Genomic DNA, 240,553 nt, shown 5'->3' on the forward strand with positions numbered 1-240,553 from the left:
AAGGGAGATTGAGAGAGATGGAAAAGTGGAGGTAATGCAGAATGTACTCTTTTAAAAATCATGTGCATATATAAATATACCAGAGGGAATTTCACCTTTATGTATAAGTAAAAAGAACCAATCAAAAATAAATAAATAGAAATGAAAGGAAGTCTAGCAGGGTAGAGGAAGGAGAATGAGGGAGGGGAGGCAGAAGGGTAGAGGGAATCATGATCTGAAATCAAATTCCATGCATGTATGAGTTTGTCGGGATAAACATAACTACTGTGTATAACTACAAAGTGCTAATAAAATAAGAGTGTGAGTGCTTTGGAAACTTTCTACAAATACTCTCATTCTGGAAAACAATCCAGCTTTGATATAGATTATATAAGAATGTACTTACTGGTGAAGTATATCTTTGGATGGTTATATTTCTACTTAACCAATAATGTTCTTTCCCTCCCTCCCTTCCTCCCCCCTTACCCCTTCTTCCTCCCTTCCTTCCTCCCTCCCTTCCTTCCTTCCTTTCATTTTTTTTGGTGTCAGGGATTGAAGGCAGGGACACTTAACCACTGCACCACACCCCCAGCTCCTTTTTAAATATTTTATTTAGAGACAGGGTCTTGCTGAGTTGTTGAGGCTGGCTTTGACCTTGTATTAATTGGAGATGAGAACATTATTTTTGCTTTAACTAGAGTTGCCCTTCCTTTGAGACCATTAGTTTCTTTTCCTTGCAAGTTTTCCTTCTCTGCCTTCCTGCAAAGACAAGACAGAATAGTGCTTTTGCCCTTCTCTGTGCAGTGTTGCTCTCTGAAGTTTTATGTCAATATTTGCATTATGGAGATTAAGATGAGAGCTTGACTTTTAATTAGACTATTGTTTCAGTTTTGTAGTCTCCTTAATCCACCCCCTTTTAAGTCTCAGTTATTGCTTCTTCAGTACTATGTATCTGAAGAGTGGAAGCAAAATTGAGATTCCTGAGGCAGAATATGTGAAAAGTCCAGTCTTAAAAGAAAATTATTTCATGTAACACAGCATAATGTAACAAAGTACTTTGTAATTCTCAATTCTCAGCAATGTACCTGATGTTACTTAGTTTATCCATAAAATAAATCGTGTACTAAATAATAGTTGAGCAAGAGAAGTATACATGCTAAGTGCTGTAGATAATACTTTGTGTTATTCCACTTCCTCAGTATAGCATATGAAGTTGGTAGTATGAAATCTATCTTGCAGATGAGAAATTGAGGCTGAGAAAGTAAGTCATTTTTTTTTGTTTGTTTGTTTTGTTTTTAACACTTAAAGGGCTGTTCACATTTCTTGTAACCTTATCAGTGGTATAAGTGGAATTTGGACCTAGGTCATTTGGGGCTTTTTGGTATGCAGATGAATTGTAAACTACACTATAATCACTGGATTCTTTTTACCATTGCAATAAAACTGCTTTTAAAGATGTTATCCTTTGCACTCTGACTTTACTATAACTGCTGAGGCCAAGAAGTTGCAGGAAATGGGAGGTAGGAAGTGTGATTAGAGCCTTGTAAGTGACCTTTCCTAAGACTCTGTTTCTTGCATCTGCCCAGGCTTGGCTGACTGCACCATGCACATGGTCTAGAAGGTTTTCTGAATTACCCAAAGGGTGGGGCAGGTTAATCGAGTCTTGTGTTTTAAACTATCCCTTTGAGTTATGTTTGAAGTATTTCAAAACGAGGGACAATTCTGGCCTTGTTGGAGATTTCAAGTTTTAATTCCAGAATAATGGGAACTATAGTTAAGAGATTTATTTTCCTTTTTATTGCTTTTATAATAGAACCCTTTTGAATACTAACTATGTGTCAGGTTTAGTATTAGGCACTGAAGATAAAAAATATTTTGTGCTCAGATATTTTATGTACATATTGTGCATGTTAATTAGGTGTTATATCATTTAGAATGTCGTAGGAAAATTTTCCCTCAAAAAAGATAGTTTCTGCACTTAAATCAGAATTATGTCTGTGGTCTACATTCCCACCCCATCTTCATTCAGTGATGCAGCTGTCAATTGCTTATGCCAACCCTGTAGCCTCTCTCCTGTAACTCACCTGTTGAATCCTTAGAGCCAGGCTCATTGAGCACATAGCAATGACAGCTGCTTTACCAGTTATCCATAAAATGGAGTTTTAAGAAGGATGAAAAAGGCTAGAATTTGCTGCCAGCTTGCTGGAGGCAAGTTGTGTATGTTGCCCTGTATCAATGACCTCTGACCCACTTTATATAAATTGAGTTTGTTGCTTTAGCCACATTGTAATAACCGTGTGTCACAACAAATATCACATGAGCACTTAATTGTTTTATATCAGAGGAATCTTTTTACATACAGATATTGCTAGAAAATGTTTCCCAGTCTGCATGAGAGTAGAACTTGACTTTCCAGTGATGACTTTGCCATTTACTGTGTAGCATCACTTGTGGATTTGTGTGCTGATATTGCCGGCTTTTCCTGTATAGTTACTGCTGATTCATTTTCCTGAACCTTGCTTAGTGTAGGGAGCAGAGAGTAAGTCAAGAGGGCTTTGTACTTTCTGGGATCTCCTGATTTATTTTTCATGCCCCATATTTATCTGGTCCTATTTTTTCCTTTATCCTTTTGTCCTTGTTCTTTTTAATCTGGACTTATAGTCTCAGAGATCCTGGTCACAGTGGGGTTGTACTGGAAGGGGGCTTCAGCTGGCGAGATCTGAGAGTTCATAGGGCACATCTGTTCAAGTCCTTTTGGAGTTTAAGGTAAACTTTTTGTGTAACAACAGTTTGGCTGCTGTTGTTGACTAGTCCTCTACATTTTCAGAGCGTACAAAGGTATGATTTGGGGATATTCCTATTTATAGGTTCATCAGCTACCTAAAGCTTCCGTCTGTTTCTTTCCACCAAGAAAATGCTTATATAGTTTTGGTCTTGTAGCTATCAGTGGTCTGTTCCCACCCCTTTACTTGTGGGAATTCTTGGGGCTACTTCACCTAGTTTTGTTGTAGATATTGTCTATGAGATTTTGATTTTGCCTTTTAATTGACTTTATAGGTGCAATGGGTTGGGGAAATTTTAAAAGTGATGCTATCACTGTCGTTTTGAAATTTTCCTAAGTCTTTTAGAGGATTGTGTATTTGGCATCTTTTAACATACTTATTAACTATTCATCTTTGGTAAAGTGTCAGTTCAATTATGTTGCCCCTCTTAAAAATGGATGGAGCCAGATGAGGTGGCACACACCTGAAATCCCCACTACTCCAGAGATTGAGACAGGAGGATCAAAAGTTTGAGGACAGCCTAGCCAACTTAGTGAAGCCCTGTCTCAAAATTTTTAAAGAGTTCAGGTTGTAGCTCAGTGGTAGAGCACTTGCCTAGCATGTGCAAGGTTCTGGGTTCAATTCCCAGTACAGGAGAAAAAAAAATGTGGTAGTTCATCTTCTTATTTTTGAAAATTAGTGTTCTTCATACATTCAGGCTACAAATTCCTTATTAGATGTATGTTTCACAAACATTTTTTCCCCAGTCTGGTTTCTTTTGATCAGCATTATATTTATACTATTTATTCATGTCGTTCCATGAATTGTAGTTCATTCATTCTCATATTCCATTATATAAATATAATTTATTTTCTTAATGAACATTAGGGTAATTTAAGATTTTTGACTATTTTTTTAAATTTATTTTTTATTTTTTTTATTGGTTGTTCACAACATTACAAAGCTCTTAAGTTTTTGACTATTAAAATAGTACTGAAATTAACATTCTTGTGTTCTTTTGTGAATATGTATGATTGTAGATGTATGCAATTATAATTAAAGATCATAGGGTCTGTGTATGTTCAGCTTTGGTATATAGGTTGAGCATCTCTATTCTAAAATCCAAAATGCTCCAAAAATCCAAAATTTTTGAGTGCTGATATAACATCACAAGTGGAAAATTCCACACCTACCTCATGTAACCAGCCCATAGTAAAAATGCAGGCACACTAAACATATGTAAAATTACCTTCAGGCTATATCTATGAGATATATATGAAACAAATTAATTTTATGTTTAGGCTTTAATATTTCAAAGATATCTCATGTATATGCAAATAGTCAAAAATCTGGGGAAAAAAATCCAAAATCTGAAATTCTCTGGTCTAAGCATTTTGGATAAGAAAAATAGCAAAGTCATCTAAACAGTTTTCCAAAGATATGCAGTGTATACTGTCACAAACAACATGTGAAAGTACCATTTGACTGACAGTCTCCCAACATTTGGGATTATCTTTCTTTTTCATTTGACTCATTCTTTTGGTTTGGTAAGATGGGTTTAATCTGCATTTCTTTGCATGACCAAATGACCATTACATAACTTCTCTTATGGTATACTTTAAGTCTTTTGCCCATTTTTCTATTAGTTTGTCTACCTTTTCTTGTATTGATTTATAGGCTCCCTTAACTTTTTGATTTTACTTTTTGATATTCTGAAGTGTAAGTGCAGAACTGCCTTTATTTAGTCTGAGAGGATAGACCTGAAAGTTCATCTCTTTCTAGATCTGGAAATTTCTCAATATTTCTTTCATTAAATATTACTTCTCAGTCATTTCCTACATTCTCCTTACCTAGAATTCTTATTAGATGTATGTTGGATCCTTGCAGTCTGTCCACCTTTAAATCAACCCTACAAGCTTCTTGATTGCCTTTCTGTATTTTTTAACCCTTTGCCTCTCTATGCTACTTCTTGAGTAATTTCCTGACCACTGTTATCTAGAGTTTTTCTGATCTATTGAGGTTTTATTTCTTTTTTAGGGCTGGGAATATGGCTCAAACGGTAGCACGCTCGCCTAGCATGTGTGCAGCCTGGGTTCGATCCTCAGCACCACATACAAACAAAGATGTTGTGTCCATCAAAAACTAAAAAATAAATATTAAAAATTCTCTCTCTCTCTCTCCCTCTCTCTCTCTCTCTCTCTTTCTTTTTAAAAAATTCATTATTTCATTATTGCTTTTTAAGTATATAGTGACTACTTAAAAATAATTTCCAGTTCCCATCCCTTCTGTTCTTCTTAAATGCAGGGGATTGAATCCAGTACTTCTAATTGGTTTTTTTTTTTCATATTCACTTGTTTTTATTTCTGTTGTTTTATCTTTCATTTTCTTAAAATTCAAATTAATCTTCAATTTCTCTTTGACCATTCTAAAAGTTTATTTAAAAATCTTTATTAGCCTGTTCCATAAAATTAATTTTAATTTCATTCTGAATGAACTCCTGTCCTTATAGTTGATTTTATCATTGGTTTTTATTTTTGTCCTGTAGCAGATTTTATTTGGAATGTCTTTGCCACACTGTTTAGCATAAAAATTGTATTTGTCTACTTTTTCCTCTTTCTCCCTTTTTCAGTCTTTCTGTCCTCACCTCTGTTTAGTGTTTTTTTCAGATGCCAAAACTATGTCTTGGGAGGGCATCTGGGGGACTCTTGTATCACCAAGCCATTCCTAGTCACACATACAGGCTTTGTCCTTCCGATTCCCAAGGCCTATTCTGAGGCCTACTGCTTCCTTAAAAGGTTCTTGACAGTGAGATCTCCAGAACCTGGTTTCAAGCATAAAGACATTAATTTTCCATTCATTTGGGATTTTCCAAATTCATTTGTGATTCCTTTATTTCCCATTAGATGTCAGAAATTACCAGCTCAACCTCCTCTACCTGCTTCCTGGCCAGGAGCATCATCCCTCTCCCTGTTCCATGCTTCTCTTTCTGTTTCTGGTTCATGGAACATGAGCCAATTTTTGAGGCCCTTCACATCTTATTTTTCATATTTTATTTATTTATTACTATTTGAGCACAGGGAGTGTATTGATGTGTGGACTTAATAGTCATCTTTGTCAGAAATCCAGTTGTGTATGTTAAATTATTTTAACTACTTACATATATGGGGAAAGTTAATGAATTCCTCTGAATCCCAGCTTGTTCATCTGTAAAGCAAGGCTACTGATCCAAGGTCCTTAAAGGCTACTTTAATTCTAAATTCTATAGATATATAACCTACAACCTGTGACTGCACCCATGCTCTCTCACCTAATGTGAGGTAGGGGACTTGGAACCCATGTTTTCTGCTTTCTGATGCAGGGGCCTGTTCTGACATACCTCACTGCTATCCTTGTAAACATGGCAAAGAATCAAATCTAATTCGTGGCATGCTGTTTCTACCCATTCCATTCCTCCAACTAGAACACTGCTGATTTCTCTACTTTTTATTCTAAGCAGAGCTGGCTTTTAGAACACTTTCTGGAATTGCAAACATAAGATCAGATAAGATTTTGAAAGTAGACCTCTCTGACATAAAACTTGATTCTTGCACTAGAGCAAAGGGCAGAAGTTGAGAAAGAAGCATTTTAGCATGGTTGTCATAATCTCAGAAAACTGGGAGCAACAATCTGTGTAAATAGAATGCCTGCTGTGAAACTAGAAGACATGACCATCAGAGGGTTTCCTTAGATCATAAACACAATCACTACATCAAGGAAGAAGAGCCTCATTAAAAAAGAAAAAAAATGTTGCCTTTTATTTAATAACTAAACCAACTAAAGGTATGATTTTTAAATTTTCAGGAAATGCATGACTTTTTCTTCAATTAAATCTAGACTCATGTTCTGACTTCCTAAGAGCTAACATACACTATTGCTTAAAATACCAGTCCATAAACAATAGGAAGGCTATGTGTGTTTAAGAATGAAATAGAACAAAAGCCCTGCTGCTAATGAGCTGTATGACTTGAGGAAGAGGTGACTTACCTTCTTTGCATCTCACCTTTTTATTCTCATCTGGAAAATGAAGAAAGTTTCATCCATAGAGTCTACAATAGTGATAGAACAAGCTAGAAAATACTTGTATCATGAGGTTTCTTTCCTCTTCAAATTCTAGCTTTTGTGTTTAAATGCAAAAGGTCTTGGTTGAATTAGTTCAATTTTACCCCCCTCCCCAATTAAATAAAAGCATGTTAATATAAGCTGATTTAAGTTTTCAAAGATTATTGAGAATGGATGAATGGGAATTTAAAAGAACAACTCCAAAGATCAGACCCTATTATGAATTAGAAGACCCTATAACAAGCTCTCTCCAGTGTACCCTGGCTCCCACTTGGGACCTGTGTTGGTGCAACTGGTCAGAAGTGCACTGTAGAACAGTTGCACAAGATGCGTGAGATCCAGGTAGACAGTCTGTGCTCTTCTGCTTTGTTTTCCATCACAAGTAGGAACATTTTGTCATGGGAAAAACCAAAAGCAGTTAACAATCCACTCAGGGCATCAAGCCATATGGAGGCCAGTGTTAGAGTGGATTGTTACTGCATTTGGCTTTTCCTATGACAAAATGTTCCTACTTAGGATGGAAAACAAAGCAGAGGAGCACAGACTGTCTACCTGGATCGCTAGCATCTTGTACAAAACACTTTCCCCCAGTTGAGATCACCTGCTAATTTTCTATTTTGGGCCAATGACAGCTTAGTGACAAAAGCATGGGGTTCATTATGACTTAATTGAGACTTCTGTGTGTCAAAATCCAATGGGGCCTTGTAAAAGCAGTGCCTCCTGGATCAGTTGGATCACTGCTTTTTGATCCCTGCTGTGACAAAGTGGAGCCATCCCCTCCGGATGCCCTTAGTTCACTAGTTGTGAATCCTTAAGCCTTCTTTCTCTCAATTCCCCTTCTTCACTCTGCTTATGCCTTGGTACAGATCAGGATCAAGGGCAAAACTGGTGACCTGAAAAGGGAAGGAATTAAGTTCTGAGTAGGGGGCAGGTTTGAGGAGTTCGGGATCAAAGTTTGAATCCTTTTTGTGGTTGTAACAAATTGACTTCCAAACTGGAGGAGGCTTTCTGCATCTTAAAGGGCCTAACACATAATAGGGGTTCCATGAAATTTGTTGAATGACTTGAATGAGGTAAAGTTCTGAGTCCGATAGGGTTGTTGCCCTTGACTCTATCTTCTGGCTTTTTCTCTCAGTAGGTGGTCCAGCCAGACCATGGATATGCCTAGATCAGCTGAGTTCAAGGTGTGGAATCTGTGCTGTCTAGAATCTTTGCTTCTTTCCTAATTTTCTGGTTCTTCCCAACTCCCTTTTTGTCCTGTTACAGTAATCGGATCCAAAGAAACCAGCGTGTGAGCTTTGAGAGGAAGGGGCTGGGGGAGTTGCTTTGCTCTCCGGCCCCAGGAGTGCACATAGCCTTGTGGAAAGGATCCAGGCCAGCCGAGGTCAACAGGTCTACACAGGGGTTGGGGCCAAAGTCTGACAACATGCACCTGCCTGGCCTTGTCCTTTGCACTTTTGTTTTTGTTTCCTCAATAATCTAATGTAGGAAGAGGGCCAAAGGAAGAGAAGGGGAAGAGAGGCATTTGAATCTTGAGTCCCTGCCAACCTTCTCAGTATATAAATCTCTGTTCCTTTTTAATATCACTTATTTTATTCATGGAAATCTGTTTGGGGAAAGCTGTGGTCAGAAATTGAAACATTGTCCATCTGTATGCCAACTTACTGTTCCAAGTCACCTCAGCTGTACTGACAAGAAAGAATAGCAAGAAGCACTAACAGATTGCACCCATGCTGTGTGCTGGGCCCTGGACCAAGCCCTTTACCTACAGTCCAACCTGTCCTCACAGTAACAGAGTCCAAAGTCAGGACACGGTATGTCTAGGAGATGAATGCCAGCAATCTGACCCTGGAGCCAGTGTTCTCATCCATTGTTTGTCTCCCTTCTCCTCAGAAACACTGAGCAACAGCCATCAGTATGCTACCTCAGCCTGGTTGGTTTACAAAAAATGTTTCCTTCTGAGAATGGAAGGAAGTACCTCTGCCTGAAGGAACACCACTTTTGCTGCAGGGGCCATGTTTGGAATTCCACCTTAGACTTCCTTTCGACGTCAGGCTTTTTCTGGTACACCAAATGATGCACCAACACTCTCTGTCATTTCCTTGATGTGAAGGAGTACATCAGATGGGGTCCTGAGTGGATGGCTTATGCTTTTGTAATCTCACCTAGGAAGAGTTGTCATTTAGGTTTAATCATTATATGTCTTAATAGAAGTTCTCCAAATCTGAGTTTCACATTTTGTCAATCATTCCTAAAATACTTATTATGTTTAAATAACAATCCTTTGTGGCATTTACATATCATTTTTGAAAGAACATTGACCTAAAAATTATTTTTAGGGTTTCAGAAAAAGAGATGAAGAAACTAAATGTGGTGTGATGACTAAAAACCAGAGGGAATGGGCCAATGAGGTGGTACACACCTGTAATCCCACTGACTCAGGAGGCTAAGTCAGGAGGAGTGCAAGTTCGAGGCCAGCCTCAGCAGCTTAGCAAGACCCTGTCACAAAAAAACAGACTGGAGATTGTAACTCAGTGATAAATCTCCTCTTGGTTCAATCCCCAATACCCACCTGCCCCCAACACACACAAAACCAAAAAGACAAGAAAAGCCCAGAGGGAATGGTATGTTTCTTTAGTGAAATAATGTTTTGCTAATCTAAAGTGAGTTTCAGTCCAAGACCATGAGAAGGTCAGCCAAGGGACAAAAATACCATATTTCTTTTCAATAACCTAATCAGGTGCCCTTAGAAATCATTTCTGTCTGTCCATGAAAGAGAAAAGACAGCCTTGTATTCTCCAGAAGCATAATGAAATTTTAGATGATTCTAAAAAATGTCTGGAATATATTCAAGCAAACATTTTAAGGAATAACATTCTTATATATCAAGCACATATATCTTTGTATATAAAATGACTTCATTTCTCACACAAAATTGACTTTTTACCATGACTGGTTTGAAGTTTTCTGAGCTAGAAAGAGGAAGCTTGAATTTTCTTCACTTCTTCCTCTTGGCCTCCCAGCTTTTTGCGAATGTGAACTACTGCTGATTCATTCACAGACGCTCCATTTAAAATAATGACACAACAATACAAGTTACAGATATGTGAAAGGTCACAGAAAAAGCATCATAAAAAATGTAATTCGAGCTGGGAGTGGTAGCACAGGCCTGTAATCATAGCAACTCAGGAGACTGAGGCAGGAGAATCACAAGTTCCAAGATTTAGCAAGGCCCTGCCTCAAAGCAAATAACAAGACTGGGGATATAGCTCAGTGGTAGAGTTCCTCTGGATTCAATCCCTAGTACCATAAAAGTGGGGAGGGGAATAACAGGTAGAGTTGTCCCCAAGTTAAATGGTCAAAGAATTATGGCTTCTGGAAAAGAGGTTAGTTTCTAATATGCATTTTCTGATGACATTTTCCACAGAGAGCTAGTTGATCTATTGTAATCCCATATATGTTTTAGCATCTGATGCCCAGAATTTGGCTTTATTCCTCGGGCATTTACTGAGCATACGTGTACTAGGCACTGATAAAATAAAGAGATGGTTTCTATGTCAGGGGAGACAGACCCTTCAGAAGATGATTGCAATGTACTGTGTAATACCCTAGTGGAGGCATTTAGCAAGCAGCTCATGGGATGGTCAGAGAATGCTTTCTCCATAAGCTAACTCCTCAGCAGAGCCGTGAAGGCCAATCACTGTACACAAGGTGAGAAGAGAACATGGTACCAAGTCTCAGCATGATGAGAAGCTGTATTTAGGGATCAGCAAAAGCATTTCCATTAATCACATGACTATAGAACTATAATATTCTTATCTGGCTCAGAACAATAAGAGTTATAGCAGTTATTGGTTTTCTTGAAAAGTATAAAAACGGGGATTTTGTATTTGGACAAATCTGGTTTCAAATTCTGATTCTTCATGTACCAGCCATATATTCTTGATGCTGTACTGTGTCTCTGAGCCTCAGTTTTTTATTTGTAAAATTAGCACAATATTTGTTTTGTATGGCTTCCTATAGGTAACAGGAGATAGCATATGTTAAGACCTACAACAAGTAAGATTAATAGATTTGTCAAATAAAAATACAAGACATCCAGTTAAATTTGGATTTTGGGAAACAACAAATGAGTTTTTAAGTGCAAAAACGTCCCTGATATTGCATCAGACATATACTAAGTCATTATTTGTTTATCCGAAATTTAGAACTGGATATCCCAGTAATTTTACCTAATGGTAAATGCTGATAGTAAGCAAAGTGTAACTTAATAAGTTGTTGGTATGATTAGCATTTTTTATGCCAGGGAAGCACTTGGAGGAAATAAGAGTTTTGAATGAAAGAATATACTCTGTATTGTATTGTATGCACACAGGTGTGGGGAAGATGGTGGGAAAGGTGAAAGAGTTATTAGGTAATGCTAGGAATACAGAAGCTTCTCCAAGTTGAAGAACATATTTTCTTAAAATTTTTTCTTTCAAGTTAGTTTAACACCAACAACAGCCAAAACAAATTCAACGTATTTGAAATAGCCACATTTAAACTTCAGGCCAACAGGATATGAGTGTTGACATTACAACTTAGAATTTTTCAGCAGATAGCTTTCAGTTCCTTAGTATGTCACACTCTACGTCTCTTCTCTCTCCTAGTACTGCCAGGGTGCTGCACATTGGACCAGCTGAAAGGGCACCGAGTCTAGCACTGTTAGTCAGTGTCTGAAACTGTGGAGAGGGATTCAAAGAAAGATAAGCACCCTCTTCCCAAAAAGTTTATAGTCCTGTTTTTAAAGTCTAGAAAAGAAGAGATGATAGATCATTGTCACATTGAGTCACCTCCTGGAACTCATATTCTGTGAAGGCCAGGTCAGGTTCATTGCTACTTCCCCACCCTGAGTACCTAGCAAGCAGTAAGGGCCCCACAGACATTTGGTGAATGAATGAATCAGTGTGGGCTGGACTCACCAAGGAAGGGTTGATGGAGTAGTTTAGTCTGAAATGGACCTTACAGGAAGAAATTCTGACTGAACAGAGAATTGTCACTCTTGTCATCATCATTGCATTTACTGTCAACCAGCCACTGAGCACAGTATTTCTATTAATTCTGCTCAGATGTTTCCAATATTCTGAAAAGTTTAGGTCTTTCTGGCTCCAAAGTCCATTTTCTGCAAATCAGATTGCATATTATTTTAGGGAGAGCTTCCCTGACCAGCCTATCAAGAAGCATTCCTCCTGTTGCTCTCTATCTCAGCCCATGTTCCTTTGTAACATTTATGAAAATTCAGGATGAATTTATTAAATATTTCTGGTCTGCCTCTCTCCAATCCATGAGGGCAGGGATTGTGTCTGTCTGATCACTTCTGTGGCTCTAATACCCATTAGCCTGTTCATTCCCTGAAACTTACTAAGCACTGTAAGATAATAAATGTGAATTATTTTCAGGCACCCAGCTTGTGCTAATTGTTTGATTAATAATAAGAAACTAGCGGGGCACATGCCTGAAATCAAGGTGGTTCAGGAGGTGAAGGCAAGAGGATTGAGAATTCAAAGCCAGCCTCAACAAAAGCGAGGCAATAAGCAACCCAGTGAGACCCTGTCTCTAAATAAAATACAAACAGGGCTGGGGATGTGGCTCAGTGGTTTAATGCCCCTGAGTTCAATCCCTAGAACCAAGGAAAAAAAAAAAAGAAAGAAACTAATGCCACAAATTGGTGGCAGTGGGATCACTCTATAGATGCTCTAACCAATTGGTTTTCTCAAAGGTGAGAAAACAGTGGAGTTTAGAGTGGTCAATTCAAGGATGGAATTGTTGTCACTGAACCCAAAATATGAAGCGTTAATGTGCACTGCCTGACAACAGTATAAATGGAAAGTCATTCTTCGCAGGACACAGAGGTAGGGGTAAGCAAGTTAAAGAAGATGAAGGAGTTATTAGGGACATCAGGTGCAACTTAAGTCCTAGAACCAGGACCTGCTTTGACCAGGAATTACTGTAATAGCCAAAATGTTAACATCTGTGTTGTTCCTGCTGCAACCCTTCCCATCCATGATCCCAGGATTTCTGATTTCATCTCAGCCAGCTTCTTGTTTGTGCTTGTTACCTTATTCATTTTTAAAATAGATAAAATATCCACATTTTCCTAAATCTTAAGTGCTACTTGCATCCTAAAATTAATTATGTTTCCTGTAGAAATCTAACCCAAACATTTGAGTGAAATCTTGAATGCCAGGCTCTGTTTATATTGTATAATGTCTCATTGGCCCTTCCCCACTACTTTTTTTTTATTGGTTGTTCAAAACATTACAAAGCTCTTGATATATCATATTTCATACATTAGATTCAAGTGGGTTATGAACTCCCATTTTTACCCCGTATACAGATTGCAGAATCACATCGGTTACACATCCACATTTTTACATAATGCCATATTAGTAACTGTTGTATTCTGCTACCTTTCCTATCCTCTACTATCCCCACTACTTTTTTTAAAAATTGGAAACAGATTGACTGGATTTTTTAATGTTATTGTATTTTTTATGCCTTCATTTTATTTTATTTATATGGTGCTGAGGATTGAACCCAGTGCCTCACACATTCTAGGCAAGTGCGCTACCACTGAGCTATAACTGCAGCCCCCTCATGCCACTCTTAAAATATTAATTATCCTTGGAAAAAGAAAAGTTGCATTCAGCTCTGACAGATGCCTGTGATTGTGGGGAAATGTCCTTCCTCTGCATCTTGGATTGTAGGACTAGGTATGCAAACCACGTCATCTATTTTCTGGTAGTTTGTTTCTTTTTATTTATTCTGCATCTATAAGGAAGAGATCCTCTGGAATTTAGGAAATAGGACTTTAGATCTTCAAAACTGACTTCCCACCCTGGGAAGAATAATCTCTAGCAGTGTGTGATTAGCCCACACTCATCCTGTCCCCTCTTAAAGCTCCTCTGCTGTATCTCTGGGCTTCTCAAACCAGGCTTTGGTATGTAGACATTCTTTTTGACATCTGGTAGATGACTGAGCAGGATTTCTAAGATTTTATGCCAGCATGACTTTTTTTTTTTTTAATCTCCTTTTCATGGGTTCATGAGTGTTTTAATAGGAAAAGGAAGAGGGCAATCCATGTTGCTTGGTTTATGTCCTCTGGAATCCTTGGCTGAGAATCAATGAAAACTTTTTCATTTTTCTCCTGGGCTTTCAAAACAATTTTCTACTTACTAATTTGTTTCTCCTCCAAAATATGAACCCTCTCTCTGCTATCTGGGTTTCATCCAGAAGTGTTTTAGTCGGCTTTTAATTGCTGTGTCCAAAATACTTGAAAAGAACAACTTACAGGAAAAGTTTATTTAGGGTTCACAATTTCAGAAGTCTCCATCCATAGATGGAAGCAGGATTAGGCAGAAATTGAACAGAGGTGCAGTCCCAATGAAGGTCTCAGGCAGCCCCACAAGTTCTGGGGCTGGGATGGTCCTTTAGATGCCTTGATTTGTACAGGAGAGCAGGACTTCAAATGGTCATTCTTTAGATGGGGCTGCTCTTAGAGGAGGCATGACCTTGGGTGAAGCAGTGTAAACAGAGTTGACAGTTGGAGAAGGCCCCAGGTGTCACAGCAGTGTCTACCTCAGGCAGTCACTGGGCTGTAACAGCTCTATACTTTGGCCTCATGGGTCACAAGAGGCTGAAATGAAGTGATACTGAATGCAACTCTTCATTGAGTCGACCAAGGTACAAGGGCAAGATCATAAACTTCTTGCAATCGATTATAGTAAAATAATAACCAGATAGTCTTCACTTAAAGCCAAAAATTGTACAGAGTATTTCAGGCTAAAGACGTTTTTTATAACAATTGGTGAAGAAATTATGGGCTATATAACAAGATAAGTTAATTCTGCAGTGGGAAGTGGTTAGAGCTAATTAAAATTCACCTGCTTTAAAAGAAGACAAAGAGAACTAATACAGAGACTCCTGGATTCGTGAAGAGAATCTGTGTGGCATCTATCATATCCTGATATTTTATATAAGAGTCTGAAAGAAAAATAATTGCAACTTTATGTGCCTGTGGAATAGGCTCTTATTCATTCAACTCTAAGGGGATCCCCTATTTATGTTTTATTATCACTTTGTGGGTCAGCAAGCCTCAACAAATGGAAACTATGACTTAGTTACTTGGCTTATACTGTCTCAGAAAAAAAATAATGATTAGTGACTGAAATAATTTAAATCAGGGGTTACAAACTCATCTACCTACAGAGGCCCAGATGGTCAGAATCTGTGGGGAACTGGCACTGGTCATACTGATGGAGGTGTGGCCCAGCATCAGTCAGTTCTTCACTGTTGTTGATGTGGAGATTAGGGCCTGATGCTGCCAAATAATTTGATTTTTAAAGAAAAGCTGGAAATCTAGATTCCTATGTGAAATTTCCAGATGTTTTAGTATAAGAAACAAATTCAGATTAAACACACACACACATACCCACTGTGTGAGCCAAATAATAAATGTCATAGGTGAAAAAAAATCTGTAAATTGCTAGATTGTAACCTCTGAGATAAAAATATTTAATCAGAAAACTTTTTGGTGAGGTTAGAATTAATGTATGGATAGAATGATTCTAGAGATTATTAGAATATTGTTATTTAAATAGATTGGTCACCAATACCAGGAATATCATTGACATGCTTAGAAAGACCATAACTACTTATTACTTTATATTTGGCAATTATAAGGTCAGTAAGAAACTTGAAGTTTTTTGATCAAAGACCATTATAAAACATTTTGAGACCAATAAATCTAATGCTATTTGATCTTCAAAGTCAACAGTGAATAGTATGTACACCTACTATTTTATATTACAGTAGCCTTTTTTGCCCTGGAATAATATGTCCCTGTTTTTAGGAATTACTCTCCTTACTCCTATTCCAGTTGTGGGTCCATTGGAAGCTGCCATGTTTTTCCTTTACCTTGATTTCCTATTCACTCTTGATTGGCATGGTCCTCAAAGCCTGGCCAATGGCATACAAATCAGAATTCCCTGAGAAAGAGATTCAATCCCTCCACAGTGGCAGGGGCAGACAGTAGCCATATGGAAGAAGTTGATCTATAGAGAAAAAGGGAGCTCAGATCACTTCAGAGAGAAGCAGAACAAGTAATGAAAAGAAAGACTATCTTGGCTGCATTTATAATCCTAGCTGTGGTTATTTCTGAGCCTTTGCTTAAGGAAATATAAATCAAAACTATAATGAGCTGCTAATTTAGATTATGGCACAAAAATGGCCGTAATCAAAAAGACAATAACAAGTGTGCATAAGGATGTGGAGAAATCAGAATCCTCATTGTTGGTGGGTTGTAATGTGACATAGCCACTTTGAAAATACTTTAGATGTTCCTTAAAATGTTAAGCATAGAGTCACCATTAGGACCCAGGAATTCTACTCCTAGGTACATACCCCCCAAATTTGGAAACATAAGTACACATGTGAGTTCATAACAGTTAAAAACTCATAGTAGCTAAAAAATTGGAAACATCCCAATGTCTATCAATTGAAGAATGGACAAATAAAATATGGTAATTCACTCAATGGAATATTATTCAACCATAAAAGGAATGAAGTACTTATATATGCTACAATGTGAATTAACCTTGAAAACCTTATGTTAAGTAAAAGGATCTTTTGTAATCACAAAAGGTCATATAATGTGTGTTTGCATTTATATGAAATGTCATGAATAGACAAATTCCTTAGGAAAGATCCAGAAAGATTGGTGGTTGCCAGAGGCTTGGAGATGGGGAGTAAGAAATGCATAGGGTTTCTTTTTGGGTGGAAAACATTCTAAAATTGTTAGGAAATAGTGGTACTATAACTCTAGGGATATACTGAAACAAGTGAATTATATACTTTAAAAGGTTGAATTATAGCTCAATAAAATTATGAAAAATAATTAGGCATGCTAATTTCACAACAGTTTTATCTGTTTTTCAGTTAATGCATTTTTTACGACCATCCTACTTAATCAGAAACCGAATAACTAGCAAGAACCAATGTATTAATAATCATCAACAACTACAATGTCTGTCATGTACAAAGGAGAATGTGGGATACCAGAGGTTGGAAATACAAAAAGAGGTTTAAACAAAACCAAACCAAAAACCAAACTCAAAAGGTGTCAAGGTGGAGGAGTGGTCAAACAAAGTCCGGGGTGTGGTGGTCTTAAGAAAGAGGCTGTATCAGGGCTACCTCATCTGGCTGTGCTGCTGTTCACCATCCAAGAGCATGAAGATAACAGGTGAATAAAAGCTAAGTCTGTTCTCTGCCCCCAAAGCCATGTGGCCAAATGTACGGTGCCTGTCCCAGAGAGGGCATGTTTTTCTAATCTGCACAAAGTTGCTGTGTCACCTAGTAACAGCTATTGATATAGAAAGAAAATAATAATAAAAGGCAACAAAGGAAGTGATAGTCACCAAGGGGTGGGGCAGTTAGAGAGGTCTGCCCAAGAAAAGTGGCATTGGAATTTGGGCCTTGAAGATGGGCCAATTTTAGATGTATAAGTAGACATAAGGGGAATGAGGAGGACATTTGAGGTGTTGGAAAAGGTGACATAAGCTGAAGTGGGGATGTCGGAATGCACAGGCAGATTTAGGAATAAACATATGGCCCCAATTCATTCCCTTAGCAAATGTTTACTAAGCAGCAGTGGGGTGCCAGGCCCCAAGGTCATCACTGCAGTAAGACAAAGCCTCTCTGGGTGGCAGAGTGGCACAGGTCAGTGTCAACCCTAGTGACTCAAGAGGCTGAGACAGGCCACCTCGGCAATTTTGTGAGAGATTTTTCTCAAAAACCAAAACCAAAACAAAACAAAAAATAACAGGGCTGGGATGTAGATTGGTAAGAGCACCCCTGGGTCCAATCCCAATACTAAAAAAAAAAAAAAGTCTCTTCCCCCAAAAGCCCAAATACCTGACAGGACCAATAGTGGGATATTGCAAATGCTCTGGGTACTCTAAAAACAGTGACTCATGTGGGGAGTGTTTTTCACTCTCCAGATGATTGGGAGATAATCCTGGTTGGTGAGTGCTGCAGGAAAAAAAAGTGACTGCAAGTGCTTTCCTCTGTAGATAAAGCAGATGAGGAAATTCTCGGCTTGGAAATCTTAGGGATGTTAAGCCTGCAAAACAGGCTTTGCAAGGCTGATTGATTTTATGGTGATTAAATTGTCCTCAAGATACTGTCTCTGATCAAATTAGATATGGAAACACTGGATAAATGGAAGCGCTCATGTTTCATTTTTGCTCTAATGTAGTATGCTCAAAATATATATAACACCAGATAATTTCTTCTCCTTATTCTAATGGGACAAGAAAGGACAGCTGATTTCACACACCTCAATACCAACAAACTAAATAGGATTCAAATTAATTCAGGGCGACTCATTAGTTATTTATGGTGAGGAAACAGTAATGAAACGTCCATCTAGTGGAACTGTAAGGATTTATGAAGACCTGGCTGCCCAGAAGCGCATGTAGTTCTCCCTTTATGAAAACGAAACACCAGGCACATTATCAACCTGGATCTAGACTAATTCTTTTTTTTCTGAAAAAGATGCATTATGGGATAATATTAATTTAATGATTTCAGGATTCACATCGACTGAATATTTAGGGGACCCAGTTGAAATTCATGAATCCCTCCAAGGCTAGAAGTGATCAGTTGACCAACAAGAGACTTGGCCAAATAAAGTATATTAGTTTCTTGATGGATGCCATGGCACACTCCTGTCATCCCAGCAACTTGGGAGGCTGAGACAGGAGGATTGCAAGTTCGCCACCAGTCTCAGCATTTAGTTAGCAAGACCTTATCTAAAAATAAATAAATAAAAGGGTTGGGGATGTAGCTCAGTAGTTAAATGCCCCTGGTTTTAATCCCCAGTGCAAAAACAATAATAATAATAATAATTAGTTTCCTAAACAGATTTTATTCAACTCTAGGTTGTATCTTACGTCTCAATGTCTTTTCTAGACAACCAGAAGTTTTCAATCCAGCTTGAAGCACCAGTTTTATGTTATTGTAGGTGACACCATGTATTGTTTTCTGTGGTAATATCTTGCAGGATAGAGAAGGCAACTGATCAGAATGAATCTGTGGCCTATTGAGTTGTTTGTGGAATGCTGGAGGCTCTAGTCCCACAGGAAATGGGAGAGGCTGAAAACAAAGGACTTGAGATTGCCAGGACCATGAGGTGATCAAAAGGGAAGCAGTCTGTCCTCTTGGTTCCCTCAGAGTTCTTCAACCATGAAACTAGACAGTCTTCTCTAGTAAACTCATTAAAGGTAGACTATTCACCCAGTCTTTCTTTTATAAGAAAAGAATATCTCTGGGTTATGTATATGCTATTTTCTTATTGTGGCAAAATCTAACAAAAAAATGTCATTGTAACCATTTTTAAGTATACAATTGAATGGTGTTAATTGAATTCATGCTATTGGAAAGCCATTGTCACTATCTATTTCCAAAATCTTTTATCAGCCCAAACAGAAACTCTGTACTCATTGAGTAATCACACTCCATTCCCTCCTCCTCCCAGCACCTAGAAAATTCTAATCTGCTTTTAGTACCTATTAGTTTGCCTAATCTAGATACTTCATGTTTCATATAAGTGGAATCAAACAAAAGTTTCCTTTAGTATGTAGCTTATTTCAATTAGTCTAATGTCTTCATGTTTCAACCACACAACATGAATGAGAACTTTCTTCCTTTTTATGACTGAGTTATATTCCACTGTGTATACGTATACTACACTTTGTTTATCCGATTATCTGTTGATGGATACTTGGATTGTTTCCACCTTTGGCTATTATGAATAATGCTGCCATAAGCACTGGTGTACAAGTATCTGATTCTCTTCATTTCTCTTGGGTATACACGTAGGAAAGGAAATGCTGAATCAGATAATACTTCTGTTTAACCTTTGATGAAATACCAAACTCTTTTCCACAATATCTGCATCATTTTACATTCCCATTAGCAAAGTACAAGATTTCCAATTTGTCTATCTTCTCACCAACACTTGTTACTGATTATCTTTGTTGTTATATCCATCTCAGGGAGCATGGTACCTCATTGTGATTTTGATTTATACTTTCCTAATTGCTAATGATGTTGAGCATCTTTTCACATAGTTACTGGGCATCTGTATATCTTCTTAGGATAAGTGTTTGTTCAAGTCTTGTGCCCATTTTTAAATTGGGTTGTTTGTATTTTTGTTGTTGAGTTGTGGGAGCTCTTTATATGTTTGAGATATTAAACCTTTTTTTTTTAAAGAGAGAGAGAGAATTTTTTTAATATTTATTTTTTAGTTCTCGGCGGACACAAAATCTTTGTTTGTATGTGGTGCTGGGATCGAACCCTGGCCACACACATGCCAGGCGAGCGTGCTACCGCTTGAACCACATCCCCAGCCCGAGATATTAAACCTTTAGCAATGTGTGATTTGCAAATATTTTCTCCCATTTTGTAGGTATCTTTTCACTTTTATTAATGTAGTCTCTGTTTTTTAAGGATATCTCCGATTCTTAAGTAGAAGGAGGAAGTTTTCCAAGGGAACAAAAAAAAAATGCAAGGAAGAGATCATGGGAATAAGGTGGGAAAAATAGTAGGAGGTAAAATAAATGCACTCCTACGTAGGACAAGGATGCCAGTATAACCTTTCCAGGATTCTTAGTCCTCTAAGAGGGTTTGACTGTGATTTCCAGAATGAGGTGCTTTTACTTCCTTTCAACTGACTTGCTGAAAATGAATGATAATAGCAGTTTAGAACAAGATTTTGAAAGTCCTTCAGACCTAGGCTAGAATCTCAGCTACCACTTACTAACTATAGGTCTGGGGTGTGGCATTTCCTCTATTAATTTCTTCACCTTGTGGCAATAAAATGAAATAATTAAAGAATTTATTTGCCCTTGAACATTCCGTTTCTGTTTGTGGTTTATCTTACTTCTTTTTCCTGTTGGAACCTCACAACTTTAAAGTTCTTCCCTTGAAAACACTCCCATTTTCATATCCTGTCATCCTGTTGTGTTATGGTCATTATTTGTGGGGAAAAGGGAAAGTTGTACGAGGAAGGTTGGGGAGGGTAAGCACAAGGGCCTTGGGAAGAGTCTGTTTGCTGGCTTCTTCTATTACATCCTCATAAAGAATTGCAAAAAAAGGGGACAACCTGCATGCTTTGTTCTGTTACCCTTAAGATTCTGCCCTGAATTAAACTGAAGAAGGTATTGTATCTGGGCATGGTAGTGCAAGTCTGTGATTCCAGTGAAGGGGGGAGGCAGGAGGATTACAAGTTTAAGGCCAGCCTGGGCTAGTTAGTGAGATCCTGCCTCAAAATAAAAAAAATAAATAAAAAGGGCTGGGGATGTGGGCAGTGGTAGAGGGTCCCTGAGCTCAACCTTTAGTATAAGAGAGAAAGAAAGAAAGAAGTGGGGTGGGAAGAGAAGGGAAGAAGGGAGGGAGGAGCCACAATCCCAGTTCCCAGCAAATGTATTTTTTATTATTTATATTGTGAAAGCTTTGAAAAATACTTTTTTTTTTTTTTTTTTTTTTTGGTGTACCAGGAATTGAATTCAGGGGCACTCTACCACTAAGCCACATTGCCAGCCCTATTTTGTATTTTATTTAGAGACAGGGTCTCACTGAGTTGCTTTTGTGCCTTGCTGTTGCTGAGGCTGGCTTTGAACTCATGATCCTCCTGCCTCAGCCTCCAGAATTGCTGGGATTACAGGTGTGCACCACCTGCCCAGCTGAAGAATGCATTTTAACACATTGTGGAAATGTGTGAGCTTGAAAGAGGAGGGAAGTGAAGCAAAAATATGGGTGCTGAGTGTGAAGGCCAAGTTGGCCCAGGTGTTTGGAATACAGCAAAAACTCATCCTGACTATAGTTAAATGTGATTTATTTCCTCCAGCACTGAAAAGTGCAGGAGCACCTCTATTTTCAAGCAACACCAAATGCAGACGCTCAAACAGTGTCACCACAGCTACATCTTTTTCATTTCTCTGCTCCTTTCTTTCTCTTTTGTCCTAAGTGTATTGATTATGTTTTCTTCTTTTCAGGTTTCCCTCTTCTACTGTTTTCTGTGTGTGTATAAGTGGTTACCTTTAAATATTTAAAACATATCTATTCTTCCAACAATAAAGGTGATGGCCTTCTGTGACTTCTCTCCATGCTCTTCACCTCAACTTTCCTTTTACTACTCTCTAAATTGTAGTTCCAGCTTGTTTTTAAACATGTACTTTTAAAAGCATATTATTCATTTTGATTTACTACTGTATTTTTAGTTATTTATTTTTGTTGTGGTGGTGGTGATGGGCCTTGCACACACTGAGAAGCACTCTACCACTCAACTACATCCCTGGCCCTATTGCTATGACTTTTTGTACCATTCCTTAAAATTCTTCTCTTGCTGGAGTATACGCTGGTGTAACTCTTTCAGAGAGAATGTTTGATTGGGAAACTTTTGAAATATTTGAAAACATCTTCATTTTGTCTTTTGCTTTTGAATGATAATTTGGGTATAAAATTCTGGATCTAAAATTATTTTCTTTTAACAAAATTGACTTCTGGCCTCCACTGTTGCTTGGCTAATCTCATTCTCAGCCTTATAAGTATGATATCATTTCTTTCCCATAGCTTTTAGGATGTTCACTTTATCTCTAATGCTCTGGAATTTTATATGATGTAATGATACAATGATACAGAGGCATGTCTGAAGTATTTTATGCACTTAGAAAATAAGAGAAAGAAATTGCATGGGCATATTCTTAATTTATTATACTACACAGTTTATGGGAATTTTCAACATCAGGACTCACTGTTTCCTCTTCAGTTTTAATGCATCCCTGCTAGTATCTCTTCAACATTACCTCTTCACTGTTCTTTATATTATTTGCTTTTTAACACTCTATCAAATATATATATGAAATATCTAGATGTGTCTTCTTTGAACTTTTCTTTAGTGTTTTCATTCTCTGTCTCTTTGAGATGCATTCTGGTAATTAAGCTTTTATCTTCCAGTTTACCTACTTACTCTTCACAATAAAGGAGTTGCTCGTCTATAAATTTATATATTTTTAATAACTATGCTTTTCATTTTAATATTCTAGTTGGTTCTGATGTTACAGTGCATGCTATAATTTCCAACTTTCTCTAGTTCAATGGCTTTTACTAAATTTATTTCTTTGGGGATTTTTACAATACACTCATTTGGAAATCTGCCTTCCAGCCCATATTTGTAGGTATTAAACATCAACAGCAAAAGATTTATTTATGAATAGATTAAATTGATATAAGTGCCTAAAGGAAGGAGAAGCAAAAAGTCTCCTCTCTCCATTTTTTATCTTCTCAAAGGACACAGAGGCATTTCTGAAATGTATTTTACTTACTTAGAAAATAAATGTAAGAAGTTGCGTTCCTCCAGAGAACAGCTAGAAAGTAGTTTTACTTTTGCTCCCCTTCAAACATTAATTTTAAAAAAGCCCAAAGGACACATAAACCAAGAACTGTTTGTCATATTCAAAAGTTTGTAGATGAAACATTCTGACAAGGCAGAACAAGACAAAACATACAAAATACAATCATCATGAATGTTGGCATCCACAAGTTTATAATCTGAAACTTAAATAGTGACACAACATTATAAGAATTAAGAATAGACTTAGTGTTTAACAAGTGAAATCTGAGGTTAATAAACAGATTTTTACTTTGATTTTAGTAGAAATTTAATTAGCTTTTCCCTCTTAGTAATTCTAGTTTACCACCTGTGCCTCACTGGGAGGGTTAAGAGACTGGATCTAGTTTTTCAAAGTTGCATTGAGAAGCCTCAAGTTTTGTTTGATAGTTGCTCAATGGGGAAACAAGCAAACATGAAGCAACTGGTTCTGATGAGGTGGAACAAGTGTTTATTTAGGCCTGCTAATTCGAAGGATCTTATTACAGGTGATTTCACGAAAATAAAGTGTACTGTTGCTTTGATCATTTCATCATTGCTAACCATATTTCCCATTTCTCTTTATGCTCCCCCTGCAAGTGGTATTTTACTCTGTAAAGTTCTGTTTTCTTATGATTTGATTTGTTCCTTTTTTCAGAGATAGAACAATTTGAAATACTCATGAATTAGAATTTTGTCTGGCAATTTTGGAATACCACGGAGAAAGATGGAAAGCCACCGAAATGTTTATTTAGCTAGAAGTTTCTTAGCTTATAGCAGTTTGAGTAACTTACCTCCCACATCACTTTACAAGTAATGTGTTTTGCTAACAATGAGTTTGCAATGTTAAATAATAATCTTAAGAAACTGCTGTTTTTTTTCCCCTTTGGTTTGTGGGGGGTTTCTTCTGTGTGTCTTTGAAGAATTATTCTGCCAAGGCATCATCCAAGAGCAAACAAACTTATCAAGAAGCCAGACGCTTGCTTTGTGTTATAAGCAGAGGCACTATCAGAATATGTTTGAGGACTAGAAAACCTGTTTTACAAGTGGATTTTCATGTGTTTGGGGAACTTTTTTTTTTTATGTCAGATGAATGAGCAAAAAAAAAAAAACAAAAAAACTAAATCCTACTGTAACCACAAATGAGAGTTTCTAATGATATTTTAAAAATTACATTTTGACAGAAAATTTCTTTTGCAGTAGAAATGACAGTTATGTTAAATGTATTTATGCTTTTTTTTTTGTCTATTTAAGTGAACCACTGTGCTATACACATCACTGGCCCTATGCCTGCTTAAAATAAGCTTTTCAAAAGCTTATTTTAAAGCCTGGGGAAAATCAAACATACCTATTTGATAACTCAACTTTCTCCTCATCTGTACCATGAATTGCCTCATTGAAATTGAGTTGTTTCTAACAGAAACTCCTATTATACATGGTTAGTCACTTTTAGAACTTTCCAAGTGATCATAGAACTGACTCAAGCTTTCTGAGCTCTTTAGACTGGGCTGTGTTTTGGTTTGGCTCACAAACCTCAGATTACTCTGGTCTTGAACAGAACCACCAGGCTTGCCCTCGCAGATTTGAATGATCAATTCAGTGTATTAAACACTGTGCTAAGAGCATAGGCAGACGGTTGTAACAGTTCCCACCCACAGTTCACAGTTGATGTCTTATAATACCTTACTGAAAAGAGGGTTTTCTTCTGGGTTGGGGATGGGCTAATGCCAGGTAGAACAAAATTGTTGTATCAGATAAATTTCCCAGTTACCCTTCAGACATAATATAAAGCTTGGCCTCTAAAAAAATATGCAAGTAGAGAGGAGTCACATTATTTAAAAAACAAACAGATACATAAATGACCTGTAGAATTATCCTGAGATTCTCAATAAGTAATAACATTTGGGCATAGTTCAAGGTATATAATAAACACAACAGTAATTGGTTGAACATTAGTACCTTTTATGCTTTATTGGCTATATGTATCCCCTATTGCTATATAACAAACCATCCCAAACTTCAGAGGGTTAAAAAAATGACCATTTGTTGTTGCTCAAGAGTCTGTCAGTCAACTAAGTGGTTCAACTAGCTGTGGCTGGACTCATTCATACATGTGCAGTCAGCCATGGTACATTTCTAGGCAGTTCTTCTGACTTGAGGCTGGCTATCTCATAGGTTTAGGGGTCAATAGGATGTCTGGTCTAGTACTGGGATGAATCAGATCTGCCTCGTGTGCTCCCTCATCCTTCAGCAGGCCAGCTTGGGCTCGTTTACATAGCGTTGTCAGGGATCCAATAGACAGACTTGAAGCAAGCAAAGCCTCTTGAGGCCCAGAGTTGGGACAGATGTATCATTTTCCCTACCAAATCTTGTCATCCAGAGCAAATCACAAGGCCAGCCCATATTCACAGGGGTGGGAAAATAGACTCCACCTCTTAGTAGGAGGAACTACAAAGTCACATTGCAAGAGATGTTTGAATAATTGAGTCAAGTTTTACAATCAATCTACTGCTGTGTCCTCAATTAATTTGAAAGATGATGTGAAAGTAAAAGATTTGATTTATAAGCAGCAGAACAGTGTTTTTATTTGAGGTTATAAGTTCCTTTAAATTTCATTCATATATACAGATATATGAATGAAAGAAGATCTGGGATAGCTCACAGAATCTAAGGATGAGCTTCAGCCAGGACAAGGACAGAACCCCTGGACCAACCAGAATCTAGAGCAGCAAGAACGAATAGTCCATTCGAAGCACTGCCACTGGATTTCTTAATTCCTGGAGAGCAAGTCCAGTCGGCCTCTAGGTTAATGCCCAGACCTTGGCCAAGGAAGGAGTCTCCTTGGCTCTAAAGTTTCTCAAGACTATGTACAAAGAGGCTGAACAATTCTTCAAAGTAAGATGGAAGACTGGGAATGTAGCCCAATGGTAGAGAGCTTGCCTAGCATGCATAAGGCCCTGGGTTCAATCCCCTGTCCCAACAAAGTTTTTTTTAAAAAAGGTAAAATGGAGTCCACTGTCAGATGGACAAGCAAATACAACAATATCCTCTACAAAGTTTAAACCACTTAATCTACAAAAATAAGATCAAATAGTGGTTTAAATCCCCGAATTTTGGGGCATGGAGAGGTAAAATGTCATTTACCTCCTCACCACGAGTTCCCGTGAGCGAAAACTGGAAAGCAGCTAGAGGCAAATGAGGCAGGTTGTGCAGAGAGGAAAGGTAACTAAGAAGTGGCTTTCCTCTACCCAGTGGATGACCATGAACTTCTTTAATTAACTCCTGTCTGCTGTGCCTAATCAAAGCATGTCTACAGACAAAAGTCTTTGCTATGCTTCAAATAATATGGTTAATACTATTCCAAATAGAGAAGAATGTTCCTTAGGTGTTGTGTAAGTTAGGAATGTTTCTGGCTGCTGCTGACTTTATCTATAGGACAGTTATTGTCACTAAGTCAGAAGCTCCAGAGCCGTGGTCCCAGGGTAGACCTAGCAACTTACTTAAGGTCTTCAGCACCCTGGCTTCTCCTTCGTTTCCGCTCTTTGATCCTCAGTGTGGCATGATGTCTCCCCTCATAACAGTATGATGGCAGCTGCAGCTCCCACCATTATGTCTTCATAAGGCTGTCCATCTCTAGCAGAAAACAGAGAGAAGGGAGCAAAAACGAACAAACCACCACCACCGCTACCAACAGAAAGCCCCACAGCCTTTTGTTTGCTCGCCTCTCTCTGCCTAACACTCGTTAGTGGGCTTCCTGTTAAATCTTATTGACCAGAACATAGCCATCTCAAAACAATCACTGCAGAAGGGGAACAGGGTTGCCAAAATGGGCTCTCATGCTGGACCCATTGTTGTCTGTCTGACATTTATGGTACCTCCACTCACATTTTCTTAGTATTGTCTCTAATTTAGCCCCAGATGGATCCCGGCTGGCTTCTTGGAACATGGACCTCATTTAGAAGGGCTCTGTGCTTAGTTAGAAGGCCACCGCAGACAGGAGTTCAGTAAAGAAGAACATAGTCATTGACTGGGTAGAGGAAAGCCACTTCTCTGTGTGGAAACTCATTTAGAAGTGCTCTACTGGTGCTGCCTTGAAATTCTTAACAATTTTTGAATAAAGAGCCCTGCCTTTCCCCTTTGCCCTGGAACCTGTAAATTGTCTAGCTGTTCCTGGCTGACTCATGTCTCCCCGTTAGCCTCTTGCCTCAAGCATGCCTGTTGCTTTCTCTCCTTGGCTTCCCTGAAGGTGAAGCCATCCCTGGGTGCTCAATCAGCTGGTGGACATGGATGGTTTGGTAGGGAAACTTTGACTAGTGCAGGATGGGAACCAATGGAGAAACGCTCCTGGGTCCCATCTGTCAAGAGTACTCTGCACAGTTCTTAGAAGGTTCTGGGGGAGTCCAGCTCTATTACCTACAGCAGTGACTTTGATAACATGTCCTTCCACTAGGCTTTTCTTTCTTCCCTGTTCCACACTCTCTGGATCATCTTCCAAATAAAGAGCTGTATTCTGGTCTTATCTCAGGCTCTGCCTTCAGGGGAATCCAAGCTCAAACACTATCCAATAAAATCCAGGGTTTCTTTCAAGAAGAAAGGTGTGTTTCCATTTGCCCATTCATTAAGCAACATCCACAGCATCAGACATAGTGATTGCAGGTCGATAAAGAGGATCCATCCCAGATCCTGTATCCCAGACTTCCAAAACAGAACTCTAACATCTAAGGAGTACCTACTGTGTGCCAGACACTGTGTTACTTTCAAATATGTTCACTTACTTTCTTTGCACAACGGCCATTTCCTCCTTACAGATGAGAATACCAAGGATCAGAGAAGTTGAGCTATGTCTCCAAGGCCAGTAAGTGGAAGACTTAGAATTTTAATACAAGCTGTCTGAGTGTTCTTCCAACAGTATCCCTCTGCTAAAAGGAAGGACACCTGATCAATAGACCCACTGACTGCTGCTGTGTGGAGGTGGGTACAGCTCAGTTTTGAGCCTTGTGGCCACTCATTAAGAACAAAGCTCTTCCTGAAGAACAGGTAGTGGACAGATATGCCAGCAAAGAGGCAGTCTTTCCTCTCAGCTTTTGGTCCTTGAATAAGAATATTCACAGCAGGGTTTTGGGAACACAGTTATAGCCAACACAAACTTTCTTTAAACCAATAGAAACCTGGCAGCAGTATTTTCCAAGCCTGGCTAGACACAGCATTCTATTTGGTTTTGTCATGTTCAGAGACTCATCCTATCCCCTCACAGACCCTGCAGGGCTGGTAGCAGACTACATTTACAAGGTGTTCTGGATAATGAGGTCAGGCAAATATTTGAAGTGGCAGATCACAGACTACAGGGACACTACTGTCTTTTTCCAAGGCAAGCTAGGAAAAGAAACTGGATGCTACTCCAGATGATGTCTGCAGTACTAACTGAATTGGTAAAGGGTGCCAGTGTCTGGCTGGCAGTCCCCAACAGGATGAAAGAAAGAACTGTAACATTGTTGTTCTGGAAGGATGTATTTTTAGTACACGGTACTAAGGTGTGACTCTCTTGCATGGAACACCAGAGTGGAAATTTACTTAGGCTAAGTTGTTACCACATAATGAAGAATTGAGTGGAGTTGAAATTAATAAAAATTAATAAAAATTGTATTCATAACCTCAGACAATTTTCTGAGAGGGACCCTCAGATTTATTTTTATTTTAATCTCTTACACAAATTACTCAGTATTTATAAGATAAAATTTGGTATGTCTCTACCCCTTGCTGATTTAAATTTCTCCATTTTTTTTTCTTTCATCTAACAAGACATCGCAGCACTGATCTCAAATCTTTGTTAGTTGTGCCCTCAGACAGAAACCTTGTGCATAAATCTTCAATATATGTATATTTATGAATTTAGAAATTATATCCCAGTAATGCAGAATTAATACTTTATATACAATGTAAAACAGACCAGAATTAAATTTTAAAGAATAAATTGGAGATTAAAAAAATGTTCCTTTTGAATTAGGAACAGTACAAAAACCACTGGTTTTTTGTACTGTTTGCTAATGAAAGAATGATGAAATACACTTCTTTCTTTTAAGAAATGAAACATGATCATCATTCCATGATACTTTGATTCAAAATTTGGGGCTAGTTTGGCTTATTATAATACTTTAAAATTTTTTATGAAGGCTTTATTTCAATGGTTTTTATTATATTCACAAAGATTGTGCAAAAACCACCACTGCCTAATTTTGGAATATTTTTATCAACCCCCAAAGGAAATTCATGCTCATTAGCAGCCATTCCCATTCCTTTCTACCCCCTAGTCCCTGTAACCACTAATCTATATTCTGTCTCTTTGGGTTTGCTTATACTGGATATTTCCCATAAATGGAACCATACAATATATGGCTTTTTTTTTTGTCTGACTTCATTCACTTAACATAAATCTTTTCAAGTTTCATCCATGTTATGTATCTGTACTTCATTCTTTCTTTTAGCCAAATGATGTTCTATTTTGTGGGTATACCACACATTTTAAAATTTCTCCATTAATCAATGGACATTTGGGTTGTTTCCACTTTTGACTATTATGAATACTGCTGCTTTGAACATTTCTGTAAAATTTTTGTGGATATTTGTTTTCATTTCTCTTGGATATAAACTTAAGAGTGGGACTGCTGGGTCATTTGCTAACACTGTTTAATCCTTTAAGGAACTGCCAGACTTTTCCAAAGTGGCCATACCATTTTATGATCCTGTCAGCCAATGTATGAGGGTTCCAATTTCTTCATCGATTGATGAACATATGGATTGTTTCCACTTTTTTCATTTTGTGGGCTATCTTTTCAATTTCAAAAATTGTAAATCATATATTCGATAAAGTCTAGTATGAATAAAGAACTCATTACTCAATAAAAACACAATAGCTAAAAAAATGGGTAAATAATTTGAAAAAATATTTCTCTTAAGAAGATATGCAAATTCCATGCACATGAAAAGATGTTCAACATCATTAGTGATTAGGAAAATGTAAATTCAAAACCCAGATACCACTCATAGCCACTAAGATAGTTATAAAACATCAACTGACCGAAAACACATAGGTTTATTTTTGGACTTGCGATTCCATTCCATTGATTTATATGTGCTAATACTTGGTTTTTAATTATATTAAAGCTGAAAAGATAGCTTATAAATATTCCTCGATCAAACACAAAAACCTTACATCACAGTGTATCTTTGCTAATCATTTTCTATAGCGATCCCCAATTATGCACATTTGGTTGGAGAGCTGACTAGTGAGTTCCCATCTTTTCTGATGTCTGTGCTCTGTGAGTTATTCTTGCAAACCAAGAGTAAGGTATTCACTTCTTTTCCCTTTGTAACGCAGAGATACAAAATTCACCAAAACTCCTCCTGTAGAAGACTTTAAAAACAGTATAACAAATTATTTTTCTGACATTTCAAAAATGTTCTGAGAGTCTTTAAAAGGTATTATTCTTTTATTTTAGCAACAAAAACTGCAGGGCAATGGGAACAATTCCAAGATTAATTAATTTAGGTTGATCCATAACCTATTTAATAGTGTGGCTTAGCCAGGCATGGTGATGCATGCTTGTAATCCCAATGGCTTAGAAGGCTGAGGCAGGAGGATTGAAGGCTCAAAGCCAATCTCAGCAGTTTAGTGAGGCTGTAAGCAACCTGGTAAAAACCTATCTCAAAATAAAAAATAAAAAGAGGTGGGGATGTGGCTCAGTGGTTAAGCACCCCTGGGTTCAATCTCTTTTTGGTCCCTTTGGTACCAAAAGAAAAGTATGACTTAAAATTCCCTGTGTGTGAGATCTTTATTTTTGTTGTTGTTGTTATTGATTTCTAAATCAGATATATTATTGTTAGAAAAAATGCTACTGATCCTTGAACTGTATTGAGGCACATTTTGTAGCTTATGTGGTGAGTTTTTGTTAATGTATGCCCAGAGTTGGCCAAATTACTAAATTGTGGGCACAGTTTCTACACAACTGTCCTCACTTCTGATATCAACTACCAGGAGTTTCAGCCAGCTATAAAATTCAAGGGAAAAGTCTTCAAGATTAGCTTTACTTTTTTTTAAATGGTACTGAGGATTGAACCCAGCGGAGCTTAACCACTGAGTCATATCCCCAACCCTTTTTTTTATTTTGCATTTTGAGACAGGGTATCCCTAAATTGCTGAGGCTAGCTTTGAACTTGAGATCCTCCTGCCTCAGCCTCTGAGCTTGCCACCAGGCCCCTCTTGCCTTTGTTTCTGACATCAATCGTAACTTTGTGGCAGGTCAGAGTGTGTATGGGGGCGGGGTGTCACAAAACTAGACTCAGGTTCAAAAATTCACTAGAAGGACCCAGAGAACCCACTGACAGTCATTATACAATAGTCAAGTGTATTATGAGGGAAAGATACTGTTTTAGTTTCACCTTTTGAAAATACCATATCAGGATTTTGTTTTTTAATACATTTTAAGTGTCCATGGCTTTTGATTGAGAAGTGTATACCACTGACTTTTTTGGCAATTACTGATTTGAGTTTATTTTTTTCTATTTTATATTCATATATTTTTTGTGCTCAATTGACCTTGCTTTTTTTGTTCTTTCTGGACTTATTTTGGATTAATTTTTTTTTCATTCCATTTTTCTGATCTTTATGGGTTTGGAGCATATAGATTTCATTTGTATCATTTGGGTGGTTATCCTTGGAATTTAATATGCACACTTGAAGTATAAATGGAATAACATATTTTTCTTTAAAGGGAACTTTAGCAAACCTTACTCAAAACAGCTTCCTCTGAGTTGTGTATTATTATTGTTCAACCTTTTATTTTTACTTTTTTTTACCCCTAAAATGATACATCAGCATCTGGGATGTAGCTCAGTGGTAGAGTACTTACCTTATATACAAAAGACCCTGAATTCAATACCCAACATTCCCTGCTCAAAAAAAAAAAAGACACATTAATTTATCTTTTCTGTAGGCAATGTTTATTTATATTTATCCATATTTATTTCTGTTGATCGGAATTTATTTATTTACTGACTTATTTTGTGGTAGTGGGGATTGAACCCAGGGGCATTCTACCACTGAGCCACATTTCTAGCTCTTTTTATATTTTATTTTGAGACAGGGTCTCATTGTAGCACAGAGTGTGGGGTTGGGTGATTTTTTGCAGATTCAAAGAATGAGATTCTTCGCCAGCAGTGGGCAAAGGCAAAGTACAGGAATGTATTGAAACAAAGTGAAGCAAAGCTCCCACGTTGGGAGGGGACCTGAGAAGATGGCCAGTGAGTGGCTGTTGTCTAGGGGTTTCTATGGATCTACGGACTTAAGAAAGTCAGCTCCCTTCCCAACACTGGGCCAGCACTCAGTGTTCACAAGGTGTTCATACAGCCTTTAGATAATCAAAGTATTGATCAGGCATCTTCCTTCTTTGGAGAGGCGTGGACTCCAGGTCACATATGTCCTGAATTCCTATGGACTCCAGGACACGTAGATCCCAATTTAAAAATAACCTTTTGTAAGTTTCTCAGCAAAAACTTACAGCTGTTATTTGTGCTCTACTGTCCAGGAAGTTGCCCAGGGGCACATTTCCCTAGCCACCTGACCTCATCAATGAGTTGCCCAGGCTGGACTTGAATTTGCAATCCTCCTGCCTCAGCCTCCCTAGTAGCAGGGATCAGTCACATGTACTACTGTCGCCAGCCTTGTTGAGGTTTTAAATCTGAATCATTCATTCCTGAAAAAACTTCAGTCTTTATTTCTCTGAATAGTTTATATTCCCCATTCTCTTCTCTAGTTCATTCTAGAAATATGATAAGACATACATTGGCCCTTCCACAACTCAACCCTTCACACCCACCTGTATGTGTATATATTATATATATATAATCTCTTTATCTCTCTGGGCTGCATTCTGAGTCATTTTTTTTTTCAGATAAGTTTTCCATTTAACCAACTCTGCCTAGATAGAGACTGAATACACAAAAGACAAGGCCAGAGCCCTTGTGGTAATGGGATTCTGACCCACGTGTGAAGCCCAGGAAGGCAAATTGCAACCTCCACGGCAATCTGTCCAAACTGTCAAGACTTGCTCACTGACCACCGATGTTCCCATTTTTTACTCTGGCTTCTCACTGAGAGCTAAGCAGACCAAGCAGAGAAGGCCAGACGTGCACCTCAAACCAATTACATATAAGGCTCACTTCTAGCTAGTCCACCTCTAGCCAATGACTCTTGGTGTCAGAGGACAGCTGGAAACTTCACTTTTGGTTGCCATAAAGCTTTTCCATGCCCATGCTTGCTTTAATGTCTCTACCAAACTCAAGCCATGGCAGCCAACTCCTTGCTATATAGCAAACTCTGGATGAACAGTCTTTCATTTGGGTCTTCCTGGTTTTAGCACCAATCAGAACTATACTGCATTTGATGCTTCCGTTTGGATTCTTTTTAATCTCAACTTTAATATCTTTCCGTTTTAGAAGTACCATTTGATTCTTTTTCAAAACTGGATATTTTTTAAATTCTAATTTGTTACACATGACAGCAGAATGCATTACAATTCATATTACACATATAGAGCATAATTTTTCATATCTCTGATTGTATACAAAGTATATTCACACCATTTGTATCTTCATACATGTACTTTGGATAATGATGTCCATCTCATTCTACCAACATTTCTAACCCCATGCTCAAAACTGGACATTTTTATACCCTCTTGTTTTTATATATATATATATATATATATATATATATATATATATATACACACACACACACACACATATATTTGTCAACGGACTTTGTTTATATGTGGTGCTGAGAATTGAACCCAGTACTGCACATATGCTAGGCAAGTGCTCTACCACTGAGCCACAACCCCAGCCCCTTCCTGTTCTTTTGCCATCACTTTTATCTCTGTCAGCATATTAAATGTTTTATCCAGTGATTCTAACATCTGAAGTCTTTATGGGGGTGCTTTTATCATTTGGTGTTTCTGCTGTCACTTATTCATGGTAGTATTCTTCAAGTGTTCCTTGATTATCTTTTTTTCTTTAAATTCTGAGCCCACAGTTGTGCTGTGAGAGTTGTGTGAATGTCCCCTGAGGGCATATTTGCCAGTCCGGCTGCAGCAAAATAACCCGGGGGTGACGAATAACTTGTGTACATTGATACAGCAGGAGTAGGAGCCATTTATTGTAGGACAACAGAGCTATTTATACATTTTGCACAGCTTATCTTAATTAGCATAAACTAGATACATCAGTCAACCAATAAGGGATCTCCACACTTAATGGCTCGCTTTTGTTACTTCTCAAACCACTCCCTCTGGCATTTTGCCAGGCACCATTCAGACTTGTTTACGAACTCTAATATTCCCCTGGCAAAATACCAGGTGTTATTTTGACTTGTTTACAGACTCTAACACATATTCTCTCGGAAACATTTGCATTTGCTTCTGGGCACCTGGGAGCATCCAAAATTGCATGAAATTAAGTTCTCCTTGTGGTTTTTCAACCCACACTGTCCCTTTGAAGGACACTGCCCATAAGTGAACTCTTATCTCAGTCCTTGTGCAAATTAAAGAATCAAATCAATTTGTAATATAGATTAAAATTGAGTATGTAGATAGACAAATGCTGTTTGATCATAATCTCCTAAATTCTTAAAGAAATACTCCTAAAAATTCTTAATATATAAGAAGTGATTCTAATATGAGGAAAGTATATAACAAACATAATAGAACTTATCATCCTCTTTTGTAGAATGGAAAGTAAGTCTATTTTTGTAACCATAAAATTATTTTTAAAAATATGTATATGTTCTATATGTATACATATTTGTGTGTGTGTGTGTGTGTGCGCGCGCGCGCGCGTGCGCGCGTGCATGCATATAGGCTTGAGGCCGTAACTCCATAGTAGAATGCATCCTTAGCATGTACAAGGCCCTGGTTCAATTCTTAGCACCCACTGCCCCCTACACCCCAAAATTAAGAGTTGAGTCCCAAGGATATAGACCATCTGTTGGCTGCCCCATGCAAAACATTTTTTTGAGAATCTATCACATATTCAAAGATCATTTCCCTGTATTGTATCAGAATCCATCACTCTTATAGAAACATTGGTGTCAGGGTCTAAATGACATCTCTACTGATTGTGTCTTTTTTCCAATTCCGGTCTGACTTCTGTCTTTCCAAGTTCATTCACTCCTGAGTTCTTCCTCTGGATTACACTGTGCTGGGGAAACAAAAACAGTTAAATCAGGAGCTCACAATTCAGTGATAAAAACCAACTTTGAAAAGTGTTTTTTCAACAAAGTTTTCTGAAGCATGGAGAGAGAAAGGAATCATTTAAACTGAGGGACAAGAAAAAGGTCACAGAGAAATAGCCATTTAGCTCTGCTGGAAAGGTATGAAGAATTTGCTGGAAGCTATCTTTCCTGACAAAGATCTGGTTTCCTTATTGTTCTGGCCTGCAAAAGAGAGTTCTACTTATGAACTGAGAGGTAGTTAGGAATTAAAGAGATTTTTCATCCACTGGGAAGAGTGGGAATTGAGGCTGGAAAAGTTGGGCTAGCTTCAGTTGGCCCAAAAGAGGTTTCCAGAACTGAGAAAATTCCAAGATTTATCTCCTAAGCCCTAGCCCTATAGTTGCATAGAAGCTGAAATTATTTTCCTACTTGTCTTTTGGATGCCAATAACCATTTCTTTCTGTAGTGTGTGGTGGCCCTGAGGACAATGGAGCTGAGAGTGGGTGGCAAGTGGGGCCTCCTGTTGAGGAGAGGTAGAAATGGACAAGAGGATAAAGGGTAGTATTGTCTCCACCCCTTCCCTCTTCTCTCCCTTCAAGTCTTTGGCTGGTACCAAGTGGGGAGAAGCGGCAAGCAGATACTCAAGCATGGTGTTTGTCATGGTATTACTATGTTTCCAAAAAGAGAGAAAGGTAGCAAATTAGAATTTTAACACAAGAGATGAGAGTCTAAAAAGAAGGGCTTTTTTTGGAAGGAGGAAGGCTAGACCTGAGAGAAATACACTCACAGGTACTACCTAAAATGAGGAAGCCCAAGTCAGCAGGCAAACTCAGAATCCAGGAGGAGGTAAATGGGCAAAACTTGAATTCCTGAAAAATTGAGAATGGAAAAAAATGAGCAATCTTAGTTCTAGAAGAGCTGATATACCTGATGCAGGAATAGAGGTACAGGTGGGTCAAGGACAGTAGCAACTAAATATGATGCCTTGCCTGGAAGGGGGGACTAGGCAATGATGTGATCATTGACAGGAGCCCAGTTGCCAAAACAGGCACAAAAGACTGGAAACAGTGGGACTCAGGGTTGTTGAATATCCTGTAAGTCTTGATCTTGCCTAAAGTTGGACCTATTGATGGCAGACTCACCTCGAGAGACAAAAGGAGCCCAAAGTCAAGCAGATCCAAGGATAGCCTTCTGAACAAGAGAAGGACTTTGGCATCCTACCTGGCTTTGAATCCTGTTCCACCTGCCAAACTGACTTAGGCATATTGCTTTCTCTCTTTGCTTTTCTTCTCTCTTTACAGTTTTATTATCTGTAAAATGAGGATGATTATAAGTACCTCATAAAGTTCTTGTAAGTATTAAATAAAATGTTTTTTAAAGCATTTAGGGACTTGGGTGATTACCAGTGCACAGGTGGTAGGAAGAATTCCCCACGACAAAGGGAAGCAGTTAAGAGAGTTCATTGGAGGAAGCTACGCTGCATCCCGGCAGCAGGGACATAACAAAGACATCTGCCCTCAAACTCAGAAGGGGTCTGGGTTTAGATATGCTTCTGAGTTCTTTGTTTGCCTTTGGCAGGCTTTTTGCTAGGCAGGTTATGCTAAATGAGGGATGGTCAACAGATTCCTGGGCCTTGCCCGTAATGCCTGTGGTGCATGTACCAAATGCTCTTTCCTGGGTTTTACATTAGATGCATGAGATGCAACTAATACTTATGAGGTCTTAAGTAGGAGATTCTCCCTTCTAGGTTACTCCAGGTCAAACTTGAGAGTCTTTACACACGTTCCTAGGGATGGTCCACAATCTTTTTGAAAAACAGGATCTTATTGTTTACACTTAGGGGAAGTTAGTTCTTTCAGTAACTGCAACAGTGCAGGATGAAAGGGAAATTCTTAGCCTCACATCACTTCTGCTGATAGAGGTGACATGAGAGGTGACAAGGGTCCCTAATCCTGCCTCAGTACCTATACAGAGTAGTCACTCAGCTATCACCACCATCATCACGATCATCATCATCAAATATTACAAGGAAAGGCTGATTAAAGAATCAAAGTGTGCCAAAGGTATATTCTAGACTCTAAAAGACACCCCTTTGAGCTGTCTGATTCTGAATCTAGGGAAGCAGTTTTAACAACTTTGTAGTTTGTAGGCAACGGACTAAAATACAACATAATTCCTGTCTATAAGTACACAAATTCTATCCTATTTAGTAGAAGTTTAGTTGATTCTCCCCTTCCCATCCCTTGGGGGAAATACTCCTTTTCTATAAGCAAAGATACTCCGGAAAAATTCAGGGCCAGGGAAAAATCTTTTGATGTAAACCACCTGATATACACTTTAAATGGATGAATTACAGCCAATTTTAGCTCAATTTTATCTTAATAAGACTGTTAAAAAAAATAGTTGTGGGTTTTTGTTGTGTTTTAGTCCCCAGCACTATTTTGGCGTCCAAACTGCTTGTCAAGAAATAACATTCACCCTGGGCTGGTAAGTGAGAAGAGGGGGAGTTACTCCTGTGGCAATGCAGAGATAAAACACATCTGGGAAATGGAAATACAGGTAAGGAAGGAGACCAGCTCAGGAAATTTGATTTGCTCAGTGATAGAATATCCTAGGAGGAGAATTTACCGACGTAAAAGGCCCTAGAGCATAGCACTGAGAGTGTGAATGCTGTCTAGAGGTTAACAACTCAAAAGATCAGAGAAGACAAGGATTCCTCTTCTCTAGCACACCTCCCAGGCTCCGTGCACCAGCCTCCCCAGCAATCATTTCCCTTTTGGGACAAGATGGTCTCTTCCAGCACAAAATGGACTCTGGGCTCTTTTGCCCTAATTCAAACTGCTTTCCCTCACTGCTCTCTAGATGTCCAGTAAGCAATTTAAGTAGGTGATGTCTGACCTGCCCCCTTCACACCACTGGGTTAATACTGCCCTATCTCCGAGCCCCTTACCTGCACGTGGAGTGACCTGTCCATCAATCCCTTTTCCCTTGTACCACTTCAAAGGTTGGAAGAGCACCAGCCCAGTTAAAATACTACCTTTCCCGAAAATCACATTTTGAAATTCCCTGTAGGAGCTGCTCGGGCCACATATTGACTTTCATGGGTGCACTTTTCCTTCACAGGCTCTCTCACCATAATGGCTTTACATTTTTTTCTGGTGTGAGAAAAAGCAAAAAACATTCTCTTAACTCTAAGCTCATTTTTCTTTCTCCTGATTTAAAAGAAATCAGACATTTTCATGGGCCCTATAAAATATTGGTTATTATGGTTAGTTGCCAAGTTTCTGTTCGAGACTAAAAGGCTCAGAGGTCACTCCAGTTGAACTGGGCTGACTGGGCTACGCAAAATAACCACACAAGAGGCACAAATACCTTTTACTTTGGGGTCACTGTGATGGCTCCTCTGACCTTAAGGGTCCACAGAAGAGAGAGAGAGAGAGAGAGAGAGAGAGAGAGAGAGAGAGAGAGAGGAGCAACAATCCTAGAGCAAGGCTGTCAGGTTCAAATCCTGCCTCTGTCCCTCTCTGAGATCTCTTAATGTCACTGTGACTCAGTTTGCTTCTCTATAAATGTGTGTTAGCTACTATCTCTACAAATTATTGTGGATACTAGGTGCTCAATAAACATATATTGAATAAAATGAATGAAATAATGAAAATTCTTATTATACCAAAATATTATTTTCAGCAATATCAAACTACCTTCAATAAGGATTTGAAGGGTGCCCATAATTTTTTCTGTTTTTGAGAAAGAGGAAAGGAAAACCCCTCTGGGAGATGACCTACTTGGTAACACATAAGTAGGTCATTTCCTACACATTATTGGGTTAAACAATGCTTTTCATCTGGGCATGTGTAAGAGCACAGCTGGCCCAGCCTCCAAAGTGAAAAGACTCCTTTCTATAGCACAGCTCCTGACACACCTGCAGAGACACAGAACCGAATCCTTCCTCAAATGTCTCCTTCCACTTCAGTCAGATGGAGCCTTAGAACATTCTTCTATGTATGCTGACTTAAACATTGTCTCCTTGCAATTTCCAGCCACCTATCCTGCTTCTGCTTCTTTGAGCCCACTTAGAAAGAGGTCATTGTCTGTAGACACTTAGTTCCCAAATTTTCAGGTTTTTTTTTTTTTTGGAGGGGGGTACTGGGAATTAAACCCAGGGGTGTTTAACCACTGAGCCACATCCCCAGCCCTTTTTTTATTTTGTATTTTGAGACAGGGCCTCACTAAGTTGCTTAGGGCCTGGCTAAGTTGCTGAGGCTGGCTTTGAACTTTCAATTCTCAGCCTCCTGAGCCACTGGGATTACAGGCATGACCCACCTTGCCTGGGTCTAGTACTATTTTGTCTTCTCTCTTCCAAAGTAGTATCAATTTCTTCCATCCTGTTTCTGGGGGCAGTGAATTACAATTTCCCCACCAGTCTGATCTTTCTCCACAAGGCACAATCCAATGCCACTCCTAATACATAGCATCTCAAAGTAAACATGATGTTCCTGCCCTGCTCTCACCAGGTAGAAAAGTTGAGATTGCCACCTCCTTGTTCTGAAGACACAGAATGGTAAATGCATTCTACTGTTGGTTTATAATGAGTTAGTGATCAGCTAAACTCTCTAGATTCTTTTTATATCAATAATTTCAAGTCAGGTTTTCACTATCATTTGCTTCTACATTCATTTTCTATGTAAACCTGATGTAAGACTATAGCTTACTATGATTACTCCTAAAGCTACTGCTTTCGGAGTATGCTGTAGCCTACTGAGCCTCTTTTAAACTTTGGATGGTTTTCTTGGGATTGGCTAATAACTTCACTTAGTATTATCTTCTCTAACTCCACCCATTTACCTGTAAATGCCATGATTTTATTCTCTTTTATTGCTGAGTAAAATTCCATTGTGTATATATGCCACCTATCCAAAGTACATGTATGAAGACATGAATTGGTGTGAATATACTATACATACAACCGGAGATATGAAAAATTGTGCTCCATATATGTAATAAGAATTGTAACGCATTCTGATGTCATACTTAAATTTTAAAATTTACATTAAAAAAAACCCTTTGGCTTTCTTTTAGCAATCACATTAATTTTCTTGCCCAGCCATTTACCATCTACAACTTTGATGAGCGTACAATTTTTTATGTCACTGCACATGTAATCTTGCCCAGGACAGGGTCAGACCACCCACTTAAGGGACTGCCTCTCAGTTGACTTTTTTTAATAGAGTTACTCAATTAATTCTAAATGTTCTAATTGCCATCACTTAATAAAAATGCTCTAATAGGAAAAGACATTATAACAGGCCAATTCCAATCAACATATAGTTTGCCTAGGTCAGTAGTCTGAAAACTTGAATGCCCTTCAGAATCCCTTCCCTTAAAATACAGATTCTCATTCTCCTCTGAGAATCTGTCAATAGGTTTAAAAGAGTTCTGGAAAGGGGCTGGGGATGTGGCTCAAGCGGTAGCACGCTTGCCTGGCATGCGTGCGGCCAGGGTTCGATCCTCAGCACCACATAAAAGAAAGATGTTGTGTCTGCCGAAAACTAGAAAATAAATATTTAAAAAATTCTCTCTCTCTCTCTAACTCTCTCTTTTAAAAAAAAAAAGAGTTCTGGAAAATTAGTAGTTAAAAAAATACCCCTAAATGACCAGCGGCTTGGGTGGATGAGGCAGGAGGATCACACATTCAAAGCCAGCCTCAGCAAAAGTGAGGTGCTAAGCAACTCAGTGAGACCCTGTCTCTAAATAAAATATCAAAAAGGGTTGGGAATGTGGCTCAGTGGTTGAATGCCCCTGAGTTTGATCCCTGGTATCCCCCTCCAAAAAAAATACCCCTAAATGATTCTGATATGACTAGTGCTTAGAGACCAAGTGGTCTTGCCAATCAAAGTATATCTATAGACCAGAAGCAGCAGTGGGCCCCCATAGCTGATTAGAAAGATGGAATCTCAGACCAACTGAGAGTTTGTATTGGTATAAGATCCCAGTATTCATAGGCACATTAAAGTTCGAGGAGCACTATCTATGTAATTCCTAAAATTTAGCTCTAAAATTATTCATGAAGGAAATAAGAAGGATAGGAAGGAGCGTTCTGCCTCATCTACTTACCAAATTTGTACAATTTAAACTTGGGCCAACACTTCTCTTTGCCTAAATTCCAACCCTGGGTAGGGTAATTGTGCTTATCTCACAAGGGCATTATGTAAAAGAATTAATGGATGGGAAACACTGAGAATAGTGCCTGCCCACACTCAGCTCTCAATGTAATGGATTAAATTATGACCTCTAAGAGGTTATGCTGAAGTCCTCTTTGTACCTGTGAATATGACCTTATTGGTAGATGTCATCAAATTAAAAGAAGGTTATCAGGGAAGGTTGCAGGCCAACATGACAGGTGCACCTGTTAAGAGGAAAATGCCACGTGAAGACACAGACTCACAGGGAGGAGGCCACGCAAGACACAGGAAGAGATTGCAATCACACACTGCAGGCCAAGGAATACCGAGTATTAACAACACCACCAGAAAGCTAGGAAGGATTCCCTGAGGGGTTTCAGAGGGGAGGTGGCCCGGCCAACACCTGGATTTTGTTTAACTTCAGAACTTTGTGACAAGTTTCTGTTGTTCTAAGCTACCCAGATTAGTACCTTAGCTATAAATATGATAGTTGTTACTATTATTAGCAGTGAGGGCTGGCACTGGGCCGAGCACTAGGGATAATGAGGAGGATAATGAGGTGAACAAGCTGGGTCTCGCCCTCAGGAAGAATGTTGCTAGGAATTGTGCTGGACGGACCGTAGTGATGACCAGATTTTACCCATCTGGTGAACCCTTCAGAGGGGACTGCTACAGAGGGCAGATGGGAAAGTGCTAATCAGTCCTGGGGGTTCAGAGAATGGTAGGCCGGGTATGTAAGAAGCCAAATATATTGTCCCAGGCAGAGAGATAGTATTCGACAACTCCTGAAATGACAGAGATGACCAGGAACATCTCTGAAATCATGGATGCCATTTCTTGAGTTTATAAGTTGTCTGGAGACTTGAGTTTCTATTTATCTATTTGTTTATTTATTTTGGTACCAGAGATTGAATCCAGGGACACTTAACCACTGAGCCACATTCCCAGCCCTTTTCAAAATATTTTATTTAGAGACAAGGTCTCACTGAGTTGCTTAGATCCTTGCTACATTGCTGAGGCTGGCCTCAAACTTGTGATCCTCCTGCCTTGGCCACCTGAGCTGCTGGGGTTAGAGGCATATGCAACCATGCTGGCTCTTTTTTATTATTATTATTATTATCAACTCTAAGGTGGCACAGATTCATTGATGGGATGCTTATAGGAAAGAAATAAAATACTAGAGTGGGATAATTGAAGAGCGTCCAATGAAGGAACTGTTTACAAAGCTGTAGTCAGGGTTGACAGAAGCACAAGGATTAGGGAAGCAGCCAGGAGCTAGCAACAATAGACCACTGCTTCCAGGTAGTGTCCAGAGGACAGCTGGTCAGGGCCCCCCAAGGAGGCATTCAGGACCAATCTGCACGTGATAGGGAAGAAGCAGGGGCAATAAATATTTGTGATGGTTAACTTATGAGCCAACTTGGCTGGGCCTCAAAACCAGATTTTGATCAAACACCAGTCTTGATGTTGCTGTGAAGATAGTTTTAAGATGTGATTAATATTTACATCAGCAGACCTTAAGTAAAGCAGATTAACCTCCATAACATGGGCGGGTCTCTTCCAGTCAATCTGAAGCCTCAATAGGAAAAAAAAACAGAGATTCCTCCGAGGAGGAAAGAGTTTGGCCTCAGACTGTCTTCTGACTGAAGGTTACACCAACTATCACCCGTATGCAACCTGCCCTGCAGATCTCAGGCTTGCAGTCCCCACAGTGAACAAAGGCAATTCCTTAAAACCTCTGACTCTCTCATGCGGATATCTTACCTGACCTCCCTTTGGTTTCCTGCCAGTGAAACTAACCAAGTTGGGGGCGAGGTAGCCCAGGGGTGTTGACTTCAGAGATCAGCCTCCTGGGGTACAGGAACAGAGTAGGGAGGACAGGATGGACAGCTGATTTGGAGGATCAGTTCAAGATTGTCAAGCACCGATGTGTGCTTTTGCATAGACAGGCACACACCTGGCCGTGTCCGACTGTCCCTCATTTTTCACTTCGTGTTTCCATGCTAATTCCCTGTGGCACTCGATTCCCCTGCACTGAGCAGTTTTTGTTCATGCTGCTGTGCCTCTGTACACACGGCTCCATCTGCCTGTGCTGCCCTTTGCCCTGTCCGTTTGTTAAGTCTTGTTTATCCTTCCAAATCTGGCTCGCGTGCCGCACTCTGTGTGAAGTGGACAAAGGTCTGCTGTGTTTGCCGACCCCAGCTTCCCCCAGCTTTCTTCCCTGTGAGTGCCATGGGGTTCTGTTATTGCATGGATCATACAGAATTCAGTGGTTTACACAAAGGTCTGCACAGTTAGCACCCTGTGGACAGAGCAGGGGTGTGACCCATCTCCCTCTCACAACCTCCCGTTGAAAGCCTAAGCAAGTGGCAAGCAAGCGCATGTGAGCCATGAAAGAGGTTCTCCGTCTTCTCCTCAAAATGCAGATGTGGCAAGTCTGAAACCACAACTCTAGCTTTTCAAAACCCATACATTCTGAACAGACCTGAGTTTCTGCACAGCATACATTTTGAGACAGCCTAGGAAATGTACTGGAGATTTATTTGTTGGCAAGTGTCTAATGTCAACCTCACTCAAACCGACTCCCCACAGCGTGTCCAATAACACCCTGAGCCACATTCTTCAGCTGCCCCAGACAGAGTGCAGTGCATAAAAAGACATTTCAACAGTTGGACAAGGCTCTCTTGGTTCCTCTCCTCCTGAGGTCTCAGCACTGAGTCAAGCTGTTCTAAAGCCCTTTTCAAAATTGTTTCATCTGATGAACGCTGGAGATTCATTTTGTGGAGTTCTGTTAAGGAAGGATTGCTTTGGGCACATATTTGTATGTGTTTGGGGGGAGTGTGAAGGGAAAACACAAGCCCATTTATTTAGTCCAGTTTTCTGGTATGCTCTTATTTCTGTTTCCTTACAATAAACTATAATGTCCAATTTCAAGCTATTTTCAGCATCTCCCTAAGCCTAATGCAAAATTTCACACTGCCACTAAATGCTGAAAGCATATTTCAAGCTGAATTTTATTGCAAGTAACACCCCCCCACACACACCAAAAATAAGCCTCTTTTGAACTGTCTAAGAAGGCTAGGATGTAGACAAGAATGGTCAATATGATAATCGAATGAAGGAGAATAACTCCATTAATTGCAATCCTGCTAGATCTTGTGCCATTTCACATAAGTTTAATGTTTGGGGAAAAAAACTATTCTATCAACATTCATTTGGGGGATGTGCTGGTACAGGGCACTGGGCTGGTTGGCAAGAAAAGCTCAAGGAGACATCAAGCTTTCAAGGAGCCCATGGTCAACCATAAGATAAACCAGGGGAACAAGAGATTTGGTGTAATAAGCTTTGAAGCTTTACAGAAGGGGTGGCAAGATCTCAACAGGTAGAGAAGCGGGGACTGTCTTTCTAGAAAATAGGAATGATGTGGACCAAAGTGTACAGCAGGTCATGTCCAGGATCCCTCCAGTGAACAAAGGCCATGCTGCCTCTGGGACAGGTGACTTAGAAGGGACTAAGGCTCAAAGTATGGTTTGTGAGTCTTATACTGAGATGTTAAGGCCTACCTAAAGAATTTTAGTCAGGAAGTAGTACAGGGCCATGTAAGAGTTTAGATGAGGAGGTTTAGACCTGATCTGTGTTAGAGTCAGTGATTCTGGGGGTGGACAGCATAATGGATGGGTTTAAAGTCTGTTTGAAGGCGGAGAGCTCTCTTCATGTTTATAACTTTTCTTCTTCAAGCCATACTGCTTAGATTTTATGATATGTTACACATTAACAAGTACAAGTTGAATCTCCACACCCTTCTCTCAGAAGATAGGCTTCCTGACTCCCTGAAATTATTCCCTTTCCCGTTTGCATCAGGAAGATTAACTCCTACAATCAGGAAACACGTTGCTTCTTGTATGCAGCTGACTGGGGATTTTTGCTCCTTCCAGGAAAGGTTGAGTATTTGATGGAAAATATTTATCTATGTTGGGGGCAACTCCTTGGATGAGAATTTGTCTCAAGGAAATAGGATGACCACAAAGGTTTATCTGAGGGACATCCTTCTCTATATTGCATATAATAAAAAATTGGTGGCAGCCCAACTGTTCAAGAGGAGATTAGGTAAATGTTACACAGCCAATTAAATATTTTGGAGGAGAATATCAAATAATATGGGTGAATGTTATAATTTAGTGCTAAATTTAAGAAGCAGGTTATAAAATGATATGATCCCAGTTTAAAAAATAATCAATAATTCATAAAGAAAGTTTTTTTAGGGGCAGTATAATGGGGATTGAACCTGGGGGTGCTTTATCATGGAGCCACATCCCCAGCCCTTTTTAAATATTTTATTTAGAGACAGGTTCTTGCTAAGTAGCTTAGGGCCTCTCTAAGTTGCTGAGGCTGGCTTTGAACTTGAAATCCTCCTGCCTCAGCCTCTAAACTTAAAATTGTTGGTCAAATTTATACCAAAGTGAATATCTTTGGTTAGTAGATATTTTAGGTGATTTTTATTTTTTTTTTTGGTCTTATGTTTAATACATTTTCTTCATTGAAGATGTAGAAATAAATATTGAATAAATGAATATTAAAAAATGAAGTTCTTGTGGTTAGAAAAACTGCTATTTATAAATGACTTACACAAGAGGGATAGAGTAGAGTTGGGACCTGTACTTAGTTACTGTGTATCTCTTGTGTGAGCCTGGGCTTCAGAGTCTAGACATGAATTCTGGGACAATCGCAGATAAACATTAAGACACTTTACCCTTTAAATTATATACATTTTCCATGTCTCATAACATCAGGTATGAACCTTGTCATAGTGCCCTTTGCAGTAAGTAATTCTCGGTTATGTGTCTGCTTTTCCTGGTGAACTGGAGCACTTTGGGTGCATGAATAGTCTTTCATCTCTTCTATTTGTTAAGATCAGTCTGTTTTCAAGTGACAAATATATTACTAAACCGATTTAAACAAAAAAGGAAATTAGTATTAGTTTTTGTAACTAAAAAGACTAGAGGCAGTTCTATTTCAGGTGTGGCTAGACCTAGTATCCACTGATGCTACCCAGACTGTCTCTCTCATCTCTCATTTTGGTTCTGTTGGCCTCTTTGTCTAATTATTGGAAGCCTCAAGCTCAGATCCTCACAGCTTCAGCCTCCATTGGGAGGAGGAGATCCTCCTCTTCCCAATAGTTTCACAAAAGTGAAAGGATTGCTTTCTTCAAGTTCCATGCACAGCACTGTGATCAAGGGCTTAGAATACACCAGGTACCCCTCCTATACCTGTGGTGGTCAATGGGGAAGGGTGTCAAGGTGCAAGGTTCGTCTCGTCTTAAAAAAATGTGTGTGTGTGTGTGTGTGTGTGTGTTGTGTGTGTGTGTGTGTGTGTGTGTGTGTATCAAGAGAAGCGAATTGGTAATTTCCCAAAGGAAAATCAGATGTTGTCACAGGAAAGGGAGAAATGGATTGGGGGCATGGAGAAGGCACTGTCAGCTATACTTCCTTTTGTTAACCTAGCACTTTGCTCTACTTTCCATCTACCGGGCAAGTACTCAGTGAAGCTTATAGAATAAATGAAGGGCCAAGACAAGCACTCACTTTTTTCCCCTGTAAAGAAACTTTTCTCCCAGTTCTGATCACCCAGGTGCACTCCTGATTCATGCTTTCTATGATTACAAATTCTTGCTCTCACAATTTTTCAAATAATGGGCTCAATATCAGTTATTCATAGAAATAATGAATTTTGTGATTCTTGAAATCCTTTTCTTGTTCCATCTTTACTAAGCATTCATTTCTTAGTCAAGGGAGAATTTCTATGGGATTGATGAGCACAGCCATTATAACTCTGTTCCAATCCAGAAACTACCATTACCTGATTTATTATTTGTCATTGACAGATTGTCAGAACGTTTCTATTGTAGGTGGGAAGTAGTCCAACTCAAATATGGATCACTTTACTTAATGATTGCAGAACTTTTTTTGCAGCAAAGCAAAGAGCAGTAGAAATTCTGCTACTCACCATTGTGCAGGTGAGTTGCAAGTATTTTTTGTTTCCTGTGGTTGGACTTCTATATTATGATCTTTGAAAATTTAACACAAGCACACATAAAAAATTTTAAACAGTTCAATAAATATGTCTTTCCTCATGGAAGCAACAGCTGCTTTTCATTTCTTTCTAGAGATATGCAAAGCAAATATAAGCATAATCATATCAACTTATCTCCATAGCTTCCTTTTCCCTTTTACACAAACAGCAACATCAGTGTACCTATTATGCACCTTGCTTTTTTCACATAACAGTACACATGTCTCAGAGATTGTTCCTTATTAGAACAGATAGCTCTACCTTGTTCTTTTTAATGACTGCATCACATTCTACTATAAGGATATACCATGATTATTTTAACTAACCCTCTATTGATTTATGTTTTATTGGTATTCTTTTGCTTTTTCACCAATAAGGACTTTCTGATTCAGCTGATCAAGTGTTTGTTTGCCTTTTAAGAGACATCACTAGGAGCTTCCCAAAAAATAAACAACAACAACAAAAATCTAAAGCCGTGGCAATGGGAAGGAACAACTTGTGATTCCAAGTAAGCTTCTAAATGCCTTTTCCTGGCACAGGGTACCTGTGCCCTCGCACCCATTATTACTCTGGTACATGGTAAAGGAAGGGGTATTATATTCTTGCCTTTCATCATTTATAAATTCAAGTTCTGAAACCCTCCTATGGCCCCAGAGTGACCCTAAAGCTCTGAATCCTAAAGCTCTGTTCCTGCGTTTAACTGAACTGCCCTCCCAGGCACCCAGCTGACCTCTGGCACGACAATTGTGATTTGTGTACCAAGTGAGAGGCTAGGTAGGGCTGAGCTGGGCAGACGTCCAGAACAGTGGCTGTGGGACAGTCATCAAAACAGGTTGGGAATCAGAGTTGGGAAGCAGCCTCTGCCCTCAGGGAACACTGCTCTTCTCTCAAGAGGGGAAGCTAAAAGCTGCCTAGATTTGGGGGCTTTGACATTTTCTTGGGCATATCCTGAGGGTTTACACAGCCCCTTGCTAAGTGACAGATAAGTTTATATACTTCTTAATGGAGTACACACACTTAAGTTGTAAGATTCCTACCATGAGTACTTAGCCAAAAGAGAAAAAAAAATTCAAGTAATGCAGAGAATGCCCTAAACGTCTGCCTGATGAGCATGCTCAGGGCAATGAGGTGTTGTTCCCGAGAGCAGCAATACTTGTTGACTGGAATCTGTTGATTGAAAGACCAGGCAAGTGACTGCAAGAGATTGACCCATACCTGGTGGCAGGTATGAGAGTGGTCATAAGGGAAAGTGAGAAATTCATTGAGAATAATTAATGAAGAATTAGAGAATCTGAGAAAATGATTATTAGCATTGATCATATCAAACTATGCATTTGGAGCTACACTTGGTTTTGTATCTGAGGGATTTGCAGGTTCCTGTTGACTGTATATGAATATCACCCTTAGAAACAGACTTCTAGACTTAATGCATGTTAGCTATGAGCCCCACTGCGTTTCATCTGAACTTGCCTGAAACTTATAGTGAAGTTCATTACCAAAATTCACTAAATGGTAGGACAGAATTCAATCCCATGCTGTCAGCAAGGCCTAAACACATAGCCAGTACCTTTTACTGCATCCTTGTTTATGACCCTATCATCTATATAACTGGGAGAATCAGATGGCTTTGAGGTGACTAATGGACTGGCTTGCCCAAGACTAAGATATTCCCCAGGACTTTGAGTTTAAAAACCAAGATAGACCCAGGCAAACTGATGGTATGTTAACTGTTTTGGGTTTTGAAAGGCACCAAGACATACTATGTAACCATTAATTTTTCTATTCGGAATCCTTCATCTGATATTCTGTGACTGGATCTTGTCCTGAGTTATAGGCACATATACAAAGTGGTGAAGGTTAATTGGTGCCTTCAGATAAGTAAAGCCTATTAGATATAATGCAAGTCCATTTGTAATGGGCTTTAAGCTCTTGGAGTCTTTATTCAAGTCTTGGACTCTATTAATAACATGACTTCAACAATATAAGTAATCACTGGCTGATTTATGTACCTTATAAATATATTTTCACTATTTGCTGGATATTATGAATTGTAACAAGGTGAGTGAAGCCAGTGATAGAGAGTTGTGTTGCAAAAGTTTTCCCCATTAGAGGAGAAATTGAAGCAAAATGAGTGATGGTAGACTTGGGAGGCTGAGGCAGGAGGATCACAAGTTCAAGGCCAGCCTGGGCAACTTAGTGACACCCTGTCTCAAAATAGAAAATGAAAAGGGCTGGAGTTACAGCTCAGTGGTATAGTGCCCCTCCATTTAATCCCTAGTACAGGGTGGATAGAGAGGAAGAAATAAAGAGGGGGAGAGAAAGCAATGAGTGATGATGGGAGGTTCTCCAAAGAAGTTATATAAGTGGCCAATAAGCAATGAAAGATGTTCAATACCAATAGCCAGGGAAATGCAAACAAAAACCATGAGATACCACTTCCCATTCTCTAGGATGACAATAATAATAATTAGTAATAACAAGAACAATAGGCAGTTGATAACAAGTGAGGACGTGGAGAAACTGGAACCCTTACACATTGCTGATGTGATAATAAAATGATGCAACTGCTTTGGGAACAGACCAGCACTTCCTTAAATGGTTAAACATAGTTTATGCTCCTTCCTAGCAGGCACTCTATCTTGAGGCGTAATTCAGGAGATAAGAGTTAGTTGGTATTGCTGAAGGTATGTGAAAAAATTATAGAAGTTTTTTTTCTAAATCACTAAAATTAAAAAACAAAAGGAGTTCTCTAAAACCGTCTCAGCTCCTCTTTTCACTTATTGAGGATGACTTTTCCACAAATAATACCAAGTTCATGACAATTTTATTCTGTTTTAAAAGTGTGTAAAAATTATTGTATCCATAGGCACCAAACGGACAGCAGGTATAATAGCTATAAGCATGCACTGGTGGGGCCAGACCCTCTGGGTTTAAATCTTGACTCTGTTGTTTACTTAGTCCCTTTGTGCATCATTTCCTCTTCTATAAAATGGAATAGCAACAGGACATCTTTAACAGCTGCTAAATTTGATGGTTGAATTAGTTAATATATGAAAGCATTTACAATAGTGTCAAACGTTGTGTGCGTGAGCTTCATTGTTTCGACTTAGTCAACTAAGCGAGGGGCTTAAAATAACAAGTCAATCTTAACAACTCAACATCACTTGGTTGTACCACCTTGGGAATCTGTAATTATAAAAGAACCCAAGCATCAGACCACAGAGGAGTTAAGTTGGTACTTTCTCAGCAGAATTCTTAAAAATGGTATCCATGCCAAGTAGAGTAAGAAATGGAATGTAGAATTAAGACTATGTTTGAGAACAGATTTTTAGACAGAGAGAAGTTTACAGAATCCATGGATTTTTTTCCCCCTAATTTATTTGAAAAGAGCACCATGTGCCAGTTTGAGAGATTCTCATCCATCTGTCATTTTGGGGGATGTTTGTCTCTTGTGTGAATCCAGTACCCAAGTAGTGGGCTTATCCTGGGACAAATGAGTTAAAATAATTGCCTTTCAGTAAAATAGACTTTTATGGTTTACATGTAATGATATCACAATTCCTGTTACAAACAAGTATTTTTTGGAGGGATACAAGTACACACATATTCAACTTACTGGCATTTTATTTTAGATTCTGCTCAAAAACATCTCAACTTGACTGACTCATCTTCATGTGGACAAAAATTTCACATACCAGTATGAACAGAAAAGTGAGTGGAGAGTTTGGAAAGCGTTTGGTAATTGATTTAGATGGGAGTACCAGAATCTTGTTTTGCTAGGGTCCTCCTTGCACTTCAAGATAGAATGACAACTCCTACAAGAGCTTGCACCTCTCTTCAACTTGGTCTATAAAGTCTACTCACACTATGGGGTTCAGCGGTTGTTTGTGCTGCAAGTTTGAAATAATACCATTCTTTTCAAATACTTAAAAATACGGAAATAATTTTGGTTCACAGCTCAAAATATGTGAGTGTGGCCAATTTCTTCCAGAAAGAAAAAAATATATATTCTATGTTCTTATTCCAAACTTTGAAATTCTGGCTGTCCTTCTGAAAGGACCTTACAAATAAAATTGCAAGGAATGCAGGTGTAGCAAGAACGGAGATAACAGCCCGCCCAAGAGTTCCCATTGTGCCATTCCATAGATTTGAGGCAGTACTTGATGATGAAGTGTGTGAGCCACTGCATTGCTAACCAATACCTGAATTCCCGGAAGGGAGCACGGTGGGCCGCATCCGGGCCCTGGCTGGAACTGAAATATGTTACTGTTTCAGGCCACTCGGAGGTGGCAGGTGCAGAGAAGCAGAGAACAGAGACCTGACCGAACCCAGTTGAGCCCCTTTATACATGAGGCAAGGCAAAGCTGGGTAAGATAAACACTCAGAGCTGTTTGCTTCCTCTGTAAGATGGAGAGAGTAATATTCCATTGTATTTGCAATGGTGTAGATCAGTTATCTATAGCTGCATTAAATGCCGTGGTCTTCAACAACGAACATTTATGATCTTGCTGTTTCTATAGGTCAGTATTTCAGGCATGGTTTAGCTGGGTGCGATCAAAGCTGCAATCAAGGTGTCAGGCGGGTTCAAGATGTCTCACCTCAGTGACTCTGTCCTGCGTGTGATTGCTCATCTTCAGGTTTGACGAAGGGAGGTTTTGCTTCCAAGCTTGCTTTGTGGCCATGGTTGGCTACTGGTTGGAGATACCAATTCCTTCCCAGGTGGACCTCTTCCTAGGGCAGCTCAGAGTGTGGCAGAGGGAGTCAGAGATAGCAGGGGAGAGTGAGGTTGATGGCAGTCAGCCTCTCTGTAACCTAATCTTGGAAGGGACATTCCATCAGTTTTGTTGTATTGTTAGTCCTCAGAAGCCTGTCATTAGTCCAGCCCCTTCCCAAGGGAATGGGACAACGTGCAACGCCTGGGGGGCGCGGGGGGGGGGGGGCAAGGGGTTAACACATAAGGAAGTACAGGCCTTTCCTAACCTCTGGCATCAATCCCAGAAAGGAATTCTTGGGATTAGTTTCTGGCAGCAGTCACCTTTACCAAAAGATTAAGCAGCAGCTGAATTTGACACCTATATAGTTCCACCCTTGAATTCATCCTGTATTGGGTAAACTCAGTTAATTGACTGCTTGCTAAGATTTTTGCCATGTCAGACTAGGCTTTGTAGAATAATAAAGATTAGTTTACAGATGGATCATGTAGACACTACATTGTAAATAGCAATATTCTTCGACTCTTCAGAAGTTATTATTCTACAGAGAAGTTGCTCATGTCACTGGTGAACACATGAAGTCCTAACAAAGTAGCACTGAAGCTAAAATGTTCACTGAAGAATTCACAGCCAACCTGTGGTTATAAATACATTCTTTAACCTGGCAAACATCAAGGAAAACATTTTGTGAGATTCAGTTGGCTATTTCATGGAATTTACAATGGAGAATATGAATATTAGATACTTGAAAATCGTGACCTCCTGATGGAAAATATAGACTTTGGTTTGCCATGTTTGCACCAGATGTGTCAGAAAGTCAAAGGTAACAATAATTGGAGACAAGTCCTGAGTATGGTGAAGAAAGAACTGAAGTTTTGGTGGTGCTAAGAAATATGGCCAGGGAGCTTCCAGGTGTAGGGGAGAGGATAAAAATCAAAAAAACAAAATTTTTTCCTCTACCTCTTGGCTGGGGACTAACAAAAGACAAATTCATAAACTAAATAAATAAGTTAAAAGGCTATTTTACATGCAAATGGGTAGGGAGGCTTTACAAAAAAAAGAAATCCCCAAAGCAGTTAGGCTTGAGAGTGTCAAAGTCATTTTTACCAAGGGCTGATAAATTGTGGAGGTGTGAAAACACAAAGGAAAAGAGGTTTGGGCTTTTAGGGCTGGTAATTTGTAGGAGGGTATATATGTGGGGGAAACTCCGGAAGACAAAGGTTACTTCAATAAGGCTTGTTAGACTCTTTTGGGTGCTGATTTTTTTGTCTCCTGTGACATGGGTTGCTCTCCTCTCTCCCCGAGACAAAGGGCAGGAGGAACCTCTACAGACAAAGTTGTGTTACCTTTACAGAAGGAGAAATGTGACCCACTTTAAGGCAGAAAGAGGGAGGGCAGAGGGTCCCTTTGAAGCCAACTGGAAGCTACTTCCATGGTAAACTAAAAGTGTCACCAAATTTATATGTTTTTGACTGTCTTCCAATTTGGGGGAGGATTCAAGACATTTCTATTTTATCTCTTTAAAAATGTGAAATAAGTGAGAGTCTATAATAAAGTTTCCCATTAACTTTGAAACCCCGAATTGTCGGCCATGAAAAGGCAACTCTATATTAACACACGGTTCAGTTCCCTTCTGTAGATTTATTGAGTGCTGCTCAGCACCATGCTGGAAACTTCACACATATCTCTTTATGCAGTTCACGGTGGTCCAGGAATGTAGTGATTATGTGTTAGTCCTAACAGGGTCCACCCAACTCCAATTATCCTAGTCAACATAAAGGGTTACATTTACCAGGTGGCTATTGGAATAACTCACAGAACCACAGGAGCCCTAGGAAGTAGAGTATTTCTGGGAAACTTGCAGGAACCAGAAATTAACTCATTTATGAGTTGGGGATCTCACTATGTTGGCCCTGTGTGGTCTGGAACTCCTGGGCTCTAGCGATCCTCCAGCCTCAGCCTCCTGATTAGCCGGGACTACAGGCCTACACCACCACACCTGACAGGGACCAGGATTTGGACACTACTGGATCTCTCCCCACTTGTCACTCTTTATGACTTGTACACATAGGAGTGGCCACCAGCATCTCTGGTCTTATACACAGTATTGACACTTCCTAACTGAGAAGGGAAAGGGCTCCTTTCACAGCTCCAACATAAAAATCGAGGAAAAGCACTCAAAGTGGACATACAGCTGCCCGGGGCTATGCTCAGCCTGCAGCACCCACCCCTATGGAACAGAAGAAGGGACCAAAATATATGCCTCCAAGCCTAGGATCCTTTTGGTGCATCCTTATACATTTGTTAATAGACTGGCCCACCCTCCTATCCTCACTCAGAGTGCTGATGAAAGACAGTTTGAGGCTGACCACTCGTAGAAGTAACTCAGCCCCACTATTCTACCTGCCTCTGATTCCACTCTCGGGGTGACTTTTTCTCATTGTGTGGTGCAAATTATGTTTGTAAGGAAAAAAAGGACCTAGCAGCTCAGGAGGCGGAGGTAGGAGGACTGCGAGTTCAAAAGTCAGCCTCAGGGCTGGACTGGGGCTCTGTGGTACAGTGATTGCCTAGCAGGCGTGAGGCATTGGGTTTGAACCTCAGCACCAAATAAAATTAAAATAAAGGTATTAGGTCCACCTACAACTAAAAATAAATGTTTACAAAAAAGCCAACCTCAGCAACTTAATGAGGCACTAAGCCACTCAGTGAGACCTTGTCTCTAAATAAAACACACACCAAAAAAGGGCTGGGGATGTGGCTCAGTGGTTGAGTGCCCTTGGGTTCAATTCCCAGTACCGAAAAAAGGAAATATAGTTTTATTATTTTATTAATCAATAAAGTTTAACAAAGTAACTGGGTATCAGACAATATCCCCAAACCCATAGCATTGCTCCAAAATAAGAATAATAGTAGTAGGGTAGGAAATCCATTTATAAGTCCTAGGAATTACTTGAATGTGAGTATGAGACCTAAGAAAACTGAAGAAAGAGAGAGACCCTGTGACAGAGAGGAAACTTAATCTCTGTATCAGTTCTTCCCAAATTCCATGTTTATTTTACTTATTTACTTATGAACACTTTCAGAAACCCTACACAATTTTAGGGAGCAGGGAAGGGAGCTTAATAAAATAATTTGATAATTCTCCTGGAAGGGAAAACAGGCAAAAAACAGTTTTAGATTTTAAAACTGAGCTGCTTCTCACATGGGTTCCATGTTAAGTAGTGATAAGGACTTGGTAGTGTGACTCAAGGATTGTTAGTGGTGGCCTCTGCCAGCTACATTACATAATAGAGGAAGCACCACAAACCAATAGAATGACTAATTATTAGAAGAAGGAGAGTGGCGTGGCAGTATTTTTTTAAACATTGGCTGATTTCTACACCTAATGTTTTCATATCCTGTACTCTTCGCCATTCAACCAAGACCATTCTGACTCAGGATTGAAAGTAGAAACTATAATCAAAGTCTTCTGATTTTGGTATCCAAAAGATAGAAGCCCTTAAAGAAAGAACTCAGAGCCAGGCATGGGGGCACACACCTGTAATCCCAGCGGCTCAGGAGGCTGGGGCTGGAGGATCGAAAGCTCAAAGCCAGCATCAGCAACTTAGGGAGGCCCTAAGAAAGACCCTGTCTCTAAATAAAATACAAAAAAAGGGCAAAGGACTGGGGATGTGGCTCAATGCTTAAGCGCCCATGGACTCAATCTCTGGTGTACACACACACACACACACACACACACACACACACACACAAAAGAGAGAGAGAAGAAAAGAAAGAGCTCAGACTAAACAAAACATTGGGAGAAAAAGCAAGCCAGCCTAATGAAAAGCCCTCCACTAAAATTAGAGATAAGTGACCTTGTGGAGGAATTCCAGGGTGAGACTCAGGAATGTGTGTTTTACAAGCATTCCAGGGGATTTCTGTGCGTGCTGAAGTTGGCCAACCAGTGGGCTGGCTTGGTGTCTCCCCACCTGGCTGCACAACAGAATCACCTGAGGCAGTAACATATTCTGCTGCAGGCCCCTCCACCCCCAGCAGACATCTCTAGAATGGTAAGGTGGAAGGAAGTCCAGACAGCAGATTCCTATTTTACAGCTTCCCAGATGACTGTAGTGACAAGTCAAAGCTAAGTATTGTTGGTCTGTTTCCTTTCCCATTTATTCTATTAGATTTTGAATTTTTAGAATACATCCAAGATTATCTCGTCAATATACACATTTCTTCTCTTTGTACTTATTTTCTATATTTACTATAGAACATGAGAAGGCATGGATGAGTTGGAGGACCTATATCTAAGGCAGAGTGTTATCTCTGGACAACATGGGTATCACCAGGGAGCTTGTTAGAAATGCAGATTGTGTAGCCCACTTTCCACCTGCTGGATGAGAAACTTGGATGGTCAGGGACAGACAGCAATCTTTAGTTTCAACAAGCCCTCCAGGCCATTTGATCCTGCCAAACATTTGAGAATTAAAGATAAGTTTACAGGAAACAATAAATGTTGGTGAGGATGTGGTGAAAAAGGTACACTCATACACTGCTGGTGGGGCTGCAAATTGGTGCAACCACTTTGGAAAGCAGTATGGAGATTCTTCAGAAAATTGGGAATGGAACTACCATTTGACCCAGCTATCCCACTCTTTGGTTTTTACCCAAAAGACTTAAAATCAGCATACATAGTGACGCAGTCACATTAATGTTTATAGCAGCTCAATTCACAATAGCTAGACTATGGAACCAACCTAGGAGTTCCTCAATAGATAAATGGATAAATAAAATACGGTATATATACTCAATGGAATATTACTCAGCTTTAAAGAAGAATAAAATTATGGCATTTGCCAGTAAATGGTTGGAGTTGGAGAATATCATGCTAAGCAAAATAAGCCAATTCCACAAAACCAAAGGCCAAATATTTTCTCTAATATGCAGATGCTAATTCACAATAAAGTGGGGAGCACTAAGGAAGAATAGCATTACCTTAAATTAGGTAGAGGGAAGTGAAGGGAGGGGAAGGGATGTGGAGATAGGAAAGATAGTAGAATGAAACAGACATTATTATTATATGTATACCTGTGACTACATGACCAATATGATTCTGCAACATGTACACTCAGAAAAATGAGAAATTACATCCCATCTATGTATGATATATCAAAGTGCATAAATGCATTCTACTGTCATATATAACTAAATATAACGAATTAAAATTTTTTTAAAAAATTAAAAAGCCTGTTGCCTAGGACCTTACCACCACCACCAGATTTTGATTTAGTTAGGCAGGTATGTGGTTCCTTAGATGATTGTGGTATACAACATGATGATTGTGGATGATTTTTAGTATTTGATGACTGAAAATATTATTATAAAGATCTATTGACTTCAATAATATTTTAAGTGAATATGAATTGAACTATTACTTATTCAGAAAATATACAGGATTCCTATAAACTCTCTTACAATACTTTTAGGAGGCCAAAGGCCTACTAGTTATGGACCATTTACATTTTTATCTAAGAGAGGAACAGAGATTATATTGGTTTTCTACTGCTCATCTTTTTTTTTTCTTCAAAGAGAGAGTGAGAGAGAGAGAGTGAGAGAGAGATTTTTTTTTCCAATATTCATTTTTTAGTTTTTGGCGGACACAACATCCTTGTTTGTATGTGGTGCTGAGGATCGAACCTGGGCCGAACGCATGCCAGGCGAGCCACATCCCCAGCTCCACTGCTCATCTTTTTAAGATGTGATTGTCGAAATTTATAAAATCCCTCCAGAAGATTTGGAACCCACTAATAAACTAAATTATGCTCTTTATAGAGCATTCTAATTCTTTGCAAATTAACTGTCTGCTTACAGTACCTATGACATTCCCTAATAATGATAATATAGATTTATTTTTTCACATTTCTCAGGTTCTCGTGCAACAATGTTTGAGAACCTCTGGGGCTTCAAAGAACTCCCTCCTTTCCAGAGCAGAATTGTTTTTCTAAATGAAAAATCAATAAAAGGAAAATAAAGCACTTACTATATAGACCCATATCGTTTCATAATTAAAGACACATCTGTTTAATTATAACTTTGATTTGTTTTTCCATATTTTTTATTTTATTATAATCATTATTTATTTATTTATTTTGATACTGGGGATTGAACCCAGGGACACTTAACCATCAGCCACATCCCCACCCCTTTTAATATTTCATTTAGAGACAGGGTCTCACTAGTTGCTGAGGCTGACTTTGAACTTCCAATTCTCCTTCCTCAGCCTCACGAGCCTCTGGGATTTCAGGCATGTGCCACCACATGCAGCTCCTTCCTTCATTTCTTTAAAATATGATTCTTAAAGTTCAGCTAAGTTTAAACTTAAAACTTAAATTGGATATTTCCATAACTTAAACAAAGTAACAGTTAAATAATTTAAGTTAATGATTTAAATTTGGTTATTTCTCTGATTTAAACTTTTAAACAATGTGGATTAAGTTTTCTGCCACTTTGCTAAACATATTTTAAAAGAATCTGTTGAAGTATGAAAAATTCAGTCAATTAATTAGCTGACCTAATTGGTTTGCTTGTAATTGTTGTTTTCATTGAGATCCATTGAAATTTGGAGAGCATTTCCATAAATGCCCTAATAGTTTCTATTTTGTGGAATGTAAGAGTACACTAATAAGTAGATTTCTTTTTAAACAAATATAAGGAATAGTTGAAAACTTTGCACAGCATTCCACCTAAAAAATAGCAGAAAGGTTTTCCTTTTGCTGGGAGTGAAGACCTTTCCCTCTGGGCAAACTTTGGTTACAGGGTCATTGATGCAAATGTCATCTCCAGTTGTCACTAGTTTTTCTCTTTCGACATTACCTGTCTTTACTGATAGGCTAGGGTACTTCAAAAAGAGACCCAGGGAACATCATGGTGGGAAGTAAATACTTTGTGCAGCCAGAAGACAGCTCAGGCAGTGTTAGCCATCAGTAAATAGGGGGGCTCCTATCTAGTTTCCTTTTATCCTTGAAAACTCAGGTTAAATATCACCACCCATAGCATCTCCTGTCAGTCAGCAGTCATTGTTCCCACTTTTTTGTTTTGCACTTTCCCTATGACTCTGAATATCCATTCATTCCAGCATTTAAGACATTTCTTTGAGCTGAGTGCATTGGCGCATGCCTGTAATCCCAGCAGCTATGAGGCAGGAGCATTGTGAGTTCAAAGCCAGCCCTAGCAATTTAGTGAGGACCTGAGCAACTTAGTAAGATACTATCTCAAAATGAAAAATAAAAATCAAAAAAGGACTGGGGATGTGGTTTAATGGTTGAGTGCCCCTGGGTTCAATCCCTAGTACCCAAACAAAAACAAATAAACAAACAAAAAAGACATTTCTTTGGAATTATTCGTTTATATGTCCATCTCCTTCACCAAACCGTTAACACCTCAGAACAATGATTTCTAGTCTTGGACCTGAGAAGTGTCCCAAGTTATAATGAGGACCAGTCTTATGGCTAACACACTCTGATGGGCATGAAGAGAACGTGCAAAATCACACTGTTGCATGATTGTCTGTGGCATCTCTTCTATTACAACCTTTCCTGCTCTTCTGTTGTCTCCTAAAATCAGCAATATAGATACTTATAATTTTCTGAGCATGCCATATTATTTCTTTCATCTCTCTGCCTTTCAATTTTTAAATTTCCACACCATGCACTTTGGAGAGGGAAGGGCTAGCAAACCTGTTTTTAGTCTCAGTTCATGTATCCTCTTCTTCAAGAAAATCATGACATCAGTCTCCATTCTCCCTTCTCCTGAAATGGAACTGGATGTCCCTCCATACTGCTCCCACAGTGTCCTTTCTTGTAGCTGACTGGCCAGTTTAATCTATACTCTCCATTTCTTCTAGAAAAAGAAAGAAGGAAAGAAAGGAAGGAAGGAAGGAAGGAAGGAAGGGAAAGGAAAGAAAGAAAGAAAGAAAGAAAGAAAGAAAGAAAGAAAGAAAGAAAGAAAGAAAGAAAGAAAAGATAAAAAGAAAAAAGAAATCATGAAGGTCCACAACAAATTGAATGTCCTTCAACAGCAGGATGCACTGTAAAGTCTACACCCTTCAGCACCTAAGCGGGATGCTTGCTGACATCCATTGTTTGTTCTTTAATGTATGTATGCCCCACTACTTGTTAGTGTAGTAAGGAACTGAATTAGATGTAACTTAAATGAATAACATGTGAGTGGTAAAAGAGTTGTATTTTCTATAAAAACAGATAGATGTTTTAGAAAGATAAACTTCTCAAAATTGTACTGTTGGATTAGTCACAGGCATGACAACAAAGATGAAATAAGGAAAGTAGTGATCTTGAAGGAATCAAGATAGTTGTTTCTCTGATTGTTTCTTAAGTGCCCTTAATGTCTAACTTTTTAAAATTCCCAGCTGGAAAATGGATAAAGCTAGCTAATGAAAGTGGGTTGTGGAACTCCCATCAGTAGACCCATACCATGATAGAAGCCATATCAAAATATTAGTAAAGTGTATATATGTGATATGTCAAAATAAAATGTCTAAGGCATGCATTTATCATTTTTACCTTTGCCAATTATCCATTATATTAAAATTACGAGGTTAGGGGGAGTCTGTTTCCTTCAAATAGATTGTGAGTTTCTTGAAGACAGGGACCATGGCTTGCTCTTATTTGTTACATAATGCTTGTGCTGAGAGGACTTTCACTAAGTGCATTCTTACCCAGTGGAATGCTGCACGTTTTGTAACAGGGAGTTTCAACATTTAGGTCTCCTTTAGCATTTGAGCATTACAGCCACTAGGGGGGAATATAGCTGCATTCCTTTGTGATGATCATCCAGGGGAGGTTCTTCCTTGCTGGATCCACTAAAATGGGATGAGACCTTCTAAAAGGCTTAGGAACCTGTGTCACAGATATCTCACCAACAGTAACATTCTTTATATATGTTTCCTCTGTTGGCCAATTCCAACTCCTCTAAACAATAAAAGGATCAACTGGTAAGCACCACCTTATTAACATACTCAAGCCCAACCAGTTTCAGGAAAGAAGAAATAAGGAGAAAGCCCAGCCCTCATGTGAGTGTTGTGAGTAATATCAAGGATTATATATATTGGTATAATGCAGTCTACCGTGTTTTACAGGGGAGTCTTGGAGGAAACATTAATGAGGAAGCTATGGAGAACGTGTCCATTTGAATGAACAAACCTTGACCCTTCCTCCCATTTCCTGAATAAATCTTCTCCACTTCTTGTGTGCCAGAGTCATAAACTCCCTAAATTAGGCTTCTCTAGTTGCTCATATCTGTTCAGCAGGAAGGCTTTCTCATAGGATCAAGAGGACAGATGAAAAAGAATTCAAGACATTGCCTTTAGGAAGAAAGACCCTAGGAAAGTAAGGGTTTTATTTCTTTATTTTTTCAACTTTTTAGGAAGTTGCCATGCTGAATTATGACTAAACTGTGACACTGAAGGGTCATAAAGAACACAGCCCAAATACAAGACGGCTAAGTCCTCCAATTTCACATGCCTTTGGAATAGTTTTTTAAAAAGAAAGAAAAAGTTTTCCAAAGTATTATTTGAAAACTAACTAAATTGAAAACAAGATAAACATTCTGGCTTACAGTTATCATGGGGTCCTGAAATAGTTGACCTAGAAGATGAGTAATTCAGTGGTCATATCATTTGAGGAGCCTGCTGACCTGGGTTTGAGTCTCGGCCCTGCCTCGCCTAACTAGTGATCTGGTCAAATTATCTTCCTTCCCGGAAAACAAGTTTTACATGGGATCTAAAAATCTTTCCCAGGTCATAATAATTATGTATTTCTTTTCCAGGAAGTAGCCCTTAGGGATTTACCCTTAACTTCTTTCTGTTTCAAGAACACAGCTCTTTTTTTTTTTTTAGATGCAATATGAACTAAAACACAGTAATCATTCAAATTGCATGGTTTCTCAATCTACACTTAACTTACCTTCTCTTTAGGACAGAACTTGACAAGGTCCAGGATATGACTGGAACTAATACAAATGGATTTTCCAGGGAAATAAAAACAGGATATTGCTGTTTAAACCTCAGATAAATTCAAAATGATCTAGTTTGTGTGCAGCACAGAAACTCAAAAATCGGCATTTGCCTCCTAGATGCTTGCATTTGAAGGGAGTAGTGGCAGTTTACTCAAAATGAATAAAATAAGTAAGCTGACATCTCAAGACTACAGACAGGCAGGGTGCCTTTTAAGATTTTTGACTCAAATTTATTTTTTTCCACCTTCCCATGGAGAAAGGAAGTCAGTGAATACTCAGATCTTCAGATGCTGTCTGGAAACTTGGCAGTATTCAGAAATACAATTAGGTATAAAGGGAAACTTCCATCTTCCATGTCCTTAGAGTATAACTTCTCCAGTTCTTTCACAGAAAGCAGATCAGAGTTAGAATGATTGTGACTCTTGTGTGTCTTCTTGGTTCTTTTGAGGGCACTGTCATGTTAATCTATTCGTGGCACCATGCAAGGAGTTTAATATGAAACTAAGCTGCTTGGGGCAGTTTCTCTTCCTCCCCTCTGCTCCTACCTGACATTTGGGTCTCTTCAGAGTTGCTTCTCACTGATCTCTGAAAAAACCTTGGGGCCAGGAGCCTTCTCACTTTGTGCCTTTTTCTCCTTTACAGAGCGCATCCTAGTTGGGGGATGTACTGAAACAAGTCTCTGAACTACCATTGGCTATTGCCTGGAGCTGGACTAGTTTACCTAAATTTGTGAGGCGGGGTCGTGCCTCTGCTGGCCAGTCCGCACTGTGAGGATAGTATTGTGAGCTTAAATGGAATAAATATATGTAAAACCCTTAGCATGGTGCCTGGTGTAGAGTGCACAAGTGGTCCTGGAACCTCGCGGATTTTCTAATCATCTTGCTTGGTGCAGCTGGTGTACAAAGTCTGCACGGTGGGGGCTTGACAGCCTGGTTTGAATCCTCTCGCTTGGAATATCATCTTGGCAAAATCTGAACGTTTCGATTGACTCATTTGTACAATAGAGAGAAAGTAGGACTTGCTGCCTCGGGCAGGGCCAGGATGGGGAAGGGTTCGGGGTTGGGGGGACTTGAGGACTACAGCAAAGCTCAGGGGAGTGCCGAGTAAGGACCTCTCCATCTACAACGACTTTTAAGTGATGTATGTGAAGACAAATTGCACCTCAGGGCCCTGTGAGGACCGTGCCGGCGTGCCTCCCTGAGACTTCAAGCATCCCTGTCCTTATCCGAATAAATTCTTGGGTCCAGAAGGCCTGGATGGAGCCAGAGGTGGAGGACGCCCTGGAACCCTCTAGGTGTGCTGGGGGCGAGGACGAACTGGACCCGGGGTTGCGCGCGGGGAGTGCCCGTCGACAGCTCGGATTGCAACATCTGGCCTCGGACCTGGGCTGGCAGAGCGCGCGCCCGCGAGTCGGGGGCCGGGCCCGGGACCCCGCCCAGGCAGCTCGCCGGGTCCCCGGGGCTGGGCGCTGCTGGCGGAGCCTACGGGGCGGAGAGGAGGGCGGCGGGAGGAGGAGAAGGGGGCTGGTCAAGGGAAGTGCGACGTGTCTGCGGAGCCTTTTTATACCTCCTTCCCGGGAGTCGAGCAGCCGCCGCCACCATCACCGCCGCCATCCGTGCGACCTTCGGTCTCTGGTCCCAGAACCCGGGCTCCGCCACCGCCAGCCAGAATGTCTGGGGTCAAGAAACAGAGGACGGTAGGCTTCCAGTCTCTTGCCTCCCCGCCCCCTCCTACCGTGCGGCGCCCACCCCCGGGCACTGGGGTCCCTCCCTACCCGGAGGAGGCAGCCACCGCAGCGCGGAGGCTCGGGCGCCGGGAAGAGGAGGAGGAAGAGAAAGGCGCGGAGGAGGAAAAGCAGGAGGGCGAGGCGGGGTCCGGGACTCCCGGAGCAGTCCTCATCCGACAGCTCCTTTCCTCGCTGCGCCTCTCAGAACCGCGCTCGTGGGTGATTGCGCCTGAGAGAGACCCCCCGAGTTTGCAGAGTGGGTCTGGATCTAGATAGCACCAAAGATAGGAAATTCCCTTTCTAACCCTTACAGCGCTCTGGGACCCGCCTTTTCTTCCATGGGACCTCTGCGCCAGCAGAGTGGGTGGTGGGCTGAGCTGACTCCGGTTCTGCCAGGTCTGATCGCTGAGCACACGTCAGCGACAGTCACTGAGGTTTTAACCATGGAACTCTCTTGGAGTGGACTTTAATGACAGACTTTCATAGAAGAAACTGCAATTATCTAGGCTAACTGCAGGAAATTGCACTTATATACAGTCAGGACTTAACCCTCTAGCATGCTTCGGTTCCCTGTTGACAAGTTTAGTATTGAGAATTAGCACCTCGGTTTGGTGGAGCAAGATAAGAGGACTTTTCTGAGAGGGGGGGGTGCAGTTTTCTCCCGAATCAGTCTGGGCTCTTCCTTTTCATTGCGAAATATGAAGGCTTATTAAAGAGAAAAAACGTTCCTTTCCTATGTAGTAACACAGACTCTTACAAATTTTGCATCCTTAAAAATAGCAGCACTTCTGTCAGTTATACCCCAATAAAGGTGGGGAAAATGACAGCAATAATCATAGACTCTTAAGAGTTGGAAGGACAGCATTTGGGTGACCCCAGATGTGGTCTACAAGCCTTGATTAAAATCCTGCCCAGCAGTCTGGCTGTGGACATTCATCTTTAACCACACCACTGCAAGCCTCAGATGATTGTGGTGACCACTAAATAGGTAGTCCTCTCTCAAAGAGTTAAACGTATGCTTGGCACCTTGCAGGTGTTTAATAAATGTTTACCATTTTTCTTATACAATGCTGAAATATCTTTGAGGTGTACAGTACTTATGGTGGGCTGGACAGGATGTGAAAAAAATTGCAGGGGGAAGGAGAGTGGAGGGACCATGCAGGTACTAGAAGTGTGACTTGAGCAGCAAGGGAAAAGGGTGGGGACTCTACGGCCTCAGGGAACCACACTGGCCCCAGAGGAAGGTGGCATTCGTTTTGGGTGGGGCAATAGTTGGGGTTCAGCTGCCTCTTAAAGGAGTGATTTTTAAAGGCGAGAGAGACTCTTGGTATCATAATTTTCTTGTAAAATATTAAGTGATGATTACCTGTTTTCCTATTTTATATGGTTAATTTCTATAAGATTCTAAGGGGTGACATCTAAATGACAAGCTGCTGTAGCAATTACTTATTCTATAATGGGGTTTTTATTCTTGCCTCCCTGCTTACATCAAGAATGCCTTCTAGTCCCAATGTGGGGCTTCATCAAGCATGAGTCAGAAAGGGATGAGGGTTCTCTCTTCTTCATGCCTCCAGTTAGCAAAAGCTTGTAGAAGTGGACAGTTGAGGACAGGGGTTTTACAAATCCATCCTGGGGACTCTGCACAGTTACAAGTGAGAAAATTGAGGAATGGGGTTTGGTTTTTCTATTTACACATTTTGAACCTTCTGTTTTTTGTGGGGGCTGTAGGATTACATTAACACCTGAAATACCTAACTGAAACAGGACTTCTGAATTTTTATTTAACCTAAAAACAGTTATAATCCAGTTACCAATCCAAGTTCCCAAAAAGGGCCAGATGGGTACTATTGGTACTATTTACAGCAAGCCCATGTGCAAATACACATGGAATCTCTCAAACTTTAAATGTTAACTCAGAATGTGTTTTAGCTCAGAGCCACATGCAAGGCCTCTGAACTAATGAATTATTCGAGAAGTAACTCTTGCTTAGCTCAGAAGCCAGCCTAGGAGTGGGGCTGGGCTGATCTTTTCAGTGATTTGTAGTTGCTCTTAAATTGTTTCCTGCATTATGAGTAGAGGAGGGTCAATTCACACAGCAGTCGCTGTGGTAACTTCTAAAGTTTGGAGACCCTCCCGTGTGCCAGGTGATGACCCTCTGAGTCCTTATGGTGAAAACTTAAGTATGACATAGGTTGATAATTAGTACACATGCACCAGACCAACCCCAAACTGAATTAGCAGATTTTTGTCAAAACAAAACATCTTTACCATATTTTTCTTTTTTGTCTACTCTCTGAATGAATGTAGCCTTTCAGTTCAGAGCACTGTAGGAAGAGCAAATAGTTTCAGGTTAAATGAAAGCATGTAGGATGATTTTCGCATACTCTTAAAAAAAAGAAAAAGTGTTGTTTTTATAGAGGAAGGTAATACATTCCTTCTGTGTGAGCCATCTTACCATGAAAAGCAAAGAAACAGTGGCCAATCACATCCCTCCTTTCTAACCTTGATTCCCTCCAACCCTGGCCACCCTCCGAACCCATCCTTTGCACACACACACACACACACACACACACACACACACACACACACATATACTCAGGAGAACAAAAGGCAGGCTGCCTCCAGGGGTCTGGAATGAAGGGAAGGCAGAGACCTGGGCCTTTGTCCTCTTCCACCTTCTCTTTTCATTTGAAAAGGAGAAAACTTTTTTATTGTGACAAAATGTACTTGATGTAAAATTTACCATTTTAAAGTGTATAGCTGGTCCTTTCTCCGTGTATCATTTCCAATAAGCATTTTTTAAGCCCACAGACAGTGTAATAATGTTCTGGGAAAACCCAACCAAAAAAACATCAATTGAAATATTATGTTATTTTCTAAAGGATCAAACAAGTCAGTTTTAGGAATGAATGAAGAATATTAAAAACCATAGGGCTACCAGCCTCGGTGGTGCATGCCTGTAATTCCAGCTTCTTGGGAGGCTAAAACAGGAGGATCACAGATTTGAGGCCAGCCTGAGCAACATAGTATACACTGTCTCAAGTTTTGTATATATAATCTTCATATAATACTTAATTCTTATTTATACACACACGCACACACACACACACACACACACACTTGCATATATATTTTTAAAGGGCTGGGAATGTAGTACAATGGTTGAACATCTCTGGGTTCAATCTCCAGCACTGAAAACATAATAATAATAAGGCTCTTTATAAAGGTTTATCTACATTTTCATTACTTTTAAAATTCTGTATGATGCTGCATTATTTTCCAAAAAATAGCGACTTTTAAAACCATTTGAAAACACTACTTAGGACAAGACATGAGTTTCTAGATGAGGAACCAAGACTTTCTAGAGCCGTTGACTCATACACACTGAAGTTCACCTCAGAAAACTGAGTATTATCTCCAGGGGAGGAGCAACACCAGGGATATAGACACGATTTAAATTCAGGCCTGTCCAATATCGACACTCCTGTTGCTGCCCCTTCTATACCTCTGTTTCTGGTTGTAACCTGTCTGGCCTATTGTTTCCTCATCTGTGAAATGGGACAAGAATGATTTTGATCATTATTACACTGTACTGTTGTGGTTTAGCATACCCAGGAAGAAAGCACACATCATTAAAGAAAGAGAGAGAAAGCAAGCAAGCACAGGTTATACTGTTCTGAAGGCTCAGTAAATGACAACCATCTAAATATTTAATACGGGAAAACAAATGCAGAAGTATAGACGTGACAGTTTGAATCCTTGTTGTGAAAGCTTGAATAGAAGATTGATTATTAGTGTATACACAACTAAGTAACCCAAATACTGTATTAGCACGTTTTTGGCAGCAACTTTGGTCAAGAAAGGCAATCTGCATATAAGTAAATATTGATCTAACTTCCCTCCACCCTTCCTGTCCCTTCAGCTGTTTCCACATCTACCTTAAAATCAATGTTATCCAGTTAATGCTGTTATTCCCAATAATAGACCATCTGTTTGGACTTTACTGTAAAGATAAATATAGTTAACGTTGAGCTTTATATCTCTTTGAGATAGTTTTCTTTGTCTTTGTCACTTTTCTGTTAATACATGTCACTCCATGGTTTGCATAGGGTATAATTAGGCTTAACTCCACCATGGAGCCTTTAAGGAATGAGAATCTGAGAAAAGAGTCAATGATGTCAGTCTCAGTCCTAAGAGATTACTGTTTATCTCAAGATCTATCACTAAATAGTAATGGGCATACATTAGTCTTTGTGTTAGGAGAACTCAGAAAGTAAAGATAAATAAGCATCAATGTAATGGTGACTTAATTGACCTTTTAGACCCTGGAAGATCTGTTCATATGTTCTGTTCATCTGTTCATATGACTGTTAGCACAGCATATATGTTCAGCATCTGCCAAAGAGCCTGGCATAGAGTAGGTGTGCAATAAATATTTGTTGAATAAATGGCTACAGAATTCTTAAAGCAATAAATTTGTTCTCAGGATCTATATTTTTATTACATTTCTCACTCTCCCCTTTTATTGATCAGTTCTTCTGTGCTTGATTATTTTTGGGTATTTGTCATTACTGATGAAAAATTACTTGCAAATCTTCTTTTGAGGCTTAGGATGAATTGCCTTTTTTCAGGGAGAATGAGTTACTTGGAGTAGTTCTGCCTTGTGCCTGGCAGCTCTCCTACTCTGGGACCAGTTAAATTTAACATTTTTTTTTTTTTTTATCACCCAGTTGATGTGAATCTGGGTTGCGGTTTTGCACGTAGGACTAAGCTTGTGGATAGGACTTCTCAGGCAGCCCCCTCCCACACCTCACCTAGGATTGACATGCCAAGGCAGCTATCCCTGGGGAGACGGGTTCCAGAGTGGAATGAGGCTTCATTCTGCTTCCTCTTATTTTTCAGGTTTTGGCTCTTAGGAGCCTAGAATAATGTGAAGACCTTTATATTCTCCCTACTTATGTGGATCCAGGGCTTTAATTTCTGTTCCACCCTTACCAGTGAGGCTGTTGAAATCAATTTTAAAAGTCTCTCATGGGCTGGGTTTGTGTGGCTCAGTGGCAGAGCACTTGCCTCACACAAGTGAGCACTGGGTTCAATCCTCAGCACCACATAAAAACAAACAAAATAAAGATATTGTGTCTATGTATGACTGAAGAAAAAAAATTTCTTATCGGCAAATATGCCCTGATAAGGATGAAAGTATCTCCCTGCAAAAATAAATAAATAAATAAATAAAATAAACACCAGAAAAATAAAGGAAGTATTTCCCAGCTCTAAGTTTCTGCTTTCCCCCAGATTTCAACCTGGCAGTTCCTATTCATCAACTGCTTTCTGTCTTTTAGTTCTATTATTTTATATTATAACCAGCAAATTTTTAGTTTTTGTGTCCCCCGCCACCCCCACCTTGTGGAAGGAGGAGTCTTGAATGACCTAACCCATCACAGCTAGAAACCAACCTCTTCCTCATCTGAATTCCTATATATCATTAACGTTTCATATCTTACCTGTACTTTACCATATCTGCGTCATTCTTACAAAGGAAGTGCTTTAGTGAACAAATGAACTTGAGTCAGCTAATCAGAAATGTGTAATTCAATCCCTTTCCCTTACAAAGTGCTCCAGAAGTGGGGGTGGTGTGTGTGCTCCCCTTATCTTGGTGGCCTCTGCCTGATCCACATCCTTGGAGAAGGTCCACATCCTTTGCCCTGTTTGACCTTCAGTATTGATCTAGCCCAGGTGCTTTCTTGTCTGAAAGGCCCCTACCATTTTAGCCACTCTCTCTTTCATTCTCTCCTGGGTTCCCTGGGGTTATCGTGTTGCTCCAACAAACTTCTGAGGCTCTGGGAAAATCTTGATGAGTCTGGTTAAGGGCCTTGATATTTCCTCACTACTCTCAGCAGTGTGGGCACGACTGGCCTCCTGCTTTGACATGCTGGAACACCGAAAATCCCTGGGGGATGCTGAAGTCCACCTGGGCCTCTTCTCCTCTGAGGTCAGAAACACACCCAATGCCCTCAAAGCTTTTGGAGCCTCCAAAGCTATTTGGCTTCCATCTTCCCCAAGCCCAATACTCCTTCTTTCAGATTTACCCTGGCCTCTAAACTCCTTTTGCTGCTCTTCTAACAAAAAATTAAATAAAGTTTTCCCGGAAGGTTAATGGGTTTATTGCAAGCCTTGAATTTGTTATACATTTGGTCTTATTTTTCTTTCCTGATTTTTTAAAAAAAATATTTATTTTCTTAGCTTTAGGTGAACACCATATCTTTATTTTATTTTTATGTGGTGCTGAGGATCGAACCCAGTGCCTCATGCATGCCCGGCGAGCGAGCTACCATTTGAACCATATCCCCATTTCCTGCTTTTGATATTCATATATTGTTTTCAGTTTAGAATAAATTGTTGCACAAGATTCAAAAATATTTTAAGTCTCTGCAAAAGTACAACTGAATTAGAATTTGAAATATAACTTGTCTCTGATGGCATGTGGTGTGTAAAATGGCTTTCATCATCTGGCTGGTGTGACGTTCATTAAAATCTTATCAGCAACTGTTTCTGTATTTCAAATGTACTCCTGAAGTTGATTTTACTATAATTGGTATTGTGGAAGCATGACTATAATATAAAGACAGCAAACAATCTGTCTAACATCAAATAATAACTTTTGGCAGTAAAACTATATATCCTATGATCTGTTACAAAGCTTTTCCAAAATATTTATATAAATATATCAAATGCTGCATCATTAATAAAGCTCATTTCTAAGCTAGATTAACATTTGCTTTAAACATCTAGTTAACATCTGCTTTACATATTTTGTTATTTAAAAAATCATTATTTTTGTCCACCAAACATCTACATCCAGTCTAATGATATACAATTACCTTTTCTTTAACTTATGCTGACTGGGTGCTTTGAAAATCATTTGCAGACTTTATTTGTTGATTTAAATGACTTCCAATAAATAAAATTTGAGATTTTATTCTTACACACCTCATTCATCTACATCCTTCCCTGATTATTATTTTATGGATGATTCACACCTTCCAATTTCCAACAAAATTGGCAATATAAGACAGTAATTATAATTTTTGTCCAGCATTAAAAAACAATTAAATTTTTATCCTCCGCTGGTGGTCCCATTCTGTTTTTGTTTTTAATCCCTTGAAGGGTTTGATAATTTTTTTTCTTACAAACTCCTGTCAAAATCCTCACTTAGTATTTGTTTATTCACTAAGTAAATATTTCTTGAATGACCAAACCAGTAGCTCTGTTTGTTTCACAGACTGTATCTACTGAAGCCTTACATTCTTTGCCTAAAGATTTCAATTCATTCAAACTAACTACGCAAAACACAGCATTAACTTTTTCTAAGTGAATCACCCCACCCACAACCTTTATATTCTATAAACTTTCTGCCCAGTAAGTCTTGCAATGGATTTGAGCCAAAAGCATCAACAACCCCAACTGACTTTTCCTACATATTTAAATCCTCTTTCTACTAAGTTAGCTTTATTAAATTATTTACTTTTTATTTAGGCTGTCCCTGCTCAAAAGTATGTGTGTATTTTTAAAGAATCCTAGCAGTTCACTTCTGGAAAGAAAATTAAAAGCCCGCTTCTTTAAGCTCTTTATATTATAGCTGACATAGTATTTAACAGCTCCAGGAGCTGGGGGTGTAGGTCAGTGGTACAGTGGAGGGCAGGGGTAGGAGGGGGGGTCTGTGGCCATCTTCTTAGCTGACTGGTTGGTGATGTGAACCTGAACTGAAACTCTTATCACCAAACTATACATCTAGCACTTCTCTATCACATGCCCTTTGAAAATGGCTCTACCATTTCCTACAGCTTTGTTTCTTACTTACCAAGAAACATTTTCTATACAAATATTAAAGACAGGGGCTGGGGCTGTAGCTCAGTAGCAGAGTGCTTGCCTTGGAGGTGGGAGGCGCTGGGTTCAATCCTTAGCACCACATAAAAAAGTATACAAATAAAATAAAGGCATGCTGTTCACCTACAACTACAAAAAAAATTTTTTTTTTTTTAATGATAAAGACAAACTCTCCCTCTCAGGTGGTTTATCAGTGAGTGAGTCACATTACACCCTCAGACTTTGTTCTGACATTCTGGAGATAGAATGACAGACCAAAGAGCAGCATTTGAAAGATGTAAATTTACAACTTTAAAATATCTTCGGTTGGCTGGCCTTTTTCTCTATAGACAGTTCAACCTATTTTCCCCTCACACACTCCTCTTAAGTCTTCTCAAACTGTTTAATCATCTTATCAGAAAAAGAGATGCCAATAATTATATAATGGGCAATGCAGAGAAAACCATTTTAGGCAAATGCTAGACCAAGTTCAGGTACACACTAAAGCCTCAATTCAGCTTTATATTATTCCACTGTTTCCTGTTCATGAAGCACCAAGAATCCATTACAGTAATCATGAGGTCCTGTCAGGTAATTCTCTAACTTGCTGACTCTCAGTAGGGGATCTTTTCCTTAATTATATGAATAATTGAGTCACTATTATGACAGTGTTTTGAGTAGTTACTAAAAAATAAGAGAAAAAATTTGCATCCATACCTCAGGTTTTTGTTCGTTTTTTCGGTGTTGGCGATTGATCCCGGAGACACTTTACTACTGAGCTACATCCCCAGTCCCCTTTTTTATTTTTTATTTTGAGACAGGTCTGAGTTGCTGATGGTCTTGCTAAATTGCTGAGGCTGGCCTCGAACTTGCAATCCTCCTGCCGCAGCTTCCCAAATTACTGGGATTACCAGTCATCCCTGGGGTTTAAATTAACCATACAGATTTTTAAAAAGGTTAAATAAAACTCAACATTAAAATTCCAACTGGGGAATTTATATAAATATACAAAAACTGGGAGTTTTACTTTTTAGAGCATATTTTGTTAGAAGTGTCCCACTCTGTTGTGATCTCTCTATTGCCTACATTTATTGAGCACTTACGCATCTGGCACCAGGCAAGGGGCTTCCTGTGCATTAACTCATTTGGTTTTCACCACCTCATGAAACAAGCCTACGAGCAAATAGTCTGAAGGGAGCTCATTTAATTGAGATGAGCCTTTTGAGAGTTACCCAAAGGAGAAGCTAAAATCTTCCGAGCTTCTCTGTGGTTAGTTAGTGCACATGCCCCTGTTTACCTTAGGAAGTGCAAATGTGAGTATCCCTTTTCAATGACTCCCCCAATCCAGTTCATGTAATAGATGTAATAGATTCTATGACTCTGAGAATGAAGAATAGTTCGATCATGTAAACATGTATTTTAATTTTGCCCTTGAGGATGCAGATTCAAGCAGTGAAGAAATTAAAAAGATGCTGCGATTGCTTTGAAAGTGATTTTCCTCAGGGCCTCTTTGAAACGTTATGTAACTTTTTAGAAGATGTGGATTTTAGCAAATGCTGCTAAAAGGCAATAAATGTTAGCTTGGATGAGGCTCTGTGGCCAGTTTTAGGAGTAGGAGTCCCTTGGAATCAAACCCAATGTTTCACCTTAGTAATACAAGGCTTCAGTGTTCTAATGGCTGAGTGCATGTGCTCAAGAATAAGTGTTCTTAGAAATAATTGCAGAGACTTACATGTAACTCTAGACATTGCCTTGTTCATTATGTGAGCTCTGCACAGTCAGGCATTCATGAGTTACAAGTTCCCAAAACACCACAAGCTATGGGCCTGTTCTCTGGACCTAGGAGAGGTTTCACTGGCATTTCCACAGCTCAGCACAGAATTTCACTCTTTCACGGCTCAAGAAGCCTGTGTCATAAACACAGCCTCATTGCCAGTATTAAGAAGATACACAGAGGTGACACAGAACAGCCCCCAGTGGAACTCGGGCAGGGGGAGGGTGAGAGGGGCCACTATGACCTGTGTTGAACACAATAATTTTGTGTGGTATTACCAAGAGGGTAATTGCTACTTCCCTGTTTTACAGCAGAATTTCTCTGGTTGTGCATAATCCTTTATTTCATTATATTCATCAAGGCTTGTTCATACAATTTATTCATTACCATAGAAGCTCTCTCTAATGAGTAATTATGAGTATTACAAAATCCTAGATGGGAACATTAAAGAGATGAAATAAATCCCCTACAGTCTTCTTGTAAGCCAATATAATAGTAGAGACAACCCAAGTTTGCCAAGTTCAATGGCCTACTCCAGTGTTTTGTCTCAAAACAGAAAGAAGCTCAGAGATCCCCGAATGGCATGGGAATGAAGGGTTTCTTATCAAGATTGCACCAAGTTGATTGTGTGCTGTGAAATGTGATATGGCCTCATTTTCATGGAGAGAGAGCTAGTACTATAAATGCTGCAATGCATGAATTAAATGATTCAGCTCATTATACATATTTTATATGTTTCTAACAAATGATCCTTGAAATAGAGAAAGTTGTATATTGCCGTTTTTCTACCCTTTTTGGGTGTATGTTTATTTTAATGAGGATGCTGGGAACACAACCATTTCTTCGCTGCTGATTCATTTGGGCTTGCCTCCTTATTTCCATGAAATAGAAAAAATCTAAAGCCATTTCTGCCTACAGATCACCATGTGTGGCTTTGTGGGTAGTTGTGAATAAACCTAAAACACGGACATAGTCAGAGGCCTGAGGAAAGAGAAGGATGCCAGAGTCAAGGAGATGTCTTGTGGGGGAACTTGATCCTATAGATCAGGAGCTAACAAATTAAGTCCTATGGGTCAGATTCAGTTCTCTGCTTGTTTTGGTAAGCCTGTAAGCTAAGAATTTTTTTTTCAAAAAAAATTTGAAAAAAAATTTTTAGATGGGGCTGGGGAAGGGGTCAAAGAAAGAATTACACTTCATAACTTGTTAAAAGTATAAGAAATTCAAATTTCATTGTCTACAAGTAAAACTTACTGGAGCCTATGATGCTTGTTTTATACAATGTTTATGCATGCTCTCACAGCAAGGAAAGATATGTATTTGTGACCGAGTGTGTGAGGCCTGCACAATCGAAAATATATGTCGTCTGACCCTTTAAGAATAGTTTGTCACCTCCTGATGTAGAGAATGTTAGTTCTGATGCTGAGGCTGATGTCCTGTCAGTAAGTCACTGGATGTGCCTGAATTCAGAGACCTGCATACCCGGCTATACCTCAAAAGCCCTGTTGAATTGTTTGCTGTATTTCTGTTGTTTTGTTTAAAACACACACACACACACACACACACACACACACACACACACATACACACACACATTATTTTTAAAATATTCTTATGGATCCCATTATGTGTCTACTATAATGATATTATTGAGGTTATGAGGTTATCATTCATTAATTACAACATTTTCTTTTATAAAGATTCTGGGATTCTCTTTATGCAGTATTCTCTTTATAAAGATCCATGGGAGATATTTCTTTTCAGTCTTAGTACCAGAAGGTTTTTTGTTTGTTTGTTTGGCTGGGTTTTTTGAGCCTTCCTCCCCATAGAATCCTTTGGAAACTGTGAATTCGGCGAATGTCCAGGTTTTCCCCTTTAACATGCCTGTCAGACTGCTCTGGAGTGAATTTGTGGCTTACTTCCTTTTTTTTTTTTCTTTTCTTTCTTTTTCTGTATCATCTATATGCTTAGGTTAGTATCATTTCATTTTATACCCCTAGGCTGATTTTTCTTTTACTCACCCATTTCTGATTCCAACTGTTTGCTATGCTTTATGTAAGTCACTCTGTTTTTAAGGAACCATGAAGAACATTAAAAATATATAAAATTAATAATAAAGGACACTTGAATGTTCTAGAACTTCAGAGAGCTCTCCATCACTGTACTACCTCAAAAAGCACCTCGCCTTCTGCCTCGTGCTTGGGACTGCTTAGGGCTCTGTGAGTATAGGGTCCAGCGCCAGTCCATGAAGTAAGTAATGAGGGCTTTCTAACATTTCTAGAATGTTCTACCTTCCTGGAAGCGTGTTAGTAAATCCTTTCAAGATAGATAAAGACATAGATTGTAGATCAGAAGTTCTTTATGTAAGGTACTCAGAATTCAGGAGGATGGTGAACTTGGATGGGAATATTTTTTATACCTATAACAGAAATCTACCACTTCCTTCAAATATGATCACAGGCAACACCCTATAGTAATATTAACAGTACCCATGACTAAGCCACCAAAAGAAACCACAGAAATTTTCATTTCATTTTACTGTAACTAAACGCTGCAATATTGCAAATATCTGTGTTCTTATTACCATAGAGTTGAGATAGTCATAAAGTAGGAGCTGTGGCACACTCTTGTAATCCCAGCTACCCAGGAAATGGAAGCAGGAGGATTACAAGTTCAAGGCCAGCTATGGCAACTTAGCAAGACCCTGTCTCAAAACAAAAAATAAAAAAGACTGGGGACATAACTCAGTGTCCTTGGGTTCCATCCCTAAAGCTGAAAATCATCATCATCATCATCATCATCATCATCATCATCATCATCATCATCACAGCTATCTAACTAGATAGCTAGATATTATTTGGTATTGATAAAGGAGCATATTTATTACTGTGCTACAATTTTTTAAAAATCATTTTCATACCTGTTATTTTTTTACTTTTTGCAATCCTTTATGTCTTAGGCCTTAAAGACATTTTTTTCTGAGGAGGGGACCATAGGCTACCAAAGAGGTTCTTGACTCAAAAAAGGATAAGAAAACCTCCGCAAGGATGTACCCACATGAACAAACACACACACTCTTTGTTCATAGGCTTCAGGGTGTTTGAAGACTCCCCCTTACAAGTCCATGTCTAGCCATATTGCTAAAATTCAAGACAGTGAGCTATATGAGAAAGGGCTTTATTTTGTTTTGATTTACTTAAGGCCCCATTCAATGAATCACTTATAGGAATTGACTTACACTCTCTTCTTCATCAGACCATTGCCATGGTCTGTCTTTTAGCATTACCTTTACTCTACAAGAAGAGGAGATTATGTGTCCCCCAAAGATAATTCTCTTGGCTTGTATCATGTTAGGCTCTTGATAATTTTCAGTGATAAATTAAAAGTCTACCACTTCACACTCTGATTTGTAGTTTAATTTTCTATTTTAAAAACATTTTGTTTGAATTTTTACAACACATTATGTGCTGATTTCATAAGTTTGGAACTGGATCAAAAGTGTAAATGGCATAGTACCTTTCATATTAGGTTAATGACAAGTACCTTTCATATTATTCTGTACCATGAATAGTTATGTCATTGTTTTTACAACACAGAGTTATTATCCACAGTTATTTTTCGTATACAGGGAAGCCACAGTTCAACTGAGAACATAATTTCTGCTAGTATGTATGTGTTGTCCGTCGCAGGTTAGGATTTGCTTATACCTGTTGTGGCTTTAGGCTTCCTTGAGTTCTGTTCATTATGCTGGTATCTAATGTTTCCCTTAATTTTCTGAGATCTGGGTGGGACCTTAGAAATTTTATAGTGTCATGTTTCTCAATCCTTCTGAGCTTCACAAAATACGGATGCCTGGACTCCATTCCCAGAGCATCTGAGTGAACTGGTGTGTGGTGGGACGTTATAATACTTTTAAATGTTTAAAAATGACTTCTAAAAACAGAAGGGAAGCTTTTTCGGTTCAGCCAGGCTTGAGAATCATGACCCAGCATAATCCCTTCATACAAACAAGAAGCACTGCCACATGCCTGAGGGCTGCTGGCTAGTTAGTAACAGGTGGATTTTCTCTATTTCAGAATGCTATTTGTCCTTCTCAGATTTTTTTTTTTTCCAAAAAAACAGAAGGTCATTTACCGGCTAATGTAGACTTTTGTGGTCACCACACTCCTCAAGAAATATTTAAAATTAAATATTCCAACCTATACACTAAAAGCTTCTCCTGTTTTACCATTACCTGATAAGCAAAGAACTTTCTGGAAAAACCTGGAGGCTATTTTTTCTTAACTGTTCTTGCCTGCCCACTTATCTCTGTAAATTTGCCCTATTCTCCTATCACAATTAAGAGAGTGGCTTAAGTAAGTAGCTTGTAATTCTTTTTTTAATATTTATTTTTTTGTTGTAATTGAACACAATATCATATTTTATTTATCTATGTGGTGCTGGGATCGAACCCAGGGCCTCCCAAGGGTGAGGCGAGGGCTACACTGAGATTTTTTGCTTTAATTTATCCGATCTTGGGTTTGTGATCCACTTTGTTTGTCCCACTAGGTTTAGAAATTAATAAAATGTTGCCCTATACAGCACTTATCTTCCTAGAGGTTATTCATTCTTAGTGCAGTAAATAAGCCCAAAGACAGATATTTAATGCAGCTATTTAGGCTTATACAGATTAGATGAATCAAGTTTATGGCGATTCTTAAATTGATAAACAGGTTTTCTGACTTATGGGTTTTTAAAAAAATAACAACTTTTCTTTTACTTTCATTTTTCTTCTGTTATTTTGAAGTGAACTTAATTACAACTATTTTTAAAAAAAATTATAGATGACATTAAAATTTTTCTTTAATTCCCATATTAAAATAATTAATTGGAGAAAATATATCGCATGATATTTTGAGATCAAAAATGAGAGATCAAATGGGGTAAATATGAAGGAAGAGAGAATTCTATGCTAAATCCTTTCATCAGCCCTGTACAGAACCAGCATGGAGAACTCAATGGAATAGCTCCCTGTGGAAGTCTGGTTGTCTCATCAGGTTTTCTGACTTATGGGTTTTTAAAAAAAATCACAACTTTCTTTTACTTTTATTTTTCTTCTGTTATTTTGAAGTGAACTTAATTACAACTATTTTGAAAAAAATCAGATGACATTAAAATTTTGGATCATCTTGTTTTTCTTAGGCAATACAGTATCAAAATGTGTACAACAAAATCCCTCCATTGAATTACTACTGGAGACCTCTGCATTATTTCTTTGTGGGATGACAACATTCACCATATAAGACTAATATTGTATGTGTCCATATGTCCATACATATATTTATAAATGCAGTACACTGTGAACCACAATGTATCTAGGCCTGCCAAAGGATGAGTATTAAAAAAAAATGTGATCCCCCAAAATAATCTTGTTTTAAAGATATGCTTAGCCTGTGAATAAAGATAAACATTGTAATGTGTACTTTAAGAATTGATTTTAAAACGAGAAGGTTTGATGGAGCAAAGATTTAAGCACTTAAAAAAACAAAACCGGCCAACGCCACAGGACTATAATTCCAGCAACTCGGGAGGCCTCAGCCTCAAGAGAATTACAAGTCTGAGACCGGCCTCAGCAATTTAGCAAGGCCCTAAGCAACACAGTGAGACCCTGTCTCAAAAGAAAAAAGGTTGGGGATGCGACTCAGGGGTTAAGTGCTTCTGGGTTCAATCCAAAAACAGTATCTATAGTCAGGTAATATTTGGGAGAAAAAGAAAATCATACATATATTTATAAATGCATATAATATATCTAGAAGAATACATAATAAACCAAGAATATTACTGCCTCCAGCAAAGAGAACTGAGGACAGGGAGACTTGCTTTTCTTTTTTTGGTACCAAGGATCGAACCCAGGGGCGCTCAAACACTGAGTGCCACATCCCCAACCCTTTTTAATATTTTATTTAGAGACAGGGTCTCTTTGAGTTGCTTAGGGCCTCAATACATTGCTGAGGCTGGCTTTGAACTCTCCATCCTCCTGTCTCAGCCTCCAGAGCTGCTGGGATTACAGATGTGCTCCACCATGCCCGCCCTCCCTCCCTCCCTTCCTTCCTTCCTTCCTTCCTTCCTTCCTTCCTTCCTTCCTTCCTTCCTTCCTTCCTTCCTTCCTTCCTTCCTTCCTTCCTTCCTCTTCCTCCCTTCCCCTTCGTCTTCCAACCCCCACCCCTCTCCTTTCGTTCTTTTTCTTTTCTCTCTTTTTTTTTTAAAGGAGGAAAATTTTATTTTGGCATACACTGTCAGAGGCTTTAGTCTGTGGTCAGCTGGTTCCACTGTTTGGGGCCTGAGGCAGACAGAACGTGATGACCGACGGGTGTGGCCGAGGAGAGCTGCTCTGCTCACTGAAGCAGGAAGCTGACAGAGAGAGCACCGAGATTTACTTTTTGAAAACAGAAAATTAAAAATATGCGTGGAGATAATATATCCAGACAAGAACTGTGAAGGGTCTGAGATTTCTACCCCACTTATGATCTAAGAAGTTAGTTTGCCATAATTTCATGGATACTGGCAGAAAACAGGAGACTTCTGGGTCAAAGACGAAGGACTTTATTACTCAAGGCATAACACGCAGAATGAGCACCAGCAGGCATGTCAGTGTCCCTAGCCCCCAATTCCCATAGGATTGTCGGATACATCTAGAAAGATGCCTGCACAAACTGTGTGGCATTACAGGAGAATCGCCTAAGCATAGGGAATAACCTATTTAACCCTAAGCATGGAAAATCTGAATCTGAACCTAAAAGGGCAGTAAGCAGGCTGGACCTGTGCTCTGGCTTCCAAGTTGTTCACTATACAAACATCCTTGAAAAGATAACCTGGAATAAATGGCAGTTAGCCCCACTCACAATACTCACAAGACTGCTCAGAGACACAGGTACTTATGAAGAATTGCTTATTTCTCATTATGTATATGATCCATCCATTCATACACACATATGTATACGTGTCTATATAAAGTTTAAAGGTAAAAGTAACTTCTGATGCTTTAAGGTTTTGTTTGTTTGTTTGTTTTTGTTTTTGGTACTGGAAATTGAACTCAAGGGTGCTTTTTAACCCCTGAGCCACAGCCAGCTGATTTGTGTATTTTATTTAGAGACAGGGTCTCACTGACTTGCTTAGGGCCTTTGAACTTGCCATCCTTCTGCCTCAGCCTCCTGAGCGGCTGGGATCAGGGATGTGCCACCGCGCCCCACTTGCTTTAAGGCTTTTTAACTAGGTTGTTTGAAAATGTGTATACATTGATTATTGGTTAGATTATTAGACCTGGGTCTGCTATCACCTAACTTAACTTGGATCGAAGGTCATTATGGTCACAAACTCCAATTTTATATCGGTCCACTATCTGCAAAGTCAATTTATTGGTCAAGAGGAGGGATCTCAACGGACAAAACAAGTGATTCAGCACAACTCATTTTCCCTGACTACAACAACTATCGTCACCAGCAATGTCACCTTGGGCACTTTCATTACTGAACAGGGATTTTTTACATAGTCTTCAATTTGAGAACTGGCGCCAACATTTTCTTTAGTGAAACTTTCTTTGGTCTCATTCTAGTTCTGTTTCAAACTGAAATGAATTTTGAGTAAGTATGAATTGAAAATTGTAGGGAGGGGTGGGATTCTTTTTGGCTTTGGCACCTGGGTACTAAGGGGCTACAGGAACAAGCTTTCATTCATCGACAGAACACATTGGGTTTCTGTTTTATAGTTCAGGGTGGGCCAGAGGCGCCATGGTGGGCCTGTGATGGATGAATTGACATCTTGTTAGAAAGGTGTTGAGCCCCTCCTAAGTCACCTTGAATGCCCAGTTTTTGCAGCAGAAATGACCCATATTTTAAAAGTACAAGTATAATATACATTAAGAAAAACATATAAATCTTAAATGTGCTGCTCAGTGAATTGTCATGAAGCCAACACAGTTGTGTGACCAGCACTCGGATCAGGAAGTAGACATTTCCTGAATCCCAGAAACCTCTTCCAGCCACTACCTCCGTCTCCTAATGAACAATTTCAGTGCATTTTGCCTGTTTTTGAACTCTTATGAATGGAATTCTACATTATACACCCTTCTGTGCGTGGCTTCTTTTGCCCTAATTTATATTTGTGTTATCCATATTGTTTGTGGGTCCCTGGGATTTGTTCATTCTCATCGTCATAAGTGGTTCTCAGTGGAGGTGACGTTGGCATTGTTCACTGACATTTTTCTAGTTGTCACAACTCAGGATTGTCAGAGAGAGGTTGCTGATCACCACCGTACCATGCGCAGGACAGTGCCTCATGACCAAGAATGATCAGGCCACCAATGAGAAACCTTGCTGTGTAGGAGCATTCATAAGCCTTACACTGTAATGTAGCTTCTGTTCTTCCAGCCATTTTGCAGATGGGGAGACTGAGGCTATGAGTGCTTCCTGAGAAACCATAGTCTTATTGGAATAGAGACAAACAGGAAGAATCTTTATTTGTTAAATAAAGTGTTAGAGTGAATATGACTAACCGTGTACAGTCTCGGTCATGGACAAAATTGTGTGTTTTGGAACTGCTTTACGAATTTGAAGAGATTCTAGATAAGAGAATGAAATGGACTAGCTCAAGGTTTTCATCAAAGAATGAAAGGGCTTTTTTTTTTTTAAATAACTTTATGGAGGAACAATTCAATGCTATGAAATCCACCCATTTTAACTATACAATTCAAAGATTCCTAGTAAATTCACACAGTTGTGCAGTGATCACCACAGTCTAATTTTAGCATGTTTCCATCACATCAAAAAGATTCCTGTTGTCCATTGGCAATCATTCCCATTCCTACCCTAAGTCCCCATCGGTCTGTTTTCTGTCTCCAGATATTTCCTTTTCTGTATGTTACCTATAAATGGAATAAAACAATATGTGGTCTTTTGTGACTAACATTTTTACTTAGTTCAAGGTTCAAGGTTCAGTCATGTTGTAGCAGTACTTCAGTCTATTTTATGACTGAATAGGATTCCATTGTGTGGGCCAACCAGACAAATTCTTTTGTCCACACACAGGTTAATTCGGGGTGTTTCCATTTTGGGACTTTCATGAGGAAGTACATGAAGTACTTTTGAGCAGAGGTAGGTAAATGGCTAATACAAGCAGGCTTTTGAAGAAGAGCATGGGGCCAGAGCATAGGACCAGCCTGCTTATTGCCCTTTCAGATTCAGATTCAGATTCTCCATGCTTAGGGTTATTCCCTATGCTTAGGTGATTCTGGGATAATGCTCTATATCATTTTCAATGTTTCCCAAAATTATCTGGCCAGTGCCCTCTTCCCTGCCACCCCTACAATGTAAAATGTATTAATATCTCCACGGACAATCTGAAGAAAGCAGTTCATGAAGTATTGATACCACCCAATTTTACCACTTATGGTGAATTCCTTATTTATACCATAGATTGAATTTTCATGAATCAAATTGGTTATTTTAGATTTTTTAAAAAAGTGACTCTTCATTCCCATTCAAAAAACTCTCATACTCTTTTAGTGCTTCTGCTATGGTTGGTTGGCTCTCTAGTTAGTGACCATGAATAATATGGCATCTTACCCATGCGGCAGCCAACTGGATCAAGGCAACCTGAATGACTTATTTGTCATGAAATTTTATCCTTAGCATCCTGGTTACCCAACTGGGTTGAATAAATATGGGTTATCTCCATTGCATGTGTGTTCACTTTGGCATTCTGGATGCAGAAGAACTTGAAATCTACGTAAATAATGAAAATATCAAAGTTTCATGTCAATGTCACCCGGGCCTTTTAAGTGGTATTTTTATTTTGTCCATGCAATAAAATTCAGCTTTACATTTCTATCCAATCTCAACAAATGTCCCATCTGTTAAAAAAAAAAAAAAAAAGAAGGAGAAGGTAAAGAAAGAGAAGAGAGGGGATAGGATGGAAGAAGAAAGAAAACACAAAAACCAAAATTCTGTTTACCCAATCCTACTTTCCATTTTGATAGTTATGTCCAAAAAAAGATCTCTGCTTAGGGTGTGCTTGGTTAGCTTGGTTCTTTGATCCACAGAAGAGCAGAATAACAGCCCCACAGGGTACTGGGTTCAATCCCCAGTACACTCCTGAGGATGATTTTTCCAGCTGAACCAAGAAGACCCTGTTTTTTTGTCAGATTTAGTAACTAACATTCAAACCAGACAATTTTAATAATGTGCACTCTGAAATATATTGCGATTTTTCACTTGTCAATTAAACCTCAGTAAAGCTGAAGAATAAGTGAATGAGTGAATGATTTATTTATATGATAGATAAAAATTGGGGCTGGGGTTATAGTTCAATGGGGGAGCACTTGCCTGCATGCATGAGGCACTGGGTTCAATCCTCAGGACCACATAAAAATAAATAAATAAAGATATTGTGTTCATCTACAAGTAAAAAAAAATATTTTAAAATAAGTAAATAAAAATTTTAAATAATTTCAAATTAAAATAATATATACTTGGAGGATTTCCCAGGGCTATAAAACCATGTTAACTCTGTGGGAACATTTTTTCATTTTTGATTTGGAGCTTTAAGTCTTCAACAATAAAATTTTTTTAAGAAATTAAAAATAAAAAAGATTAAGTCTTCAAGATGGAAAGTGTATGTATGGTAATTACTCAGATTATTTGTGTTAGAGAAAAATTATAAAGTGTGGCCTGTAGAAAGATGTTTGAGCTGGGCATGGTGGTACACACCTGTGATCCCAGCTGTTTGAAAGGTTGAGTCAGGAGGTTCACAAATTCAAGGCCAATCTGAGCAACTTAGTAAAACCCTGTCTGAAAATAAAAGGGCTGGGGACATAGCTCGGTATAGAGTGCATGCCTAGTATGCTCAAGACCCTGGGTTCAATCCCCAGTAAAACACACACACACACACACACACACACACACACACACACACACACACACACACACGGGATCTTTGGAAAAGAAACTATTCACAAGCATGACTGGTAAATAAAATTCTCACCCTCAGTGTCAAGCCATCTGCATCCGGTGAAGGGGTTAACAATGTAGATTTTAGAACCCATAACGTGGGGATGGCTGCAATGTTTCCCTTTTATCCTCCTTTAGGTGGATAAGTGGAAGGGACTGAGCATTAAGAAGTAGCATATAGGAAATCAGAGACAGTTTGAGACATTTTGAGGTAGAGCCAAACTGTGAAAGGAGAAGCATCTGGAATCCTCTCTTCTCCATCTGGCATAGAGGACAAGGAGGGTTTCTAGCTTTTCTTAAATTTTTATTTAATTCACGTGACCATTTAATTTTGCTGTTCTTTACATCTGCATTCGATCCACAGATGCTGAGGGAAGTGCAGACTATTCCAACTTGTGTTGTCTGTTCACATGAAAACTAGACTCAGACCCACATGAGTCCACAAGTAATTTTTGAACATCAGTTCAACAATGTGGCCCCTGTGTATTCCTGACAGGCTCTGCCTTATGTTCACTGGGCTTCCATCACCTGATAAGAACCAGAGACTGAGAGGGTAGATTTGCATTAGTGTGCAAGGTTGCTGTATGACCATCCTGCATTATTGTGGTTGGAAATGTTTTGTCTCCCATATGGATTCGTGGAAACTTTTAAACAGAGTGTCAGGTTCACTAATAGCTATTTGAAGCTTCTTCCATTTATTCAGGTGAAATGTTTGCATCTACTATATAGGAGAAAGAATTGACATGTAGTCTGCACGGCCTTTTTTGAATCTGTACAGTCATACTATATCAATTTGTGTCATCAGCAAAATGCAGCAAGATAAAGAGCTGTAGGCTGGGGATATAGCTCAGTCTGTAGAGTGCTTGCCTTGCATGCACAAGGCCCTGGGTTCAATCCCCAGCACCACAAAAAAAAAAAAAAAAAAAGAGTTGCATATGTGTGATCAATGAAGGTTGAAGCCAGCCCTTCAGGTTAATCCTGTTTTTGATTTTTTTTTTTTTAAATCCCTGTCTTCTCCTTCAGGAGCTAGATTTTTGGCTGGACTGGCTGGATATTGGTTCAGGAGTCTTTTTTCATCTGTGTGCATGAAAGCAGTAATGGGGTACATGATTAAACCATGTGAGGCAGTATATTAGATCACACTGTCATCCAGTTGTACTTGCCAAGGTAAGCCATGTTTCTCAGGCTCTCATCCCAGCCCCCTAATACTGCTTCTAAGTCCCCAGGAAACAGCTCACATATGCCTGTGACAGGTCCCATTCACAGTGTGACTCGCCAAGCACACAGTCAGGATTCAGGATAGCTGCTGTGTCTTTGAATTCTAGATTATTTGCTTAGCCTGTTTTTGAGCTTTAGATAAATGGAGTCATACCGTATGTGCTCTTCTGTGACCATCTTCTTTCAACATGTGTCTGTAAGACCCATCCCTGAAGCTCTGTCTAACTCTCCTTTGTTCTTTCTTATTGTTGTGTTGGATTTCATTGTGTAAACACCTTGATTTATGTACCCAGTCTACTGTTGATTGACAGGGGTCTGAATATTTGTAACAACACTGTAATGTAGCTTCTGTTCTTCCAGCCATTTTGCAGATGGGGAGACTGAGGCTATGAGTGCTTCCTGAGAGACATATAGGTAGAAGCTATAGATTTTCAAAAAAGCAATAGATTTTTTTTTAAAAGTCAGCTTCTTAGGCTTGTGTCAAGAAGTTAGTACCAGAAAGTTTATGGGGGGCCAGTTCTTGGCCTCTCCTTGGATGGAGATGGAGGGGTATGAATAAGGTAATCTATTCTCAAAATCCATTAATAGGATTATATTGTTATGTTGTGTATTGTGTGCATGCATGAATATCTTAAAACAAATCCCATCTGTATGTACAACTATAATGCACCAATTTTAAAAAGTGGGAAAAAATCCATTAGTAGTAGGATACAAGATGTTCTGATTTCATATCTCTCCCTGACCATCTTAGACACTGCCAAAGTTTGTTGGATCTGCTAATGTATTACTGGTTTTTGGAATAATAACGAAAGTACACTGTACACTTCCTTCTGTCAGAAACCAGATGTTTCTGGATCAAGAATGCAAATCATACACCTTGTTTTCTTCTCTGAAAAATAGGAAGTACCCCGGGCAGCTTTTCAGTCTGGATGGAAGAATTTTGTTTTTATACTGACAAAAGTGGTTGTGTATGTATGCAGAAATATTTTGTTTTTCTAAGGTCATTTTACAAAAGCTAAGTGTGCAAGCTGTCTTCTGTAGAACTTTGTCCTTTTCTTCCACATACTCCTTTCCCCTGTGAAATCTGTGAGCTGTGCCAGCCAGGAGGAGAATGGCTTATTTCCAAAATTTAAAAAAAAAAGAAAAAAGAAAAAGAAAGCACTTTTACTCATTGGTTGATAAAGGGGGAGTGTGCAGCTGTTTAAATTGTCTAAATTCAGTCATTGTGGAGTCTGAAGTTGCCTTCTCTCTCTCACCTCCACCAAAGTCCTCCTCACCTCTCACTCACACATCTTCTCCTGGATTCTGTATCGCCTTCTACTAACTCCCAACCAATGAACCAGCTCTCAGCTAATTTCAAGGTAATGTGTGAAAGCTGAATGATCTTAATATAGGATATTAGGTCTTGGTAGAAAAATTATCTAAATTCTATAAAATCATGATGTCTGCAGTTTCACAACTGAGTTAGAACTGTGAATTCTAGAGATTGTTCTCTCACAATGCAATTGTTTATAGCAGTGATAGAGTAGTGAAAAACAAACCATCCCCTCTGATCAACACCAGAGAAGATGTACATTCCTTTGAAAAGATTTCCTAAAGAATAAGGCAAAGAGATCTGCACTGTTCAGATGATGTATAAATATAATAAATGCAAGGTTAGGGTTTAGAGAGGTAAACCCTTATTAGAATTCCAGATAAAAATACAGGATGTTCAGTTAAATTTGAATTTCAGACAAATAAAGAATATTTTTTGTATATATATGTCCCAAATATTGCATGAGACACCCTGTATTTTTATTTGTTAAATCTAGCAACTCTAGCTATTTTTTTTTCAATACAATTTCAACAATTAATATTTGCTGAGTACTTCTGGTTTGATGGAATGACCTCAGGAGCCCCAGACCTTATGTTTGTCTCTTAAACCACTGTATCCACAGGTTGCAGCATAGTGTTTGGCATAGAGTTGATGATTAATAAATATTTTTTGAAAATTTTAATCAAAGGAATAAACAAATTACAAAATATAATGATTCTTCTAACCTAGGTAGGAATGCAAGCTCTCATATGTATAAAGATAACGTGACTAATGTGATCTAGTTTTGGATTTCAGCTGATTTATTTACTTAATAGACTAGCCCACTTAGGTAAATAATTCAGATACTAAATTGGTTACTCCCACTTCAAAAAGAAATGGTAATTAAACTGGGGATTGAACAATGGTCTAATCTAAATTCAATGCAATATTTTAAATTTTCTGATTTTAATTGCCCTCCTAAACATAACATTGCCAATCTCCTTTTTCATATACACTCTTATTCTACAGTTCCTATCAAATAAGTTGTATGTCTTTAATTCTCTTATTTCTGACAGGGTTGAATTTGATGGAGTGGAAATGGATGGGCACTAACTAATCAGCTATAACCTGGAGCTTTACTATTAAGTAAAAATTATTGGTGTGAACTAGATTTTCCTTCTAAGGCATTTCTAACTCATTATAACACTTTTATCTATAATAGCCTTAAATGAAGGCTAGTTAATATATAATATTTTTCTAGTATAAAATTTAGGCATATAGAATTTCTCGTTGTTAGAATTTCTTATTTTTCGAAATATAAAGGTAAAACACAAATAAATTTAACATAATCATAAACTCCTCAAATCTCAGGATTGTAAGCCCTTAAGTATACCATTTATAATGGACATCATATAATCTCTTTCTCCTTCGGAGGAAAACCCTGAAGAACTATACAAGTTTTTGAGACTAAAACCCTAAACACTTTTTTATCTATACTTTTTTAGCCTTTCTTATATAGACTATTTCTTTCTTGCTTGAAGTGATACTCACATTCAGTCATTAAAATTGGAATCCCAATGGAAAGAAGAGATTGAAATTTTGGGGTCTATTTAAAAAAAATACAAAAACAATGTTTCAAGAAACACCGTAAACAAAGTCATAAACAACACATTCATAAAGTTAAGGGATATAGAACTGGTGGGAAGATTAACCGATACATTTATATATCGAAAGAAAATAAAAGAGAAAATACAAACCATCTTGAACATAATAAAAAGTGTGCAATGACACTCAAAATAGAAATCTGAACTAAAAATGTCATTTAAATACTATTTTCTTCCATCAGATTGGCAGAAATCCAAGTCTTGATAATATATTCTGTGTATGTGTCCCCAATGGCAGTGGGGACCTGGAATGCCCACATTTTCCTGGTAGGAGAGAGTTTTGTATAATCTTCCAATTTGGCAATCTGGTTCTATCTATCAGTATTACAAAGCCTCTACCGACTGATTAATAATCCCACTTCTAGGAATTAATCCTACATATACATTTTCACGTGTGAGAAATTATGTTTAAAGTTATTAACTGCTGCACCGTTTGTAATAATGAAGGATTGGAAACAATCCACTATCCATCAAAAAGGAAGCACTTGAATATCTTATTGTATATCCATACAATGGAACATTGTGCAAAGGCAAAAGGAATGAGAAAACTCTCTGTATTCTACAAGGAAAGGAGAGATCTAAAAAGGCAAAGTGTGCAGGGTGCGGAAAGGATAAATAAACAGTTCCTACACAAAGAAACTGTCAGGACGTATGAGAAACTCACAGAAAGGGTTACCTATTTCCATCAGAGGTGGAAAAGATGGATGGGAGATGATGGGATTTGGAGTGATAGAAGCTCTCTTCCACATTCCTGGCTGTGTGCCCAGGCCTGGCAGCCAGAGAGAGCTTGGCCTTTGGGGTGAACTTCAGCGGTCTGACTGACAGGACCATAGAATGTGAAGATGGGGAGTGGTGAGAGGGGAATGAAGAGACCAGGAGCTGCCCTGGAGGAAGGCTGACCCATGAGGGTGCCAGACCCGCAGGTGAGAAAGTCAAACCAGGTGCAGGGAGGTGATTTCCAGGAAGGCTTAGGGTGAATGGCTAGAGCCAGAGAATCCCTGCCGAGGGAGAGGACAGCAGTCCATGTGCAGCCCAGGAAGGGATCTGGGGCAGAAATGCCCAGGACATATCCAGGAGCCGTGTCTAAGTAGATGGAGTCGGGGGTCATGGGAAAAGCAAGCCCAGACTCTATCCTTTGGGAAAATAAAACAAAACGTAACATGCTTCCTTTCAGGAATCACTGATACACTCTTGTGCTTTGTCAGCCAGCCCTATGATAGCTTCTAAGAAGCCGTGGTGACTTCTAACCATTTGTTCCTGATGGTCTTATTTATAAGCTGAGCTTTTCAGATCCCCAAAGACTGAACAATTTCTAATAAGAAGATGGGGACCTGAGACCCTGAGTGACCAGCTATGTGACCTCAGACAAAACACATCTTTGAACCTTAGTTCTTCTTCTGTGAAATGGTCCAGATGAGGTATGTCACACGCCACTGTGTTTAGTGAGGCTCAGGTGTAGCTTTGGAAACTGTCAATCTCCCTGGTAAGGTGCTGACCACGGTCACGATTCCTGAGCATACTTCAGTCAATAGGAAACAGCTGCCCATTCTGCCCGCGGGTGAGAGGGCTATGTATGTTTTGCTCTGTTAGAAATAGATGAGCATTGGGAGGTGTCATAGTTGGAAAATAAAAGACAATATCCCAATTTTTGAGGGAAATCATTAAATTTCTTTCTACACTACATCTTTCGTGACAGGGAAAGCCTAAGCAGAGGGGAGCACTAGAGCTGCCTGAATTTTAACTGATTTCCTTAATTTTTAAAATTTCCATAATTTTTATTCTTATTCTAATTATCTTATGGGCAATAAGAACTTTTAATCATCACTAGAAGCAACTACTTTTCTTCTTCAAGTTAACACTAACTGAGGGCTTGACTGGTGCTGTTTTATGTACATCTTCCCATTGAATCCTCCTAAAAGCCTAGTAAGCAGCAATGACTGGTAATTCCATTGTATAAATGAATTGAGAGGTTAAATAATTTGCTCCAAGGCACAAAGGGGGCTGCTGGTGGAACGAGGCTGCCCAATCAGTCACTGTGATCTTGGTGTACATTCTGCTTCTTTAAGAAAACATACTTTCAAGAGAGGGAGGTGGGTGGGGTGGGGGGGTAGGAACAAGAGTCTTTCTACACAGTGATGTTATAAATGTTGTTGAACTCGTGATTACTAAGCAAGGACCCCAAATCTGTAACCCAGCTGAGACTTGTGAACATTTCTCCCATTTTTGAGACTCAGTTCTACCACCATGGCACCCATTTCCTTCAGCACTATCTCAGCACCTGGTCTTCCATCTTTGAACCATGACACTCAATTAACTAAATGTATGAAATGTCATGAGCATGACAAATTAACGAAGTGGAAACACTTAACATTTACTCAGTAAAATTTTAGCTTCTACAATATTGCAGGCACATGGATTCAAAGGTAAATGTGACTGGAGCATCCCCTATAAAAACCTTGTGTAAGAAGTAAATGTATGTCAGCAATTAAGTAGTTAGCCTAATCTCTTTTAGATTGGTTAGTGTTCCCTAAATTTGCTTAAGCATTAACATTATCTGAAGCACTGTAAAAGTTTGATGTTGCAACAGCAACATCAAAACCCCCGACAGCCAGGCATGATGCACACCTATAATCCCAGTGGCTCTGGAGGCTGAGGCGGGAGGATTAAAAGTTCAAAGTCAGCCCTAGCAAATTAGGGAGGCCCTAAGCCACTTGGAGAGACCCTGTCTCCAAATTAAAACAATCAAAACACAAAAAGGACTGGGAATTTTGCTCAGTGGCTAAGCGCCCCTGGGTTCTAACCCTGGTATACAAACAAACAAACAAACACACAAAAAAACAACAATAGCAATGAAAACCTTTTAGTGTCAGTACCTCAGAGCAACTGAATTAGAATTTCGTAGGGAGGGCCCTGTATTTTCAACAAGTGTCCAAGGAGAGTGTTACAATTAGGTAAGTTGGGGAACTCAGCTCTGAATCCAAACAGGATCCTGTAGGGCTGGAGGAGGAAGTTGCTAAGTGTGCCTGTGTGTGATGGGAAATTAGCCAAAGCCTCACAGCAGTGTGTAGACCACACCTTAATGAGTGAGTAAGCAAACAAGTAGAGAGGAAGGACATTCCAAGCCAGAAGCATGAAAAGGAATGGCTTGATCCCGGTGGGAACATGGGATCTGTGTGATGGTCAAGAAGGTGGTAGGTAAAGCAGGAAAATTGGCCATAGTCCCTACATGAAGTCTGTGGACATTAACCTAAAAGCCACAGGGACCAACCACCATAGGATATGACACCAGGGAAGAGACAGGGAATCCTGTTTGAAGGGTGTCAGGGGGCCTCCTGGAAACAATTAGCTAACTAAGAGTAGTGGAATGGGTTGAGAGGTATTAGCTAAATTTGGCAGAATTTAGTGATAGATTGATTTTTTTTTTTTTTTTTTTTTTTAGTGAGGGAAAGGACAGTAGACCAACTCCTTGATCAGATAATGGAGAGAAGTGTGAGTTATGGCCCGGTGGTGAGGAATCTGGGAAGAGGAGCAAGGGGTGATGACAGGAAGATGAATTCTGCTTGATCATGCTGTGTTTCAACGGCTCTGGGGATTGTAACTACTAGGCATTTGGATATCTGCTGATAAAGAATTGGGATTCATAGTGTAACAATGGTAGACCAAGCCTTGGGAGCAGGTGGGAATCACTAAGGGGGTTCAGGGGAAGTTCTGCTGAGGGAGAACTAATGAGAACCCCATTATAAAAATGAGCCGTGCTCTCTCTTACCCTCTTATCTTGCTTCCTCCTCTTGTCTTCCATAATGCAGCAAGAGGTTCCTCACCAAATGCTGGCTCCCTGATACTGGGTTTTCCAGCCACCAGAACTGTGAGAAAGAAATTTCCTCTTTTTCTAAATTGCCCAGTTGATAGTGTTTTGTTATAGCAGCATGAAACAGACTGAGACGGTGCCTGAGCAGAGTGAGCAGCATTCACACTGAATCTGCTTTTTTAATATAAACTTTCCAGAAGGACTTCAGGTCATTTCAAGCTGAAGAACTCTTTTAGTTTATAATGTAGACTTTTATTTGACTATCTCTGGGATGTTAATTTATATATTGGGAGGAAAAGCAGTGGAATAATCTGCTTGAGGAGGTGCTCAGAAAGCGTGTGGCTCATTTGACATATTTGAGCAGGGTTAAACAATTGTCCAATTGTTTTTTGGATTTAGGTGTTAGTTTTGATTTCAGTGCTAACCAATGCTGAATTAATTCTCATAGAGTATGGATAACTCAACAGAATCATAATCTGTTCACAAATCACAAATCATACACAGTTCTTTGAAACAGATTTCAAGGAATATTTTACAAATGCATTTGTGAGTGGGAGTTCTGTTCTTTTTAACATTTGAAGTGTGCTGGCTGTGAGAAGACAGACCACAGCAGGTCTTACTTGAAGACTTTAAAGTAAGACTTTTAGTGCACTGCATAACAGGAGCTATAACTGAAGTTTGGAAAGTGTCTTTCTACTTTGTATTGCTACTAAGGCCTATATCCACATCAGTCAATCAACAGAATATTTATTAAGCTTCTATTACCCATCCAACAAACATGTGCTAATACCCAATGAAGTCCTTTATTTTCCACCTCTTTTTAATCCTTGCAACAGTCAGCAAGAATCTAATAAGAATAGCACAGCCTCATAAGACGTAATGGTTAGGTTTAACTTGTTGTAGGTTCTAATGGAGCCAGAATTGAAACTGACTCTTAAGTTATTTGCTTTAAAAATCTCCTACCAGTTCCTCTGAGCCTGGCCCTATTAGGAAGTCAAAATGGTGGCTTTTACCATGCAGGTTGACACTGAAGTTCAAAACACAAGATTTAAATCTATAAATCCATAAAATGTAAGGCACACATCTAAAACATTAGGAAAATGCCACAGAATGTAATGTCTATAGGAGTTAAGGAGAGGCATCAGAGAAAGCCTGTGGGTTGTACTGCATGAAGAACAGGCAATATATGGAGAGTTGAGGACATGGAGACCCTTCCAGGTGGGAAGAGCTGAATGACCAAAAAAAAAAAAAAAAAAGGTGCAAAATTGTGTTCAGGAAATCATGATTAGATCTCCCACCTACAATAGAAGTTTTGCATCTGAGAGTAGAAAATGTGTCCTATAAGGGTAAATGGAGCCTGCAGTGGAGGCCCTTCAATGCCAAGCTAAGAAGTAGGACTTTATTCTGTAGCTAATAGAAAGCCATTTAAAAACTTTTGAGGGCTGGGTTTGTGGCTTAGTGGTAGAGCACTCACCTAGCACATGTGAGGCACTGAGTTTGATCCTCAGCAGCACATAAAAATAAAATATAATAAAGGTATTGTGTCCATCTACAACTAAAAAAAAAAAAAAAGAAAAAAGAAAAATTTTGAATACAAAATCAACATGATTTAAAAAGTGACCTAGAAAATTAGGGCTGGGGTTGTGGCTCGGTGGTAGAGCACTTGCCTAGCAGGTTTGAAGCCCTGGGTTCAGTTCTCAGCACTGCCTATAAATAAATGAACAAAATAAACGCCCATCAACAACTAAAAAAAAAATAAAATAAAAATGAATAAAGAAAGAAAATTAACCTGATTATCAGTTCTGGGGGTCAGTCAAGGGGCTCTGGGACAGGGGGAATGGGGGCTTCCCAAGCTTGAACAGACCCAGAAGGAGCAGGGCTCCCAGGGGACTGTGTCCAGGAATAAGGTCCAGAGAGTCAGGCCAGACCGAAGGAGATGTGTAGTTACAGCAGTGGGGACAGTGCACCCAGAAGGAGCCTGCAGAGTGTGGTCAAGAAGGTAAGGGAGGCCGGGTCTAGAGCAGCTATTCGCCACCCCAGGTGGATCTGAGAAGTGAAATGTGGCCATTTGTAGTCCAGTTGAGAGACTATCATAAAATACCATCAATTGGATGGCTCATCAACAACAGGAATCCTTCCTCACGCCTCCGGAGGATAGGAAGTCCAGGACCAAGGCTCCAGCAGATCTGGTGTCCCGTAAAGGCTGCCTTCTAACTAGGGCAGAAAAAGGCCCAGGCCACTCTGTGGACCCCTTCATGAGGGCGCTAATCCCATTCACAAGCGCTCTACCCTCAGGATCTGATGACTTCTCAAAGGCCCCACCCAATAATCACCACGATAGAGACTAGGTTTTGGGGAAAAGACACAAAAATTCAGACCGTTGGAGCCTATAAATGAAGAATGAGCTTCAGAATCTTTGGGAAACTCAGAACAGGTTATACTGCAGAGCATAGCAGAGATGGAGGTCAGTGGGTATGGACGGAGGCAGAGCATCATCAGGAAGCCTGCTCACTGTGTGTTGTGGAGTCAGGCCTGAACACTAGAGTGGACGTCCTGGGGACCAAGACATGAAGGGGTGTGGGGATATAGCTCAGTTGGCAGAGTGCTTGCCTCGCATGCACAAGGCCCTGGGTTCAATCCCCAGCACCACACATACACACACACACACAAAAAAAAAAAAAAAAAAAAAGACATGAAGGATCTAAGAGTGTTAATGGTGGAAATTGGAAGATCTTACATGAGTGACATCATGAAGAAAGCCTCGACATGACTTGAAGATAATGAGAGGAAGGACAGCAGTGGGTCTCAAGCCTCTTCCTGAGGTTGTACATGATGTGGAGTTTACACTGGTCGTGTATTCATGAAGCCATGTCCAACTCATTCTACTGCCTCTCCTAGTCCCAGGAGCAAGTTCCCAAGGTTATTTGGAGAACAGTTATTTGGGCCTTAGAAAAATTTTGTCATTAAGAACTTGTTTCCATGGGAAATGTGTTTAAAATAGTCTAAGGTATCAGGAATATTGCAACCTTCTATAACCCTGAAATCGAACTTCCTCTGGCTTTACTATCTTTCCTCCTGCTTCTCAGCACAAGTGTGAGCCATCTCCTAAAAGCACTGAAGAGGGCTTTTAGGATCAGGTATAAAGATTGTGAGTGTCTGTCAGGGTGTAAGCCTTTCTCCTTAAAAAAAAAAAAAAATATTGGAGCATTGTAATTATGTGCAACAGTGAGATTCATTGTGACATCCACACATGCACATTGCAAAATTTGGTCAATTTCAAGATCCTCGAAAGTAAACTCCACACACTTATCCACCCCAAACTTCTGGCTCTGTACTTCTTCATCTTGGGTCTCCATTCAAGAACAGGATGTAATTTCAGAATGATTTGTTCCAAAATAAATATTTACGCTTTTACCTGCAAAGACGCAGACTGCTTCTCGTCGGCTGTCCTATTTCCAAAAGAAAAGTGTAGCCCTTCTGAGTTTCTCCCCTCTGAGCAGTTTCAGATCTCCTTTCTTCTTCTCCTTTCTCTCTTGACTTTGACCCCTCTGTATGGAAAAACGAGGGGCAATGTATGTCATAATGGGAGGTCTGGGGACGGAGACAGGGCCAAATGATCTCTGTTTTGGAGGGACAAAAGAGAATCCAGAGAAGATGCTGCTAGGTCTCCTCTGTTTTCACCGGAACCCCAAATGTCACTGGTAATATTTTTAAATGTTGTCCATACACATTGTGAATATGTCCATGCTTGTGATATGTGTCCCCAACTGTTGCATCTGCCCATTTGTCATGCTGTCCCCTTCTGCTTTCTTTACTCTGTGATGTGCTTATGAAAGGATTTCTCATATAACCCCAAGCAGACTGAATCCTTAAATTAGAAGTAAAAATAATGAACTCAGCTACTTTAAGAAACATGGTCAGGAGGGATAAAGAATCAAGTAGTGCAGACGCTCAAGTGATTATGAAATGCTTAGGTTTTCATGGTTTTGTTTATTGCAAAATCTTAGGGAAATGTACTTTAAAAAACTTAAGGCCTTTGGTTTTAAATGGTTGTAGACTTAGAGAAAAAATCAAGGAGAAGATACAAAGGGTTCCCATATACCCTTACACCTCTTGTACCCTGTTAGGAACTTTTACATCAGTGTGGCACGTTTTTACACTCAATGAGCCAAAGATACATCAGGAAGGAGCACAGAGATACTGAGGAACAAAAGTGACCAAATTATATTGTTATGTTATGTGCATGTTCAAATACCTAACAAGGAATCCCACTATAATGTGTGATTATAATGTGCCAATAAAACTTAAAAAAAACAACAAAGATATGTCATTATTAGCTGAAGTCTACATTTTCTTCAAGTTTTCTTAATTTTTACCTCATATTATTTTTCTGTCCAAGGAATCCACTCCATGTCACATTTCATTGTCACGTCTCCTTAGTCTCTTCTTGTTTGTGACAGTTTTTCAGACTTTCCTTTTTCTTTCTTTTTGAATTTGTGTATTTATTCATTTATTTTTAAATTCTTAAAAATTTGTTCTTTTTAGTGTATTCTGACATATTACAAATACATGAAGTATAACTTTCCATTCTTGAGGTTGTACATGGTGTAGAGTTACACTGGTCATGTATTCATGTATGAACATGGGAAAGTCAACAAATTCATTCTACTGTCTTTCCTCGTCCCATCTCCACTTCTTTTCCTTCATTCGCCTTCGTCTAATTCAATAAATTTCTATTCTTCCTGCCCTGCCTTATTGTTTGGTAGCATCTGAATGTCAGAGAGGACATTCGGCCTTTGGTTTGGGGGTATTGGCTTATTTCACTTAGAATGATAATCTCCAGTTCTATCCAGTTACTGACAAATGCCATAATTTCATTCTTCTTTGTGGCTGAGTAATATTCCAATTTGTATGTATATCACATTTTCCTTATCCATTCATCTCTTGGAGGATACCTAGGTTGGTTCCATAGCTAGCTATTATGAATTGAGCTGCTATAAATGTTGATGTGACTGCATCACTATAGTATGCTGATTTTAGGTCCTTTGGGTATATACCAAGGAGTGTGGTAGTTCTAATCCAAGTTTTCTGAGGAATCTCCATACTGCTCTCCAGAGTGGTTGTACCAATTTGAGCCCCACCAGCAATGTATGAGTGTACCTTTCCCCCACGTCCTCGTTGTTTTAATTTGAATTTCTCTAATTGCTAGAGATATTGAACACTTTTTCATATATTTGTTGACCATTCGCGTTTCTTCTTCTGTGAAGTATCTGTTCAGTTCCTTTGCTCACTTATTGATTAGGTTATTTGTTTTGGGGGTTCTTTTGGTGTTAAGTTTTTTGAGTTCTTTATTTATCCTGGAGATTAATGCTCTATCTGAGGTACAGATGGCAAAGATTTTCTCCCATTCTGTCTGCTCTCTCTTCATGTTCTTGATCATTTCCTTTGCTGTGAAGAAGCTTTTTAGTTTGCTATCATCCATTTATTGATTCTTAATTTTACTTCTTGCACTTTGGGAGTCTTGTTGAGGAACTTGGTTCCTGAGCCGACATAATGGAAAGTTGGACCTACATTTTCTTCTATTAGGCACAAGGTTTCTGATCTAATTCTTAGGTCCTTAATCCACTTTGAGTTTTTTTGCATGGTGAGAGATAGGGATTAAATTTCATTCTACTACATAAAGATGTTCAGTTTTCCCAGCACGATTTGTTGAAGAGGATGTCTTTTCTCTAATGTGTAGAGTTTCTGGTGCCTTTGTCTAGCATGAGATAACTGTATTTATGTGGGTTTGTGTCTTCTGTGCTGTTCCATTCGTCTCAGACTTTGCTTGCTTTTGATTATTTTGGCAGTTTTGTGGCGTGCTGACCAGATATTTCACAGGATGCCTCTCAGGGTTTGCATGATATTTCTTCATCATGGTCAAATTGGGAAGTGATCATGTCCAGTGGGAAGCTGAGGCCAACTCGAGGCTTTGGCTCAGCCCACCCAGCATGCATCCTGGCAGATTGCAACTCCTAGCAATTGTCCTGATGTGTGTGGGCCTTGCTCCATCCCTCGATGATGAAGAGGGTGGTGACAGGGCACCTGGGTTCACTTTAGCCAGCATAGCACCCGTTATGGGGAGATGAAGTTCTGGCCAAGTCAGACATGGACCCCTGACCCTCAGGGCACCTAGAAGCAGCAGCACACCTGTGCTTTAGGAGTGGGCAGTGGACAGGGTATATCACAATCTGTCCCTGGTTTGTACAGCTGGAGGCTGGAACCAGAGGAAGAGGTACGTCAAGTGAGTTTACTAAGCAGCTGCAGGCCAAAGAAAATTGGGCAGATTCCAGGGCCTCTGAGCAGAACCAACTGAGGACCTAGGGCTATGACTCAAAAAAGAGGATGCAGCCAAAGTTCCCCAGGGCCATAAACCTGTCCTTCCTGCTTGGCTCTGTATGTGGAAAGGCTGGAGCTGGGTTGTTCTCCAGCTAATGGAGATTCCACAATCCCTTCCCTTCCAGATGATGCCTTGTTTGCAACTGTTGTACTGACCTCTGAGTTGATGTCTGTGTGCATAAAAGATCTGGAACACAATGCACAATCCCATGAGGAGAGGGTCTCCTTTACTTTTCTTGGCAAATGTGTGAATGATGCTTACAAACTATATTGCCATCCAGGATTTTTCAACAGTATATATATATATATTTTTCAACTATATATATGTTCTTCAGATGCTTTTTTCAAATACTATAAAAATCCACATGGGATTTTTAAAAAGATATTAATTTTTCAAGATGCCCCTTCATCATTCATATGTGTATATATATATATTTGGCTGCCATTTTTTCACAGTATTCAAATTTTTATCCATTTAATATCAGCCTGTGATTTATTTCCTAGTAGTAGCTTTGAAAAATTGAATCAACTTAGTTGTGGTGTATTTTTAAAAATGGTTCTCTCATTCTCAGCATTAATCTACTTGGCAGAACTTTCCTTGGTAGGAACTGTTGACAGTGATAAGTTTTTGTCCTGAAGAAAATTTATATCCATCCTAAAACTTCCTCAATGTGATCACAATTTTAATTGATAAATTCCAGATTTGAACGATTTTTGTACGGTCCAATAACTATTTTGGAAGATGATTCGATTTGTTCTTCTAAGAAAGTTGTCAATTCTTTTGTCTCAATTGTCACAGCTGGCCTTTTGCCCTGGCTACCTCATGTGGTTATTTCCTTTATAACTCAAGAATAGGTTAACACAAATGTAACCCTGGAGGGTTGGTGGGTTTAGGGAGGTGATGTTTATCAGGATAAGTCATGATATTGTTTGGATCTGAAATGCCTGCCAAAGGCCCATGTGCTAAACACTTGGTTCCTAGCCTGTGACACTGTTGGGAGGTGGTGGAACCTTTAACAGGTGGAGCCCATTTGAGGGGAGTGAGGTCACTGGGGGTGTGCCCTTGGGAGCCTGGCCCTGCCCACCTCCTTCCTGGCCTCCTGTGAAGCAAATAGTCCTCCTCCAACATGTGCTTCTGCCATGGTATAGTGTGGCGTTACAGACCCAAAGGCCACAGGACCAAGCAATCATGGACTAAAACCTCTGAAACTATGAACCAAAATAAGACTTTCCTCCCATAAATTGATTATTTCGGATATTTTGTCATACTTATGGAAAGCTAACACAGCTAATAAATACACTGTATTGTAAAAACTGCGTTCACAGAGTTGGATTTAACATGCTTTACTCATAATCTCTCTTTACACAAAAGATTTTAAAACCATATTTTCTTTAAGATGAACTTCTCTTCAAAGTATGTTTTCAAATTTAGTGACACTTCTTTTAAAACTTCCCTCTTGCTGGGCATAGTGGTGTTTGGCTATAATCCCAGTGACTTGGGAGGCTGAGGCAGGAGGATTGCAAGTTCGAAGCCAGCCTCAGCAACACAGGAAGGCCCTAAGCAACCTAACGAGACCTTGTCTCATAAAAATTTTTAAAAAGGGCTGGGGATGTGGCTCTGTAGTTAAGTGCCCCTGGTTCAAACTCTAGTACCCAAATAAAAAAGCAACAAAACAAATAAAAACCTACTTCCCTCTCTACTAAAAACTTTAAAAGTAGAATTGAACCTTAAACCTTACATGTTTATTGGTGGTAATTGCCTCGAAGTTGAGCAAAATGACCTTTGTGATGTCTTGCTGCCACTTCATTGACACTGTCAGGATGCCTTCCTTGGGAGGTTCCTAGGAGGTGACAGCAACAAACTCAGACTCTGCAGGTGAAGAGTGAGGGCCTTGTTATGGAGAATATACGGAAGATGGAACCCCATTCCTCATTAGTTTCTAAAAGCTGCTGCATCTTCCCCATTTTTCCTCTGGATGAAGTAACTAAATAATGGAGATGGTCACCATCATGATCAAGTGCAATGGAAAATGCTTGAAAGGTGATCCGTGGAGAGCTCAGTGCACATCATTAGACATTTCAGAGGGGCTGGCTGTCTCAAAGTTGTCTCAAGGTGTCAGGATATTAGGTGGCTGGTTTGTTGTCTGTCTGTTTTTGGTTTGGAGATTTTCGTGTTGGCTGTAACTGACCACAGGATGGCTTGTGTCCACGTATCTGTGATCCCTTGGGCATCAAGAATCTTATCATTGGGGCTGGGGATGTGGCTCAAGCGGTAGCGCGCTCGCCTGGCATGCGTGCGGCCTGGGTTCGGTCCTCAGCACCACATACCAACAAAGATGTTGTGTCTGCCGAAAACTAAAAATAAATAATAAAAAATTTTTAAAAAAAGAATCTTATCATTTTGGTCTCATCCATCTCTGGTTGAGAAAGCCTTTGTATTTTAAAAACGTATTTATTTTCAAATTTAACATTGAAAAAATCAGAATATGGAGACAGGATGGAAAATAATTTCCCAAAATTACCCAACCCCTAAGATCCTTATTACTATCACAATTTTGTCCTTGGTTTCCTGACTTTTTTCAACCTAGCCTTATGCATATAAGTATGTATGTTTACTTGACTTGTAAACTGTTTTCTCACTTGGGTACATATCAAGATGTATTTTTAGGCCAATAAATATAGATGCTCATGGTCATCATATGGATGTGCTATAATCTAGTTAATTGATGGACATGTTTATTGTTTCTGATTTCACAGTTTTAGATAATACTGCTATGAACATCTTGGACAATAACTGCTTTTTCTATATTATGATGTTGGGCTTCTTTGAGAATTAAAGAGTCTAGCAAAGAAACTCACAATGAAGCATTGCTTGTTCTCAACAAAAGTTGTGTAATTTTATTTCAATGAGGGAACGTCATTTTAGAATAAACTAAAAAGGAAAAGTTTTTTTAAGATGAATGAGCTTTTCAATCTTCAAGATATAAAAGCATATTATAAAATGACGACCATCAGAACCATAGGTATTTACATTAAAGCAGAAAATTTCTTTATTATAAATATATAAAGAATTGGGGGTATAGCTCAGGAGTAGAACATTTGCCTAGCATAGGTGAGGTCCTGGTTTTACTCCCTAGAACTACAAAAAAATATATATACATGCACACATAAGAATTCTGAAAAAAAAATCAAAATTTTAAAAGACATTCAAAGTAAAAAAAAAATGAGTTGTAATATATTTGAGATCACTGGAGATAATTATAGAAAAGACATAAAATTGAACCATTTAAGCACATTTTACATGTATTTAAAAAATTAAGCAAGGCATGATGGTGCACATCTGCAATACCAGTATTTCAGGAGGCTAAGACAGGAGGATTACAATTTTAAGGCCAGCCTCAGCAGCATAGTGACTCTCAGCAACTTTTTAAGGCCCTGTCTCAGAATAAAACGTTTAAAAACTGAGTGGGGGATGAAGCCCAGTGGTAAAGTGCCACTGGGTTCAATACCAAAAATAAACAAACAAAACAAAACAAAAAAAAAACCATAAAAGTTACAAATAACTTATTACAGGGAAAAACTAAACTGCATATTTATAGAAGTAACTAAATGAATACAAATCAACCTGGGGGAAAAATGGTAAAAATGCAAACACAGCAAAGTAATTGGACTATTTAGAAATAGGTATAAAAAGGTAGATTGGTAACTTGGTTTGTCTCCCTGGAAAATGAACCGGCTCTATATAATGAGAACTATACAGTGGTTCATCATTCTTGATATGTAGTCATATACTTTGCATTATACATCCTCAGGAAAAAAATCTGAAAGGGGAAAAATTCTTGAAATATTCATAGCTACACATATTAAGTCATAAAAATCAAGTAAGAATGATTTTTTAATTCTTAACATTTTAATGTAGTATCAAACGTCTTAAATATGCAGTATCTCATTTAATCCTTAACAAGGAACGATAATTCAGATCAGAGAGCTGAGCCTGGAAAACTAGGAGTTCTGTCGAGGCAGGAAGAAGACCTGGACATAAACCCACCTGGATCTTCTAGCGTCCAGGTGTGAGCTCATCCACACCCCTGATTCTAAGCAGTCGTTTTCAGATCTGTAAATGGATCACAAACCCCAGCCTCCCTAACTTCCAGGTTTTGTGCAAGGGACAGAGAGAGAGAGAGAGAGAGAGAGAGAGAGAGAATACATGTGAAAGTGTAGCTTCTACTATAGACTTGATAGGGCAATAGTTGAGGTTGCTTCTTTCTGAAAATGGACCTTGAAATGATGAGGATGGGGATGGGGAAGATGGAATACTTTTTTAAAAAAAAAACAGGTTTCATTCACATTATTATTATTATTATGTATAAAAACCCTATGTTGTAGCCACAGCTGGAGCCTGGGTCCTCTATACAGAGACTTTGGTGTGGGTTTTCACAAGATGGTCAGGGAATTCCTGGTAGGGAGACTTGGTGAGCACAGTCTCTTTCCAGAGATCAGGGTCAAACAGCTGTATGTCTTGGAGATGGCATTGGAGGTGGCCTTGACAGCGGTGCCAAGGTGGCAGTGCAGCCCCTGGCAGAAGTGTAGCAGTCATCAGTACCAGCCATCAGCAGCAGCTTCTGGGCACCGGAGCTGAGACCATGCCAGTGCCTCTGGGGCCAGGGTTGAGCTGTACCATCACAGAACCCCAACATCTTGTCACCTTGTAAGGGACAGTGTGGGGCTTGCCAATCTTGATCCCCCAGTAGCCTCTCCGCACAGGAACAATGGAGAGCTTGGCCAGGATGATGGCCCCTCGGATAGCCGTGGCCACCTCCTTGGAGCACTTGACTCCCAGTCCAGCGTGACCCCTGTAGTCCCCATTAGGTACAAATGCCTTGACCCGGGTCCGCAGGCCAGCAGCAGAGCCTGTTTCTGTACAGGCAGGATCTTCAAACCCTCATCCTGCAGTGATGCCCCCAGGAAAAAGTCAATGCTCTTCAGACTCCTTGAGGGAACACGTTTTCATCAGCAAGGGGAACAGTGAAACAGTGCAGCAGCTGCGAGGCCCAAGTTCAAAGAGGGCAAAGTGGCTCTAATTAGAAGAGTAAAGTGGGTGTGTTTGCGTCGTGAGGGAAGTGGCAGGGTACAGAGGGAATTCAAATATCCTTGCTCATTTTTACTAAAGATACGCACGACCCAGAAACAAAAGCGAAAACCCCTCTGCACCCTGACGTGTGCTTTCTAGCCTCCTCATTCCCTCGAGGCTCTCTCTTTCAGGACGGGCTTAACTGTGATGTGACTTGGAGTTGTCTGTGAGCATGTCCCGTCCCAACCCCAAAGCCATCTGAAGTCTTTCACCCAGATTGTTCTTTTCAAGTAAAGGCTGAGGCTCTCTGCCATGACCCAGGAGGCCTCACCCTGAGTTCCAGAAGCTGCTTTGGCACTTGGGAGCCGAGGGCAGATCCAGCCGAGAAACTCACTGAAACCCTGGGCTTGGTGACATGGCCCAGAGACTACTGACCTGGGGCAAAGGCCATTCTCCTTCCTGGTTAAAAAGTGTTCACGATTCCAAGACAGCAGGAACAAGGGCAGTAAGTTTGGGGTTAGAAAGAGGAGGCTTCAAACTGGTGCACGTCAGCGTGGGTACTTCCTGGCTGGACTTAAGTCATCAATCAGGGCAGCAATGATGACAGTGACATCATAAGTGTGTATCTGTGGGGTGTGTGCACGTGTGAGAGAAAGATTCACCCCCCACCACCACCATACAAAGTCCTGTCCACTGGCTGATTTGATCATGAGCCCACCTCCCCAGACTTCCCTTAGAGAGAACCCAAGTCCCCAGAACCCTTCTAAATCTGGATGATTTAGACCTAGATTACTATTATTTCTCCAGATTAAATACCATCTGGTACTTTTAGATTCTACATCCCACTGTGTGTCTGGTATTTTCTTTGCCATCTTATTCAAATAATTATCTTGTTTAATCCTTTCAGCAACCCCAAGAGGAAAGTATTGTTATTCTTATTTTTCGGAGAAATAAATGGGGATCAGGGATGTTAATCTGGTCAATCAAGTGCCTCAGAAGGCTGTGAGGTGGGCACCAATCTAAGTTTGCTTGACTCTAAAACCCATGCTCTTGCCACTCCTGTGCATGTGGTGGGGGAGAGACCTGGAAGAAAGTAGGGATTTTTGCAAGGTTTTTCTTGGGGACCCAGCATAGAAGTACGACAATAGCGTTGTGGTTTCTGGGCTACTTTCTGCTGAGTAGTGTGTTAGTCAAGGTCCTAAGGATGTCTGGGTGCTCCTAGGACCATGCAGAGAGGCAGGCATTTTTTCCTTCAACATGTGTTTTATTTTCTGTAGACGGTCCTGTTTCTGACAGCCACTTTCTTTCCAAAGTTGAGAACACCATATGCTTTTTAGAGGAGTGTAACGCTTTCAGCAAGGAAAAGTTTTTGGCTGCCCTGCCCCCTTTGCAGTTCAAATATCATTTAAAACATCTGCTTTTATTTTATTAGTTTGCCTTTTGCAAAAACATCAAGGGTGACTTTGAAATAAATAAGAAGCAAAATATCTTGCTGAACCAAAAGACCCCAGTACCTGGTGACCTAAAAATATTTTATTTGTTTAAATATTGCTTCGGCGATAGAAATTTGTATAAAAACCTGTGATGAGGAGTAGTTAGTTCATTTTGGTAAATTGTGAACTATTTTTAAAAAACAAAAAGCTTGTGGCTCAGTGGTAAGCACTTGCCTAGCTCGTGGGAGTCCCTGGGTTTGGTCCTCAGAACCACATAAAAAAAAATAAATAAAATAAAGGTATTGTGTCCAACTACAATTAAAAAATAAGTATGTAAAAAAAAAGCTTGTTAGGATGGCTTTTAATAAAATCATAACAGAGTTCACAGATTAGCAGAGCCTGGGTTTATTCTAGATCACTGCTTATTTACTGAAAAGAAAAACTGTCAAAAGAGAGAAAAAGGAACCCAATCTCTGTAAACAAATTAAACATTGATGGGGTTCACATCACAGGTGGGCAGTAGCAGTAGTCTTTTAGTCTAATATGCCGAGTTTGGGATCCGAGTCCCTTTCTATAGGTGCAGCCATGTTGAACCAGTTAACTCTACTATTTTAAATACTATTATGGCTTTTTGGTTTGCTTGTTTGCTTACTTCTTTGGGGGTGAATGGTACTTGGGATTGAATTCAGGGACACTCAGCCACTGAACCATATCTCCAGCCCTATCTTTTATTTTATTTAAAGACAAGGTCTCACCGAGTTGCTTAGTGCCTTGATTATACTAAGGCTGTTGATCCTCCTTCCTCAGTCTTCCAAGGTGCTGGGATTACAGGCCTGTGCCACCGCACCCAGCAGCTTACTTTTATAATGGCTCTTTTTGTGCATGTGGTAAATTTTATACACTATAAAATACACACCTTAAGCATACCTGTAATGGATTCTAACAAATGCTAATGCCCCTGTGCCTCAAATCCTTATCAAGACATAAAACTTGATATAACTGCTGTTGCATCATCCCAGATGTAACTGCTGTTCTGTCTTAGATTAGTTTTCCCTGTTTTGGAACTTGAGGTGAATGGAATCATGCAAATGTAGTCTTTCTGTAAAGTTTTATTGGCTCAGCATAATGTTTTCCATTCATTATCATCCCTGTTGTCTGTATCAGCAGTCCATTCCTTTTGATTGAAAAATACTATTCCACTCTGCATCTTTTTCAATTTGAGGTTGAATTTTTGCTTTTTATATTTTGGGGGAGTTTGGGAGTATCTATTTTTTTTTTATTGCTGGACAATTGACCATTTCCAGTCTTTAGTCTGGAATATTCTTGCATAAGAATATTCTAAGAATATTCTTGCACAAGTCTTTTTATGGAAACGTGTTTTCCTTTCTCTTGAATAGATAGGGGAGGTAAATGTTTTGTTCTGAAAGAAACTATCAGGTGTAGTTACAGGATGTTGTACCCCTCTATACCTCCACCATCAAATATATGAGGACATGGCCTTGCTGCCATTAAATGTTATCAGTGGCATCTCATTTTAGTTTTCATTTGCCTTTCTCTGATGACCAATGACATGAAGCATTTCATGCATGCTTCCTAGCCAAGTGTTTACTAGTCAAGATATTAACATTTAGCTTTCCTCTTTTTTCTATTTCCTTGTGCCATTTTTCCTAAAACGATTAAATTCAAGAACATTTAATCTGAATATCAGGTCCAAAAGTCAGTTCATTCATTCATTCATTGATTCAGTAAATGTTTATTGAGTTCCTACTATATGCCAGGGGCAACTATAGGAGCTGGGAATGTAGTACTGAGTCCCCAGCATCATTTGGATAGAAGAGAAGATGATCAAATACTCAGCCCTACCCCTTAGGGGAGGCGGAAGCTTACACACACACACACACACACACACACACACACACACACACACACACACACGAATACTATAGAAAGGTCTATAAAGAACATCTGCAACTGAATAATAAAGACGATCCAATTTTTTAATTTATTTTTTTACTGGGGATTGAACTCAGGTGCGCTTAACCCCTGAGCCACATCCCCAGTCCTTTTTTTATATATTATTTAGAGACAGGGCCTTGCTAAATTCCTGAGGCTGGCTTTGGACTTTTGATCCTCTTGTCTCACCCGACCAAGCTTCTGGGATGATGGGCGTGCTCCATCACACCCAACTGACAACCCCGTTTCTAAACACAGGGAAAGAATGGAACAATCATTTCACGTGGAAAGACCTCTGACCTCAAATCAGAGTTTAGAATCAGGATCAGATAGTTTGTTCCCTCCGTGGGCTGATTTTTAGCCCAACCAAAACATTTGGTGTTTGAATTTCCCCCAAGTCTCATCACTGATACATTTGAATTTCTGCTGGGGTTTTGAAAGACTTGTACATTGACCCAGGGGAGAGTGGAAGCAAAGTTTAGTTCTTGTGAGAAAGTAGCCCTGTGTGCTCAGGGACTAACCTCTGACCTGCTCACTGCTGTCTGGGGCTGACGTTAACCCTGAGCCTCTCCCTAGCTCCACCACAGGGCTCCACCAGCCACCCCAGCATGCCCCCAGATGGAGTGTTTAGGATGTTCTCCATTCAAACTGATTGGATTCGGGGAGGTCAGGCATCTATAGAAACAAAGACATATCCCTAGTCACCACCCCAGGTGCATAGCTAAATGTCATGGAATCACAGTCCCTGTGATGTCTCCTCACCTCCCCAGGGAGAACTGGTATTTAACATCAGAACAGTCTAATTTAAATTATATTCTGAAGGGATTGTGATGGATAACGTGAGAAATACCAGGTGCCCAAGAAATCAAACGTGCTGGAGAGTTGGGTGGGCAACCGGGCTGCTAGGTGGCCCTGCTGGCTTTTATCCCTAAGGCAGGCTGCCCTTTGCCTGGGTCTGAGGAGTTCGGGGTTACCATCTATGCGATTGGCTAAGTTTAAAATTGGGGCAGACAAAGGGAAGGGCTATCCGTAAAATGACTATAATTGGATCCAACTAAGGCTGAAGACTGTATTCTGAAAATGGACCACTGGGCTTTCTATTTCTCACTATTCTAAAGGTAGTATTATTGGTTTGTAAATTGATAGAATTAATAATGGTAACTCTGTTTCCAGATATAAAAGAAAGATAAGGTTGGCGAAGTATATGGATGTAATCTGTTATTACACTATAATTTTATTAGTTATTTATCAGGTTGTGTTGCATGAACCAATGAAACATTATCTACTAATTTAAGATTGATATTTAAAAATAAATTTTAAAAACTCATTATTTTCAGGAAACCAAATTCTTATGAATTACATTAACAGAAAAGAATAGATAAAGAAATTATGTGTATATAGTCACAGCTCTGAAAAATATACATATGTGGCTAATGTCTCAGGGTAATCTGCAGAAATGGAAAAAAATATGAGGAAGGACAAGGGTGAGTCTTTTTCAAAAAATGTTTTATAGACATTACATATATCGGTTTTGAATTAAAATTTTAAATGGATATTTATTGTTCTGGTGAAGAATATGTATTTTATTAATCCAATTTTGTGCTTGACCTTGTCTTGTTTTGTAGGACAACCAACAGAAATCTACCAATGTAGTGTATCAGGCCCACCACGTCAGCAGGAATAAGAGAGGACAGGTGGTTGGAACAAGGGGTGGATTCCGAGGATGTACCGTGTGGCTAACAGGTATGGACATACATATCGTGTGTGTGTGTGTGTGTGTGTGTGTGTGTGTGTGTGTGTGTGTGTACTGGGGATTGAACTCAGGGGCACTTAACCACTGAGCCACACCCCCAGCCCTTTTTGTATTTTATTTAGAGTCAGGGTCTCACTAAATTGCTGAGGTTGGCTTTGAACTTGCAATCCTCTGGCCTCATCCTCCCAAGCTGCTGGGATTACAGGTGTGTGCCACTGCCTAGCGATATAGATATATTTTTGAAATTGAAATGTGGCACACACTTTTAAGGAAATTAGTGTAACATCTTGCACTCCGTAGGTGCTTATTTTTAACCTTAGAAAGAGGCTGAGAGCTGTAGTAGAAAGCCTGGGTGTTACTCCTAATTCTCTCATCAGTGAAAAGAGAGTCAAGGCCTGACTCTAGAAATAACATCTGATCCAGAAGTGGGAAGTCTTAGGTTGTCAGTTTTCTGATGTCCCCAGACAAGTGGATTATGACACCCTTGCTCAACTCCAGGAAATTCAATACTCCTCACGTTCATCCCAGCATTGGCTGGCAGTTATGAATGGGGCTTTTCTAACTTGACACCAAGGATTTTCTGGCCCTGATATCAGACGTGGGATGATTAGAGATAGAGAGCAAATGTAAGGACACTAGATTTCCACCAGCTGAGGAGTGCCCTTTGTCTGTGGAAACAATAGAAATCACTAGCTCCCACCCAGGTGACCCAGTGAATCTTGCTTTTCTCATGTTTTTATCGTCACAGAATGCCAACGCTAAGGATTAGTGACAGAACTGGACTCAGGACCTAAGACTCCCAAGACCCTCATACTCTGAGTACAACAGAGAGAATTGTTGCCTAGAACTGAGGCTCTTTTTTTTTTCTTTTTTCTTTTTTCTTGATCCTGGGGACTGAACTCAGCCATGTTCTATCACCAAGCCATATTCCCAGCCCTTTTTATTTTGAAACAAGATCACTCTAAATTGCTAAAGCTGGCCTCAAACTTGCAATCCTCTTGCCTCGGCCTCTGGAGTCCCTGGGATCATATCATGCACCACCATACACAGTGGGAGATGAGTTTTAAGTAGCCTGGACTCAAAAGGAAAAGAAAAAAATCATTTCATACACATAGCTTTTCAGTAAATGTTTTACTGAATGGGATTATGGGTGTGCTCATAATCATCCCAGATGTAACTGCTGTTCTGTTTTAGATTAGTTTTATAATCCATAAATTCTCCCAGCCTCCATAAGACAGGTAACTAATCTTTTTCCTCCTCCTCCTCCTCCTCCTCTTCCTCCTTCTTCTTTTTCAGGTAACTAATCTTTATTCTCACTTTACAAACAAGGAAATTGAGGCTTAGAGAAATTCACTGGCTAATGCAGGTTGAGTGAGAGTAGCCAATGTATTCTAAAGAATCTGGAGGGCAGGACCTGCCTTACCTCTGTTTTGTTGTTGTTGTTGTTGTTGTTGTTTGGTTGGTTGGTTTCTGCTATTCTAGTCATTTCCCTTTCCTCTCCAAACCAGCCTTGTTCTTATCTTTTTCACTTTTTTATATCCTGGTACCTTTGGTGTCCTGCTTCTTGATTCCGGTGCTCTGCATGGAAGCAGCTTCTCCAGCCTCTAGCACAAGGAAGGGCAGTGGGCAGCGGGGCTTGCTCCAGGCAGGTGCTCAGAGCTCCCCTTCATGGACCCTGTGCAGCCCCCTCAACTCCCTTAGGAGACACCACTTGTAGCAGTAGATACAGTTGAGGAAACAACCTTTGTGTTTTTGTGTTGGAACATCCACACAAAGCCCACTCCTCTAATGTGACATTCCCTTGAAAAGAAAAAAATTTTTAAAAGTTAGGAGAGGGGAAAAGCATTAAAAGGATATATTTTCTCTTTCTTATTTTATTCTTTAGGAAAATGATGCAGGCATGTACAACTATAATGCACCAATAAAAAAAAGGTGGGAAATAAAATAAAATGGACCAAAAACATAAAAATAAGAATAAATTAAAAATCACACTGGGCACAGTGGCAGATGCCTGTAAACCCAGCCATTCTGGAAACTGAAGCAGGAGGATCACAAGTTTGAGACCCTCCTCAGCCATTTAGTGAGACCCTCAGTAATTTAGCAAGACCCTGTCTCAAAAACTAAAAAGGGTTGGGGTATAGCTCAGTGGTAAAGCAATTCTGGGTTCAGTACAAAAAGAAAATCACCTTTTCCTAGCTTGTTTTTTTTATTCTTATGTTTCAGAAGTAGGATATTGACCAGGCAGACCAGAAGAAACCATATACTTCAAATCCAAAAATTCAGATTTGAACTCTCACTCAACCTACATTAGCCAGTTAATTTCTCTAAGCCTCAATTTCCTTGTTTGTAAAGTGAGAATAAAGATTAGTTACCTGGAAAAAAAAAAAAAGATTAGTTACCTATCTATGGAGGTTTGGGAGAACTATGAAATGAGGTATCACTGTACTTAGTGTAGTGCCTGACCCATGGTAAAACTCTTAGTATATAGTGTTTCCCAGTATATTAAAAATAAATAGAGCAACAGTCTAGTTAAATAACAGTCTAGTTAAATACAGTTATTGCGAATTAGCTCTTTGTTTTCTGAGAGCTGAAGAAAAATGGAAGGAAATCTATTTCTCTCCTTTTTCTGATATGAAAGAACATACGAGATATTCAAGATTCCCTTTTCTCCTACCCCATAACCCTGCCTTGACTCTAAGCATTTATCATCTAAGTGTTTATTTGAAACCCAATAACATACTTGTAGAGAACACATTAAACAATGATTTAGCAAAGACTGACAACACATTCTTCGTGTAGCTATTTCTTCTAATGATCCTCTGTCAAAGCCAACAGCATGACTTCGAAACATAAGAAAATATCTGAAAACAGTTTATCTATTATCTTTTTTTTTCCATTGAAGTTTCCCTTCCTCTTAGACCTTCGTCCCTGCCTTGCTCTCGTTTTTTCTACCTTTTGCTCTTTCCTTCTGCTGTCTTCTCTGTGTTAACCTCTTGCCCTTTTCTTCTTCCCTCTCAACTTTTCCTTTTCCATGCTGGGCGTCGTCTGACAGTGGCTTAGCACCATGGAATATTCTTCAGGTTCTAAGATCTTCAGGACAAGTGAATTTTTGGAGTGCAGGGTGGTTCAGATTGCGTTTTCCTCTTTATCCCTGTGTTCTCCCTTATCTGGAAATTATAAAATCATCGTGCTTTGACAGCACGATGGAAGGCCCCTGGTAACTCTGTTGTCACATAAAGACCCTACAAAGCTTTAAATCTCTGATTATAAATATTCCTAAGAGCTCTAAATCCTTCGGCAGCCTAGCTCAAGGTGACTCTCCATTTTTGTGTTTTGAGAATCATTTTGGAAAAATCTGGAAGCACATGGGCTCTTGTGTCAGATGGATATTCAGTGACATTTGCAAGGGAGGTGGGCCTGCCATTCTCTAGCGGCTGTCTGTCCCCCTCCTCTCTGACTAATTGCTCCCATATGAGGGAACATAAGACCACTGTGTAGTATCTTCCGCTTTTCAAAAGAATCCAGAATCTGGGTTTATATGCACAATTTTCTAATCTTGAAAACAGGATTAGAAAATCCTGTTTTTCCTGTAGGCAAAAGAACACACCAAGGAGCGTATGTAGCCCTCAGGTCTCTATTTTATAAACCCCACTTTTCTATGAAATCCTAATCCTAATAGTGGACCAAGAGTTATGTCAAATTTTGAGATAGATGCAAGTACTTGGCTTTTAATAAACGATACTCTTTTTAGACTTTAATGATTTTAATTTAAGATCAATCAAATATTGTAACAAAGGTTTTAGGTACGTATAAAAGTGCCAGATTAGGGGGCTGGGATATAGCTCAGTTGGTAGAATACTTTCCTCACATAGATAAGGCCCTGGGTTCAATCCCCAGCACCACAAAAAAACAAAAATGTCAGATTGGTCTGAAGTTACCATCTTTAACAATCCAGGACAACACTAGTCTGTCTTGCTTATTCTGGTGACAGGTCTCTCTGGTGCTGGAAAAACAACAATAAGTTTTGCTCTGGAAGAGTACCTCGTCTCCCATGCCATCCCATGCTATTCCCTGGACGGGGACAATGTCCGTCATGGCCTTAACAAGAACCTGGGCTTCTCGCCTGGGGACCGAGAAGAAAACATCCGCCGGATTGCTGAGGTGGCTAAGCTGTTTGCTGATGCTGGTCTGGTTTGCATTACCAGCTTCATCTCTCCATTTGCAAAGGTAAAAAGATTCAGGTCTGGGCACAACTCTCACACCCAGTCTGAGTGCTCTCCAACTGCTGAGGACAGGAGTTTGGTGGAGCGGAAGGGAGAGCCGAATGTTTTATTTTCAACTTACCCACCATTTCTTCCTCTCCCCCCATGCTCCCTCATTTCCTCTATTTACAGTTGCTTAGATAAAGAGAGTTCCTTCATTTCCAGATGCCAAGGCCCCAGTTGACCTAAACTCTCTCATGTTCACAATTATAAAGGACATTGGTCAGAGTTGACAGGAAGAGAAAGTTAAACAAGCAGAACTCTTTAAGACTCTGTAATTTCAGTTGTTGGAAAAGAACGTTTAGCTTGCTAAAGAAAAGAACAGCTCACTACAAAGCTTCAGATTGTGTGTGTTTGATGTGCACATGGCTGAGGTGGAGTGTCACTCTTCATGTTTTAAAACTAGAAATTCCTAGGAGCGATGGATAGTGTGCTGTGTGCTTTGAGTACATCCTTTGGATAGAATATGCTCATGTTGCCAGTGCCTTCTTGCTAAGAGGGGCTGTTTTGCTCTGAAATTTCTTGAGAGAGCTGTGTTGACCAGAGTGACATTTCTGGACTCTCTAAAGGACTCTGTAGCCTCGTGTTATCTCAAGGCTGCCAAATGCCAGAGCATTCATTTTGTTTTGTGACAAAGAATTTCATTGTGAAATTTTGGCTTAATTCATTTTCTGTTGTAACAAAATACTGCAGATTGGATATTTTATAAAGGGTAGATGTTTGTTTGGCTCATAATTTAGGAGGCTAAGAAAGTCTAGAACATGGCACCAGCATCTGCTCAGCATCTGGTTAGGGCCTTCTGGCTGCATCATAACATAGTGGAGGGCTATTACATGGCGGTGAGACAGAACATGTGTGTCATGTAGTCCCATTGTGGGGGCTCTTTCCCGATGACCTTATCTCAAGAGCTTACTCCTAAAGGCTCCCCATCCACATATCATCAATACATGAATCTAGGGATTCAGTTTCCAACATAAAGTTTGGGGCACGTGTACAAACCATAACAAACCTCTTTTTCCATTCTTAAATGTTCTGTTTTTCAGGATCGTGAGAATGCCCGTAAAATCCACGAATCAGCAGGACTGCCATTCTTTGAGATATTTGTAGATGCACCTCTAAATATTTGTGAAAGCAGAGATGTAAAAGGCCTCTACAAACGGGCTCGAGCTGGGGAGATTAAAGGTATGAGACCCAGCTGGGTGCGATGGTGCACACATGTAATCCCTGTAATCCCAGTCAGGAGGCTGAGGCAGGAGGATCTAGAGTTCAAAGCCAGTCTCAGCAACTTAGTGAGGCCCTATGCAACTTAGAAGGACCCTGTCTCAAAATTAAAAGGGCTGGGGGTGTGGCACGGTGATTAAGTACCCCTGGATTCAATCTCTAGTACCAAAAAATTTAAAAAAAAATAAAAAGTATGAGAACCAGCCAGAAGCTCCATTGCCAATTATTTAGCCTATCAATCCTCTGATTACATCCTCAGGAATCTGTCTGAAGTTTCAAACTGTTTTCCAAAATTTCATATAACATACACAATTTTTTATCAAATCATAATATATGAATATGTCTATAGGTTTATTAAAATGTGGAGTTTTATCTTTCAAGAACTCTCATCTAATTGTGAAAGCAATCAAGTTCAGAGAAATAAAATGGATATACATATGTAAGGGGGGTATTTCAGAGTTTTCCCTTCTTTTTCTGTTTTCAATTCTAGCCCAGTGTGGTGATACCTGCCTGTTACCCAATGACTCAGGAGGCAGAAGTATTACCAGTTGAAGGCTAGCCTCAGCAAATTTGCAACACACTGCCTCAAAATACAAATTAAAAAGGACTCAGGATGTGGCTCAATAGTTGTGCAATCTTGGGTTCAATATCCAGTACTAAAAAAAAAAAAAAAAGAAAGAAAGAAAGAAAAGGAAAAATAACAATTCTAATTACCTGTAGATGGCTTGGACTTTGCTAGATATTATTCATAATTTGGGGCTTTCCATATTGAAAACACAGCTGTATATTTTTTTACCTATGGCAAGAGGTCAAGGATGGTAGTTTGCCCTTTTCTGTTATATCCAAACTCTCAGTTTAACATATTGTTCCAACATGGGTTATGCCTTAATGATTAAAAAATAATTATTCCATTGGGACAGATGTGATTTCCCCTGTATGTCTTGCAGGATTTACAGGTATCGATTCTGATTATGAGAAGCCCGAAACTCCTGAGTGTGTGCTTAAAACCAATTTGTCTTCAGTGAGCGACTGTGTCCAGCAGGTGGTGGAACTTCTACAAGAACAGGTGGGCACATGGTTCTCTCTTTCTTTTTCTTTTTTTTTTAATTTAGTTAAGTCATGAAAGACAATCTAGGCCTCTTTCCTAAAGCATTCTTTTCTGTAATTTTCACTGGAAATTGTTGCTGATTCCATTTCATTTCAGAACATCGTACCCCATGCCACAATCAGAGGCATCCATGAACTCTTTGTGCCAGAAAACAAACTTGATCAGGTCCGGGCTGAGGCTGAGAATCTCCCTTCGTTATCAATCACCAAGGTAAGGGGTACAGACTGGTCAAAGGAGAATCAGGCTTAATATCTGTCAGTATAATTCATTTACAGTTACTCTTGTTAAAAAGGAAAGTATGAATTTTTGTCATTTTTTTCCCACCTCTTCTCTGAGCAAATCTTTCCCCAAGATTTGCCACAAGGCGGCTGATCAGAGCTATGTAGGGGGGCAGGCTGGAAAAGTGTCAGCTATATTTGCCTGGGACAGTTCTACACAGCTGTGATTTACCTTCAGTCATTTTCAAGTGCAGGCATCCCCATAACTACTTGTTAGCAGTGGCTAAGGATACAGTCTGGAAAGCAAGTGCTTTATGGACAACTGAGAAGGAGTTTGAAGAAAAGTAGCCCTGATATCCAGTGATGGGAATGTTCCAGGCTTTTCTACTCTGCTGCTCCTTCATTGGGGACATTGCAGCCAGAGGGGAGGATTTTACTACCTGGAGGATATATGGTGCAGTCCCAGCAATTGCCCCACACAGTAGTCAGTTTCAGTTGGTCCACACAAGGTGATCAAGTCTTCATGGGGACCTATTGATTACCTATTAAAACTTGGGAGTTTCATAAGGGACAAGGTGAATGGGGAACTTGCTTCTGCTCATGAAGTCTTTTTAGAGTATTCTAAAAAGTCATGACCAATTTATAAATAAAACCCCAGTTCTGTGAGACAGATCCTGAGCACCAGGAGCACCAAGCAGGTGAGAAAACACATGATGACAACTAGGATGTGGAATGATAGTTCCAAACAGAGCAATCTGTGAGGCGGAGAACTTCAGCTTCAGATTGATTCTTTCAGTCATGGGGAAGATAGGAAAGGTTGTAGAGCCATGACCCATGGGCTGGGTTTTAAAGGATGAATAGGAGTTGAAAGTGGAGAGGAGGATGGGTAAAACCCAGGCTTGAAACCACTTGTGTGTTTAGACCACGTACACGTTGTCTGGAATTGTTGACCAGGAGTCCCCAGCTGGAGTGGAAGGAGGCAGAAGTCCCTCCGTGAGTCCTAGGGGCCAGAAGGGCTTTCATGATCATGCTAGTAACTTTGGACTTTATCTTAGACTCAGTAGTTTGCTCAATTCAATCAAATGACCAATAAGTACATGTGGTTAAAAAAAAAACCATTCAGCCAAACCAGGATTTTTGTGGAGAATAAATGAATGAAGACTGAAATTTCAGCTGTTGCATATTACAATGAAAGTTATAGGCTGGAGTGTCCAAAAAAAAAAATCATCTCAATTTGGAATCTTTTTACGGCTCTTCCATAGGAAAATTCTAGACCTAAGCCTATCTGACCCTGAGATCACAGGTTAGCCCGATATGTGGAAGCACTTAACAAAAGATTTAGCCCTCATCCTCCAGTCAACTAAATAAGAAAGAACTGCCTGGGACCAGATGCCAGAGAAACAGAATTTATGGAAATATTCACCTGCTGTTTGTGTTTTGCAGCTGGATCTCCAGTGGGTCCAGGTGTTGAGTGAAGGCTGGGCCACTCCCCTCAAAGGTTTTATGCGAGAGAAGGAATACTTGCAAACTATACACTTTGACACCCTGCTAGATGGTATGACTTTTGTTGTTGTTTCTTACTCTTTATTATTAAAGAAAAGATTTCTGCCAGCAGCTTGCACAGGAACGGGAACTATTCATCTTTGGTTTGTAAATGTCTTTGAGAAAAATAGATCTTTTACAGTGTTCCCAATTTTATTATGTGTAAACTTCCATTTGTAGGATTTTTTTTGATCATTTTCAAAAGATTATTATCTAAAATTAAGGAACTGAAAAATGAAGATTTTACTTGCACACAAATGCAAAAGAAGGTTAAGTCTGTTTCATCTCCACCTGTTCTTTGCTGGTCTTGATATTCAGAAGCACTGTTGCAGTCCAGCTCACCCACTGATGGCTGCATCCTGGGGCAGCCAAGGCCGGCTCCACAGAGGTTACTGACTGACTCATGGAGCACTTCCCATCCTCCAAGTTGCTCCTGTCATGCAGAGTTGCAGCAGCTGCTCTCCTTGATGAATGCTAGAGTGTCAGTGTTTATCCACACATGAAATACATTAGGCGGTTTTTGTCCTCTAAACTCGAGCTGGACTGACTCAAGGTAGCTTTCTGGGTTGGGGCTGTAGCTCAGTGGCAGAACACTTGCCTTGCATGTGTGAGGCACTGGACTGGGTTTGATCTTCAGCACCACATAAAAACAAATTAATAAAATAAAGGCATTCTGTCCAACTACAAAAACAAAAAAACTGATCTAAGGTCGGAAGCATGTGTTATTCAGAAGAATTCCTGACCCTTGTGTGATCATTTCCTTCCTAGAGCTGCTTGAGCTTATCAAATGTAACATTATTTCAAGGCCTTGGGAAATAGCTAAGGAAGGGAGAAGGAGTAGTGGTAGAGTCACACTGAGCAGAGCTCCAGACCTTTCAGGAAGAAAGAGCAAATCGATTTGCTCTTTCTTTGAAATGTTCAAATGCTGAACGTCTTTCTGATTCTGCCTGGGTCATGGGGTATAAAGCTAGAATCAGAACTTAAAGACAGATAGAATGGGCCCTCTTCCCTTATTCTTCTGCTGTTCATGCCTCACAACCTGAGGCCTTTATTTATCAGATTAAATCAAATTTTTTAAAAAAACCACTTTCTTTACTTCTAGCTTGTCTTGACAGTGGTAATAATGTAATCTGTATAACATTTCTCTATTTTTAAAGCATTTTCCCAGGCATTATTTCATTTGATCCTTACAAAAGCCCTGGAAAACAGGTGATCCTTCCACACCAGGCTGCTCTCCTGATGTCCTTTCCAAGAGAATCTAGAAGGTCAGGATTTCTGTAGGAGGAAGGCTGATGTTTACATTGATGTCTCAGTTTCCACACATGCCAGACACAGGCTGCTTCAGGAAAATGTCCCTGAACTCTGCAGCCATCCATGATTATGAGCATCCAAACTGGAGCTGTGGCCAAAAGACAAGTAGAAGAATGAGAAGTTATACTCCATTTATATCCGATGTGTCAAAATGCATTCCACTGTCATGTATAACTCATTAGAACAATTTTTTTTAATTAATAAAAAAAGACAAGTGAATCACATCAAAAGAGGCCCCTTTACAGATGGTGCCTTTGACAAGTATTTGTTCCATACGGAAAAATGCCAGTGTGGCAGACAGGGTCGCAGTGGTCAGTGTTAATGGCAGCCCAGGTTCCTTAGCCTGGGATCTAGGTCTTCAGTGGGGGACAGAAATCCCAGAGTGGGCAGAAGTAGCTTGTTCTGAGAAGAGGAGGAGAGGTCATTCTCCTGAGCTCAGAGTTTATAGTGTCTGCTGAATTCTTCAGAGTCTCTGACCTGGGCTGGGGATAGAGCTCAGTTGGTAGAGTGCTTGCCTCACATGCACAAGGCCCTGGGTTCAATCTCCAGCACCACAGGGAGGAAAAAAAAGAGACTATGACCCAAAAAAGATGAAAAATTTGCTGTGGCTCTCTGTGTCCGCAGTGGTATAAATCCTGCCCAGGCCACTTAAGTTTGGTAACTGGTGGGGCTGTTTCTCAAGTGGGAAGAAGAATGTTCCCTTCCTCTGTGTTGAGCACTCTGTAGGAAGTTGCGTGAGTCTCACTAAATGCCTTGGAATCTGTATGAATCCCTTTATCCTGTGTCTCCAGTGGGGATATGTCACAAGGGGTTCAGGTGCAGATGTCATGCTGTTTCCATGACCCCTACCCCCTTCCACCCTTCCGGCCCCGTTTCTGGGGCTTTCTGGAAGATTCCTTGTTTCCTTATGGAAATTTTCTGCTGGCTGCACCATCTGCCTCTGCAACCAGAGTCCATTGGGCACACCTGTGCAACCCCAATTACAGTCAAGTTCTGCATACCCCCCAGAAACCTCCTCCATTCTTATGTCAAACAATTTTTTAAAAAAGTATACCAGCATATGATTTCCTGCCTGTCTCTGCCACTTCCTGTATCTCAGTTTAGTTTTAGCCTAAGCAGAGGTAGAATATCATAGTGGATAAAGGTATGAGCTGTGAAGCCAAACTGGGAGCTAGGTTTGTACGTCAGTGATGAACTATGAACCTGGGCCAAAATTACTTACAACACTCTCTGCATTTAGTTGCCTCATCTTTGGGAATATTAGTTACACACTGACTTTATTGGAATATTGAAAGTTTAAAAAAGTGCCCAGTCCAATAGTAAATGTCTCACGCATATTAGCTATTATCATGAACAAAACCCTACTGCATGCAGTTAAAAGAACTTGGAGGGTTGAAGACACTAAGTGGCTTCTACAGTCACATCTGTTTGAATTAGCACAGATCATCTCATCAGTCAGCAACAAATACTGATTGAGAGCCATGGTTGACCTGGCACCTGAGGACAGAGTGGCTGTGAAGGCAGACATTCACTTACTGGACAGACAGACAGGCTTCTCCTCTATGTCTGAGAGCATCAGGTTCTCCCACCACAGCAGTGGTTCTTTTGAGACCATAGAATTCTTTATTTCAGGGAAAACTGATGTAATATATACCACAGACGAAGTGGAATTTCTTCCCTAGGAGGGGCTGGGAGCTTGGCCTTCCTCCTGGGCAGCAGGCTGGTGGGCATCTAGAGGAAGCCAGTGGAAACTGCTTTCATACCATGGAACTTTCCACATTTTCCATACCACAGCAATTTCCTGGCAGTGCCTGGCTTGATGGCGTCAGGACTGGGGACACAGAATTGAACTCTCAAAAGAGATTTCTTTATATATCGTAAGATGGGGCAAGATATCATTCATATCGATATGATTTAATTTTTTAAATGGACGAATGCAGCTATATGAAGATCAAGCCATTTAAAAATTCTTTTGGTTGTAGATAGACACAATATCTTTATTGTATTTATTTTTTATTTGGTGCTGAGTATTCAACTCAGTGCCTTCCAGGTGCTAGGCGAGCACCCCACCACTGAGTCACAACCCTAGCCCCAATATAATTTAATTTTAACCCATTCATAAAGGTTTGATTCAATGCCACTGAAAATTTGAAATATTTTATGTATCCACAGACACATTTTCAATTGCATCTATCATCAAACAGCTGCAAAACAAAAGCCCAAAAGGAATTATTTGTCAGTATTTTGGGTAGTTGTATAGTATGAGGAGGACCCACTTCCATATGAATGTATTGTGTCACTTTATCTCTTACTGGAAGTATAGTTCCAGGGTTGTCACAGACCATCCTATCATGTCCCATTTGCATTTAAATATGGAGCATCAAGTTTACATTGATGACTTCCAAATGGGATCAAGACATGACAGCCTTGTGAGACACCATCACTTAATGGCAATTCTCCTGCAGCTGGCTTTCCAAGGCAGGACACCAGGTGCCACACACACCACCAGTCCTTACTAAGCACCAGTGACTCTGGGGTTTGATGTAGGCTATCACATTCAGTCTGGATAACACCACTGTGAAGATATTTTATCCACAGAAGGAAGAAAGTTGGAAAAGTCAAACAACTTACTTGAAGCTTGTATTCAAATCCAGCTTATCCAGGCTCTGACACTTGTGCTTATTTTCCTGGGCATGCTTTCATGTCCTCTAATTACCTGGGATTCCAGGAATCCTGGGGCAGTTGGTTTCTACACCTTCTCCCAGAGCCTGGTTTAGAAATCATTTGACAGTGGTTGTAATATCACATGTTTACAAGAGATAACTTCTTGCTGAAGTTGGAAGGGTTATTAACATATTATAATTATAAAATAATCTGTTTTTTTAAAAACAGGTAATCATCCTAACAATGTTTTTGGAATGTATTGAACAATATTCCATACAAATTCTGAGTTTTATTAACATTTTGGTGTTGTATATTCTTTGTTTTTAAACATAGCATAATGGAAGAGTTCAGTATATTTGTATGTTATAAATGTTATATAAGTGTCATAACAGGAATTGGTTCCTTGATATTGTTGCTTTAAGATTATTTTGGTGGAGAGCTGAAAACGTATTTCTTAATTGTGTTTGTATTTCTCTAGGCATGGTCCTTTATGGTATGTACTTTAACTTTCCAAGTAGTTAAATTATTATAATTAGATATGTTGCATTAATTCAAAATGGTTGAAGACATGACTAAAAAAATTCTTAATTAACCAGTTGGAATCGTTATCAATTCATGATCCAACCAGTTATAGTAGAATAATAGTACATTATATTCTGCTAATTGGAGTCCAAATAACAGGAAATTTCTGGATTAGGTGCAACTATTGTTTATAATGTTGTGTTTAGCTGATGAAAGTAAACTTGTTTCTAAATTATTGTTGCATATTTTGTTCATGAGTACTTTTAAATTTATAATTCTTTCCCAATGACTCTTGGTTCCCTTTTAGCTCCACAAATTTGGAAATTCCACCATGTTTACAAAACATTTTAATTAATGAAGGATAAAAATCCTTTTTAGATGCAACTTAAAGTGGATGCACCTGGTTGGATTGTGTATGATTGTACTTTATTTGTGATGTGTGATTATGCATGAATTTAATTTCAAGCTACATAATTGACAGTTATAGAAATGGGAATAAATATACATTTGCTGCGAAAGTAAATTTCTGAATTGCACCAGAATGAAAAGGTAAAATTCCAGAGGTATCATTTATCTCTGATATTATTTTCATCATTGTTATCCTTCCTTAAAAAAAAAATCCCTAGTTATATAACAAAGATTAACTTGGTGTTTAGACAGAAAATCTATACAACCCATAAGCAGATCTCCAAGACTGAAACAGAAGGCTTGAAAAATATTTTTAAAGCAAAAAAAAAAAAATCATTCAGTTGAACAGGAAGTTATCTGTTGGGTTTACATTCATTAAAAACAAAACAAAAACAGTACTCTTCCATAATGGGATGTGCTACATAATCCCAAGGTAATTCCCGCCAGAACTGGAATCACATGAAGGGAAAGGCAGAAAGCCTGAATCAATGTTTAAAGCCATGGAGGATGTTCAGCACAGTTAAGATTATGTATTAGAAAAGTTGAGAAAGATAATAAGGAACCCACAGTAAATCTGTTTATTCCCAAATGCAGTTGCAGCCACAGGTGTGGGGTCAGTAGGACTCCTTTCCATAGCATCCTACAGATGCACTCCTTGACCTGGACCACGGTAGGGGCGTTCTGCTTAGTCACTATGGATGCCTACTCCAGGGGGAATAGAGGCTACTTTGGGCAGGAACCTGGTGGACCAGAGGAGAAAATTGCAACGGGAAGTGAAGCATCCCTTGGATTTCCACCCAGAACATTTGATGCAACACAAAGTTGCAGGCATGTTGCTGGCAGGACGAGGCTTCCTCCAGCGTGATGTCCTACTTTTGGCTTTGCATTTTGCTTTATTCTGGTCAAGCCACTCTTAGAAGCAGAGTCAAATATCTTGGTCCTTCTTTTAGCAAGTATGGCTAGTAAGCAATCCACAGAAAGCATGATTTTTTTTTTTTTTTGTACCAAATATTGAACTCAGGGGTGCTTTAGTTACGACTTGGCTACATCCCATCCTTTTTATTTATTTATTTATTTTTATTTTGAGACAGGGTCTTGCTAAATTGTTGAGGGTCTCAAAATATTGCCAATTCTGACCTTGAATTTTCTATTCTTCTGTCTCGGCCTCCCTGGGATTATACCATGGAGCCACCATGTCTGGCATAAGCACAATTTCTAATTAGAATATCAGCATCCTTGAAAGTGGTATTCTTAATTTCCCTCTCTCTCTTTTCCTCACTTGAACTATGGTATATTTAATTATCTTTCATCATGAACCACCATTAATTTAGTGCTAAACAGTATGCCCACTCACATCAAACCAGAGAAATACATCTTTTTACTATTCCCCTCTTTTTTTTTTTTTAAGTGAGGAAACTGAGTTCAGAGAAATTGAATGACACACACTTTGTAAGTGGGAAACTCCTCACTTAGACTTTAGTGTTTTCTGCAAAGGGGTTGGCTGCTCTAAGTGTCCTTGACTTTGTTTGAATGACAAAAGCCTTAATTTTTGTAAGGCACATATCTAATTTGTGTCTTATTAAGGGTCCTAATGTATGTTGCAGAATTTTTATGATAGTCTGGGTTTCTTTGTGGTTGGTAGCTGCTGTCTGTATTCTATGATATTCTTAGGTCCTAATTTTAGAGAGTGTTTAAAAGGTGCAAAGTGATATGCCTGGAAAATTTGGTTTTATAGCTGCTAAGGTGGAGTCTCATGCCCCCAAACAACAGAATTCAAATATTTAACTCTGTCAGAGGCATTCTAAATGTTGAATTTGAAAGTTAGATTTAAATGATTTCATTAGTTTATGACATATTTTCTCAAATCCATGAAGAGCTGCTCGTATTTACTCTGGAATTGAATGTTTTCTTCATTCATCTTCCTTTGATTCTCTTTGGAATCTGTTTCCCTGATATTTCTTTTGTGTTACACACCTAACCAGTAAGTACAATTTCACCTGTAAGTACAATTGAGAGGCAGATGTGTTTATTAGAATGTTAGAGCATTGTTACAAAAGGTATTGGGGGGGCACGGTTTCATATTTATTTTTTTACATTGACATTGTTCAAACATGAGAGCCAATTTCTACTCTTTTAAGCTTCCAACTGAAAAACAATTACATATTTTAACTATTTTATCTAGAGACACTTCAAAATATTCTTATTAAAAAAAATAACCCCCTTATTCACTAAAAAAAAAAAATTCATTGGGGGACGGGAGGGGGGCGCAAAACTCAGTGATAGAGCACTTGCCTAGCATGTGTGAGACCCTGAGTTTAATCCTCAGCACCACACACACACACACACACACACACACACACACACACACACACACACAAAGTTTAACATAAGCAAACTTTTCGATAGAACTCTGTTTTCAGTAGTCCTACTAGTTATTAAGCTGGGTTTTCATGTCATGATGCCTGAGACACTCATGGGATTATTGGTGTTTGTGTATTTTTAGTTTCTGTGTTAGTGGTTCTAATACAAAAAACATAATCGACAGGATGCATATTTGCGTGTGTGTGTGTGTGTGTGTGTGTGTATACATACACACACAGACACACATATACATATATGTGAAGGGGGCAGAGTGAGGGAGAAAGGATTTACCATAAAAAATTGGCTCGTGCAATTGGAGGCAAGTTTAAAATCTGAAGGGTAGGCCAGCAGGCTGGAGACCCAGAGATGTAGTGGAAATCTAAAGGCACCCTGCTGCCTGAATTCCCTCTTCTTCTGGGGAGATCAGTCTTCTTCTTTTCAGGCCTTCAACTGATTGGAGGAGGCCTAGCCACATTATGAAGGATGAGCTCCTTAGAGTCTACTGATTTAAATGTTAATCCCATCCAAAAATTATCTTCAAAGAAACATGGAAATAACATTTGACCAAATATCTGGGTACGATGGCCTTGCTGTGGAGAGCAGACTCAAGAGTTCATAGAAAATCAGCCATCCCCGTTTCTCTGTCATCAAGAGTCTTCCTGCCTCTTCCTTTGTGGTCAAGATGTTGACATGCTATGTTGCTGAAGGCGCAGCTTCTCTGAACCGTGCATTCTATACCTTCTGATTCCTTGTGTTATAGACTGAGCAGTCGGAACATGCAGTTTACTTACATTCTTCTTAGAGACTCAGCATAAAGGTGAGAGGGACTCACTTTCCAAAGAAAGTGCAGGAGCTTCAGTAATGGCCTCCTGTCATTTCTTAATCCTCCTATTTTTTGGCTGATGGTTCTCGATTACAGTTAAGCTTGCCAGACTCATGACTCCCAGAAAAGTCAGATTACCAGTAAAAATATTGAAAGGTGCTGCTGTGCCTGCACCACAGTGAGCATCAGAAGGACTACGTATTTGGGGTCCCAGGGACTGTGGGTCGTCTTGATTTTTCCTGTCTTTTCAATTCAGTGGGTCGGCCATGCCCAGTGTTGTTACAAAGTTGGTTTCCAAGAAAAATTAGAGAGTGTTGATTTATTCCATCAAATTTTATTTTGTTTAATTGGGTTGTTAAAGACTTTAAACTTCCTCATGCACTGGGATCAGGACAAAGCTTTAAAAATGGAACCCAGGCCGAGTGTGATAATGCACACCTGTAATCGCATCTATTCAGGAGACTGAGGCAGGAGGATCATAAGTTCAAGGCCAGCCTCAGCAACTCAGTGAGCGTCTATCAGGAACTTAGCAAGACCCTGTCTCAAAATAAAAAATAAAAAGGGATGTGGCTTAGTTTTAAAGCATCCCTAGGTTCAATCGCCAGTACCAAACAAACAAAAGCAGAACCCCAAAAGAGATACATGGCCTTCCCATACCCAAAGTTAGGCCACCTTTGTGGGCCACGCAGCCCACTTTTCACCCACTGCCCATCTCCTGCTCTGGAAAGCCCTTCAGGACTTCTCATCACTAATTCTAGAAAAACCCACAAGCAGCCGGGTGCGGTAGTGCACACCTGTGATCCCAGTGGCTTGGGAGGCTGAGGCAGGAGGATCATGAGTTCAAAGCCAGCCTCAGCCATAACGAGGCACTAAGCAACTCAGTTTGACCCCGTCTCTAAATAAAATACAAAATAGGGCTGGGGATGAGGCTCCGTGGCTGAGTTCCCCTGAGTTCAATCCCCGGTTCCAAAACCAAAAACAAAACCCCACGCAGCTGACATAACCATGTTGGATTTGGGTTTTAAAACATTGTGAGACATCCTTAAGGGAGGGCACACCTTACTTCCAATGTTCACGCATCACACGGGTCTTTCCACAGATGGAGTGATCAACATGAGCATTCCCATCGTGCTGCCCGTCTCTACGGATGATAAGACTCGGCTGGAAGGGTGCAGCAAGTTTGTCCTGACGCATGGTGGACAAAGAGTGGCTATCATGCATGACCCTGAGTTCTACAAGCACAGGAAAGAGGAGCGCTGTTCCCGCGTGTGGGGGACCACATGTTCAAAACATCCCCATATCAAAGTGAGTTGTGAGATCTTGGGCTTTCCTGATCTATTTCAACCAAGAACAGAAATCATTCTTTTTAATTCCTTCACGGAGGATTTCAAAAACTGAGAAAAGAATGCTTTTCTAAGATTGGTTTTGCAAGCTTGGCTTTGGGAGATATTTTTTAAAGGAGGATACAGAAATGCCTTTCTGCTTGAGATCCTGGAGACCTCAGATCCTCTAACGGTCACATCCTTAGCTAAATGGGAGTGTGAAGATAAACTAGTCTGGTGTCATGAGTGGAAATCATGATACCAGACTAAATTTGTGTAGCTATGCACAAACTCACCGCTAGCCCTGTTCATCTTTAAAAAAAGATCAAGGAAAATATCTTCACACAGAACAAACCCAGTCGACCTCTGGAAGGTGAACTCAGAGTTCATGCTCTGTGGCCAGTGAGGGGGTCAAAGAACCTTTTCAGTAAACACCAATCAGCATAGTTAGTGGCCGAGCTCCCAGAGGAAGGATAATACATTTTCCTTCCTCTGGGATGTGTAGATGTTCAAGATTGAAAAATGTGTTCCTCTGGGTAGGATCATCTATCATAAATGAACCTCCTTGGGTTCATTCACAACGTCTAACTGCTGTTGGGGGTGGGGGTGAGAGTGAGAGGGCATTATGGGATCTCCATTTCCCATAAATAAAAATATGTGAAATTGGATTCAGAAACCAAGATAAACACATTAGGATGGAAAATGAAGAGAGAGAAAGACTACTAATTTGACTTCTCAGATTCCCCAACTGGAATAACTTTCAGCAAGTTCCCAAGTTTCATCAAGAGCAGTTCAAGGCTCAGAGGCTCTATGAAGCCTCCTGGTGGACAAGGTATGCTATCTTTCTGGACCTGTTTCTTCACTGACAAAAGAAAGGGCCAGGCAAGATAACTCTAAGGTCTCTTCCAGTCCCTTGACCCCAGAGAAAATTATGCTGCTGTTGTTCTCCGTTGTGAAATGCTCCAGGACAGAAAGGACATTTTCAAGGTCCCTGTTGGTAGATGTTAAGCCAGGGCTCAGACCCAGGAAACAGATTTGGGATCCCAGCAGGTGTGGAATGAGACGCAGAATGCGGTTAGGATAGTTAACATTGCTTTATTCAGAGGTGGAAACAGCCTCTAGCCTCCAGCTTCAGCCCCCAGCCAGTTCTACTTAGCTCCCTTTTTATATACAGTCCAAACAAAGAAGGCACAGTGCCAACAGGTTACATCAATGGGCATGCTCACAAGCAAATGTTTACAACCTTGAGCAGGTACACTGAATCAGAATGTTTCTGACCTTGGGCAGGGATTGTCGCTCAGTGGTAGAGCACTCACCTCATATGTGCAAGACCCCGAGTTCGATTCTTAGCACCACATAAAAATAAATAAGTGAAATAAAGGTATCATGTCCAATTATATATAATGTTTCTGACCTTGACTACACCTTAACCATAACATAGCCAATTTATGGCCTTGGCTACATACTAAAAACATAACATAAAACATAACAGCCTGCCAAAAGCCTCAGCAAGGGAACTGAACTATTGCCCTTTTGGTCCTGTCTCAAGAGTGGCTCCAGGGAATTTCTTAATCCGAATGAAAGAGGCTGTGCACCGGGCAAGCAAAGCAGCCTCTTCAGTCACTGGATATAGCTAGCCACCCTCTAGATCAGCATTATTAGCCAGGTGCAATGGCTCATGCCTGTAATCCCAGGAACCCAGGAGACTGAGGCAGGAGGATTGCAAGTTCAAGGCCAGCTAGGGCAATTTATCGAGAACCTATCTCAAAATAATGATGATGATGACAATAAAGGCTAAAAGGGCTGAGAATGTAGCTCAGTGGTAAAGCATCTTTGGGTTCAATCCCCAGAATTAGGGAAGGAGAAAAACAATAAGAATCTTCAACCTTAATGCATATCTAGATCAAATACATTTACACGGTTTTTCTCAAAGAAGCTGCCAACAGTTCTTGTAATTTCTGAATACTGACTTAGAGCTGTTTGAGGAACATTTTGTTCTAGGCTTCAATTATATTTCTGGTCATTTCTTTCCTGATCCTAATCATATGGGTTTGGGATCTTATCTTTACCCAGTGACCCAAAGAATAACGGCTTCTCATTATGGCAGATCAGATATTTCTATTCTTTAGGTCTAACATCCACATACACATGACTTGCACTTATAAAAAAAAAACAAAACCCTCAGGAAGCTCTTGGGTGATCTTAAGTGATTATGTCTTTCATCTTGTCTTGCTGATGTATGTCAGCAGTTGGAGTAAGAATTAGAAGCCAAGGAGTGCTGTCGTGACTTTGACAATATTGTCAGTGACTCTGTACCATTAAATTGTTAGAGAGACTCTGCAAACATTCTCAGTGAGCTAATGGTGAGAAATGGGCCATGGATAATCAGAGAAAGAAAGCCACTCACCCGGTATACACTACCCTTGGGTTGTTGCATTTACCGGACACACAAGAATTTTATTGGAAAACACAAACACTGGTTTTATTGGGAAAAATGCTCTTCGCTGTGCTTTTTTTTTTTTTTTTTTTTAGCTGCCTGGAACTCAGTCATACTTTAGCATAATTTTTTTTTTTTAGAACCCTAAACCTCCAAAAGTTGTTACTCCCAAAAGTAATCATGAGACTTGTATTTCCATGTGGCACTGGGAATGGCATTTTCTTTATGTCACCAAGGAAACGGTCTGTCTGTTCCCATCTGTTCTCATAGCTCCTCATTGATGACACTCCGGACGGTCCATTCAAGGACTCTGTTGAGTCACTGTGAAACCATGTGACATGATCCCAGATGAAATCATGAGGAAGAGCCGGTGAAACTTGTAAAAATCACGCTTGGAGAAACCCAGATGCCTTTCATCCACAGCTCTCAAAGCCTTTCCAGGCAGTAATTATTTCTCACAATGCTCTTGTGAAGTAGGAAAAAAAAATCATTTCTTCCATTTTATAGATGTAGAAACCAAGAGAACAAAGTGTGACTTCCCAGTGAAGGACAGGAAAAAGAGGTTCATAATTATGTTCTTTAACTCCACAATAAAGACCAGAAGTTCAGTTCGATCAATAGCATCACCTGGGCAGCTTTAAAAATTACCCATGATGGGATCCCACTCTCACTGATTCTGATTAAATTGGCTTTGGATCAATCCTGGTCCTGGGAGGTTTTAAATCTCACCATGATCTGAATGTGCTGAGAACCACTTCAGTAGATAATTACCCGGAGCTGTTTCCTATGACTTCACCTGGATATATCCAAGAACACCCCAAACTCAACATCTCATCCTCTCCCCAGATTTGTTCCCCCTCATGTGTCCCTTATCTCACCGACAGCCCCACCGTCCAAACGGTGATCTATAAACCTGGGTGTCGTTCTTGCTTCTTACTTCTCCTCTTGCTCATTCAACCACAAAGTTCTGCCTCCCAGGTATTACTTCAATTTATTCACTCCTGTTTCAGTTTGGGCCAGGACATTTCATTTCTTCCCTGTCCCTCTAATCTATTCTTCAGCCAGAGTGAACTGTTCAAGCTTTATTTGAGAACCCCTTTGCAAAGATGGGACTTATCTTTTAGCCTTTCACCACGGCCACTCAGCACATCTTCTCCTCCAGTCATCTCCAAGCTGCTCAGTAAATGATGCCCTCTCTCACTTCTGCACATGCTCGTCCCCTCAGCGTAGGACACTGTCCACTCCTGCCTCTTCATCTTATTCCCTCCTTTAAGAAAGTCAACCCTAACGCACATGACACATAAGCATGAATAAATGCCTTCTGTATGCTCCTGCCCACACCTGTGACAGGTAATACTGAAGGTGAGGCTGAAACAGGAAGCAGTGAGCCACTGATTAGAGGCTGTGGGTGTGGTGGAAAGAAAAGCCCTGGTTTGTAAAAATCCTAGACTTGGGTTCTGGCTTTGGTAAGACAGCTGTGTGCCCTTGAACTGTGCTACTTTCCCTTCACAAAACTGCCTTCCTACCTGAAAATGAAGACATTAGGTGCACATGATTTCCAGGTCCCTTAAAACTCCAGTTTCCATGACTGTGATAGACACTGCAGAACAGAATGTATATCCCCTGCTTGTATCACATTGGTTTTTCTTCTCAGTTCTTTTCTTTGAACCCTTTCCATCATGACCATATTTGTGGCCTTATTTTCCTGAACCTACTATTTCTTTTTCTACTCTCTCTTCTTTTTTCATTCTGGCCTCTGCAGCTTCCCACTCTCAGTTGTTCCTCTCCTTTCAGTTTGCCCACTCCCTCGCCTTCTTCCTCTCCTTGCCCTCTCGGGGCCCATTCTATTTGCCACGGCTTTCTTAGTCTTTGCTCCAGTGCTTGAACTCGTTATCTCCTCCTTTATGCATTCTTCTGGCCTGTGATTCCAAACCCAATTCCTCTTTCACCCAATTCCACTCCACCAGACTTGGTAAGCCTGATCCTCACTCTTCTGGGTGCATCCAGTTTTGCAAATCCCCTGGCTGTGGCCCTCCTTTGGCAGGAGGCTTGAGAGGGAGTGGGAACTTGTAGGCCACAAGCACTGGACCTCCCTTCCTACAGCTGGACCCAGTCTGGGGATAGTTGGACCACCGCAGAGAGGGCATTGTCCTTGCAGTCATTCTGCCCCATCCTAGAAATGCCAATGTCACACTTTCGACACTGCTCATCAGACTGACTTTCAGGCTGGGTGGTGAATGAAGTCAGCGTCTTCAATAGAGCAATGCAGTGCAGGGAGGACCCCTAGTGTCCAGATGAGCTACTGCACCACAGGGATTTTGGGTCTTAATTTGAAAATTTTTATCGGTTGTCTAACTTTAAGCAATGAGGACAAAGTTATATATAGTTATGGGTGTTTGAAAATATTCTTTTAAATAATTTGCCTGAGTAAAGGGCTTACAAAGGGGGCCATGAAAACAGAATCAAATACCTTGCCCAATTACCCTTGCTCTACCCCAGTTTTCTCATTTGCAATGCTACTGACATTTGGGGTCAGATGATTCTTTATTGGTGCATGGAGGGAGGTGGGCAGCTGTCCCGTGCAGCTCAGGATATATAGTAGCATCCTTATCCTTTACACACTGGATGTCAATAGCATCCTTTCTCCTAGTTTAAATGTGGCAATCACTAATGCCTGTCAAATGTCACCACGAGCAAAATGTTGAGAACCACCACTTGCTTACCACAATCCCATTCCCTGGAGCCCTCTGGGATGCAAGTCATTGTAAACCCCAATATCTGGCCATAACAGCAAGGTTCAAGGAACACTCCACTACTACCTTTGTGCCTTCCTACTAGGTGTTGTTTTTTTAATTTCATTTTTTTTTTCCCCAGCCAGGCTCTCATTGAGTTGCCCAAATAGACCTTACACTTGGATCCTCTGGACTCAGCCTCTGAGCAGCTTTCAGCAACCTTTTAAATCAATCAGCTTTCTCTTGCTCACTGCACCTCCTCCTATATTAATATTTCAGATGGACAAGTTGTCCTTATATAGATGTAATCATTCAGTGGTTGTCTCTTTGCTCCTGGCTTATTTCACTTATTTCACTCATTTCACCCAGAATGTCCTCCAGGTTCATCCATGTTGTAGCATTTAACAGGATGTTTTTTCCTCTTGAAAGCTAATGATATTCCATTGTAAGTGTGTACCACATTTTATTGATCCAGTCATCCACTGGTGAACATTTGGTTTGCTTCCACCTCTTAGCCATTGTGAATAGTTGCTGAGCAACATCTCTTCAAGACCCTCTCAGTCCTGTGCAGTGGCATGCACCTATAGTCCCAGCCACTCAGGAGGCAGAAAGCAAAGATTCTCTAAATTGCTCAGGGCCTCACTAAGTTGCTGATGCTGGCTTTGAACTTGTGATCTTCCTGCCTTAGTCTCCTGAGTCCCTGAGATTACAGGCGTACGCCACCACGCCCAGCTGTTGACCATTTTTCAATGCACACAAGTTTTTAAATTTGAAGTAATCCCGTTTGTCTACTTTTGCTTTTTTGCCTGTGCTTTTCTGGTTCCATATGCAAGAAATCACTACTGAATTCCTTGTTTCTCTCTATATTTTTACGTAAGAGTTTTGTAGTTTTAGGTATTACGTGTATGTCTTTAATCCATTTTGAGTTAAGTTCTGTTTATGGTGTAAGATAAGTGTCCTACTGCTTTCTTCTGCATATGGTTAATCAGTTTCCCCAATGCATTTTTCTGTTCTTTTTAGTTATACATGACAGCTGAATGCACTTTGACATATTATACCTATATGAATCACAACTTCCCATTCTTCTGGTTGTATGTGATGTGGAGTTACACTGGTTGTGTATTCATATTTGAACATTGGAAAGTTATGTCTGGTTCATTCTACTGTCTTGTTCTACTACCTGTTCCCATTTTCCCCCTTTCCCTTCATTCCCCTTTGTCTAATCCAAAGTACTCTATTCTTCCCTATCTCTGATTGTGAGTTAGCATCGGCATATCAGAGAAAGCATTCAGCCTTTAGTTTGTTGGTATTGGCTTATTTCACTTAGCATGATAGTCTCCAGTTCCATCCATTTACTGGCAAATGCTATAATTTTGTTTCTCTTTATGACTGAGTAATATTCCATTGTGTATATATACCACATTTTCTTTATTTATCTGTGGAAGGACACCTAGGCTGGTTCCATAGTTTAGCAATTGTGAATTGAGCTGCTATAACATTGATGTGGCTGCTTCACTCTGGTATGCTGATTTTAGGTCCTTTGGGTGCCTATCAAGGAAAGGGATAACTGGGTCAAAGTGGGGGGTTCCATTCCAAGTTTTCTGAGGAATCTCCATACTGCTTTCCAGAGTGGTTGCACCAATTTGCAGTCCCACCAGCAATGTATGAGTGTGCCTTTTCCCCAGTGCATTTGTTGAAAGGACTGTCCTTTCTCCCTGATGTCTTTAGTGAAGATCATTGAGAAAATGGGGTTTTAGTGAACAGTCTATGTCTAGCCTGCCATGCAGACTTTGCTACATTTTGCTGCTCTTTGGTGATTTAATTTTAAAGTGGATATAAGTGAAGGAAGCTTCATCTTTTGAGAGTTTCCTTAGAAATTATGCTAAACAATAATTAACTGGTAGAAAACGACTTGTCTGATTTCCCCGCCAGGGCCTCTATTTTGGGTCCTTACTAGAAATAGTCCAAGATACATCAGACTGTAGGAGCAGTATGCTAGAAGTGGTTCCCAAACCCTGGAGTTGTCCATGAGCTAGCCAGAGAATCTCCAAGCATAAAATTATGCTCATGATACTAAGACTGTGTAACTGTGTTGACAGTTGCACAGTTGATATAAAAGCAACCATGCATAAAACTAGCACCTTAGACTCGAAATGGTGACAGCTAACTAGATGTATGATCATTGTACTCTCCATCAATATGAGCTTGCATAAAAAAAACAACTTCAATTAAGAATGTTCTTTAATTTTTATTAGTTATTGATGGACTTTTATTTATTTATTTGTTTATACGTGGTGCTGAGAATCAAACCCAGTGCCTCACACATGCTAGGCAAGTGCTCTACCACTGAGCCAAACCCCAGCCCCAAAAATGTTCTTGATGAAGCTCTAAAAATGATTATTAAATCTTGACCTGAATTCATGTCTCTCTCACATCCTGTCACATTAAAGTACTTCCACTGAATATACTAACATACAATGGTTAGCTTAAGGAAAAAGTACTTGTATGATTGAGCTACAAGTGAAGTTAGATGCTTTTTTTGTTTATGGTTTTGTTTTTTATGAAATAGCTTTTTTTAAAAAAAAAAGTACTGGGAATTGAATCCACTGAACCACATCCTCACCCCTTATTTATATATTTATTTTTTTATTTTTATTTTTTGTAATATTTAGAGACAGGGTCTCACTGAGTTGCTTAGCAACTTACTTTTGTTGAAGCTCACTTTGAACCCACGATCCTCCTGCCTCAGCTTCCTGAGCCACTGGGAGTATAGGCGCATGCCACCTGCCCAGCTCCCTTTTTATTTTTTATTTTGAGACAGAGTCTGACTAAGTTGCTGAGGCTGGTTTTGAACTTACAATCTTGCCTCAACCTCCAGAGCTATGGTGATTACAGCCATGTGTCCAGCATGAAACACCATTTTTACTTGAAATAATAGGTGAAAAACTATGGTTATTCAGAGTTGCTTATTTGGCAGGTCTTTTCAAAATGAACAAAGTCCTGTCACAATCAAGAGTATTAGTTGCTTACGATTAATCTTTCAAGCAAAAAAGTTTTTTTGTAAAATGTATATTCATTGCCATAAGTTAGGCAGCTTCACAGTTCTTAGAAAAATTTCTGGTAAGAACAGCAGTAATATTAACAAATATGTGTGTTTTTTAAAATTCTATAATAAACCGTGTCAGCATTAGAAGACTTAAAAATTTAGTGAATTCTGGTGTCCTTCAACAGATGAGTGGATAAAGAAAATGTGGTACATAAACACAATGGAAATATTACTCAGCCATAAAGAAGAATGAGATTATGTCATGTGTTAGTAAATGGATGGAACTGGAGATTATCATGCTAAGTGAAATAAGCCACTCCCCACAAAAAAATGAAAGCCAAAGGTTCTCTGTGATATGGGGATGCTGACTCACAATAAGTGGGGGTGAGAAGTAAAGGTTCACCAGATTGGATGAGAAGGAGAGTGTCAGGGGGAGGGATGGGGGATGGGAATGGGAAAAACAGTAGAATGAATCAGAACTTTTCTGTGTTCATATATGAATACACAACCATTGTAACTCCACATTATTACAACCACAAAAATGGGAAGTTATATGATATGTCAAAACACATTCTATTGTCATGTATAACTAAAAAGAACAACAAAAAAACTCAGTGAATCAATATTTTCTAGTTGACCAATATGTTATATTACATAATCCTTCATGGGTAAAAGATTCATTCAAAGCATAGTGGATTTTTAATGTAATGGAATATGAAAAGTGCATAGAAAAAGTGTCAGATCTTACAGTGCAGCTTACCTTTAAAAAAACTGGCATTTATCGTATTTTGGTGTAGTGTCAAAAAGGAATATCTACAATTATATAAAAAAGCTAACAAGGGGCTGGGTTTGTGGCTCAATGGGTTTTCTTTATATACTTCAGCCCAAACAACATATTGCCACAGATTAAATGCAGAAGTAAGTGTGAAAAGCCAGCAGTCCTCTGTTAAGTCAGATAAAGAGATTTGTAGACATGTAAAATAATGCTATACATCCTGGGGGTTTTTAGGGGAAGGGAGAGGAATAATAGGATTTTTTTGGCTAAAAATGTTATTTATGTTAATGTGTAATAGATATATTAATGTTCATTTTAAATTAATTCATAACTATTTTCAAAGTTTCTCAGTTTTCATTTCTAATATGGAAAATGATGTTAAGGAGCTACGACTCCTGACCTTTTAATTTTTAAATTTTGAGTCAGGGTCTGGCTAAGTAACTGAGGGTCTTGCTGAATTGCCAAGGCTGGCTTTAAACATGTGATCCCTCTGCCTTGGCTTCTGAAGTCTCTGGGATTACAGGTGTGCACCACCCACCTGGCTTCATTTTTAAGAGCAAAGGAAGCCAAAAGACCAAAAAGTTTGATAAATAATGTGCTAAGAATGCTGAAGAATTGAAGGCAGCTCTTCATCCCAAGACTAATCCAAAAAGGAGGGAAAAGTTCAAATAAAATAGAAATCAATATTCATCCTGAACGACTTTAATCATGTTCTTTCTAGATGGTGATGGAAAGTGGGGATTGGCTGGTTGGTGGAGACCTTCAGGTGCTGGAGAGAATAAGATGGAATGACGGGCTGGACCAATACCGTCTGACACCTCTGGAGCTCAAACAGAAATGTAAAGAAATGAATGCTGGTATGTAAACTGCTTTGAGTGCATTTGTTAGTACTGCCTACCATAGTCTGATAAAAGAATTAAAGATATGAGGAATCAGTATTTTAAAATGAAAACATCTGGTATTAGGCCTGTAATCCCAGCTACTCCAGAGGCTGAGGCAGGAGGATAGAAAGTTTAAGGCCAGCCTCAGTGATTTAAACAATGTCCTAAACAACTAAGCAAGAACTGTTCTCAGAATAAAAAAAAAAAAAAATAGCTGGGCACGGTGACATGTACCTATGATACCAGTGGCTCAGGAGGCTGAGGCAGGAGGATCTCGTATTCAAAGCCAGCCTCAGCAAAAGCGAGGTGCTAAGCAACTCAGAGACACTATCTCTAAATAAAATATAAAATACAAAGTGGAGATGTGGCTCAGTGGTAAAGTGCCCCTGAATTCAATCCCCAGTACCAAAAAATTTTAAAAAATAAAAGGAGCTAAGGATGAAGCCCAGTTTTTGTAAAGCGACTCTGGGTTCAATTCCCAGTACCAAAATAAATAATTAAATAAACAGAAATAAAATAAAATGAAAATATCTATAGGTATATCTATGATATAGAAACAGTTCAAATTTGTAGTCTATTCATATGCTGGAACACTATGCAGTAGTTAGAAATATGCACAGACACAGAAAGATACCTAAAATGTATTAAGTAAAAGAGCAAATTGCAGAACAATATGTACAGCACAATCATATTTTGGAAGAAAAAAATCATTTTTAAAACCCTAACCTGTGTATATAAAAGCAGAAAAGTTTCTGGGGTAATATGGCACCAAATGGCAGATAACAGCAACTACCCACCTCTTGGGGATGGAGTTGGACTAAGGAGAAGGGAAGATTGTAATTCTTTATACATTTTGAAAAAGAGAAGGAAAAGTAATGATAGAATTATCAATGATTGTTATATTCTAGATATATATTAACTATATTTCACTACCAGAAAGAAAGTAAGGCTCTCAGAAGTCTATCATTGTGTGGAGTAGGTTTTAAGCTTTCTTTAAAACTACTTTAAAGCGATGGTCTTTTTTCTTTTCTTTTTTTTTTTTTTTTGGTGGCACTGGGGACCAAACCCAAGGGTGCTCTACCATTGAGCTACATCTCCAGACCTTTTTATTTTTTGAGACAGGTTCTCACTAAGGTGCTGAAGGCGGCCTTGAACTTTCAGTCCTTCTGTCTCAGCCTCCTGAGTCATTGTGTTTAGATGTGCACTAAAGTAGTATTTGTATCTGTAGATTATTGCGCCATGCATGGGCCCCAGGAAATGTTCTTCCTTATTATTCATCTCCTGGGGAAACAGGACTAGAGCAAGAGCACTGATTCTTCCTGAGCCTTGGTTTCAGTAAAGGCCCTGCAAAAAAATGTGTTCAGCCAGGCACAGTAGTGAATGCCTAGAATACCAGTAGCTCAGGAGGCCGAGACAGGATCGCAAATTTAAAGCCAGCCTCAGCAAGTTAGTGAGGCCCTAAGCAACTCAGACAGACCCTGTCTCTAAATAAAATATTAAAATGAGCTGAGGATGTGGCTCAATGGTTAAGTGTCTTTGGGTTCAATCCCCAGTTAAAAAAAAAAAAAAAAAAAGTGTTCATTCCTGAGCCTCCCTTGATGGCTTCCTGTCTGCATCCTCTCATTGTCTAAGCAATCTTGCATTGATTCTTGGGGTTTGATTAACACTCCTGATGGCCAGGCATATTCTCCAGCTGATAGGTAAAAGCAAGTGGATGTAATGAATACACTGAACCATAAACATAGCTTTTCTTTCCTGTCTGTTCTTACGGACAAGAAACAGCGTTTCTTTGACCTTGACTTTTCTGCTTTTCTCTCCCAGATGCAGTGTTTGCCTTCCAGTTGCGCAATCCCGTCCACAATGGCCATGCTCTGTTGATGCAGGACACCCGTCGCCGGCTCCTGGAGAGGGGCTACAAACACCCAGTTCTCCTGCTCCACCCTCTGGGGGGCTGGACCAAGGATGATGATGTGCCTCTGGACTGGCGGATGAAACAGCATGCTGCTGTGCTTGAGGAAGGGGTCCTGGACCCCAAATCAACCATTGTTGCTATCTTTCCATCTCCTATGTTATATGCCGGCCCCACAGAGGTGAGCAATCCCTGAGCTGGGCAATTAGATCAGAATGCAAGCTCAAACTGTATCTAGAAGAGTGAATGAGTCTGTGATTTTTTTTTCTCTTCCTCATGAGCAAATTCTGGTCTCTTTGTCCAGTTTAACAATGTGGCCATTTTGTATTTGTAAAAATGCTAGAAACATCAAGCCAAACCTATTATATATTGCCTCTGAGAATATGGAGGCTGGCTTGTGAACCAGATAGGTAATGGAGCTCATCTGGGTTATTGGGCAAGTTGTATGTAGCCTAATATTCAATCATCATAAATGATTCAACATGCCCAGTGAGCCTCTTACAAGGGAGAGGATGTCCTTAAAAGATAAATGTCAGGCTGGGGATGTAGCTCAGTTGGTAGAGTGCTTGCCTGCATGTACAGGGAACTGGGTTTAATCCTCAGCACCACACAAACACACACAAAAATGGTAAATGTCTCCCTTTTATCCTAACCCAGTGAGCCTATCAGGGATCTTCTTTGTCCTACTGCACCAGCAGTGTAATGCTTGAAGAAGTCTGAAAGAAATATGATGAAAGTCTCAACCTTTGAGCTGTCCCAAACTGAAGTTCATGAATTCTCTTAAATCTCCATCCTTTGTATTTCTGTCTGAGCTTTAGAGAGGGCAGTGTTCTGTTGAACTGGAATCAATGTTTGCATGTGAAAGGTAACTATTAGCTCATGTTGGAGTCTGTAATTTCCTTTAAACTGTGATTTAGCCAAATAAGGAAGGACTGGATAGCAAAGTTTATAGTTTTTGTAGGTCAGAAGATCTGAGTGTTCCTAGTCTACTGTCCTGTTTGGAGAAGAGATGAGGAAATAATCCTTGAGTCCTAAGGAGGGAATTCATATGATCCTTTCTTTTGTTTAGCCTTTTTAAAAATTTGTTCTTTTTAGTTTTACATGACAGTAGAATATATTTTAACATTTAGACATGGAGTATAACTTCCTATTCTTGTGGCTGTACACGCTGTGGAGTTACATTGGTTGTGAATTCATATATGAACGTAGGCAAGTAATGTCCTATTCATTCTACTGCCTTACCCATTCCCATTCCCTCTTCCTTCCCACCGTCCAATGTGGTGAACCTCTACTCCTCCCTACACCCCCCCTTCTATTGTGAGTCAGCATCCACCTATCAGACAAAACATTTGGCCTTTGATTTTTTTGGGGGGGGGATTAGCTTATTTCACTGGGCATCATAAACTCCAGTTCCATCCATTTACTGGCAAATTCCATAATTTCATTTTTATTTATAGATGAGTAATATTCCATCGTGTATATATATTTTCTTTTTCCATTCATCTGTTGAAGGATACCTAGGTCAGTTCCATAGCTCAGCTATTGTGAATTGAGCTGCTATGAATATTGATGTGGCTATGTCACTACAGTATACTGATTTTAAGTCCTTTGGGTATTATGTGATTCTTTTCTTTGAAGCTTCTATTGAACCCAATAGAACCAAGCATGAAGAGGAGAGCACATAGTCTTATTTAGGAGTGGCTTTCTTGCAACTTTTAGGTGACCAATATTACTGAACTACTTTTAAAGCAGAGACCCATAGACCTGGCCTGTGGTGAACATCATGTCCTTTATATGATGTTTCCTAGGTCCAGTGGCACTGCAGGGCCCGGATGATTGCAGGGGCCAACTTCTACATCGTGGGCAGGGATCCTGCAGGAATGCCTCACCCTGAGACCAAGGAGGACCTGTATGAACCCACTCATGGGGGGAAGGTCTTGAGCATGGCCCCTGGCCTCACCTCTGTGGAAATCATTCCATTCCGAGTGGCTGCCTACAATAAGGCTAAAAAAGCCATGGACTTCTATGATCCAACAAGGTAGGTTTCCAGAGAAAAATTAGTCAAAATCTTTATGACTGGAATGATGAGGCAAAATTTTGGCCCTTTGGGAAACTCTCCAGCGCTTTTGCACACACTCCCCGTTAGAATGAAGTCCCTTTGGAGTTAAAACTTGGTCTTGGACATTTTTTTTTTTTTTATCTCCTGAAGTTGCAGCACAGTCCTATGCACATAGTAAATGGTCCATAAATATTTCTTTCAAGGACAGGGTTGTAGCCCAGTGGTAGCACACTGGCATAGCATGCATGAGACTCTCTTGAATTCAATCCCCAGCACCACAATATATATATTTTTTTCTTTCTCAACATGTCTGCTTTGAGCATGCACCAAATATTTAGGACATTAAGGGCAGGGGGCAACACAGAAGAAGATTTCAATGAGTATTTATGATACACTCATTCCCCAGGCTGAAAGCCCACAGAACTAGGCAGAAAAATAGAAAACAGTCCTAGGCCTCAAGACACTTCTCACAATAGAGTAGGTGACAGTAAATATTGAATACATAGTTGCCTTTTTCCTCTGCCAAGTTCCTGAACTGAAAATTTAGTGAACTGATCATTTTCAAAAATGCAATATTTTACAGAAAGGAAAATAATGTGGGTGTATAAACCCATAACCTAATTCCAGGAACCTTTAGGATAGATGTTACTGACCTACCCTGAGTTCTTTGCTGCTCTACTGTGACAGGCACAATGAGTTCGACTTCATCTCAGGAACCCGTATGAGGAAGCTCGCCAGAGAAGGAGAAAATCCCCCAGATGGCTTCATGGCCCCCAAAGCATGGAAAGTCCTGACAGATTATTACAGGTCCCTGGAGAAGCTCAACTAAATGCACCTTGGCTCCTAAGTTTCCTTCTGAAGTGCTCTTTGATTACCTTTTCTATTTTTGTGATTAGATATTTTGTATCCAAATTGCTTCTCAGTGACTGATTTTAAAATTAATATTTTGTAAAAAGGCAAAAACTGTTGCCTATAATTTAAAGCCAACTTCATTTTTATATATCAAAGTCAAACTGAAGATTAAATATTAGCAGGTAAAAGCAATGTTGTTATACATTTCAGAATGAAATTAGCTGTATTCTCTACCATATCAGAGCACGTAGGTCCCAGATTTCTAAAGCTTTGACCATGTATCTAGTTTACTTGCAAAAAAAGTGAAGCACATTTTTCAGTTTAAACTTGTCAACCTACAATCTCAATATCATGTACCAGTGGCAAAATAAATTGGATTAACAGCCCCTTCTGTACAACTGGAAAAAAAAAATCATCACCCTAAATGAGACGTGCCTCACATCAAGTTTCTTGCTAATCATTTACCTCATAACTATACACAGCCTTACTGCCCAATATCCTCTGACTGGAGAAAGCAAATGTGTGATAATGTGAATTTAGTCTTAGGAGTCTATACAACCTACTTCTGCCATGCAAGTTATATTTCCCAATAAGAGAAGTCTCAGTGGCCTTCCATGACTAATAAATTGTGATATAATAATATAGAGTACTTTAATGAAGGAATTTGTACCAATGGATCAATCTGACCATGTTATAGAAAGTTAATTTTTCTCCTTTGTTGTGGTCACTGTGTCTACAGAGTGGTTGGGGCCTATCTGACAGCAGCAGCAACAGCTATAAATAACCAAAAAGTAATTCACATCATCAGACTAGCAAGGAACTAGAACTGGAAAAGACTGCAGAATTATCAAATACTAACATTTTCTCTTAGAGGTGAACAAAATTAGGTGATATACATTCATGTGCCTTGTGAGCTGCTGAGCATTATATCAAAAAATGAAAAATTCCCATTAGGAAGTACTCTTGGCACTGAATGAGTGCCCAGGCCATTTGGATCCTGTCTGGTGTTCTGTCTACACCAGACAATACAGCTGGGTCTGTGCCCCCTCAGCTTCTTAGCAAAGTCTTTTGACCAGCGGGGGCTTAAAAAGCAGCCTTTTTGGATAAAAAAAGGTCCAGGGTTTTGTAAACTCCACTAATTTTACTGTAGTTGGAACTGAAACTTTTCCAAAGACTCAGGCTGTTCTGAGATGTTCTATGATGGCTTTAATTCCAAGAAATAATCTTTTGTGCTCTATGCATAAATTTTATGCCAAGGAATATATGAAAAAAAACAGCATATTTTATACATAGGTTTCTATTGGAGAAACCTAAACTAGAAAGAGAAAACTGATTTTTTTTTTCATATTGTCCATTTAAAAAAAAAAGTCTGGGCTAATACAAGTTCTTTGGAGAATAAATTACAATGGCCACAGCAAAATTTGTTTTTAACACAATAGTGCCTATACTCATTTAATCAGAGATACTCAATGCTGCCTTTTTAGAAAACAGGATATTTATTTAAAACATGAGATAGGATATAGTGCCTTAACCAAAATGTATTTTGTGATTTTAAAAAATATATTTAAAATTGCTCTTTTGCTGTAGTTCTATATTTAGTGCAATGACTCTTTCTGTGTACAATCGATGCTTGTTCTTATTTTAATAAATTTCTTAAAACAAAGGCTGTCTTCTCTGCCTGTAGCACTGGGTGTGGGCTGACCACACAACCCTTGAGAGCTGTGTGACCGACTGGAAAGAAACAGCAAGACCAAACTTGGGACTGTTTGTGGTGCTCATGTCGTTTTCCAACTTGTGCTGTACATGTAAATGACATTGGTCTCAGCCAGGCAGATTGATCTTTTCAAAAGTGACTGGGTTGCTCTGAAGCGGCTGCCTAGAATTTCACTGAAGGAGGATTTGACCTTTTTTCCCTTTCATTTAAGGCAATGAAGTTATCTTCTTTGCCACCTGTTTCTCAAAGGAACAGATCTTGTCCTCAAACGTGCTCCCAAGGAGTTTAAAACCAGCAGGCTTAGAAATAGTTGCAGGAATTTTTGTTTATTTTTCCCCCCTCAGCAATCCCTGCCCTTCCCCTAACTTCAGCACTGCTACTTTTATATGTGCAAAGAAAAATTACCTGTCTCCACCCATCTTTTCAGTGGCCTTCAAGCATGCAGGTTGTTGTTTCTTCTTGAGCCCCTGATTCATTGTCCTGAAGGCTTCATGCAATTTTTTTTTTTTTTTTTGCTATTAATCCTCACTTCCAAATAAAACTGGTATAAGCTTTCAGACAACCCGAAGCTGTCAACTCTAGTCCCTTCCTTTTTGACCCCAGACTTGGTGTCAATTAGCAGGACAAAATAGGACAAAAAATGAGCATGAAGATGTCAGTAGTGCTGAAGAGTGTGCTAAATTGTTCAGGATAGTGATACTGTGAAAAGATCCTGGAAATGCATACAATGATCATTTGGTCAAATATTATCAACTTTTTTTCCTCCTCAGTACCCAGGGGTGACTTACCACTGAGCTACATCTTCGGCCCTTTGTTATTTTAAGACAGGATATAAGTTGTTGAGGCTAACCTCAAACTTGTGATCCAATCCACCTGCCTCAGTTTCCTGAGTGGCTGGGATTATAGGCATGTGCCATTGCATCCACCTGTATCAATGATTCTACCAGGCCTTTAAATTTCCACCTCCTTTGCAAGAATCTTGGTTACTTAGGAAAAGCAAGTTTGTTTTCTTCTCACTTTTCTCTATTATTTCCCCTTAGTTCTAGCTCTGATCGTCTACATAATTTTCCTTACAGGCAAGAAATGAGGATATTAGAAAGGGGCACCCACTAGGTGGGTGTGATGGCACATGGTAAAATCAAGTTGACTCAACTGTTCTTATGTCTAAAGGTTTGAGAGAAAAATGGTGCAGCTTTGGCCTGAGATGTTTTAATGATTCAGGTTTTCATTACCCATTAACAGGTACCATTCTTGCCCTGGCATGCAATTAGTTCTTTGGTAAATGCTATTATTGGGCCACTCATGGTACACATTCATTAAATGCTGAAAATGGCATTCAAGCAACTCACAATATGTACTTCAAAGACTGGGTTTTTTTACGTTTGTTTTTTGCTTATGTTGTAATTTTACTGAATTACTGCAAATAAATTACTACCAGAGTTTAAACACTTTAGTCTTATTCTAGAAAAGGTAAACACAATACCTTTTTATGAGACTTAGCAAAAGAACAAGTGGATGCAAGAAATTCTTCATGAACTATCCTCCAGAGAGAAGCCCTTTGAAAGTAAGTTGAGAGCTTTGTCTTGGCAGTTTTTAATTCTAGGGTGGACTCTGGGGTATGGTTACAATGTATGGAAATGTGGGCCTGCCCTAGATGGAGGATATTTTGCAGGGAGATGGGAATTAAGTCAGGACCAGACTGTTGGGACAGATTGAAATCTGGAACCACCCCCCTTGTAAAAACAAACTGGCTAGGAAATTCCCTCTCCTGAATTTTGCCAAAATCATGGCAGGAGAGGGACTGGATGTCTTGCACATTCTCAAGGCAAGTGGATTCTAGAACCCTAAGAACCCTAAACATCTCAAGTTGCAATTCAAATCCCTCCCAGCTCAAATGCCAACAAGATCAAAAGACTGCTGGAGGGGTGGGTAGGGGTTTGGCTAAAATCAGTTGACTCAATCCAATCCTGCTTGGTACTCTAGCACATGCATATAATACCAACTATTTAGACCGAGTAGGCAGGAGTACTGCAAGTTCAAGAGCAACTTAGTGAGACTCTGTATCAAAATAAAAAGGGTCGGGGCTGGGGATGTGGCTCAAGCGGTAGCGCGCTCGCCTGGCATGCGTGCGGCCTGGGTTCGATCCTCAGCACCGCATACCAACAAAGATGTTGTGTCCGCCGAAAACTAAAAATAAATAATAAAAATTCTCTCTCTCTCTCTCTCTCTCCTCTCTCACTCTCTTTAAAATAAATAAAATAAAATAAAAAGGGTCAGGGATGTAGTTCACTGGTAAAAAGCCAGAGGGGTGGGTAATGCAAACAAACTAGCCCTACAGTCCCAGACCCAACATAACTATGTCTAGGTAAGAAAAATCACAATGTTAAGGCTGGGGTTGTAGCTTGGTGGAAGATCGCCTGCCTACCACATGAAAATAAATAAATAAAACAAAGACATTATGTAAAAAAAATCCCCAAAAAACAAAACAAAAAAAAAACAAGGTTATACTTCAGTTCCCATTGTTCTTTTGTGTCCACCATCTGGAACAAAAATTTTTAATTACAACTTAAAAAGTTACCCACTAGGTGGGTGTGGTGGCACATACCCGTAATTCCAGCACTCTGGCAGCTTGGGCAATTTAGTGAGGCCATACGAAACTCAGTGAGACCTTGTCTCAAAATAATAAAAACGGCTGGGGATGTGGCTCAGTGGTTAAGCAGCCTTGGGTTCAATCCCCCATATGAAAGTAAGTTTTAAAAATGTTATCTACCTAGGGAGAATTGGGTGAGTTAAGCAGCTCTCTATTATCAAGTAAAAGCAAACTGAAGGAATCCAATGGAGCACTCCCTGCAAGCCTGTCCACACAAACCATATACATGTTGTTCACAGTTCTAGCATGCTTACTTGTTCTAACATTGCCTTTATTTAGCAAATATCAGTGGCTTCATCATCTCGACATTTGCCATTTTTTGTTTATCTAGCTCTCTTTGCCGTAACATATAATTTCCTTTGAATACTTTATATCTTTCCTGTTACATTTTGTCTTAAAGAGTCAATAGGGAAACCAAGATAATTGCTCTCAAACCATTTTGATACAGAAGGCTTGGTTTTTGTGCCTGGTGCCAATTCAAATGATGAGGAAAAGGTCTTTGAGAAAACAATAAATTTTATTAAAACTTCTAGCAAAGAAAGAAGGCAGTGGACTAAAGTCCAAAGACCGCCACCACTCCTCACAAGGAAAAACAAAGGACCTTTAAAGGGAAATTCAAGGACTAGGCTCTGGGTATAATTATCAGTAGACATAATACTGTCCATCTAGTGACCTTGAGAGAGCTGTTGTTCACTTTCTGGCACCAGTTCCCAGCCTGTATTTTACTTGCTGGCCTAGAATGGGAAGAACATTAATATTTCCTCAATCCCACTGTTGGGAGAAGAGAAAGAAATACATGTCAGTTTAAGAATAAGCCATGTGTGATCAAGCAGCAAGGTTCATACTCAAAGCATGAAATGGACCCGTTACAAACTTATCCATGGATGAGTCCTGGAGGTTTGATTCTCTTGAATCGAGAATTTAAAGAGTTAATTTAATCCAATGAAGAAATAAATGCAAGCCTATTGAATAGCAATTTCTGCTAAAAGAAAAAAAGTTTTTGGAGTTTTTTGATTTTGTGTCCTATGTCACTTTCTTTAGCTTCCCTTTGATCTCATGAATTTCCCAGGCCCTTCAAGTAAATTCTTATTCCCTGTATTAGAGCTGATCATTTCCAACAGAATCCTAATTGGCATATTCTTGGTAATTTTAGGATTATGATCCCATAGACCCTGATCTTCCTTACACATGACTGCAAAGAGATTTTACTGCATGATACAGCCATCTTTGAGTATTTTAGTCATTCTTATACTTTCTGTCATCTATGCTGTGCTCTATTCTGAGTTCCATGCCTGAATATCGGTGATTATTTCAATGCTTGGAATGTTTTCAAAGTGAGCTGTCATGGTTCGAAAGCCTGTGTTGTCCTGATGCACTCCATGGCTAGCATTGACATTCTCTGGTAATTATTTCAAAGCACCAAAATTACTATTTAAAAGTATTCAAAACCAAGCACATAACTGCACATATTAGATAACCACAAAAATAGTCCCACCTCCAATTTTAGTAATGGGACTCTTGTGGGTCATTAATAAAAAACATACTTGCTACTAAGATTTTTTTACATTGCTACTTCATTTCTTTTAAGTTTGATCTAATCTGTTTATGATAATCTGCATTATATGATAGTCATATTTTAGTCAATTCAGTTAGGAATTATTTGTAAAGTTCAACTTGTTATTAAGTTTCAAGTTCCCCTGAATGATTTCATAAATGTGATGATGACTTGCACACAAATTTTCCATGTACACATAAAGCTTTAACTTTTATAAACTTAATCTACAATGAATTTAATAATAAAAGCCTATGATGATTTATTAGCTATATATAAGAAGAGTCTATGGTTTATTTAGGACACTCAGTTGATGGTGGAGTTTTGGTCATACAAGCTTGTATGTAGCCTTGGCCTATCAGAATTCTACTCAAGAGGGGCTTTTCAGAAGATGGCGGAATAGATTGCTTCCCTGGCAGCTCCATCTAGTGAAACCAAAAAAAGCAGGCAGGCAGCTTTTAGCAATGTGGGTGAATGAAGAAGAATTAGGGGGGGAATTTATTGGAATTTAATATTGGACACTCAAAACATATCAGAAACCCAGAAGAGATTGAATATAATACAGTAAAACTCCTCAGCCCTACAGCTGTGGCAACAGCTGGGGGCACAAGCCAGAATGGTCCCTCCGTAAACACAGGAAAGCAGTAAGGGAATTAGAGGAACCCCCAGTTCTCGGTAGGAATGAGGAGAGTCAAGATAGAGTTCAGAGAGCAGAATCATTGCCCAAATAAAAATAGTAAGCTATGCTGCATAATATCCTTGTATGCAAAAGAAGCTGCAGAAGATAGAAGGAACCACTTTGCAGCGGAAGCCTGGGGCTGACAGCTGGGGGAGCCAATTTCTAGCAGACCCAAGTCTGGTTTGAAAAACAAACTGGGTAAACCCAAGATGAGTAACAAAGAGTGTGCCTAAGTGACCAGGAGAAAATCAAGTGTGGAGAGAGGTTTAAAGGGGAATACTGGTCATGGAAACCCACCTGGCTTCTCCTTCCCCTTTCAGTCCAGCTGCTTGCAGGATTGGCTGGGAGAGAAGTCTCTGACAGGGAATTCAAGAGTGAGGGCAGGAGAGATTGAGTTTGGCGTCTGAATCAGAGACCAGGAATTGTGGGGTCCATAGGCAACGCGGTGGCCTAAGAACAGGCTCCTATACCACACAAATAGAACCTAAAGAAGATTCCTGGTGTGCAGTCTTCCAGGGTGGACCAGCAATTGCTGGGCCCTAGAGGTGTTCTGACTTAAAATCTCCAGACCAAATGGCATTCAGAGCCTGGAGCATAACTAAGCCTACACCCCATCTCCAGGATCCTTACCCTAGCAACCTCACCCACCCTGAAGGTGGAGCAAGCTTCATATTCCAGATACCTACACCTAACTATTGAGAAGGGAAGTTGAGAAACTTTTGAACTCCAACAGAAACAACTGTTCAATTTTTCATTGAGTTCTTTTTCTTTTTTCTCTCAAATTTTAACGTTTTTTGAATCAATTATTTTTCATGCATCAATTTGTTGAAGACTGGGATATCTGAATAGTATATTCAGTTTTGTTTTGTAGTCTTTTACTTTTTCCTATTTTTAATTTTTTTTAAATTTTACTTTATATTTTTTCTCTCACTTGTCTGTTTCCCTGGATTCTCCATCTCTTTTCTCCTAACAGCCAGCCTCTATTATTCCCTCTATCACTCTTCCTATAATTTCTTGTTTATATCCTCTCTTCTCCTTCCTCATAAACATCACATCATACAATACTACTGTTCTCGCTTTGTCCACCATTTGTAAACCCTTTTGCAGACTTACTGTTTTTATTGTGGGCAATAACTAAATACATCATTTATTTATTGTGACAAAATTGTAGATGTCTTAGTAGTAACTATTTGGTTTAAGGCTGTATATTGTTCGCATTGGGTGCTGTTATTATTTGATTCCCCTTTAAAAGTGAGGTACTGGAAACCTTCAGGGTAGAAACTGCACTGTGTCAGATCCACTGCTAGACTACAGGGTAGAAACTGCACTGTGTCAGATCCACTGCTAGATGGGTAGACACACAAATAATATGAAAAAACAAGGGAACAAATTGCCCCAAACAAACTAATATGCTCCAATAATAGAATCCACTGACACCACAGTGGAAGAAACATCAGAAAAGGAGTTTAGAATGTACATAGTTTAATCTGCAAGGTAAAGAATGATGTAAGGAATGAAATCAAGAGATAAAATTCAGGAGATGAAAGATCACTTCAATAGAGATTAGGAAAAGAAATCAAGCAGAAATCCTTGAAATGAAGGAATCAATAAACCAAATTAAAAATTCAATAGAAAGCATCACGAACAGAACAGACCAGTTAGAGAGTGTTTCAGGCAATGAAGACAAAATATATAATCTCGAAAATACATTTGATCATGGAAAGATGATATTAAGAGACCATGAACAGAACTTCCAAGAAATATGGGATAACATGAAAAGACAAAATTTAAGATTTATTGGGATAGTTAAACGTGCAGAGACACAAACCAAAGGAATATACAATCTTATCCATGAAATAATATCAGAAAATGTCCCAAATCTAAAGAATGAAATGGAAAATCAAATACAGAAGGCTTACAGGGCTTCAAATGTACAAAATTACCACAGACCCCCACACCAATGCTCATTATTATGAAAATGCCTAAAAATACATCATTCAATATGGATTACTAAATAAGCAGGGGTTTCTAGCCTCATATCAGGTAAAGTAGACTTCAAGCCAAAATTAATCAAGAGGGACAAAGAAGGTCACTTCATACTGCTTAAAGGAATTATGTGTCAACAAGACATAACAATTGTAAATATTTATGCCCCAAACAATGAAGCATCTACATACATAAAATAAAACCTTCTCAATTTCAAGAATGAAATAGACCACAACATAATACTGGGTGACTTTAACATACCTCTTTCATCACTGGATAGATATTTCAAACAAAAACTAAACAAAAAAAAAACTGTATAACTAAATAATACAATCAATAATTTGGACTTAATGAACATATAGAGTATTTCATCCATCAATGATCAAAATTACTTTACAGATCCTTCTGTAAAATAGACAATATATCATGCTACAAAACAACTCTTAGCAAACACACAAAAATAGATATAATACCTGACATTCTATCATAATAAAATTAGAAATCAATGATAAAATAAAAAATAGAAGCTACTCTAACATACAGAGACTATAATATGCTATTGAATGACCAATGGATAGCAGAAGAAATCAGGGATGAAATTCAAAAAATACTTAGTAAATGAGAATAACAACACAACATATTAAAATCTTTGGAACACTATGAAGGCATTCTAAGAGAAAAGCTCATTGCATTGAGCTCATTTATTAAAAGAACAGAAAACAGCCAAATAAATAACCTAACATTATATCTCAAAGCCCTAGAAAAAGAACAAATCAACACCAAAAGCAGCAGAAGACAGGAAATTATTAAAATCAGAGCTGAAATCAATGAAACTGAAACAAAAGAAACTATTCAAAAAAACTGACAAAACAAAAAGCTGGTTCTTTGTAAAAATAAATAAAATTGATAAACCCTTTTCCACGCTAACAAAGAAAGAGAAAACTCAAAGTAGTAAAAGTTCATAATGTAAAAGGACCTTTCACATGGACACTATAGAAGAATATAGAAGATAATCATAAACTATTATGAAAATTTATACTCCAATAAAACAGAAAATCTTAAAGACATAAATAAATTTCTAGAGACATATGACCCACCCAAACTCAATCAGGAGGACATACACAATTTAAACAGATCAATTTCAAGCAATGAAACAGAAGATGCCATCAAAAGACTAGCAACTTAATAAAGCCCAGAACCAGATTCTCAGCCAAGTTCTATAAAACTTTCTAAGAAGAATTAACACCAATACTCCTCAAATTATTCCATGAAATAGAAGAGAAGGGAATCCTTCCAAATTCATTCTATGAAGCTTCTATTACCCTGATACCAAACCAGACAAAGACACATCAAGCAAAGAAAACTACAGACCAATATCCCTGATTAACATAAATGCAAAAGTTCTCAATAAAATTCTTCAAATCACATACAAAAACATATTTAAAAGATAACACACTACAATCAAGTGGGATTCATCCCAGGGATGTGAAGTTGGTTCAACATATGGAAATCAATAAATGTAATTTATTACATCAATAGACTTAAAGACAAGAATCATATGGTTACCTCAGTAGATGCAGAAAAAGAATGACAAAATACAGCACTGCTTCATGTTCAAAACAGTAGAAAAACTAGAAATATAGTGCATGCCTATAACCCCAGCAGCTCAGGAGGCTGAGAAGGAGGATCATGAGTTCAAAGTCAGCCTCAGCAAAAGCAAGGTACTATAAGCAACTCAGTGAGACCCTGTCTCCAAATAAAATACAAAATAGGGCTGGGAATGTGGCTTAGTGGTTGAGTACCCCTGAGATGAAACCCTAGTAACCACTACACCCCAAAAGAAAAAACAAAAACAAAAACAAAAACAAAAACAAAAAAAACCCCAGGGATAAGCTATGTGTTAAACACAAGGCCAACATCATTCTAAATACAGAAAAATTGAAAGCATTCCCTCTTTCACAAGGATGCTGTCTTTCACCACTTTTATTCAACATTGTCCTTGAAACTGTAGCCAGAGCAATTAGAAGAAATTAAAGGGATTGTGGGGGGAGTGGTGCCTAGGGTTGAGGCTCAGCAGTAGAGTGCTCACCTAGCAAGTGTGAGGCCCTGGTTCAATCATAAAAATAAACAAAATAAAGGTATTGTGTCCAACTACAACTAGACAATTTTTTAAAAAAAGGGATACAAATAGAAAATGAAGGACTCAAACTATCACTATTTGCTAACAACATAATTCTATATTTAGAAGATCAAAAAAAATTCTATCAAAAAACTTCTAGAACTAATAAGTGATCAACACCCATAAATCAAATGCATTTCTATACATCTGTGATGAATCCACTAAAAGAGAAATTAGGAAAACTACCCCATTCACAATAGCCCCTCCCCCCAAAAAATGAAATGAAATACTTGGGAATCAATCTAACAAAAGAAGTGAAAAACCAATACAATGAAAACTATATAAGACTAAAGAAAGAAAGTGAAGAAGACCTTAGAAGATGAAAAGATCTCCAGTGCTATCAGAGAAAACTAATATTGTCAAATGGCCATACAACCAAAACTGTTAGATTTAAAGCAATTCCTATTAAAATCCCAATAACATTTTTCATAGAAATAGAAAAGCAATCATGAAATTCATTTGGAAAAATAAGAGACCCAATTAGCCAAGCAATCCTTAACAAGACAAGTGAAGCAGCAGGCATCACAATACCAGACCTTAAACTATACTACAGAGCTATAGTAACAAAAAGGGCATGCTACTGGTACCAAAACAGACATTTAGACTAATGGTACAGAATAGAAGACACAGAGACAAACCCACATAAATACAGTTATATCATTCTAGACAAAGGCACCAAAAACATACACTGGAGAAAAGATAGCCTCTTCAACAAATGGTGCTGGGAAAACTGAAAATTCATATGTAGCAAAATGAAATTAAATCCCTCTCACCTTGCACAAAACTCAACTCAAAATGAATCAAGGACTTAGTCACTTAGTCCTTACGCCTAATGGAAAAAAAAGTAGGCCCAAATCTCCACCACGTGAGCTTAGGAAGTGACTTCCTCAACAAGACTTCTATAGTGCAAGAAGTAAAATCAAGAATCAATTAACAGGGACTGGTGTTGTGGCTTAGTGGTAGAGCACTTGCCTCTTATGTGTGAGACCCTGGGTTTGATCCTTAGCACCACATAAAAATAAATAAACAAAATAAAGATATTGTGCCCATGTATAGCTAAAAAAATGTATATATTAAAAAAAAGAGAAACAATAAACAGGAAGGTTTCAAATTAAAAAGCTTCTTCACAGCAAAGGAAATAATCAAGACCATGAACAGAGCCTACAGAAATACAGAAATCTTTGCCACCTGCACCTCAGATACAGCTTTGAACTCAAAAAAACTCAACACCAAAAAAAAAAAAAAATAATAACCCAATCAATAAGTGTGCTAAAGAACTGAACAGATCCTTCATAGAATACAGTCAACAAATATATGAAAAAATGTTCAACATCTTTAGCAATTAGAGAAATGCAACTTAAAACTACACTGAGACTTCATCTTACTCCAGATAGAATGGCAATTATCAAGAATACAAGCAATAATAAAATGTTGGTGAGGACGTGGGGAAAAGGTACACTCATACATTGCTGGTGGCACTGCAAATTGGTGCAACCACTGTGGGAAGCAGTATGGAGATTCCTCAGAAAACTTGGAATGGAACCACCATTTGACCAGAGATCCCACTCCTCGGTTTATACTCAAAGGACTTAAAATCAGCATACTATAGTGAGGCAGCTACATCAATGTTTATAGCAGCTCAATTCATAATAGCTAAACTATGGAACCAACCTAGGTGCCCTTCAACAGATGGATGGATAAAGAAAATGTGGTACATATACACAATGGAATATTACTTAGCCCTAAAAAATAGGGCATTTGCTGGTAAATAGATGGAACTGGAGAATATCATGCTAAGTGAAATAAGCCAATCCCAACAAATCAAAGGCTGAATGTCTTCTCTGATATGTGGATCCTAATTCACAATAAGCAGGGCAGTGGTTGGGGAAGAATAGAGGTACTTTGGGATTAGACAAGGGGAATGAGGGAAAGGGAAGAGGAATGGGAATAGGAAAGATAGTAGAATGAATCGGACATTACTAGCCTATGTGCATATATGATTACACAATCAATGTAATACTACATCAGGTACAACCAGGAGAAGTTATATTCCATATATGATGATATGTCAAAATGCATTATACTACCATGTATAACTAATTAGAACAAACAAAGATTCTACTCAATATTCGGACTGAAAGAGCAACTAAGAACAAAATCATAAAATGTAAATTATCCAATTTATTTTCCTTATCAGAAAAGCTGTAATATTTGCCCACAGACAATATTATTCCAGTAAAAAATTCCTACACAAGACACTGTTGTCATTTTTATTCAAACACAGTCAAGGCTGGAGACATGTGCGTCTAGCACCAACGCCATGAGATTATTATGGTCCACACAGAATGTTTAGGTTACCTCAACCCAGCTCTTAATAACATGCTTTCTGGGTCTATCTGCAGGTGGGAGCCTAGATAAGCCAGAAAATGGAAAAACAGTAAAGGCAACGCTGGGTTGATTCAAACATTGGAGTTTCTAATTTCTATTTTAAAAGGAATGGGAAAAGCATGAGACACACCAGACTTATCAGAAGTCTTCTGACAATGAAACTTTTAGAGAAACACCACACAAGTGATCCTTTTAATCTCAATTCTCAGAGTGCAGGCCTAGGGATGATGAAAATGGGTTAAGCATGGAGAATGCTTAAAGACTGAACCTGGTCAACAGGATGTGTATAAATGTATGAAAGTAATAACCTTAACAATATGATAGTTAAAATTTCAGCACTATGTTTGTGTCAGACACTGTGATGAGTGCCTAATGTGCATTATCTCACTGTCAAACCCTGTAAGGTGGGTGCTACTGTTGCCCTTATTTTATAGATGAGAAATTGAAGCTTAAACAAGGTAACCAGTTTAAGACAGTGGTGGTATGTACAAACAGTCCCAGCTACATGAGAGGCTAAGGCAGGAGAATCATTTGTGTTCAGGAATTTGAGCCTAGGAAATACAGCCAAGTCCCTGCATCAAAAATACAAAAACAAACAATGGTAAAGAGCTCAAGAACATATAGTTAATTAATGGGAAGCCTGAATTTAAATTCAAGAAGTCTTATTTTAGACAAAGTACTTTTTTTTTGGTATGGAGGATTGAATCCAGGAGTACTCTTAAGTGTTACCAAAAGCAAAATTTTTCAGAAATCAGAGATCAGACTACATATGTGAAACTTGAGTCCAAAAGAGAGGTAACTACATAATATTAAAAGTTCTTTAAAATCATAGGAAAATAGTTTCTTCATCTTTATGGCCTTAATATGCCTACAAGAGTCACAGTTATTGGGATTAATGTATTTCTCTGGTTTCATTTGATGACAAAAATCAAGACAAATTCAGTTAGTTATCACAATTGGATATTCTGAATTTAAGATAAAAAGGACATAAGGGGATATATCATCACTGATTTTCAAACAATGTGCCATTAGATTAAAATGAAATGATAACTGAAATTCATATTAAAACAAAATAATGATTAGATACTAAAATGTATATATTAAAATATGAAATCTAGATTGCCAGATAAAAATTATCCAAATACAAGTTTTATAACCCGAAACCCCTATAACATTTAAAATAACTGAAAAAGACCAAGGATTAAGTGGAGAAAAATCAAGAGGGACCCCTTTATTACACATTTATAAAACACTAGTATATATACTACAGTTATTAAAAATGGGACAATTTTTCAAATTTTTGGTATCTTATATTTTGCATTCCTTTTTCCATCATGCTTACAATCTTTCATAACTTGCTTTCTGTTACCAAAGTGTTCTGCAACCTCTATCCCACCAGAGTACAAATTAAAGAAAAAACTATTCAATAGGTTCTTGTGAGAGACATTATCAAAGAAACTAAATTAATCCAATAACTCATTAACAACGATTGGGTTTTCAAAAAAATATAATCAAAACAAAAGCATCTAAAACTTAATTTAATCTTTCTGATGATTCAAAAAGCACCTTAAGATTGTGTCGTGCCATTTTACTCATGCTATGTATTTAGGTGCCTATAATAGAATTCTGGTTAGTAGATTTCGAACTAAAAATAAAGTTTTGTATGTAGTTACAGAGCAGTAAATAACTACAGATATAATATAGGAATTCTGATGTGTAGTTTTGTACTTAATGAGGCCACAATTTTTAATACATTGAAAATTTTTCAAATTAAAGCTACAAAATGAGTATTCTTAGTACATTTAGTAATAGCTACTTATTTTAAACTATCATTTCATTTTTGGTGACCAAATTATATTTGACCATAATTAAAGGACAAACATTTAAGAAACACATGGTTACAACAGAACTGTTACATTAAAAGAAGAAAGGAAAATAAGTCATGCACATGAAGGGCACGGAAATTTTTCAAACTTATTCTTTTGAAAGCCTTTCAATCCACCTAAATCAATCATTTAGAACTTAAAAAGTCTGCTCAATGTGCTTATGAAAAGAGGCAAAATCAGTGTTGACCATGTCTGCCTAATAACTATCCAATGCTGATCACTGAACAAGTATTTTTATTTCATTATCCTGTCAGCCATTATGACAAAGCCACGAGTATATATTCAGACGTAGCTGATTCAACTGATCAACTGCAGACAAAGAAATGTTCAGTTTAAAAAAGATTTAAAAAAGAAATGACAATTGGAAATGACTGAATCACTGTACCTATTGGACACAACCTTAAATCTTAGTTTTGCTATATACTATTCCAGTACTTTTGGATTCAGTAGTTGGGGTAAAAAAAAGTTCTGTATTCAAACATATCTACAGAATGTCAATAAAAAAATGAGTGGATATATACAATTAATATACACACATACATACTCTCTCTCACACACACACATACATACATATCTAGGAACCAGCACCTACCACATTCCCATTTCTCACTAATGACCCAATGAATCATTTATTACTTTAAGACCAGCTTAGATTCTATAAGGCTATAACAACATATGGCTAAAGAGGTCAAACGCAAGCACCCACACTTGGGCTGGATTAAATTGTTCCTCCTCATGATTTCTGAAAAGTAGTCATGCCATTTACATAACAACTATACCTCAATAACTTAGAATTCAGAGTAAAAAACCATAAACACGGAACTCCCTCAATGTTTTAAGAGCACTCCTTTCACTCTATTTCCATAATAAGAGGGCACAAGGAACTAGATCACCAAACTGTACAAATGATCTTTACTCTTAATCTAAACAAACATGTGTTAAAACATTCTGAAATGCTGCATCCTTTGATTTCTTCATCTTTTCAATTGCCCGATGGAGGTCCTGCTGTTGCACAGGCCGAATTTCATCTTCATCATGACTAAAATGCAAACAAATCCAAATAATTTTATAATACATTTCCCTAAAATATGTTACCAACATTTTAAAAAATACACGTGGTAGAAAAATAAGACTGTTAATGATAAAGTCTCTTTTCCCCAAACAACCACAATTAACACAGCAAATTCTCTCAGGAATTCTATGCATACTCAAGTCATAAGAGATTTTTTAAAGACACTGATTGCTAAAAGATAGGAAATCAATACCAAGAATATAATGTAAGTACAGAATATTACCAAAAAATGAAGATGTTACCCAGTATTGTCAGTTTATCCAAATAGGTATATACATAATTCCTATCAAAAAATTAAAAGTTATTTCTATGAAAATAGAATTGAAAAGTAGCATTTCTAGGTATACACCCATCTACATGTTTAGCTTTTTACAAACTGGAAGTAAAACATCATTTAAAAAAAAAAGAAAAAAACCAATCCAAGTCCTCCCCACTTTAATCTGAGGAAAAAATTAAGCATATTATGCCTCCTATGTAGTTCAAAGGTACTTGATGGAAAAAATATTGATAGGGAAAGTTTTGATAACCCAACCCAAGTCTATTAACTGGATTTTTCAATATTGAAATATATAAATTTCAGAAGAGAAAAACATGTCTTCTTATTAAGTAATCTTAAAATTTATGTTGTATAGGTTATTACTTTTTTTTTTTACTTTTTTTTTTGTACTGGGGGCTTAACCCAGGGGAGCTTTACCACAGATCTATATCCCCAGTCCTTTTTTATTTTGAGAGAAAATCTTGCTAAGTTGCTAAGGCTGGCATCAAACTTGCAATTATCTGGTGCCAACTTCCCAAGTTGCTGGAATTATAGGCGTATGCCAGTGTACCCAGCTTATTTTTCCATATTTGACAACAATAAAGACCTTTGGAAGGCAGATTCTTTAGCTGCAGAGGTCAAAAGTATTCCCCAACTTGCTAAAGTAGCTGGATTAATCTGGCAACAAATAAAGAGTGTCAACTTCTTCACAATGGAGCTTGAGGAAGTACTATCAACGAGACCAGAATCCTGCATACATAGCTACTGGTTGATAGGGTAGCTTTCACACAAACCCTTCTATACCCACACACACAAAGGTTTTGCAGAAGTGTGCTATGGTAACACCCTATACTTAAGTATAAAACTACCAGAGGCAAAATCAGGATCACTTGGACTAAGATCCTCAGGGAGTTCAAGAAGGGAAACTGACAAAGTGGCAAGAGTTTGAGAAGTCATTCAACCTACCCCGCCCCCCTGCAAAGAATACTAGTTTTAAGAGTCTCAGGAATTCTTTGTTAAAGGGTTGCTATTCTGAAAAGAAATGCATAGTAGTACTTGTTCAGGGCAAGTGACCTTTTGAGAATCTTCCTTAAAGGATAAAGTTAATAGGGCTGAATTATCCCAGTCCACCAGTATTCTTGCTGAAATTAATAATAGTACAAAATTTAATTCTCAAGTTTAACATACTTTGAAATTAGTTTCAAGAAAATTTGGTTTAGTAACAAATGGTTTGTTTAATAACATTATTACTAACAAATTAAGGATTCAGTACCCCTTTCATTTACACATGAAATTCCTGGAAAACAAGACATTCATTTCTATATAACGGAATTTGAGATGCAAAAATTATCTAGGTATGCGAGAGAACTCTCCTAACAGAGACAGGCTTGCCTAGGTTTCTGTCAGCTTTCTGGGACCCATGCCATGGATTACCAGAAGAAATTCAGCTTTTGTCCTCTAGAACCTCTCCACTGCCCTTTCTTCCTTCCTTTAGAACTCCCCTTTAGAAATCTGGGAGAAATAAAGGGGAAATAAATAAGGGGGAAAGGGGAGCTGCTTATTCAAATTTACCTTTTATTCCCCAAGTAGGGTTACTATTATGAAGCAAAATTTCAAAAAACTAAAACTAAAAACTCTAAAAGGTTTGATAAATATCAGAAACAAGTCTAAATATATACATACCTTTCTTCTGATGTAGAATTAACGTATTCCCTGACACAGAGGAGGGCAGCATCTCGACACATCTCTTTTAGGTCACTTCCTGAAAAGCCATCAGTTTCCTGGGCAACCTCTAGCAGGTCTACATGCCTATCCACCTTAAACAAACATGAAACGTGCTTAAGAAACAAATATAAAATATACTGCAAAGGATGCTTTCTGTCTCAGAGGTAAAGAAAGTTAAGCATATTGTCAAAGCAGAAACATTAAAAAGTACTTTCAAATTTTAGAATTTTTTTCAATAACCACAAAGTTTAGAAACTTGAAATTCAATTTTCATTATCATTTATCATGATAGAAGTTAGTTTAATGGATACACTGTGGAGTGATGAGGAAGAGTAGATATTTAAGCACTGTTGAGGTTCACTTGTGAACTTCTAAAGAAGATATCAAATTGACATATTTTATAATATATTCAACATACTTGGCATAGAGCTTGCATTTTTAAGTCCAGAGTCCATTACAAAAACGAAAACACTCTATTTAACATTCCTTTTAAATGTGATGCTTTATTTTAGTACTTACAGTTCTTCTCTCCATCCTAAGCTTACAGTCAAGTCAGTTAAGTCAAGGCCAAATAACAGTTTTGGGAGAATAAAAGCATCATCATAAACTTATGGATAAAAAGTCTATATCTGCTCATGCTACGTTGCCAAGGATATATCCTACTACCTCAGCCTCCCAAGTAGCTGGGATTATAAGCATGCATCACCTTGACCAGCCATAAAGGCTTTCTAAGATTTTATAATAATAGCACTGGAAAGAGGGAAGAGATGTTATTAATTAGACTTTATATCTAAAAAATTGGGGGGTTACCACTAAGTCATACAAAGAGAATTTGTAGCTTTGAAATCAGGAGAGGAAGAGGAAAAAAGGGAGTAAGAAATGCAAGAGCAATACTAATGAACAAAGACTAGGGGGTAGGAGTGGAAAGCAAAGGCATGGGAAAGATTAAAATAAAAATAAACACAAATTTACCAGTAATCATCTCAAATAGAATAAATCAGGAAATGACAAGATATTCTATGTTTATGTTGTTTATGTGTATGTAGTAAAAATGTAGCTGAGGTCTGAAATTCACAACTATGCTAAAGAAAATAGGCTTTGTTTATATTTAAAAAGAAGTTTAAAGTTGAAAATGACATACAAAGTAAACACTGAGAGAAAGTTAATATAGTTCTAGTTACATCAGATCAAACATTTTTATGCAAAATGCTTAACTGGGATGAGAAATCATTACATAAAAAATAATACACCAGAAGAGACAAAAACTCCCTGTACCTTTACATACCTAACATCATGGCCCCAAAACATAATTATGTAGAAAAATGGGCAAATTCATAATAATATTGGGATATTTTCAACATGTCTCATATATTGAAACATCAAAGAATAAATTCTTAGAGCCAGTTAAAATTTGCACCTGTGATCTAATGTACTTACATGTATTAGGACTCATACAGCTGACCAGAACAACTTAGGACGAAAAGTTTACTTTGGGTTCACAGTTTCAGAGACACAGTCCATGATCAGCCAACTCCATTGTTCTGGGGCCAAGATGAGGTAGAACGCATGGAGGAAATAAATGGTGGAAGAAAGCTTCTCAGCTCGTGGCAGTCAGGAAGCAGAGAGTGAGTTCGAGGTGCCAGGAACAAAATATAAATCCTAAAGGCATGCCCCCAGTGACCCATTTCCTTCAGTTATACCCTACCTGCCTATAGTCATCACAGAGTACAGTAGTCCTTTCAAATTATTAATTCATCAAGCAGATTAACCTACTCACTAGGTTATAGCTCTCGTAATCTAAGCATTTCACCTTTGAACATTCCCGATTTGCCTAACATGAGCTTTTTGGAGGGATACTTCATATCTAAACTATAACCACACATAAACCTTGCAAACACATTACAGGAATTCAGCATATAATTTAGATATTAGTCCTTTTTGGTTATAGGGTTGTAAATGTTTTTCCAATGACTTGTTTTTCCACTTTGTTCATGTTATCTTGTCATAGAGAAGATTTAAGTCTGATATAGTCAGATTTGTCTATTTTCTTTGTAGTTTTCACTTTTTTGTTTCAGGGACTCTTCTTTGTACATCAACAGATACATACAAGGATCCAATTTCTTTACCATTTGTAATAGTAAAAAATAAATAACCTACACCTATGCAAATATAAGGCATCTACTCTCAAATATTAATTAAATTGATATTCACTGTCAACTTCGGGAAAGTAGGTTAGATGGTGATAGGGGTGTGGGTAGAGATGGGTTGCTAAATTTGATCTAAATTTGAAAGAAGTTAGTTGTCTGTCTATAACTTAAAAAAAAAAAAAGAAAGAAAATTCTAGTCATGGGGGAGCAAGTTAGTTAACAGAGAAAGCATAGCCTAATGGTTCAGAAAAAGGTTCCATCACTTCTTTGTGTGATTCTGAACAAATTTTTATATAACTTCTCTGGGTTTCAGTCTCCTCAACTATAAAACAGAGCTAATATGTACTCCTTGTAGGACTGAGTAGTATATAAAACAAAGCACAATTCACAACAGTGTTGGTACATAGCAAGCACTCCAAAAGTACCCCCCCCTTTTTTTTTTTACTGTAGAATAATAGACATTAGACAAATCATGAATGGAAATTCTTTTCATTAAGCAATAAAGCCAATTCCCAAATTGAAGGTTTTTGAGAACTGGTAACAATATTAGAGCATATTAAGAGACTTCTAAAATAACTTGAAAGAAAAGCACTTGTTTATGTAGGTATTTACTTTACCTAAAATTAACTGTACACTTAATATGCATATTACTCTAAGTAGTTTACATACAAAAATCTAATTAAATTCTCAAAATGATTCCATTAGATTGTTGGCATCTAATTTCCAAAAGGAAAAAAAATGAGGCATAAATATACTGAACAGTATGACCAAGCAGGGAATGGTCAAGCCAGAATATGGGAGACTCTCAGGTCTGTCTCTGAAGCCCATGCCTGTTAATTATTTCTGTTTAAATTCAGATAAGTTTGTATAGGGGAAAAAAGTGACCTCCTTACTTTACAGTCAGACATGATACTTTTATTATATAAATTTTATTAGCATTAATTCTTTTTACACTTAAAATTTTAAGCCAAAACTACTACCCTACTTTAAAAACTTATTTATTTTATTTGGTACTAGGGACTGAACCCAAGGGAGCTTTACCACTGAGCTACATCCCCAGACCTTTTAATTTTTTAAATTTTGAGACAGGGATTTGCTAAATTGCCCAGGCTGGCTTTGAACCCTCTTGCCTTAGCCTCCCAAGTAGTTGGGATTACAGGTGTGTACCACTGCACCCAGCTTACCCTTTCTTTTTAAAAGAAAGCAAATAATGTTATGGAATATCTATTAATAAAGAACTGTAAGAGTGGAACACAGGATCATTTTAAGAGTATCAATCTTTTCTTCAGAGAACATAAACTCAAAAAATATAAAAGTCTGCTACTTTATTTCTATTAATAAACGCTTATTTATTCAGTAATGTAAAAACAGCAATGGTACTCACTTGTACTACTGATGTGAAGCATCTTTAAAAAAAAGTAAATAAATTTCTTTCATATTTTATTGAAGGAGCAATCTGCCTTCAGCATATAAATATTAGCTAGTAGGAAATGAGATGTTCCCATGTCAGCAATTATCTAGAGAACACTCATATTTTGCATCATAAAACTGATTAGAGACTAATCATTTGTGCTTTCATGAATAAGAAACAGAATGCTAAAAACTTCCTGTGCCCATGACAAATGTAATTCTAAAAGAACTTCCAAAGACATTGCTATTTAAAAAAAAAATCACACAAAACAATATTGAAACAGAAATTTCATCATTTACACTGTTGATATATATTTAAATATATAAATCATCTACATTATCTATATCTTTACTAGATACATACATGTGGTTTAAAAATATGGTTAACTTTCAGTTACACAATACAATATCTCATTACATTTTTTTAAAGTTAAATAAATTATACTGATAATCTGAAATCTCTGCAAAGTTGTCAAGAACTATCTCCTAATATCTGTTCAATTTCTAGGCACAACATAGTCGACCTATCTCCTCTGTTTATTTCTCCTGCTGATGTCTATTCTTGAGAAAGATTTATAAACTGTGTTTTATCTAAATAGTACTGCAACTACACAATATCTTTCTGAAAGCAGTTACCAAATATTCAATTAAAAGGCAAAATGTAATTTGCATTTTTTATCTAAGACAGGAATTCCTTACTAATATGGAAGATTTAGGAATTTCCCTGAAATCAAACAAAATATTCCATGCAAATATGTTGCTTTCTTAGGAAAGACTAGAGCTTTTATCTCATTCTTAAAAGACTCTACCACTCCCAAAATGGTTAAAACCATGGATCTGTAATCTTTGTAATTTATTCTGATCTTTGTAATTTGATAGGTTCTTTAATCTTTTTCACAGAGTATATATTACTGCTCTGCTTTAAATAAGTGGCCCAAATTCATGTGTCAGAAACTTAATCCTCACCTCAGTAGTATTGAGATCTCATAGGATTGGAGCCCTCAAGAATGGTTTAATGTTGGGCTGGGGTTGTGACTCAGCAGTAGAGTACTCACCTAGCAAGTACGAGGCCCTGGGTTCTATCCTCAGCACCACATAAAAATAAATAAATAACGGTACTGTGTACAACTACAGCTAAAAAATAAATATATATATATATATATATATATATATAAAAAGAATGGTTTAAAATGTCACCATGGGAGTGGGTAAGTTACTGAGTCTGCAGGCTGTTAGAGAGATCCACCACTCATACTTTTACTTTTGCACATGTGTTCAATTGCCCTTCTGCTTTTCTGCCATTATATACAGTATGAAAGCCTGCACTATCCATTGTCACCATGCCTTTAGACTTCCCAGGTTCTAGAACTGTGAGCTAAATAAGCTTCTGTTATAGTAATGGAAAAATGACTAGAATAGTTATTCTGATATACTTTAGAACCCTGCTGAAACATAAGGAAGAATTAATCAGAAAGAATATTTGCTATGGGATAGAAAGATTTAACACCAAGAAGATCTCAATTCTCTTGAATAATTATCCACTAAAAATATTATCTTTTTTCCCTCCAAAAGGCAAACTGATTTTAAACTTCATGAAAAATAACTAAATAAATAAATAAATAAAATGGGAATAGAGATAAATAAATAAATAAATAAATGAGATAGAAAAACAACATGGGGTAGTTCCACTAGATATTATAACTTATAAAGCCATAATAATTAAAACAGTGTGTTGCCAGTGTACACAAACACAAAAGACCAATGACCTGAATTCAAAGTCCAAAACACAGCCAAAATGTGAAAATTCAATAAAGAAACAGATGGCCTATTCAATAATTGGTGTTGGGACAAATGAATTCCCATCTTAAAAAAAATAAAATAAAAGCAAATTTGGATTCATACTGCACATTACCTATTCAGATAAATTCCAAATACAGCAAAGATTTACTTACTTACTTATTAATTTGAACCCTCTGAACTACATCCCCAGCTCTTTTTTGTCCTCTCCTTTTTTCCCCCCAATATTGGGAATTGAACCTAAGGCCTTACACGTGCTAGGTAAGCACTCTACAACTGACCTACATTCCCAGTCCATCTTGTCTTTTTTTATACATTTTCAAATTTGAACAAATTAAAAAAAAATTTTTTCAATTTTGACATAGTCTCAAAAGTTGCCCAGGTTAACTTTCCTTGCACTCATGCTCCTCCTGCCTCAGCCTCCCAATAGCTGGGATTAAAGATGCATGCTACCATATCTAGCTCCTTATACCCAAGATTTAAATATAAAACATAAAACCACAGCCACCATGATATTATATATCTCCTGATGGAAGAATATAATCTCACCTAAGAAGTAGTCCTGTCCTGTCTTTTCTATCAACCTGAACTTAAATATTACCAGTCTCCTCACCCAACTACCAAATTTAGAGGGTAACTGTCTGTATAAACAGCAAAATCTGGACTGTGGAAAATAATTCAAAAGGGAGGGGGAGCAAAAAAAAAAAAGAAAGAAGAAGAAGAAGAAGAGAAATGAAACTTTAGTTTATACATTAAACAAGACTTAAAAAAAAGTACCAAATAACTGCAAATTATGAACTCAATATAGAAAATCAAGTCAAACAAAAACCACTAAAAATAAAATCAAGACATTTAGGAGACAATTAAAAATTTGAACAGATTAGACAATGATAACTAAATTTTTGTTAGATGGATTATTAACAAGGTTATACAAATAAAATACAATACAATACAAATGAAATATTTACAGATGTAATACAATGGGAAATGTGGGAAGTTAGGAAGTGAGATATGAAAGGAGAAGTAGATACCGATGGGTTCAAGGAAGGAAGGAAGCCACAGACATACAATAATAGGGAAATCTATTTTAGTTTCTTAGTTTTAGTATTGAGTTCAAACAGTGAGTTTAGATATCAAAAATATATTTGGGGGCTGGGGATGTGGCTCAGTGGTAGAGTACTTGCCTAGCACATGTGAGGCACTGGGTTCGATCCCCATTACCACATTTTAAAAAAACAAAATAAACAAAATAAAGGTATTGTGTCCATCTACAACTAAAAAGTAAAAATTAAAAAATTAATATATTCAGGTTGACAGAGAGAGGAGACAGAACTTCTTAGGTGAAATTATATTCTTCCATCAGGAGATATACAAATCTTGATGGCTGTGATTTTGTTTTACTTTAAAAGTAAAAATATTAAAATTAAAAATATATGGAGTTTTAGAAAAACAAGTAACAAGAACTTAGAAAATATGGAAAATTCTTTTGAAAACCTGAGAAGAGAAAAGGATCTTTTAATTTATATTTAAAACTCAGAAGCCATAAACAGGGGAAAAATTATCAATAAAATCAAAAGATGAACTTAGAAACTTTGTCAAATCATACAAAGGACAAATCTCCCTAATATAGAATTTCCACAAATCTTTTAAAAAGGAACAATTCAATAGAAAATGAGTGAGGCTAATGCAGGAGAATACAGGTTTGATGCCAGCCCCAGCAATTTAGCAAGACTGTATACAACCTAGTGACACCCTGTCTCAAAATAAAAAATAAAAAGGGCTAGGGATGAGGCTCAGTGGTTAAGTGCTCCTGGGTTTGGTCTTCTGGGTTCAGTTCTTTGTACAAAAAAAATGGGGGGCGGGAGCGTGGAGGGATTTATAGGGGGAAAAAAAAAGTCAAACTCCTCTTAAAAATATATAGCAATACTCACTTCATCTCTAAAAAATGCAAATTAAAACTTTAATGAGATAACTATTTTCTAACCCATCATGTTGGCACAAAATTCTATAACATTCTTTGCCGAAGCTATAAGAAAAGAGGTACTCCAATATTGCCAGTATGAGAATAAACTTTCACAGATAATTTGGCAAGAGCTACCAAGACAGAAAGAAATACCCTGTCCTTAGATTTAGCGATTTCTCTTCTGTAAAAATTTGCTTTACTAATATTCTGGTACAAGGTTATTCAATGCAATATTTTTATAATAATGAAAGACTAGAATCAACCTGAATGTCCTTCAATATGGCACTGATTAAAAACATTACATTGTAGTTGTACAATAGTATCCCAGCAGTATAAAGAGAGAGAACAGAATAAGGAAAATATATGTTAATATGGAAAGACCTCAAAGATAAGAAAGCAATAACCAGAATAGTGAAATGACTTGTTAACATGGTTTATATTTTTTAAAAAAGGAGGAATAACAGTATATTTTAATTTCCTTATAAAGACATAACAACAATTTCAAAGTACAGAATACAAGAAAGGGAGAATTTTCCCTGTATACCATTCAATATATGTATTTTAATGTTTGAAACACTTGACTATATGGTCTATTAAAAAAAAACAAACCTTAAATACAAAAGATATTGAAGGGGCTGGGGTTGTAGCTCAGTGGTAGAGCACCTGCCTCACACATGTGAGGCACTGGGTTCAATTCTAAGCATCATATAAAAATAACAAAGATTTTTTTAAGATATTAAAGATTTCTCTTAAATCTAAATTCCAACTTCAAAAAATATTCCAACTAAGTAGAAACAAGACGCAAAACAAAAATTTATTTTCTTTACAAAAATAAATGTTCTTAGGTAACCACAGAATGGTCTAAAAAATATCAAAGAGTATTAATACAAAAACATGAAGCTCACCTTAACTAGTTCAAAGGTACTGAGTTACAGGAGCAAACTACAGTTTTACAGTAATTTTGATCAAGTTCAAAATTACATGATTTTCAGACACCTCATTCATTCCTCTTTAAAATAATTTTATGAACATAAACAGCACATTATAGAATGAGGAAAAATGATTTTCTACTTACATTTTCATTTTTCAAGATGAGCTTCAAGATTGCTTCTCTTTGTTTTAGAGCCTAAATGCAGAATAATTTCAGTTAGCATTTTTTTTTAAAGGACCAATTAGTTTTCCTAATTCTTCTTCCCTTGTGAACTATGTGATGATACCTAAACAAAATGACAGAAACTTTCTGTACATAGTGGCACATGATTGTCATCCCAGCAACTTGGAAGCTTAGGAGGATGGCAAATTTGAGGGCAGTCCCAGCAACTTAGTGAAACCTCTCTCAAATTTAAAAGGCAGGGCAGGGTACTGGTGATATCACTCAATGGTAGAGCATCCCAAGGTTCAATCCCCAGTACTAATAAATAAATAAATGAAACAGAAACAGAAACTCTGGTAGAGATCAAAGCAAGATCTTATTTTGATACTCTACAATAATCATCTGTGGGTATGCCATTGAATTCTATTTCTTATTCTGTATCCCCAGTGCCTATAATGTATGGGAAAGAATATGCCCTTAATATTTACTGAATGAGTGAAGGAATATCTAAGACTACAATGTGTGTATAACTCTACAATCTTCCTTACGAAATTTATGAAAACTCACTACTACCCTAAGATTGAGAGGGACTGAGGAAAGGGGGTTACTAAGAATCAAACCCAGGGGTGCTCTACCTCTGAGCTAAATCTCCAGCTCTTTTCATTTTATTTTTGAGACAGGCTAAATTCACCAGACTGGCCTCAAATCTGTAATCCTCCTGCTTCAGCCTTCAGAGTAGCTAGGATTATAGAAATATACTATTGCACCTGGCTGCCATAAGATGTTTTTCTACCAGTAACTGGAGGTTGGGGCAACACTTAACTCTCCTCCATTTAACATAAAATGTCCACGTTCACTAACACTTATCAGTGAATTTTTATTTAGTTCCAATGATTTTCCGCCAGTGATACCTCACATTATTATATTAGAAACTACACTTAAGGAATAATTATATAGATTTAAAAAAATATTTTTAGTTGTAGATGAACACAATAACTTTATTTTGTTTATTTCTTTATGTGGTACTGAGGATCGAACCCAATGCCTCACACATGCTAGCAAAGTGCTCTACCACTGAGCTACAATCCCAGCAAAGGTTTTGAAAGAAGTTGACATCAGTTTAGACTTTTAGAATTATGACAGAATTCATCCTTAATCCTCTTGAACCACTGACAAAAAAATGCTCATTACAATGATCCTCAAATCAAATTACTGAAAAACCAAATAAAACTCTACAGTTTCTGTAATTCACATGTATTGAGTAATGAAGGTTCACTTGGTATGTTATGTGATCACCAATAACTACTTCTGTTAATAACCATTTTATTTGATTAGGAGTTTTAAGATAAGGTTACACTTTGACACTGTAGTTAAACAGGAAAGAAAATCCTCTAATACATGTGCATATTCATTTAAAACAGAATGAAAAGGAAGTAATGAAGTTCCCATTTCTATGTTATCCATACACAAATTTATAACAAATTTGATGAAATCTGTTACAAATTAGTCTGATAACATATAATATATTATAACTTCAAAAAATATTACTTTCCATGTTGTACTCAAAGTTCTATACGCTTGTATATCAAAAACCTTTCTTTTTCTATTGGGCTACAAGGTATCTTCTATTATTTGATAAATACTATTCATCAAAACCTTGTTGTCCATGGGACTCCAAATGAATTACTGATAAAAGTCAGTAATCTTGGGATTCAGAATTACAGGAAAACTAATTTACTTTAAAATGTCTTGCTTACAAAATATAAAACATTCTTGCATAAAGCATATGAAGTTAAACTTGGTTACAGTCAACCTTTCCAGGTTTATCTCTATTTTCCTTGGTATCTAACAGAGCTACCCCTAAAGCTCACTCAAACTATTCCTGCCTTTGTTCATTCTGGTAGGAAGAACCCTTATTTTATTTGCCTGTTAAATTCCTACCATCCTTCAACATCCAACTGGATTCCGTAAATCCAAGGGCTCCATAGACAAAATTATTAGTTTTCATCAGATTCTCATGGTTCTTTGAACATACCTTTGTAAAACATGTTAACATTATTTATGTTGTCTGCTTTCCCAGTAACCCAAAGTTCTTTTGAGAAAAAGGGCAATGTTTCATTGACCAGAACCAGCAAGTATCTGACAAATATTAATATTTGGTAAGTATTCATCATACTAAATATAATTTATGCTCTCCTATATCAAGTTTTTAAAAAAAATCTCTTCATTGATTTATCAGGTAATTTTCAAATATAGTAACTAAATATGTGCATATTCTCTGAGGAACTAGAAGTACCAGAGATTCTAACTGTAGCAAATACTTTATCAGACTAATTTTACAGAGTCACAATCATCAAACTTTAGAAGGCAAATTTTTACTGCAACAAACTGATATGATAAGCTTCAGAATATAAATGGGACAAATAATTTTTAGTCAAGGATTACAAATGAAATTATATATATTTTTACAACCAAACCTGAAAGGAATAAAAATTAACTATAATTATATCATGTTGACTATATGGAACGTATCTTCTACCATGGAAATCTGTTTTTTTCTGTTTTCTTCAATATGAAGACATACAAAATTCAATATTTTAAGATTCTCTGCAAAATTTAAAGGGTATCAAAAAGTTATAATCATCTATTTGAGGATACATCTTAACTAACCAAAAAAAAAAAAAAATGCTAGAAAGAAGGCAGTAATGGTTCAACATGAGCCACAAATTTGCATTAAGTTAAGCATATATAATACTTTAGCTTTGGGAATTAGTATCCAGTCAGAGAGAAGTACTGATTACATTTACCAATAATTAATCAAAACCAAGTAGTTCTTCATGCTAGGCCTTCAGAATAAAATAAGTAACATTTTTTCCCCAACTTTATTCTATGCTAATCTAAAAATATAATTTAGATTTTTTAACATAACTTCCTAAAGAAAATCATTAAAATAACTAGGTAAATATAATGTAATTATAGGGGCTGGGGATGTGGCTCAAGCGGTAGCGCGCTCGCCTGACATGCGTGCGGCCCGGGTTCGATCCTCAGCACCACATACCAACAAAGATGTTGTGTCCGCCGAGAACTAAACAATAAAACATTAAAAATTCAAAAAAAAAATATATATAATGTAATTATATTCTTAGAAGAGAAGCAAAACCCACTGATCTTAGGGTAAAAAGAAAAAAAACAAAGAAGAGAGAGGAAAGCTCAAAGAAGCAATTGTGGAATTTCCTACTCCATTCCTTCCCTGCCTGTCATAAATGAGTCCTATGAAACAAAACATTCTTTCTTTAAAAATCACAGAAAGACTTGTTTAAAAGGTGAATATTTAACTGTTTTATAAATCAAAAGCACTTACAGGCTGGTTGATATGAAATCTTGTAGGCATTCTTCTCATTATAGCTGAGTCAAGGTCCTGAGGACGATTAGTAGCTCCCATTACTATGACCTAAATACAGAAAGAAACACAAGGTATTAAATATATCAATAATAACCTTTGAGGTTATTATTACTAGAACTTCGAAGGTAAAGAAAATTAAGTGGTTTTTAAACTGAATCCTTTAAGAATTCTAGTTTTAATCCAGTATTACTCAAGTATTTATAGAAAAAAGTAAAGTTAATCCTAAATAAAATAATAACCAATCTGGAAAGATTCATGCATTTCACTGGATGTCTAGTAACTAAAACATGTACTGTTCAGTTGCAAGTGTCATTATTAAAGAATTATAAAGATTTTTTAGAGGGTTGTTGTATTTTACAAAATACTTACCTTAAATATAGTTTGGGAGTATAGACAGTGGGGGATCATGTCCTTTAATAATAAATATGGAGAGAATCAATTCTCCACAAGTATGAGGATTCTGAAAATGTACTTTTTTCCCCTCTAGATTTCACATCATTGTCTTAAGAGACTATCAGCATTGTAGGCAATATCTTCTCAAAGCTAAATATAAAGTCAGGCACAGTAGTGCACGCCTATAATCTCAGCGGCTCTGGAGGATGAGGCAGGAAGATTGCAAATTCAAAGTCAGTCTCAGCAAAAGCGAGGCACTAAGCAACTCAGTGAGACCCTGTCTGTAAATAAAATACAAAATAGGGCTGGGGATGTGGCACAGTGGTCGAGTGCCTCTGAGTTCAATCTCCGGTACCAGAAAGAAAGAAAGAGAGAAAATAGAAGCTTTAAAAAAAAAAAAAGTTAAACATAAAGCAATCCAATTCTAAAAAAAGAGAAGAGTAAAAGGAAACAACAAAATGCTGTGTAGCGGGCTAGCTAGGTAGAGCAGTTGCCTAGCATGAATGAGGGGAAAATAAAAGAATTTTTAATACCAAAGAAAAAAATTGCTGGTGGTCCTATCAAATTCTGGGTCTATATCACTTAATTTATAAAGGATGTAGAAAGTAGAAAAAACTAAACCTTAAGACACAAACAAAACAACTATTCAGAAGTACATCTCTGAAGCAGGGGGATCAATACTTGGGTATAATCTAGTAATAGCATACATCTGCTATCCAAAATAAAGTTTTTTGGTATTTATGGAAACATATTTCTCTACTCTTATTTCTGTGCAAGAGGTTTTAGATTTCTGAAACATAATTCCCAGGCCAAGTTAAAATATCTACCAAATCTTATATTTTACTCATTGTGGTTTTTTTGTTTGTTTGTTTTGTTTTGTTTTATGTGTGTGTGTATGGTACTAGGGATTAAATCCAGGGCCTTGAACATGCTAGGCAAGCTCTCTACCCCTGAGCTACCTCTCCAGGCCTCTACTTCTACTCTTCACATTAAAATTATCTTTTCTCTGATAATAGATGGAGCCCAGTATCCTAACTACCTTTCCAGTATATGGTTACAACAGAAATAAATATAGTAAATTACCAAAGAAAATGATCACTGTAAATGGAAACCTTAGCAACTGAGGATACATTCTCATGGGGTTTTTTTGGTACCACAATTGAACCCAGGAATACTTAACTTCTGAGCCACATCCCTAGCCCTTTTTATTTTTTATTTTGAAACAGAGTCTCACTAACTTGTTTAGGGCTTTGCTAAATTGTTGAGGCTGTCCTTGAACTTGTGCTCCTCCTTCCTCAGCCTCCCAAATCATTGGGATTGCAGGTGTGTTTCATTGTGCTATAGGAGGGTTTTTGCTTTGAGTCATAGATTTAGATCTGATTATTTTAAATGTGAATGGATAAAGAACTTCGTTATCTGTTTTAAGACTTAATCACTTTTTAACATTTGCTTCTTTGAGTGAAGGTGTAAGTATCTACAATCACTCGAGCTTTATCATCATGAAAGTCCTTTATATAACTAGATTGCTTTGAATTCCTTGATTCTGTTTTCTAGCACTTCACCTTACTACTGGGTTTTTTGTTTGGTCTTAGGCTACTTGATACCTAGAATATTTCTTAAAATGTTACCCATTTTTAATTTTTTTTTCAAATATTTTCTTTTTTACTTATTTATTTATTTTTATGTGATACTGAGGATCAAACCCAGGGCCTCGAATGTGCGAGGCAAGTGCTCTACCGCTGAGCCACAACCTTAGTCACTCAAGTATTTTCTCAACTACAATATCTTTTATGATTTTCTGCGACTCAGTATAGTCAATATTCAATAAGCTACTCTATACCACTTGTAATTTCTCTTTTGATACTTAATATGTAAAAACATTTATGTATTCTTTACCTTATGCAGTTAATCCATTTAATCACTTGTTTGGTAGAATTTTTTTTTCTTTTTTACTAATTTTATCAATTTTAAGTTGCCAGTAAAGAAAAATGGGGATGAGCATCAATACTGGATTCTAGGGTCACTTAATCCAAGCATGGAGATGTATTACATTGTGAAGCTAACATTTCCTAAATTTATATTTGTATATATATTTTTCCTCCAGGTGACAGACTTGCTTAATTAATTAAAAGTAATTGGGATCTGAGAAATTCATATGAAAGTAAAATATATCTAAAGGGAGGGAAAGGGCAAATAGTGAGAAATTATACTGGCCAAATTATATTATTTATTGTGTGCATATATGAAGATGTAACCACAAATGCCACCATTTTGTACAACTATAATAAACCAACAAAAAATATGGAAAAAGCAAAGTAACATGTCTAAAATTTTTATTTAAAATTATTAATATCAATTTTAACCCCCTCACCCCACAATAAAAGTTTTTTTTTAAAAAAAAGGTTCTGAACAGAGGTATGAAAAATTGTTCTATATGTGTAATAAGAATTGTGATGCATTCCATTGTTATGTATTTAAAAAATAAAACCAATAAAAAAAATGTTAAAATGAAAAAAAAAAAAGGTTCTGGAGTTTAATAGCAACATCTTCTATTGGCTCTTTAATTCAAAACTCATCATAATCAAAAAAGCAACTGCTATCAATGGAATAAGGACTCATTGTTCTGCAAACTCAGTTGTGCTGTATCAGAACTATCTAGACCTCCTCAGCTCAAGAGGTTTTAATTTTTGAAATATAATCTCATAACAAGTTAAAATAACTATCAAATCTTATATTCTACTTCTATTCTTTGCTTATTTTTGCAATAATGGGAATTAAACCCAGGGCCTTGCACATGCTAGACAAGCAGTTCTAGAGTATGCTATATCCAAATGACTAAATATTCTTTGCCCTAAATAGATGAACACTATATTCTGAAATTAAAATGTTTTCTCTCAAATCGGTTGTCTGAGTTAAATTGTCTGAGTTAAATACCACTGTGAAATTTATGTTGTGCTTTTTTCTCTAACCATTCAATAGAGCTAAAGATTATTTCAAAATCTCATAAAAAATAGACTTTTCACAAAGGCAATTTAGGACATGTGGCCTAATTTTCTTCTTCAAATTGATGTGGTTCAGGGGCTGGGGTTGTGGCTCAGTGGTAGAGCACTTGCCTAGCATGTGTGAGGCACTGGGTTCGATTCACAGCACCGCATATAAATAAATAAAAATGCAGGTCCATTGGCAACTAAAAACATTTAAAAAAAAAATTGATGTGGTTCAGAATTTTAATTTATGGTAATGTGGTGAACTTTAAGAGACCCTTAAAGCCCTGTGGCAACAAGACATATAAGAATAATGAAATATAAAAATATCTCAAAGAAATTAATCTGGAGTCAGTACAATGGCATGTGTCTATAATTCCGGCTTCTTGGGAATTGAGGCAGGAGAACTGCCAAGTTCAAGGCCAGCTTCAGCAACTTAGTGATGCCCTCTCTCAAAATATAGAATAAAAAAGGAGTGGGGGATGTAGCTCCCCAAGGTTCAAGCCCCAGTGCTACCAAAATAATGATGATGATCTTTAAGTCTGCCAATAAAAAAAAAAGAAAGAAAGAAAAAAGGAATTGAGGCCATCAGTAAAGCCTATGCATAAAGAAAGTAAGCAAAAGTAGAAGTTGACCAAATACCCTATAGTCATGTATAAAACCTAGAATGTATGGTATGTATTGAATATCTTTCAGGTTATAACACCTTATTAGAGCACACGCTACCTGAAGCCAGGACTCATTACATAGTACATGCTCAAAAAGTGGTCAAATGTTAGAAAATTCACTTAGTAAAAGCATGCCTTCATGGGGAGGGGGTGGTATATATGTACACAAAGTTCTTCAGATTTCACAATTTGTAGCCAGGTAACATGCTGGATCTTGAAATTTACATATTTGGGTTATTTTTTGTTTTGTTCTTTTTTTTTTTTTTTTTTTTTTTTGGTACTGGAGTTTGAACTTAACCACTGGGCCACACTCCTAGCCCCTTTTTATATTCTATTTATAGAGAGAGGGTCTTGCTAAATTGCCAGGGCTGGCTTAGAATTTACAATCCTCCTGCCTCAGCATCCCAAATTGCTGGGACTAAAGGAGTGGGCCACTGGGCCTGGCTTGAATTTACATATCTGTGTTAGGGGGAAACAAAATCCAGCAGAAGGCAAATACAAAATTTCCTATGAGCAACAAACCTTCAACTTGAGTTTCAAAGAATTCACAAAGTTCTATCAAATAAAGTATCCACTAGGTAGCAACAACAAAAAAAAATGCTATAAATTCAAACTACAAATGATAGAAAGTCACAAGAATGTAGACGTACAGAATCATGTTAGATTTATTGAATACAGATTATAAAAATCAGTATGTTAATATATTTTTATGGAGTTATAAATCTACGCCAGGCACCTTTTAAGGCGCTGTACTCAGACTGGTTCCTTACAACAATTCCGTGGTAGTGCTCCCTTTCATATAAATTATTTCCTCTATACAGTACAGAATAACTATTAAAGTTGGTTAGTTGATGTCACAGTTCTGGTTTTCTGATTGAACTGGGAACATAAGTAACCAGCAAGAGCCTATCAAAAAGTGACCCAATAGACTTGAAAAACAATCTAAAAAAATTTCCTCTAAAAACAATCTAAAAAAATAAGCTCAATGTTTCCATTTACAGTAGAAGAGCTCCAAAGGAACACAGATTTATCAAATTGAACAACAAAAGGAGGTAAAGAAATTACTCAGAATGAAGTATAAAAAAACAATATGAAAATCAAAAGGCATACATCTAACTGGATGCCAAAAGGAGATGGGGAAAGGAAAAAAAGAATAATTAAAGAAATGCAGCTGAATTATTAAGAAGTGATAAAAGGGCCAAGGGAGGCTTGGGATGTGGCTCAAGTCATACAGCGCTCGCCTAGCATGAGTGAGGCACTGGGTTCATTCTCAGCACCACATAAAAATAAAATAAAGATATTGTGTCCACCTAAAATTAAAAAATAAATATTAAAAAAAAAAAGGGGGCCAGGGGTATAGCTCAGTGATAGAATGCACAAGGCCCTGGGTTCTGTTCCTATCTGTGTCTAAAAAAAAAGTTCAAATATATTTGTGTTTTTTTGAAAAGACAAAACAAGCTAGGGGCTGTAGTACACACCTATAATCCCAAAGGCTCAGGAGGCTGAGGCAGGAGGATTATGAGTTCAAAGCCACCCTCAGCAACTTATCAAGATCCTGCCTCAAAGTAAAAATATAAAAAAAATAAAAAGGGCTGCAGATGTGGCTCAGTGGTTAAGTGTTCCTGGGTTCAACCCCAAGTACAAAAAAAAAAAAGCTAAAGTAACATTAATTTTTCCATGTGACATAATTCATGAAGAAAATATGGGAAAATGGTTCTGGGATTTCTATTGCCAGCAATATGCAGAAAAAAATAAAATGCCAAATGAATTTTAATTTTACTTTTAAAATACATCATTGAGAGCAGAGGATGCAACTCAGCGGTAGAGCCTTGCCTAATGTGTTAGGCCCTGCTTTTCCCTAGCATACCGAAACACACCCATGTACACACCATTAAGCTGGCAAAAAATATGAAATATTCAGAGATCAAGTAAATGAAAGAGAGAACACAAAAGAAGAAAACTGAACACTAAAGCTGACTTTCTCTATAGGGGCATAACAAGAGAACTCACCCATTTTCACATCCTTGTAGCAGCAAGAGACAAAGTCTAGATAAAGGACTGTTTAGCATAAACGAAGAAATCTAAAGGAAGGCTCATGTGACAGTAAGTGAGAAAGTATACAAGTTTCAGCAGCTATTGAGCACAGTAAAATGAGAAGACAAAGGACATAAGAACTGAGAGTAGGGCTCAGTGGCAGAGTATGCCTAGCATATACAAGGCTCAAAATTTCAAACCCAGCACTACACACACATATACAAAGAACTGAAAAACTATAAGGAATTATGGGTAAGAGTCAAAAGGAAAAGAAAGAATAATAACACCCACAGACACTAGTCAATTCTTTGGCATAATGGTTCTGAAAATTCCAAAGAGGGGCTTTACCCTGATTTTCTCTCTTCCATCACCATCTATTTCAGGTACTTAAACGATCTGTCAATGTTAAACATGAAACTCTCAAAATGGATAATTTATACAAACTATTTCTTCTGAATTCTCATCACTTGTGTTTTTTTTTTAAATATTTTTATTAGTTATTGATGGACCTTTATTTATTTATTTGTTTGTAGGTGGTGCTGAGAATCGAACCCAGGGCCTCATACATGCTAGGGAAGCGCTCTACCACTGAGCCACAGCACCAGCCCCATCACTTGTATTTTTTGAAAAGACAAAACAAGTAGTATAAAGTATAAAGATTATGTATCTGAATACATTATATTATGATAAGTATAATACAGTATAAGTATAAATATTATGAAAAAACTTTTGTATGGAAGTATTAAGTGGCTCACCACATTTCCAATTAATAATAAAACAACCAGTTTAGTGTAACCAAGTTTTACTCAAATACCTGGCAGCTATGATCAGTATCCAAACCATCCCAGAGACTCATAAACTGAGCTTTCATCATGGCTGTAGCTTCATGATCAGAGCTTGAACGATTCCGTAGAAAGGAGTCTTAAAAAAAAAAAAAAAAAAAAAAAGGTCCTTAACTTTAGAAAGTAATTATTTACCCTTTATATAATTTATGCATTGGAAGAATTACAACATTCAAAAAATACACAGGCTTGAGGAATTTTTCAGAAGTAATGAAAGCCATGAATTCTCAGATCAAAACGCATTACTGTGGGTTTACTAGGCTTAGCAAATAGAACACCTAAACAAGATACAATCTTTAGATATCTTAGGCAGTAAGCAGATTTCTCAAAAGCAACAAGAAAGTCTGAAAAACAATGGAAACTGAAACTTCAAAATGCTGAGGGAAAATAATTCTGTATCATTTAAGAGATAAGGCAGAAAGAATTAACACTCTTTCATCTAAAAACAGAAAGAATTCACTCCTAACAACCTTTGCTGAAAGAAATTTAAGACTTTAGTAAGAAAATTAAATCCAGAAAAGGCAAGATCTAAGAAGCACTGGTGAATAAAAAACTGGCAAATGTGAGTAAGTGAAAAAGCAATGAAAATAACAGTAATAGGCAAGATATAAAAAAGAAAAAATGTTGGAAAACATGTAAAAGTTAGGGGGAATTATCAATGTGTAAAAGTTCTAAGGTCACTATATAGTTTGCAAGGAGGGCAGAGACAATGATTAGGCTTTAGACATTTAAGGAAAGTAGGGGGCTGGGGATGTGGCTCAAGCGGTAGTGTGCTCGCCTGGCATGCATGCAGCCTGGGTTCAATCCTCAGCACCACATACAAAGATGTTGTGTCCACCGATAAATAAAAAATAAATATTAAAAAATTCTCTCTCTCTCTCTTTAAAAAAAAAAAAAGAAAGAAAGAAAAAGAAAAATAGGTATAGCTGGGTACAATGACACACACCAATAATCCTAGCAATTCAGGAGTCTAAGCCAGGAAGATCCAGTTCAAAGCCAATCTCTGCAACTTAGCAAGGACCTAAGCAATTTAGTGAGGCCCTGTTTCAAAATCAAAAATAAAAAGAGCTGAGATTAAGCACTCTGGGTTCAATCCCCATACCAAAGAAAAAGACAAGTACGTATGTTAAATGTTTCACTAGAAGAAGAATAAAGAACTTCTAAATCTGTAGCAAAAGAAAAGTTTTGGTTATGTATTTGCCTTGGGAATTTTTTCACTGTTTTATTCTTTCAATATTTGGGGTTCTGGTATGCATCTTGAAAAAGAGTATATAGCTGGATTTAAAAATAATTTCAATCTATTTCTTTAATTGGGAAGTGTAGTTAATTTGCTATTTTTACGACAACTAATGTATTCAGATTTATTTCTACTATGCAATTTAGTGCTTTTTATTTAGCAATCTGGTGGATAGTCTCTTTTATAAGTTTGCTGTCTAAATGGAATTAGATTTCTATCTCATACCATATAACAAAAAAAATTTTTAAGAATATTTGTGGGGATAGTGTAAAGTATTGTAAACCAGACATAAAAAGCATAAATCACAGAGGAAAAATAAACATGACTACTTTCAAATTTAAATCACTGCAGCCATTTAAATCATTGTAAAAGAAACTACTATAAACAAATTGAAGTAGTTATAATAAACATCAACAACGAATTATCCAGAAAAATATAAATTCACCAAAGAAAAACTGGACATTACAAGCAAAAAACCCTAACAGTGAATCAACATATTAACCCATCCAAATTTACTAGTGATTAGTAAAACATGAATTAAAATAATGGTGTGATAATTCTTGGTTTTCAAATCGGCAAAAATTAATGGTAATATCTGAAAAAATAAATCTTAGTATGCTGGGAAACAAATTCACTGTTATGAGTGTCTAGGTATAATCATTTTGAAGAACTTGTAATCCTAGTGAAGTTGAAGAAAGTTCAACTTCTAGGAACCTATCCTAGATAAACATATATGCATAATAAAACATGTACATATATCTCCACTGAATACTGTTAAGAGAGAAAAGCCTATCAAGCAAGGGTATGAAAAGGCTATGATTCATTCCAAAACACAGATATGAGATACAGAATATTCAGCTGCTAGTTATGCCTTTTGTTTTATTAGCAGAGCCTAACAATTGTTAAAAATTAAATCTGGTTTTCTAAATATTACCTTTAAAATGACTTTTCAAAAGGCTCACATAGAAAACAACATACCTATTTCATCTATAAAGATGATGGAAGGCTGTAGCTTTATGGCAAGGGAGAAAACAGCAGCAGCCAATTTTTGAGATTCTCCATACCACTTATCAGTCAATGTTGAAGGTTGAAGGTTAATAAACCGACAGCCTGCTTCTTTAGCTGTAGCCTTGGCAATTAATGTTTTACCACAGCCTGGAGGTCCGTAGAGAAGAACACCTGAAAAATTAACATTATTTTATTATTATCTTCAAGATAATGAAATATTTGCTTTCTTTGGAGTAAAGTATAATAGATATGAAGGTATACAAATTTTTTAAAATATTTATTTTTCAGTTGTAGTTGGACACAATACCTTTATATTATTTATTTAATTTTATGTGGTGCTGAGGATCAAGCCCAGGGCATTGAACATGGTAGGCGAGTGCTCTACCGCTAAACCACAACCCCAGCCCCATGGAGATATACAAATTTTCTTAATGTTGGACAATAAAAATAAAATTCAAACTGAGGAAAAAAAATAAATACTTCGCATAAAATATTTATATAAAACACATGTCAAAAACTGAATTTTTTTGGTTGCCATGCAAGGGATCAAAGCCAGGTTCTTGAGCAAGCTAGGCAAGAGTTCTATCATTGAGCTATATTCCCAGCCCACTTTTCAATTTTTTTTTTAAATAAAAAACTTGAGCTTGTTTCCATAAACCTTATATATTTTTTTTACATCAGGCATCTCAAAATAATGGTCAAACTTTTCCTAAAGAGTAGACATATTTTTCTATTGATCACAATTCTTTAAGATTCACGTTACAACATCAAACTAATCCAAGTTTTGTTTGTTTGTTTGTTTTTGGTACTGGGGATTGAACTCAGGGGGCACTCGACCACTGAGCCACAGGATCTCCCTGAGTCACTTAGTGCTTCACCATTTCTGAAGCTGACTTTGAATTTGTTTATTTGTTTTTTTTAATTTTTATTGTTGGTTGTTCAAATCATTACTTAGTTCTTAACAAATCATATTTCACACTTTGATCCTTCTACCTCATCCTCCCAAGTCGCTGGAATTACAGGCATGTGCCACTGCGCTTGACCATCAACTAGCCCAAGTTTTAAACATTACTAAAGCTGATTTGAAATTTAACTCCATAAACTTTACCAGGACAAGTTAATATTTTCAAGCAGAATTTGCGATTTTTAATTCAAGTCCATTTATAACTGCTTAAAATTTACTTAAGTCAATTATAATCTGATCCTTCAACTGACATTTTTCTTTTGGATAGCCATGTGAAACAATAAAGAATAGTCATCTAACGACATTTCATTTAAAGCTGAAAACACATGGATGATTGCTGGTGTTGTGGAATTATTATATCTATTTTTTGATCATATAATAATGTGGGCTGCACATTTACTAGCAAATTCATATGTAAATATTAATTATATCAGAATTTTTAGAACCATTCATATGAAAGCCTCTGTATTTTGTACACTTTACAGTTACACCATTGTAACATATGCACTACTTTTAGAATGTCATATTTGTTTCAAAGTATTCGTTGATCGTTTCATGTTTTTCTCCTAGTAGTTTGGACAGAAGATTAATATTTTCCAATTATTTCTCTTTGTAAATCAAAATTAGTGTTACTAAGTAAGTAGTTGCTAGTGTCTGAAAATTAAACTTGAAATAAAGGCTTTTAAATCTCACAATCTTCTGGCAGATAGAGTTATGATAAATAAGGTATACATAAGGAGATATTTATATTGTACTTCTTAACCTGGGTGATAGTTACATGTTACCTTTATAATTATTCACTCAAATATTTTATCTATGTATGTTATGTTTCATTTTAAGATTCAACTGACATATTATCAGTGAGTTTAGCAGTTTAGTGGTCTAAACAGTGTTAGTATATATTAAGAGTGGTGAATGAGTAGTAGTCCATAAGTTAACATGAAGCATTTTGCTTTTTTTTTTTTTTAAATTTTAATATTTATTTTTTAGTTATCGGCGGACACAACATCTTTGTTTGTATGTGGTGCTGAGGATCGAACCCGGGCCGCACGCATGCCAGGCGAGCGCGTTACCGCTTGAGCCACATCCCCAGCCCTTGCTTTAATTCTTAGTTTCACAATCTTTTAACTAGTTTCTTGAGCTTAATTTGACACTTACATAACCAATTTAAACAAAACAAATATATGTTTATCTTGTGCTTTGTAGAAGCCTAAAAATTCATACTTCTTTTTAAGATGGATGTTTTTTGTGAGGGTTTTACTTGTTAAGTGCTACAGACAAATAAAAGATTTAGGATAAGAAAGAAAAAACTAAGCTGACATACAGCACTCGCTGTGGCTCGGGAGGCTGAGGCAGGAGGATGCCGAGTTCAGAGCTTCAGCAACTTAGTGAGGTCCTGGCAACTCAGTAAGACCTTGTCTCTAAATAAAATATAAAAAAAGGGCTGGGGATGTGGCTCAGTAGTCTTCAATCCCAGTATGCCTCTCACTCAAAAAAAGAAAGACATGACTAATTGATACATACATATTCCAATTTAAAATAATCCTCATTGGTGACAAATACACTATCTTATTAGTGTATTTGAAAAGCGACCAACTTTCCTTTCCGAAAGTGATTCTGCATTCTTTATTTGAATTGCCTATAATAAGACTGTATGCATAAACAAAACTAAAAGGATCATACTTACAGATGCAGTTATAAACATTCTCAATGCTTAAGTTTCAAGGTTTCAAAGTGGTGACTAACTACAAATGAGGAAATAATTTATAAAAATTTTAGAAGCTAAAGAATGATTGAGGGGGGGCTGGGGATGTGGCTCAAGCGGTAGCACGCTCGCCTGGCATGCATGCGGCCCGGGTTCGATCCTCAGCACCACATACAAAGATGTTGTGTCCACTGAAAACTAAAAAATAGATATTAAAAAATTCTCTCTCTCTCTTTCCTCTCTCACTCTATGTCTTTAAAAAAAAAAAAAAAAAAGAATGATTGAGGGGGCTGGGGTTGTAGCTCAACAGTAAAGCACTCGCCTTGCACATGTGAGACCCTGGGTTCAATCCTCAGTACCACATAAAATAAATAAGTGAAATAAAGGTATTGTGTCCAACTACAACTAAAAAATAAATATTAAAAAAAAAATGACTGAGGCTGGGGGTGATGGCAGACACCTATAATCCTTGTGGCTCAGGAGACTGAGGCAGGAGGATCTGAATTCAAAATCACCTTCAGCAACTTAGCAAGGCCCTAAGCAACTCAACAAGAACCTGTCTCTAAATACAATAAAAAGCCCTGGGATATGGCTCAGTGGTTAAGTGCCCCTGGGCTCAATCCCAGGTACCAAAATAAGTAAACAGAATAAAAAATTATTTTAAAATTATGACTTATACAACAGTTCACTGGATGGCAGCATTGTGTTTGGAGAATCTGATTTCATCAAAAAAAAAAAAAAAAAAAAAACAAAAAACCAGTTTTTACCATACCTTTTGGAGGCTGCAGAAGCCTAGAATTTTCAAACAAATGCTTCTTTTTGATAGGTAAGATGACTGTATCTTTCAGATCTGTAATGACATCATCTAAACCTGCTATATCACTCCAAGTAACCTGGAAAAAGTTAAAGTCAATATAAATTTTACAACTAATGTATACTCACAAAGCAAAAAATCCACCCCCAATTGTAAACCATTACATAATCTGGTAATTACAGATAAATAATAAAAAGTTAAAATTGTATATTAATATGAGTAAACACTTTGCAGCAGTAATGATATTAATAAGCTCAGTGACACTTGAAAAAGGAATTTAGAAGTCAATTTCTTTCTATTTAAAAAAAATTAAATAAAGCATTAGGGCTCTGGATGTAGCTCAGTGGTAGAGCATTTCCCTCTTATGGGAGAGGCCTTGGGTTCAATCGCCAGTGTCTTATGTGGGGTTAAGAATTTAACTGAATTCATTCCATCTGTGAGTAGAAAATACACTTCCACAAGAATACTGAAAAACAGCTCAAGATAATTAGCACCAGCTGATGGGGAAGAGTTTTTCCAGGAATGTACCTATTTTACATAAGATATTATCAACACAATAGGAATTTTAGAGATAAGGTGTATACTAATCAAACTGAACTTCTGATTTTTATTCATCAAAAGTAAAAACTGTCAAACTTATGAAGTGCTGGGAGCAGTTCTGTATGCCTGTAATCCATCTCAGCAACTCAAGAGTCTGAGATAGAAAGAGTGCAAATTTAAGGCCAGCAGGAGCAACTTAGTGAGGGCTTAAGCAAATCAGTAAGACTTTATCTCAAAATAAAAAATAAAAAGGGCTGGGAATATAGCTCAGGGTAAAGCACCTCAGGGCTAAATTCTAAGTAACAAAAAGAAAAATAAATGCTATGGTTTGGAAATGAGATTTCCCCAAAAAGTTCCTGTGTTAATTTAGGAATATTTAGAGGTGCAATGCTTAGATTAATGAGAACTGTAAACTAATCAATCCAACCTAATTTGAATGAATTAACCAGGTAGTAACTAGGCAAGTGGAACATGGCTGGAAGAGTGGGTCACTGGGAAAATGCCCTGTGATGGTTCACATTCCCTGCAACCCCTTCCCCTTTCTCTCTCTCTCTGCTTTGAGGACACTAAGAAGTGAGCAGCTTTTCTCTACTACACCCTTAGGCCATGATGCTCTGCTTCACCTTGGACCCAGAACATCTGGCAGACCATCAAAAGAACCTCTGAAACTATAAGCTAAAATAAGAGTTTATTCACTTCCCCCAAGTTGTTCTTGTCAGTATTTTGGTCACCAAAACAAAAAGCTGACTAACACAACATATTTTCAAATAGACATGGAAAACCTTCTGAATCAAAATGTTTCTTTTAAATAAAGCTAAAAGGGACTAAAAAAAAACAAAAACAAAATCTATATATCTATATAGACATTTATATATCTGTTTATAATATTAATGTGTGTATATATATATACATATATGTGTGTGTGTGTGTGTGTGTGCGCGCGCGTGTATATCCATCCATCCCATAAGCTGGGCCCACATCTATAATGCCAGCAGCTCAGAAAGCTGATGCAGAAGGATGCAAGTTAAAGGCCAGTCTGGACAATTTATTGAAACTCTGTCTCAAAATAAACTTTAATGAAGAGTCTTGGGAGTGTAGCTTTAGTGGTACAATGCTTGCCTATAGTGCACAAGGACCTTGATTCAATCCCCAGTGCTGCGCGTACCTGCCCCTCCAAGGGGAAAAAAAAAAAAAAAACAGAAAGAGAAAAGGAAATCAACCTAGTTCTAAGCTAGCACAGTAAAAGGGTCATTCAGAAGCACTGCTTTACTTTTTTTTTAAAACTTAGGGGAAAAAGTGGGTGGTGTTTTAGTCAGCTTTTTATCGCTGCTCTGACTAAAAAGACCTGACCAGAACAACTGTAGGGGAGGAAAGGTTTATTTAAGGGCTCACGGTTTCAGAGATCTTAGTCCACAGAAGCCAGACTCCATTCCTCTGGGCTCTAGGTGAGGCAGGACATCATGGTGGTAGAGTGTGAGAGAGGAAAACAGCTCACATTATGATCAGAAAGCAAAGAGGGGGCAGTGGGAAAAGATAGAGAGACACTATCTCAAAATTAAAAGATAAAATATTTTTAAATCTCCAGATACAAAATATATACCCAATAGCCATGCCCCCAATTAACCATTTCCTCCAGCCACACTCAGTTAATCCCATCAGGGATTAATTCACTGATTAGGTTGAGACTCTCACAACCCAATGATTTCTTCTCTGAATCTTCTTGCATTGTCTCACACATGAGGTTCTGGCACACAATTCAAATCCAAACCATAACCAACCGGTGGGGATGTAAAACAGTAGCCAAATCTGAAGAAAATATTCATAATAGCTGGGAAAACATACTATCCCTTATTGTAGACTAACTCACACATAGATACATTTAGGGCCCTAAAAGATGTCATTATAAAGTCATAAAACAAATTAAAGTAGAGGCTTAAATCTAGGGATGTGTACATATGTCTCTCTATACACAAATATTAAAAGGTATTGCACATTTTTATTTTCTAGATTTAGAGATGGGTCTACCATATTTTACTCAATTTGTATCAATAACATTAATGTATTAGATAAATATATTCTAGTATATTTATATCTGTTGCTAATCAAGTATTCATATAGCATCTTGGAGTTTATAAACTAAATTAATCTAATCCTCAAAAAAATGTTTATGAAGTATATAGATAGACAGGTATTATGCTATTATCCCTGGGCTATAGACATCAGAACTGAAACTTGAGAAAACCATTTGCCAAGGTCACAAATAGAAAAACTGGGATTCAGAATCCTGTGTTGCTTACCATAACATACCATAAAAATTTAGATTTTAATTGGATACAGTGGCACATGATTATAATCCCAGAGACTCAGGAGTCTGAGACAGAAGTTCAAAGCCAGCCTCAGCAATGTAGCATGGCCCTAAGCAACTCGGTGAGACCCTGTCTCTAAATAAAATATAAAAAGGCTGGGGATGTGGAGAAACCAGTGGTGAAGCACCCTTGGGTGCAATCCCTGGTACAAAAAAAAAGTCTAGATTTAAATTACACAAATCAAAACACCCACATGAGGAAAAAAGTTTTATAAAACAATGAAAAATACATAAAATTACAAGTTTTCCTAGGCAAATGTGTTCAAAATATGTTCAGAAAAGAGTAACATAGCAGGCCTAGCATTTGGGAACTTAAGAGTTCCCACAATTCCTTGACAACAGCTCACTGTTCCTAAACAGTGTGTGCCAATGATGTGGTTTATGGTTAATATCACTTTTCCTTCTGGGAGTCTAGAATTTCAAAACACGTAAGGAAGATGAGGACTACATGAATAGCCCCCAATTAAAAACCCTGGACTGTGTCTCTACTAAGCTTCCTAGAAGACAATACTGCACATGTGTTGTCACAACTTGTTGATGAAAGAATTAAGCATGTCCTTATGACTTCTCAAGTGGAGGGAATTCTAGGAAGACTATGCCTTTCTCCAGACTTTACTCCATTCCCTTTTCCCTTTGCTGATGCTGCCTTGTACCCAGAATAAATCATATCTGTGAATACAATTACGTTCTAAGTCCTGTGATTCCTCCTAGAGAATCATTGAACCTGCTCATAATCTTCCACTCCTTTAATATAGAACACTAGCCAAAATAAATAAATCATAATAAGATTAAGGATACATACATGCATGTTAAGAGGATCTACCAGATGAGCAGCAATACTCATTTCATATTCTGAAAGCTTCACATTTTTCACACCAATTTGCTTCATAAGTTTTTCTGCCTAGAAAGAAAAAACAAGCGATCATTGTTGGTTTGATATTAGTTACTGGTATTTCAAGATAGATAGAAAGACAGATAGTCTAAAAAGCAATAAATAAACAAGAATTTTCAAGGACTATTCTAGGTTTCTTGGTCTTATCCTTCCCTATTGTGAGACACTAAGAATTATAGGAAAAAAATTTCCACTCCACAGAAACCAGGGCAATTTAACCAGCTCTTGGGAAATGAGAAAATAGAATACAAGACTGAAGAGAGGATGTACTTCATAATATGGCCTCCTATGGTTTCAAGGAGACCTTAGGGTACAATGTGGTTTCTCTGACCTATTAGGATGAACATACAAGAAAAGGTAAAACCTCAAGATAAAAGTCCAAGTAGCTAAGGATACCAAGAAATGTACAATTGGTGTTTCTTTCCTTAAATTAGCAGAGAATCTAAAATAGATATCCAACTGCCTTCAAATTATCCAGGTATCTACGACAGGTGTCTGTAAATATCTAAACTTAAAATGTTTTGAGACACTGTCCCTTTCAGTTAAGAGTCAATTCCTGGGAGCTGGGGTTGTAGTTCAGCAATAGAATGCTTGCCTGGCATGTGTAAGAAGCTCTGGGTTTAATCCTCAACATAAAAATAAATAAAAGTATTGTGTCCATTTACAACTAAAATAATAATAATGTCAACTTCTGGATCTAGTTAACCAAAGATAATAAAATGACTCTAAATAACGTGTGTGTGTGTGTGTGTGTATGTGTGTGTATTCTGGAAGTAGGGAAAAATTAGTTTTAAATCTGAGTTCTAGCAATGCAACAAATGTTTGAAGACAAACATTTTCTGAGTGTGCCAAAGACTATGCCAAAAGAGTAAACAGATGAAGTCACTGAATCTTCAGTGATCCTATAAAGTAGAATGATTTTTCCCCTATCAAGGAAAAAGAAACTGAAGCTTAGCATGATTAAGTAATTTGCCTTAGATGAAAGGTTAACAAATGGAAGAGGCAAGATCTGAATCCAAGCCATACAACTATAGAGCCCATACTCTAACCACCACACATATTCTCTACTTAAAATGCAGAGGGCTGGGGTTATAGTTCAGTTGGCGAGGTACTTGCCTCACATGCACAAGACCTTGGGTTTGATCCCCAGCACCACCAAAAAAAAAAAAAATCTTCATAAATCTATATATACATTAAAATTTCAAATAAGTGAGCATTTTAAAATAAAGGTACTCTAGTATATCATGTTTTAATTTTTTTTTTTTTACCTTTTTTCTGTGACCAATGCTGTTTTTTTTTTTTAATGTTTTATTTTTTTACTGGTTGTTCACAACATTACAAAGTTCTTGACATATCATATTTCATACATTAGATTGAAGTGGGTTATGAACTCCCAATTTTACCCCAAATGCAGATTGCAGAATCATGTCGGTTATACGTCCACAATTTTACATAATGCCCAATTAGTAATTGTTGTATTCTGCTACCTTTCCTATCCCCTACTATCCCCCCTCCCCTCCCCTCCCCTCCCTTCTTCTCTCTCTACCCCATCTACTGTAATTCATTACTCTCCTTGTTTATTCATGTTTTAAAATGTTACAATTTTTGTTACGTTTTCCTAAGATGCTTTTGCTGATCTTGCTGTTTGTCAGGGATATTGGTGTTCTATAAAGGAAATTCATATCACAGAGCTTATGTTTACAGTTTAGCTAGGTTATTAGGAGAAATATGTGTTAGTCATATCCTGGTAATACCTCTTCTAAAAAAGTGCTATAAAGGGGGGCGGGCTGGGGTTATGGCTCAGCGGTACAGCACTTGCCTAGCATGTGCGAGGCCCTGGGTTCAATCCTCAGCACCACGTAAAAATGAATAAAGTAAAGGTATTGTGTCCAACTACAACTAAAAAATAATAAGTCATCAGATAATCACATAGAATAAATTTTCAATTTTTCACTTCCTATGAAATAAGTAACCTTTTCCAGGTTCCTTTACCTCTTGAAAATGCCTTCTCTTTCACTGTCTGTAAAGCTTTTATGTGTCAGCTATGGAAGGTATCTTATTTTAGCACTGGTAAAAACATTAATTTATTCTTCTTTTTCATTATGCTGCTATAAATGTGAAGCCATCCTACAGGTGTTCTTTTAGGGCAATGCTCTAAAACAGAGGATTTCAACTGGGGAAATGTGGTCCCCTGGAGATATTTGGCAATGTCTAGAAATACTTCTAGCTAGCACACTTGGAGATGGGGAAGAAGGGGCTATCAGCATCTAGATCATTGAAGCAGGGATGCTGTTAGTCATTCTATAATGCACAAGAAAGCCCCCCTCCACCCAGCACTATATACGACTAAAATGCACCAAGAGCCAGGCACGATGGCACCTGCCTATAATCTCTGCAGCTCTGAGCGCTGAGGCAGGAGGATTCTGAGTTCAAAGACAGCTTCAGCAACTTGGCAAGGCCCTAAATAGCCTTGTGAGATACTGTCTCAAAATAAAAAGCTCAAAAAAAGGGGCTGGGGATGTGGATCAGGAGTTAAGCACCCCTAGCTTTAATCCCTGGTACCAAAAAAACAGGTAGGAAAATTACTTTTTACTGAATACCCACCCTCTTTAAAAAAACTATTTTACACTGTTTTTTTTTACCCTTTCACATTACTTTATTACCCTTTCTTGCTATTTTTTTTTTCTTCTTCATGTGAAGTACAATTATTAAAAGATGTTAAGAAGTGGAATAGGAAAAAAAAAATGAAGAAGAAGTAGTGGGATAGGAAACAGTGAACTACTATTTTTGCCTAGAATGGGGAAGGAGGAATTAAGGAAAAGGAGTAATAGAAAAGGAACTATTATGTGTAACACTCATTTCATTCAGGTTCTAAAAAATTCGTAAGATTAACTGTCCTTTTGGAAGAATAATTTTAGGAAGTTACTTTAACAACTTAAAAATGAAAAACACAGAGGAACTAATTAAACAGATCAGAAACAAGGACAACCTATGATTCTTTCACTGAGGTCACAGCTGAACTGCTCCATTTTAAGTGTAGGTAGAGGAAATCATTGATAAACTATCTTAAGAAATGCACTTAAAGCAGAACTAGCAGAGAATTTGAGTATCTTTACATGTTAAGTATAAGCCCTTAATATCACAAACTTATAATAAAGACTAGAAACATCTTTTTCTAGGAAATGTGGAGACAGGAAACTTCTTTGTTAGCAGTAGTGTACTTATTGTCGTAATATTAGGGTAATATCTGATATTACCATAGGGTTCTGAAAGCTCCTGGGTAAGATATCTGTACTATAGTGCTCTTCTACTATGTTTATGTATAAAACTCAATGATAAACTGAGTTATTTTCTCCTCCTCGTTTCCTTTTTTACTGCTTTTCTTTCCTTATTCCTCTTATCTACTCTCTCACTCAGACAATACTGTACATTCCTTATGGATTTCCTATCTTAATTTCCTATTGACCTTTACTTTTACTGTTCTAAGATTTGGTTCCAGTAAATCATACGCTTTAAAAGTCACATGATTGATGATACAGTGATACAGTTTTACAACTGTTTTCTGGGGTAACAAATGATAGTTCTTCCAATTGTCATTATATGATGGCTATTTTTAAAATTACTTAGCAGCTGAGAGTTTCAGTTTAATATTCCAGTGTACAGTTCTTTATAAAGCATTTGAGGTATTATTTCTCTCAAAATAATGGAAACAAAATTTGTAAGATCATAGTTGTAATGACAGTATGACAAACAGGAAGAAAACTAAGGCCACAGTTACACAGTTATGTACATTATCTTCCTGTATATGACGAATTTTGGGTACTGAATCTTTTCTGTGGTTTATTACTAAATAAATCTATCTCAGGAAAAGTACATAGTCTAACTAATGTGACAAACAAAATACTGCATTTATAAATGCCCACAACAGTTCCAGTATGAATCACTCATCCTGTACATTAAAGCTCTTCTTTATTGGTCATGTTGAGGCTTGAATTCAGGCGTTGCACATGTTAGGTAAGCACTAACATATCTACAGCTCTTTTTTGAGAAAGGGCCTCCCCCTAAATTGCCTCAACTTGCAATCCTCCTGCCTTATCCTCCCTCAAATAACTGGGATTACATGCAAGTGCCACAATACCTAGTTTAAAGCTTTTAAATAAAGTAACAACCCAACCAGGTGCAGTGGCACACACCTGTAATCTCAGTGAACAAGGCTGAAGCAGGAGGATCGTGAGTTCAAACTTAGCCTGAGCAACTTAGCAAGGCCCTGAGCAACTCAGAAAGACCTTAATAAAATATAAAAAAAGGCTGGGGATGGGGCTTGATGGCAAAGTACCCCTGGGCTCAATCCTTGGTACAAAAAAAACAATTAATAATAACAATAATAATAATGTCCCAATTAATAATATCCACTGTTTATTACAGAGATATCTATCAAAACTCTCCTATTACATTTAAGTATGATCCAAACAGCAGCATATATCCAGAAAATTCCTGTTCCTCTATAACATTCTGCGGGAACCATTAAATATCCTACATTCTCACAAGCTGGAAGCTTTCCTGACTTCAAACTAGAAGTTATTTACAAATATCCCATTTAATCCAACAAAAACTACCTCCAGGTTACTACTCCTGATTTCAGTGCAACTATGCCATCTTTTACCTTGCACCTTTCAAACTGTAATGCCTTTATTCACATAAGGGCCAAGTATGGTGGCACACGCCTATAATCTCTTTAGGAGGCTGAGACAAAAGGACTGCAAATTCAAGGCCAGCCTCAACAATTTACTGAGGTCCTAAACAATTTAGCAAGACCCTGCCTCAAAATAAAAATTAAAAAGGGCTGGGGATGTAGCTTAGTGGTCAAGTGACCCTGGGTTCAATACTCAATACCCCCCCGCCAAAAAAAAAAAATCACATGAGGTCTACTAATAATCTGGCAACCTCTAAGAAGTATTTTATATCTAAGCTTTTAGATTCCACATTCTTTCTGACCAAAGTCATATTTTTCTTCTCTCTCATTCACATCTGATTATTGCTCTTTTTTTTTTTTAATATTTATTTTTCAGTTCTCGGCAGACACAACATCTTTGTTTGTATGTGGTGCTGAGGATCGAATCCGGGCCGCACGCATGCCAGTCGAGCGCGCTACCGCTTGAGCCACATCCCCAGCCCTGATTGTTGCTCTTAAAATGTACTAATTCCTTAATTCCTGGCAATTCTCCAACTGAATTATTACCCTATCTGGTAATATTTGACTTCCTACATAGGCTGAACTATAAGGTCCTTAGTTAGATAATGCCCTCCTCAGAATCCTTTAACACTTCTAATTAGCATTATCCCCAATGCTGGTTCAGCACTACCATACTCCCAGACACTAAGCTGCTAAGTAATGCTTGTCAAGGACTAGGATTGTAGCTTAAAGGTAGAGGGGCTTCCCTATCATGTGTGAGGCCCTAGCTTCAATTACTAGTACCACAAAACAAACATCCAATTGAATTCCCAATTTCTTCAACTATCCCTTAATGTTCTATGGTCAATAATAATTTAATCCCATTAAACTGCTCAAATATTTATTTACCTCAGCAGGTTTTCAACCTCCTCCACTCCCTTTCATGTTACTGAGAAAAAATACTTAGCTCAACCTTAAAATGTTCCTCTAACTACTAATCCCAACTCCTCCTGGTTCTTCTGGAACCTTCCTCCATCTACTACACACCTTCTTTAGTAATCTCATCTACTTCCTCCTCATACCCCTCCCCCAACTCCCTCCCCAGTACTAGGGATTGACTCAGGAACATTCTACCTCTAAGCCATATCCCTAGCTCTCCTTTTTAAAAAAATTTTATTTGGAGACAGGGTCTAAATTACTAATAATTGCCTCAAACTTGGTAATCCTCCTGCCTTAGCCTCCTTAATAATTAGGATTACAGGTGTACACCACTTCACCTGGCTGAAATGCTCATATTCGTTACCTCAAACTATACTTGCCCCCCCCCACTAAATGACCAAACTTACTACACTTTCTTAGGTCATATTTTCTTGGCCACTCTATACCACATTCACACTAATCCTTTTTTGAGACCTCTTCCTTTAGCTAATGGTGACTTTATTCAAAAGTTATTCTCCAGATAGTATGAGAGAATGTGAGGAGGGGTATAAACAAAAAAAATTCTAGAGCTTTCTAAAATTATATTCCCCATTCCACCAATTTTCTCCATTTTTTTTCTTTCCAGAACACAGACATGTCAGTTGATAATCAATGCCCCAAGGAACCATTATTATAGTCTTCAGTGTTCTGTATGCTACATGTGGGATTAGGGGAAAATGACAATAATCAGTACCTTAAATATCTTGGTTTTATTCTAGTCACTTTTCTTTGCTGAATGCCATATTTGAGCTGAGGGCAATTCAAAGGAAACAAATAAGTATAAGAAAAATCCTCTTTCCTCCTTGTATTTTCCTGAAAGTAGGACATAAGCTTACAAAAGTGTCATTCCTCCCCTCTCTACCAAGGACAGAAGTCAGTCACAAAGTCCACATTAGACATATCCTGAAGATGTTCACCAGAGAAATTTACGTAACAAACTACTAATTTTGTTGGTTGGTTATTTAAGCTTTACCACTGAGCAACACCCCCAACCTGTTATGTTTGTTTTTGAGATGGGGTCTTGCTAAGTTGCTTAGGGCCTCACTAAATAGCTGAGGCTGGCTTTGAATTTGTGATCCTCCTGCCTCAGTCTCCCGAGTCTGGGATTATAGGCATGCACCACCACACCCATCAAACTCTACTAGTTTTTTCCTACCCATGGTTTCCCATATAGTTACCCTCCCATTATTTGCTTCATGCAGAGACTCAGGTCCTTTTGTTTGCTCAATTCTCTAAAAACATATTGTTCCTTTGCTAAGATACTATATAAACTAAAATTTTGTTTTGTTTGGTGGGGAATGGGTACTGGGGATTAAACTCAGGGGCATTTGACAACTGAGCCACATCCCCAGACCTATTTTGAATTTTATTTCAGAGGGTCTCACTTAGTTGCTTAGCATCTCACTGTTGCTGAGGCTGGCTTTGAACTTGTGATCCTCAGCCTCTGGAGATACTGGGATTACAGTTGTGTGCCATCCTGCCCAGCTTAAACTAAAATTTTAACCAAATCTTTTGAGTTACTCATCTCTGGACACTCTTATGTTACCTTGCTGTCTATGAGACTCTATCTTGGACTGGCTCTGTGTTTTGCATCCTGAGTTCCTTGGAGTCATAAGAATAGACAATGAAAATTCAGTAGGCTCAGCAAATTCCCTCAAGGTGAAAGTTAGTCATCAAGTTCAGCTTACCTTTCTGAATTTTTGCCTGAAGTATTTCTTACCTGAATTCCTTACTTACTTTCCCCCAACCCCCTTGGTACTGGGAATCAAATCCAGTGTGTTTTTTACTGAGCTACATTCTCAGACCTTTTTATTTTTTGTTTTGAGATAGGCTCTCACTGAACTGCTGAGCCTGGCCTCAAAATCTTCCTGACTTAGCCTCCAAATCACTGGAATTATAGGCATGTATCACTGTGCCCAGTCAGAATTCCTTACTTTCTTGACAGCTCATGAATACTTTAAAAGAGGATTAAAAACATATATATATAATTAAGTTTACTTAGTTTTCTAAACAGGAAATTCAGTTAAGGTATGTAGCAACTCAGAATGACCTAGTCTTTCTCCACTGGCTTCATATCATCTTCCCATTCTCTAAAAGATGAGGATGTGTCAAGGATTACTCTTTAGACTACTACTTATCACACTTCCTTTGAAGATCTCAGCACTCTCAGTGGAGTCATCAGCATTGATTATTATGACAATTATATCAAAAGCTCTCAACAAGTATTTGAATGTATAATTCTGGATAGTGGTGGGGAAGATTGGAGAGTGGTCTGGAAAAAGCTCTATAAATGATGCACACATACATAGCAAAAATCTTATGACTTACACCATTTCGACCAAGACTCACTACTTTAATGATTCCAATGCCAATTACTTACGGGCATAAGAAAGTACCCCTAAGACTGACATTTTTGCTGAGATTCAGATCTACAACTTCAATTGGTGTCAACACTTTTCCCTGAATCCCTACCATCAAAACAAACTCAATATGCACATTTCAAAAGTCATCACCTCATAAAACCTTCCCTAACAATTTCCAAACCTCTATAAAAATATTAGCGAGTCTTTGAGGAATCAAGACAAATCTTTGATTCCTTTAAACAATATCCTTTTTCTTTCCTCACATCATCACAGAGTGCTTCCTGCATTCATTCCTTTGAATTTACTTCATCCCCCTATTCTAGGTCTTTGTCAGGATTTTTGTAGTTTATAACTAACACATCTGTCTTTTGGTTTCTTTTGACTTCAATTCCTCCTATAAACCACTTTAAAGTGAATTATCCTAAAAGCAGTGCTTTGCATACTACCCACCTATTCAAATACATTTAATGGTTTATCATTGCCTACACAGAAATCTTCAACTGCTCAACAGTGTATTTCAATAGTTGGTCAGGGACGTAGTGAAGAACAGAATGCAGAGAAGCTACAGCCCTTAGACACCCAAGACTCAGGATAACCTTTTCATTCTTGATGTTTTAAACACTAGTAAGTTAGTGTGGAACAGGATAACATTAGAAACAAAAAGCATGTCTCCTCAGGTGATGATGGACTTTTAAAATACTGTACCATTTTTTAATCAGCCTCAGTCTACCCTTTAGTTTTCTAGACTGAAGAAAAAGTAGAACCCTAATATCAAACTTTATATTTAGGACCCGTAAGCATGTAGTCCTTACATATCCCTGAAGAGAAATCTACCACCTAATTAATTACATAAACCTTCCTTCTCCAACCTGACTAGACCATTTACCATTCCTTTAATAGGTCTTTTGCTATTTCTACCCCCACTATGAGTGTGTTCATGTTCTTTCTACTTACTATTGTCCTTGCTTAAGAACCTAGAAGCCAAGCTCTTTCATGAAACCATACTCAATTGGCTCAATCATGGTAACTATTCCTTTCTCCAAAAGCCAGTTTGTCTTCTATACTACTCATTAAGACAACTAGCATATGCCACTTACTACTATAATTTATATTGTCACAACAAGTTTTTTCTCTCTACCATAAGCACAATGAGGACAGTTATCTGACACTTCACATACCCAATATTTAGAACAATATTATACATATAATTTTCACCAAAGGCTTAATGATGTGATCTATTTACATAGCCCTTAGCATCCATATTTGGGCTGGGTGCACTGGTGCACACCTATAATCCCAGTGGCTCAGGAGGTTGAGGCAGGAGGATCATGAGTTTAAAACCAGCCTCAGCAAAAGTGAGGTGCTAAGCAACTCAGTGAGACCCTGTCTCTACATAAAATACAAAATAGGGCGGGGGAATATGGCACAGTGGTCGAGTGCCCCTGAGTTCTAACTCAGTACCTCCCAAAAAGCTGAAAATGATATATCTTATCAATATCTTAACCTGAGACTCAAACTGACTTTACTAGATGGCCAAAAAAAAAAAAAAAAAAAAGCTACACTGAGGTATATAATATATAATAAGGTGCTTTTTCTTTTCTTTCTCTTTTCTTTTTTATGATTGTATTGAGGTTTGAATCCTGGGGCACTCTACCATTGAGCTTCATCCTACCCCCATTTTAAAATTTTGAGACAGGGTCTTGCTAAGTTGCCACAGCTGTCCTCAACCTTGCAATCCTCCTATGTCAGACTCCCAAGTTGCTGGGATTACAGGTGCGCACCAGAGTACCTGGCCATGGTGAGTTTTTTGTTTTTCAACCTACACTGCTCAGACTTCCCAGCATGTTATAAATAGGCTAAAGATATAAGTAGACCTTGAGCCAATTATTTTATAATCAAATTTAAGAAATAAATTCATATATATCAAGATATATATTTACTATCAGTGTTAATGAAACTGTGATTTTTCACTTTTTACTGATTTAAGAGGTATGCCTGTAGATGGTCATCATTATACAAAATTCAAGCATGAAGATGTGAATTTGGTGTCAACATACCTTATATACAAACAGAGATTTGATAAATTGTGGTATAAAGGTGTATTAAGAATTGTAATGCAAAAAAATTATAAATTTAATGCACTCCTCTATTGTGATGTAGGTAAGAAATAATTTAAAAATTAATTTTTAAAAAAAAGAAAAAAGAATTTCTGAATATGCTGGTACACTGTAAGCCAATGAAGATAAATCATATTACTAATGAAAAAAAAAAGAGATATGCCTACAATGCAGCCCTCTTCTCAACATTTGTCTGCTGCATTTTGAAAGAACAAGAGTTATTGTCTTTCTTCCTTAACACCAAGCATAAATGCTTATTGAATGAATCAAGAGTCACAACTCAGCTGGGCATAGTGGCACATGCCTGTTATCTCAGCGACTTTCATTTTCAGTACCATTGCATTTCTTATGAGGTTTATATAACTTATTAATTTAAAATTCTACTCTATTTTTAGTTTTGAAGGAGAATGTTTGTTCGCCATAAAAGAAATTATCTTCAAACATTTCAATCATACCTGTTTCTGAGCTTCTACTTTCTGCTTTCTGGTTGGATCAATTGCATCTACCATCCATTTGATAGTAAAGTATGTTACTGCACCAAATATTGTCAAGCGGAAAATTAAACCAACAACTTCATTCCGACTCAAGGGACGAGAAAAGGCTTCAGCATGTACCATCTTGATTGTTAACCTTAAAAAACAAAGAGAAATGTCACTAAATAATAACTATATTCATTAACATTGAGAGACTATTAAAATGTTTGAACTAAGCAAGAAGCTTCTAATCAAATTCAAACACTACCTACCTTAGAAAAATGTGTTTCATTTTTAAGGAGAAGTGGATTTTCAATGTTAAATGAACAAACACATTTAAAGCTTTTCTTACAAATTGAAGTAGATTAAAAAACAAGTTTATTTAAGAGTAGAATAATTTTATTGAAAAATATGGTCATAAGTGACTTTCAGTTTTTAAATAAATATTCCAGAGAATCTGGAAATCTGGAAATAATGACTTTACACTAATCTAACTGAAGAAAGGCTGCCTGACAATGAAATACTTTACTAATAAGATGCTGACAATCTATCTCTTCAATTAGGTATCTATATACCAGATAATTTTTGAGAGTGAAATTCAAACTATGAAATAATTTATTTTTTCTCATACCTACTTTTAAAAGTTTTTGAAGCCTGGTTAATTTTAAGTATTCCATTTTCTCAATTAATAAGTGATATTAATTTTTTTGATCCCTCTTTGCTCCCAACAACCCAGCTAAATATGAAACAATAGAACTTTCAAAAGATTTAATTAAGAAAACTATCACAAAAATAAAGCAGGGAAAAAGAAAGTAATATGCTTACTTTTACATAAAGTATATATCCCTTAACAGCTACAACAATTGCAGCTGGGTTTACAGTGAGGCATGCACTCCACTGTCAAAGGCAATAAGTATATAAAACAATAAACTTATTAGAGATGATGTGACTAATTGCATTTTGGGGAATAGGATCTCATTTTCAAACAATGCCATTCAAAATACACACACACACACACACACACACACACACACACACACACAGAGGAATATATATTTTGCATTCAAGTGGAAAGGAGTAAATCACAATTGTGCAAACAGCTTAATAGCACCTAAAAATTAGGTACTGCAGAGATTAAAATCCATGGTCCTTCCAGCTTAAATTATTGTTTTCTAAGTTAAAGATCCTCTTCACCTCCTTCCCTCTGGAACATCTCTCCACAATATTTTTTAATTTTTAAAATTCTATTATAGACCTCCTATTCATTCACGTATACTCTATTTCTTCCTTATCAAGACTTCAAAGCTTTCCCTTTGCAAGATTCCGAAGCATTCAAACCTATCCTCATCTAGCTCCAAAGAGTCACTTTGAAGCCTTTTATCTCTGACCATTTCTCAAATTTCTCACTAGGAACTCTCAACAAATGAAATCACTGGCATAGAAAATGCAAAATTTCTCCTTCAGTCTTATATTTGTCTGTGCCCTGGAGGGGCCATTTCCCCTCATTCATTTAAGATGGCTCAAATTCTATACAAACTTCAAACACTAACCTTATCTGCTCCATAAAGCCTTTCAAATCACATTAACTCTCTATATTATTTATTTAGTTCTACTACACAATTTTAAGAAATGTCTTATTTTAAATCATTATTGGATTTGTATCTATTCTACTCAACTGGAGTTTAAATCCTCATAAACAGGATTTTCATCTTATTGACATCTTTACAACTGTCACACAAAGAGACTATTCAAAAATTATTTTCCAATCAACAAAGTCAGACTTCTGCAGAATTTCCAAAAGTCAAGGTTTCACATTATTACTCAGAACCATTCACTTCACAATAATTACATTACTTAATTTAAACATAACTGATGGGCATGGTGGTGCATGCCTGTAGTCCCAGTGGCTGAAGCAGAAGACTGCAAGTTCAAAGCCAGCCTCAGCAACTCAGCAAGGCACTAAGCAACTCAGCAAGACCCAGTGTCTAAATAAAATACAAAAGTGGGAGGGAGCTGGGTATTGGCGAGGTGGTTAAGCATACCTGGTTTCAATCCCCAGTACCAAAAAACAGTAATTTAAACACAACAAATAACTGAAGTCCTTCATTTTGGATGAAGAAATTTTGGCCCAAGGATATTAAACAATTTAATTCATTCAATGACCATTTATTAAACATCTATATACAAAGCTTACTATATAGTGGATATACAATAATGCCTAACTACTTAAGAAACTAATTATATTAATTATAATGAATTATTTTTTTAAATGGAGCTATAAAAAAAACACATAACTGAAATCTTTCCTCAGGTAACAAATCAAAGTGTGATTTTTCCATTATGATGGATTTTTAAAATTGGGTTACAAAACACTTCTCACACAAAGTGAAAAATCAACTTCTTCAGTCTTTATTCCATCAGAATAAAATTGAAAATGCAGTAGGAATGTGTGGCGGCATAATCTGAGGTACAATTCATGGATGAAAATAATCCAGTAGGCAAAGTAGGAGTTTTATTAACAATTTGTGAAAAGTGGTGACATTCCAATAAAACATTTTCATTGGTCTATAAAGTTTGAGTTGGTAGTGATAAACTGCCATCTACTGGATGTTCACTGAAATACATGAACAAATTAAGGTGGTTTCCAAAGCACATTCCAAAGTCATCAAGATAGTTACAATTTTTAATCCTATTTTAAAATGCCGAGATAAGAAAACAGTTTATATAGTTTCCTATTCTAAAATTATTAACGTACAGTACAGCAGTGTACTAATGGCAATTCTAAAACTGTATATTGTCTACCTTTTTAAATGACTTCAGAATCCTGAAATGAAACTGAAAGCTCTTGCTTTGTAGACTGTAACTGCAAATACTTTACATTTTATCTGTAGATGAGATGTGCACTTATAGCACATTCTTACAGCACTGATATACTCCCAAGGTAAGGCTATTACAGTAGAAACAATACCATTCCAGAAGAATACAAATAAAAGCTGCCAATGCACATAACAGGATGGAAGCATTTCTATCCTGCATAAACATTAGGTTCAACAAAACGAATATACAAAGATGTACATATACTCAGTTCTATGTATCGCAAAACTCCGGCAATTCAGTTATCTGTTAGGCAATCCTGAATTCCAAATGGTTTATTTTGATTTCTCGATTTCAGGATGGAAAACTTTAAGATCATACTACCTCATCTATGAGCAATTTACTGGCAGATTAAGAGACGAGAGTATAGCATTCATGCTGTATTATTTCTCTAGGTCACTGCAGCTTTTTACAACGGGTTTCTCAAACTCAAAAAGTCCCAGTTTCACAGACTTCAAGGCCCTACGATGAAGGCCTTCCTGCCTTCACAGAGAGGACAAGTTAACATCATCATTCTCTGTGAAAGCCTGCCCAGCCCTCAAAATTGGGTTACACAACACCTCTACTTTTGCACAAAATAATAGAAGCACCAGTGCAACAACCAGACCCGGCTCATTCCGGCTGCCTTGGCCCATGAACCCTAGTTCTGAAGTCGCCCGGGACGACCCTAAGCCTCCACAGTGTCCAGGCTGTCTACAGAGATTCCCTTGGGAATGGTATAAGTCTTTAGGCTGCGCCCACAGAGACCCAGGGCCCAGGGCGGGCCCGACGCCAAGGCGAGGCCCGGGACGCCCTTGGAGGTTAATCCGCTCGATAGCAAGGGCTACGGAGCGCTGGAGGGCGGCACTGAGGTGGGACTTGGAAGAGGGCGAGGTGACCTTTCCGGTGGGTTTTCCCAGAGTGGAGCCAGTCCCTAAGAGAGCTCGGAGAGATCCTGTATGAGTCTCACCAGGCCCCGCGGGAACCCGCTACTCACCCGGAGGAAGAAACAGCAGCAGCAGGAACCCTCAGCCGGCCTTGCACAGGAAGGGAATGCCGCCTGGGAGAAAGCGCTTCCGGCGGAGCCGCGGCCCGCCCCCTACACTGAGCGTGCGCGAGCCGCGGCGCAGGCCCCGAACGAGCGCAGTTGGGTCCTAGAAATGGCTTGCCGCTGCACGCGAGTGGATTCGCATTATCTCGTGCTTTCTCTGGTACTCGCTGAGCTGAGTCTTTCCGCGAAGCCAGAGTGTCTGCAAGCAGCTTTCCAGGGATCAGAGTTTAGCTGCTGTGTCTCAGATTGAATTGGAGAAGGCGCTTATCACATAAAGTCCTTGCCCTGTTGGCCTGCTGGGAGCAACACTAACAAATAAGGGAGACTTCTTGAGAACGCAAAGAACAAAAATCTTTTTCCTGACGCCAGCTGATTTTGACTCTTTCCCATCACCCCATGCAGTCCCTTGCGCTGCTGCTCTGTCTAGCCAAAGCTCGACGCGCATGGCCACCCCTCACCATCTGTCTTAGTTTTTAGAGTGAGCTCACCCTGCTCTCCCATTTTTGTACTGACAAACACCTGGGGGTGGCGCCTGAAAAGCCTTTGACGAAATGACTGAGCAGCCCACGCAGGCAGGACTGGCAGTTGGGACGGAATAGGGTATTTGGTAATATGTTATATATTTTTATTTCTCTCACGTATTTTTACTTCTCTCCTCCACCACTCCTTTCCTTTCCCTTTCCCTTTTCCTTTTTTTCCTTATCCTCTAGAATGAGCGACGTGACACTAGAGGTCCTAAGGGAACAAGCTGAAAGCCATCACCTTCTGACTACACAGACTGCCTAGGGGCGAGATGGGGCGAGATAACTTTAGCCCTGTCCCCAGATAAAAGAGGCATCACTTCCTTTAGATAGTGGCGGTGAGACTATAAAGTCATGAGACAATTCCCTTCCATATTTTCCTCGGGAAGGCAGTTTGTATTTGTCTGCTGTAGGGATCGTCTTGGATAGCTAAAGAATTCTGCAGCCTGATTATTGAATTAGCAAATGCTACCACTGTTACAATCTTGTAATATTGTAGTATATAGTTCATTGACAAGAATAGAATAGAATTTAATACTATAAGCGGTTAATGTTTTACATCCAGACCTTTTTTGTTTTTAAGGCTTCCTATATATGTGTCTATTTTCTTAATTTAAAAAAAAAAAAAGTAATGTGGGGGCTGGGGATGTGGCTTAAGCGGTAGCGCGCTCGCCTGGCATGTGTGCAGCCCCGGTTCGATCCTCAGCACCACATACAAACAAAGATGTTGTGTCCGCCGAAAACTAAAATAAATATTAAAAATTCTCTCTCTCTAAAAAAAAAAAAAAAAAGTAATGTGAAGCTAGGTTTGGGAATACTAGATGAATTATTTAGAGATGAAGATAGTCTTAAAGAAGAACAGGATATTATGAAGCCAGGAAAATATTCACACAAAAAAGCAGAGGACATCAGTGCTTAGCAGGCTTGGAAGAGACTCTCCGCTGGTTCTCTGGGATGATCCCAAACTTAGTCATTGCTTGGGAAGTTCACAGGGATATGATTTGACAAGGCCCCAAAGAAGGTGTTATGAAAGGAAAAAACTTTAGGTTTTGAGGACAACTAGGGTAATCATAGCCCCTAGTAAGGAAAATGAACTGAGAAATTCAAGAAGGCAAAGGATTATCATTATTTACTGTGAAACTTCTTCAAGCACCTTACCTGCCTTACTCTCAGGACCGGGATGACCAAACCTATCCAGTTTGCTTGAGAGTGAAAGGATTTGGGGAATGCGGGTTTTCTTCAATTTTTTTTTTTTGAGCTGTGAGCTGCACTACCAATTCCTCTACCCTCTATCCCAACTGCTTCCTGAGGGAGCAGTAGCTCCCCAACTCCTGCTGTCTTGAATGCATGGTCTTGTTTGCTATGTGCACATGCCCAACATGGGGGTTTTCAATGCTAAAACACACCCTTTACTAAGGACATACTAAACAAGTCCTACCATGAAGTGGAGCTCTCAATATGTTTAATCTACTTTCAGTTCATCTACCTAAAATCTGAGGAAAGTTTTCACAGGAAAGGAAACTATTGGGTAAAAAAATCAAGGCTGATCAGGAAGAGTTTAGTCCAAAATAAATGCTGCTGCTCATTACAACCTAGTGCTTTGCCTTTACCTTTTGGATCTAATGTTTCCTTGTAGCAAATCCTTTGGAAATTTCTTATGTCTGGGCCTTAACACATCACATTAGTGTCTTTCTATGTACTATGCACATTCATTTCCAGCAATCACTAAATCAAGTATGTTCTTCCAAAATAGAGAGGATGAACATATGCTTTTCGTCCCAGGATAGCTTTATATAATCCCTGGCAACACAGAATATCACATTTGGCCCACAGTAGGGATTCAATAAATAATTCATTATGTGCAGTACTAATCAGGAAATTATAACTTTTTGGCCTTTGCTCCTTTTTAGAATCAGTATTATAGTTACTGAAGAAAAAAAAAACTTAACACCAATTCTTCTTGAAACAGTTATAACAGTTCTCCCCTATGGAACCAAATTTTCCATGTTCTTTAGAAGGTAGGAGTGGTTAGTTTGCTCTGCAGCTCAGATCAATGCACTGAATACCTGGTGGGAAGGGAGTCCTTAGATTGGCTGTTCTTCAATTTTATTGTGTATACATTCACACAGACAGCTTGGCAAAATGCAGATTCCTGGCTCCTAAACTTAGAGGCTCCCATCCAACTGTTCTAGGTTTGGGCCCAGATCTGCAGTTTTATGAACCATCTGAGATCTCTGTCATGTGAGGATATGATAAGAAGATGTCTTTCTGCAGTCCAGAAAGAATGCCTTCATCAGACAGACCATCTGCCAGTACCCTGGTCCTATACTTCCCAACCTCCGGAATGGTGAGAAATAAATTTCTGTTGGTTAAGCCAATCAGCCAATAAATAAACTGACAAACAACTGAGATGATTCAGGTATAAATAGTTCTGCCCTAGTCAGTGAAAATTTTAGATGTATATTTGCAAAAATCTATCACCCTATCTCAAAAGGCTTATCTGGTCATCTGAACCAGTAAGCCAAGTGAGATACATTAAGAAATTAAATCAAGAAGGCTTTATGAGGACATTTGGAGTAAGATCCCTTTGGAATAAAACAATCTTTGGATAAGTAAACACAATAAACCTGACTCTATTTGTTGCTCATTAGAAATAATTCACTTGACAGTGATTTGGAAAGAACAGAACTTCCAACAAATAGCAGTGATCAGTATAATAGTAACCTTGTACCTTTTCAAGTGTTTTATCAGAAGGGAATAATCTTAATTATTATTTTGACAAGGTAAATGAATGGGTGAAGAAAGAAAAATAAAACAAGAATATGGAGCTATACCTGAAGCTGTGAAAGCACTGAAAAAGACCAAGATTATATACGTGAGCTCCAATTGAATAAGATAGATTCAGGGCAAAAATAGTGAAAAATTTGATGTTGGGGTTGTGGCTCAGAGGTAGAGTGCCTGCTTCACATGTGTGAAGTATTGGGTTCGATCCTCGGCACCACATAAAGATAAAATAAGCAAAATAAAGGTATTGTGTCCATCTAAAGCTAAAAAAACATATTTTAAAAAATAGTGAAAAATTAAAATTTCAACTGATTGGAACAAGTGGAAAGATAAATTGATAACTCCATTCTATAGAAAGCATGGAGAGCTAAAAGACAACATTAAAATTCAAAGAACATATAGTTGTAAATCTACTTTTCATACTTTTATGTTTTTTAAACTTTTACACATAGTATAATAAGTGTACATGAAAATTAGTTTTTATTCATCGGGGTAGTACTAATCCATCTTACATTTTTATGTGACACTTTTTTTCAAGCAGTACTGCCAATTGTGTGTGTATGTGTGTGTGTGTGTGTGTGTTTAAACCCAGATTGGATTTGGAGGTACTTTATCACTGAGCTTCATCCCCATCCCTTTTTGTTTTTTATTTTGAGACAGGCCCTCTCTAAGTTGCTGAGGTTCACCTTCAATTTGGGATCCTCTTGCTTTACCCTGCTGAGTTACTGAGATTACAGGTGTGTGCCATGGCTCCTGGCCCAGTTGTATGTTTTTTAGAGTTTCTGCTACAAAAAACATTTTCTAGAATTTAGATATTTATTTTAAAATCTACAGCATTTTGTTGTTCAGCTTTCCCACAGTACTGAAAATATACTGTTCAAATGATACTTTTCAAAGCTGGGTGCGGTGATGCTCACTTGTAATCCCAATGGTTTCGGGGCTGAGGCAGAAAGATTTCAAGTTTGAGGCCAGCTTCAACAATTTAGCAAGGTCCAAAGCAACTTAGTGAAACCCTGTCTTTTTTTTTTTTAATATTTATTTATTTTTTTTAGTTATTGGCGGACACAACATCTTTGTTTGCATGTGGTGCTGAGGATCGAACCCGGGCCACACGCATGCCAGGCAAGCGCACTACCGCTTGAGCCACATCCCCAGCCCTGAAACCTTGTCTTGAAATAGAAAAATACAAAGCAAAGGGCTGGGGTTTGATCAAATACAAAGCAAGGTAGCTCAGTGGTAAAGCATCCCTGGGTTCAATCCCTGGTACCAAAAATAAACCAACTTTCCATGAAAAATCAGGATTGCCGGTTGCTGTGGCACACACCTGTAATCCCAGCAGTTTGGGAGGCTGAGACTAGAGCCAGCTTTAGTAACTTTGAGGTGCTAAGCAATTCAGTGGGACCTTGACTCTAAATAAAATACAAAATAGGGGTGGGGGATGTTACTCAGTGGTCAAGTATCCCTGAGTTTAATCCCTGGTACTGCCCCCCCCCAAAAAAAAAGTTAGGATTGATGAAAAATGGAATTACTTCAAGAAAATGGCTAACCTTTCATAGCCTCATTAGGAAAACTTCAGGCATAAATAAAAAGTGAAGTTCATCTGAGACCTTCATACAATCTCTTTCATATTTTTTTAATGGAAGATGAGGGAAGGGTAAGAATAACAAGGATATAAATTCATTAGCCAAAATAGAAGAATCAGTAGTTGAAATGTTAATTCTCAATTCCTGTAACAACAGATTGATAGATGAGGCATAAAACAAGACCAGATGCTGTGGTTTCCAGGATGCACTTGACTTCCCATCCTTTATAACCTGGAGCAATTTTTGCTGTAAGTAGGTCACTTGCTTGCTCTCATTTACCTGATTCTAGGAAAATGCCCTTGGAAGAATTTTGGAAGAGATTCTGTACTGGTACTTAACATATTAAAAATTAAGATTGCATGAATTATTTCTCTGATCCCCTTTCTCTATTAGCCACAATAACTTGTAAACTTGAAGCATTAATGAACAAGAAGAATTTAAGATCTTTTGTTTTCTAAGCACAAATTCACTTAAAGTCTATGTACATTCTGTCAGCTCCTGTGATTCACTATGTTTAGCATTAGCATGATGCTTAGTTCCCAAAATCACAGTTTGAGTCTGCACTCTATCAGATATGAACTTCTCAGGAAAAAAGGCAGTAGGAAGGGTTCAATTAATAATTTTTGTTTGTTTTTTCATATTGGGGATTTTTTACCAGGGATACTTTACCACTGAACTACATCTCCAATACTTTTGTTCTGTATTTTAATTTATTGGTACTGTGGATTTACTAAGGGGTGCTTAACCATTGAGCCACATCCCTAACCTTTTCTATTTTTTATTTTGAGACAGAATTTCTCTAAATTGCTTGGAACCTGGCTAAGTTGCTGAGGCTGGCTTTGAACTTGTGACCCTCCTTGCCTCAGCCTCCTAAATCGCTGGGATCAGAGGTGTTTGCCATTGTGCCCAGCCCAGCTTATTTTCTTATTTTGAGACAGAGTCTCACTAAATTGAGAGACTGGCTTAGAACTTTACCTTAGCCTCCTGAATTGCTGGAGATTACAGGCATGCACCACCATGTTCGCCAATAAATGTCTTTTTTTGGGGGGGGGGTCTTTCAAAATTTGATATATCTAATAGGTAATTTCAGGCCCTATTGCTATAGATTTAACCTCTGGAGAGAAGTATGGCGTTGGAGTGGAAGAATGATAAATGATACAAAAGTAGAACAGGTAAAGAAATAATTTTACTGACCACAATTATTATTGCCCTGTCATGACAGGTCTGCTCTTGATGCATCCATCAGAAACAGAATCAGAATGATTTCCAGGTTTAAGAACATGGACTTTGGTGGAACTAGGGATATAGCTCAGTTGGCAGAGTACTTGCCTCTGATGCACAAGGCCCTAGATTCAATTCCCAGCGCGCGCGCGTGCACACACACGAACATGGATCTTTACAGATCTGGGTTTGAATTTAAAATCTGCTGTTTACTACCTTTATGGGAACAAGATAACCAGGTGTGGTGTTACATGCCTGTATGGTGAGTTCAAAGCCAGCCTCAGCTGAAAAAGGGAGGCACTTAGCAACTCAGTGAGACAGGTCTCTAAATAAAACACAAAATAGGGCTATTAGTTCAGTGGTAAAGTAACCCTGGTAAAAAATCCCCAGTATGAAAAGACAAACAAAAATAGGCCCTTGAATTCAATCCCCAGTACCTGCTCCCCCAACCAAAAAAGGGAATAGTACAGTACACATGCTATGGATCTGCATTGGGAATTAAATGAGACAATGCATATAAAATGCTGAGTTTAATGCCTGACATTTAGTAGATAATCAATAAACATTCAGGTATAATACTATAATATGTCAGATGATATTTTCATTAAACTATGGATTGATATCCTCTCATTCCCAGAAGCCTATAAGGACAATAATTCTTCATATCTTCTTTGTGTCTTCATGTTGATTTCACCTTTTAAGATGTTCCATGACATCTTGTGTGAAATGTTTATCTTCTATGACTTGTAAAGAGGCCAGGTCTTTCCGTCACTTTGACCTCTTGGTTCTCTCATTCCAAATTTTAATACATCCCTGTTGTTAAATCTTACTGATCAGTAGTCTATATTACCATTTATGATAGTTGCATTGAAAGACCCCCGTCCAATGAAAGACCCCCGTATCCCTGTCCAAGGAGAATCACACGAAACACTGGCTGCAAAAGCAAGAGGTTGGTTTATTGGGACACAGGCGCCTGCGGGTGTCCAGCAGAACCTCAGCCGGAGCTTTGGTGAACTGGCACACCGGGCTTGGGGATACAGAGATTTTTATAGGGTTTGGGACAGGTTTCGCGGGCGCGGGAAGCAACAGGTTTCTTATTGGTTTGTTTAAATCTAGCATATAGGCCACCTAGGGGGTACAGGTCTGCATTCCAAAAACCACAGGTCTGCATTCTATTCTTTCTGTTCCTGCTTATCTGTTCCGGTTTATTCATTCATGCCTCAGGATTCGGGTGCTCTGTTCTTCAACCGGTTTTCCGGAGAGCATGCCTGGTGCCTGAACCTGTTTATGGCCTGTCTGGTATCTTGGTTTCATATCTTGGCCTTAGGTAACTAGGCTGACTGGGCTAGGGTCTTTCATTCCCCCCTTTTTCTTTATCATGGATAGAATCTTATATCCATTGTCCTGTGTTTTCCCTGAGTCATTCCCAGCATGGCCTCCATTTTAGATTTCACTCGATATTAGACCCGATTTACCTAACTACACTGACTACCTAACTTTAAATCTGGCTTCATTCCCCCCTCTAATTTGGGAACTCCTTACTGCTGTAAGGAAAGGGGGCGAAGATCTTTCTGGCTTCTTCAGGCTGACAAAAAGGGGCGATGTTGGGGCAAGCAGTTTGGAATCCCCTTTTAAAAATCGGGTCTATTGAGTGGTCCATGATAGGCTGGAGGGCCATTTGAGTGATGGGTGGTCTATAAGAGAAACAAGAATTCATTAGTGCTGGAACCATATTGATGCAGCAATGAATGCCATAGCACAGGAATATGCCAATGAGTATGATGGCAAAGACAAAGACTAACAATGTTTTCCACCAGGAAGTACCAAGAACCAGAAGCTAAGATATCGTTTCCATGATAAAGTTGCTGAGGACATGGCTTCTATCTGAGCATGTAAATCTTTAAGGATATTTGTCACATTGCCAGAAATGTCAGGGATGTAAACACAACATTTAACTTTTAGGGTTACAGTTGTCCTTCCCTTAAGATATAGTTTAATAATTTAATATCATCTGATCTTGCAAGATCCTTTTACTAGTATGACCTGTGTCTAATAGAGAAATCTTTAATTCTGTTACTTAGGGCTGGATAACCATACTAGCAAACATCAAGCCTACCTGTGTTGGTTAGAAATAAAGGCCTTAGACTAAAACTACTCTAGCAGTCCCTTTTACAGTTATCAGGCATTCCTACCTAAGAGTCTCTTTTGCAGCCTCCAGTTTACTTATTGTGGAGGTTACATTTAACTATTATTATCATTTAAAATGCCCAGAAACAGCTGTGTTTTTGGCTTTGACTGTCTTTGCTAAGTGTTTAAGATGAAGCAAGTCAAACTGACTTCTGTTTCTACCTATTGTTAACAGTCAGCCTCCTGGGAGTCCTCGGGAACTTCACAGCAGCTTCTCAGTTCTGCTAGTGCCATTTGCGCTAGGATGGGTCCAGGCCTTGCTTGACCATACGGCTTCCCTCAGAAGCATCAGGGATGTCTCCCTTCTCTGATGACCCTCCTCTTCACAGCAAATGCACTGATTGGCTTTCTGTCCTCCACTGGTCTCATTAATCTCCCTGATCAGGAGGTTATGTGGCCTAGAGTTGCAGAGCCCTTTGGAAAAGTTCCCTATTCCCTGATTCAGACTGACTCAGAGGGCAAGAGCCAAGTTTTTAATTTTAAAACTTAATCTTAAACATCCAGCAAATAAGTCAAGAACCTTATATTAAGGGCACTGAACTTCAATATCTATCTCTCTATCCTGTAAGTGATAACTCCCCATCCTAAGTTAACCCAGGTTGTGAGCTCTTAAAGCAGTACCTTTTTAAAACATTAACAGGCAATCCTTAGACCATCTAAAAGCAAACTACAAAACAAAACTAACTAGGATAAAAACATATTTAGTTTATGTAATAGCTACCTTGAATTTTGGCAGAGTTATACATTATAATCCCCTGTTTGAGATCCTGGCAATCGTGACAAAAACCAGCTTTTGAACACAACCTTAAATGCACTGAAATCTGGTCTATTTCTTTCATAGTCACTTTCACATGCAGTGAGATGGGACATAGAGTTTTATCTCAAGTAAGGCAGGGCTCTTTATAAATCTTAAATACTATAGTTCTGAAGCTGATCTTTGCTTTTAGACATCATTTTACAAAGCCTACATAAACTATTGCTCAAGTTTACATGGACATTAGCTACCACAACATAATATCACACCTAAAACATGAATTAAAGAAAGCTTTTAACTTTTTGTAGAGAAGTAGCAAAGTACTTTTGTTTTGCAATAAAACCTTTACATAGATTAGATTAGGCTCTCATTAACTTAAAAATACATCTAAATTGTATCTCAGTGTAAAAAGTAACATGGAACATCACATAACTTATTGATAACAAGTCCAGTTATAGAACACAAATGATATAAATAAATTTCCAACATGTTTTTCTTTTAAGCCTAAAATTACCATACAGTTTTAGAATACCAGGTTGATATAATGCTCTTTCTAAAGCTTCTACCTTACAGATTTGTATACCTGGAAGATATGAACACATTAATAACACCATAATTACATTGATGATTTTATATTAACCAAATTTAGCTTTTAAAGAAATAACATAGCACAATTCTCTAAAACAACAGCACTTGTTTAACCAACTGTTTAATTTCTTTAAGGTTACTTTGCTCAAAAACTTACACTTATAACCAACTTGCACAGACCTTTTTTATCACTTACTTAAACTCCTATCCAGAAACACACTTTCCCTCTATTAAATCCATACCTAGAACCTTCTAGTTTTTCTTTTTTATTTGTTAACCTCCTTCTGTTCACATTTTGAAACAATACCTGTAAACCTTTGAATCTAAGCAGATTATTTCATAGACATCAACATTTTATTAGGGCCTTTTTGAACATCTAGAAAAACTTATAATCTTAATTTTAAAGACATCTTTACTTTCATCTGTTTACCCAATTTAAATTGAACCATTTGAATCACGTGAATCAAAGATATTTGGATCCATTTTTTTTAATTTTTCATGAGCGCTCCTCATCTGTTAATTGTCATATCACTGCAGGATATATGGACATACACACATACAGACATACCGACATACAACACGTAACACAAGTGTAATACATAACACAATGGTGAAGGCCTTGCAGCTTTCTCAGGTGAAATCTCATTGCAATGTTAAAAAAAAAACTTCAGTTGATCAAAAATAGAACTTATCAGAAAAACATTAACTTGTCTGTAGGAACAAAATCATGAGCTCAAAGAAAAAAAATAATAAAAATAAAAATACAGAATCTAAGAAAAAAAAGCAAAAATCCTAAAAAGTTGACCGGCCAGTAATTAGTAAATGCCATACAATTTACTCTTTGGTTTAATCTAGTTTGAGTTCAGATAAAAGACACCTTTACCTCTTTTTTTTTTTCCTTGGGCCTGAGCTCCAAGCTGCTTCCGTTTGCATATCAGCTTGAGCCCTGGCTGAGGTCTGGAAGGAACTGGGAAAACCGGAATTCTTGAGCAGAAACTTTATGCCTAAGGCATTTTAACCATAAGTCACAATTTATCTTCCTACACTAGAAAAACTTGCTCACACAAAACTGAAAATAGGATCTTTCTTGATAATATAAAAGCCACCATCAGAAGAAGTTCCTTCAGGATCATTAAGCTACTTTCTTTGTTCTGAAGTTCCTAAAGTAGTATTAAGTTCCTAAAGTAGTATTAAGTTACATTAAATCACCGGGAGAAAAAAAAAAAAAAAAATCCACACACTACCATGTATATCTAAAATTAAGCTTTGAAAATTTCCAAGACTGTTGCTAATAAATGTCATTTCAATAAGCCAGACCAACGTTTTAATTTAACATTTTTTTTTTTTTAATCTTACACACTGAGAGAAACAGATACCAAATCATAATTTACTATCCTTGCCCAAATCAATGCACTGTATACCTAGTGAAATCTCCTTAGGCTACCTACTTCAAAGATTGATAAAAAATATAACTGAATGACTGGTAGTTACTTGCCAACTTGGAAGTAGAGTTCTTTTAATTTTTTATCCTAAGTATTTAAGTTCTCTGGTATGAATTATCTGAAGTCTTAAACTAAACAATTACTTAAACCCAACTTTTAACTGCAAGATTGTGCAATGCTTCAGAAACCCATTCAGATACCAGATTGTTACAAAAAGCACATTTAGCCAAAATCATCCCCAAGAAACAATCTATAACCTTTAAAACAGACCAGATAAGAAAATATCTCTCCAGGTTTTGAACCTTCATTTAATTATGACTCCTATCAGTGGCACCTTAGATTTCCCATGAGTGGACCAGATGTTCTCACATAGGGTCTCAGTGTGACTGACTTTACTGCATTTAGGTGGAGTAATCTTTACAGTGCAGAGAAAGAATGAGGAAATTTCCCTAAAGCAAAAAAAAGGCTCTGGCAGCTGCTGGGAATTCCTCAGTTTCCCCTTTCACTTGCAAGATTAGCTCCTTTGAATAGATCCAATTCCAGGCAATCTGGTTTATCTCCTAACCTTCCAGTAGAGTCAGTTTTTAATCTGCTTTAGGTCTTAAAGGGGGAAGGGTGTATGTACTTTGATCGGCCCAAATTTTTCTCTTGAGAATTGCTAACATTTCTGACCCACGAAGGAAGGGGAGCATCCAGGAGGAATGGATGCGGGGTTGGGAGTGTTGCATGGCCCATACGGAGGCAAATGTGATTGGGGCTTTCCCTCAATGCCATTCATCTACCGATCACCCTAGATACCCCTGAGGGCTGTCGGGAGAGGGCTCAAGAGAAAGGAACCTTTGGAAACGTCTGAGAGTAGCCCAGACCGGGATTCCGCAGTTGTTCCAAACTCCTTCCTCCACCTCCACGCATCCGAGGCAGATCGGGATTAGGGACACTGTGTACTCACGCCAATTGCTCTCCAGGCCCAGAAAGAAAAGTTTTGGAAGCGGCTTTGGCAGAACCCAACATGCCTGCTCTGTACCGAACAGGTGATTGAGAGCTGCCTAGGCCGAGAAACCTCTCACCCGAGTCTTGTAGAGTGGCGGCTGCACTAGTTGCGTTTAAGTAGCCGACGGGTGCCCACCTTACCTCCAGAAAGAAAGAGAGAGAGAAAGATGCATCTCAAACAGACATGGGGTGTGTGCACTTACCTCGGTGTGGAATCCCCGTCTGGGACAGAATTTATGACTGAAAGTTCAGCTCCCATCCCCAAAGCCAATTAATGCCAATTTAATAATGAGGACCGGGTTTTGAGAAAAGTTAAAGCAAGATATCAAAGTTCTTAGATCCCCAGCAGGCATTCCTTAACTGCAGCGGGTGTACTCAGGCCAACTATGGGAAAAAAAAAAAAAAAACACTGCTTCCCTAATCTTGCTTACAATTTAGATTAAAATCTAGCTAAAGTTATCTCCACACCTCTAAGGCAGATTAGAATTTGGGACTCTGCATCGGTTCAAAGTAAAACAATGCTATCACACTTAACTGGATTCAGAGTCCAGAGTGCTCACCATTACACTTAACAGAGACACAGACAAAAAGACACACAAAGACACACACAAAGACATAGATTCCCTTTTCAGATTGTCAAAAAAATGAAAATGGGTGCTGGCCCCAAGCCGACTGGGGCCTTCCCTTCAGACAAACAGATTGGGAGAGCATCCCCCTCGGATTGGGTCTGACAACCCCAGATTGGGAGATTAGTTCTCTTGCCAGGGTGTTGGGGTGGAGACAGACAGGACAACAGAAACAAAAACATAAAACACAGAATTCGCAGCGCGGCCACAGAATTCGCAGCGCGTCGTGGATTGCTACCCAGAAACTCAGGCGGATCGCGGATCCATCAGCTACAAAATACTTTACCAAATACTTCACAGAATACTTTACTACAGGCAACCCACTCAGAACACAGAAAGGGGCTGGGGACGTCTCCTGACCAAGGGGGATGGACCCGGAGGGTTATTGGTGGCTGGATCTACTTGTTCTTCTTCTTTCTCCGAGGAAACCTGGATGGAATCAGGAGCGGGTATGGGTTGGGGCTGATAGGGTGGGTGTGGGGCTTCGGAAGGAGATCGTGGAGCACAGATGAGGAGATACAATAACACAATAATCACAATAACACTACAATCAGACCGAATAGAAAGAGCGCTGCCAGATCAGATGGCTTAGGTGGAGCAGAAGCTCCACCGTTGCCTACAGATACAGATGGCTTAGATGGAGCCGAAGCTCCACCGCCGCCTACAGATACAGATGGCTTAGATGGAGCACAAGCTCCACCGTCGCCTACAGATACAGATGGCTTAGATGGAGCACAAGCTCCACCGTCGCCTACAGATACAGATGGCTTAGATGGAGCACAAGCTCCACCGTCGCCTACAGATACAGATGGCTTAGATGGAGCACAAGCTCCACCGTTGCCTACAAAAATCCCTGGGACATCTCCCGGGGTGGCAGGAGAGAAGTCGGAGTTCGTCAACTCCTTCTCAAGCTGCCCAGAATACAGAGCGACTACGCGTAATCGTACAGATGCAGCGCATAGAAACAAAGTATCAGCCAAGAGTTACAAACATTACAGACATAGAAGTGACACCAGACAACACAACAAACATGACATGAGCTGGCCAGCTTACCTCCCAGTGATGCTGGTGGTCCTAGGGCAGGGATCCGGAAGGGGTGGGGGGGCTATCTCGGTGGGACCTCCAATGAAAGACCCCCGTCCAATGAAAGACCCCCGTATCCCTGTCCAAGGAGAATCACACGAAACACTGGCTGCAAAAGCAAGAGGTTGGTTTATTGGGACACAGGCGCCTGCGGGTGTCCAGCAGAACCTCAGCCGGAGCTTTGGTGAACTGGCACACCGGGCTTGGGGATACAGAGATTTTTATAGGGTTTGGGACAGGTTTCGCGGGCGCGGGAAGCAACAGGTTTCTTATTGGTTTGTTTAAATCTAGCATATAGGCCACCTAGGGGGTACAGGTCTGCATTCCAAAAACCACAGGTCTGCATTCTATTCTTTCTGTTCCTGCTTATCTGTTCCGGTTTATTCATTCATGCCTCAGGATTCGGGTGCTCTGTTCTTCAACCGGTTTTCCGGAGAGCATGCCTGGTGCCTGAACCTGTTTATGGCCTGTCTGGTATCTTGGTTTCATATCTTGGCCTTAGGTAACTAGGCTGACTGGGCTAGGGTCTTTCAGCATAAAACCTATAAGGTTCAATCCTATCACCCCAAGATAATTACGTTTAAAATATTAATCTATCCATGAAAATATCTTTGTGAATATTTCTCATTTCACTGGAGACCATCAATAATGTTGGCTGTTATTCCCATCTGTCTAATAACAGCCACTTATTGAACTTACACAGTCCTTGCTGTGATGGAGTTCTAAAGACTAAAACACTTATAGGAATATAAGTCTTCATAGAGCTGTTGATTTTTTTTAAGCTAGAGATTTGCCCCATATTTGATCCCCATTCATAAACCACTTGGGGAAAACTTCCTTACTTAGGTTGCTGAGTGGGTTTTATACAAGAAAAAGAAATTAGTAGATAAAAGTCAGATGCTTAACCAGACTTCATATTTTAGAAGTCAATACCTTGGCATGTCTTATTTCTTTCCAAACCACAACCTTTTTTTTTATCCTCAGAGATAATCATAGCATCAGAATTGTTAATCTCCATATAAAATTTAATGCATCTGAACACATCACATTTACAAAAATGTTAAATATTTCTATGTACAACTGATAGACACATTCCCCAATTTAAAGAGATTTCCTGAGCAAAAAGAAATGATATTTCCTGTCCAGAAACTGGAAGAAATTCTTCCAAAGGCAAAAGCAAGGGCAAAGCCAGCTGATACTAGGTGCTTAAGAGAGAAGTATCTGCTAGGTCTTTTCCTTTCATCTACAGTGAAAATGTAATAGTGCACCAGGTATGGTGGCACCCATCTGTAATCTCGGCGGCCCCAGTTGCTGAGGGTGAAGGATTGCAAGTTCAATGCCAGCCTCAGCAACAGCAAGGCGCTAAGCAACTCAGTGAGCCCTACAAAATAGGGCTGGGGAGGTGGCTCACTGATCAAGTACCCTTGAGTTCAATCCCCGGAACCCGTCCCCCTGCAAAAAAATCTCCCCTTCCCACCTGTAGTCCCAGCAGCTCCTGAGGCTGAGGCAGAAAGATCACAAGTTCAAAGCCAGTTTCAGCAACTTAGTGAGGCCATAAGCAATTTAGACCTTGTCTCAAAATAAAACACAAAAAGGGCTAGGATGTGGTTCAGTGGTTAAGCGGTTAAGCACCCTGGTTTAATCCTTGGTACCAAAAAAAAAAAAAAAAAAAACACCAACACAACAACTCCCCTTCCCCTCCACCCACCTTTTGTTGTCATTGATTCTAGAATGGAGAAAACAAAACAAAGGGATAAAGGGGGGGGGGTGGGAGGCAAACTTGCGGCTCATCGGTAGAGCACTTTCAGATCATATGCAGGACCCTGGGTTTGATCCTCAGCACCACATTAAAAATAAATAAATAAAATGTGTCCAACTACAACTATATATATATATATATATATATATTTTTTTTTTTTTTTTTTTTTTGAAAGGCAAACTTGTAATTTGAGTCACAGAAAGAAACTTGAGTGCACTAACTTGGCTGTGCTGAAATTGCCAATCTCCTTCAGAAGAGTACACCTGATAAGAGTTTCAGAAATCTTCCCACATTCTAGCCAGCAGCTTAAGTTTAAATACCAGCTCTTTTCTGAATGCTCTGAATACCCTAGTAAGGCCCAATGCCAAAGGCATGCCCACACCCATTTTTTTCTGTCTTCTGAGTTCTTATGTTAATGAGGGATCCGAAAGGGGGTTGGTGATGCAAAGGAAATGGAAGGCGTGACTCCTCAACAGTGGTGTATTCCCCCGAGGTGTTTTATGGCAGGCAGAAGAGATGCTAATGACTCCTAACTAGCTAAAAACAGTGTTAGAATTCCATCTGGATATCTAACCTCTGGCTGGATTGTGTCCCATCTTCCACATTCCATTTCCTTCATCACTTAATCCAATTTACGCTTATTTAATTGACTTTCCATAGTCTGTCTTCATGCAGTCCTTACTGATCAGTTGTCAAGAAGCCACTTACCCCTGGCCCTTCTTTGGGACTATTGGAAATAAATAGGTAAAACAGATTAATTGAATCATGTCTAAACCTATGAGATACAATGACTGATTTGTTTTGTTTTGAGTGAATTGTAAGTAAATATAATAAAGGGGCTGTGGATGTGACTTGGTGGTTGAGATTCCCTGTGTTCAATCCCAGATACCAAAAAAAAAAAAAAAAGGTGAAACATGTGCCATCTTTTTCCTTGAGAAAGACCACTGTTCTAGTGTTGTAGAAATAGGAAAGATATAGATAGGTATCCAGGAGGACAAAATTAAATAAATCAGATTCTTTTAAAAAATATTTATTTATTAGGTGTAGATGGACACAACACAATGCCTTTATTTTTATGTGGTGCTGAGGATCGAACGCGGGTCCCACCCGTGCTAGGCAAGTGCTCTACCGCTGAGCCACAATCTCAGCCCTAAATCACAGATTCTTAGAATTGAAAGGAATACTAAATATTGAATTTTCAGCCAAAGGTAATGTGGAATGGTAGTAAGAACGTGGTGTGCTGGCTGGCATGGCAGTGCATGTTTATAATCTCTGTGACTCGGGAGGCGAGGCAGGAGAATCACAAGTTCAAGGGCAACTTCAGCTTATCTTGAAATAAACAACAGAAAGGTCTAAAGAAGTGGCTCAGTGGTAAAGCACTTCCAGTAAAGAAAGAAAAGTAGGTAGATGTGCTATGGAATTAGAGTACCTGGATCAAATCACACTTTGGTCCCTTTATACGTTTTGGGTGATTTAACCTTTCTGAGCCTTAATTTCCTCATCTATAAAATGGGGATAGTATCTACATTATAGGGTTGGTAGGTGGGATTGAAGGTAATGTATGTAATAGAACTGGGTCACATATTAAACATTTAGGAAATGATTGTGATTGTGATCATAATTGCTCCTCCAAGTGGTCACTGTATTTATCTGAAAGTTCCTAAAGGCATGGAATTAACCAACTGCTGTGTCAACCCATTTGATGTTCAGAGGACTCTTTAGTGTCTTTTCACTGAGCCTAAGTCTTTTCCCCTAGAAAGCTTTATTTTCACCAGTGAGACTGCACAGATTGTCTGCATAACTCGATTGTGAATCTAGGATGGAGTATATGCTTTAAGAATGGTGTAACCTCTTGGAGTGGTGTGATCCTGCTGAGGCAGGAGATTGGCAAGTTCCAGGCCAGCCTCAGCAACTTAGGAAGACCCTCAGCAACTTTGAGAGATCCTGCCTTAAAATGAAGAAATAAAAAGGCCTGGGGTAGGCTAGGATCATGGCTCAGTGGTACAGTGCTCGCCCAGCACGGGCTGGGACCCAGGTTTGGTCCTCAGCATCACATAAAAATAAAGGCATTGTGTTGTGTCCATATATACCTAAAAAATAAATATTTAAAAAAAAGAGTTAAAAAAAAAAGGTCTGGGGATATAGCTTAGTGCTTAAAGCACCCCTGGGTTCAATTCCCAGTACCAAAAATATATAAAAATACATGGACCATGTGGCTTCTTAAAAGCAAGAAAAACATAATGAATTAGTACTATTGAATCCACAACCTTTATAGAAGCATCATTAGTATCTTTTGAGTGCTATGGATGTAATTTATGAGAATATAAAATGTTGACTAGAAATAATATTTAACTCCAATCTAAGCAAGCCTAGGCTTCTAATACTGTTGCATTTTATATTTCAAAATATAGTTGAGAAGGTATTAATAAATTCCACCCATTGTGATCTGTTGATGCATACTTATTCTGACAAAAAAATTGTTTTCAAATAAAAAGCAACACATTGCATTTTAATTTTATTTTCAAATTAGCAACCAGTAAAATGGACTGTGTATGTAAGTGTGAATTTTATTTGTTATGTAATTTTTGGTTCCAGGATTAAACCCAGGGGCACTTAACCACTGAGCCACATCCCAGCCCTTTTTATTTTGAGACAGGGTCTTGCTAAATTGCTGAGGCTGGATTTGAATTTGCGATCCTCCTGCCTCAGCCTCCTGAGCATCTTGGATTATGGGCATTATGGGATTATGCCACCATGTCTGGCCAGTTCTGTGAATTTTTATTTTTTGTTTGGTATTGAGGGCCCTATGCATGCCAGACAAACACTCTACAACTAAGCCACATCCCCAGCCCCAGTTCTATGAATTTTAATATGAGAATAGATTTATATAAATACAACCACAATTGGAATACACAGAATGGTTTCATTACTCTAAAAAATTCCATGTTATTTCTTTTTTAAAAAAATATTTATTTATTTTTTAAGAAAGAGCGAGAGAGGAGAGAGAGAGAATTTTTTATATTTATTTTTTAGTTCTCCGCGGACACAACATCTTTGTTGGTATGTGGTGCTGAGGATCGAACCCGGGCCGCACGCATGCCAGGCGAGCGCGCTACCGCTTGAGCCACATCCCCAGCCCCTCCATATGTTATTTCTTTGTAGTTATTCTTTCTCCTCCACCCCAACACCTGGCAATTACTGATTTATTCTCTGATCTCTATCTGTGCCCTAGAGTACCAATTCTGAGGTTCTGAGTTTCAAACTTTCTGAGATCTAAACCAGGGGATTCTAGTGGGGGAAAAAACAAAAACAGAAAACTCACTGCTAGTTCAGTAGTACTTTGAATTCTGGTCTTCTTCCCCAGTCCACCTGCTACTTTTTATCCTTCACAGTCCTTGGGTAGCTGGTCCATGAGTTCTGTCTAGATTTTATAGCTACATTCAATGAAAAAGACAGAGTGGGTTATGTTATTCCTAAACCTTATCCAGACCTGGATAGTACATCTTTTTCTTCTCCTCCTTCTTCTTTTTAATACCAGGGATTGAACCCAGGGGTGTTTAACCACTGAGCCACATCCCCAGAACTTTTTAGAAATATTTTGAGACAGGGTCTTGCTAGGTTGCTTAGGGCCTCTCTAAATTGCTGTGGCTGGTTTTGAACTTTCAATCCTCCTGTCTCAGTCTCCTGAGCTGCTGGGATTACAGGTATGCTCCTAGATACATGATGTTTTATTGCTGTTATGAACTGAATGTTTGAGTCCCCTCAAAATTCTTAAATTGAAGCCCTCATCCTCCAATTTAATAGCCTGTGGAGATGGACCTTTGAGAGGTAATTCAGGTTAGATAAGGTCATGAAAATGGGTTTCTCATGATGGGATTGATGCCCTTTTTTTTTTTTTTTAAATATTTATTTATGTATCTTTAGTTTTAGGTGGATGCATTATTTTGTTATTATATGGTGCTGAGGATTGAACCCAGTGCCTCATGCATGCTAGGCAAGCGCTCTACCACTGAACCACAACCCCAGCCCGATTGATGCTCTTTTAAGACACCAGAAAGCTTGTTTGTTCTCTGCCTGTCTGTCTCTCTCTTTATGAGGACACAGTGATGACCATCTGCAAGCCAGAAAGAGAGCCCTCAACAGGAACCAAATCAACTGTATCTTGATCATGGATTACCCAAACTCTGATACTGTGAGAAAATAAGTTTCTTTTGTCTCAGCTAGTCTAGGGTATTTTGTTATACATTTTGAGCAAAGACAATTGCCAAAATATTCATGAAAAAAAATCCAGGCACTACATATTGTCAATTTTTCCAATTGAATTACTACTTTCCTCATAATATTTTTGGTTTTGTTTTATTTCTAGTACTGGGAATTGAACCCAGGGGTACTTTACCACTAAGCTATATCCTAGCTCTTTTTATTTTTTATTTTGAGACAGGGTCTTGCTAATTGAGGAGACTGTCTTGGAACTTGCATTCCTCTTGCCTCTGCCTCTAGAATAGCTGGGATTACAAATGCTGTGTACCACTGTGCTGGATTAGTTGATTTCCAGGCAGAAAAAGAAGCGATTCCACTAGTTTGTGTTGGTCTCCCTGGTTAATTTGGTTAATGTTTTACTGTAAGTAAAGGCTACATAACTTAGGTCATGTTTAAACCAATTCTTCTTATTTTTTGTCTTTGAAAAGCTTGCTTGAAAGAGAACATGTGATTAGGAGCCCATACTCTGTTTCTTTCACATATAGGCCATTAGTATATGAAAAATAAAGATAGTGTTGAATACTTAAAATTGTGGAGAAGGGAGCTGGGTGCACTGATGTACTTCAAGTGTCTAAGGCAAGAGAATTGCAAGTCAAAGCTAGCCTTAGTAACTTAGTGAGGCCCTAAGCAATTTAGTGAGATCCTGTCTCACAATAAAAAAATAAAAAAAGAGCCAGGTGCAATGGTGCATGCCTGTAATCCCAGTTCTCAGGAGCATGAGACTAGAGGATAGCAAGTTCAAAGCCAGTCTCAGCAATTTATTGAGACCCTAAGAACTTAATGATAATCCTTTCTCAAAATAAAAAATAAAAATGGCTGGGGATGTAGCTCGGTGGTTAAGCACTCCTGGATTCAAACTCCAGTATCAAAAAAAAAAAAAAAAAAAAAAAGCTAGTTCACATAATTGGAGTGAAACTGGACTGAATCTAGGCTTTTCTCTCAAGTGGGGGAACTACTCTAGCATATATCAGTTAGTGAATTTTGGTACCTGTTATGGTTTGGATGTGAGGTGTCCCCCAAAAGCTCACTTGTGAGACAATACAAGAAGGTTCAGAGGAGAAATGATTGGGTTGGGAGAGTCTTAACCTAATCAGTGAATTAATCCCAATAGGGATTAATTGAGAGTCAACTGAAGTATAGTAGGGTGTGGCTGGGGAAGTGGTTCTTTGGGGGAATGGCTTTGGGTATATATTTGTATCTGGAGAGTGGAGTCTCTCTCTCTGCCTCTTGATTAAGATGTGAGCTGCTTCTCTCCGCCACTTCTCTTACCTGGAGCCCCAAGGCATGGACCCGGCCTTCTATGGACCAAGACTTCTGAAACTGTGAGCCCTCACATAAACTCTTCCTCCTCTACAATTGTTCTGGTCAGATCTTTAAGTTCTAGCAGTGAAAATAGCTGACAAAAACAGTACCTAAGGTGATATCATGTTATGCCCTAGAGCTCTCCAGCAGATGGACATTGTCCTCCCATCCCAATCTTTTTCATTTCATCCCAGCTCTTTTCTTTTTCCCTTCCTGTGCATACATCTGTGAAAGTTGGGGTTGGGTTAATAAGTAGTGTGGGAGACAAAAAAACTGCTAATTCTTTTCTTTTGGTACTGGGGATTGAATCCAGATGCACTCAATTACTGAGTCACATCCCCAGCCCTTTTTTATATTTTATGTAGAGACAGGGTCTCTCTGAGTTGCTTAGGGCCTCACTAAGTTGTGGAAGCTGGCTTTGAACTTGTGATTCTCCTGCATTAGCCTCCCTGAGCTGCTGGGATTACAGGTGTGGACCATCATGCCTGACCAGAAACTGCTAAGTAAGGACACTGCCTTTCTTTTATTCACTTCATTTCCCATTCCTGTTCTGCATTGCCCTTCTCCTTGGAATCATGCTTTTGTTCTGTCATTGTTAGTCAGAAGAAGTGAATTAACTGTTTGACTCACTAGGGAATAAAAAGGTTATTATCCCAGATCTAGAGCATACTGTAGTTCTTTTCTCTCACACTAGAGTTTTAATAAAGCTTTATGTTGATCCAGAGGTAATCAGGACAATCTTTGAAATTAAACTTCAATTGTGATTTGGCCACTTCCATTCAGAGAAAACTAAAAGAGATAAAATATTAGAAAATAACTTATCAGTACTTATTGAAAGAAAAATTAGCCATATGAATAGAATTATGTATCCACATTGTGAATTTTTTTGTTATTCTATGTGCTGCAACTAAGGAAAAAACCACATTAATTGCTTGGTTTGTAATTAATAAAGGCTTCCTTTTTTTTCCCTTTCAGGGCAGGAAATATTAACTATGCCTGACACTTCCTCTGTTAATGTTCTCCTTGGAAAACAAAAGATGGAAATAGTGATTAAAATCTTTCAAAATATCATCTCAGCAACTCAGGAGGCTGAGGCAGAAGGATCATAAGTTTGAGGCCAGCCTCAGCAATTTAGCAAGGCCTTTAGCAACTGAAGTGAGACTCCGACTCAAAATAAAAAAATAAAGGGTTGGGGATGTGGCTCAGTGGTTAAGTGCCTCTGGGTTCAATCTCTGGTATTACTACTACTATTAAACATCCCATTTGAAAATGTAGAAATAGAATGTTATACAACATGACACATGATAAAGTAACAAATGGATATTATTTCACTACTATATTATATTCAGCTGATACGTTATATCTGTGTTTAAGTTTGTATTTGAAGAAACGTAGTCTTATACCCATTGAATTTATAAGTACTTAATATTTATCCTTTTATCTGCTGTGTAAAAAACAGCTAGTACAAAAGTACTAGCAGTGCAAAGTACAAAAGTACTAGCAGTGCAAAGTACAAAAGTACTAGCAGTGCAAAGTACAAAAGTTTGCAATATATATATATATATATATATATATATATATAGCAAATAAATAAATAAATAAATATTTATTTATTTATTTTAACCTCCAAGACACTTCAGTTGAAGTGGGAGCAGCTTCACAGAAATAAAAACTAAGATATACTTAGGAGTTGTCAGAGCTTAAACTATAGAGTCTAGATGAAATTTTTATTCTAAATGTTACTGTACCTTTTGACCAGGAGTGAATGACTTGTTCTTGGGGAAGTCACACTGGGTTGTTTTTTGCACAGGTCAGATGAAACTAACATCCTTTCAGTTTTTAGGAGATATGTGCCTGGGAGCTATTTGGTCCACAGGGGAGGTAACATCTTCTAAACCTAGCTCTAACAGAGAACTTTGAATGGGGGAAAAAGAGGTTGGGTGCCTTCTGGCTCATGTCATAATGTTGTACTTGTGACTTAAGCATGTGACAGGTCAGTGTGATTGGGCTGTTCTCACACTACCAGCCTTGATTCTAGAGTCACTCACAGCCAAATGCAGCTTATTTAAATGAATTTAACTGAAACATTGGTGTGACATAAGATCTCATTAATAAAAGACAAACTATCTTAAAAATTAGTATTTTATAGGGAGATATTGAAGAACTAGGGGAATTCTTCATTTCTTATTTCTCATGTAGTACTTGCTGATAGTTATTCATCATTCACTATTAACTGAAAGCTTATCATATATAAAACAAGATGGAAGATATTAGTGATGGCAGCAAAGACAGTATAATTTTGCAAAATACGGTAGCTGCATTCAGAAACAGCTTATACACTGCCTACTATGTGCCAGGCTTGTTCTAACTTTCTCTCTCCCTTCCACCTGCTTACTTCCCTCCCTCCTAACAACCCTAGTAGGTAGATACTATTATCCCCATTTTACAGATGTGGACACTGGGTCACAGAGAGATTAAGTAATTTGCCAAAGATGTCACAACTGGAAAGTGGCAGTGCAAAATTCAAAATCAAACTCTGAAAGTACTTTTAAACTTCCATGCAAAGCCTGCCAAGGAACTTGTGATCTGAATGTACATAAGTATTTTCTGTATCAGGGTAAGACAGTGGGGTAATGGTGAATAAGGAAGCAAAATATGACTCACATTGTTTCTTGTAAACCAACACCTAAGAGTTTCTGATCTAGTCTGAATTGGAGTAATGGAAAAGTATTGAATGCCACAAGAAATTGAAGCTGGGTATGGTGGCAAATACCTATAGTCCTAGTGACTCAGGAGGTTGACAGGAGATTGCAACTTGGAGGCTAGCCTCAGCAATTTAGCAAGGCCCCAAGCAACTTAGTGAGACCTTCTCTCAAAACAAAATATAAAAAGGGGCTGGGGAATGTGGCTTAGTAGTGGAGCTGGTTCAATCCCCCGTACCCACCCCCGCCAAAAAAAAAACGTTGGAAATATTCACTAACAGATGGTAATCCAGTTTAATTTTATATCCAGGGCTATAACACTCACCTTTTCACATACACACTAAGGATTAATGAATACTGTCAATCTGATAGAATTTCCCTTCTCCCTTTCTTCTCTGGTGGAAGTACTTACATGAAGTCTTCATTTACCATTGAGATTTGAACCTGTCCAGGCATGACTGGTGAACTGATAGATGGGTCTAATGGGAATGTATTCGTAAGATACTCGAAACCTTAGATGAAACAATGCAGAAATGACAAAACCTCAGCTGTTATAAGAGAGGGCTGATTTTAATACATGTGGTGGAGAAGCAATATGGGATTATATTGTAGGGACTATACGAAAGCTATTTAAGTAGATCATTTAGTATTAGTGTGCAACCGTACTACTACTAGTCAGTAAATATTTATTACTTCTATGACAATGCTAAGCCCACACTGTCCTTATAGAAACATGTTTACAGAGACTTAAGAGAGAAAAAATGTAAGCTGGGTGCAGTGGTGCACTCCTATAATCCCAGGGGCTTGGGAGGCTGAGACAGGAGGATCTTGAGTTCAAAGCCAGCCTAGGCAACTTAGCAAGGCCCTAAAGATACAAAAAAGGGTTGGGGATGTGGCTCAGTGGTTAAGTGTCCCTGGGTTCAAACCCTGGTACAAAAAAAAAAAAAAAAAGAAAAAGAAAAAATATAAACATGCTAGGGGTCTTCATAAGACAATATATATCCTTTAATGATCCCATATATTTCTAAGTGTATGATAAAAGTTGTTAGTTATTATTGCTCTTATTACATCCCTATTTTACATTATTATTAAATTTAATGGGGTCAATGAGAAAATAAGGCTTAATTTTCAAAGTAATCAAAAGTTTGAGTAGATTGAACAGGAATAAAATTCATATGAATAGTCAAAGAACTTAGTTGTTATTCTTAGGCACTATGGATTTTGCTTTCTTACAAAAATGAATTCCTAACGTGCTTTTATTATTGTAGAAATAATTTTTTGCTAGGAGTAAGTTTTGCTTATTTCACCACTGGATATTTACTGGGTCACTAATATTTCCTCTATCCATCCTTCTTGTATAATATAAGTAAATAAGTACCTTACTTTCTCTTTCCAGGTAAGTAGAGATTCCATATAGATGAGGAGGAAATCCTTCTCCTCCTAGTTGATTCTTTGACTGTTTTAATCTCCTCTATAACCACACCAGGAGTAGTCATTAAATTACCTCAGATAACTAGGGAGGCTTCAAGATCATAACGTGATATAATCATTTTCCACACCCAAAGTTCTCTGCTTTAAGGCCAAGGTTTAGGTGATACTACATAGCATAAAGATTTTTCTGCTTCCTGTACTGGCTTCTCTGTTGTGAGAAGGAGAGGAAAGGAGAGAAAAATAACTTCACTTTAATTCTGAGGACCAGATTTAATTAGTATCTGCTCAAATTTGAGATTTTTCCAATTTAACACCAATTTTCCATGGTGTTAAATTGACCTGATTTATTTCTTTATCTGCTGTATAATGTCCTATCATATAAAAATATCACATTTTATTATAGATAGTGATGAACATCTAGGTTCCTTCTAATTTTTTGCTATTTCAAATAATATATACATGAACAGCCTTATACAGTATATGTTGTTTTTATGTACATGTATGGAAATTTTTCTAGATAGATGTCTTTAAACTTTTTGTTAGCTTACCCTACAAACACTTTATAAAACCTTTTCCCTCCTTGTACATTTTAAAATTGGAATTAAACATATATGAGTAGTTGCAAAGGAAGTAATTTCCTTGTTTTTTGTTTTAGTACTAGGATTGAATCCAGTGGTGCTTTACTATTAAGCCACATCTCCAGCCTTTTTAATTTTGAGACAGTCTCACTAAGTTGCTTAGGGCCTCACTAAGTTGCTCAGGCTGGCCTCAAATTTGTGATCCTCTTCTCTCAGCTTCCAAAACTGCTGGTATTACAGGGGTGCACCACTGTGCCAGGCAGAAGTAATTTCCTTGTAATGTAAAAGTAGAATTCTTCTCCTCCTCCTCCTCCTCCTCTTCCTCCTCCTCCTCCTCCTCCACTTCTTCCTCCTCTTCTTATTTTATGGTACCAGTGATTAAACCCAGAGGCACCTAACCACTAAGCCACCTCCCCAGCACATTTCTATTTTATTTTTATTTTTTTAAAATATATGTTTTAAGTTGTCAATGGACTTTATTTATTTATGTGGTGCTGAGAATCTAACCCAGTGCTTCACACATGCTAGGCAAGTACTCTACCACTGAGCCACAACCCTTGCCCCCCATTTTTATTTGTTATTTAGAAACATGGTCTCACTAAGTTCCTTAGGGCCTCGATAAATTGCTGAAGCTGGCTTTGAATTTGTGATCCTCCTGCCTCAATTTCCTGAGTAGTTGAGATTACAAGCATGTGCCACTGTGCCTGGTGTCCTGTACCCTTTAAATCACGTCCATATGGGGCTGGGACTGTTGCTCAGTGGTAAAGTGCTTGCCTTGCATGTGTGAGGCACTGGGTTCGGTCCTCAGTAGCACATAAAAATAAATAAAGATACTGTGTGTTCATCTGCAAATAATAAATATTTTAAAAATCATGTCCATATTACTTATGATACCTTATACAGTATAAATGCTATTAACATAGTTGTTGTACTTGATTATTTAGGCAATGATGGCAAGAAAAGAAGTCGGCATGTGTTCAGTACAATTATAATCCCCCCCACAATTTTTCCTTCACCTTTGTTTGGATCCAGGTGCAGAATGGATTTGAAGGACTAACTGTATTATTTTAGTGTTCAGATGCCTTTTCTTTTTAATGAGAACGTCATTGTGAAAGGGGAGATAGGGATAAGGAACCAACAGGGTCACTTAATCCTACTGGTTCTCAGGTAGATGAGCTTTAGGCGAGAAGATAGTGGCAGTTAAAGATCTGGAATTGATTCTTTCTCAAGCTTAGGCTTTCTCTCTTGTGCTAGCTCTCTCTCTCTCTTTTGGTACTGGGGATTGAACTCAGGGGCACTCAACCACTGAGCCACATCCCCAGCCCTATTTGTATTTTTTTAGAGACAGGGTCTTACTGAGTTGCTTATGTCTTTAAGTTGCTGAAGCTTGCCTTGAACTCACAATCCTCCTGCCTCAGTCTCCTGAGCCTCTGAGATTATGGGCATGTGCCATAGTGCCTGGTTGATATTGATTCTCTTAAAACCAAGTGTTTTGGCCAGGCACAGTGGTGCAAGCCTGTAATCCCATGGGCTTGGGAGGCTGAGGCAGGAATATCGTGAGAGCTCAAAGCCAGCCTCAGCAATTTAGTGAGGCCTGAAGCAACTCAGTGAGACCCTGTCTCAAAATAAACAAACAAATGGTATAAACAAACAAACAAAAAAACCAAACAAATCCAAAAATTGTCTCAGGTCTCTAGTTTGAAGACCAGAACTCTGTTGTTCATACTCAGAAGTAGAATTGCTCATATTATTGTGGCCTAAACTGTGTGACTGGTTGACTGAAGCACATTATTGAGGACATTGTCATGCCTCTCAAGGACTTGGAAACATTCCCTCCGAATATCCACATATGTAAGTCAGGTGTCTTTTAACTGTAGGGTTTTTTTTTTTTTTTCCCCCCTAAAGACAGGGTCTTTGAAGGCTGAGGCAGGAGGGCTGAAAGTTCAAAGCCACTAAATTCAGCAACTTGTAGAGACCCAGTCTCAAAATTAAAAATAAAAAGGGCTGGAATACCCAGGTGCTGTAGCACATGCCTGTAATCCCAGTGGCTGGGGAGGCTGAGGTAGGAAGATAGTGAGTTCAAACCCAGCCTTGGCAAAAGCAAGGTGCTAAGCAACTTAGTGAGACTCTGTCTCTAAATAAAATAAAAAATAGGGCTGGGGATGTGACTCAGAGGTTAAATGCCCTTGGGTTAAAAAAGAAAAGAAAAAGAAAAGGAAAGACAGGATCTTGCTAAACTGCCAGACTGGCCTTGAATTTGAGATCCTCCTGACTCAGCCTCTTGAGTAGCTGGGATTGCAAATGTGCGTTAACTTGACAGAAATCTTATGAAAAATTTATTCAAAGAATTGATTACCAATGAATAGTAACCCATTAGAATTCTGTGAGATTTTATTTCTTTCTATGATTTGTGATGATCTCTGGATGTAATTTTATTCATGAATTCTACATTTCTTTCTTTAAAGGTGTGGTACACATCAACCAAGATGGTACATAGGCATCACTGTAATTTATTACATTTTGTGCCCTGAAGCACAAAAGTTTTCTCTGCCTTCCCTTAATTGCAAAAGAAACAGATGTTTAGTGGAGAAGATTTCTGAAATATTCTACGCTGTTTGGGAAAACCAGGGATCAGGGTTGCTTGACTTAGCTTCTGATAACAAACCCAAACTAAGTAAGCTACCAAAAGGACTTACTCTTAGAAAAAACATCTTTTGGTTTGCATATTTCTGAATATAGTTGAAAAGGACGGAGTATTTTTTGAAAATTGCATAATGGCCATTCTAAGGCAAGACAGTTTAATTCTACTTTAAAAACAAAAATTTAATGTGCCAAATTCAAGTAATAAGGAAAAGCAGACCAGTTGATAGGATAAAATATAATAACATTGTAAGATAAACAGGATTTGAGATGTAGACATTAATAGTAAGGCATGTTTTAAATCAAGGCCTTCCTCTTACTTGCTTCAGCAGGTGATATAGGAAGAGTGATCTCAAGAGCTCTAGCAGCCAGTGACCTGGGGCTACATTCTGGAAAATAACCAAGATAAGAGTTTGTGTCCAGAAAAGAAATTTCAGGTAAGACATGGCTCAGAGTCACATAAATGAGGGATTTGTTTTCTTCGAAAATATACTGTTTCCATCCATTAGCTTTCTCCCAGTTCCCTGACTTTATGAAATTTATGTTAAGGAATAATTTTTAAGTACTGTGACCTTTGTTTACACACATTCTTTTCCTTTAGAGTTTTCTGTAATGTAAAACTGTGCATCTTATAGGAAATGCAGCACATGTAGTAAAATGAAGCCACAGAAGAGTACTATTCTTCTATTGTATTTAGAAAACATAAAATTTTCCTTCTAAGGTAGGTCTGACAGCATTAGGTTTTTCTATAGAATTCTTTCTGAAGTTTCTATAAGACAGACAAACCTAAACCACAATAGGAGTACTTTATCCTATAAACCTATTCTATTAATTCTAAAATATTGTTTTCATAAGATATTTTCATAAGAAGTACTTTATTATTTCATGAAACCATGGAATTAAACAGTGGTCTGTCAAGGTCAGGTTCAAAAAAGTAAATATAGTCAGGTGCAGTGGCCCACATCTGTAATCCCAAAGGCTCAGAAGGCTGAGGCAGAAGGATGGTAAGTTCAAAGCTGGCTTCAGCAATTTAGAGAGGCCCTAAGCAACTTAGTGAGACCCTGTTTCTAAATAAAATATAAAAAAGGGCTGGAGATATAACTGTGGTTAAGCATCCCTGGTTATATATATATATATATATATATATATATTTTCTGCATTCATGTGGTTGAAAATCAAAAGGCATAAAAGAGGAGCATCACATATGAATTTGAATTGTGGCCTTGGAGCTGTAAAAGTGGCCAGTTACATGTCACTTTCCCACCAGGCCTCCTACTCATATTAGTTTCTCATATATTAATAGGGGAATCTTGAAATCTGAAGGTTAGGAGGAGGATATGGGGGTAGGAAGAAAGAAAATAATAGGAGACAGGGATGGAGACAAGAGTGAAAAGATGGGTGAAAGAGAAAAAAAGGGCTGTATAAAAGCAGTTGTCTCCCAGCCTTCTCTTGCAATGTCCTATGTGTGCATATGAATATTTGTATATGAACAGAAGAGGAAGAATGGTAAAAGTGAAAGTTGGGAAAAGAGATTCATCTGGGGAAGGGAATTTTTAACCAGAGTAGTATTGCTTTCTCTTCTCATATCACTTGTAGCTCCATACAACTAAGTATATTTTGTATTTTGAGATTTAGGTCTTGGGAGAAAATTCAAAGCTCATAGGCATAAATACTGGCAGAAGAAAGGGGAGTAGTAATGCAGGTATTTGCTACCTTATGCCGGAGACAAGATAACCTTTCTCCAACACAAATTGGCCTGATGAAATCCAGAATTAAACTTTTGTACTCAGACTGGCCTCAGACTGACCTTGAATTTGAGATCCTGCTGCCTCCTGAGTTGCTGGGATTACAGGCTTGGGTCACCTCTGGCTCTGTTAACTGATTTTGAACCCTGATAAAGAGGCTTGTCTTATAACTGTGTGGCAGCACTTTCACTGACTCCAACTCTTCAGCAGGTGGCAGCATTCCCCTTGTTCTTGGTGTTTTCGTCTTTGAAAGATAGGGGTCTTTACAGTACTACAGTTCTTTTCTGATTTTCAGTCCTCACACAACACATAACCGCTATCTCCTTTATATCCTTGTTTGGAAGGTACTTTTCCAATGATCTCAACAACTGAGGATGTAGAAGCAAACTTAAAACACAAGACAATTTATATTTTTGTGTTTGACTTTTTTTCTTTTCTTTTTTTGCAGCACCAGGGATTAAACCCAGGGGTGCTCTATCACTGACCTATAACCTCAGCTTTTTAAATTTTTATTTTGAAACAAAGTCTAAGTTGCCCAGCTTGGCTTTGAACTTGCAATCTTTCTGCCTCAGCTTCCTGAGTCACTGAAATTACAGGCGTGTGCCACCAGGCCTGGTGTTGTTTGACTTTTAAGATTCTAATCCTCATGGGCTAATTTTAGGACACTTAAGGACAGAGAGTATCAGTAATGATATTGTTCACTTATCTCCACCTTTCCCTATTCCAAACCTTATTTATCATCTCTACTTAGATAGATTCCTTGTTTCCTTTGTTCACTTCTGTGCAAGGCTTGAAAATGTCATTAAAAGCCATTGCTAGTCTACTTTCTCTCTAATTAACTTGTTCAGGTTTCTATAAAAGCTAGGTTTTCTTCCTTCTTTATTCATGAATAGGTATCAGGAAATTTTCCAGGCTCCAGTTAAGGATCTCTCACTGAGTTTTATGTAATCTAGACATGTAACCCCTTAGGTCTCAGTATTTTCATTTGTAAATTAGGACTGGTAAATTAGGGGGTCTTTGACATTTCTTCTAGCTCTTATAAGAATGGTCTTGGATCATAAGACTACTCAGATGCAGTGGTACACTTCAGTTATCCCAGCAACTCTGGAGATTGAGACAGGAGGATTGCAAACTCAAGGCCAGTCTGGGAAATTTAGCAAGACCTGGCCTCAAGCAGACACAAACAGACCTTTAAACCTAAATGATGGAAAGTCCTTAGTATGCTCACTTATTTAAAAATGGAATTAGGTCTGAGCTTCCTCCCTGATTATTTGATATTCTTTTGATAATAGACACTTATTTTCTTCCTTAATGTGTGTGTATGTGAGTGTGTGTGTGTGTGTGTGTGTGTGTTTGTGTGTGTTTGTGTGTGTGTGCATGCGCGCTCGCTTGAGGTAATGTCTTGCTAAATTCCCCAGGTTGGACTTGAACTTGCAATCCTCCTATCTCAGGCTCCAGAGTTACTGGGATTATAGGAGTGCGCCACTGCCTCCAAAATTGTGAGGATTCCTAAATGATAGGATTGTAGCAGAATTGACCTGAGAGAAGGACTATGAAAAATTGTGTTTCTGGGAGTCATTTATAGGGAGAGGGCTATGTGCATTGTGGTAGATTACCACCAATGTCCATCTCTCCATCCCTTTACATATATATCTCGCTCTCATCAAAAGGTGGCACATGCCTGAAATCCCAGCAGCACAGGAGGCTGAGACAGGAGGATCACTAGTTCAAAGCCAGCCACAGCAAAAATGAGGAGCTAAGCAACTCAGTGAGACTCTATCTCTAAATAAAATATAAAATCGGGCTAGGGATGTGGCTCAGTAGTCCAGTGCCCCTGAGTTCAATCCTTAGTACCCGCCCCCCCCCCCCCAAAAGGGAGACTATTTCTCTCCTGCTTTGAATTTTTACCCTATTATTGCTTTGGTTAGTAGAATGAAGCAAAACTGATGCTATTAATAGTTCTGGGCTTAGGCCTGCCAATTTTAGTTTGAGGAAATCTGACTTCTCTGCTATACTCCCTGGAGAGAAAGTTACTATGGAGAGAGTGAGAGGTTAAGCTAGCCTCTTGCTATTCCAGCTACTCTAGTGGAGGCAATAGGTATGTAATTGAAGCCATCTTGGATCTTCTAGACCCAGTGAAGCCAACCCAACCAACACCACATGAAGCAGAGACAAACTGTCAACACTTATTCACAGAATACTGGTATTGCCATTTTATGCTACTACATTTTGGGGTAGTATGCTATATTATTGATAACAGAAATTGGTATCTGAAAGTTGGGTTATAATATAATAAAAACTTTAGGGTATGGACTTTGGACTAAGGCATTGGGTGGATATTGGAAAGATGATGAGAAATTCTTTAATAACAAATTAATTAGGTTTTGAAAATTTTATTTTGAAACAATTTTAGATTTGCAGAAATGTTACAAAAATGGTACGGGTTTATATATACTCTTCATCCAGTATCCCAAATATTAATAACTTATATAACCATAGAAAAGGTCAGGAAAAAAGAAAGAAAATGGTCGAAACCAGAAAATGAACATAAGGTACAGACCTTAGAAATTCACTAGATTTTCTAGTGATGTTCTTTTTCTGTCCCAGAATTCAATCCAGGATCCTACATTTGCACTTGGTTGATATGTTTTCTTAGTCAGGGGAGGAAAGTCTTTTTCTTTTTGGTACCAGGGATTGAACTCAGGGGTACTTGACCACTGAGCTACAACCCCACCCCTATTTTGTATTTTATTTATAGACTGGGTCTCACTGAGTTGCTTAGCTGGCTTTGAACTAGTGATTCTCCTGTCTCAGCCTCCCCAGCTGCTAGGATTACAGGCATGTGCCCCTGCACCCAGTGGGAGAAGACTCTTAATGGAGGACATAAAAGTAGTGAGGAAATTGCTATTGGAGGTTGGAGAAAAGGTGTTATGGATGATAAAATGTTCGGTTGCACTTGTGTGTTGTAAAACACATGATAAAAAATGTACCTAATGAACCTGCAGTTCTGGCAAAGGAGATGTTCAGGCTCACTGTTCAAAGTGTCAGTTGGATTGTTTTAGTTATGTGAATGGTGCATGAGCAATGTATAATGGTATCACTAGAGAAAGATGTGTTTAAAAAGGAAATATTCAGTCTTTCAAGTTGGATGTAGATACAAGGCCTAGAAGGCTCTCTGTAGCCAGCAAGAGTCTCAAAGTAGGAAGTGACTTCAGGGGCCACCTATACAAGGTGACCACAAGGTAAAGATCCAGTCAATGCTGTGATAGATACTTCTTTTCAGCTAGACAAAAGGGTTTCTAAGAATCTGAAGGACTTGTCTTACAGTAATACCCAAAGTAGAGATGTTTGCTTTTGAAAAAATTATAGATGTTGCTTTCTGGGCAAGGAGGGAACCCCAGTGAGAATAATACAAAACTTACAAAATTTGAAAGAGAATCTATGGATAAAAGTGCTACCAGTGTGGACTAAAGAGACAGTTAAAAGTGAGCAAAAGCTTTTTTTGGTAGAAAAAAAAAAGTAGGAATTCTATGGGTAGGAAGCAGGAAAGGCAGTTTCTTATAGAAAAAAATAAAATTGACCCAAAGGTCCTAGCCTGAACCCCAGAGAGTGAAGCCAAGAACTAATGAGTAACCACACGAAGAGAAGCTCCAAGCCATTTTAGCTCGTCCCCCTGAGGTGCTGGACATGTGGGTAGAGTTTCTTGAACATTCCAGACTCTGCAAAACTCATAGCTGGTGGACCACATGTCTATCTTTAACTGATATCACTGGAGAGCTGAAGAACTACTGTATTCTGCCCCCAACCGCCTCCCTATCCCAGTCGTGGTGGTTGTCATTAAGTTTTAAAGTGGTTTATTATGAAGCAATAAATCATTGAAGCAGTTATCAAATATCAGGCTATTCTCTATTGCTTTAACTTCACTCTGTGGGCTATAAAGAGGTTATAACGGTATCAGCCAAAAAATCAACTTCTCAAGGCAGACTACATTCCAAAAAGGTGGACCCTGTATGCCATAGTCATTGTTCTATTATGTGTATAGTGTTGACACATAATATATTCCTGAATATTTGTTGATTGAATCATTAAATAAATGAATTCCTTACCATCAAGAGGACAAAAAAGATACTTTAAACAGATTTTGTATTATGTATTTTCTCTTTCAAAAAAGTAGTCTTTGTTGTCAGAAAAACTGATGCCTCAGAGGACAGTAGGATGTTCTGAAATGAAAGATTAGTAAGAGTGAGACAATAGTCAACTTTAATTCTTTCTCAGTGTTCCTTCTATACCTACCTAGTCAAATGTGAACTACTCTATGAAACACCTGGTAGATGTCCCAATATCTACCCATATTGGAATTATCTCTTTCTATTATTGGAAGTACTAAAAGGCAGTATACTTGAACCTTGGAAGAATGAGGCAGTTTAAATTCAAACCAATAGTTATATATTTTTTTCTTTTATAGTTCATAGGACTAGAAGTAGGGTTAGTATTAAGACTAAAGTGCAGTACCAATAGTTAGCTTGGAGACTGAAACAAAGTTTTGTTTTGTCATGTTAGGTCTTTTCCTAAGAGAAATTGATTCAAAGGTCTAATTCCCAGGGACTAATTCCCTGGTTACAGGCATGATTTCTGAATGCCATTTGGACATAGTGAATGGCTAGGTGGGTTTCCCCAAGAGCACCAAGGCCAACCCCTATTTCTCTGAGAATGATGATCTCATATAGTGCATTTCCCTGAGGGTGTGAAAGGTGACAGAGTACCATCTGAATGGCTTGATTTAGGACGTGGAAAGCTTATAGACAAAATTGGAAATTTTCTTTTAGAAAATAGTTACTTGTATGACCCATAGCAGTGCTTTCTGGAGAATGTCTTAGGAAAACCATCTTTATTTAAAAGAACAATAAAATTTATTACTAGGATAAATGAAAAAGGAAAAAGCCTTCTGAACCTTGGAAGAATGAGGCAGTTTAAATTCAAACCAATAGTTATATTTTTTTCTATTCTTTTATTTAGAAAATACTGGTTAAACATAAAACATACAGAAGATTGCTTAAACATTAAAGCCATTCATTTAGGTCTCTTCTTGAAAAGCCAGTGTGTAGGAGATGAGAAAGATTCTATAGCCACAGAGTTCATATAAAGCATTTTAGCATCAGAACCTCCAAAGAGCACATCAACTATATCACCCACATCAAGTTCCTGGTCAGTTCACTTATCAGAGAAACTAAGAAAGGAATTTTCTTTGGACAAACTTTGGCTGTAGTAACAATACAGTTTTAGAATCAGCTGTTAGAAACCATAATTAAAGCTGGTTTATCATGATCAGTAATTATTCTATGTAGTTAGTCTCCCTGAAGCTTTATATAATTCTCCCTTTGTTACAAGCTTGTTTCTCCCTAGGGCGTTCTGCACACCGATAGGTAAGGAAATGAAGTGCTTGGAAACCAGTGTATTGTAATTTATGTAGAACTAAGCAGATACATTGATTTGAATTTAAAAAAATATTAAAATATTTTTTCTGTGCATTAGATGGTGCTAGCCCATTAGAAGTTTCAGCTCTATCACATGGATAAGGACATCCCTGAGTAGAAGGAAAAGTGAAGAAAAGTAAAAATTGGAAAAAGCTATATCAGTATTTTTTTGAGGAATATAGTTAACACCAGGAAGGGAGAAGGTGGTAGTTTTTTTTTTTTTTTGGTTGTGTGGGGGTTGGGGATTGAACCCAGGGCCTTGTGCATGCCAGGCAAGCATTCTACCAACTGAACTATCCCTGTTCCTAAGGAGGAGTTTTTAATGCAACAACCCCCAACAACAATCTGATGTTGCTGTCAGCCTGGCTGATTATCTGCCAACATTGGTGATTCTTTCATTCACCACTAGAGAGAAGTAGAGAGACCTGATGTTCAGAGAAGCAGCAAAAGACTCATTTCCCATTTGCTTCTGTCAGATGGAAGTGCTTGTGGGTTGGTCTCATATTCCTGCACTTCAATCCTGGTGATGCACAGAGTAACTGTGCCAAGGAAATCAAAAGGATCCTCTCACTTCAAGCCCAAGACCCAAAAAGGATAGGAATGAACCCTGTTTCATTTTCTTCCAAGGAAGCAGTTCAGAGCTTCTCACATGCTTTGAGACTAATCCTTACACTGTGTAGGCTCCAGGGGAGAGGCGGAGTAGGGCAGTGCTAATAACAGGGACTCTGGAGACAGATCAGAAACCTGAGAAACAAATATGGGACATTTTATCCTCTCCAGTATACTTCCCTTGATCTAACTTCATTTCCAGTTTCCCCACCAACCAGTAGTAAACACTAAATTGAGCACAGCTCAGGTTTTTACCATGCAATCTAGTAGAATACCTAGACATTAGGGACATCTTACCCTTGGATATTTGTAAAATAAAGAAATCTCTCTCACTCGAGGCTGTGTGGGCAGGATTTGCATCCTTGGAAACCAAAGAGAGGACTCTTTCCTGCTGTTTCCAGATTGTTCTCTTATTTCCTTTCCCACTTATGGTCCCTGCTTCTTGCAAGGGACCAGGACAATGCAGAAAATCAGCCTCCAATAAATATCATCACTGAAGCTTCAGAAGATTGGTAATTCCTGCAGAGCCTTCTTAAAAGAATGTCATACATAAATGCAAGGTTTAAGTAGACTCACAGATCTTTAAGAACACTGTAAACATCCCTGGCTTAATTAGTAGTCACAGAGTTAGGTAATGGCTTGTGGCTTTCTGAGCGAGGCCTCTTGAGGTTTCCAGTCTTCAGGGGCTGCTTCAACTGTGATGTACACATATACAGTCGTTTTCTTATACATTTCATAAATCCTTGAGACCTTTCCAGGCATCTACTCATAGTTATTGCAATACATTTTTAATTGATTCCTGTTTTCCTGGTTTTCTAAAATGATCCAGTGCCTCAACCTAAGTCTCAAGTCAGATACTTTTGGACTCCAATTGTTACCCTAAATTGTACTTCCCTAGGGAAAGGAAAAAAAAAAAAAAGAAAAAGAAATTCTTAGGTTGGTGTTGATGCCCATTCTCTCCAGGCAGAAGGTGGACTGACTACTTGCTTTGTAGCTGGTTATTGGAGGTATAGGCTCCAGTTCTCATTATTTCTGATTAGCTTTCTCAAGAGGATAGGTAAACCAATCCCGGCTGTAAGCAAATTTAACAGGTTTGTTCTGAGCTGACGACCATTGCCAGGGTAAGTCATTATGGCTGAGACTACAGTAGGCGAAGCGCACTCACCAGCTCAGAGGTAGTGACTGGAAGTTGTAGCATCGGCAAATCCAACCAGAGGGCTGCAGTAAAAGATACCCTTTTACTCCACGAACTCAGAAATCCGAGGGAGGGTTCACCCTAATTAATAAGAGATGAGTCAGACCTTTGGGGCTCAGCACTTCTCCCCAGGTTGGGATCGTGCAGGCGATAGAGGGTAAGGAGTCTCAGGTTTCAGCCTCTGGGCTTGTTCTGTGGGTAGCAGGTGAGAAGTAGGAATGGGAACTCTCCCCAGTAGTGTTTGGACGAGAGTGCTTGTGTAACTGGCTCTTCAGACGCTTCTGCAGGAAGCTGGTCTGTGCCC

The 240,553-nt window shown here is 38.4% G+C and overlaps 2 protein-coding genes, 4 long non-coding RNA genes and 1 pseudogene across 9 annotated transcripts; 3 read left to right on the forward strand and 4 right to left on the reverse strand.

The window, feature by feature from the left end:
• Nucleotides 1-16,136: 16,136 nt before the first annotated feature.
• LOC144376040 (uncharacterized) lies at nucleotides 16,137-20,790 on the forward strand. Its single transcript, XR_013436043.1, has 2 exons — nucleotides 16,137-17,118; nucleotides 18,940-20,790. It is a non-coding gene; the product is annotated as an uncharacterized LOC144376040 (long non-coding RNA).
• A 13,705-nt stretch (nucleotides 20,791-34,495) lies between these two features.
• On the reverse strand, nucleotides 34,496-43,829 carry LOC144376042 (uncharacterized). 2 transcript variants are annotated; one of them, XR_013436046.1, is made up of 2 exons: nucleotides 43,519-43,829; nucleotides 34,496-35,559 (listed from the first exon to the last, which is right to left on the reverse strand). It is a non-coding gene; the product is annotated as an uncharacterized LOC144376042 (long non-coding RNA). The 2 variants fall into 2 exon arrangements; XR_013436047.1 differs by lacking the exon at nucleotides 43,519-43,829 and adding an exon at nucleotides 36,794-39,131.
• Nucleotides 43,830-59,901: 16,072 nt separating this feature from the next.
• Nucleotides 59,902-64,061, reverse strand: LOC120885337 (uncharacterized). Its single transcript, XR_005727877.2, has 2 exons — nucleotides 62,501-64,061; nucleotides 59,902-60,419 (listed from the first exon to the last, which is right to left on the reverse strand). It is a non-coding gene; the product is annotated as an uncharacterized LOC120885337 (long non-coding RNA).
• On the forward strand, nucleotides 63,858-143,585 carry Papss2 (3'-phosphoadenosine 5'-phosphosulfate synthase 2). 3 transcript variants are annotated; one of them, XM_040272195.2, is made up of 13 exons: nucleotides 63,858-64,248; nucleotides 109,342-109,459; nucleotides 113,461-113,696; nucleotides 114,775-114,913; nucleotides 115,900-116,018; nucleotides 116,157-116,270; nucleotides 117,722-117,833; nucleotides 122,274-122,288; nucleotides 127,009-127,214; nucleotides 136,943-137,078; nucleotides 138,924-139,192; nucleotides 140,820-141,049; nucleotides 141,758-143,585. In XM_040272195.2, exons 1-13 carry the CDS (start codon nucleotides 64,222-64,224, stop codon nucleotides 141,897-141,899), a joined length of 1,863 nt encoding a protein of 620 aa, XP_040128129.1. In that variant the 5' UTR covers nucleotides 63,858-64,221; the 3' UTR covers nucleotides 141,900-143,585. The 3 variants fall into 3 exon arrangements, with proteins under 3 accessions (XP_040128129.1, XP_005339250.1, XP_077898226.1); XM_078042100.1 differs by lacking the exon at nucleotides 63,858-64,248 and adding an exon at nucleotides 87,324-87,476; XM_005339193.4 differs by lacking the exon at nucleotides 122,274-122,288 and having other exon boundaries at nucleotides 63,966-64,248.
• On the reverse strand, nucleotides 103,185-107,940 carry LOC144366003 (small ribosomal subunit protein uS5 pseudogene; annotated as a pseudogene).
• A 12,686-nt stretch (nucleotides 143,586-156,271) lies between the features above and the next one.
• Atad1 (ATPase family AAA domain containing 1) lies at nucleotides 156,272-202,878 on the reverse strand. The gene is made up of 10 exons (XM_005339191.5): nucleotides 202,722-202,878; nucleotides 198,854-199,028; nucleotides 188,179-188,277; nucleotides 184,430-184,550; nucleotides 180,959-181,159; nucleotides 178,716-178,822; nucleotides 171,781-171,870; nucleotides 168,402-168,452; nucleotides 159,968-160,101; nucleotides 156,272-157,995 (listed from the first exon to the last, which is right to left on the reverse strand). Exons 2-10 carry the CDS (start codon nucleotides 199,013-199,015, stop codon nucleotides 157,875-157,877), a joined length of 1,086 nt encoding a protein of 361 aa, XP_005339248.1. The 5' UTR covers nucleotides 199,016-199,028; nucleotides 202,722-202,878; the 3' UTR covers nucleotides 156,272-157,874.
• On the forward strand, nucleotides 202,153-211,404 carry LOC120885286 (uncharacterized). The gene is made up of 2 exons (XR_005727794.2): nucleotides 202,153-203,382; nucleotides 205,489-211,404. It is a non-coding gene; the product is annotated as an uncharacterized LOC120885286 (long non-coding RNA).
• The last annotated feature ends 29,149 nt before the right edge of the window (nucleotides 211,405-240,553 follow it).

Source organism: Ictidomys tridecemlineatus, chromosome 1 (assembly GCF_052094955.1).
Source record: "Ictidomys tridecemlineatus isolate mIctTri1 chromosome 1, mIctTri1.hap1, whole genome shotgun sequence".
NCBI lineage: Eukaryota > Metazoa > Chordata > Mammalia > Rodentia > Sciuridae > Ictidomys > Ictidomys tridecemlineatus.

Bases quoted from the DNA above. Each gene is read 5' to 3' on its own strand.
- Papss2 (XM_040272195.2), top strand. From the start codon at position 64,222: ATGTCTGGGGTCAAGAAACAGAGGACG. The intron at 113,697-114,774 runs GTAAAAAGATTC...TCTGTTTTTCAG, and splicing joins TCATCTCTCCATTTGCAAAG to GATCGTGAGAATGCCCGTAA. The intron at 116,271-117,721 runs GTAAGGGGTACA...TGTGTTTTGCAG, and splicing joins CTTCGTTATCAATCACCAAG to CTGGATCTCCAGTGGGTCCA.
- Atad1 (XM_005339191.5), bottom strand. From the start codon at position 199,015: ATGGTACATGCTGAAGCCTTTTCTCGTCCCTTGAGTCGGAATGAAGTT. The intron at 181,160-184,429 runs GTATGGTAAAAA...TTAATTTTTCAG, and splicing joins GCTTCTGCAGCCTCCAAAAG to GTGTTCTTCTCTACGGACCT. The intron at 168,453-171,780 runs GTAAGTGCTTTT...TTCTGCATTTAG, and splicing joins GATTTCATATCAACCAGCCT to GCTCTAAAACAAAGAGAAGC.